This window comes from Podarcis erhardii (assembly GCF_964252035.2).
Source record: "Podarcis erhardii genome assembly, chromosome: 4".
NCBI classification, from domain to species: Eukaryota; Metazoa; Chordata; class Lepidosauria; order Squamata; family Lacertidae; genus Podarcis; species Podarcis erhardii.
In genome coordinates, this window is record NC_138508.1 from 29131995 (window position 1) to 29420352 (window position 288358).

Sequence of the window (288358 nt, forward strand, 5' to 3'; positions counted from 1 at the left end):
AATGCCTTGCAAATCCCAGCTGACTATTGCTCCTGATCTTGCAAATTTAGAGTATTGTTCTTGACCTGAGGGGAGAGAGACAGTTGAAAGTGCAACAGAGGATAACAGCGGCCAGAGGACCCAATAATAGTAACATGGCAAGGGGTACCAGAAAAGAGGTGAACTCATCTCAAGCATAGCTGTCAACGTTTCTCTTTTTTAAAGGGAAATTCCCTTATTCCAAATAGGATTCCTCACAAGAAAAGGGAAAGGTTGACAGCTATGATCTCAAGGCAAACACAACCCCTCTCTATTAGATCTCTTTGTCACGGCCATCCGAAGTCTGAGAGATTACTACCATTTTAGTCACCAGAACTGCCTGCTGTCAGTACAGAGGTCAGTGCATATTAAACCAGGAAGGTGCAGTGGTAAGGACCCATTACACTGTATGCATAGTCACAGCGGGAGAAAGGATACAACCATTCTTTGTGGTTTTAGTGATTTTTTGGAGGCGGCCACACTGAGTTAAGGTTGTCTTTTCCCTAATGTGGCTTTACAGTGGTACCTCTTGTTATGAACTTAATTCGTTCCGGAGTTCTGTTCTTAACCTGAAACCGTTCTTAACCTGAGGTACCACTTTAGCTAATGGAGCCTCCCACTGCTGCGCGATTTCTGTTCTCATCCTGAGGTAAAGTTCTTAACCCAAGGTACTACTTCCAGGTTAGCGGAGTCTGTAACCTGAAGTGTTTGTAACCCGAGGTACCATTGAATTTCTTAAGATGTAGGCTCTCACTGATCAATATATTCTGAAGAAGACGTTATTGTGCTTGGGCATACAGGAATTAGAATTTCTGAACCAGCAGGTACAGGAGACTTAATTCTGATTTATTGAGATATGTGTGCTACCTGGTCGGCAGTTTGTTTAAATTTACCCTGTGCAGTTAATAACTCTTGGCTGAGCGTCTCTTACGTGTTCCCATTTTGAGTGTCCTTGGTTCCCCTAGAAGATACTAGATCAAACCATCACAATTTGTGCCTTGCTTGACAACTCTGGGATGACTGGATATTTCCTTCACTGCTACAAGAAAACATGTTGGCTTCATTTATCTTCGTGTCTGTGTCAGAACACCATGCATTGTGGGAATGCTTACCAGTGCAGCCTTCCAGCAGAAATTATTAGAAAATAATTTAATTGGCCTTAGAAAATTCAAAGGTATGCCTGCATGTTGCCAGTTGGGAAATTGTGGCTCTGCCACCCTGTCTAATTAAAACACTACATTTAAAGTTTTAAACCGGTTCTTGGCATCAAGTCTGGCTCTATTAGATAAATACCTTCCCCCAACCACCTTAATTATGGTCAAAATTTATAATAAATAATTGCTGGAATTGCTTGAACCATAAGCTAGTTGGCTATATACTGCCTTGGCATTTTCCTATCAATGGCAGTGATTTGTCTGAATGTTTGCTGGTTGTAATATAGCAGTATTCTCAAAGCTCTGCTTTGCTAGTCGCACTCAGATCAGTGGGATTCAAGAGTATTCCATCATCTTCTGACTACTGCCTCATTTCTTCCCTGTTGATTTTCGCTCCCTCTGTCCTGGAAAAATCATGAATAAAGAGTCAACCTTTGCAGAAGCAAAGTAGTTTCAATAAAGCATTAAGAACTCATTGTTGAGAAATTTACATTTATTAATAAATACCGTTTTGAATATGATGGGAAATAATATTTCATTCTGCAGGAGGAGTATGCTACTGTAATTACATGTGTATTGCTTGTATGTGTCGGGTTCAGCATTGTAAGGTTACACACTGCTTAAATTATCAATCCTGAAATGCTTTTTGATGTTGGAATTAATGTCCTTGCGAATACTACATGTATGGTTTGAGGAACAGTCACACAAGCCTGATCACTGACATTGGATGTTAACGGAAATAACTATCACTGTATCCTGGAAATTGGTGAGAAAAGTAGCTCCATTGACGGAGCTATTTATCAGGAGCTGCCCTCTGTATCCTCCACCCAAACAAGCAGGGGCACTGTTGGGGTCCCAAGGACACATTCCAACCAGGGAAAAACATTTGAGTTTGAAGCAGAGCTAGAGAGGAGTACGTCCTGGGGAAGATCCCTCAGGGTGAACAAGGGAGACTTGGAAGGATACCTTTGAGACCTGGGTCTGAGGTTTTCCACAGCTGGCTGGTCCAGGGTACTCCTGCCCACGGCTTTTGAGCAGCAAGGAGGGGGAACCCGTGGCCCTCCAGATGTTGCTGGAACAAAGCTCCTTTTCCTGCAGGGATGATGGAGGAAGGCCAACAACCTCAGAAAGACCCCAGGTTTCACATCCCTGTGTGGCGGCCTAGCATCCTGACAATTTGGGTTAGTTGCTAAAGAAGGTGGTGTGTTTTTTGTACTTTCCAGCGACTAAAGTGGACTATGACTTTTAAAAGGGTGGAGTCGTGGTTGGCATTCATTTTAGTCATTTTAAAATCAAATGCATAATACTCATTTTAAATGGTAAGCTGGTTGCTTTCCAGCTGCTCAGACCATTTTATAGCCTTTTGTGTTCTTTAATTCTACGTTCAACGCTGTCCTTCAGTAAGCTCTTGGAAAAGAAAAGCGGGGGTTTTTTTGCCCACACAGTATATAATGGGGGAGATGACAACAAATAGAGAAGCAATCTGGTAATTGAGTGATGTCTTCTTTGTGTACTGTGGGATACTTCATTATAATGAGCTTGCACTACATGACAAAGCATAGTAAGAGCTTGAACGCACTTCATTAAGGTGCTGCCAAACAGCTTTCAGTCAAACAAGATATGCTCATTTGTTCAAAACAGTTGCTTATATATTTCATGATCATACTAGCCTTTATAAACCTAATGCTTCCCAGCTGCATATCAGCCCCGGACAACTGTTTGGAACTGACAGGCTGTGGGAGTCCAAAACATCAGAGGGCACCAGGTTGGCAAAGGCTGACTTATACAGTATTTTTTAAATGTGTATATAGACCTTCATACACCTTTCAGCCATGTATGAAGATTTAACAAAACTTGTAAGGTAAAGGTAAAGGGACCCCTGACCATTAGGTCCAGTCGTGACCGACTCGGGTTGCGGCGCTCATCTCGCTTTATTGGCCAAGGGAGCCGGCGTACAGCTTCTGGGTCACATGGCCAGCATGACTAAGCCACTTCTGGCAAACCAGAGCAGCACACGGAAACACCGTTTACCTTCCCGCCAGAGCGGTACCTATTTATCTACTTGCACTTTGACATGCTTTCTAACTGCTAGGTGGGCAGGAGCTGGGACTGAGCAACGGGAGCTCACCCCGTCGCGGGGATTCAAACCGCCGACCTTCTGATCGGCAAGTCCTAGGCTCTGTGGTTTAACCCACAGCGCCACCCACGTCCCAGAACTTGTAAATTGTTTCTATTACTGTTATCTAGGACATCAGAGATAATGCAGGTTGTAGTCCAACAACTCAAGAACCTTGTGTGAGCCTTGGAAATTATTTGGGATCACAGCCAAGTTATTTGACAAGACACTTAAGTGGGAAGATGAATGCAATTCCAGTATATAGTGATTGCCTCTCCAAAGGTGTGGGGGTGGGGATCGCTGTAAAGTATAAGTGTTTTTACTTCTATAGAGCCATGGTGGGGATCCCCAGGGCCCTTCAGGTCTCTATCTAGTCCTCTGGCCAGTGCCCAAGCCATGTCTGCTCTCCAGACCATACCATTACCGGTCCTGTTCCATCCGCCTCAGTGCTTTTGCCTTGTTGGAATGTGTCATTCAGCTGTGATTTTGCTTCTTGCTTGCCAGGATATTTGTGTACGTCAAGAAACCTTGACTTTCATATTGCTGGAATGTAGGCTACTGGCCAAAGCTATGAGTCACTTTCCTTGCCCCGCCCACTTTTGACTCTGTCCCCACCCAAGACTGATGTGTGGCCTCTGGAAGGTTGGTGACAAAGATTCTTAGACTGAAATAGGTTTCCCCTCCTCTGCTCTACAGGCAATTTACTTTCAGCCTTGGAAAGAGGAATGGCTTCTTTCCCTAAGCTGTGGTACAGATGTGCATTTATCTGGGTAAGGGCAGTCATATGTCTTGATGTAATAATATTTTGGTGTTCCGTCTAGACAGGTTCAGTGGTTATTCTAGGCCTTGAGCTAAATAGCCATATTCTTTAGAAGCACAACTTGTCAGAAGTAAAATACTGTGAAACAGTACTGGTCAGTAGCTGTTACTGCTGATGGAAAATTGCAGGGTTGTGGGGATGCAAAACCGTTATAGATAAAGGTGAAATGCACCCTCTAGCTGAAGGTTTGCCTATTTATTTTATTTATGTGTGTGGTCTGTCTGCCTAAGGCGTACAGGGTGGCTAACAATTTAAAATACTACAGCAAGCAAATGGTACAAAATACAGAACTGAGTTCTCTCAAGCCAACTTCCGGGTCTGATGATGGCACAAGCTCCCTAATCTGGACTTCTCTTGAAGTAGCCCCAGGGAAGGTAGGAGTGTGGCTGCCCTAACAATTCGTTTAGTATTTAATGTCGAGTTTAATATTTAGCCCTTAAATGAAAGATATTAACCCTGTCCATTCCATATGGAGAGGCAAAAAGAAATACTTCTTCACATAACACATAGTTAACCTATGGCATAACCTACAAGAGCCTAGCAATGGCCACCAACTTGGATAGCTTTAAAACAGACCAAGTAACGGAGGAGAGAGCTATCAATGGCTATGAACATCGGTGGTTCTGTTCTACTTCCACTGTTGGAGGCAATATGCTTATCTGTAGCAGTTGCTGGAAATGGCATGAGGGGAAAGTTCCCTTGTGGGTTACCCACAGGCATTTGGTTAGCTGCTGTGAGAAAAGGATGCTGGAATAGATGGACCATTGGCCTGATTCAGCACAGTGGCATAGCATGAATTGCCAGTGCCCGGGACCACACACAATGGGAGGGAGGGAAAAGGATGGAGTATAACGCCATCCACCACCCAGGAGATTGCAGCTGCAGAGATAAGGAAAGAGTTGTTCTGTTGTCCAGAGAGGTCACTTCCTGGTTTGCATGGAGAAGCAGTTTTCAACAGAGCCCAGTGATGGAAGCATGCAGATGTATTGAGGCAGCACTGGGTGTTGAAATTTTGGATGCTTAACAATTTTGTGCCTGGGGCAACCGCCCCACCCCACGTTACACCACTGAGGCAAAAGGCTCTGCTTAGGTTCTTACATATTTGTTGTGTCTTGAGGATGATGTGGTAGGTAGTATATAAATGTTTTAATAAATAATAAACTCAGGGCGACATATATAGAACTTCCCCATTGTGTACTTACCGTTAGCAACTCTGAGGCGGCTTACAGCTGAGAGAAAGTGATTTCATAGAATCATAGAATCATAGAGTTGGAAGAGACCACAAGGGCCATCAAGTCCAACCCCCTGCCAAGCAGGAAACACCATCAGAGCACTCCTGACATATGGTTGTCAAGCCTCTGCTTAAAGACCTCCAAAGAAGGAGACTCCACCACACTCCTTGGCAGCAAATTCCACTGTCGAACAGCTCTTACTGTCAGGAAGTTCTTCCTAATGTTTAGGTGGAATCTTCTTTCTTGTAGTTTGGATCCATTGCTCCGTGTCCGCTTCTCTGGAGCAGCAGAAAACAACCTTTCTCCCTCCTCTATGTGACATCCTTTTATATATTTGAACATGGCTATCATATCACCCCTTAACCTCCTCTTCTCCAGGCTAAACATGCCCAGCTCCCTTAGCCGTTCCTCATAAGGCATCGTTTCCAGGCCTTTGACCATTTTGGCTGCCCTCCTCTGGACACGTTCCAGTTTGTCAGTGTCCTTCTTGAACTGTGGTGCCCAGAACTGGACACAGTACTCCAGGTGAGGTCTGACCAGAGCAGAATACAGTGGCACTATTACTTCCCTTGATCTAGGGATTGATTGGCTTTTTTAGCTGCCGCGTCACACTGTTGGCTCATGTCAAGTTTGTGGTCAACCAAGACTCCTAGATCCTTTTCACATGTACTGCTCTCAAGCCGGGTGTCACCCATCTTGTATTTGTGCCTCTCATTTTTTTTGCCCAAGTGCAATACTTTACATTTCTCCCTGTTAAAATTCATCTTGTTTGTTTTGGCCCAGTTCTCTAATCTGTCAAGGTCGTTTTGAAGTGTGATCCTGTCCTCTGGGGTGTTAGCCACCCCTCCCAGTTTGGTGTCATCTGCAAATTTGATCAGGATGCCCTTGAGTCCATCATCCAAGTCGTTGATAAAGATGTTGAATAAGACCGGGCCCAAGACAGAACCCTGTGGCACCCCACTAGTCACTCTTCTCCAGGATGAAGAGGAACCATTGATGAGCACCCTTTGGGTTCGGTCAGTCAGCCAGTTACAAATCCACTGAGTGGTAGCATAGTCAAGTCCGCATTTTACCAGCTTCTTTACAAGAATATCATGGGGCACCTTGTCAAATGCCTTGCTGAAATCAAGGTAGGCTACATCCACTGTGTTCCCTTCATCTACCAGGCTTGTAATTCTGTCAAAAAACGAGATCAGGTTAGTCTGACATGACTTATTTTTCAGAAATCCATGCTGATTATTGGTGATCACAGTATTCCTTTCTAGGTGCTCACAGACTGTTTGCTTAATGATCTGCTCCAGAATCTTCCCTGGTATTGATGTCAGACTGACTGGGCAGTAATTATTTGTGTCCTCTCTTTTCCCCTTTTTGAAAATAGGGACAACATTTGCCCTCCTCCAGTCTGCCGGGACTTCGCCTGTTCTCCAGGAATTCTCAAAGATGACTGCCAGTGGTTCTGAGATCACATCTGCCAGTTCTTTTAATACTCTTGGATGCAGTTCATCTGGCCCTGGAGACTTGAATACATCTAAACTAGTCAAGTATTCTTGTACTATCTCCTTAGTTATTCTGGGCTGTGTTTCCTCTGCTGAATCATTTGCTCCAAATTCTTCAGGTCGGGCATTGTTTTCTTTATTGGAGAAGACTGAGGCAAAGAAGGCATTGAGGAGTTCAGCCCTTTCTGTGTCCCCTGTTTGCATTTCACCATCTTCTCCTCTGAGTGACCCCACTGTTTCTTTGTTCTTCCTTTTGCTACGAACATACCCATAAAAGCCTTTTTTGTTGCTTTTAACTTCTCTAGCAAGCCTGAGTTCATTCTGTGCTTTAGCTTTTCTGACTTTGTGTCTACACGTGCTGGCTATTTGTTTGAATTCCTCTTTGGTGGTTTCCCCCCTTTTCCATTTTTTGTACACATCCTTTTTTAATCTTAAAATTTGCCCAAAGCCTCTATGAGACTCATGATTAAGAAAGTATTTCAACCTGGCAATTCCACAATCGGTCCCAGCACTCAGAGACACAGCATCATAAATCGATCAGTGAATGTGTTGTATGACCTTAACGTTTTAAACATGAGTAATATGAATCGCTAAGACTAGTGAGCATAAATACACGCTGTGAAGTACAGCTTTCCCCCTCTTCATTGAAACAAATTGGATTCATGAGTGATTTCATTTAGGACTACAGCAATAAGATGCTTAAATTGCTGGTCTTAACAGGCAGATGATAAATACTTCGCGTCAATGCACCTTATTAGCTAGTTAAATCTAATTAAAACAATCATCTCTTGTTTTCCATTCCTCACATCTGTTTTCCAGAGGTACAAACATAAAAAGCTGTAGGTTGTTTAATTCACTTTTAGTGTAATTTCTACCTCCAGAATGAAACACACTTTTCACATCATATATATTTTTTACTTCAGAAAAGACATTTTAGCTGCAACAGATGAATATATTTATCTTTGAAGCTAAAGCCTTTTTTTGTAGTATCGGCTCAGGTTTTCTGTTACTTGTGGGTTGTGTCACAACTGCAAACAAGTATTTTTTTACTGTGTCCTGATGCTTGTCTGGGATTTTAATACACCCATTCCCCATTGGAAAGTGACATTTATATTTATTTGTTGTTAATCTGCAAAGAATAGATATTGGTATTCATGGGAGAGTCACTCCTCATTAATGCAATGTGCTTCTCTTTAAGCTTTGGAGAAACTATTTGTAATGGAAATTAGCTAGAGCCACTACAGAAAACAGGAATAATATTCTAATTAGTTTTCCTAGAATTAGGTAACATACTGCAAGTGACATTACAATAGAAAAAATATATGGCCATTTTTAAAAAATATTGTAAGATGAGCGGATGGTAGATCTGAATTCTGTGGTTTTATGGTTTGCATAGCTCATGACAGCTCTTGCTCCTAAAGATCCACACCTACCAAAGGCCCTGAGAATGAGGCAGAGAGAGTAAAATGAAAGCCTCTTTTGCCGTGGAATAAAACTTTCAAGAAACTGGAGGGTAAACAGCATTAACTGGGACAGGGACAAAATCTGCTGCTGGTGTTTAGAAGATCTGGGTGTGCTGAGCATTTTCTAAAGAACAGCTTTCTACTAGTGCTGCTATAACAATTACTAATGGTAACGGCAGCAATCAATAACCTGGGGGTGTGTGGGAAGTCTTGGAGGGGTGGCCTGCAAATAAATGGTTTGCATGACTCATCCACAATCCCTGTTGTGCCGAGATAAGGTACACGTGCACCCACAGCCTGTTGAGTGGACAGAATCTGTTACTGCTAATTTTCCTGAAAACTTATTCATTAATTATCATGTGAACTTTAAGGACACATAAAGCAATTAAAATCAAGGTTGCTCTAAGTCGGGTAGTCAACCTTTTTATACCTACCGCCCACTAATGCATCTTTCTTGATGGTAAAATTTCCTTACCACCCACCAAGGAAGGAGGATTCAGCTTGTGCCATAGAACCCCCTACCGCCCACCTAGAATCCTAAAAGGCCCACTAGTGGGCGGTAGGGACCAGGTTGACTACCCCTGCTTTAAGTGATTCTGTGGCTTGATTCATTGACGTCTACAAACTGGGGGGGAAAGGACCTATGCATTTTAGAGGGCTAATGGTCCAGTCAACTTCTGCCTTGACCTAGGGGAGGTGAACTTCTAATTAGGCCTCCCAGTCCTCTCCATTGGATCGGTGAGACCTTTATGGCCAGCCACTTCCTCCTGCTTACCTGGTAAGATGATGTCAGGTGTGGAGCACGCCAAACTGGCTGTGATGAAAGGGGGTTCCAACCCCTAGCCTAGTAGTATTCTAGCTCACTGCCATGGAGCAGCTGTGAATCCTGAAATGGATAAGTCAGGGTGAAGATCATTTCCTCATGATATAATGAGCAGACATACAACCGAATGGACCAACAGAAGGGCAAGTGGGAGCCTTCTGACTTAACTCATGGCAGAATTAGTTTAGCTGGAGGCTGCTGTACTATAATGGACATACTTTTGCGTGGACAGGCGGAGTCCCCAGATCCCGAGTGGTCCCCCCCGTCATGTGGAATAATGACTCTAGACAACGTGCTATGGGATTAAATTGGCCACAACTTTATTAAATTTCAAATGTGGGTAGACCTTGGCTCAGGCATTGGGCGTTCTCCCTCCCTAGTCCCCAGCCGGGGACCTAGGGAGCATCAGGGTTATCCAGTGTGGGGGGGGGGGGATGGGCCGGCTCTGGAGAACATATGTTCAAGCAGAGATAGCCGCCCCCGTTACGCCGCCGCAGGGGAGAGCAATGACGACCTTTCAGCGTACGGCCAAAGCCTCCCTTCAAAAACCCCTTTAACGGGGAACCCTGGTATCGCCGCCGCAAAGAGGAAGATGGACTAAAGGATTCCGCCCAAGGCCTGATACCGCCAAAGTTGTGACGTTTTGCTACGGGAAAGGCGAAACCTGCCAATGCAGGGAAATTCCTTTCCGGCCCTTTAACAGCGACCTTATCGTAGCAGCGCCCGCATACCTGTGGAGACAGGTTAACCTGCAAAACCTATGAAGAAAAGTTAACCTGCAAAAGAAGACATTAACTGAGGGTGGGTAGGGTGGGAGAAGCTCTGGAGCCAAGTGAGGATTACCAATTAAGATCCACCCTCTATTGTGTGGGCAGGTAATCCCTCCCCTTACCTGGCCTGGTTTCCCTGGCAACTCTTCCCCCAGGTGGGATTGGACAACTCACTGGGGTAGGCGGGGACCTCCAGGTATCCCACCTGAGGGAAGGCAAAGCCTATGCTGATGGGGCCACTCCAGATCCAGGGCTGCACGCGTCCACGCAAAAGGCGCCCCCCGTTTTAAGTGGGGAGCGGTCATTCTCTTAAGTGAAGATAATGAGTATCTTCAGTTGTTTGCTTATGTATATGGATGGCTGTTTCCCAAGTGACCTGAATGTCTTGTGTTTCTTTACTGGTGGTTCATGGCTACTGAACTGCGATGGAGAAACAGTTGGGAGCTGCGATGTAGCCAGCGAAAGATAAACAAGTTTGTGTTCTTTACAGCTGGCTGAAACACGGATTCTGGTGAAGAGTCAAACGATTGCCGTTTGCTTTTTTTGATGAAAATGTTTTTCATATTCGTACTACCTATCCAGGAGCTTGCTGTTCCCCACGCTCAATGTGGATATTTTGTAAGTAGACATCGCAAAAATTCTGCATGTCTCCAGAACGCCCTCCTCACAAGATGGCAGGCCCTGAAGCAGCTGCCCTAGGCACTTCCTACCAGCTGGGAAGGACCAAGCTGCATATTAAGACTTCTCTTTGGATAAATTTTAAAACTGACCTATCCTGTTCCACAACACTTCCCTAATCTATGAAACAACCAAATGGGATTTGAGGAGAAGCCGAAACAGCTTCTGTGTCAAACTTCTCTGCTCATTTTGTGATACATGCTTTATTCATGCATGTAGATATATAAATATATTTCATGAAATTTTTTCATTACTGCTCGTAAGTACAGCAGCTTGCTTCAGCTTATGCCAGAGGCTGAAAAATGGGAGGAGGAGAATAGCGTATTCTCATGTGAGACAGTACAATCCTATGTATGTTTACTCAGAAGCAAGTCCCACTGGTTTCAATGGAAATGGAGCTCACTGTTGGAAATCTCAGGATGCAACACAACATTGCATTGTAGGCCAATGTCTTTGCCTGAGAAAGGGTAGATAGAGAGAAGAACCTCCAAGCTTCCTAAACTGTCCTCCTCCTGCTGACCTGTTGATCTTCCCTCAGTGTTAGACTGATAATTTTAGGCTTGCTGACCTCACTTCCTGCTCACTTCTCCCACTCTTCTGTATTTCCTTTATTAGAGCAGACATAGTCTGGGCTCTTCTTTGAGAAGTATAGCTCATCGTATCTCCACATTAGCTACATAGAACTAAGATCTTTCCTAGCAAGCATTTATTTCCAATAATAAATATTAGCTTTATAATTTCCTTCAACCCAGAGACCCCATGTGATTATATCTGGGGTAAAGTGTGTTCCTTCAAAATGTGTTCTGCATTTAGTTTATTTTCACATGCTAGCAATTACTCCCTAAGTAAATGTGCATAGGATTGCACCGTTAGATGAGCACATCTCTGTGAAAGGTGTTGGTGTGAATAGGGTGAAGGGACTGACAAAGCCAATTATGTATGAAAAGCATAGCTGTCAACTTTTCTCTTTTCTTGTGAGGAATCCTATTTGAAATAAGGGGATTTCCCTTAAAAAAAAGGGAAACGTTGACAGCTATGATGAAAAGTCATTAAAACAGCTTGCAGCTGTACTTTTTGAAAGCATAGGTCTCTGCCCACTCATTTTCCATGCCCCTGAAAAAGAATATTTAGAAATTGTTCAGACCATGGTTAACCATAATGCATGCTTTCTGAATGGAATCTGGGACTTTCATGTGTGGAATTCTAAGCCCAAAACATGACCCTATGTTTTAACTGTTTCATTAATTCATTCATCTACCTTGTATTAAAACATGCACATCCTGTTTTTCTTCTGTCTCCCCCGACCCTATCAGTCGCATAAATTACATGTGCAGTGACAACGGTTTTCATACAGGAAACAACACAGATCAAACTGAGCTGCAAAAGTTAGATTTAAAACCAAGACAGTAATTACATACATTCAACAAGAAATGAGAGCAGCTATATTTTTCTTTTCCATTTTCACACAATGTGGATTGAAACACCTTTTAAAAACACTGCCATAATGTTCTCCTCCCAAAATGTAAACACTTTCACACAATTATAAATTAATTTTACCTCACATGAGCTCCACCCCGCTTGTGTCATGACCTTCATGTAGGGCCTTGATATGAAATTCACTGACATCAGTGGAAAGATTCCCCTCCACCCTCACCTCTTGGTTCTGGCTTTATGCCAAGGCCACAATCTCATAGAAATAAAACAAAGCTTTTGAAAACGAAAATAAAAACCTGTTCAACTTGGCAGCCTCAGAGGTGCATAAGATGCTTTGAAATGTTAGTGCTTCCTTCACCAACCTGGTGCCCTCCAGATATTGTTGGACTACAACCCCCACAGCTGTGATAGCTGGGGGATGATGGGAGTTGTAGTCCAGTAAGACCTGGAGGGCACCAGGTTGTCAAAGGCTATTCTCCATTCTCCACTCTATTCTGACTAGTACAGGAAAACTGTTCAGTCAGTACTTCTGAAATGGCGAGTCTTGAACTGTAGGTGGTCTCCAAAATATTCTTCCATAGTAGGGTAAAGGGACCCCTGACCATTAGGTCCAGTCGTGGCTGACTTTGGGGTTGCGGCGCCCATCTCGCTTTACTGGCTGAGGGTGCCGGCGTACAGCTTCCAGGTCATGTGGCCAGCATGACTAAGCCGCTTCTGTCGAACCAGAGCAGCACATGGAAACTCCGTTTACCTTCCCGCCAGAGCGGTACCTATTTATCTACTTGCACTTTGACGTGCTTCTGAACTGCTAGGTTGGCAGGAGCAGGGACCAAGCAACGAGAGCTCACCCTGTCGCAGGGATTTGAACCGCCGACCTTCTGATCGGCAAGTCCTAGGCTCAGTGGTTTAACCCACAGCGCCACCTGCGTCCCTTAGTAAGGTCGCATAATAAGGGCCTTTTTCTGTTGTGCTGTCCCTTTAAAGAGATAGGTTCCCTCTCTCCATATATGCCATGCTTGAATTCTGTTCAAATAATGTTGCCTATATGTACAACCATGTTAACTTTAATAATAAAGAATATAATAGAAATGTGTTCCTTGTTAACAACTGATGCGATATGCTTGGGCTTTCTGTTGTAGGAGGAGAAAACAGCTTGGAAGACAGAATTAGTTTACAAGTAGATCCTGAAAGTCTGAGTAATTTTCATAAGTTGGTCCCACATTTTTTAAAAAATGTTGCTCAAAAAAGTGTCCCACATCAGAATCGGAACTGAGTGCTTTCAAGCTGTGGGTCTCCAGATGTTGGATTCAAAATCTCATGAGCCCCAGGTTGATGGAAATTGTAGTCCAGTAATACCTGGAAGGCTACAGGTTCGTCATCCCTGCTTGAGAAATGGTTACTTTCTCTGGATGTTATGTTTCTTCAATAAAAACATGTATTTACTGATTAAAGTACCTGCCTCGGTAGTTTTTAGTGAAAACATCTCTCACCCTTCATGCTAGCTTTAATTTACACAATCGTGCATAAAAAAGTGGATGGCATCAGTTTGGGGGAAAGTCTAGAATTAGTGGACGAACTGGAAAATTTACTCAGTGATTTCTATGGACCAGGACCTTGTTTTTGACCCTTGGGATTTCACATATGCATAAGTCCCCAAATTTGTCCCAGTTTACAGATACTTGTTTTGCTGCATTTAAATAACCTTACAGCAGCCATTTTGATCTCCTCCCCTCCCGTCCCGAACCCCTGGCCTACCTGGCAGCAAGTCAGTGTGCCAAGCCCAAAGTTTGAAGTCTGAGAGTCGATCCATACAAGCAAAGACCAAAGTCAAGAAACGAGGTTCAGGATCCATCCAAGTAGCCACATCCAAAGTCCAGACTCAAACCCAAAGCACAGTCTCATGGAGGTCCAGGAGCATCCAATTCAACATCCCTCAACATGGGCAGTTGAGCAGACACAGCACCTCAGCTCTGCTCCTCTTTTGTATTTTGTATGCTGATTGCAGCATCTGGGCTTGATGAGGCAGGTGGCCCTCACCTGTTCTGAGCCTACTCTAGTTGAGGAACCACACACCTCCTCACAGAGCTTGCGAGCCCCACCTGGCCAGCTAGTGACCTGGGCTGTGGGCCCTTGCCTTCCTCAGCCTACACCTCAGAGCCTGCCATGTTGGTGGGGTCAGGGCCCCTTCTGGCTCCGGTTATGGGTCCTGCTGTTCTCGTTTCTTCATCCTCCGTCACCCTGTGAGTACTTCCTTCCCCATCCCCTGCTTGCCCGTGTCCCTACATCCCTTGCCAGCATCCTCTTCCTCCCCTCTGTTTTCCTACCAGTTCATGACACCTCCCCTGCCATAATAGTTTGATGGAATTGTTCTCCCACCTCAGTTCACAATAACGTGCACAGATTGTAATAGGCCACGTAGCTCCCTATAGTCTCTCCAAGGCAATGAGTGTGACTAAGCCTTGCCCATCAACATGCCTCTGACAATAGATCTTCCCCGCTAGTGATTATTTAATTATGTTTGTGTTCAGTGTTGTGCTCTGCTTTGAGATACAGTATTGCAGTGAAGGACGCCTGATACGTTATTGATTTATTCAGAGATGATACGTACGACAGCAAAGCTTTGTTGGTTTTAACTCGAGGTGGGGCGGGAGGCAAAGCCTTTGTGTGTGAAGTATGAAGGCTTGGGCTGAAACAACATGTGACAATGAGTCTTGAAGTGAGCTGCATGCAGACTTGTGTAGAAAACTGGCAGGAGGTGGATGCATAACCCAACTGTTTTAACCCACACCTCTCCTGAGCTGCTATTTGTCATGCAGGGTAAAGACACAGAGTGCTTGTTGTGGGATTGGTGCTGCTGTTGCTTGCCTGCAGGGGTCCACACAATGAAGACATAGTCAAAATACCAGCCTGCATTTCCCCCACCCAACCCCCATTTAACCTAGGTTTCCCCTTTCTGCAGAAAACAAACACAACAGGTCACATTTGGCAATGACCCACCTGCAATATTAAGCCCCCATCAGAAAGTGCTAATGGGAACCTGGAAGAAAAGCAACTTCGGGGTTGATTTTGAGAGATGAAATTGCTCCCAGTCTGGTAATTTGTTTAAGACTGGAACCTCCTAGGCTGCTTTTGAGTTTTTTAAACATCAAAATGATGGGAGAAAGAGGCACATGATCATGCGAAGCTCATAGTTTCAGCCTCGGTTTTATTTGGTATTATAGCACATCTGTCTTAGAAAATACCATTTCCAATTACTTTCAAAACCCTTTAATGTTTTACATTTTATCCCACTGGGCTTACTTGTGTAAGCGTGCACAAGGTGGCGATCCCATTCCCACCCTCCTTGCTGTTGACAGAAATAGACTGAAATGCATTATCATAAGTGAATCACTTCTATTTCATTGTCTGTATGAACATAGAAGCTTGAATAGAGTTGAATAGAGTTGACCCAGAATTCTGCCATAAGTGAGGTTTTGGCAGAGGGCAACAATGCTCTCATTTATACTGCTGTCTTTCCCCAGCTTTTAAATTATACATACCTTAGAACCTCTCCCACCTCCACACTTTGATCACTGTTGTACTGCATCATGGGTTCTGTGAGCTGTAGTAACACATTAGTAGCATACGTAACATTGAAAGGTAGAAACAGATGGCAGTCAGTGAGAAAATTTAAATGTAGCTGATAAATTCTGTGGGTCAAAAATCTGGTAATTAAGTACCGGTTTCCTTCAGCTTTGAGCAGTGGCGTAGCGTGGGGGGTGCAGGGGGGGGCCCGGCCGCACCGGGCGCAACATCTGGGGGTTAGGGTTAGGGGGCGCAAATCCACGGGTTAGGGGGCGCAAATCCACGGGTCAGGGGGTGCAAATTACTTGCCTTGCCCCGGGTGCTGACAACCCACGCTACGCCACTGACTTTGAGCTATGGTGCTAGTTAGTGCATTCAGAATTTTTATATAAGAAAAAGCATATTGAAAAACAATCTTCAGATTATTTCCTCCCATGTTTATCCTCTCCCTCCACAGGCTTACAATGTGTAGGCTTGGATAAAGGGCACTGAGTGTGATAACTCCTTTTGGATTTATCACCTACCAGGTATTCCTTGTGTCTGCTTCTTTTATTATCATTGTCAGTATGTTCCATATACCGCAAAATGAAATCCAGTGAAGGGAGGCCTAATAGGCTGGGAATGTTTACACCTTTTTCAAAAGGGACGCAATGTGTCATTTCTTTTCCCCTTTACGTCAACACATTGAAATGAATTACACACAGGATCCAGACTGTCTTCACCTGATATTCCTGACAGGCGATGGGCAAATCTGTTACTTTCACTTTCTCCCAGGTTCTAATTTTTCAGATTTTAAGTTTCCACATTTCCATATCATCTTGAAGATTTTTTAAAGGTCTTGTTCAACATTCAACAATGTTTTAGTGCAAATTTCTGCTGATATTAAAATTTTTCTGTGCAAACTTGCCTAATATACAGATTTTTTTGAAAAGCAGTTTTCCCTAGCAGAATGCATATTTGCTTTTCACCTACATGTGCTTTTCTTTGCACACTTTACCCTAAGGTACGTTTTTGTACGCATTACTTCACTGGAGAACTGCACTGATTAACCTGAATAAGTGCAAATTTTGAAAGATGGCTGCGTTTTGGTTTACATGTTGTTTCAGAAAACACAGATTTGGCTGATTCGTCTGTAAATGCACACGGAATCACATTTCTCCCTGCTTTGCTTGTCTTGACTCAATCCTAAAAGAGATTTCTGGGCAATCAAATTGGATCACACATTTAGATCCTTCTGCCTCCCTGGCTTTCAGTGCTGAGTGCAAGGTAATATTCTTCTATCTTTTGCTCCTTGGAATCCTCACAAGGGGTCTGGAAACATAGACTGAATTAAGAAACCTGAAAGGTGGCTATCACTGCCACCCTCCACAGTTCCACCAGCGGCAGCTGGCATGTCTTGTTTCTGCTCTGGGGCTTCTGTTTAGCAAACCAAACAAGTATCTCTGAAAGCAGCAAAGCGTACAACAGGGCCTGTTTATAAAGAAAGCAGAGCAATATTGCTTTCCTCTGCCACAACTGTGATGATAAACTGGGAGAGAGAGGGAGAAATACACAAGTGTCGAGTGTTTCTTTTTTTGAGGAACAATAACCTTTGCGATAAAAAGAAAGTTGTTTTCAAGGGAAAGGCTCTCAAGATGCTTATCAAGGAGAAAACATTCAGCGGCAGCAACCCAGGTGATCATCATCAGCAGTTTCAGCTCCAGATAGTATCCTTGGTGCTGTGCATCAAGAGAGAACAAGCTTGTCTTTTCTTCCGTATCACCTTTTGTGCTAGGTTCATTTTGTGATACCTGGGGGTCCTGAACGTTCTAACAGAAACTAGAGTTTGTCATAAAAGAGGACAGCCCGAGCTGCTGTCAGCCTGAAATGGGCTGCCACCGTACCCATGTACGGTACCTCTTTTCCTGGCTTGGGCTGGCAGCAGCCACAGCGTGCAGAACAGCCCAACCCTGAGCTGCCTGAGCCCCCAACCCCAGACATTTCCTTTAAAATGTAAAAATCCACCTGGATGGGCATGTTGGCTTCTCAAAAAGGACATGTCTGGGTTTTTCCTGGACATATGGCAACCCTAACAGAAACCAAAGCCAAAACCCAAAGTCTTACTTTCAGGCAAGGCTCACTAAGGAATCTGTTTGCAATGCCTGGACCCTGAAGTAGAACACGTGAAATAAATAATTAGAGAAACAAAAACTGAGCAGGGATAGCATAATAATATTTCGTAGTTATTCTGAAACTTTTAGTAGCTTTGATTCCACCAACAAGCTTTTAAGTGATTAAAAACATATCCCCAATTAACTGAGCAAGGAATATTTTTTATGTTTAATGCATGTATATTTAAAAACTGCAGATGGCAAGCACCATCTTAAAATAATCCAGCAGTTCAATCCCAGGAATCTTGGGGCATCGGGTGGTTCAGCTGCCCACAAGCGATGGCAAACTGAAGCTTTGTTTTGTTTTCCTGTTGTCATATTTCTGTTCTCTTTCTATTTAGATGTACTAATCATTGCTGTCCTGCCTCACTTTTGAAGTTGGCAAAGTTGTCAGTTTGCAGAGGTGTGAATGAATTAATGCCTTCTGAAAGTGATGTTCCCTTTGTCACTTTTGGTCCTTCAGGGACTATTTGACAGCACACCAGCACCTGGGTTTCAGAGGAAAGTGGTGTGACAAGATGAATTATGAGTCTCTCAGTACTAAATTAACTATTGAATAGGAGCCAGATTTTTCTAAAGATTCTGCAGAACAATAGCTATTCAGTGGTTTTCAGATGGTCTACGTGTGTTTAAAAGTAAAACCTCTTGTATAAGGAGCAGTAATTGCTTAAACACTTCTAATGGTTTTTGGTGGTGAGGGGGAGCGGAATTATTTTAGAAAAGCCCTGCTGCACAGCCAAGGTTCCTTTACCAACACCTTCTGTTATGAGTTGGTAGCAGGTGGGTATGGTTTGGGGGGAGGAGGGAAAGTCCTTGTGGCCGCAGTCAAGATCCGTGTTGGGCCTGAGGCCTGTCAGGGACATGGCACTTGAATGAAGTTGCGGGGAATTTACAGCGCAGCTGCCTCTGTGCAACGGTGATGCCATCAAATGTCTGCAAACTGCGCCATCTGCCAATGTCTGCCATTCCAAAGAGAACTTCGAAAAAAACAAATAGGCACACCCAGACTCCTCATCTTAATTAACATTTCCAGGTTTAGGATCTAGCAACAAAGTGGAATTTTTAGAGCAACTTTGTTCTGAAAAGTAAACAGACAAGAAAAGATTGTGAGTTTTTCACAGTCTCCCTCCCGCTCCTGCCCCAATCCTTCGCTATTTTTCATAAAGAGGAGGGGTGATAGAAGATATGCCTTCCATTGGTGACTTTGGCATGGAACCTGATCTAATTCAGTTTAACCTAAACATGGTGGCTGCAATCCTATGCACACTTTAATGGAGTAAGCCCTATTGAACTCATTGGGACTTCTTTGCAGTAGATATGTATAGAGTTGCATTGGTCATGTCTGAATTAAGAGAGCAATGTTGCACTTCAGTTTAGTAAACCTGGTGGAATGTGTGCCCAAGGCTGCAATCCTATGCCCACTTACCTTGAAGTATACCCACTGAACTTCATAGTACTTCTGAGTAGACATGTTTAAGGTTGTGCTAAAAAAGCTTCTATTTTAGGGGCTGTTTACCTCATAGGTTCCACCTGTTTATACTTACTTTCACACCTGGATTTTGGCCTGTTTCACCCACACACTATGCCAAAGAATTCTCCCCAGGCCACAGACCACACACTTGGAATCTGAAGTGCCAGAGGACGTTTTCATATTGCGTACTTAAGAAGCCAGGTTAAAAGTTGCATAATAATGGAAACTTTGCACAAGGAGGAAGAGCCAAGATGGGGAACATCTGGTTGATTCCAACAAATAATCTTACTAAAGTTTCTCTTTGTAGTCCACCTTGCAGAGAGTTTTCACTGTTCTTTACAGAGCTTACTTTTTCTACCATGGAAGAAGGTTGCAGTGTAAATGATGAGAACTGGCCACTAAGTGCTCTCTGGATGGATGTGCTTGGGGGCCACATAAAATAAGGTCAAGGGCCACCTGGGGTGCATGGGTCACAGGTTGCCTATTCCTGATTTTGATTATGACAGTCGTGCTCACTTTCAGTGCACAGGTGTGATAACAAAAGAAATATCCTCCTTCAAAGACTAGAAAGCCTGCTGTGCCTTTCTAGATAGCTTATGCCAGAACAGGCAATTGCCTTGTTTTAATTACTCACATCCCTTAGCACTAATCTCTCAAGGACTGTTTTGTTAGAGTTCCTAGCAGGAGGCATAAACACGGTTCATAGCTTGAAATCACATCTTTCTACCTTAAAAGACCCCCTCTAGCCTTAAAAAGTAAAACCAACCCTCTGATCTTACTTTTTAAAAAAGCAGCAGCAGCATTGTAAATAGATGTCCCTTAGGAAAAGTCCCTTATCTCCAAATAAGTCAAAGACAAATTACCTAATAATTTTGGTTCCTCTTTCCCCCCTCCCTATTTCATCTTCCTGGATAGCCTTCAGTATCTGTAGCTTTAAAAGAACAAAGCTATCCTTCAAATCCTCATTGGCCTCTGAGATCTGTATCAATGGAAACACCAGTTGGATCCCTAAATGTCACAGTCTTCCTCTGTTTGCCCTTGTCTATTAAGCAAGGATATGCTTGATAATCCTGCTCCTCTCTCATGCATTTCTGGATTTTAATTTTCTTTAAAAACAACAACACGTCTCTGTTGTGTATTGAGTCAAAGGATTTTATATCTGTATTATTATTGTCTGTATTTGCATTAGGGTAAAGTAACTGCCTTTTGGTTCCAGAGGGTACAGCTACTATTGGTTAATTTAAGCTGCTGTATTTGGATCCTCTGTCTTATTGGTTTCCTCCAAAAGGCAGGACTGTGATTGCCTGATATTGTTCCCTCCAAAATGTATCCTTTCTAGCTAGTTCCCTGTCCCTATAAATGTAGCTCTCCCCTCCTCAGGGGTTTGTTGCTTTAATAAAGAAGTGTTACTAGAGAACTGTCTCCAGCATATTATGTCAAGAGAGCTGAAATCACAAACCCCACGTCACAACAGTCTCTATATGTTTCCCAATTCCTTCTTTAATACAGAAATTTTTATTTCTCGTTTTCTATCCTTGTCAAATAAGCTTGACTCTCCTTGAAAGGCCTATCTACACTCAGGCTCCTGCAGTAGCAACATCCAGCCCAAGGACCATTTCTTCAATGCACCTTCCTACTTAGATCTAAAATAAGCATCATATAAAAGTAATGCCAGCCAGATCTATTTTTAATCAGAAGAACATAATACTAAAAATAATAATAAATTTATTATTTATACCCCGCCCATCTGGCTGGGTTTCCCCAACCACTCTGGGCGGCTTCCAATAGGATATTAAAAACACAATAAAACATCAAACATTAAAAACTACCCAAACAGGGCTGCCTTCAGATGTCTTCTCAAGTCAGATAGTTGTTTATTTCCTGGACATCTGATGGGAGGGCATTCTACAGAGCAGGCACCACCACCAAGAAGGCCCTCTGCCTGGTTCCCTGTAACTTTGCTTCTTGCAGTGAAGGAACTGCCAGAACTCTCTCGGAGCTGGACCTCAGTGTCCGGGCAGAACGATGGGGGTGGAGATGCTTGTTCAGGTATATTGGGCCGAGGCCGCATTACAGTTACAGCAGTCTCGCCTTGATGTTACTAGGGCATAGATCAGGGGTAGGCAACCTGTGCCCCGGGGGCTGGATGTGGCCCAATCACCTTCTCAATCCGGCCCTCGGACGGTCTGGGAATCAGCGTGTTTTTACATGAGTAGAATGTGTCCTTTTATTTAAAATGCATCTCGGGGTTATTTGTGGGGCATAACCCCCCCCAAAAAAAATAGTCTGGCCCACCACACGGTCTGAGGGATGGTGGACTGGCCCACGGCTGAAAAAGGTTGCTGACCCCTGGCATAGATAACTGGCTCTGGAGGCAATCCTATACCTACTTCACTGGCAGTGAACACCACAGAACTTTCTTCTGACTAGGTATAAATAGGATTGTGCTTCTACTGCATTTCCTTGCCCTTCTGGAACTAGTGCAGCCGGCAAACCAATCTAAGCTATGAGAAAAGCACTCCAGACCATTGCTGCTTCCTTGACATCCAGGAGGAGTACATCCTTGTTGTTAATGTTCTTCTATTTGCTAGCTAAATGTTTGAGAAGCAGTTTATGAAAGCAACATATTAATAACTTTTTTTTAAAAAAAGTTAAGAAATAACCTCCCCTGTGGTTTTCAGACAATTTATTACCAAAACATCAGAAGTATTAAAATCAAGTGTAATTAAAAATTCTCCTTTGCAACTGTTGGCACAGTTCCTCAAAGCTTTTCATGAAGTTAACAAAATGAGCACCTCAGGAGAAATGTTTGAAAGAAGAAAGCAAGGGATAGAACATATAAATGAACCAGAGAAAGGATTAATGCGCAGTGGCGTAGCGTGGGGGGTGCAGGGGGGGCCGGCCGCACCGGGCGCAACATCTGGGGTTAGGGCAAATCCACGGGTTAGGGGGCGCAAATCCACGGGTTAGGGGGCGCAAATCCACGGGTTAGGGGGCGCAAATTACTTGCCTTGCCCCGGGTGCTGACAACCCACGCTACGCCACTGTTAATGCGTAGTTTATTAATTCCATTCTAATATTTGCTTTCACTTTTAATCCTCATAATTTTTCTACCTGTTTCTGTATTCAACCCAATTCCCTTTCTCGAACTTACTGTATTTCTTTTTTGAAAAGCCTATTAATTTTTCACCTTTGTATGAATGTTTGGATGTCAGGTTTTTACCCCTGGTTCCTTAACCGTAGAAATTTGCCTGCCAAATTCACATCTCATTAGCTATATTGGGGCACTTGATAATTCTTCTTATTTTTTCTTCCTTTTGCATATGTATATCTCATTATATTGCACCCTTGTTTTTGACCCCGCCGAAATTTACACAGATTTAATTGCTTGATCATCGGCTAATACTTATACGATCAATCAATTCACATATCTTTTATTTTAGTTGACGCCCTGCTCAGAACCAGTGAGTTGTATCCATGAAAGTCGTCCTGTGAGTGAAACGACTTCTGCTTGCTCAAAATACTCTCCTGAGCAGATTGAAGGGAGCACAGGGATGCATTTGTGGGGCATTTGTGGGGAAGAAAATAGACTTACGTTGAGTGAGAAGTTCCATTCAGGAACAACTTTGTTGGATTCAACCTAGTATTTCCAATGTAATTAAGTAGCTTTCAGCTTGGCCACCTCATGAGAAGAGAAGACTCCCTGGAAAAGAACCTGATGTTGGGAAAGATGGAGGGCAGAAGGAGAAGGGGACGACAGAGGACGAGATGGCTGGACAGTGTTCTCAAAGCTACCAGCATGAGTTTGACCAAACTGCGGAAGGCAGTGGGAGACAGGAGTGCCTGGTGTGCTCTGGTCCAACAACAACAAAGCACAATCTGAGGGAGAAATGAGACATTGCAGGAAGGCTCAGTTGTTGCTAAAACAAAAGCCCCATATTTCCTCTCCCGCCTACTGTTATGGCTGGCAACATACTTCCCCGTGTTTTGTGCCTCTGCATAACTTCAGTGACTGCTGTTTGTGAGGATAGCAAAGCTTGTGGTTCAAGTAGCTTAGGACGAATCACATTGGGAAGCCTTCCTCTTTCTTACATGGGCGTAAGGGGGCAGCTGCCCCCCTAAATGAATTAAAATCAATTAAAATATTTAACTAACTGAGATTCTGCCCCCCCAAAAAAGCCTGCCCCTCCACAAAAATTCTGCCCACGCCCATGCACTCTTAGCCTCAGTCTTCTCATCTGTAATACAGGGATAAAAACACTGGCCAGCCTTGCAGCCTAATGTCTGTGCTCTGCTATATATATAAATTCTAAGTGGGTTTTATCATCGAGTGCGGTTGGGGGTGGGGGTGCAAAACGAAATATATAGCAGCCCCCATGTGCTATAGCATCTACTCCCTGACCAATCTTCAGTCCTTTGAATAGAGGTTGGATGAATGAAAATGGAAAGTAAAAAAACAAACAAACTCCGAAGGGATTTTCAAGAAAAATGTCATGAAAGGAACTCTCTACAGACTGACCCAAAGACAGCATACTTGTAAAGTTCCACATTTGTGGTGGGCAGTGAACCGAAACGAGACGGAGGAAAACAAGCCGCAGGTGTTACACGCTGGGATCGTTGCGCTTCAGTGACAACTGGAATTCTGCATCCCTCCCCCCATATTAACCTTTAACTTCACCTTCCGCGCTGCACACAGCAGCCTTCAAAATAAAACCCCAGTAGAGTTTCACAGCCAGTCTTTCGAAGGCAAGTATTAGAAGAAGGACACAAGTAGCACCTGCAATAAAATGCTGCAGCACGGAGTGCTTATGTTTAGGTTTCTTGACAGCTGGCTACAGTCTTTCCGCATGCCCCCTCCAGTTTGTCATGCTTCTTTTGAGGCCCATCTGTAGCTACTGAGAATGCTTATTGGGTATTTTATTTTTTTATTTTTTGCCCTGTGAAGGTCTTTTTTTTTTGCAAAGTTTGGGGTTTCTCTATAGGTGCCAATACTTCTCTTTTCTTTCTCAGTGGGTCCATTTTGCCTACATAGATATCAGCACTCATCACCTGGGTTCACTGCTGGAAGGAATAATAGGAGACTGAAAGCAGATCCTGCTGTAATTTTGAGTGGGGCGGGGAGAGATCTTTTCCCTCATTTTGATTTTTTCTTTAAATCAACAAGATTTGAAATGCAAAGTGTATTTCTATCCACTTCTACAACATACTCTCTGCTCCAGTACATCTCAATGCATTGCTCAGCTGTAACATAAATCAGGAAACAGGCAGCTACTCCCAGGGAACATCAGCTAGGCAGTATGATGCATGTCTAAAGTTAATATAGAAAAATAGGACAGATGAAATATTTTTATTGAGCCAATTGGTTATTTAAAACAATGCCAAGCTCTGAAGCTCGTTTCTTCTTCAAGCACAGGAGCTCAGAGCGATAATAAAATCGACCTTGTTTCATATCCGGGATAATGCCTTTGGGGCTGGATCTTTTGCTCTGAACTGATAGTAAAACTGCAGCCAATTCAGTCTTGGCTTTTATAATGGAGGTTCTAGCAAAAGCTGAGAAGCAGCAGGATCAATCCCACTTAATACAGCCTTTCCCAAGCCAGTGCCCTCCAGATGTTTGGGACTGCAACAGACACGAGCCACAACCAGCCAAGAGATGCTAGTAGGGGCTAATGGAAGTTGTCACCCAAAACATCTGGAGGGCATCAGCTTGGAGAAGGATGACCTAAAGCATGGGTAGGCAAACTAAGGCCTGGGGGCCAGATCTGGCCCAATCGCTTTCTAAATCCGGCCTGTGGATGGTCCTGGAATCAGCGTGTTTTTACATGAGTAGAATGTGTCCTTTTATTTAAAATGCACCTCTGAGTTATTTGTGGGGCATAGGAATTCGTTCATCTCCCACAAGGTCTGAGGGACAGTGGACCGCCCCCCTGCTGAAAAAGTTTGCTGACCCCTGACCTGAAGGGTGTCACAGAGGCTATGCTTTCTCAGAACAGGAAAGTATAAGAGGCAGAAATTCATTGCTTCCCTGCTTTGCAGCCTAAACTGGATGAGATAACTGCTCTTGGCACCAAGTTGCTGGGTGTAGGGAAATATTCCTAAATCCTACTATTTTCAACAGTACTTTAATCTTTAATAAAAAAGTTACTAGAAAGTCACAATCTACTTTCTGTTTTGGAATCCCTGCCCCTCAGTTGTAACTAGAGATAGGCTATGGTTACACAGCATGAAGGGAAAGGCACTCTGCACATGGTCAAAGGTGCTTCTATTCACTAGTAGTTCAAAAACTGCATACAAAATGTACCGGTATATATTAGAAGAAATGCACACTAAAATGCTGACAGATTTGTTCGATGACTTTTTAGTGGGTTGTTTTTTTAAAAAAAATTGCAAACTGATGCAGAAATGTGATAAAATGAACTTAAGATTCAAAAAATAAGAAAGGGGAGAAGCTAAAATGGACAGATTCATCCATTCCCCATCCCCACTCTTACTCCTAATCAAAGGCCAAACATCAAGAGGGATTATTAGTTACTAATACCTTTTCCAGAATTGCTGAACATCTCGTTGATTGGCCCAGGTACCATGTTTGGGGAGCCACCCTAAATATAGAAACTTCTAGGGCGCCCAGAACCAACAAACCTTCCTAAGCTTTTTCAGTTGCTCTGTGAAGACCCTGGGAAAGAAGAGGTTGCTCTTTGCTGGGATAAACCAACAGAATTACGAATGTCACATGACTTTCTCTTTAACCCAGAACAACCTGAATATATTGGCTACTAGACTTCAACAAAGAATATAGGTAAATTTGACACATGCACCATATATGCGCTTTAACTTTATTTTTTAAAATACTGAACACTCCAATTTCTATCCCATGGGAGATATTTGCACCTGCCTCCTTTATCTCGCATTTAAGTGGAAATCTTAAAATAGGAGCAATTCATACTGGCGGTGTCTCTAAAACTGTCTACTTTCACCGCACTCCAGTAACAAGGCTACAGGTAGAAAGGGAAATACTGAACTGTTTTTAGACAGAAACAGACAGGTGGCAACCCTAAATTAGAGCCTTTAATGTTAGTCGGCATCAAAGGGAGAGGGAGGGAGCAAGAAAGAGATGTAGGTTGCAATAATCAAAGTCATACTGGAATGAATTTTAGCAGTCCAGTCTGGGAATGATGCAAAACTGTTGCCTAGCAACGCTATTAAGTGTTTGATGTTGCTAATTTGCTATAGATTTTTTTTTTATATGGCAGCATTTTTTAGAAGATAATAATTGCACTTGCTGCTAAATAATGGATTTCTTTAGTATATAGATTAGTCTGGCTTGTTGATGCAATTTTCCTTCCAGTTTGCCATTTCCTGCTGCAGCAAGATGATTTCAAATGATTACAGTGTTTGAACATGATCTAGAAATTAACGCCTGGAACTAGATAGGGGTTGCCAGAGTTATGGAAACAGTTAAATGCTTCTGATACCATAATCTAGCAAGCACTTCCCTGCTTACTTGGTTATTTTTCACAGCTCCTGCAAAGTAAATTGCAGGAAGGACTCGTAGAAGGAAGGAGGAACCTCCACCCAAAGGATTTAAAAACACACACACATATTTTAATCTGTCCAGAGAACAAAAGGACAATGGAGTATCGTGTAAAACAACAAAGTGATTAAACACAAGGGGGCAGAGATCAGTATGTGGATGACAACATCTTGAATTCTTTCAAACATATCCGGCAAAAGAACTGGCAAACTCAAACTCAGGGCACGTTAACGTTTCTGCCTTTTTTGTTGTTTCGTTGTTTAGTCGTGTCCGACTCTTTGTGACCCCATGGACCAGAGTACGCCAGGCACTCCTGTCTTCCACTGCCTCCCGCAGATTGGTCAAACTCATTAGAATACAATTGTCTTTTCCCCCCTGATGTGCTTCACAGCTCCACTCCCCCACTGCAGCTGTTCACTTCAGCATTATTTCATTATTGTTAGATTCTCTTCTGTTTGTGTACACACTATGGACTGCTGACAGGTCAGGGGTGTCTCTACCCTATGTAATGGTGTTCTCACCTTGGCTAGAGATGAAATCGGAATGTCTTAAGGATTTGTAGCCAGAGGTTCCCCAGCTCAGAGGTTCCCCAGTCCAGTTGTAAACTGTGTTGCCATAAGTCTGGATTTCCCCATACATATCCAGAACACTGCATTCGGCAGCAGTGTCCAGGCAGAAATAGGGAAAATATCCAGGAAAACCTGGACATATGGCAGTCCATATCAGCAGTGCTGTTTTCCCATTACAAAAGCACAAAAACTGCATTTTCTGCGATTTAGCCCAAATGGCTCAACCACTTTGCCCAAAAAAGCTCAACAACTTTTCTGTCTGGATTTTCACTCTTTGAAATATGGCAACCCTAACTGTTGAGCTTTTACATCTTTGCTGAACCATTTTTCATGCACACATTTGGCTTCCTGAGCATCCCAAAGCCAAAGTGCTGCAAAGAAGGATTCTCTGATTTTATTCTTTATTTTTTAAAATGGTTTTAGGGCATGTAGGTACGAGAAAGCAATCACAAGTCTTTAAACCTTCTTTGACTGTCAAGGGAAAGGCCCATAAGTATTGTGATGAAGTAGCGGGAGGTCTCAACAATGGAACAAAATTGGTTCGATTCAGATGTGCTGCTCTGCAAGCAGTTCTTCTGCTTAAAGAAAAGGCTGCAATGCCGGCTTCAACAACTTGTGCCCTCCAGGTATTTAGATGATAATGCCTATCAGCCCTAGTCAGTGTGTTTGGGAGGAAATTCATAGAGTGATATAAGAGAATGAGAACTTCAGGATGAGAAGAGTAAAGGAACCTGTGGACTGAAGGTCCTAGCATGGTTACAAATTGCCTTGACATGTTTATTTAAAATGTGATTAATGGTGATAATAAATAATAGTATCAGGAAATCTGAGCAGAAAGGCAGAGGCAGAATGAGAGAGAGGCTGTGGGGAACTTTAAGCAAAGTTTGCATTGGACATAGAGGGGACGGGAATCCTGTGTAAAAATTGGCTGGCTATTTCGTTTTTCTTTCTTTCAGAAATGTCACCTTAAAGGCTTCTAATTAAACAAGGGCATAAAATGCTAGAACTGAACCCTTTGATATGGAAACTCAGAGCAGGAAAAGAGGCAATCAGCACATTTATTTTATGGGTGCAGACAGTTGCCCAAAATATGGAGAACATGGTGTCACAAGACATCGGAAGAAAGGAGGGAGGGAGGGAGGAAGATAATATCAAAACCTCAAGAACAGTGATGTTTGACTATCAGGTCAATTTATTGCTCCAGGAGATGCAAAGAGTAAAACCCATAATAAAAGCTGGAAATCCCATCATCAGCAGAATATAAACTAAGCTAGTGGCTTGTGAAGAAGGACAGATTTTTTTAAAATTATTATTATTTTGTCAGAAGATCAGAAAAAGAAAAATGGGTCATGGTTACCATGGCCTATGCTTTGGGCATCCTTTGAAGAACGTGCTTTCAGTTGCTGTTTCATGAGCAAAAAAACCCCCTGGACATACATTTGAATTGAAACCACAGAGAAGACACAGTGGGGGACTGAGTATAAAGGCATTCTACAGTGGAAAGCGTTTCAGTGGTAGTTTCAGGAAACAGGTATTTTCAGAAGGTGGGAAGAAACAAAGTTGAAAAACAGAGATTTATCAGCTTGCTCGCTACAAACTCAGACTCCGTACACATAAATATTTTTCTGTATTTTGCAAACCGAAGATTTCTACCTGTGTTCTTTCTGTGGCGGCATGGGATAAGGTATGAATCTGACTTTTGGAGTTTTGTAAGTAAAACAATTAAACTTCGTAATGTTGTGGTCTGTTCAGTGCGAGAAGGGCAGGGAGAGGAAGTGCTGCAAGCAGACTAGAATGGGAAACTGAAAAGGTCCAACAGCCTATTATTCCCACACTTCACTGTGCTGCATGATTCTGTGATTTTAAACTGCTGGGGAGGCTGCTTAATCCCACACTTTGGATCTAGAGATCTAGCCAATTCTTTTATTAATTACCCCACACAGATGATCTATTCCCACCTCTGCCTGGAACTTTAGAAAGCTGCTGCCAGTCAGTGTAGACAATACTGAGGTAAGTCGACCTATGCTTTGACTCATTATATGGCAGTTTCCTATGAGACATCCATTCATTTATGGTAACAAGGTGTTTCAGAGCTGAGATATTGTTTGACCTATGATAAGATCTAACAATGGTTTGCAATGACAAAGCTAGGTTTGCAATGACAAACCTAGACAGCATCTTAAAAAGTAGAGACATCACCTTGCCAACAAAGGTCCGTATAGTAAAAGCTATGGTTTTCCCAGTAGTGATGTATGGAAGTGAAAGCTGGACTATAAAGAAGGCTGATCGCCGAAGAATTGATGCTTTTGAATTATGGTGCTGGAGGAGACTCTTGAGAGTCCCATGGACTGCAAGAAGATCAAACCGATCCATTCTGAAGGAAATCAGCCCTGAGTGCTCACTGGAAGGACAGATCCTGAAGCTGAGGCTCCAATACTTTGGCCACCTCACGAGAAGAGAAGACTCCCTGGAAAAGACCCTGATGTTGGGAAAGATGGAGGGCACAAGGAGAAGGGGACGACAGAGGACAAGATGGTTGGACAGTGTTCTCGAAACTACCAGCATGAGTTTGACCAAACTGCGGGAGGCAGTGGAAGACAGAAGTGCCTGGCATGCTCTGGTCCATGGGGTCACGAAGAGTCAGACACGACTAAACGACTAAACAACAACAACAACAACAACAAAGATCTAACAATGTACCATATCGTGAGCTGAAACAAAGAGAATCATCTGCTTGCTGTAATCAATTGACCTATATAGTATGCTGCGAAAGGGAAGCTTCTGCTAGTTCATTGCTTTCTGACTCCTCCTTGATGTTGCCACTTAAGCCCTTACATTTGAGATCTTCTAGCAATTTTAAGTTGTCTAGTTCTTGCTGTTGGTTTTACCTTGGCTCTTGCAATTGCAAGATTGTGTTCTTATTCATCACATTAATCCTTTTATGGATCGTGCTTTGACAAATGACCAATAATTTATGCAGAGTTAGCATAATCCTTCCTCTCTATCCCTTTTGTTGATGCATGACAGCTTTGGTTCTAGCTCCTATTTATTTAATAATTATTTGCCTGGATTCATACTGTTATACTATCTATGTATATGTTTTGTTTATGCTGGTCTATGACCGTAATAAAGTACTTGACTTGACTTGACTTGCATGACAGCTTTGTGACTTATTTGCTTTTCTGGGCTTTTTATGATGAACTCAGAGGGGCTTATGTCCTGGTAGACATACATACTATTGCATGGTAAATGTCATTTAAGACTAGGGATTAAGATTACAGTAAACCTGCAATTCACTCAGGGGTTATGTTCTGGGGACTGCGCCTAAAGCCAAAATCGCATATAGTCAAAACCCATTGGGTTCAATGGTGGATGGGAATATCAAAGTCATTTTTCCTGTAAACCTGCCCCCTTTCCCACTCCCTTTTATTTTATTTTATTTTTGCCATGAGTGTAAAGCTTAATGTGCACAAGCTAAATGTGCACAAGTTACTGTATTTCTTTTTTATTATTATTATATTTTTATTGGTTTTCAAATACAAAAACACATTTATACACTCCATACATCTTAATTACATCTTACTTCTCTTTTTGACTTCCCTAAATCTGTCTGCAATTCCTTCCCTTTATTACTTTTTACACATTTCTACTATTTTAACCATTTCCCATCACAGAGCTTCCTTAAAACTTACAAACATAATTTGATTATCACTCAGTTTTTGCATATATTGGATAAACTTTTCCCAATCTTCTGTAAATCTTTGATCTCGTCGATTCCGGATCCTTCCTGTCATTCTATCCAGTTCTGCATAGTCCATCATTTTGGTTCTCCATTCTTCTATCATAGGTAGCTCCTCCTGTTTCCATTTCTGGGCCATCAATATTCTTGCTGCTGTCACTGCATATAAGAATAACTTCTTTTCTTTCTTGTTTATCTCATTACCTGTAATGCCTAGTAAGAATGCTTCTGGTTTCTTAACAAATGTATATTTCAACATTTTCTTCAATTCATTATAAATCATCTCCCCAAAGCATTTTACCTTCTTACATTCCCACCACATATGAAAAAAGGTACCTTCTTTTTCTTTACATTTCCAACATTTGTTACTTGTCTTATACATTTTTGCTAACTTCACAGGTGTTACATACCATCGGTACATCATTTTCATAACATTTTCTTTTATAAGTGTACATGCAGTGAATCTTAAACTTTCTTTCCAGATTCTTTCCCAGTCCTCCATTTGTATGTTATACCCTATATATTTGGCCCAGTCAATCATAACTGATTTTACCTCCTCATCCTTGGTACACCATTCCAATACTATCTTATACATTTTTGCTAAAATCTTATAATCATTGTTCAATATTTCTGTCTGAAATTTTGATTCTTTGTCAGCAAAACCCCTCTCGTTTAGATCCTTTCTGAACATTTCATTAATTTGAAAATAATGCAGCCAGTCGTTCACATAATCCTTAACTTCTTCAAATGGTCTCATTTTCCATTTTCCTTCACTTTTATATATTAACTTCTCATATGTCACCCATCCCCCTGTCATATTGACTTTCTTCACGCTCATCGCCTCCAACGGTGACAACCAATATGGAGTTTTTTGTTCCAACAAGTTTTTATATCTTTCCCACACTTCAATCAAAGACCTTCTTATAATGTGATTTTCAAATCCTTTATGTACCTGTTTATTGTCATACCACAAATATGCGTGCCACCCGAATCTATTGTCAAAACCTTCAAGATCTAATACATCCGTATCCTCTAATTTCATCCATTCCTTCAACCAACAGAGGCAAGATGCTTCGTAGTACAATTTCAAGTCTGGCAGGGCGAAGCCTCCTCTTTCTTTTGCATCTGTCAATATCTTAAATTTTATTCTCAGCTTCTTACCCTGCCAGATATACCTTGAAATTTCTCTTTGCCAATTTTTGAAAATCGCTGCCCCTTTGATTACTGGAACTGTCTGGAATAAGAATAACATCTTCGGTAGCACATTCATTTTTATCGTTGCAATTCTTCCCCAAAATGAGAATTTCATTCTTCCCCACACCTCTAAGTCCCTTTTAATCTTATTCCATGTTGGAATATAATTATTCTGAAACAAGTCAATACTCCTGGGGGTTAACCAAACTCCTAAATATTTAACTTTCTTAACCACTTCTATTTCAGTTTGCTGCTGTAATCTGTTAACTATCTCCTGGTCTATATTTTTAGTAATTGCTTTAGTTTTTTTCTTATTCAAAATAAATCCTGCCAGCTGACCAAACTGGTCAATTTCTTTCAATACTTCTGTTACCGTGTTCATAGGGTCTTCCATACAAGTTACTGTATTTCAGACACCACTGGTATGTTATCGATGGTTCAGTTAACCCTTTCAGTGTGCATACCAGGCTTCATCAATCTAATATCCTCAAACTGTTTTGGACTACAATCCCCATCAGCCCCAACCAGCACAGCTGTAATCCAAAGCAGCTGGAGAGCACCAGGTTAATGAAGCCTGTTATAGCCTTGCAGAACTTCAATTGCTTTCATGTGTGCAAATTTTCTGTAGAAACAATTTGGAGTTTATCCCAATTTCTGCCACAGTGTCCCTGTACCCTTCTGGATCAGCTTAGAAAACATTTTGATTTCATCATTTCTATAAGGATTTCTGTCTGTCTAGGCACCCACTCCAATAACGTGCCATTCCTTCATGTGTATCAACTACTGTAAAAGAGGGATAAAAAGGTAAAGGGGCCCCTGACCATTAGGTCCAGTCGTGGCTGACTCTGAGGTTGCGGCGCTCATCTCGCTTTATTGGCCAAGGGAGCCAGCATACAGCTTCCGGGTCATGTGGCCAGCATGACTAAGCCATTTCTGGCAAACCAGAGCAGTGCACGGAAACGCCGTTTACCTTCCTGCCAGAGTGGTACCTATTTACTTACTTGCACTTTGATGTGCTTTCGAACTGCTAGGTTGACAGGAGCAGGGACCGAGCAATGGGAGCTCACCCCGTCGTGGGGATTCGAACCGCCGACCTTCTGATCGGCAAGCCCTAGGCTCTGTGGTTTAACTCACAGTGCCACCTGCGTCCCTTAAACAAGGGATAAGGGGGGTATTAAAGGCAGCAAAAAAAAAAGAGCTGAGAAAAGTCAAACTTAAGACCCGGAGGGCCAAAATAAATGAGTATAAAAAATCAGGGCAGTGGAGATATGCTGTGGGGAGGGTAAAATGTCTGCAAAACTTTGGGTGATGTTTAAAATTGCATAAATAAGCCTCATAGGAACCTTATGATGCAGATTCTTGGGCTGGATCCAGACATATCAAAGAAGTTGTAAACTCATACAGGGAAATCTGGTAGGGAAAGACGGGACTCCACGGTGCCATCTGGTGTCACAGTGTTATATTGCATATACAATGCATATAAAACACTTTTTTCTTTACCAATTGAGCTGAGTCCTCGGACTTCCTTAACAAAGGGATAAAGAGGCTCACCAAGTCACTGCTACAAAAAACGGAGTAGACTTGGGTCTCTGAAGGAATTCTAATAATAAGCTGCTGTATTGTTCAGGGCAATAGCTTAGGACTGCAGGGCTTCCCTTGAGACCTGAAGTTGCAGCTGGTGCAGAATGCTGCCAGACACATATTACACATATGGATGCCTCAGGGGAACTGCACTGACTGGGCTACATTCCAGGTCTTGCTACTTACGTATAAAAGTTCTTAACAGCTTGGGATCAAGTTATCTGAAAGATGGCCTGCCCCCCATCATCTGGATGTATTTTACGCATGGCACCACACCCTACAGAATGTCACAGGGCAGCTTAGAAATGCTTTTAAATAAATAATATAAATAAGGAAAGGATTACCAGGGAAAGTGTGGGTGAATTGTCCCTACTGCTTTGATCAGTGGCAACTGCCATTAAAGTACAGTGGTACCTCAGGTTACATACGCTTCAGGTTACATACGCTTCAGGTTACAGACTCTGCTAACCCAGAAATAGTGCTTCAGGTTAAGAACTTTGCTTCAGGATAAGAACAGAAATCGGGCTCTGGCAGCGCGGCAGCATTAGCTAAAATGGTGCTTCAGGTTAAGAACAGATTCAGGTTAAGTATGGACCTCCAGAACAAATTAAGTACTTAACCCGAGGTACCACTGTACTAATAACAATGCTGTGACAAACAAACTCCAACATTATTTGTGAGATGCTTGTCAGTAAGAGTGTGTGTGTGTCTTAGAAGCTATCAATATTAACATCTGGTACAAAATATAGAAGGGCAATTTATTTGCTCCGTATGTTTATCTGATAGGCCTATCTCTGCTTCATTTCTCCCAGAGTTGTTTGAATAACTTGTTCAAACACTGGCCTTGTGCAAATAGCTCAGCGCATGCAGTGCTTTAGTGTATTTTGCCACGATTTGCATTTCATAAATGTTAGTGCTTAATATTCTCATTTATCTTCTTTGAAATTTGAAGAAATGACACTTGCCCACATCATAAATTCCTGAGGCCCAATTCACAGCTAAGCACTGTGTTGACACCTGCTCCCACAACTTCATCAACAAGCCCTTTTACAAAATTTGTCTAGAGTGAGAAAAATTGCTCTTAACCTATGAACACTGGTTGCCCTTACCTGGTAGGTGCAAACCACATTTTTTATTGGGGACTCAGCCAATTTATCATTCATGGAGAATTTCTGGATTAATGGTTTGTGGAAGGGAATTACATTTGAAGTCGATTTAGCTGTTAGACAAAAAGGCAGGATATAAATTATAATAACGATTACATGTTTTGTATTCTTTTAAGCCCCAAAAGCACCAAAAGAGCAGGTGCATTTTAAGCGATTTCTTCCTCTTGGGGAAAGATATCTGGATAAGTATACAAACGAAAGAATAAAATCAAAATCTAAATAAAACTATTTCTATCACATTTATATGAAAGGATTTTGAATATTTACCAAAAAAAAGTCTGGCGAACGGCAAATAAAATAACCAACAACGAAAGCAATCTTACATGCCTTCACAACACTGCAGTGCAGACAGTGTGTGATATATCACATAAATATATTATAAAATATCTAGCTGTGCTGACTAAATATATATTTCAAATGCTAACTGCACCACAGCAATGAAATACAAAGGTATGGTTGTCCAAAACGTTGAAATCTGGAAGATGCAGACAGTTTGCAACAGATATATTTCAGAAAACGTACTAGACACGTTTCAGTTTATAGTCTTCTTCAGTGACATACTGTGTAGCTGAAAGCCAGGAACCCGCCCCCCCTTTAGATGGCAATGTGCATTACTTCATTTCCTTCAAAATGCAGTAAGCCAGTCCTGCTGCCTTTGGGATTCCTCTTGTTCAGGAGGACCCTAAGGATCTGCCCCCAAGTTCTGCCCTGATAGCATCACTCTCTGGTGTGTTTCAGTTGTTCTTTGTCTCCCTGGCTTGCCTCCTTCAGCTCTTGCTCAGCTCCTGGTTCCCCTGCCGACGGCTGCCCTCAGCTCACCCCGACAAGAGATGCTGAATTAAGGTTGCTGGACAAGGTTGCTGAATTAAGACAGGAAAGGACAACACTTGAGATGAACCCTTGCCCCCTCAAAATATAAGCTCATTTTTTGGGGGGGGCGGGGGACACAGATAGAACTTAACTTTCTTAGTGTGTTGTTGGATAAACATTTTAGGAATTTTGTACTGAACATTGTGTTAAATTTTCTGGTTTTTCATTTATTTTATCTGTATTTTAGCTGGTTGTTTTGATCCTTTTTAGTATTAAGTGACTGACAAATGTAACAAGCAATAATGAGCTTTATGCAGTGACCATCAGCTTTAATCCCCATTTCCTTTGTATAATTTCTGTTCAGTTTTTCTAGAAAAATGATGTTTATATATACAGGCAATCCTTGTTTTGCTTGGGGGTTATATCCCAGATCTCTGAATGCATTGGTGGGGCCTGCATAAAGTGATCCACCCTGCCTCTGTTCTGCCCTTTTAGAGACGGTTTAGGGTTAGTTCACGGTTCAGTGCCGTGCACACTCATGTGTCAATTAGGTAAAGGTAAAGGGACCCCTGACCATTAGGTCCAGTCGTGACCGACTTTGGGGTTGTGGTGCTCATCTCGCTTTACTGGCCGAGGGAGCCGGTGTACAGCTTCTGGGTCATGTGGCCAGCATGACTAAGCCGCTTCTGGCAAACCAGAGCAGCGCATGGAAACGCCATTTATCTTCCCGCTGGAGTGGTACCTATTTATCTACTTGCACTTTGATGTGCTTTTGAACTGCTAGGTTGGCAGGAGCAGGGACCGAGCAATGGGAGCTCACCCCATCGCGGGGATTCGAACCGCCGACATTCTGATCAGCAAGTCCTAGGCTGTGTGGTTTAACTCACAGTGGACACACGCAAATTGGTCATTGTCTTGTCTGTATTTAACGGGCCTGAAATGCCTGAATGTTGGAGTCAGGTGAACCTCTCTGAGAAGGCCATTCTACATCCAAGGTTTCACTATTGAAAAGGTCCTCACTGGCTACCCACCTCACTGTGTTTGATGGGGACACTTGGCATAGGGTCCCTGAAACAATATCCAGGTTGTGATAGGTACCCTAGGAAATGAAGTGCTTCAGCAATCAGTCATGTTACAAATTCACATATTTGTTTAGAGTAAATCTAAACTTTTGCTTGCCCAAGTTGGGTACATGTTCCTATTTGCCTCTCAGCTTAAGTGGCATAACTCCTTAAAATCCGAAATCATTTTGTCTCCCCGCCACCGCGAAAATGATCTGGAACCTAAACTGTTAATAAATCAAGTCAAGCGAGTGCTGTAATTTAAATGGTGATTCTTCTCTTGGAACAGAATCTTCCTTTGTCTGTAGAAAGCACCATTATCATTGTCAGCCACACTCAGCAAGAAACACATGTTTGAACAACGTTATTGTTTGTAGCTGTTCATTCTTCAGTATGGATTTTTCTTTCAGCTCTCGCTCCTGCTATGTAACCTCATCAATTTGCCCGGAGAAACTGATTTGTAGAAAAGCTGACGCAAGCAGCTCTGCAAAATGTTTTCCTTGGCGGGGATTCATATACATATTGGCTAGCTATACATTGTATTTTCAACATTATTGTTGTTATTTGTATTGAGCTTGCCGACGTTGCCACACGCTGCACAAGGGTTAATACGCAGCCCTTCCATACAATAATAGAATGGTCTCAACAAGGCTGCAATCCTATCCCCCTACCTGGAAGCAAGCCCCACTGAATTCAGTGGGATTTACTACAGAGTAATTGTGGATGTATTTAGTACACAATAAAATTATAACAGCATCTGGGGGAAGACATCGTTCTGCATTAAATCAAGTGTTATGCCTCTTTCTGCACCTGCCTGATTTGACAGAACCCTGACTCCACACACTAGTATTTATTTAGCTCCAGGCACTAACAGAAATAATGCAAATACAATAAAATACAATAAAGTCGTGTGGGAGTCAAATACAAAATAAATAAATAAAAAACAAGGCAGATAAAGCAACCATTAAAAGCAATAAAACAACCAGTTAAATCCAACATCATGTTGTTGGGCCAGAGGCCTGTCTAAATAAAAATGTCTTTGCTACAATGACTTCTACTCAGAAAAAAAGATATCAATTCCTCTAAACATGTCTACTAAGAAATCCCATTGAGATCAGTAGAGATTTCGTCTGGGTAAATAGTTCTAGGATTATTGCTGGAGCAAAAGCTTCCCCAGCAATTTTACAGCATTTTCCTTGGGAGATCTCATTACCAACTATGCCCTATAACACAGGAAGGACAGCACCCTTTGTTTGAAACGATACTTCCTTGCCGTCCAGTCCCAGGAGTCTCTTGGCCGTGTTAATGCCAAATTTATCTCTCTCAGCAAGCTCAAGGTGCCATGATGGTTAAAAGGATGTTTGAAGCGCTCTTGCATGCATATGGAGTTTCAGAACCACTAGCTTCCCCCCTGACTTGACATTGCTATCAAACCTACCCGCTTCACAGTGAGAACTATGGCACCTGGAAATGACCTATATGGACATTGCTGGTTTGTAGACAGACTCATAATTGAGGCAGGGAATGGAGAGAGTAGAGAGACAGCAGCCCTAGAGGTGCCTGAAGGAGTTCACTCACCAGATCTAGGGGACATAAGCTAGAAGGACAAAAGCTGGAATTTGAAAACAGTTGTGATTAGAGTTCAAGTCAAGTTCTCCAACTTTGACTCTAGACCAGGGGTCGGCAACCTTTTTCATCCCTCAGACCATGTGGTGGGCCGGACTATATTTTGAGGGGGGGAAATGAACAAATTCCTATGCCCCACAAATCACCCAGAGATGCACTTTAAATAAAAGGACAAATTCTACTCATGTAAAAACATGCTGATTCCTGGACCTTCCGTGGGCCGGATTGAGAAGGCGATTGGGCCACATCTGGCCCCCGGGCCTTAGGTTGGAGCATGGAAATCTAGACTTGGAGCATGGAAGTTGTAGTTTCAGAGGAAATCTTCATTTCTTGTTCTTCTACTTATCTCTTTCTCAGTCTTGCTCAGAGTCTTCAGTGTCAGTCCATTTAATGCTCCTGGATCCAGTCCAGTTAATATAATCAGATTTTAAGCAGCTTTAGTGTTAGTAACTATATGTTGTATCCTTTCACAGAAGACATTAATTTGAAAGGGCAGTCCCATTAAAGGTTTATTGCTGCTGACCCAAATTGCTCTGTGTATATTTTATAAAGCTACACCTTCTATTGAGGCTCTCTGGACTGAGGTCTTTTTTTATTTTGCCAGCAAAAGGGGGGGGCATAGACTTTCTGTTGCTGCTATTCCACATTCTTTTCATCCTACTTGTTGCATTCTTAGGAATTTAAGAATTATGTCCCTTGGTCTTTTGCCTGGTTTGGGTTTCAGGTAAAGTGCTCCATGACATTGTTTAAGATCTTCTTTTGTTAATGCGAGATCAGGAATTAATTAATTTCACCATTATTATTTTTTAAAGATTGTGTAGTCAATAACCATTCCATTTTTCCTGCACTGTTAGTGCTCTGGATCATAGCAAGTTGGTACTTGATAATTGCAGAAGGTTTTAAGGCGTTTTGATGGGTTGGGAGAAAGCTCTAGGTTAATGAGCCATTTTGGTTCAGTGATGTACCCTCCCAAAATATAAATTGTTTAATACTTAGGAGCTAAACAGTCTTCAGTTATTGAACTATTTCAAGGAGTTCAATCCTGTTAATGCTTATTCTCCAACAAAAAAAAAAAAAAAATGCAGCCTCTTGCTCCCCCCACTTTGTCAATTACAAACCAGAGTTATTGTTTAAATTGGCTGGAATAGAATTTAGTTAGCCAATAAAAGTGTGTTGATGCTGCCTCCAGACATGAGACATGAGCCAGCCAAAGTCAAGCAATTTTAACTTTCAGCTCTTTTCTACTTGGGATCAGTTGCAAACCATGGGAATCAATGGGATTTAAAAGTAGGCAATTTGGGCAGGCTGTCCCCAAATTTATTGTGCTTCTTGCAACAACCTTCAGTTCAACAATGCTTGATCTGACTTTAGCTTTCACATCATACGGTTAAGAAACATTAACATCATTTATAGAACCCTGGATTCTAAGCAGGCATCACGTTCAGACAAAAACACAGACTCATTTGCAGTTCTGTAATCATATGGGGAAAATTCATAACACCATCCCTTTCAAGGGAAGACTGTTTCTTAGACAGCTGTCTGAAATGGCTAACAGCTCTTCTTGGAAACAGGTTAACTAAAAAGTTTAAAAATTAAAAGCATACAAGGCAATTAATAGTTAGCTGCTTACGCATTTGCAAATGTACCGGTATCTTCCAATACAAGTTTTCTGTTCTAGACTAAAAATGACCTCCATTCAGGCCATCAATATTAGCAATAAGGAAACGCGGGTGGTGCTGTGGTCTAAACCACTGAGCCTCTTGGGCTTGCCGATCGAAAGGTCGGTGGTTAGAAACTGCGCGACGGGGTGAGCTCTGTCCCAGCTTCTGCCAACCTAGCAGTTTGAAAGCATACCAGTGCAAGTAGATAAATAGGTACCACTGCGGTGGGAAGGTAAACGGTGTTTCTGTGCACTCTGGTTTCCGTCATGGTGTCCCGTTGCACTTAAAGTGATTTAGTCATGCTGGTCACATGACCCAGAAAAGCTGTCTGCGAACAAATGCCGACTCCCTCAGCCTGAAAGTGAAATGAGTGCCGCGACCCCATAGTCACCTTTGACTGGACTTAGCCGCCTGGAGTTTCTTGACCTTATTAACAATAGGAAAGGCAATGTCTGCCTCTTCAGCTTGGTCCCAGAGTAAGGTACACTTCACCCTTGGTTATGTGAATATAACAATCCCTGTCGGCTCCCAGCTTCTTTCTCATAAACTTGGGTTCATTTTATCAACCTAGACAAGTTGGATCTTCCCCCTTACACCCAGCCCTCAAATACACAGGGTTGGATTCAACTAACCCAGCACACTAGCAGGGACCAGCACAAACACTCCCACTAGCGTAGCAGGGCTTCCTCCCTCCTTCCCCAAATCTGTTCTGGGGATAATCCCCATAACAGCATGCAGGGGAAGGAGGGGGACGGACTGTTCTGTCTGCCAAGCAGAAATGCTTCGGCTGAGGCCTTGAATTCCTCCCACAGAATTCTCCCAGCTAAAATTAACTTATAATTACGGTCAACCTGGATGCTTTGGGTGTTCAAACCCTCACTACCCCCAACAATTAGAACCATGTGAGAAAGAGAGCAGGGCAAAGTGGTGCCACCATTGCCCATTTATGCCACCCTCTGTCCATTCGGGGCTGAATGTATGCGGCCAGTAGCTTGCTTTACTTGTATAGGCTCCCCATACAATTTAGAAACACACAGCTCATGAAGTGAGGATGGGCGGTGAAAGTGCAATGGGTGGAACATGGCCAACAACCCTTGTTCTCCCCCCTCTCAATGCATGACAGGCAGGACTCCTGAAGAGGTCTCCTTTTCTGTAAGAAAGCTATGGAAACAACACTCCCGTTTCCAAAACAACACCAACCATACACTTTCTCCTGGGTGGCTAGTGTTAGACCTTGTGAATGAAAGCTACGGAAGATGGCCACCAACTTGGATGGCTTTAAAAAAGGACTGGGCAACTTCATGGAGGATAAGGTTATCAATGGCTGCTTGCTATGATGGCTATGCTCTGCCTTCATAGGCGGAAGCCATGGTGCTTCTGAATGACAGCTGCTGGAAACTGCAGGAGGGCAGAGCGCTCTTGTGCTTGGGTCTTGCTTGTAGGTTTCCCACAGGCATCTGGTTGGCTACTGTGAGATCAGGATGCTGGAGTAGATGGGCCATTGGCCTGATCCAGCAGGGCTCTTCTTATGTTCTTAGTTGACAGAAGCGAATAATCTAGAAGCGCAGAATCTGCCTGGTTCTTACCTTCACTTCTTCAGCCTCTGCTTGTTTATATACAGTATGTAAATTAAGAAAATATAAAGACAGCCTTCAGTGCACTTTCATGCCAAGGAAGCTCAATCTTTCTTTCCCTTTCTCTCTAGTTTCAAAACTGTTAGCCAATTGTGTGGGGAAAACAGTGCATGAAGGGCTCATCTCATCACACCCCAGCCTCACAAATGAATTTCCCATTCAGGGGAATGGGTCATCCATTAAGGAATATTCACATTCAGTTGTCAAATCTTAAGGTCCAATAAGGCATCACTTTTGGACAAACTCCTGACAGATCCAGTGACAAACTTTTAAACACTGTATTTCTTACACACAACATTGATCAATGTACTTGGCAGCTGTGGTACCATAGGTTCCATCCTACACCTGGAGGAGCTGGTGGTATTTTTATTTATTTTTTAAGTGCAAAAGAATATGAATTGGCAGCAGATCTATTTTGATTTTTCATGACATGTCAGTAAGAAGCCAAAAATATAAACAGATTCCTGCTGAAATATTCTAAGTATTAGCAACTGCTTGCATTTTTCCATCTCCAAATGACCGTTGTCTAAAAATAAATCTAAATTATCACAATGCCTCCAATCTTTAGTTAAATAGTAACTTTATCTCCTGAGAACATCTGTGTGTGGCTGCTGGCCTCCCTGCCACATGCAGGTTATTTTTAAAAGTCTCACCTTGCATTCAAATTTTAAATATGCAACTTTAAAACTTTTTTAAAATAAAAAACCCTGATCTCTTTAAATGATATTAAGTGCAGAGTACTGTATCCTTTCCTTTAGAAGATGCCAATGTATTGCACCTGTTCAACCAATTAAGAGGGATGATTAAATAATTACAGTAAATAAGCAGTGCATTTTCTCCCTTGAAAATTTGTGAAGTGTTTCTAATTGAATGGTTGCTTTCCTTCTTCCCTTAATGCAAATGTAGTCATCTTCAGAAGGCAAAATGAAAAAAAAAAAGTTTTAAAGTAGTTGCAACGTATATACTCAACATATTGTATTGCAATGTTAAGTTACAGTGATGCAGTTTGTATACAGAAAGGCTTGTTTCCATTCTTCCCAGTTTTCTGGAGAGAGAGGAAAGAAAGAAAACAACTCCTTGGCACTGTCCAACACATGATACGCGCTTACCTTGAAATCTTGTTCAGAACCTGTGAGCACAAAATTAATCTCCCCTTCACCCTTCCTTTGCAACCAAGAGCAGAAATGAAAGACACTACACACCACAGTCTTTCAAATGCTTTAACATGATTTGTGAATATTGACAATTTGAGAAAATAAAATCACGGGGTAGCAAAGCGTTCCGGGAATCTCGAATTTGAAGCCAGACATGAGTTCAGTTCAGCCAAGTCTGAGCTGATGCCGGAGGAAGAAGGGGAAGCAAGATCCAACTCCCTGAATGGATGGTGATAGCTGGACCCGCCCCCCATCCTTTTAGGCGTCAAAGTTTATCACTGAACAATGCAGAAGCAGCAAGGAGATTGAAAAAGGAGCCGTCAAAAGCAAGGTCAGGTGCAGGGAGCCGAAGTCTCACCAAGAAGAAAGAAAACATTGTTTGAGGCGCGCGAAGGTAATGACGCATTTCCATCTCCCACTTTTGACACCTCCCGACGGGACGGGGGAAGAAAGACCCAGCGCGGATGCCTCTCTTCCTAGCGAAGTGCCTAAGGCACCACCCGCGCCCACCAACGTGGGGCGGGTAGGTGGAGGCGCAGAGCCCCGTCCTCGTCTCCCTTCGGTGCAAACCGGTTGCCCTCCCCCCTCCTTCCCGCGGTAATGATTAACAGCCCCGCGGGGAGGGCGAAGCGAGGGGATAAAGGGGGCTTGGCTGGAGAAAGGGGACAGACAACTCCAGCCGGTCCCGCGCCCGCTTCTCGCCGTCGTCGACGTCCGTTTCGGCCTCCCCCATGACTGGCGCCGCGACGCCAGGGCTGCTGCTGCTCCTCCTCCTCCTGGCCCGGGTGCTGCTACTGTGCCGCCCGCTGGCCGGGCACCCCGGGCAGGGAGAGGCCACTTGGTCTCGCTTCGCCCGCCTGCCCTTCGAGGATGAGCTCTTCCTGGACGACACGTTCCCCGACGGCTTCCTGTGGGGGGCGGGCAGCGCGGCGTACCAGGTGGAAGGCGCCTGGAGCCAGGCCGGCAAGGGGCCCTCGGTGTGGGACGCCTTCGCGCGGCGCCTCCCCCGGGCCGCCGCCGCCGCCGAGCCGAAGGCGCCGTCGGGGGACGTGGCCAGCGACAGCTACAACCGCGTCGAGCGCGACCTGGAAGCGCTGAGCCTCCTGGGGGTGTCGCACTACCGCTTCTCGCTGCCCTGGGCGCGCCTGCTCCCCAACGGCACGGCGCCCGCCAGCCCCGCCGCCCTGGAGCATTACGCGCGCTTCCTGGCCGGCCTGAGGCAGCGCGGCGTCGAGCCCGTGGTCACCCTCTACCACTGGGATCTGCCCCAGCGCCTGCAGGAGCTCTATGGTGGCTGGCAGAGCCCGGCTCTGGTCGGCTTGTTCCGGGACTACGCCGAGCTCTGCTTCAGGCACTTCGGCGGGCACGTGCGCTTCTGGCTCACCATGGACAACCCTTACCTCGTGGCTTGGCAGGGCTACGCCACGGGCAAGCTGGCCCCAGGCGTGCGGGGAGGGCGGGAGGTGGGCTACCGGGTGGCTCACCACCTCCTCCAGGTAAGGCTCAGCCGAAGTTCTCCATGAGTTTTGGCCACGGGGAGAGGGACGTCATAGAGAGTTGGAAGGGACCCCCCCCCCAAAGGTCATCTAAGGCAGCCCCCTGCAACGCAGGAATCTCAACTTAAGCATCCATGGCGGATGCCTATCCCACGTTTGCTTTGAAACCTCCAGTGAAGGCACATAACCCGAGGAAGGGCGCCAAGGGAGAGTGGGGCCTTTCTTCAGTCACCTCCACTTGTGATCTTTTCCGAGGCAAATGAATGACTGCTGCTGGCTCCTATTAAGTTAAGAACAGGGGTAGGGAACCGGTGGCCCTCCAGTTCAATGTTGCTGGGCTACAGGTTGAGCTGTAGTTGCCTCATCCCTGGCATAGAATTTAAAACAGCCTTCCCAAACCTGGTGCCCTCCAGATGTTTTGGGCTATAACTCCCCAACCAGCCTGGGAATTGTCGGCCAAAACACCTGTGGGTTATTTTTAGTATATGTGCTGCCGAAGCGAGCACAACACCTGTGGGTTATAAGGTTAGGGAAGGCTGATTTAGAGCAAGGGCAGTGCAATCCTAGGCCTGTTTACTCGGAAGCAAGTTCCAGTGTATTCCATGAGTCAGTGTGCGTAAAGGAGTGCAGCCTAAGATTTGCTACATGCAGCAGATGAGTGAGCAAGGCCCAACTTATCAACACTTAGCACCTATGGAAATATTCACCCCACTGCCCTCCAGTCATCCAAATATTGGAAAAACACAAAGGAGGAAAATGGTCAAGTAAGTACATCTGGCTCTTGAAGATGACCTTCAAGCCTGTTCCAATCCTGCTGTTCTGTGAGACTATAACCATCTCAAATATTAAAGCTCTATAGAAAACAATGGGATTTTTAACATTTCGGAATGCTAGAATTTTTTCCTATAGAACAAACACCTCAGCTTCTCCAGCATGTACAGGACAGCTTGTTTGCTTGTCTTATCAGGACCTATTTAACTAGACTTATCCATTGCCCTTCAGGCACCTCTGGCCAAACACACCTTGCTAAGTCCTGAATCACTCACTACTTGTGGCAAATCATAATTGGAACAATCCCAGTTTATTACAGAGCCAAACTTGCTAGAGGTGTATTATTGGTGTAAGAGGTTGAACTAGAATGTTTTTATTATTGTCAGTTGCGTTAATCTCCCATCCTTACTCCAAGGATCTTAGTGTGGCATATCCAAGCCATTCCCCCTATTTTACTATCACAACAACCCTGTGAGGTAGGTTAGGCTAAGAGAGGAAGACTGGTCTAATGTCATACAGTGAGCTTTGTGGCCGAGTGAAGATTTGAACTCTGGGCTTCCCAGTTCTAGTTATAAACATTCCCCTGTCCGCACTGGCTCTATGATTTTAGTGTTACCACATTTAAATGCTTACAATTCCCTGTGAAGTTGAAAGGTGAGGAGGAGCAAATTAAATTCTCCCCACTAAAGTAGCAAGAGCAAAAATAAATGTGTAGGCTTGCAGAAGAATAGTAATGTCTGTTGCAGATCTTTGCAGTATCCTAAAGAAGTGGAGTACAATGTGATGCATATTTATTCAGATGTAAGTTCTATGTTGGATGAGACTTGCTTCCTAGTAAGTGTATTTAGGACTGCAGCCTAATTTATTGTGTCATGAGATTCTGTAGGTGACAGTGTGGCTTATCAAAGGCATAGTTGAAAAATATAAACATGGATAAAATTGCATTTCATCCAATATTGCAAGGTGAGATGAAAAGACAAACACACATATCTGAAATCAGCAGTACAATACATTACTAGTAGCATTTATTCTATTTGAAAATGAACAAGCAGGAGAACCCACATGAATTGATTATTATATTAACCATGACCAATTCACAAAAGGAAGATATAATATGTAGTGATAAATGAATGTGTTACAAATACCAAGCCAAGTGCAGTAAAATATGGCCACAGTCACAGTCACAGAATATACATCATCTTAACTGAGACATGAACATTGAAAATAATGTAGTTGTTATTACCGGTTGCACAAAAAGCAATCCAGTAGTCCAAATGTAAATTTCACACTCAAGAGATCCATCACTTAGCTAAGCATTTTTTAATTTAGTGGGACTTTCTCTTAAACAAATATGTACTGGATCACAGCCATCTATCGTGCCCTTCTCCATCTCTACTCAGAAGTAGATCCTAATTTGTTCAGTGGGGCTTAGTCACTGGAAAGTGCGCATTTGATTGCACCCTTACAGCACAGTCCTGTCTGTGTCTACTCAGAAGTTCAATAGAACTTACTCAGGTTAGTGTATATAGGATTACAATGCCTTAGTTTTAAAGACCTGCAGTATTTCTCTATACGATTTAAGGTGAACAAGTTCTTGTATGTGGACTGGGATGAGGGCCAAGAGCACTTTCCCAATCAACATCCCTGCTGGCATCAGAGGTTGGCCTGGCAGTGATCTAAGCTCCTGTGGCACTGAGTTGCTCGTGATACATACCGTATTAAAAGCTGCGCTTGCAGAATCCAAGTCAGATGTGAGTAATTTCTATCAGCATGTCTACCAAAATTGGCACAGTGTGACAGCTTTGAGCACTAGATCATAAGCTTTGTGGTGGATAGGAAGCGATGTAATAATGATGTTGTGGCACATGCTGCTCTGTTAAGCAAAATTGAGAGGTGCCTGTTGCTTAGGGTTAGGCACAGAGAAGAATTTTGGATATATATATTTTAAGAGGAAAACTATGTTGGAAATCTTTGGTCTATTATAAGCCAAGTCCACTGCCTCTGAATTGCACCTCAGACTGTAATCCAGCCCTTTTAGTTTTCCTTCTCCATTGCTTCCCCAAAATTCGCAAGCTTCGTACTGTAGCCCATATATGCATACAAAAAGTCCCAGGTATAATACCACACATCTCCAGAAAGGGCTGGGAAAGATCTCAGGAAAGTTGTGGCTAGATAGAGTTCTAACTTTCTAGAATGCTGCTTCCTATGATTCCAAGGAGGAAAAACAGCAGCATCTACCACAGTTTTCGGAATAAAGTTGAGAGCTATTTCAAAGATACTTCACTCTGTAGTAAGGGCTTGGAGCCTGAATTACTGATTCTGGAAGTATAGCTTAAAAAATTCTTCCCAACTCAGTAATAATAAGATTCCCAGAATTTCCATAATAAAGGAACCTGTGGCTCTTCAGATGTTGGGCTGTCTTTCTCATCCCTGACAAGTGGTGATGCTTGCTGGAGCTGATGGCCCATAGAGTCAAACAGCACCTGAATCCTTGCTGTAAACAATGCATGTCCAAAAGCCTTCCTTGCAAAACACTGGAAGTGCAGGAAGAGCCTATGAATCCCATGCGTTATTTCAGCTGCTGCTGTCCCTCCTCTGTGAAACTTGTTAGTTTGGAGAGAGAGTCTACCACAGACAAAATAATCTGTTGCCTTTTAAAAGTATCGAAATGTCATGTTTTAAAGGTAAATTCAAATTTTAAAAAATAATAATCTGGGAAGAAGATTCATTTTGACTACAGCTATTTTTGCCATCCGTGACAAATAATGGAAAGGCACATTTTTCAGATATTCTGCCACTTCCTTTAGCAGTTTTTCATGATTTTCTTGAACTGCTGGTGAAAGATTGGTTTGTAGATATATCCCCAAATATCTAACAGAAATGCTTACTGCTGATTATCAGTATCTTCCACAAGATTAAAATTTGAACTAATCTGATTTTAAAGATTTTTTTTAAAGACAGAAATTAAACTAATTTAGTTAGGACACTGATTCCTTTGGCTATATTAGTGAAAACGTAGCACCACCTGCATATAGATAAATCTGTCCTGTGTGTCTGACCTAAACCCTTTAATTTTGTTCCATGCCCTCACTGCAATTGCTGGGGTTGCTACTGCGAATAAGATGGGGACTGCCATGTCCTTTATGTTAGAGATAATTCTGAAGTCTTCACATTAACTATAATAACTCTTGTTGAAGAAACCATCTAAATAGTTTGAATCCAACTCAAAAACTGATCCCCTCTTCTATGCTTTCCACATAGTGGTGCCAAGGTTTATATGAGATTCCACCCCCTTTCAGATATAGGCATAACAAAGCATTTAAGTACTGCTGTTTGCCAGAAATTGAGGATGCACTTAATGATCCCTCATGAAATTTAGTTGTTATTGTCTGTGGGACTTCCATCACTAAGTGATATTTATTTCACCTGCCCACGCAGTTCTCATGAACTGAGCTTTGCGAAGACACGCACGGTTTTCCCCTCTGCAACTGGTGAAATGGTTCCAAGTGTGCCACATGTTCCATTATGTGAAAATATAGGTTCACATACCAGTGCTCTAAAACCTAGGGGGAAGTAAAGGGAAAGATAGAACATCTTTCTTGACCACATATATGGGGCTGTTGGGATTGTTCCAGAGCTGGTGTTAAGGGTCAGCATAGTCAAGCATCTGCTGAGGGACCACAACTCAGTGCGGGAGCAACTGAGGAAAGTCTCCTGGACCTGCTTCTCCTCACCATTGCAAGCTGGTTGTTCAACCACCTCTTCTTATTCAGCTCCAGAAAAAGGTGATAGTTGAGCAGTAGATGTCACTTCCTGTTTGCACGTTAGCCGTCTCGCTTGCAAGCAAGCAAGGGGTAACATTAAGTAGGAGTAGCGCAGGGGAAATTGGTGATAATGATGAGGAGATAGACTCTCTGAAGGAAGGGAGCCATGGCTTTTCAGGCTGGTGAGAGACAGATTCCAAAAAGCACATTGCTACCAACAGGTTGTGAGTCTGAATGTGTTCATGCTAGTCAATTCATCCTTCTGAGTCAGAGCAGGATTATAAATGCCTTTTTGACTGGCTTGCCTTTTTGACTGGCTGTTTAAAGAATTGCTCATGGGGGACCAAATGAGGATGGTATAGAAAAGTTGGTTCCTTGCTCCCTTTCATTTTGGCCACAAAATGAGCAATGCAAGCAAATTATGGGCATTGGACTAGTAAAATTGAACCACTAATTTTTGTGGGCCTATTTGCACCAGAAGTACTTCGTCCAGTTCTAGCCACTGCAGTTTAGGAAATATGTTGACAAATTGGAACATGTCCAGAGGAAAGTGGCAAAGTTTGTCTTGACTTACTGTTATTGTTTGTTATGAGAGAAACAAGCCACAAGCGCTGGTTCACATGTGCCAGCCTCTGCATGGGAAAGGAAAGAGCACTGCAGGGACTTTAGGGTAGCATACACCAGTATGTTGCACATTCTCTTTAAATCATAGCTTAATTTAAACTCTGGTTTAGCATTATGTTTCCCTTCCTCTGAGATATTAGAATGAGAGCGAACAGTTCTGTCCCAAAGGGCAGAGTGGTATTGCTAGCTGTGAGGCTAATTTTCCTTAATTTTAAGTTAGCCAGCTGATTTTATAAGATTTGCTCTCTTATAAATGTTGCACTGTGCTTTGATTGAACGGAGGCCCTAAAGCCACCAAGAGACTTATTGCCATCTAGTTGGTAACACAGATATCTGTTAAGACTGAATACATAATTTCATAAAACAGCAAAAATGAGTAAAATAAAAATGGTTCACTGGGGACTTTCTTTCCCATAGGCTCATGCCAAAGTGTGGCATCTTTACAACGATCATTTTCGTCCTGCACAAAGAGGTAAAGTGTCAATTGCCTTAGGCTCTCACTGGATAAGACCTCTACATATGACTGAAAACAGTATTCACGAATGCCAGAAATCTCTTGACTTTGTGCTGGGCTGGTTTGCTAAACCTATATTTATTGATGGAGACTATCCCCAGAGCATGAAGCGTAATCTTTCCTCTGTGCTGCCTGAGTTCACCGAAGCAGAGAAGAAGTTTGTCAGAGGGACAGCCGATTTCTTTGCTCTTTCGTTTGGGGCCACGTTGAGTTTCCATCTCGTGGATACTGGCATGTTATTCCGCCAGCTGGAATCACTAAGCCTAAGGCCTCTGCTTTACTGGATAAGCAGTGAATATAACAAACCAGAGATCTTCATTGTGGAGAACAGCTGGTACGTTTCTGGTAACACTAAGACCGATGACTCCAAGTACACGAATTATCTTAAAAATTTCATTATGGACACTCTGAAAGGTAGGCTTGTAGATGGTATTCTTGTCACCATTATTATCCTGGCACAAGTTAAGGGAAACATTATCCTCACATTCATTAAATAAGTTCTGCAGAGGCTAAAACCCACTGAGTCTTTAAACATTTATCCAGGTGTTCATTACAGAGTGAGGTTCCAAAAGAACGGGATTTGCTTGCCTCTGCAGTTGCCAAGTGCTTTCCAACAAGTTTGGATAATGTTTCTTTGGTTACAGCAAAAAGTTAAGCTGGTTGCTTAATATAACTTCATGATGTTTGTACTCTTGGCTATGAGGCTTGCAGGAGAATCAGGCAGGAGATACCCAATGATTAGTTTTAATGCATCAGATAGCTGAGTAAATATTTGCTAGATAAGAATATATACCAAATATCTCTCTCTCTCTCTCTTTCTCTTTCTCTGGTGTGTGTGTGTGTGCATATATAATTTCTGTAACTCTCTGGCAATGACCTTAAGAGTCTCTTCTCAGGCTGCAAGAATTCATTCTTCCTGTAATGAAGAAATGAAAATAACTGTTGGGAGTACTTATTCTGCTTTCACAGCTGATTTACAAAGCTGTGTCTCAGTTACATATGTCCTTATTTATATGAATATGGAAAGGGGCTTGAGTGTTGGAAAATGCATCAGATGGTAGATACAACTTCTCTTTTTAGCAACCAAGCAGCACATTCTGGCCCCCATGGAAAACGGGGTTTGCTTTATGCCTGTGTTGGTTTTTATTTTAAAACAACATTGATGAAAGACGTAAAATAAGTGGCAAAACTTTTATCAGCTCAACTTTACATTCACTACAGAGTGTTGTCTTTATTGTTAGCAACACTTGCTAGTTACTTTGGGACGGTCATTATTTTGAAGTAGAGTAGTATTTTAATTAAGCATGTAAATAATTAAGTAAAAGTTCTGTCTTGCTTTTCTGCTTACCTTGAAAACCCTAAATATCTTGGGTCTAGGTCACCTGAGAGACTTTGTCCTCTCATACCATGCTGCCTGCTCTCTAAGATGCCTGGGAGAGGACAATTTCCATGTCCTGTGTGTGGCTGAGGCAAGGCTGTGCAGGATGAGAGAAGAGCCTTCTTGGTGGCTGCACCAATATTCTATAATACCTCTGAATACCTTATATCAGTGCTTTTTTTCTAAAAAAAAAAAATGTTTCGGGGTACTCTCATTTTGACTCAAGAAAATCACCATTTTATAGTTCTGATCGGGAAAAATAAATACAGCAAATGGACAGAAGTAGAAAGAACATGCATTACCTCATACTACACAGCTGACACATGAAATGCTTGTTTCCGTCCGAGACCCAGGAAACACAGGGAAAGGAAATGAGGTTGCCATTGAGGGTAGCAACGGAACTGACGATTCACCATGCTATTCAACGGACCACACTAGAGAAGAAACTAAAATTTTATTTTTTTTAAGTTTCTTCTCCTGTTAGATTCAGAAAATGTTTAGGGGTATGCATACCCCTACGTCCGCCCCAGAAAAAAGGACTGCCTTGTATTCTGATCTCCATTTCCCCTTCTTTCTTACTGTTCCCACTGACTGGTTAAACTTTCCTGTTCTTGAAGCATTTGCCTTGTCTTGTCAGACATTATTGATAGATTGGGTAGAACCCCATTACGGAATATTTTTATCTGTTGTGTCGGTTTTTGTGCTGTCATTTGATTTCTTTAGTGGGATTGTTTTGTTTTTAAATGTAAGCCACCCTTAGGTGATGCAAATGCACTGGAAGGACAGGGTTCAAGTTTCCAAAACAAATACTGTAAGTAATGCAATTTCAAAAAATACAACCACGCAAATGATTTATAAAAGCTTTTATATACCACTCTCTCATAAAACATCAGGGCAGTGTGCAGCAGTACAGAACAATCATTAAAATGACTGGGGACTTGAGAAAATTTCAAACAACTGTATGAATAAGTCTTTAAGAGACACCTGAAAGTCAAAAGTAAGGGTACCTGCCCAATCTCTGCTGGAAGTGTTGTGCAGCATGGGACTTGATAGAGGCCAGTTGGGCTTCTGAGATGTGGGAACCAACTAAATTATATAAAACAATTAACAGTTTTGTTACACCAGTTTTGTAGAAGAAGTCACAACGAGTGAAAATACATCCTTTTATGGAGGTACCTGCTCGTTTAAAAGTACTGTATTCAAAAGCTTCCAGGCATTGCATTTTCCATCAGAAAAAATACCATGGGACCAATTCAGGTGCCCACTGGGATGTAGTGGAGGGATCCTTAGGCTATTTAGGCCATATCTGCCTGGCAATATTAACACCATAGCTTGATAACCACTGAGCAGGATATGTAAGTGGTAGCATTTTTCTGAACCACAAACAAATCTGTTCAAGTGCAGTTGTTCAAATATGTGCAGATGGGGAAGTGAGGTCATCTTATTTTTGTTGTTTTCTCCTCAGCTGTCAGGTATGATGGAGTTACTGTCATCGGGTACACGGCTTGGTCTCTCATGGATGGCTTTGAATGGCTCAGGGGCTACAGCGTTCGAAGGGGTCTGTTTTACGTTGACTTTCAAAGTCAGGATAAGAAACTGATGCTAAAGTCTTCAGGAATGTTTTACCAGAAGGTGATAGAGAACAATGGCTTCCGCCCAGTACCAGAAGACCAGCCCATAGAAGGGACTTTCCCCTGTGGTTTTGCTTGGGGGGTTACCGAAAGCTTTCTTCAGGTAAGCCAAATGAGAGAGCAAATCACTTCCTCCAATTTTCCTGTAGCACAGGTGAAATAATAATATTGTCTTTGTTTCGTTCCTTGACATGCGTTCTAATTGGGGCTGTAGGGCCTTCCCTCTGACAAACATCACAGTTTGGACATGTTTGGGTGCTATATTCCGGGCAGAACTCTCAGTGTGTGGGTGTCTGTGTGTATGCATCTTCCCCATTCCGTTGTGCCCCCCTGATTTAAAGCAACCACCCCCACAGATTTGTTCTTTTCAGGGACAGATCAGGCAGAGGTGGTAAGGTAACACAGTCAAATGAAAACATGTTGCAGCCTTGTTAATTCTTACTCCTTCCTTAGAGGTAGGCTGTACACACAGGACTTCTGTGGGCTTTCCCAGCACATATCGGGTTCCAGTGAAGGGAAGGGGGGAGGGAATTCATTGTTCCTCATACTGTGTGTCAATCAATTTTGACAGCTCGTTATTTGTCCTTTGAGCTATTGGAACAGTCTTCTATGACATTAGCATAGTAAATTAGAACAATGTCATTAAATATTAAGTTGGTTAAAATTAGCATGTCACTTATTTCTAAGCCGCATCTTTGCTGTGATTTATTTCGGTGTACTTTAGTGCACGGCAGACACATTTCCCATAAATTGTTTGGACGTCACCTTAAAAGTATTCTGAGTTCCCTCTGTTTTTAAAACTGATTGGTTCCTGAAAGATTTATTGCATATCTAAATCATTTGTTGATTCAAACTTTAGATACTCCATAAAGCAGAGATAGCTAACATGGAGATCTCCAGATGTTGACTCTCAGGTCCCATCAGCCTAATTATTATTATTATTATTAGGTTACTTAACTTGTTTGCTTGTGAGTTTACACATTTTGGACAAATTGAATCTGCTTCTCCCTCTCTTTCCAGGTAGATACCACACGGTCCCAGTTCCTTGACCCTAATGTGTATGTTTGGGATGTCCATCATACAAAGAAGCTGATTAAAGTTGATGGAAGGGGTGCCCCAAATCGCAAGCCTCACTGTGTTGATCTTCCGGCCATCAGGCTCCATATTTCTTTACTTCAGGAAATGCATGTCACACACTTCCATTTTTCGCTAGTGTGGCCTTTGATTCTCCCTCTAGGTAATGACTCTTACGTTAACCACACTCTCCTGTTTTACTATCAGTGTTTTGTCAGCGAATTACTCAGAGTCAATATAACTCCTGTCGTTGCTTTGTGGCAACCCATGGGTGAGAACCAAGGGCTTCCTCTTCCTCTCGCTGAGCATGGAGGATGGGAGAACCGGCAGATCGTGGACGCTTTTGTTGAGTATGCCAGGTTCTGCTTTAAAAAACTTGGCCAGTATGTCAAATTTTGGATCACAATGAACGAGCCTAGCGATGACAACTTGACATACAAAGGAGCCCATAACCTGCTGAAGGCCCATGCCAAGGCATGGCGCCTGTACGACAAAACATTCAGGAAGACTCAGAAAGGTAAAATCTCAATCGCCTTCCATGCCATCTGGGTCGAGCCCTTTTCAAAAAACGATTACAGTGCAGCCAGACGAGTTTTGGAGTTTAAGATTGGCTGGCTTGCTGAGCCTATCTTTGGAAGTGGTGACTACCCAGATGTGATGAGGCAGTGGCTTCACCGGAAAAACAGCCTAGGCTCCCATTATTTACACTTGCCTTATTTCTCGGAGGCGGAAAGAAACCTAATACGTGGTTCGTTCGACTTTTTCGCCTTGAGCCACTACACCACGTCTCTCGTAAGCGCCATAAACGAAGACCCCGCCAATTACGACCACCTCCTTGAGGTCCAAAAGCAAAATGACATCACTTGGGTGAAGTCACCTGCCAGAACTCCAGTGGTGCCCTGGGGGTTACGCAAGCTCCTCGCATGGGTCAAGGATAAATATGGCGACATCCCAATCTACATCTTAGCCAGTGGAATTGATGACGGGCAGAAACCGGATCGAGACAAACTGAGAATATATTACATGGAGCGGTATATCAACGAAGCCTTGAAAGGTAAGAGTCCTGTGGAAATGCTTATGTTCCTCAAGACCAACGTTTCTTGGTGTGTTTTCTGGAATGCTGTGTGTGATATGTAATAGCAACTATCCGTGCTTTTTTTCGGGGGGGCACAGGGGTACGCATACCCCTAAACATTTTGTGAATCTTTGTACTTTTGTCCATTTACTGTATTTATTTCCCCCGATTTGAACTATAAAACGGTGATTTTCTTGAGTCAAAATGAGAGTACCCCTTTTTTAAAAAGAAAAAAAGCACTGGCAACTATTATGTGTATACCCTGCCAGGTAAAATAAGAGAAGCTAAAATATAGGGGGTGAAATATTTGTAATAAACATTAACAGAATTAAAAGTGTGTGTGTAATAAAAACATACAGAGAATTACAATAGAAACAGCACCAGCCCTTTCATTAAAAGCAGTCAGTTCCAAAAAGTCTGTTGGAATAAGGAGGTCTTCACCTGCCAGCTGAAGGACAACAAGGAGGCAGCCAGTCTAACCTCTCTAGGAAGAGAGTTCCAAAGTCTGGGAGCAGGAACTATGCTTTGAAGATAACTGGAAATCCAGTTTTCAGCAACTGGATGAGGCTGTTGCCTCTTATAAGGGATGGACTAATTAATACATGTTGATACCCAGAGCACATGCATAGTACATTGTGTGTGTCCCAAGGCAGTGTTTGGAACTCAGTGCCCTTCTCTCTGCTGTTGCTGAGAAAAAGATAGTTGTGTTTCGTTGCCATGAATACCCACCGAAGGCTTTCCTCCCCCTACCCCCTGTGAAATTAAGCTATCTTAATAGTAAAATAGGGACGCGGGTGGCGCTGTGGGTAAAACATCAGCACCTAGGACTTGCCGATCGTATGGTTGGCGGTTTGAATCCCCGTGGCGGGGTGAGCTCCCATCGTTTGGTCCCAGCTCCTGCCCACCTAGCAGTTCGAAAGCACCCATAAGTGCAAGTAGATAAATAGGTACCGCGTTCTAGCGGGAAGGTAAACGGCGTTTCCGTGTGCTACGCTGGTGCAGGCTCGCCAGAGCAGCTTTGTCACGCTGGCCATGTGACCCGGAAGTGTCTTCGGACAGCGCTGGCCCCCGGCCTCTTAAGCGAGATGGGCACGCAACCCCAGAGTCGGTCACGACTGGCCCATACGGGCAGGGGTACCTTTACCTTTAATAGCAAAATAATAAAGGGTAAGAAGTGAGAGCCACTGTGCAGGGCCTGTTCCTTGTGATGAGATAGAGGCTGAAGGTATGCGAATTATTATTGCATTAACTAGATGGTAATGAAATATTTGTGCTGTGTTTTTCTTGGCGTTTCATCTGTTTGTAGTGGATTTTTAATTTCATGAATGTTTGTTTTATTTTGTTGTAAGCTGCTATGGGGTTCAGTTTTAGAGCCAAAAAAAAAAAAAAAAAAAAAAGCAGGATCCATATGTTCTTATAAATAAACAAACTAATACTGCCATCGCAGACGGTATCGCAGTGTCAGTGGAGGGCAAAGTTACATGCAGTTAAGGCCATCGTTCAGCGCCGTAGGGATTGTCGTAGCCTGCCAATAGCTTTTGGATGCAGAAAGTATCAGTTAAAAGGCTCTTAAATGCTGGAGACCTGCTCCCTGACATAGTAGTCAGTACTGGGCTCAACAGGACAATGACCCCTAAAATTATATACTACAGTCACATCAATAGCATACATTTAAAGCACTCATGTGCCCCTTTAACTACTATGGCCTCCCCCCAACCCTACCCCAAGAATTGGGGCTGGGAATTGTAGCTCTGTGAGGGAGGTCCTTTCAGCTCTGAGCACCCCAACAAACTACGGCTTTTAGGATTGTTTGGGGGAGGGAAGCCATGACTCTCGAAGTTGAATGAGAGTGCCTTAAATGTATGTTGTGACTGCTATAGCCATAGACCAGGGGTGGAGAACCACTGGCATTCAGGCCAGGTCTGGCACACAGTGTCTTGGGATCCAGCCCACAGTCTTCCTTCTGTTTGTTTGTGGCCATTAAGTTTACATGTGTGTTTCATTTGCACAAATGATACCCTTTTCTCTAAAACTTAATTGCCAAGCAGGCAATCTTAATTGTCAAGGAGGGAATGGCAGCTGGGAAGTAAAGGTGGGAGAGAGAGAAGGAGGGAGGGAGAAGGGGGAATGAGAAAAAAGAGAGAAAATTGGGGGCGGGGAGAAAGAAAGCTTATTTCAGGGATAGAGGTGGAAGATGCAGTGGATAGGGTTTGCAAATCAGTGTCTGTGTGTGCAAATGAATGGGTTTTTCTGAGTGTAGATGTGTGTGTGTGTGTGTGTGTGTGTGAGAGAGAGAGAGAGAGAGAGAGAGAGAGAGAGAGAGAGAGACTACAGTGGTACCTCGGGTTACACACGCTTCAGGTTACATATGCTTCAGGTTACAGACTCCACTAACCCAGAAATAGTACCTCGGGTTAAGAACTTTGCTTCAGGATGAGAACAGAAATCGTGCTCCGGTGGCAGCGGGAGGCCCCGTTAGCTAAAGTGGTGCTTCAGGGTAAGAACAGTTTCAAGTTAAGAACGGACCTCCGGAACGAATTAAGTACTTAACCCAAGGTACCACTGTAGTGGGCTCTGGAACCACGCAGATACTTTAAAGTGGAATTGGACTGTCATTTTTAAAGATCGAGATGCTTTATTTGTTGAAGGGAATGAATCCCTAGAGTTTATATAACATATACTGGTATGGTGGTCTAGCGGTAAAACAAACACGGCACTAATTTGTTTTTCTTTGTCCCCTCTGCATGTGTGCATTTTGTTTGTATGTGTGCTCTGTTTTGCAGCCTACACCTTGGATAATGTTAACCTCCGTGGCTATTTTGCCTATTCTTTCAGCGATAGGGGTGATCCTAGATCGTATGGACTCTATCGGTATACAGTGAATCAATATGAGCCAAAGTCTTCCATGATGCATTATAGACAGATTATTGACAATTACACCTTTCCTGGCTTTGAAACCGGTGGCTTGCTCTGCCTCAAAGAGCTTATTCTGTGCCCAGAATGTGACTCGTTGCAACCCAGAAGATCTTTGCTTGCTTTCATTTCTTTCATATTGTTTTCTTTCATTGTTACTGTATTTCTGATCACTTACTACTCCAAGAAGGTCAATAGAAGGCATGAATACGGCTTTCCTGCAGCTCATTGTCCTTCATATGCATTTCCTGGGGGAGCTCAGAAATAATTATACACCCGACTGTGATTATTGTTGCACCATTAAATCATTCTTGCTGCCCAGTGTTGTGGAGCACTAAATATGAAAATGGATTGTGCCCACGAAGCTTGTGTGACTCCTTTCTGTATTAGCACTTTAGGTTAGCAGGCTTCCTCCCCCCCCCCCAGTTTGCTGGTGGTGTAGCACCCATCCCCTGATCCACTGAGGGGCAGTCATAGTGAGAATAATGCTTCATAGTGAGGTCAATGCAGGCCTCATTGAACAGACTGAGTGTATTTTTCGTTGAGGATAGGGGATGTTCTAACATGAGTTTAATCATACCTGATATTTTGAAATTTAGCTTTTCTTCTCTGATGGTGAATTTCTAATTCCATCCCTGTTTCTTTTAGCTGAAGGACTAAAATTAGTCTGATGGAATGATCATTTGATTCACTTAGACATATGTTGTATTTTGGGTAGACGTGAGTAGGGTTTGCATGCAACACTAAACCATGTTTTGGCATTTATGATAATGTACCCACCTCCCCCCCACCTTACATCCCCCCCTTTCCTCCAGCAATGAGAAGAGTGGCAGATTCCATTTCGAAACCCTAAACTGTGGTTTAGCTTAACTGCTGCTGGTTAAAACAATGGTTTAGCATTATGTCCAAACCAACGTAGTGGATCATAAACATTTGATTGCTAAGGCCTTAGAATGAAATTAATTTTTTGTCCAGTCTAAGACTCTTAGGCTCTGGTCATACCAAGGATAGATTCAGCGACTGGCTTTGAGCAGTTTCACTCTTCATCTGAATAATGCCCCCACCTTTGAACATGGAGCTAGTTTTTAAAGATGGATTCTGATGGCAAGAAAATGGGACTCGTATCTGGAATCTGTTTATAGCTTCATTTTGATGTATGGCTATACCATTCCAAATTAATTTAAGGAGATGAGACAAGAGCAAGAGTGAAAACAAGTAAATGCATTTTTTTCTAGAAAGAGGAGAGCTTCGTAGCCAAAGCGGAATTGCTCAAGTGAGATGCGATTTTGATATTTTAGTGCTTTGATGTTGATTTATATGTATAAAAGGCAGCAGCTGATGCCATAATACTGCCTGTCCTTTGATTTGCTAGCATTATTGTCACACTAAGGGACTGTGGCCAGTCTGTGTTTTACTTTACTTGACCTGAAGGGATTGTGTTCTTGTAGGAAAGCAATGCAAATGGTTTCTGGTACTTGGGGGTGGCTTCACTCAATAAAGGTAAGTGACAGCCAGGAGGATTTAAAAGGTCGTAAGTTTTAGACAATAAGAAAAGGTCAGTAACTGAGAATTGTTTTGGTATTTTCAAGCAACAAATGGGAGTTATACCCTGACCATTTTTGCCCTTGAATTGGGCAGCTATATTAAAGTAAGAAAAATGAAATAGCAGCCATAAATCTCATGGCATGAAGAAACTTTTTTTTTTCTAGAAACAGATCCAAATTACTGCTACCTTTTATATTTTCCAAGGAAATGCTTCTACTGTATCTCCCAGTACCCTTTTATGCACTTAGGCTTATTTTCACCTAGCATGTTCTAACCCAATTTAAGGCAGCTGTCCCGTAAGTGCATTTACTAGGGACAAAACCCACTGAACACAATGGGGTTTACTTGCAAGTAAAGATGCCTGTGATTTTGCTGGAAGTGTTCGTATTCTGTCTGTCCGTGATCTGTCAGCATGCATGAGAGGGCATGCCTTCAGCCAAATTTTATTCAAAAGTACAAGGTTTGAGGCAAAAGGTTGTTTCCAGTGCTGTGCAAAAGGCATTTGACTGATGCAGTGGGGTTTCCCTTTCCTCTCCCTCTGTGCCCCCCAAAATTTGTTCCAAAGGATCCTCCAGTTTTCTGAAGCAGACTGTGAAGATGCATGGGGAGCTGCAGGGGATAAGAGGAGGCAAAGACCCTTTGTGCATGTGGAACACCAGTGTTGGATACAACCCAACATTTTCATTACATTACAAGTTGACGTTCTCAGACTCTGCATATGGGATTCAGCACTGCATGCTTGAATTTTACTCTGCAGATCACCGCTACAGTTTTCTATTTGGCACATTGCGAGGCAGTGTTTTTCACTGTGCAATGAAGTGCTGATTGATCGGTAACACAAATAGTTGCGGTGTCCCTACAGTTTAACATTCTAGGGCTCGGAATGTGGGCCTGGGTGGAAACTGTACATTTAGATACACCCTAAAACCCTGACACTCACAAGCACAGCCTGATAACTGTTCCAGGAAAGGAAAAAACGGTAAGGGAAGATGTGATTGCTAGACAGTGAAAGATGCATATTCCAATTGCTGCTGAGTTAGCCTAGCAACCACTTGGCATTTTCTCATCACCATAAGAAGGAACTAATTTGTGCATGTCCTCACAATCTCAATGAACACAGAGAGAGGCAGTGGTTTGCAAAGTTACTTCTAGACCCATGACGAAAAAGATGGACAGCCCTCTCATCTTGAGAAGGCATCTTGCAATCGCAGGCTGAGAAAGAACCCATTTTGAGTGATGTGATTATTAACCAACAGATAAGCAAATATATGATAATGTGACGAGATTTTATCTAGCTCAAACTGCCATCTATGTGTACATATCTTTTTGAGATTGCAAAGAACTTGCAGTGGGGCTAATACCTGTGCAGATTTCCATTGTACAGAGGATTTAGCTACATATGCAGAGCTCTTTGAAATAAAATAATCTATTTACTCAAATCTAATGCTCACCTTTTTTGGCCAAATTATGTTGTGGAAATTAAGGAGTGCATTAGATTCGATGGCACATTTACATTCGCCAGAAATTATTTTTGGGGGTTTCAAGGTTCTGAAAATTGAGGTGCGCATTAGATTCGATGGCACATTAGACTCGAGTAAATACAGTATAGCAATGGCTGATAACATGTAAACATTTTTATGTTGATTAGATACATGAAAAATAAGACATTTTATGCATCAAGATTCCAGGAGTTTGGGCTTGGGTCAGCTGTTTTTCTGAATGCTTCAGTGGAATAAGCCCGGATTGTGGCTCTCAGTGTGCCAGGAAACATTCAGCACACAGGGCTGAGGTGAGGTGGCAGTCGACATCAATTCAAAATACCTGGCCACCATGCAGAAATTCTTTCTCTCTAAAGCAGCTTAAGTTCATTTCAGCTCATTCAACAAAGTTTGTATGAATCAGCCTTTGATGATGATAATAATAAAAAGTTCAGGAACCACCATTTCATATGGTGCCTTAGCAGGCAAAATGTATGTGCTGCTTTCAACTAGTCAAAACAGCTTTTGAATAGGAAAAAAAAGACAGCTCTGCCTTGCCACTTATTGCCCATATTAATGTGACCCAGTTCCCTGCCTGTTGCAAATAGCACATTTCCCCCCAATATTTATTTGTAAATTATGAATTTGCACTTTTCTGTGAAGGGCACCCTATAGATATGTGTTAGATGGATGGAGAGTGCAAACAGATTTTATTTTTTATGAAGCACCGTGGATTATTTAATAAAATAAGTGGTATGTAAAGATTAATGGATTTTTTTTGATATTGCAAATCTGCATGCAATGTAGTTGACTCTGTGCACTTTCAAAAACTATGTTATTTGCCAATAAATGTACATTGAATGCTATCTTCTGGAAAACTATTAATGTAACACTTAAAAGTATATTTTTATCCCGAATATTTTTGTGGAATTGATAGTTTTTATGGAATGTATGACAATAGATAAGTTAATTGCAAGTTAACAATTGTATGTTGTGTTTATTACCTTGTTTATAAATTGTGCTTTAACAGTTGCCTCTTTTACACAATCAGATTTATTTTCTTTGCACCGTTGCAGTTTGACCATCTTCTCTGGTTCAGCCAGGTGGTATTTCTAGATGTATAACCTTGGATATCTTGAAGTATCGGGTGCTTAAGATCAGTTGTGCCCAGTAAGCTAACCCTGGAATTCTTTGACCTGAGTGGGTTCTCAGGTGTAGGAAGCATATGATATCACTTTCTGAGGGTGGAGAGACCACTGATTTCAGAGACCCGATACTGGCCTCACTTTCCCCACCACCCCAGAAACATCCATGGATTTTGCCCTACAAATGTTATCATTGTTTGCTTTCCTCCCATTGAGAGTGAAACTGAAAAAAAATGAAAAGGAAGGAGGATTTCAAGGGTGCGACTTCTACCTTGCAGGGCTTTTGAAGGCCAGTTTTTTTTTTTTATATTAAATTTAACAGCCATCCCTGACATTAGGCAGAGTGAGGCTGCTGTATCAGGTGACAGGTGCTGGAAAGCAGGGATTGATGGTGAGTGTTGGAGGACAGCTCTGTGTGGCATAGAGGCTGCCCTGTATCCTGTAAGCTGCCCTGATGTGTGTTGGAGGAACTGGCCCATTAACAGTGTTGAGGTGAGATTCATCTGTTAGTCTGGTTAGCTTCTGTATGTGGAATGGTGGTGGTGGTGGTGGGTTGTTCCTGTTTTATTTTGTCCTAGCCAGCAAAATATATTGAGACATCTCTATCTGGGACACCCTGTGCGTCAGATGTCCGAGTCCCACTCTGCACAGACTATCTCTAATTTCCCCACATCTCTGTAACATGCAGACCAACTCTTGGTGGCATCCTGCAGATAGATGAATGTGAGGGACGGCTATGAGAAACACATTCTGGAACATGAACTTTGGCACAGACTACTTTACCCCATGTGGCCTTTAGGTTTGTCTTCAGCTTTCCTATGAATGAATAATTGGAATTAATAGTTAACTGGAAAGTCAAGAAGATTTTTAGGTTTAAGGATGAAGGACAATCTCCTGTGGCTTCTCTTTCTCTCTCCCACTCATCTCAAACCTCCTGAAATGCTTCTGCTTCCCCCTAGCCACATGACTCCACCTATCAGAAACTCTTGCTGTCATTCCTAAAAACCCACAAATATTCATGTAAGGTAAGTTCTATCCATCTTCACCCCTGCAATTTGCCAGCCTCACTTTTACATCTTAAAGGCTGAACCTGAGAGATGTGCACAAGTTTAATGTTGTTAACCAGTAACATTTCTGCAGGGTATGTGACTGGATGTCACCTTTCACACAGTTCCTGAGGATGCTTAGTTATATTACTTTAATACCCTGCCTCATTGGAAATATGGTACTGTTGATTTGCTCCTGGCTGATGCAAGAGATCTGTAGTTAGATGCACCCAGGTATAAATTCAGTGTAAGTTTTAAAGGAGTGTGACACACATGAGCCTCAGGAATGTTACATGGCTTGCCTTGGTTTGGGCATCACTTTATTAGTTCTCTCCATTTCCAAAGTTCAGAGGTGAACACCTGTCTTTATTAGCCAAAGCATCACCATCCACACATAAGAGGAAGGTATCAGTGCGCTCAAGAGAAACCCATTATTTGCAAAAGTACAGAAAATATTTAGGTGCAGGGGAGCCTAATGAGGAGATACCAAAACCTGCCCAGTACGGACTAAGCTGCTCATCCATGGAATGCTGATTGACACCCTTGGATTTTTTTGTGGGAAAATGGTCGGAGGGGGAATGGATTGGACTGAGCAGGCGCATGCCACACTGGAACATTTTGTTACAAGTCCAGCTTGTTTAAGTTCCAGCATCAGCTGGAAATGCTATTTTCTATTTTGACAGGCAGACGTTCCATGCCTCACAGAGGCAATTGGTCTGAAACCTCTATTCTATCAAGTGCGCACACGTGTAAGTGTGCACACGCATGCATAGGACACAGGAGCCCCACACTTTCAGCTCCTGTAGCTGTTGTCGTCTCTTTCCCAGCATCAGCATCCACTGAGAACGGTGCATCTAATACGGCTTTGTAGCCTTTGGTTACTCATGAGCGAAGGAATTTCTGCATGAGTTTGTGGATAACTAGCTAGGAGCTTTGCAAGCTCCCTATTTTTAATCAAGAAACATGTATAAATTATGTGTTCCACACTCAACAGCCTGACGGAATTGCTACCTCCTGAAGAACAAATATATGTTTGTAAAACTATACCATCACAATCTCTTAGGAGCTGGTTTCATCCTACGATGCCTCAATTTCAAATGGGCTTTGTTGTTTTCTGATTCTTGCCATGCCATTGTTCATACATTATGTCCCAGGTCTCACTAAAGGGGTTTTCACAGATGTATATTTGACTCGCATCATCTCCTTGCCACGGACTTATACAAAATGCAGGCGTGAACTTCCTTTTCTGGTGGTGGTTTCTTTGGGTCGAAAATCACCAGGGTTGGGGCTGCTTGAGGCTTCCCTATTCGGCTGAAAGCTGTGTGCAGATGTGTGTGTGTGTACCATTGGAAAAAGGCAGCTGCCACAGGTGGCAGATGTTTCTGGGACATGGCAGGAAATGGTAGCACGTTGCTGGAGTTGTCTGGCGCATGGCCTGCTGGGAACCCCTTCGCCTCACCTGCTGTGCTCAGCCTGCTGTGGGGTAGAAGTTGCTGTCCCATCAGAAGTGTCGAGGTAAGATTTGACTGTCAGCCCATCTGGCTTCAGTACATGAAAGAGGTGGGATACCATCCTGTCCTTTGCCCCTGACGGCAAAACATCTCAGGTCTGTCCTGACTGGGAGCCGAAAATGTTTGAATTCCCACCCCCCCCCCAGCCTTCCATGTGCCCAATGCTGCTCGGTGCCCCACACTGGGTGTTTTTTATATTGGGGAAAATCCCACAGCATCCCACTCCCCCAAGCTTCTGCATCTTAAACACACATAGATTCAGCAGGTGATGCTTTTCCTTGCCTAGAGATGCAGTGATGAGAAAGGACTGGCCTCTTAAAATTTCTGCTTCCCACGCCTCTTTTTTTACAGCCAGTCTGAAAAAGAGTGGGGAATTCTAAGAGCCACACCACACATTGCTGGGACAGGGGATTTCTAGACTAGAGGTTTATCGATGTTTCAGCAAGCAAAGGAGTCAAACTGAGCAGCACATATTGTTCTCTGACCTTGTACAACCCTGGCTGCTTATAAGGTTACTCCTCCCCAACTTCTCTTGCCCGCCAGATGGAAGTTGTTCGTGTCCATGAGTGCAATTTGATATATTGAGAGGAAGATGAGTGCTTTGGGGAAATACGTTAAATATAAGGTAAGTAGATGGGATTATTATAAAGGTTTGTATCCAGACTTGTGGTACTCAGAGTTTCACTCATGTTGCTTTGCTTGAAGGGGAGGCAGTTTCTCCTGCTCCCCTTTGAAAATTTGCTTTGGAGGGTTTGGGGTCTTCTGCAACAGCCTGGGAGGTGGTACCACCTCCCTCCTTCCTTCAGTGAGAGTCTTGGCTTGCTTGGATTCCCATTTGCAAATGGGAGGGGACGTCTGGGTTTAACTCTCTATAAAAACAAATGTAACAGCAGACACTGGTATATAACCATAACTTGGATATCTCAGCAGGTTTGGAGCCACTGCAGGAAAGGCACATCACTTGAAAAGTGATGCAGCTGATCAGATCAAAAACACTGCACAGCTTCACCAAGAATCCTGAGATTCAGAAGGCAGCAAGATTTGTAAGTAAAAGTGGGGCAGTCCCCTACAGAAGGAGCCTGTTGAGAAAAGTAAAAAATAAATAAATGCGGGGATGTTTTTAAATTAAGGTAAGCCTTAATTTTTCAGTGATGTACCTAGCACACTTAGAATAAAGTGGTAAAAATGGAAACTGTGCGAAGCTTGTGTCTTAAATAATTGGAGGAATATAGCAGGACTCTGGTGGTGTATGTTGACAACTCAAGCAGGGATGGGTGAATCTGTCATTTTTAGTTTCTCTCAGTTTCTTAGTTTTTCCCCCCAGTCTTAAGTTTAGCTCTCCACTTTTCCATATCAGTTAGCAATTCTTTTTGAAAAAAGTCCTGATGAAAATTCATCAGCATATTTTTTTGGCGGATTTTCTTCTAACACACACATTTTTGTATGTCATTACATCTAATATAATGGATTGTTGTATGTTATTTTGACTAATACATACATTTACATTGCTACGAACTAGTAGATTGCCTTCTTTTTAGAAGGCAATGCAAAACTTTTCTGAACCGAAACCGCTTCAGAGGATCTCTGTAATCAATATTGCTTTTACTAGATGTAAAGCAAAGTTTATAAGTGATTTTACGGCATTGTTTAGATTCCACCCCTGCCCCTGAAAAAGAATAAAAAAAAAAACAACAGAAAATGAAATTTGTGGACACTGATCAGACAGTGAAGATGTAAATGTAATATAAAGATACATCAAATTAACAGTGATTCTTTTTTTACAGATAGCTGGGGTAGGAATGGAAAAACGAATCAGATAACATTTTAAGAAATACTATATAATAGCATGTTAACAAAAAGTAATACTGATGGTAAATCCAATCCTTCAGTATATGCCACTTTATTCAGCTCCATGTTATATATTTACAGGTTGTTTTTGACTGATAACAAGACATGAGGTAAAAAAAATTTGAGGTATTAATATGAGTACATTAAAAAAAACACACAATGGCCATATTGACTTAACAATGGCACTATAACACTTAATGAAAACATGGTAGTGTTCTTCTGATAGATAAGATTAATACTCATTTAAAAAAGAAAACATAGTATTTCACAGATACATGGTTGCTAGATGACGCAAGCATATCTACTTGACTTCTATCTCTAAACACGGGAACCAAATGGAATTGTAGCAAAAGTCTGAGGCAGTATCCAAGGGCCCCCTCCCCTCCAGATGCCATTGACTGCAACTCCCATCTTCCCCAACTATTGACTAAATTGGCTGGGGGCTGACAGAAGTTGTTGTCCACAAGAAATGGAGAGTACCTCATTGCTTACCCCTGATCTGAGGCAACTGGAGATGATCCATGTCTCCCCAAACCCAAGTTTTCCTGACCCTATCCAAACATTTAATCCACAGAACTCCACAGCAAAGTGAAATGTTAAAGCCCAATTTCTACTTCGCTCAGAACATGTTCTACCATACGAGAGAAAAATAGAGGGAGACTTCTCGGGGCTGCTGACTCCCTCTTTGTCCATTCCTAGATGGTTATGAAATATAATTTTATTCCAGCCAGTTTTTAAACGTACTATCCATTATTTGTTGGAATTATACTTTGTGGCTGCAGTTTTTAATGTTTATAATGTATTTATTGTTTGAAACTTTTTGGATGTATTTTTATCAGAAAAGTGTCATATAAATGACACAATGTGAAGAAATATTTTTGCCCTAAGGAGATCATGATTCAAGTCCACTAACTTCAGTTAGACCCTGTCCAAGTCCAGAGTCTAAGAAATGCATTTTAGTAGATGGTTAGATAAAGCAGGTCTAGGAATTATAGCAGCAAAACTTTCTGTATGAGAGAGAGGACAGTAGTCTTCCTATACTATATATAGGCTGAGGGAGATGAGTCATTCATGTCCCCTCCACTTTTAATATATTCTTTGGAACTGGTCAATTATACATGCAGAAGGAATCTGCTATAAATGTTTATTTATAGCTTTAAAAACCAATTTGATTGCAAATAACTATGCATTATTTCCTCAAGCTTGCCATGCGATCCTGGAGGCCTATCTGGGTTTAATGGAATCTGATTTTTTCATATCAAATACTGTGAATTAGAAATTTATTTTTTAGTGATTGGCAAAATCTATGCATTCTAAGTTGGAATAGGCTGCATCCCTCTCAGGCTTTTGGGGGCAATTCTCAATTTTTAAGGAAAGACAGCAGGAGAAGCTCCCTCACTTTTGCCGGCCCTCTCAGCTGCTGATTTCCTTTCTCAGTCTTTCCCCAAATGTATAAGTTGTAGTGGAAGAAGGAAAGTGCAGCCAAGAGAGCTTGTGAAAATGACCCGTTTCCCCTAAATCCCCATCTTTCAGCAATTGAGACTTTTGAGCATATTTGAACTATCCATTCAGGACCAGCCCTGGACATTTTGCTGCCTGAAGTTAAGAACAAAATGGCTCCCTTCCCATCCCATCCCTTCCCATCCCATCCTATGAGGCTGGCATTTGAATCATACCTCAACACTAGCGATGGGACAACATCCTCTACCTGAACTGAGGACAGCAAACTAGCTCAGGGGTAGTAAATATAGGTCACACAATCTCTGTCGCACATCTTGCTACCCCTCCACTCCCCAGGATGTGCTTCCTGGGGTGACTGCCTCATTCTGCCTAACGGTAGAGCTGGCCATTTCCATTGTTAGGGAATGCTGGGAATTGTAGGGTTGTTGGTTCTTTTTATGTCTAGGTCTGTGAGTCAGGATAAATAAAATAAAACAACAAAAAAATTGCACCTCCCAAAGTGAGCAAAGCAAGGTCCAAGAAGTCTTTACTGAACATGCTTGACCTAATTCTGTGTACTATAGCTGGATTTTTTTTAAAATAGCCTTTCCAGTCAATGAGTCAGGAGAAATAAAAGTCAATATTTTCTATATCTTACCTCTGCAGAAGCAGCCTTGAGCTTTCACCTCAACAGCTGCTTCCCCTCCTCACCTCATCCTCCTACAACTTAATAAGTTTGTGGAAGTGTGGAGGAGGGAAACAGGCTGATGAGCTGAGACAAAATGCCAAGGGGCTGACTCAACTAGTAATTACTTTGGGACTACTAAAGTGACAAAGGTCATTTATTGACTCCTTCCAAAATTATCATTCATCCCTACTGATTGTACAGGTATAGGAAAGACTGGGTAAGGGGTTGAATTGGTGTTATGTCATTTTTGGATGATCGTGGTGTATGATGGCTCTGCCATTTTCATCTAGGAAAGTGCAGTGAGTGCGTTTGAAAAAGTTGGTTCCAGTTTACGGTGCCAACTTTCTGGTTTGTATTGTAGGCCTAAATCAGTCTTCTCCAACCTGGTGGAGTGCCAACCTGGTCCAACTGAAAACCCAGAAGCATGGCCGATGGTCCAACAGAGTTGGGGAAGGTTAGTGAAAATTATATATTTTATTACACCAATCCTTGGGGTAAACATAAGTTCTAACAAATTATTACTGTATGATCCTGGCAAAGAAGGGAAGTCTTTATGCACCACCATCAAACACAACTTCCTGGTACAAATTAAGATAAATTTGAGTACTGAAAATACAAGACATTTCCCTGCATAGCCTTAAAGAGAGAAGTTGCTTCCTCCGATCTACATATTTACAATAAATATTGCTGCACTACTGACAGGAAGCATCTCCTCAGGCACCTACAGTAATTCAATATGGCTTATCCTCTGGTTCTGAGTGACAATTTCTGCATTTAGGATTATGATGTTTTGGAATGGCTTGATAAGTATTTAGCTGTACACCAGCATTGAGAAGATTGACTTGACACTACTCCCATTCTTTCTGTGTGGCCATGTTAAGGGATTGGTATGGTTTTTTTCCATTGGATGGACTTGTACAGCATGGAAAGGAAATACCACATGACATACTTTTGGGCTTTCTAGTTTCTAGACTTCTTACAGGTGTTGCATGCAAGCTAAGGCCATGATGAAAATAATACAGTGGTACCGCGGGTTAAGAACTTGATTCATTCTGGAGGTCCGTTCTTAACCGGAAACTGTTCTTAACCTGAAGCACCACATTAGCTAATGGGGCCTTGTGCTGCCGCCGCCACGCAATTTCTGTTCTCATCCTGAAGCAAAGTTCTTAATCCAAGGTACTATTTCTGGGTTAGCGGAGTCTGTAACCTGAAGTGTCTGTAACCCAAGGTACCACTGTAATGAGGGGGGAAACCCCTTAGTGTACTTTTGGTAAGGCTGGGCCAGTTGCGGCCTGTAAGGAGAGGTAGAAGCAGAGAAGTCAGCACTATGCAGGGACAATGGGAAGAGCCTCGCTGCCTCAACTCTCGTCCTCCTATTAAGTGACAGTGATGCTGCTGGGGGAGAGTCAGGTATTTGCTGCTGCTGCCATCCATCAACTACGACTGGCCCAGGCTCACCAAAATTAAAATCTACAATCCTAAACCTGAGGTTTTTTGGTCTTGACCTCAGTCTGCATCCCACACTGAGGTGAATATGAGTATGGTTTGATATTAATCCAGTGGCATACCTCTTTCTAGAATTGAAGTATTGGGAGAATGGTGCATGGTGTTGGGGTTTTTATACCACCTAGACTAGACATTTCCAAAGCTCCTGTGTGTTGTCCAGGAAGACTATAGTCACCACAGAATCCCATGAAAAGCTGTTTCTGCACTATGCTCCAAAACAACCATTGTGTGACAAGCAGAAATTCGGGAAGTGAATCTTTCCTCACTGCCGCAGATTGACACGCTGGAAAAAGTTTCATATACTGAATTAATTTGTGCTTGCCAACTCTGCTGTTCAAGGTAAAGAGACCTGACAGGAAAAAAGGCATCCCTCTTCTTCAGGAAAATATACTGTATTCTACTGAATCAAATTCAATGGCACATTTTGATTGACTGAAAACAATGAATTAAAACACTGACAGCATAATGCACGTCTGCTCAATGGTAAGGCCCATTGAGTTCAATGGGGCCTACTCACAAGTGAATGTGCAATCTGAAAAAACAACCATGTACCACAATACATAGAAAGTCAGGGTGAATCTGACTTAATTAATATGAAAATAACTGCATATTTTAAACTAAATTAGGAATGAAACTGCATTTTGTTCCATGCTAGTTTCTTTCCTTTCTTTAAAAAAAGCTCACCCTGTCTCCATAAATTACTTCAACAAATAATGATTTGCTTTACATTTCCCCCTTTTCAGAATGAGAAATAAGTGCTCCCTGATTGTGTACTGCCAATGGACTCTTAGGCTACCATTCTAGAATACCAGCAGCTATTCCTGTTTTCATTCATGAGGAACAAAATGACATCTTTAGGACAACTGCTATCCTAATGTGCTGACATTGGAACGGGACAGATTTGCTTCCAAGCCATGCATTAAGGCCATCAGATGAAAAGGACCATTCAATGAAGCTGAATGTTTGGAGATTCAGGACAGACAAAAGAAAGTACTTTTCCACACAGCACCTAGTTAAACTAGGGGTTTTGCTCCCGACAAGAGGTAACGATGGCCACCTAAAAGAGGATGAGATAAATTCAGCAAGGATAAGGCTACCAGCCATGGTAACTGTGTTGCCCCTCCACTGTTGGGGACAGTATGCCTCTGAGTTTCAGTTGTTGGGACTCACAGGTGGGGAGAATGCTGTCTCACTCTTGTCCTGTGTGCTGGCTTCAGGGTCACCATTGTGAAAACAGGATGCTGGACATAGATGAGCTTTTGGCCTGATCCAGGACGCTCATCTTGTGTTCTTAAAGGTGCTCCAGAGATACAGTACTACCTCTTCCCAGAGTTTGACACACATTATAAGAAGCTTATTCTGTTTAGTAAAAAGCTTATTAAGGGTGTAATCCTAGACACACTTACCTTGGAGTAAGCCCCGTTAACATCAATGAGGCTTTCTTTTGACTAGGCATGTTTAGGATTGCCCTTTAAAAGATCTCGTTCCTATTGTGCAGATGGAAACAAAGCTCGGAATAATTTCAGATACAATGGGGACATTAGCTTGTGTTTCTATAAGCAAGAATTCTAAGTGGGTTGCTTTAAGACTATTATTAACAACAGCAGCAGCTATATAGATATTTTTATTTTTAAGGATCCTAATGTTGTTGGAAACAATGTTTATCTGGCAAAATTGCTCTGTTGCTGGGTATTGTTTTCTTCACACCAGTAGTCCAGTTTGTACTTCATTATAGGCATGCAACATGAGTGCAATACTAGTAGAATATAATGGTTAGCGATGTGCTGGCAGGGCTGTTGCTGTATCCCAAACTAAAGCTCCATATCAGAGAAAGTTAATCACTGTTATGCCTCATTAAAATCAACGGGGAAACTTAGACAAGTAATGGACACGAGTTAGCCCAGTAATAATAATAATTTATTATTTATACCCTGCCCACCTGCCTGGGTTTCCCAAATATGAGCTTGATTTGTATGGGCTTGGCCAACTGTGTTTACTTGCTAAAATGTTGGGAAATGTTCTGTGTCCCATCACATACCCCAGCAATGGGAGCTCAATGCAGTAGAAATCCTTTACTCTCCACTGCAATGAACTTCCTTACCTACTTGCCTGGCTGTAAAAGGTCTCATTTCTCTCTTTGCCTGGCTGTGTTGGCTGTTGCTTCCTTCTCTTTTCTTTCCTGGCTCTTGGAATGCTGGCATAGTAGCATCTCAGGTGCCAGAGAGCGAATTAAGAGCCTCTGCTTCTGCTGACACTGGAACAGTTGCAGCCAGGCGAGGGTGTTGGTGGAAGTGAGTTTGAAGTTCTTGTGCAGCTTGGATTATAATCTGAAAAGCTGCAGAAAAAAACTATGGAGCCACAATGATTTTTCAAAGACCATTCTGAGCTGCTGAATCAGGGAATTGTAAACTTTGTTTATTACCGTATCTTTTGCTCTATAGGACGCACTTTTCCCCCTCCAAAAATGAAGGGGAAATGTGTGTGCGTCCTATGGGGCGAATGCAGGCTTTCGTTGAAGCCTGGAGAGCGAGGGGGGTCGGTGCACACCGACCCCTCTCGCTCTCCAGGCTTCAGGAAGCTATCTGCAAGCCGTGGGAGAGCTGCGTGAAGTCGTGCAGCTCTCCCAAGGCTAGCGGAGAGCTTGCCTGCACCCAGAAGCTTGGGGCGCGCTGAGCTCAGCACACCCCAGGCTTCGGGCTTTGCGCAGCTCTCCCATGGCTTGCGGATAGCAGCCTGTTCTGGGGGCTGGGGTCGGGGGAAGCTCGGGCTTCCCCCGCCCCAGCCCTGCACCTGGGGGGGAAATAATATTTTTTTTCTTTATTTCCCCCCAAAAAACCTAGGTGCGCCCTATGGGCCAAAAAATACGGTACTTATTTCTAGGAAAACCCCACAACACAGAAAGTTATCTGCATGGCTCACTTCAGGGCTATCGCTAGTCATGACCTACTCAAGTTCCATTTGATTTCAATGAAATTTAACCATGAGCTACTTTCTCTGAATCGGAACCCAAATCTTTATGTCCTGGGACAGCAAATCTTTGGATAGGATCTCAAATCACAAAGCCTTAGACTAAGTACTGTTTGCTATAGAATATCCCTACAGATGTGAAGAGGACTGTTCTGGAGTGACTGATTTGAAGGCCCATCGTTGCAATGTGAGTTTAAGCAACAGATGCTGGATTTCATATGGGCTCAACAGTTGCTTCACCAGCTGTTCTAAGCATTTCCTTGTTACCATGGTGTCTAAGGATTAGCCCAACAGTCGTAGCAAATATTCTGAAAACTGCAAACAGTGAGCTTTCAGCTGATCCTGTAACTTCTCTATTTCTTTTTCAAAGATACCCAGCATATATTCTCAGCTGCTGCTTTCTGCAGGCACTTGTAGATTATTGTCTGCCAGTGCTATCTGACCAGACTACTTTTCTGCTGTTCGTTGCCCTTCTCTCGCCTCCTAACAGCCCCTTCTCAACCCTGTATGCCCATCTCTACACACCTCTTTATATAAGCTTTGCAAACATAGGATCAGCTTAAGTACTCCACTTGGCTGATAGTCACCGCGCTGATGATGTCATGGTTTTAACAGTAATAGCAAATGCTGTTTACAAAAGCTGGGAGATGCTGAGATCTAACAGAATGGAAATCATTCCAAACAGATGCAGGAAGTTTCTTCTAGAAAGTTCTCTTATATACAAAACTTATTATATTTACACATATATGTGTGTGTGTGTGTGTATATATATATATATATATATATATATGTATGTATATATATATATATAGGCAGATATGATACATAGCAAAGTCTATACAATATTTACATCTCTTATTTACACTTTAAAATAAGCTTCTCAGAAGCTTTTAAATATTAGAAATACGCAATGGAAAAGCAATGACCACAGTCAATTTGTGTAGCCTGAAAAAGTTCTTGGACAAATATTCTTCAGTGAAGGAGATCAATGAATACAGGACCGGGGCTGGGAGGGCAAGTGAGTGACATTACCAGACCATGGCAGAGCTGCCCAAGCAATCCTTGCTTGGCTATTGCACAAACATAGGCTAAAATCACCCAGTGGCTCTAGTTTGTCCATGGAACTCCATATATCTCGGTATCCAGCACTCATATTTTTGTTTCTGGTCCCTCAGCAATCAGCGGTTGAAATGAATTCCTGATATTGGCAACTTCAGCAGCACACAGATGTCCAAAGCCTTTGTTGTACCACTCTAACGAATGACCTCTGGAGGGAGAAAGAGGAAAATTACTGTTAAGCATGTTCTTCCCCCAGCCTCATCTTGTTGGTAGGACATAAACACTAACAAAATAGGCAGAGGACTCTCATACGCACCACGGTGCTAAACAATGCAGCTACGGTCACGCCTGAAAATCATGGACTGAAAAACTCCACTACACAGAATAAAATGTACATTTTACCCCTGACACGGAGAAAGCCAGTATGGACAATGTTTAGATTGCTTGCCCGAGTCCAGGAAACCTGGGTTCAAATCCTGCATCTCACACATAAATACAAAGGCTGAGCGCCTGCATTTCTGCTGTGCGTTTCTGCAGTCTCTGAAGAGCATTCACATGTCTGAAAGTAGTCGTCGTAGTTCAAATGTGCAGAAAAAATATGGAAGCATGCTTTCTATAACCTGTGACATGTTCTTTACACTTCTTGGGTTATCAAGTTGGGGCCATTTTATCATCTATAAAATGGGAACGGTGGCAGTGCTGTTATGAGGACAAACAAAAACAACTGCAGCACTCACACACATTACAGTCCTGGTCACAAACACATGAGCATGACTAGTTCAGATGAATTCTGTTTTCACAAATGGGTGCAGGGCTGAAGGCAAAAACTACACTGTAAAATGTTTTGAGAATAATAGCACCAGCTTTACTGCACTGAGTGGAAAGATCAGCTGAAGTGATACATTATTAACAGTTTTCAAGAAATAAACACATGGAATCGCGCAGAAGGATGGAGCTTCAAGAGAGCCCATCTGTATGCTAAAGTACAGTTTTAGCCCAGATGAATGTGATTATATATTTATCTCTCAGTGAATTCTAGAACTGTATTTAAATCACAAAGAAGAAATCCCCCACAACTGCTGTTCATTTTATAATCCTCTGAGGATTCAAAATTCAAATTAGATTGTTTAAGCACAAAAGAATACACTAGGGACAGAAGCGCTGAATGACAAATTAGATGAGGAATGGCAAAATCTGTGGCCCTATGGATGTTGCTTGGCTCTCAACTCCTAGCAGCGCCTGAAAGTATGGCTAATGGTCAGGCTAATGGTCCAAGCAACATCTAGAGGGTCACAGGGTCACTATCCTTGGATTAGATCCTGTTCACAGGATTACGAAAACATAACATGCACAAAATCATGTAGAGATGCCAGAGCAGGAATGAGGTTTGCTTTGCACAGCAGTATATTCATCACCCCTTTCCCACAAGGAAGGCCATGCACACCAAACAGGAGTGGTTGGCGAGGAGGAGAGCCACCATTTACCTGGCCTCCAGGTAGCCACATTGCGGCCACTTACTGGGAAAGAGAGGAGTGAGGCAGTGGGGAGACTGGGAGCTGAGTGGGAACATCAGCAGAGCCAATCCTTCTGGGGCAACTGCACAGCGCTTCCCACTGCACAGCGCTTCCCACTGCCTCACTCCTCCTAAAAGCAGTGGCAGCCCCCTTCCCTACCAAGCACTCTTGGTACTGATGTTTCATGAGACATCCCAGAGTTTTCTTCTATTTGGCTGTCAAGGCGGGTAATAGTTGTCTTCATGTTGCATCACAATGCCCAGCACAGCAATGGAATGGGTCTTATATTGGTAACATTCACATAAACTTTTTAGAAACAGGAGTATTTGTTCCTCGTGAAATGTTCCTGCTCCTAATGCATTCCTCGGGGCCAGTTTGGGCAACAGATCAGATATTTTTTTATGGCACTATGTAGTGAGCTGGCCTGCTAGCTTCATACTCACCAGCCACATGAAGATGGCTTGTTGACTAACTGCCACCAGTTCCACATGGTGTTTCTCTTGAAGCACAACTGTTCAGAAACTGAGCTGCAATTCACAATAATTTGGGAGGAGCGTATCTCCATCGAATAAATCTAAGGATAATTGAATAGCTAAAAAATCATGCTGGAGGTGGAGCTAAACCAGCCCATGCACAGTTGCCTGAGAGTAAGTCCCATTGGGCCAAAGGTGATACAATACTCAGTAAGCAGTTTTTTTTAAAAAATCCCGTTTTTATATTAACCAAGCAAGTAGAAGTTGTTTCTCTTAACCGAAGTAACTGCACTCCTCTAAGTTTGCCAATCAATGCTCAGAAAAGCTAGTTCTGTTCAGGAAGCCTGTTGACCAGGATCTTGGCACTGGTGATACTTACTTCAGGTCCACCCTGCAAATGTGTGTCAGGCGAGATTTCCCAGAGCCACAGGGCTCTATTAAGTACTGGGAATCCATAACAACTGCTCGCACTCCTCCCATCAGAGGGGCTTCTTCATGTTCCACGGATACAGCCACCAATATGCACATCCCCTTAGGCAAATCAGTTCTCCACGTCCTGTTGAAACAGGTTTTAAGACAGGAAATGTGAATTGGAGGGGAAGAAATAAGGTATCCAGCCTTGCATTTATTCTTTCAGTAGTATACTTGCCTCAGTACAACGATGCAGAAGAGTGATTTGAGAGAAGAAGGGCAAATATGGTGGCTGTGGGAGTGTGGCCTAACACAAAATGGCTGCCAATGGGAGCATGCCATAACACAACATGGCTGCCACATGTAAAAGAAAAGAAAAAAGAGACAGGAGCACAAAATGCTGCAGGAATGCACCTTGTCAATGGAAAGAGGCACGCACAGCAGCCACCACACTCGCTCACAGAAAGAAGCTGGGAGAGTGGATGTCCAGTCCTGGTACCCAATGAAATGTGAGCATGTTTAAGGGGACAATGGAGGAGGAGAGCTGAGCAGCAAGAACAAGTCTCTTAGGTTGTAATTTTCGGAGGGGATGGCATTTTACTGAGGACTATTTTAAAATAGAAAGGGACTGATTTCTCTGTTTTGTTTCCAAACTAAATTTCAAGTCAGCATGTTTACCTGTCTCAGTCCTGATGGATTTGGAGAAGAAGAAGGCTGTCACAGATTAAAATATACTTGGTGGAGTCATGAAATATACTTTGCAGAACCAGGAAAATCGAGATGGGTTGAAGTCTTATGGCAGTTCCAGCATTTCCTCAGTTTGGTAGGCAGCTAGGTCCCCCACCCCCCAGCCAAGGAAGATGCCTCCTGCATAAGCACTTCTTACACAATAGGGGAGGGTAGTAATAGAAACTGAAGTATCAGCCTGCCAGGAAGAACACAACTCCTTATGGGGCCACTACAGGAAAAACCCAGAACAATTGGATCAGTGGAATTAATGCTGTTCTGACACCCTACACAGCTACATAAATTAAATAGTCATTGTTTGAGGCAGCTACCAATATTTATGGTTTAATGGCATCATTTAATAAATAGTTTTCAGAGTGAAAGATGCAAAGGTGTTCTTTTTTTAGAGAGAAAGAGAGAGATTTGAACTGATTTTATAGATAGCTGATACGAGTGAAGTGTATTTTCTGTTGTTTGCTGAGGAGTTTAAGCTATGTACCTTCATCTACATTCAACATAAACACTGCAAAATGCCAATGTAGCTAAACTCCCACAAGAGGAAATGTTTAGATAAATTTATGGCGGATAAGGCTACCAGCCATGATATCTATGCTCTGCCTCCATGGTCAGAGGCAGGAATGCATCTGAATACCAGTGAACGGAAACCACAGGAGGGGAATGAATTATCACGCTCTGGTTCTTGCAGGATTTCCATAGGCATTGGGTTGGCCACTGCGAGAACAGGATGCTGGCCTACCACTAGCCTGATTTATCTGGGCTATTATGGTCCTAGACAAAATTAGAAAAGTCATTTGGGTAAAAATAATACTTACAGAAAAAAGGACGGTGCCATATGAAGTACAAATGTATAAATATTCAACGTGCCTTGGTGGTAAGGTTGCTAACATACTCTACCACTAAATTAATTTACCTGAGGACTAAGAAGTCTCTAGCAGGATGGGGAGCCATACTGTTCAGAACATATTGGTAGACCTCTGTCTGCTTGTCCAACGTTTCAATGACTTTCCACTGCAAGAAATCCTCATCCCAAAGGTGGCGTTCTCTTAGAACTCGGTTCAATACAACAGACGGAGGAGCCTCAACTTCCACGGATGCCTTCCAAATCCTCAATGGGTTTCCATCTCCTACCTTAATTGAGGGAGTGGCGGTAAGGAGGAAGAGAAGACAAGAGAAGGGAAAGTGATGATGGGTTAAGGGTAAAGAATGAGACAAGGAGAAAAACCCAAAGAAGCCAGTCTGTGTATCTAAAGTATTTCTGCCTGCCCCCCAGGAAATGTACGCCAATGTCCCCTGCAGACAGCAACCTGCACTATTCTGGATGCCACCCTAGAAGGTTCCTTAACCTTCACAAGCTGGTTTTGGGGTGCAGGAAGGCTAGAGGGGAAAGAAGGGCCCTCAGAATGCCAGCACCTGTTGATTATGAATTGAAATATCATTCATGCTTCCACTAGATTGTACTGCTGAGCTACATGAAATCCCATGTGCAATGTGACTGTGTGGTAAAACTATTAATCAAGGGAAGCAAACTAGTGGCTGAACATTGGATTAGCTACCGACAATGGAAACTTGGATATGTAGAAGCGAAGTATAAAATTGACTTATTTTAATCGTCTTAAGTCAGGGGTAGAGAACCTGTGCCCCACCAGAAATTCTTGGATTCCAGCTCCCACCAGTACTAGCCAGCATGGTCAGGGATGATGGGAGTTGTAGTCCCAGAACATCTAGGAAGCTACAGGTTAGGCATCATTGATTTAAAGGATGGGAAGATCAATTTATGGAGTACTCTTCAAAGACAATGGGAACTGCTTATTAGATTTTGGAACTGCACTTTTCTGTCTGAAAATGTCAAACATTAAGTGCTGGTTCTAATTTAAAACTTTTTATTTAATACACATGATTTGTATGTGTCGTGTTAGCTTTCCTAAAAAAGAACTTTAAAAAAATTGATTATATATTCCCTCCCTGCCCGCCACTTGCTATGTATTATGGTTATATACACACAGGTGTGTCTCATTGAATCCTGATCAACATTTTTCTGGGATTTCAAGAGGGTTCCCCAAATATCATGCAAAATTTGACAATATATGTTTTGGTTGCAGAAACTACCTTTTTGTAGCACAGGTCCGTATTTTCTGCGCTGGAACAAGTGACCCATCCTTTGAATTTTTCTTTCGCTTCTTTGCAGAGGCTCTGTATTAGACTTTCTAGGTAGGTCTGGTAATTCCCACCTTCTTCGTCCATTTGCTTGCCCAGTTCCACCAGAGTTGGAGCATGCACTTCAGCCTCAACATATGAGTTCCGAGACTGTGTTACCATATCATGTGGGATCTGCCCCAAAAAGTACAGCGAGTGGGGGAAGAGATGGAAGAATTGATTTGGAATTAATATTTTTGTGGAAAACCTATTTCATAGAAATCCTGTTTGGAAATATCTGCCTGACACTAATCGTAAGATTACAAATATCTAAATTCCAAAAAGGAATACTGAATATGTCAGAGTTCTGTTGAGGTGCTGTTCCTCTGCCCTTGCATGATTACCAGCATCTATGGGGAAGAGAGGGAGTATGCTACCTGTCTTCCCTCCCTGCTTGGGTTTTGCCACTCCACCAGCTTTGGGGAACTGGAGCACTCAAGCAGAAGTTATCCTTCCACCTTGTGGAGATACATGGTGATACATGGTTGGAAGCAGTGCACTTGCCCCTCCTCTCCTTCATCACATGACTACTTAGAACACCTGAATGATGCTTGTCTGTTGGTTCACTGTTATGTCTTGTCCACTGGGCTGTTCTTCAAGTCCAAACAATACTAGGTAGGTTAAGACTTTATTTTATATTCAAGTAACATTAGTATAGAACACTATACTATCCTTATAGCATAGAACAGACTGTTCTTATGAGACAACTCAAAATCACAAAGATATATAGAAGGGTTGTTGTTTTTTTGACAACTGTAACCTTTTGTAATGAAAGAGACTGATGAATTGAATAACAATGTTCCAGAAAGTTAGAGAGGAAATCACTTAGAGGTCCTTTCAGGTGAACAACAAAATACTCCAGTGCATAAACTTTTATTCCAAGGCTAAAGTGGAACTTTATAGGCAAAGTACTTGAAAGCATGTTCCCTTATGAATATTGACTTCTGAATCTTTCACTCACCTCAAAAAGTTTATCGCATTCTGCTATCATGTGTGCAAGTCCCTGAGTTGCTGCCAGGTTTTCACTGAGATCTTTCTGATCAGGCTTCCCTGTTGCGTATTTCTTCTGTATTACTCTGCAAATGAATTCAGTGTTTCAAGTGTGATAAAGGAACAACAGCCTTTTTCAGATGAAAGGCAACGTCGTAACACTTATAACTTTTCAGTACCAACCTACAAAGAGTCTTTTACAGTCTACTTTTATTGTTTGAGGGAAAACCCTTTGTACTGAGGAAAAAAGGGATGCCTTAAACATTCTCATGGCAAAGAAATAAAAATCACTAAAAGGTTAAAGAGTCAAACATAACAAGTTGCCTGAAGGAGTGTTTCCACCCCCATCATTCAGCCTGGACACTGAAATATAGCTCCGAGGGCCTTCCGGCAGTTCCCACCCTGCGAGAAGTGAACCTACAGGGAACCAGGCAGAGAGCCTTCTCGGTAGTGGCGCCCGCCCTGTGGATGTCAAGGAAATAAACAACTATCTGACTATTAGAAGACATCTGAAGGCAGCCTTGTTCAGGGATGTTTTTAATGTTTGATGTCGTACTGTATTTTAATTTGTTGAAAGCTGCCCAGAGTGGCTGGGGGAACCTAGTTAAATAAGCATCTTCATTGGTTTTACCAGATGCCAGGGATTGAATCAGGACCTTTTGCATGCTTAGCGACTGCTCTACCATTGACCCACAGCTCTTCTTCTGTGCATCATTCATGAGCATCACATGAATGCATCCATAAGGTCATGTTTATGACACATGATGCCTATGGCAAGCCCAGAAGCAGGACATGAGAACAATATCACTCTCCCTGCAGTTTCCAGCAAATGGTATTCTGCTCTTAGCCATCATGATTAGTAGCCACTGATAACCTTGTCCTCCAGGAATATGAATTTCTGGTTTTATTATCTCGTTATCCTCAAAACAGCCACAAGAAAATAGGTTCAGATGAGAAATAGTGACTGGGTCAAAGTAACCCAGTGAGTTTCATGGCTGAGCAAGGAATTCAAAGCAACTTTAACGAATTTCCACATACAGTGGCGCCTCGCAAGATGAAAAGAATCTGTTCCGCGAGTCTCTTCGTCTAGTGGTTTTTTTCGTCTTGCGAAGCAACCCTATTAGCGGCTTAGCGGATTAGCGCTATTAGCGGTTTAGCGGCTATTAAAGGCTTAGCGGCTAAAAGGCTATTAGCGGCTTAGAAAAAGGGGGGGGAGCGAGAAAAAAATCGCAAGACTTGCAAGACGTTTTCGTCTTGCGAAGCAAGCCCATAGGGAAATTCGTCTTGCGAAGCGCCTCCAAAACGAAAAACCCTTTCGTCTAGCGGGTTTTTCGTCTTGCGAGGCATTCGTCTTGCGGGGCACCACTGTACATTCGCTGACACTGAGATAAAAGCTTTCAACGAGTCCTTATTCCAAAACTTGAAATTTTACAATGTCCATGTATAACATTTAACCATTTTTTTTATTCTTACTACTAATAAGAATAACCCCACCTTCACCCTAAGGTCCCAGGGGGTGTCATGACAATTTGAAATGCAACAGAAAAAAATACCGTATTTTTTGCACCGTAACACTCACTTTTTTCCTCCTAGAAAGTAAGGGGAAATGTCTGTGCGTGTTATGGAGCGAATGCCTGTGGGTGGCGGGGGGGATCTGCTGCAGTCGTGAGCAGAGGATCCATGGTCCCCCTTCCTTCCCTCCTCCGTGGTTACAAAGCATGGATCCACATGGATCCTCAGGATTTTTGCATTGGGCTACTCCAAACTCACTGTCAGATCACATGTCTGTGGCCACAGCATGAACCACAAAAATCATATATCCACTATTTCATTTATAATATTTTTTTTCTTGTTTTCCTCCTCTAAAAACTACGTGCGTGTTATGGTCTGGTGCGTGTTATAGAGCGAAAAATACGGTAGTTAAAAACATTACAATCCTAAGAAGGGGGTGCGTCGTAAAAATATACACCTCAATTGTCAAACTCTAGGGTTAAGAGGTGAGTCCTCTGCATTCAATGAAAGATGAATAGTGAAGATTTCAGACATGCTTCTGTGGGGAGGAAGGTCAACAACTTAGGGCTGCCACAGAATAATCATGTCACTTCCATCTAGGGCATTGGTAGGTGTTTTGTGCTGAGTCTCAGATTTCCCGCTCCTTCTCCCATTTTTTGAAAAACAGACTTTGCTGACCAGATTGCTGTGCATACTCTAAAGCATAGCACTGGCAAGACCCCAGCAACCCAAAGACCTAAAGCTGCATCTATACATATATAAATCAGCAAATGCAAAATGCGGGTCACACATCTCTGCCCCGAGTCTTTATAAGCACCTAGCAACGCTCTTAACTTGCAATCCAGAGCAAGAAAAGTAGCAATTCCCTACCGTGGCGAGCTTTCTTTCTTGACCAGATTGAGGTGGAAAAGTGAAGGGGCCAGGCACACGGCTATGTTCATAGGTGTCATCTGGTTCTCTTCCACGGAAGTGACGTCATTGAGGAAGCACAGCAGAGTCTGCAAAACCTCCCTGTTTTCATCTGACATCAACATGATGGCAGCCTGGACCGCCTGAAGCCGTTGTTCTTTTGGAACATCTGAGGGAATGAAATGTGTTGCTTAATAAAAATTTGATTGTAAATTCAAACAAGAACTTTGGGACATCAGATACGATCTCACCTCCAAATTCCAAATTACTTCTGGAAGAGAGCTACACTTTTTTGTGTGCACATCCTGTGACCTACTTTGTGCCTTGCTGTTCGCCAGTAGTGCAGTCAGGTCGTTTTAGACTCTGGACTTGAAAGTCCCTTCACTTGCAGTATAATCGTATGCGTGCCAACTCAGAAGTCACTCTCATGGAGTCAAACGGGACTGATTCCCAGGTCAGAGTGTATAGTATTACAGCATTACTTCAAAATATAAGCAAGCCCTGCTGCATTTTGCAGCTTAGCAGGGCCCCACATCCAAGGTCCTGCTCTGAAGGCACCACTGCTGTTCACCTTGTGTCGTTCTAGAAATTAGAAACCAGAAAATGGCACCACTGCACAAGCTGGCTAAGCTAGTAATAAATGGCCATAAACTGTCTCTGAAAAGCTCAGTGCTCAATACCCAAGCTGTGCTACATCGGCAGGTGGTATGAAGCCTCTGGAATGGCCAGAACTGGTATAAAATATAATACCAGATGCCTTGTTGCCACCTTTGCCTGGTCAACGGAGCACCTTGCAATTGCCCAACTTCAGGCTCCTGTGTCTAGCCAATGAGCCTCCAAGATTTGTGCAGCAGGACCACCAATAGCTCTGATTTGGCTCTGCCACTTTCATCTTATTTATTTATTTGATTTATCTTCAGCCTTCCCTCACAAAAGAGCCTAGGGCAGCAAATGACAAGCAGAAAAAAGCCCCAAGACATTAAAACAATTCGAGTGCGGATGGAAAAAGATCTCTACTTTTAAAAATCTTGTCCTTTTTCCTCTACCACTACTATTTGTAGTAGTAATATGTACTGTATTTTTCACTCTATAGGACGCACCGGACCATAGAAGGGGGAGAACAGGGAAAAAATTATTCTCCCCCTTTCTGCTCAGCGCCCCTTCAGCTAAGCGGCAAGAGAAACAGAGCCCCTTCCATTTTTCCTCCCGCTTCACTGAAGGGGCTCTGCACAGTTTTCCCTCTCTGCGCAGCGCCCCTTCAGCGAAGCGGGAGGAGAAACAGAGCCCCTTCCATTTCTCCTCCCGCTTCGCTGAAGGGGCGCTGCGCAGAGAGGGAAAACTGCAGCGCCTCTCCAGCAAAGCGAAGCCTGGAGAGCAAGAGGGATCGGTGCGCAGCGATCCCTCTCACTCTCCTCGCTTCAGGCGGCTATCCGCAAGCCTTTGGAGCGCAGTGGGAACTCCTGCTGCGCTCCGAAGGCTTGCGGATAGCTGCCTGAAGCCCCCGGAGTGGAGGCTTTGCGCAGCCATCCCCAAGCTAGAACAGCGAGATGGAGCGCTGCACAGTGCTCTGTCTTGCTGTTCTGGCTTCGGGGACAGCCTTTGAAGCCTCCGCAGGGCAGCAGGGTGCCTTCACCCCACTGCCCTGTGGAGGCTTTGCGCAGCCATCCCCAAGCTAGAACAGCGAGACGGAGGGCTGTGCAGCGCTCCGTCTCCCTGTTCTGGCTTTGGGCTTAGCCGCGCAGCCTGCATTTGCTCTATAGGACGCACACACATTTCCCCTTAATTTTTTTTTGGGGGGGGGAAAGTGCGTCCTATAGAGCAAAAAATAATATTACTGGATCTTACTATATCCATCAGGACCATCAAGGTGAGGCACTCTGTTAAAAAGCAACCTCACAAACTAGCAATAAAACAGATTCATATGGCAATATCCCAAGTTGTGCAGTTTCCCCTTCATTCCCTCCCTGCTGCAGCCCTGTCTGCATCCCTCCCAGATCTGCTCAGAAGGACTGGGGCTCTGGGCTGATTGTAGAGTTGGGCAGGGGGCTGCGGGGGGAGGGGAAATCCTTTCAGCTAACATTGTCTGCTCCACTGGCAGATGAGCATGGCTAGGCTTCACCCATAAAGCCCAAAAAACCCCAGTAAAAATACAGTCAGTAGCACAAATACAGTTTAAGTACAGTCAGGAAGCAGAGATCCAAAATTAAACCAGCACAGCAGCCCTTAAAACCCTGGCAGAATACAGAGGTTTTTATAAGCCTTTCTGTCCCTGCAGAGTTCATCTGGACAGTTTTACTGCTGCAGTTAAATCTCTGGGAAGTGGAGTGGGCCACGCAGTGAACAGGGACCTCATTTCCTTCCGAGAGCGCAATGCCATAACACTGCATGCTCTTTTCTAGGCAACATTGTTTGTGGCACAACAAGGGAAGCTTGGGAAATGTGTGTCCTCCTCTACAGAGCCAAGGGGCATGTGTGTGGTGGTGGTGGTGGGGAGTTTAATAAATGCATGAATGGAGGAAGCTTAAATATTACGCCTGATAAAACTAATTCACAAGCCACCACTCTGTTCACTCAGCTTGCATTCAAGGTTCCCCTGTGTAAATCAGACACTAAACCAATGAAAGAATAGGAGAAACTGCTTTATAGTACACGCTTCAGCAAGCCGTTATCTTCTCTCTATTTGAAAATTCAGGCTGCAACTCTAGACCCAGTTTCCCCGGGAGTAAGCTTGATTGAACTCAGTGGGATTTACCTTTGAGTAGATGTACCTGGGATTGCAATTGTGCTGTCAGTCAAGCATTTTATTTGAACTTTTTTTTTTAGAGGAAAAAGATGGTGAGGTGAATATATTACAGCTCCAAATTCCTAGGCTGGGGGGAAATGCAGTGTTTTCAAGAGAACAGGCGCAGACAGACTTCTTTATGCTGGGGGAGGGGGGTATCTTCCAACTCCTTTTATAAACCACAGTGCTTGGGCCCACCAGCCAGAACCAATCACAACTTCCTTTTCTCACCTGCATTTCCCCCTCCCCCTTGTAAAGCATGTACAGAGGAGCAAGGAAAATCCAGGGGGGCTGGAATTTTGATTGATGCTCTGCCCATCCATGCATAAGAACATGAGAGATGCTGAGATTTTACCCTATGGAAAACACAACACTAGGTAGACATAGCATTTCCCACCTTGGAATGCTGCTGGTTCTAAAGCATGAAAAACATGAACATAGTGTGCCATGAAACAATTCCGGATCTTAGCAAGAAAATTACAAAAAAGAAAACCCTTCTTTTAAAATTATGGGCTACCTACAGATTGTCTTTCAGTGAAACAAAACTGAAGCCCACTGTTATTATTTTTACACACCAGAAAATCACACACACCCTTTCAATAACTGGTGTTATTTAAGAAGTTTTGACTGCAGCCCTGGCTTGGGCTTCATGGGGAAATGCAACTTGCTGCTGCTGCCGGTGTCTCCATTTCCTCCTCTTACTTTGGGGCCAGCTCATTTCCTCCTCTTACTTTGGGGCCAGCAAGGTGAGAAGGGATTTTGTTGTTGATGCTAGTATGATCTCAGCAAACACATTAGACTAGGGCTTCCCAAGTCCCCAGCTGGAATTCCCATCATCCCTGAATAGTGGTCCTGCTAGCTAGAGATGATGGGAGTTGTAGTACACAAACAGCTGGAGACCCAAGTTTGGGAAAGCCTGCATTAAGCCAGACTCTGAATAGTTTAAAGGCCTAATAGTCCACATTCACTACTAATGAAAACAACCCTAGTACTTACACTGATATATGTGGAGGAATGTTTCTCCTAATTTGCTAGTGAGCAGAGGCTCAGGCAGGTCCCTGAAAAACTGCTTTACCATATCTGCCACATCATATGCTGACTGGTCTTCATAGTTGACATTTTCAGGAGAGCTTTCGTTCATGTGGCGTAAGGCCTGTATTCGGGATTTCACACCTGACTTCCGGAACAGACCCACCTAAAAGATAAGCCACATTCTGTTAGCTATGTAGCCATTTGGCATTATGATCAGTGAGAAAAATACACATTATACAGAAGTATCTTTAAAAAAGACCTAAACCACAATTGCTGTAATTAAATAAGGATCAGAGCATATTCCAGTCAATGGGTTGGTTCCAAAGATACGCAAGTTGCGCTCTACTCATGGAAAGTAAGAGGGTAGTTTTGTAGATTTCTCTCTCCTATGTCACCGAAAAATCTACTTTGGGTGGCCAAGAGGCCATCTGGAGCAGTATGGGGAGACTACAGGAGGAAAGGGGGAATTGGGAGGAAAGCTGCTCCATTATTTCTGTGAATGGACTCCTCCACTGTGAAAAAATGGGACATTCTTTTTGCAAAAGGACTACTCTGAATCGGAGTCTGTGTAACAGAATCTATAGCTTCCTCCATATTTTATTCATGTGGTCATTTCCCTACATTTGCACAGTTCCGTGGTCCCACCATCTGATACCTCTGTGCTGTGCATAAATATTAAGAGATTAAGGTAATGTGACAAGGACATCTGTACTCCAATGTTTGTTAACAGCATCAAAACACTTTTAAAAAAAGCTAAACAAGGGAACACTAAAATAGTCACTGTTTAAAACCTAGAAATGCTGAGTAAACAGGCACATCACGTGGTGTCAAAATGGTCTCTAAAAAGGTCATTTCCCATATAAGCTACACAAGGAAAGACTCATTAAATGGGGTGGCTGCAATTTTTCCACCTAGAGTACAGTTCTGCCTGTAACACGCAATCCTCTCCTTCACACACCCGTATCAGTAGGTTTACTAGACTTACCTCAGCCTATTCACTTGACACTATTGAGTCTTTAATAGTAATTATTATTATTATTATTATTATTATTATTATTATTATTATTATTATTATTATTTTACTATTTATACTCTGCCAATATGGCTGGGTTTTTCCAGCCTCTCTGGGTGGCTTACAGCATATATGCACTAGTTCCCTTTTTATGTTTCTGAAATCCACAACAGAACCAGTGGTGGATCCAGAACAACTGTTTGCCCAGCTACCCTTGAAACATCGCCATCCGAAGTCCACCACAGATGAAATCAAGTTCCCATTTTGCTACACTCTCTCCAATGTTTAGGCAATATCTGCTTGCCAGTATGATAAAACCACACTGCTCTCAGATGCTACGGATTAACTACCTTAACAGCAGACTCCTTAACTCTTGCAGAGGGTGTGTATATTGGCTGCCAGATCCAGATCTTCTTCCAGTCTGTCATAGTCTCCAACCCAAAGTTATGCTATCTTAAGTCATGCTGTGCTGCCAGTGGTTTCTGATATCAAGACGTTACACACCAAAGAAAATATCATTTTCTCTAAATAAAACGACTGAACGCAAGCATTTTCAAAAAGTGCTGAGGACCCGTCTTTGTACATTTTACAGGTAATCCATGCATTCTGACTGCGTTTAGCTGTTTTGTTTGACATTTTTTCAGATTTTATTTTCAATCTTTTAAAATAATTTATCTTATATAGTCCTTTGTCCTGCTACTGGTGCCAATGAAGTGTGGACGTGAAACCTTTAAATACATAAATGAAATAGCTCAGCTACTGTGGCAGACAGTCAGAAAAGATTATTTCTACCTATATCATAAACTGGTTGCCAAGTAATAGCTGGATTTGAAGGACATAATTTTCAGACTAAGTCTTCCAGGCTCTTTTCTATCCTGTTGCCTTAGCTGGGAAGAAGATGTGGTAGGGATTAGTTACATAGGCTTTCTGTGATACATAAATATTTTTTCCATGTGCTTTCTTCTGCAAGAAGCTGATAATTCTTCAAATGAGCTGTCTAGCAGCTTTGCACAACACTGTGCCTTTTCCAGCAGTTCTCATAAATGGAATGCCCCCGGGGCAAATTCCTGTGTACAAACCACATTTTAATTCCCAAGTGAAGTTGTGTTATACCACTTGGGATCTATTAAGGTTATTTTTCCTCATTTCACAGTAGGAGGGATGACGACATAGTGTGTGGTGGTGGAGAATCTATGAGAAAAAGAGACTGGGCATGTTTCTGTTTTCAAATTATAGAACTTAAGCTTTCCTTTGCCTCACCATATATATTTGTCTCAATTATCATTGCACTGCTTGACTCAGGACTGATGTTTCTTAATAATGATATTGATGGGCTTACATTATAAAGAATTCCAGCTCTCTACTAGAAACAAATGTTTTACTGATCTGAAAAGTGACTTTAAATGCAAACTTTAAAATGCTATATACAAAAAGCCTCATGGACTAAATGTCAACACAAAAAACACTGTAAATAGTTCTGCATTCCAGCATAATTTATGGTCAAATGTGAAGGTTGGAGTCAGAACAGAGCAGAAAACCAGAAATAAGTGACTGCAACACCAAATTTATTTAATACTAAATGACTGAATTTGTTCTAAGCTGCATCCATCTCTTTATCAGTCTGAGTAATGGAAGTTCTTGTGCCAAACATAAAAAAATTCAATATATATAAAAGGCTAAGCTCTGAATCTATAGTGGCTTGTTACTCATCAGTAACCAGTCTGCATCTAATCATTGTTTGAACCCATTTTGCTGATCTTTTATGCTGGAGGTTTGGTTTGTGATGCACTGGAGGAGCTGGTATAGGTTACGGCTGTGTTAAACGCCTTGGGCACCTTAATGATAGAAAGGAAGGGTAGAAAACCTATTGCTGTTGCTGCTATTATACTTAAGAGGTTCCTTCAAACTATTCCTGCTGCTGATTCACTTAAAAACGTGCTGTTCCATGAGAAAAGATGGAGAGGAAAGACAAGCTTTTTCAACGGAAGAAAAGAGCCTTGGAGCACTGAAGACAACCAGTGGGCCTTTATGTGGCTTACCCCTATTATATTTTATTTCTTGAAACTATTAATAGAAAACAAAATATATTGCACAATAGTAATCCCATCTCCTTTAAAATCAGAAAACAATGAATGGAAACCCCTGGGTTTTACCTTGTTTACTGGAGAAAAGAGTGTAACACATACTTGCATAGCCTATCAATAAGCTTATCTATAGCTAGCGCAGAACTGAAAAATAATGCATGTGCCCTCGATCCAGAGGTTTTTTTTGCACATATCCACTGCTTCATGCTCATGCACAGAAGGTCTTCCAAACCATCACTCTTTGGGAACATTTATACAATTGCTTTCAAAATGGCATGTGGCTGGTGGAGCAGACATTTGGGAATGTTGGTAAACGGCACTGCCTTAGCTTGCAGCCAGTATTTATGCGCTGGCTCTCTTCTCTTGCCTTTCTCTCTTTCCTCCCCCTCTTTTTTTAAATGCTTTTCTCATCACACACAGCAGAGGGAAAGCATTAGCCCATACAGTTTCTCAATGCTCTGGTGTGGCCAGCCAAAAGGTCAGAGCACAACACGCCACTTGAAGCTCACTTTAAAATAAGTCTCTCTCAATTACACTTGAATCAGAAGCAAGGATCAGATTCCATGGAAGCAGAATTAAATATCTTGCTGCATTACACCCTGATGCTGCTAATCTCTCTTACTGTTCAATGATTTTTGTCTGACCTTTTAATTTATTTTTTGTTCTTTGAAACTGCTAAACTGCACTCCCAGATATGCTACTGAAAACCCAGTAGTAATGGGATGTAAGCATTTTTTTCTTGGTAGGGTAAGCCCACTGGTGGTAATTATTACTGTAAGAGAACAGGTCAGAGAGGGTAACTGAATTAATAATATATTACTGATGCAGCTAACTCCTTTTTAATAAAGGTTGTGCATGTCTCTAAGACCAGAATGTGGAGATGGGGGTTTGTTGCCCTTCAATATTCTCAGAAGACAGACAACCTCTATCCATAAAACGAATGAGTTTGTTTCATCTACTTTTTTCTGATGTCTTCTGCTAGGAAGCTTCAGCTTTGGGCAAGGGGAACATAGAGATTAATTTCTGGGTGTGTCCACAACCAAATATACATGAATAGTAGCCATAAGACCAATGTCATTCTGTATGCTAGAAGAGACAACATTTTAGTTCTGCAAACAACAGACAAGTCCATTGTTTATCTGTAAAATGGGACTAACAGTTCCATACTTTCTAGGGTTGCGGTGAGGGCAAGCACAATAAAGACAGTAAAGCATTCTCAAATTAAAGTGTGCTACGTAAATAATAATTTTTAATGGCAACAATAGGGCTAGCACACACTACTAAATTCTTAAAACTGTCTAGTCATCTTTGAAGGGACATTATGCTAGTCCAAACAATAAGACCAAAGGCATAAAAACCCACCTCATATAATTTTAGCTGGGGAAAAGCTGCTCTAGGAGTTTGTATGCTCATAAACCTATAGAAATGAAGAACCTACCTGATCCAGGCAATTGTTGCGTAAATAGCGCAGTGCTTCTTGTATGCTCTGTGGAAGGGGCTGCCCTGTTCTTTGCACATGAACTATTAAAGGCACACCAAATATGTTTTTATCCTTGTAGTCTGGAACTTTCATCCTCTTCATGAACTTTGGTACAGACCTAATGATGATAATAACAGTACAAATAAAAAACAACACAACTGTGTATCCTATAAAAACTACCTATCTCTATGGTGGACTTACATCATTCCTCCCTGACCACGCAGTGTGTGGGTGCTGTCCTGAGGCATGAAACAGGTTTCTAGCCATGCAGCCCCTGAGTTGTTTGAAAGTTCAGAAGTCACACATTTGCAGAAAAATAACAGCCTAGTCAATTCTCATACCCACAATCAATCAATAACCCACACCAACATTCCCTATGAAGCCACTGGGTTGCTACAGAATGAGGATTGAACAGGAACCAAAAGAAAAACATAAGAGCATAAGAAAAGTCTGGCTGGATCAAATCAAAGGTCCACCTAGTCCAGCATGCTGTTCTCACAGTTGCCAACCAGATGCCTGCATACAGGACTTGAATGCAAAAGCACTCTGCTCACTTGTGGTTCCCAGCAGCTGCTCCTCAGAGCCCTACTGTTTCCAACACTGGAGGTAGTGCATAGCTAGCATAGGTTATAGTAGAGGCAGCAAACAACCCTTTCTTTACTTTGGCTGGTTTACATTACATATAATTCCAGCTAAAACATCTAACCCCCAAAGATGCACACCACATTTAATGACCTGCTTCTTTCCCATAAGTGTTTTGGTTTGGGCATTTGCTTCTGTTTCGATGACATGTGCTCTGTATGGAAGATGAACTTATGTCACCACATTTCTCTAGTTTTCCAGGAGCAAAATAGAAGGGTTTGATAAAAGGAGCAGCAAAGATGGGAAAAGGAAAGAGTTAACTGGGAGCAAATAGGTTTCATTCCTACAGCAGAATTTATAGAGGCTTTACGTTTTTGCACCTTTTATGCTCTCGGTAGTGGAACTGCCATTGGCAATCAAACATATTTGTTCTACAAGAGAGCATCCTCGGCAACACAGCTTTCAACTAGCTGAGCCCGACACACTTCCTTAGAAAATGCTTGACAACTTGAAGTTGCAATAAATAATGGCAGAAGATTAAACTTGAAAGCATGTAGAGTTAATTTCCTCAGTGTGGCTCATTATGTCTGTAATCTCAAATTGCATGATTTATCATTACCATTCAATTTTAGAATTACAGTGAGGGAACATTACATGCCAAATTCGAAGCTCAAATAATGGATTATGGGGAAACTCTCAGGGTTCTGCTTCAGTTCAGTGAGTTTTTATTTCTGAAGCAAACAAATGCAGGCAATAGAAACACCACAGATGTACCTTTGTGAGAAACATCATTTTAAGTGGAACTGAAGCAAGTTTCAGCTGTGTGAGGTGGGAAGGCAGACACTGTCAAAAGAAGCCATGTGAGGAGTACAAAAGAGGTGGAGATACCTAACGGGCCCAGGGCAATCACAGGCAGTGGCAGGGGACTGCTCAAGTAGAAAGTTAGGATTCCAACCAATGCCCCCAAAGGCCTCTCTCCACCCAGCTCAGAATAGCTCTCCTGACCTCTGCAGTTTACTCATCCTCCCAATGGAAGTACTGCCTGCCTGAAGTTTGGATTGCTCTGCTAGTTGCCAGTTATCTTCTCCAGTCATGCAGGAGAACTGGGTCCAATTCCTCAATGGGGAGCTCCTGCTTTGGGGGAGACTCTACAGTTCAGTAGAAGAGCGCATGCGCTGAGCGTTGGAAGATCCTAGATTCTGTTCCCTGAATCTTCAGTTGTAAAAGGAGCACACATAGCCGATGATGGGAAAGAACTCTGAGACTAATTTGTGTAGCAAATTATTAGGGGCTAGATGGACAAGTAGTCTGACTTAAGCAAAGCATCTGCCTCAGGTGGTGGAAGCTGGAAGACAGTGACAGAGAATGAGATCCCTTCTTGTTCTACCTGCTTGTTGCTGGCCATCTATATTTGGCCTAGATGCTATCTCCAAATGCTTCACAGCTACTGCCACTGGACCAAGAGAGCAGGCATACATTCCAGGCCATTCACTGGAGCAGGCATCACACATACATTGCTCTCTCATGGCAAACAGTGACTGGGTTAGCTACTCATTCATCAGGATGTCCTGAGAGGTTAACATGTGAAGAAGGAAGAGTGTAGCAAATCAGAAGATCTGGACACTCACATCCTGTGATTCATCACCCCCATTGCTGCTGCTATTATTATTATTATTATTATTATTATTATTATTATTATTATTATTATTATCTTTCAGCCTCTTCTCTTTCCTCTTTATTTAACTTGACGGATAATTCTCTCTGCACCGTATATTTTCTGAATGGCTGATATCTAGTACAAATCTCTAAATATTACTTTGCAGTTGAACAAGTACATGGTACAACATATAAACTGCAAAGCCATTCCATTAATTTAAGGGAAGTTTGGTTACAAATGTGGTGCCTGTATTTATTTCTCTTGATTATTTTTTATTATAGTTTTACTACTACTGCAGACATGGAGTCTACTGGGAGTGCTCTGAGGCAGCCTTTCTGAATTATGCTTCCTGGGTGACTAGAACCAACAGTAACAACTTTTCTCTCCTTGCCTTTGGCTGTAAAATGAGAGCAATAATCCTTAGCACTCTCACAGAGGCCACTAAGATGCCAGCTAATGCTATAAAGTACTCAGCCAGAATATGTTATGTTAGAACAATTACTGTGGACTCTGGAACTGAGCTACTTTAAGTAAGCCTCTCTGCGCAATCTATAAGACCATGGCTAGAAAACTGAAACTCACAAGTGCGTTCCCAAGCGCCCTCATCTCTGAAATCTTTAATAAATGCAGAGGAAGAGATCTGAATGCCATTTCATGAAGATGATATTGTGGTAGAAAACATCAGTGTAGATGACAAAAGTGATACCGACTACAGCAAGAAAGAATATTAATAATCTGTGCTGCAGTCTGTGTCAGTTCCAGATTCCAAACTAAATTTGTCCCCAGTATTTTATGCTGCATGACATACTTAGATGGCTGCATAGTACACCCAACTGATTCTCTGATCTTGTTCTAGGGAGATCCAACTTTTGGTTCATAGTTCACCCACATCAACAGTTTACTCATAGTAGCAAGGCAGTGATAGCAGCATGCTGGAAATTGCTGAGAACCATTTTAATATCACCCTGGTATGAATGTGTAGGAGTTTTAGTATGTCTAACAAAACTTGCATATAATAAGTTTATTGAAATGTGGAGTTTGTTTATAAATTTGTGGAATATGAAATGTCAAGATAATATGTAATTCTATGTATTATTTTTATTGATATAATGCCTAACCAATACTGTTGCTGGTTTTTTTAAAATTAAAGGTAGGATTATTAATGTATTATATTTGTATTTTACTATTATTATTTTAAATTTTTTTTAAAAAGGGAATTTACCCTCAATGTTTTTTCTTCACAATGTTCCATGCCCTTCCATTTACTTGCCACACATTTTAGGATCTTGTAGTAGGATGGGAGTAGACACATCAGTATTCCCTGCCTAATTCTAAATTAGTTGCAGAATCAATTGACCTTTTACCCTGAAACTTCTGTAATGAGAATGTCAACTAATTTTGCACAACGAACAGAAATGGCTGTAAACTGGCATTGTTATTGCTCTGGCACTGCCCGTGTTAAACAGTCAGATTTGGGTTTAAACCCATGTAACATAGTAAGGCAATCTCTAAAAACTCGCACCAGTTCTATCAATATTTCTAATGAAGCAAGTAGTTGGCATTGTAGTGCTAATGCATTCTATCAACAGAAGGAATTCCGCTTGTGCAATGGAACTCTCTCTCTTCTTCCCCTGTGCGCCTCCTAAAACTGTTCTTGGGTTTCCCTCAACCCTCTGAAGGTTTGGGGAAGAAGCAGAGTGCACGTGGGGAGAGAAGAGGAGGGGAAAGCTCTGTTGCACAAGTGGGAATCATTGCACTAATGGAATGTAGTAGTTGGGTGCTGCCCTTGGTCCTGAATGGAGAAGCATAGAGGTGTTGCCACCCTCTAAACCAGCCTTTCTCAACCTGTGGGTCCCCAGATGTTGTTGAACTACAACTCCCATCACCCCTAGCTAGCAAGGCCAGAGCTCAGGGATGATGGGAGTTGTAGTCCAACAAGATCTGGGGACCCACAGGTTGAGAACTGCTGCTCTAAACATCTCTACAGCACCACAACATGTGTATAATGTTTAAATAGCCAAAACTTATCTTCCTGATGAGGTAACAATCTTGGCATGGACACTTGGACCATTAGTTCACTTCCCACAGATGGAAATAGGAAATTTTGTAATTTTAGAAATACAAAATGGGTTTTCACCATAAAAGCAAAATGAAGCTTCTGTCATTGGGCTCTTTCAGAGGTCCAGAGAGGCTGGGGCTACTTCCAGCTTTTGAGACCCCCCTAGCCATAATAACAATAACAATAATAATTGACAGCATATCAGAAAGTCACCCAAAAAAGAGTGCCTTTGCGGACAGGTCACAGCTCATAGGTAGAGCACCTGCTTTGCATGCAAAAAGTTCCAGATTCAATCCATGCAGGGCTAGTAGTGTCACCTGCCTGAAACCTGGAACAGCTGCTCCAAGTCAGTGCAAGAATGCTGAGCTAGATGGACCAATGATGTGACTCTGCAGAAAGCAACTTCCTATCTTTCTTATGAGTAGTTTGTTTATATGATCAGCTAAACTGAGAAGACATGTTCACCACTGGGTAACCTTGTATCATCATGTCCTATGCATTTTTATTAATATTTAGGAACATTTTTAACACTTTAATTTGGCAAATTCTGCATCAGTTGACGACGACAACAACAAAAGAAAGTCTTTGTACCAAATCACATCTCTTATTTGCTTAAAGTCGCAACCAAAAGTTAAAAGTATCTGCTCGCCACATTTGGATCTGCTGTGAATTAAAACAAGTTACAAAACTGATCAAAAGCTAAAATTTGAGTTTCCCTTTCAGTCGGAGGTCCAGGCGACATGAGCCTTCCAGACCCTCCCTCTGATCAGCCCTCTCTGTGTAATCTAAACTGCCCAATGTACTGTACATTTCAAGTAAAGAAGAAACATGGTTGCAAGGATGACCTTTAGACTAAATGAAATAAATAAATAGGAAAAAACTGCTGCAACAGCCATTCCTTGGCTATATTAAACTCTTCACCAAAAAGATCCCCCCATGTCAAAAGTGCATATTGATGGAAGAAGTTGTCTTGATTTTACGATGAACATAATTTTTAGGCTTCATCATGACAGTATGCTGAAAAAAGTGCAAATGCCTTAAACTATGTTAGTACTCACCAAGTCCAGCCATGCTTGTTTGACATGGAGTATTTTTCCATGATGGCAGTAAGACGAAGCAGGGAAAATTTTTGCAGCAGATTTAACTGAGCAGCTGACTGACTGCTGATCTGCAGTGATCCTATGGCATGGCACAGTTGGTGAGAGATCTGAAAACTGTGCCAACGTAATCGCCTTTAGACAAACAAAGTAAAAAACAACAGAATAAGAAGTTTGATTATGGTGCTATGTTTGAGGCCTCTGCGAGATTTGCACTTGCAAGTATACAAGATTTCCTTCCGCCGTCCATCCATACTGGTTATTTCTAGAGACTACTCTCCACATTTACCGTATTTTTCGCCCCATAGGACGCACCGGCCCATAGGACGCACCAAGTTTTTTTGGGGGGGAAATAAAGAAAAAAAAAATTATTTCCCCCCCCCAGGCGCTTGTGGGGCCGGCAGCGGGGAGAAGCGCTCTTCTCCCCGCCGCCCGCCTGCAGATCAGGTCTGGGGACAGCGGGAAGACGCGCTGCGCCTCCCCGCTGTCCCCGGAGCTTGCGGGGCTGGCGGCCGGGAGAAGCACGCGTCTCCCCGCCGTCAGCCTCCAAACCACATCGGGAGACAGCGGGATGGTGGCGTTCCACCTCCCTGCTGTCCCCCGACCTTGTGGGACTGGCGCTGCGGCTCTCCTGAAGCCTGGAGAGCGAGAGGGGTCGGTGCGCACCAACCCCTCTCGCTCTCCAGGCTTCAGCGAAAGCCTGCATTCGCCCCATAGGACGCACACGCATTTCCCCTTCATTTTTGGAGGGGAAAAAGTGTGTCCTATAGGGCGAAAAATACGGTAACTAACATAAAAACAACCCATTTGAAAAAGTCTAGATGTCTGAGAAACATTACAGGTATAATTAACGTTCATAAAGTACAAAATTGCAATTTACTTTTGCTCCAGTACATCCCATTCACAAAGAAGGTGGTGCATCATCATGACCACATGGTATATGGAACTCTGGAACATGAAGCAGGATTTTCAAATCTATATCCAATTATTTTGAAGGGTACAAACCTGTTTGGCCTTGTAAGAGATGCTCCAACACCAGAATCTCTTCTGTCCCTAACACCAGTAGCTTCTGATTCATTGAGAGATGTCCCATCTCTGTCCATATCACTAGGGGTTGTCCGGCCATCCGATACAGAGTTCTGTTCAAAGTCTAATGCAATCTTGACTGGTGACCGGAATGATAAAGATCCACATTCACCAATGGATAGATCGTTGTTCTTCAGCTCTGGTAATATGTTTTTGGACCAGTCGTCTACGGATTCTTGAAGCCCATTGACCTGCTGCAAAATGTCATCCAGATGAGGAAAGAGATTTTCCCTTTCCAAATCTAGAAGGTCTCCAGTACTGGCATATAAGTGAGAACCTGGAACGTTGTCATAAATGCTAACTCGGCTCTCCTTTGGACAGATAGCAAGGGGACTGGACTCTTTGGGTGTCGAGCACTTCTGATTGCTTAGAGAAATGCTGCCTGTCCGCCAGTTCACGCGGTTGCTGCTATCTGTAGGGGAGAGGCTTTCTATGGAAAGTGCCTTGGGAAACGTTCCAGGTTTGTGGTCCTTCGGAATATGGACAACTAGGTTCTCCTGGGAATGAAATTCATTTCTACGATTCTGATCTATCACTTGCCTCAGTGCTGCTCCTGCAAGAACATCCAGGTCCTCCAGGTACATGCCGCCTCGTTTATTTGATTCATGGTATTTCCGTTCCTTTAAGGAGGGAGTGCTTATGCCACTACTGCTAATCTCTGACTGGCTACTCTCACTGCTGGATTTAGCAGAGAAGGGAAACGCTTGCTTGACTGCGTTTTGAGATGTTATGTTCTGGAGGTTTCCATTCCCAATTTGGACGCATTGCATATCCTTTAGGGCTTTTGGCTCATGCTGAAGAACAGGTCTGCCTATCACTAAGTTACTAGTCCTTGTGGAGCCTTTCAATTTTCCATGTGCCCCTTTGGCTTTGAGTGTCTCCATACGCTTCAGAAAGGTTTTAGCTCTGGTCCGTGTTGGTTTCTCATTGCCGAGGTGATGAGAGTCTTCTGGAGGATGGTAAGGGGTGGTGCCAACTGAGGTGGAGTTATGCAAAAGAGCGTTTTCTACACAATATTGTCCTGAACAGTCAAATGTCTCCCTGAGAAGGTTGCTGGCTCCAGAATGACTCCGATGGTCGCTTCCCCCACTACTCTCGCTGTGAATAGATGAGACGTCAGGCTCGCTCAGGTCAGTAAGCACACTTTCACTGCTGGTGGTGATTTTCATTTTAATGTCCCCCAAGGACCCATGCTTGTCTGACTGATGAAGTAAGGTGTCAATGTCGTCCACCCGAGACCATCTGCGGCTCGTCCTTTGGAAAGTCCATTTGTTACTGATGGCACAAAGGTCTTCTTCATCAGAGTCTTCACTCTGAAAAACAGCACATAGATAAATAGAATGTCTTTCCCCTCTTAGCGTTATAGACTTAAAAAAACCTGTGATGCAGTTAAAGTTAAGTAGGCTGGATGATACTGTTCTTTTTTTCAAAGATAATGGATTACAGCCCTCCTTTCTTCACTTTCTAAAATTCCAATACAGGCTCTGAAATGCACAAATAGAGCTGTTTCTCTGTGAAGTCAATATCCTTCAACATTAGCTCATTCAACAGATCCATTTGGAATGTACTATCTCCCTCCCTCCCTCCCTCTCTCTTGTCTGAGAGCTTCACAAGCAAAAATCTCATGGACATTTACCAAATAAAATCACTGGGGGAATAATATGAAACAGCTGGAACAATAAATTACGTATAATGCATTGCCAAACGAATTCTAATTGGATGACCCCATCCCATGTGGCCAAGTGACATGATGTTTCTGTTCTTACTCTAATGATAATATTAACTAATAATTAGAAAACTCAAATGTTATTTGAGAACTGAAAACATCCCACAATAGCCCCAAAGTCAAAGCATAAAGGCGGCCTAGCTTGACACTATTGGGGATGTAATTGTGGGCACCTCATCAAGTGCAACAACTGGTGGACCCAGATGCACATCCTTGTTAAGTTCAATAAACTTTATATGAGCACCACAATGGATTGGTTTGCATACCATATCAAACCATGCTTTAGTGCTAAGTGCACAAGGATGAATGAGCCTGAGTAAACAAGTCTGTGCATGCCTCACTCCTCCTATGCAGCCAAGAGAAGGACTCCACTATTGTTTAGTTTCACTTCCAACGAATCCTGTCTTATATTATGTATGAACCAGAGATTGTGCTTTAAAACAAACAAAGTCTGAGTTCCGTCAGGGGAAAAGGTGGAGTGGTGAAGAAGAAGAAGAAGAAGAAGAAGAAGAAGAAGAAGAAGAAGAAGAAGAAGAAGCAGCTGTGCTTTGAAGTTGGCTTGTTAGAAACTTATTTCCTACAGTCAGAAAGTTAATTTCTACATAATGCTAAACTAGGAGTGTTTGAATGAAAAATGAAAAATGAAAAATGAAATGCTAGCAAAGTCCTGCTCCTGGCTGCATGAAAAAAGAAGGGGGAGCAGAGGGTATAAACCCAAAGCTTCACTTGAATTCATTCTAGCGCATGTTCACAGCACCAAACCACAGTTTAGTGTTACGTGCAAACCAGTTCAGTGTAAATACAGGTGTGCATCCTGATTCACACTTGCAATAGTCACAGAAGGTTGTTACACCTGGTTGTGTAATCCTGAAGCCATTTATATATAATTAAATCTCATATTGGGAAATAACTATACATGGTTTGGTATAAATCCAGAATCCCTCAACCAACCAGCCCCAAAACATAAAATTTAGACTGCAATCCTAAACAGTGTGATTTAATTTCATGTAAACATGCATAAGACTGTGCTGCACAATGTCAAATGAACAATGGAAGATGAGAAACAGTTCACAGAGAATATGGACAGTGGTGGTGGTAATATAATATCTATACACCAAACCTACAGAAAACATGTTTTGGAAAGGGAAAACTTATGATACTGTTTAACATCAACTAAAGTGGGTGGGAAATGAGTTCCACATTCCATCAGAAACTATGTGGGATTGTTTGTTGAACAAAAACACATTGGCTTTAAACTCAAGAGAGCTATAAGCAAAGCTGTAGTAAACTAGCTACCTACGGGTATTGCACACTATCCATTATAGATGAATGCTATTCCCGTATGCCTAACATCTAGAACTGGGAACTATGGATCTAAATTGTGAGTTTGCACTTTGATATTTGATTCCCACTTTTCCAACAGCAATGTTGAGCGCAAGGTGGCTCACAATAATAATAAAATTAAAAAATAATAATAATATCACTATAATCATAGCAAAACCACAACAGCCTATAAATAAGGGGGGGGGGAATCAAACAATTAATACCATTTGCACATTAACATAAGAACATAACAAATAATCCCTCTGCTGGATCAGGCCAGTTCTCACTGACCTGTGGAAAGTCTGCTACCGGGACCGTACACTTCCGCTCCTGTGGTTTCCAGCAACTGGTATTCAGAGGCATACCGTCCCCAGCTGTGAAACCACAGCATAGTCATTGTGGCGAGTAGCAACTGATGGCCTTGCCATCCATTCATTTGTCTCAGCCACTGAAGCTAGTGGCCATCCTTACATCTTGCAGGAGCCAACCCTGTAGTTTAACTATGTCCTCCACACAGTACATAGCCTTCCCTTGTCCTTCCCATCATTCTTATATCCAGAGATAGCTGTGTCCCATTAACATACAAGGAAGCAGCTGCTGCTGCTGCAAAATTGTGCTTGGAATCAACTCTTTGTGGACAGAACAGTCGTACCTCGGCTCCTAAATGCCTTGGGAGTTGAACGTTGCGGCTCCCGAATGATCAAAAATTGGAAGTGAGTGTTCTGGTTTGCAAACATTATTTTGGAAGCCAAACGTCTGGTGCAGCTTCCGCTATTTTTTTTTGGCATGCCTGCGCAATCGGGAACCAATCAGAAGCTGTGCCTTGGTTTCTGAACCTTTTGGAAGTCAAACGGACTTCCGGAACAGATTCCATTCGACTTCCAAGGTACGTCTGTATATGGACTTTGTGGACTACACACTAATTGCCCACCGCAAAGCCCCATGCTTTGCACTACATGCTGTGCGTTTGTAGAACAGAATTGGCTGGGAAAATCCAATTTATTTATCTATAAAAATATGTTCATTATCTCTATTCTTAAGAAACAAAACCAAAGCCATTTATAGCAAACATACATAGCTACAGTAAAAACCATGTAAAAATTTTAATCAGAGATCAACAAACTATGGCAAATAGATTTTTCTTAAATGGCTCCATAAGCTTGGCAGCACAGAGGTTTTCAGCAGATGTTTAAGGATTGAAACAGAAGGTGGCCGCTGAATCGCTATTGGCAGAGCATCCCATAGAAACGGGTTGATGACCCTAAGCGCTCTGTTTCTTGCTGCTGTCAGATGAGCCTTGCCAACTCGGAGGATGACTAACCATGCTCCTGCAAACAATCTCAGTGACTGAGCTGGAATACAAGGGTTTAGGCATTCTCTAAGATACCTAGGACCTACGTTTTTCAGGGCTTTGTAAATTCATACAATTATTTATGGACGTTGGAAACTATCGTCATCCTGGAAAGAATTACCACTCTTAGAAGGAAAGCTTTAGCCCATAAACTGAAGTCACCAGATCTTTTTATTTTAAAGACATGGTCTTGGATCCTACAAAGATTAACAAAGTTTACAGTAAGTAAGTTTTCCATCCAATCTGCCCCCCTACCACCTCTCTGGGGGGTCAGGGGGCCTTCCCTGACAGTGTGGGCTGGGGATAGCTGCTGCGTGGGGTAAGGAAGGGACAGGAAGCTTCCCTTCCATGAACTTCCTTTACTTAACTAATCTATCTTATATACGGAAGCTTTTAATGTTTCATATTTTATTATGTTTTTATATCAGTTGGAAGTGGTCCAGAGTGGCTAGGGCAACCCAGTCAGATGGGCAGGGTACAAAATTATTATTATTATTATTATTATTATTAATAATAATAATAATAATATGGCTCCAAGGCTGATTTTCATTATTCTCCCCTCCCCACAACTTCTCACCCCCATGCCCAACCCCACATTGCTCAGGATGGTTCTACTGATTCTTCCTAGAGAGATTTTCAGGACTTGTTGTGGCTGGGAGAGGAGGGGATAGATTACGTTCCTTAGAAATAATTGGAAAGGTCAAAGTCAAATTAATGTTACATGAATTCTTTTGTCATGTGCGCCGTCCTTCCCAGGTTCTTATATAGGGCTGGATTTGACAAAATAGTTATGCTTGTGGGAGCTGCTGCAACGAGTCTTGAAGCACCATGGGGCTTTCCCCTCTCTCCTCCACCCACACCCCCAAATTGGCTCTGGGGGTCAGCAGAACCCCAGAACATCATGTGTTAGGAGGTCAACTGTTTTGTCTGGCAAGCGGAAACTCTTGCACTGGCAGAATGAGTAGAGGACCTGATCTAGGCCCTATTGCTGTGTGACGCAGGGATCAGGCCTGATCTGCCCGACTCCCACCTTTCACCACCATGAGCTGCTAGACTTGCAGATACAATGGTATCTCTGTCACTCAGTAGGTTCGGATCACTCTGTAATATCAGACTAAGCCCATTTAAAATAGCCACTCAAATTCCCAAGAAAATTACTATCCAAAAGTAAACACAGCATTTTCATAAATCTATTTCAGCCAACAATCTTTAACAGCCGTACATTTTCATCCAACATGCAGAAAATCTACCGCTTCGTCTATCACCATAATTTAGAAGTGTTTAAATTATAAACCCCCTACAATCTTATAAGGGTCCCTGCTAAAATTTGAATAGAGATAAGGTAGTAAAATTTTAAATTACTGTGTCATATTTATTTAAATTTGATGGGGACAGCAGGGATCAGATAAAATTTCTCTAGGGGCTGGGTTGGGTCTTTGGCCCAGCAGATTATTATCTACAAACATCATTCCACACAAAAATACAAGCATTCCATTAGATAATCTGCACCTTTACTTAGCACTATCACACGGCTCCCCAAGAATACTCTTGGGATACAGAAGTGATGCTGTTTTGAACATTATTCTAGGGATTCAGGGAACCTTTGAAAGTCAGATGATGCTCAATTATGTCTACACTTAATAAACTGAGAGATAAGCAAGGCTTTTTCCATTACATGCAATCCCTTTGTACCTCCTTCTTGTGATGCGAGAGAACAAACCGGGAGGGCTTTGACAAACCGGAGCCGTCTGTTTTGTCTGAACCACCAAACTATTATTGCCAGTATCAGAACAATCCAGAATATTATTGAAGTTGATTTAATACCCTGGCTTGTTGTGAAGCTGGTAACTGTAGTTTCCCAATTCAGAAAAAAAACAGGAAACTATGGTCAATTAAGAAATTTCCTTGCTTAATCATGACTTGCATGAAGGGGTAATCAATGGGGTTTCGAGCACTGGAGGTGGGGGAAGGTTCACTCATATCTCATCTTATTAAGCAGGGATGTGATCATCCAAATGCAGCCACTGTGTCTGACAATAGTGTGTGCTGGCAGAATTAAAGATAATCCCAAGTTAAACAAGCTAGCTGGCAATGTAATTTGACTCTGTTCTGAAAATTATATCTAACAATAAAGAGCACAAGCCAGTTTCTATGTGTAATCAGTTGGCCCTTTCAGCTGAGAAAACTGCCAAAAATGACACTAATTATCACCGAGCATGATGATATATTTGACTTTATTCACTAACAATACAGCTGAGATAGCAAACCATTGTCCGGTATGAAAGGAATTTGTTATCTCGCAGTGGCAATTTTACACCTGGGCTTCTCTCAGGCTTGCTCCTTCTCGTGCATGAATATTGCCATTTTGGCTGCATAAGAACTGGCACTTGCAGAACTGAGTTCACGGTTAGCAAATGATGCACTGCAGCCTTCCAGTGCAATCTCTCTGTGTGACAAAGGGCAAAGCTAAATGCTTTCCCACGCTCCCCAGCACAGCGCTGCAATGCTCACAGGGATTATCCTGCGAAGGAGTAGCTAACTTTGCCCCCCAGGACATCCCCATGCTTGGTTCTGAGGAACTTGCTATACGGATTGCTCAGCCTTCATTGGTCCTCATAATCAGGGTGTGCCAGCACAGAGTGAAACACTCTGAGTATCTGCACAGCAGACAGGAGTGCCTGCTCCTAGGCAGTTTAAGCCCCCACAGAGTATTTTTTGAGGGAGCTGAGCCCCTTCAATATTCAGAGGGTGTTCACTTCTGCCTCATGGCTCCTCATAGCATTGCACAATGTCAGGGTGTCACATAACTTATTCACAATATGTTGCAGAATCATGTACATGACATCATGACATCATGCAGTGTCATGCATGAGCCCCCTCAATCCTCTTAAGATGGCGCCTGTGACCGCAGATGTCTGAAGCACTGACAAAGTACACCAGATCCCTTGAATTTGAACCACACAACACATTGCCCACAGACAGTGTGCGTTCATGTGTGGTCTATCAATGATTGCCCCTACCCCCTTTATGTCTGAATCCAAGACAATACAGTGGTCAAGGAAAGTAGCCACAGTGCTGAGTGAAGCCAAGGGCCAGGCCCATCAGTGATATTGCCTTCAGAGTGGTTAGAGTTGCACACTGATGCCTTATATCCACAAGTCCTCTGTATACAGCTAAAAACTAGTGAGGTCTCGTGGTTAGAACGTTAGACTTCTACTATGGAGACTCGGTTTCCAATAGCCGCTCAGCCAGGAAGCTTGACTTCACTCAACTTCCGCATCCGCTTTCTGTTTTTAGGATAAGACACAGCTAGACGAGTAACAAAAATGTGTGCACAGTTCTCCATTATGAATGAGCTGAAGGCTTAGCTCAGGAAGGCCGACAGTGTTTGCCAAATTGTAAAGGCTCAGAAAGAACGTTCTATACTTAGCATCTTTAGAGCTGGTTAAAAATAGAAGAAAACTAGAACTGAAAACATTGTTTCCTCAGGTGGATGTGGGTGCCAGCAGAATGCATGAGTGTAGCTCTCTTAATGGATTTTCCCACATTTTTTCCTTCACAAGGGCTGTGACCCTACAGCTGGGGAAGGCAGTCATTCCAACTGCAGCTGTGTGTCTATCCAAATAACTTAAGGGCAATTCAATGGAATTTCAAAACATAAGAATATGCTTCAAATGAAGTTTAATGTCAGGCGCTAACAGTTTGTTATGTAGAACTATGTGTTAATTTCCCCACTGATTTCAATTGGATTACAGATTTGCCTCATCTTTTCTCCCAGAATGCCTTGCAGTGACCCATTTGTATCTTCCATCTTTGACTGGCCTTCAGTGCTAGGCCATTCAGCAACTTAATTGACTGCTGTTTTTCTGAGGCATTCAAGGAGATGTGGAATATAACTGTTCCAAGCTTTCTAACCATCAGTGCTTGCTTGGCTTTATGCCCCAGACATAATAAATGGCAAATAGAGTTGTTAAGAGAGGCAGTAACCATTATGTGAAGAGATATTTTCCATCCTTACAGATATGCAGTGGAAGAGAGAACTATAAAATAACTGTGAGTCACTGCCTAACCGTATTTTATTTTATTTTTTGTCTGCAGCTGATTTCTGAGGCCACAACCAAACAGCAGCTTCCGCTGGGGACTGTAGCACTAAGCAGGAAGTGGGGGGAAATGGTTCTTGAGGAAGAGGCACCAGGTAGCTAATACCACAGCTGACTTGCACTGTAACACCTGCATCTCATAATGTGGACTGCAGACGTTAGGAATGTTTATCCAGTGTATATGCCACTTGCAACCATCTCCATCCTGAAGAACCCCATGTTACCAATATTCTAGCATTCTTTCCAATTCTGCATATCTGCCTCCTTATCTACACTGTAAGATAAGGCTTTTCTAGTCTTTGCTTTTATTTTTTTACTTTTCTGGTCTTTGCTTTTATCATTTTCGTTCTCATTTTCAGTTGCCTTCACTCGTTCTCAGTGATGTCAACACTGACTGGCTATGCTTTAAATTATATGAACGCTTACATGGGAGCAAGCTCTACATCAAGACTTACTACATTGTGGCATCCCTTGATCTACGAGGTGATTGCTGATTGGCTACGATCATCAATGTGAATAATCTCAGAAGAAGAAAGAAGCAATTTCAGTTACACACACGCACAAATAAAAGAACATGTTGCTGTCCTAGATTTTTTTAAACTCTACAATTTGACACAGGGAGGCAGCAGAGCAAGGGGAGGAAGACTGAAGTGTAATGACTGAGCCTGTTGAGGCCAGATGCCTACGATGAAGAGAGATGTGAAACAAGCCATCAGGACACAGTGCTCTCCTTAGCCACAACTCAAGTGTCAGACAAGCATACCAGCAAATCAAAAGTTGCTCAAGTTCACCCGTCTTACCTCTCCCTGCCTGCTCACTCCTGCTGTTGTTTCCAGCTGGATAAATTTTAAAAAGCACTCCAGAGTGGAGGGTCTGAAATGGAAGCAGCACATTCTCCTCCGTATTTAGGAACCTGGGTGCAGGGCGCTTTGCTAACTTTTTCCAACAGGAAGAGGAGGCGGAGGAGACAACTGTAGGCAAGTGAAGGCATGAGCAGGCAGATGGGGCCAGGGCAGATGCCAACATTCAATCTGCCGGTATGCTCATCTGAGGGTTGGGGTTGTAGCACTATGAAGACACATTTTATCTTTAATCTGAAGTGGGTTTAAGACTGCAGTCCTAAACTACCAGTCCTGAAAGTGAGTGAGGAGGTAAGGAAGGTGTTTCATTTCAAATTAGGCCAGACACAATGATGTCCATCTTAGGTCCGGCCAAGAAGAAATGGGATGCACTTGTCTCCTGACCCATTCTAAGCACTGCCACTGTCAGTAACACCACTGAGAATAATTAATCAAGCCTCCTGAGAGAGAATCAGATGTGTGCAATGTTTCTTAAGGCAATGTACTGTTGTTGTTTAGTCGTGTCTGACTCTTTGTGACCCCATGGACCAGAGCATGCCAGGCACTCCTGTCTTCCACTGCCTCCTGCAGCTCAGTCAAACTCATGTTCGTAGCTTTGAGAACACTGTCCAACCAAGTCGTCCCCTTCTCCTTGTGACCTCCATCTTTCCCAACATCAGGGTCTTTTCCAGGGAGTCTTCTCTTCTCATGAGGTGGCCAAAGTACTGGAGCCTCAGCTTCACGATCTGTCCTTCCAGTGAGCACTCAGGGCTGATTTCCTTCAGAATGGATAGATTTGATCTTCTTGCAGTCCTGGGACTCTCAAGAGGCAATGTACTACACTATGCTAACTACTGATTAGAAAGTGCCCCTGGGAGGGGAGTGCCTTGTAAATAAAAGGTTGTTGGCTCTGTTACAAAATTCCCCACATCACAAGACATTTTCTGCATTCCTTGCTGAAACCCCTTAAGCCTTAAATAATGCCTGTATTACACAAGGAGGTTGTAAACATGATGAGCTTTATTTTAATAAGTCAGCACACACACACACACAAAAATTGGAAAAATGTTATCGGCTTTTTATCTGGCAGCGGATCATGTCTTATAGTCACATGGCAGCAGACAACACTGTGAGGCAAGTACCTTCTTAACTAAACAACATGTATTTTGCCCTTGCATTTTGAGAAGCCTGTTGAGAATTGTTCTTTTGTCAAAGTCTCTCTCCCAGTTTCTGCTATGCAAGTGCGTTCAAGACTCTTGAATAATTCTGAGCAGAAGACAACAGCGGGCAGAAGGAAGTGGATTGAAAGACAGCAAAAAGAGAGACAGCATTTCAAAGTGCTGATGAATATTTATTAATAGCACAATGTATTTCAGCCAAGAGGCCTTATTCAGAGACTCTCTCTAACAGACAGACAACAAACGTATGTGTAACACTCAGTCGTGCATGGCATGGTGGAGCACTGCTGCTCCCCTGACCTCAAGTGGGTCACAGGGAGATAGGCAGGGCGCAAGCGCCCCTGTAGGAGCACTGGATTGGCTGTGCTTGTGAGTTTTCAGTGTGTGAACCTCAGCACGGCTGCATCCTTCCCCCTCTACTGGCGACGCAATTAAGTGGAGGTCAGGTGAGCAGTGCAGTGCTGTCCCCTACAGAACAATGGTGTTGATATCAATATATATATTAATGTCCTTAAAAACACCACAAGGCTTGTGACTTTTCTATAAAACTAAGCATGCTGAATTCCAAGTTACACAAATGTGTACACCATGTGTAATGGTGCTATTTAATATCTACATGAAGCCATTAGGAGTGGTCATTAGGAGTTTCAGGGCGAGGTTGACCATCGGCATGTTGATAACACTCAACTCTGTTTCTCCATAACATCTGAATCGGGAGGGGCTGTGGAGTCCCTGGGCCATTGCTTGGGCGCAGCGGTAAAATGATGAGAAAAATCAAGCTGTACGCTTTTCAGCGCCTGCTAAAAACATTATTGTTTAGGCAAGCCTACCCAGATGCTTAGAAAGCTGAGGTAATTTTAAAGTATGGTTGTTGTTTTTTCCTTGATTCTCTTTTTCCTTGATATCTTCTTCAATAACTCGAGTGCAATGACATTGGTAATGATCCCCAGCTTTAAAAGACATTGGCAGCAGCTCAATTCTCCATCAGAAATACAATTATGTGCTTTTTCTTGACACTCCCTGAGCGTGCCTGTTAAGCTGGGCGTTTGGTGATGATCCCTGGCTGTCAAAAATGTTTGTAACCAATATGTTCTTTACAAGAAGACCACACATTTGCATTTTAGTGTGAGATATGCCTGCACCACTGCATTAGAATGGTTTAAGAAGATGTTGTCCAGATACCTGTAAGGTATATTTGAGTAATATAGTTTCAAATAGCTGCAGATACACATGTACTGAAGTTTACAGTAAAGCGTTTTACGAGTAAGCTTTTTTAATTGCACACATTTTTGTAACTTTATTTTGGCATGTTTATTGTTTTTAAAAAGCTCTTGGGGTGCTTTTCAGGCTATTGGTATATTTAACATTGACATTATGCTTTTAGGCCTTTATTACTACAACTGTTACTACTACTGCATAAGTATTGTACTCCTGTTTGTTGAAAGAGCCTGGATGAACCCTTTTGACCGAAATGCATTAGGCTGTAAGTAAGTTCTTTCAGCGTCTTAAAATGTGGCCTCTCCTTTTGGCAGTTTCTTTGATGGTTGCTTCCTGGTGTGTTTTAGAAAGATAGCTGTCACATAGTTATGGGGGTTATAATAATGATGTAGGGCCTTCATCTGAAGTCAAAGATTTCCTTTTGACCCAGTGCTGTTGCGTTATGTGTGCAGAATCTGTGCGTCCGTCTGGTAAATTTTAATTTGCCATGTGATGCAAGGCAATGGCTGGTTATGATCTTCTCTCATGGTTTGGCATCAAACAACTTCAGCACTTACATTTCCTTACAAGAGGACACTTTAAACAATGCCAAATATACAACAAGCCAGTTTCTAACGACTAGTTCACGAGGTATTAGCGCTTAAGATTTTAAGCCTGAGATCAATCCTAGCTGTAATCTTAGGAGGTTTCAAAAGCCCTGGACTACAGAGACATTTCCAAATCCATAGTTACTTGCCTTCTTCCTTTGGAAGTTCACATCGAGTTTCATTGAGGCGCACTTGTTCAGTGTGTTCAGACGTCTAGAAGCAAAGCAAAATCCAAAGATTAGCATCTCATGAATCAACTGGCCCTTTATGACCTTGCACATTTCTCCCATTCTCTCTCTTTATGGAAAGAACTTCAAACAACTTCCTGTAAAGATAGACTGGTAGTGAAATATGCAGTGCTAATTCCTATCCACAAGACTGGGGTGCAGAAATATGTACATACAGTGGTACCTTGGTTGTCGAATGGCTTGGCTCCCGAACAAATTGGCTCCTGGAAATAAGTGTTCCAGTTTGGCTCCTGGAAGTAAGTGTTCCGGTTTGTGAACTTTTTTGGAAGCCAAACGTCTAACGCGGCTTCCGTAGCTTCCGATTGAGTGCAGGAAGTTCCTGCAGCCAATTGGAAGCCGCACCTTGGTTTTTGAACAGTTCCGGGAGTTGAATGGATTAAGTTCAACACCCAAGGTACCACCGCACCTGCAATTTAGATAATGTAGCAACTAGTTTGGTGGCTTGAGAACGGGATACCTATCATGACAACCACAAATGGAATTTTGAGGCAATTCCCATGTTCTTTGTCACTCTACCCAGCTCAGGACCACAATACCTCAAGGACCGCCTCTTCCCATATGAACCTACCCCGACCCCGAGATCATCTTCTGAGGCCCTTCTTTGTGTGCTTTCTCCTTGAGAGGTCCAGATGGTGACAACACAAGAACGGGCCTTCTCTGCAGTGGCTCCCCATCTGTGGAATGCTCTCCCCAGGGAAGTTCTCCTGGCGCCTTCATTATACACCTTTAGGCGCCAGACAAAAATGTTTCTTTTTAACCAGGCCTTTGGTTGATTTGATTGACACCTTGTGCCCTTTTAAAATGTGGGGTTTCTTTGGGGGGGATGTTATTGCGTTGATGTTGTTTTATTTTTATTGTGTATTTTGTGGTTTTATATTTTGAATTTATTCTGTGAACCACCCTGAGACCTTTAAGTACGGGGCGATATATAAATTCAATAAATAAAAATAATAAATACCCCTGCCCACCTGCCTGAATCTTATCGATTGTCATAACATGAAGGGCATTTACACAATCCCAGTATTAGAAAGAAAATGAAATAAACACTGGGCTGCAACAGGAAATGGAAATTAGCAGCAATGCTCTATCTATCTTAATAATGAAATAGTTGTACCTCTAATTTCTCACTACAATACAAAGCAATAAACATGATCAAAAGTGCACAGATTGCAGTTGGACTTATTTTTAAGTACAAGACTTTGTAAAACACCCATAATTTCTATAGCACCTCTTAAACTAAACTCAGTATGTGAAACAGGCAATATTGGAGAAGAATGGAAAGTGGAATGTATACCCCATAGTTGTTTTTGGAGTATACATATTCTTGTTGCATTTCTAGTCAAAATATTTTGTAGATTTTATAAACACTACAAACCTTGGGGTTTGGGAAAATATTTGTTTATTAGAGGTTGATAATAGGATAAGCTGCACCCCACAGGCAATTAGGTCTCTCTCAAACCACTTTTAACATGCATACACAAAAAGCATTATCATTTAACTCTGACCTCAGCTCTACGTAGCTTCAGCAGAAGAGCTCCTTGCTCTTGCAAGAGTTCTATAGTGTAACCATGGTCTGCAGAGCTTTCAATCAAATAACCTGTTTTCTATAGACCCCATCAATGGTGTCACTATTATAAGTGAACTAATCTCATAAAGTTCTCATCTACTTGAAAACAGCAACAGTTTCCTGTCCACATTTTGCTCCAATATTTTCGTTAAAAGATAACTCCTTTCCTTAAGACTCAAGGTTACATTTTTTGTGAAGTCTGTGACCGATTTCCCGCTTACTAATTTAGCTATCCACATTTTAAAGCAGAAAGATGATGACATATCTTCTGGGGTCCTTCCAGCATTTGAAACAGATTGTTCCAATGAAATGAAAGGATTAATGGTTGTCTTTATGTCTCCAGAGTCTCCAATTAAATACAGCCTGCCTGGATTTCTCGCACCCTCTTGACGTGCCAATGGCAGAAGACAGAATTCTCCATCTGTGTACATCTGTCACTGGAATAAGAGTCAAAACCTTGGCAAGAGTAATTCCAAACCCAGAAACAATAGTTAATGATATTTTGATCAATGACAAAAGCTTGCTTTTGTCTGTTATGTTTTGGACTCTGTTGGAAGCTGTTTCCCACAAGTACAAAAATATTCATCAATAGCAACATTCATTATATGCATAAAATATATAATTGTGAAAAATGCAACACGAGCAGGGGCCCTGATTCATAGAATCATAGAACTGTAGAGTTGGAAGGGAAGGATCTAGTTGTGCAATGCAGGAATCTCAGCTAAAGCATCCATGACAGGTGGCCACCCAACCTTTGATTGAGATTGTTGCTTGCCTGCATTTTGCCAGTAGAAGCTACAGCCATGCCAATGTGTACCCGTTCATAAATAATGCTCGAACTGTTGTGTTTTTTAAAAAAGAAACTTGGGAGCATGTATTACCCATAAGACCTAGAACATGTTCGATATGGAGTTCAATGATACTGCAGAAAAGCCTTGAGACCGAAGAGGAAAGTGTCGAGACTCTTTTTCCACTCTCAAAAGCCACATGGCCCATACTAAATATAACAATGTTGTAGAGTAAAATCTCCCAAAACTGGGCTGCCTTCTGGGTGGCCTTTTGCCCTTCTTCCTTGTTATTTTCTGACACCTTAAAATTGATCAGAATCCTAACTTCCTATGACTCCAGTCTGCAGCTGTTACTGAGCAGCTGCAAAGGAATTTGGCCAAGGGCATGTCAGGGTCACAGGCAGTAAATGGAGGGCTGTGCCCAGGGTACACTTGCAGCAGTACAGGAGGTCTCCTGCATCAGGGCAACTCTGCAATGATTAAGTTTCCTTTACATCAAGACACAATGGCTTTGGGGAAATGAACTTGGCCACGTCAATGGTAATGGTTTACCTAATAGTATGAGTAGGAAGGGTATGATTCTCAGCAAAGAACCTCTAGTCAGGAGGGGTAATTAACTCTACTTCTGGCTACCCCTTTACTGCAGCAATTGCCCTCCCACCCCGGCTGATTTCTCCCACAACGCAGCAAAGGTGGCCTGGCATCTTGGATGGAGGAAAAGTGGGGTGCTGAAAAAAGTGGGTGGTGGTGTGGAAGAAGAATTAAGCATCCTACTCCTGCCCACCACTTCTTGACACCAAACCTCACCTCCTCCTTTGCAGGGGATCAGAGTACAGTCATACCTCGTGTTACGTTTGCTTCACATTGCGGCTTTTCAGGTTATGAATGCGGCGAACCTCGAAGTATTTACTTCCGGGTTCGCTGCACGCACACGCGCAGAAGCGATCTGTGCACTTCGCGCATGCGTAGAAGCACTCTTATCGTACTTCACACACGCACAGCAGAGGCACTCTACTTCTGGACTTTTTGGGGTGTGAACAGCACCCCGAAACGGATCACGTCCGTAAGTAGAGGTACCACTGTACTCTAGCACACAAACCAGGCTCTCTCCCAACCTGGCTTTAGCCTTATCATCTCCTTCACAGAAATGTTGTTGGGAGGGAGGGATAATACACGAAACAAGGTTGTCTGCATGCTTTGCAGTGCTATAAACATCATAATAAATTACAACAAGTATTAAAAATGCACTTTACCTACAAAGCGGTTCTACAAGGTCCTTGTCAAGAAAATCATGGTCTCTCTTTACAGCAGCAATGTCAATAGGAAACTGGGAATCTACAAGAGAAGAAGCAGCTGTTACTGGAGTGGGAAACACATTTTCTTCCAAGAGGAGCTGAATGTGATTCCAGACTAAATTGCAAACAGAAGGGGGAAAGCAAAATGTCCTCCACATTTAATTTCTGATAATATCACTTCCTTTTCCAAGTTCAAATTGAGTCGTTGAAATGTGTCAACTAAGGTAACATCAGCATGTCATCATCCAACTACAGTAAGAAATCAGATGGTATATATTTCAGTCTCCTAATAACAAAGCAATACTGATCAGTACTACAGTTGTTGTTGACCATTCCAGCCTTCCCCAACTTGGTGCACTCCATATATCGTTGGACTACAACTCCCATCAGCCCTGACCTTTAGCCATGCTGGCTGGGGATGATAGGAACTGTAGTCCAAAACCCACTCCCTTCATTAAGCGGCTAACAACACAAATAATATGAATGCTGTTAACCTATTTTTATTTTTAAACAGAAATATAACAAGTGTTTCCCTTTTTCACAGACTTGTAAACAAACCACTTAGTAGCATTATGAGTGAAGAATTGCAGTTTGTGACTCAGGGCCAAACCTGATGAACTACATGAATGGCTTTTTAAAAAGTAAAAAAATAAGTGAATAAGAGTGTGTGGCTATAGTGACCCTGGTGAGAGGTTTTCATCTTTTCCCCTTAAATGCAACCACAATTCAAATCAACCCCTTTCTTTTTGCATTGTAAGAAAAACTTGCATTTGGGCAACTGGGGGATTTTCTTCCAATACAGCTGTGGGTTCTCTGATTCAGGCAAAGTCTGCAGGGTAGAGGGTAAAGGGTTTTAAAGCCCTCCTAACAACCACACTAAGGTTCCAGTCCAGATTGTGTGTCCCCCCCTTCAACTCCCTGCACCTCGGATTACTTTTAAAAAACAAACAAAAAACATTTGTGCATTTCCGATTGTGTGGTTGGCACATCATTTGTTTTAAGGTCCAGATGTAACCCTTCATAGCCCAACATGGAAACCAACAAGACAAAAGGTGTGACATTGTTAACAACAAATGTCACAACACTCCACCTCCACTCATCTGTCTTCAATTTTAAAAGTGTAATGTTACATTTTTTGGAAAAGTCATTTGAAGAGAGTGCCCCCTGCTGTACCACACAGCTCTTAAAACTATAACCAACTATCAGCCGAGACAAACGCTCTCTTCACACAGCAATGAAACACAGCATCATGAACTCCCAGCCTTACTGTATATTAAAAAGTGTATCCCACCTGTCAGTCCCTGCCGGGATCCCCCAAGGTGGTTCACAAAAATTAATAATACACAGTCTGTGAAACAATACCAGAAACCAGGTATTGCAATGGCAGAATGTGTGTGGGGGGGTGCAACTAAAGCAAACCAGCAAAGGTTTTGGGAAGCAGTCAATATGCTAATGGACAAGGGGCCAACCACCTTGTTGTCACAGCAGAAAACACGTGGTCCTGTATCCCAACCAAACAGACTTCGTATTTGCAATGGGATTCACAGAGGGCCTCCTGATGAATTACTGTATTTTTCCGTCTATAAGATGCCCCCATGTATAAGACACCCCCTATTTTGGGGGACTCAAAACTGTTGCAATTCCACCCTCAGCACTATCAGCATATAAGACGCCCCCTAATTTTTGACATTATTTTTTAGGAAAAAAACCTAGTCTTCTACACGGAAAAATACAGTAAGTGGGAGAAAGAGGTCTTTCAAATTGCTTGACCCCAAAGCATTTAGGGATTTGTAAGTAATGTTTATTTATTTGATTCATAGAATTTATACACTGCTTGATTGTAAAAAAAAAAAAGCCTCAAAACAGTTTACAAAGAGGGGGGGAAACAGTAAAATTATTGGATGCCTTATTTTTCACTAGATTAAATTTGCGAAGTTTATTATTATTATTCAGTTCATTTCTATACCGCTATATATTTTAAAGAAAAAAATTTCAAAGCGGTTACAAACATCAATAAAATAATCCAGAATAAAACATTATTGAAGGAAGTCACATATAAAGTATACATTCAAGGCAACACAATTAACGGGAAACTAAACTATTATCTTCAAGATTTCAATATAAAACATGACAAAGGAGATCAACTACAGAATGTACATTTATCACAGCAAATTTATTTCAAAAGAAAACATTACTAAGGGAAGTCAAATATAAAATATGTATTTAAAACAGCATAATTAACAAGAGAAAAACATACTGTAGGTTTTGTAGCAATAAAAAACACACCACACTTTTATTTTAAAGTTTATTATTGTTTATATTTTGAATTAGATCTATATGGGGCCACCAAAACCTTTTAAATGCTATGGGGCTTCCATGGTCTTAATCTGGGCCTGTGACTACCTGTTTCCCTAGAAGCAAAACAGGGTCCACAAGCATCCCAAACTGAGAACATGGTCTTTAAGGAAAGTACAAAATAGGATTATACCCTGAATTGCTTCTCCTATTGACTAAAACAGCAATTCTGTTTTGCCTGGATGAAGTCTAAAAAAGATTGCTCTATCTGCTTTGGAAGATGGTGAATGTTGTTGGTTCAGTGCTGAGGCCCTGAATTGAACATGATGCCCTCCCCACCAACAAGACTACCTCTACAATTCGAGAAAAGTGGAGCAGTTGTTGCACTGCCCCCAAAACATACCTTCGTACAGTTGTGCATACTGTGGGAATCCAGCAGCTCGCAACCAGTCACAGGCCTCCTTCGCCTCAATTTCTGGGTAAGAAAAAAATGGAAAGTTTTAATACTGAGTTTGATGCCTTTGGTATTTTTAGGCCACAATTAACAGAAATACAGCTTACAACGTAAGCAGTGTACATTGAAAAATAAGGTTCTGCCACAAATGTGACAGGACAAAGCATTTTGATTTTGCATCAAAGTGAATTTTATCTGTATCCTTTCATACTAAATTCAGTTCTGTTTTAAAAAAGTCAGAGCCACTAATTTTGGATTTTTTAAAAAATAATAATAATTGGCTTTTCATGTCAATAATGTCATAATTTCAGCAACGTGGGGAGAAAACACATTTTGCACGATAAAACCACACAACTTCCCTATGATAGACATATAAATCCAAGGCTTTCATGGATTCTTTATTAGGTCACATAATTAAGATTTATTTATCAAACCTAATTTTTTAAAAGTAACTTCCATCAGTCTCCTGTTAGTACATTGAGTTCGCGTTTTGACATCATGATAAATCATCAGACTGCACTTGGACATCATTAAAAATAAAAATTCATTGTGATGGGAATGAGCTGCAGCCAAGCCTTGGGCTCAAGTGCTCTCTTTCTTCTCTTCCAGCCCAGTCAAGAGGAGGGATTCACAAACATTAATTTCATTTTTAAAAACTGCAATGTAATGTTATGTCAGAACCCTAAACCGTGGTTAATCTGAACTACGGTTGGTTGAAACAAACCAACAGCATAATCAATAGTTTGAAGTTGGCTTTTTCAAACAAACCATAGTTACAATTGAACAAGATTGTCAGGCAAAACAATAAACTGTGAGGGCTGAGGAGGGAGCTTATGAGTGGCTTGTTGTCAGATTATCATAGCACCTAAGAGCAGTCTACATGACACTCTTAACAACAATATAGCTCTTAACTGCCACACACCTGAGAACTGAAAGGGTGATAGCTCCACCATGATCCAATATTGTTCATTACATATTTGGCAAAAAAGAGAAAATGTGCTACATCATCATCGTCGTTGTCCTCATCATGAGTGGGTTAAACCACAGAGCCCAGGACTTGCCGATCAGAAGGTCGGCGATTCGAATCTCCACGACGGGGTGAGCTCCAGTTGCTCGGTCCCTGCTCCTGCCAACCTAGTAGTTCAAAAGCACGTCAAAGTGCAAGTAGATAAATAGGTACCACTCCGGCGGGAAGGTAAACGACGTTTCTGTGCACTGCTCTGGTTCGCCAGAAGGGGCTTAGTCATGCTGGCCACATGATCCGGAAGCTGTAGGCCGGTTCCCTTGGCCAATAAAGTGAGATGAGCGCCGCAACCCCAGAGTTGGCCACAACTGGACCTAATGGTCAGGGGTCCCTTTACCTTTACTCCACCTTTTTAAATCCAGGCTTACGGAACAAATAAACTGTACAATTCCCAACAGCTGTATCCATAGTGGGTTATATTTTAGGTTCCAATTTTTGTCACATCTGCAAAGCACTCTTGTGTTTAACGTTTAACTTTTGTGTGGCTTGCAAGTAGACTTGGGTATACATGAGCAATTTTTGGGTAGTAAGATTTATTAGACTGTAAGCATATGGGTAACGTCATGTCTCTTTTAACCTTTGTGCAGCAATTGAGGTATAAGTAATAAATAACGATGAAGAGTTGCTGGGAGAGGTAAAAACTCTTGTAAAACTTTATCAACACTTCTTCTTTTTTAACCAAAATATTGTTATGTCTCCTTTCAACCAGTGCAACTAAGTGACTATGCTAGCAGAATGTGTCTGTGCGTGAGAGAAAGAGAGTGCATGAGGCTATTTTAATGCACACAGCTAGGAATCAGTGAATCAATAAAATGTGTGAAAAAGTCTCATCCCTGGACTGATGAAGGATCCACACTGAGTAAAAGATCCTTGAGTGCTGTCACTTGACTGCACAAATAGTTCTATCAGCATGCCATGCATCACATCTTAAGGAGTGTGGAGTCAACCCTGTCTCCTTTGAACTAGTGCAATATTGCTCCTGCAAAAGGAGGTAGGAAAGGCTTTTAACAAGGATATGTGATTGAGCCTACTGGCTACTTTTCTACATAGGGTTTTGTTATTGCTGTCAAAAATGAAAATGAAAATCAATGCTTGCTTGTTCCAAAGCAGATACAGTGGGGGATATTGTAAGTAGGCGATGAGATTCCATGTCATTGGAACATTTCCATAAATGTCCCAGAAATGATGCATAGGCATCTCTGAGCAACCACAAGATAACTTGTAGTGCTGGTTTTTTAAAAATAAATTAAAAAATCACATATAAACACCTCAAAAGTTAAATTGAAATGAGTGCATGTATCATGCATGCTCAATTGAATCCTGGTAATCAGATTTTCAAATACAGAAAGCATTAAAATGATTTCACACCCTGCGATGCAATTAGTAAAACAATGATTCGAAGAAATATGACTTCCAAAGCGGTATTTCTGTTTGTTCTTGGACGCTTTGCAGAATGTAACAGCACCAGTAGGACTCCAATAAATGCAGCAATTTGGTTTTTCTTAAACCCTCTTTCACTGTGACTCAAGGGCATCCAGGCCTCCATTGTAGCTGTCACTGGGCAACCATGTACCTTTATATAAAGGAGTTTAGAGGATATTCACACAATCTTTTGCCTCTTTAAAGGTGATTTGTGAATGGAAAAATAACTGTGTGTGCACACGCATACACCGGGGCAGAGGAGAAGTGTTACAGCTGTATTAATTCCATTTTACTCAGTTCTTTAGAAGAAGAGAATGAAGAGTACATGTCTGGCAGAGATAGACACGGTATACCTGCCCTCACCAACTTGGTGTCCTCTACAATTTGCGGCATTAAAACGCCCACCATCCCTGACCACCAATGCTGCGGAAGATGGGAGCTGAGATCCAAACATCTGGATGGCACCAGACTAGTGAAGCCTGCAGAATACAACCCATTAGCTCCCCTCCTACCTTAGTATCCTTTCAAGCATATACTTCTATGTTAACTCAGTATCTGAACAAACACGAGCCCAATAACGCATAAATGGTTAACACACTAATAAAGACAAAAATCTGAATGGGCCTGAGAACTCAAGCACTTCAAGGGATGGTAAATCAAATGAAGGCTTCCCAACTGAGAAGAGCTACCATTCTAATCAACACTACAATCATTTCTCTTAAAAGCATCCTTAAGCTTAAATTGGTTCCCTTGGATACATCCTGATTATGCAGATTTCCCAGCTAAGACTACAGTATTGAGACTGCACATTTATGAGCCACAACATAAAAAGCAAATGTGCATATTCCTGTCTTGGGAACAGTAATGGGTCACCCCCCCCCCCCGGAAAAAATATGATGCAATAAAACATTTGCAAAAGCAGCAGGATAGCATAAGGAGTCTCTTTTTCCTACATTTGTTTTATGTAGACTTTAGTTACAGCATCTGCTCCGGAAAATCCCAGTTCCAGGAAGCTTCAGATGATAAGCCTATGGCAATGGGGCCTGGTGTCCAATGGAACCAATAGGAAGACAGGGAGATCAACAGGAGGTGGAGACAAAGCGAATGACAGGCAGGGACACCAGAATTGTTGGGCAATAGGATGTTAGGCCTATAGGGACACGGGTGGCACTGTGGGTTAAACCACAGAGCCTAGGACTTGCTGATCAGAAGGTTGGTGGTTCGAATCCCCATGACGGGGTGAGCTCCTGTGGCTCGGTCCCTGCTCCTGCCAACCTAGCACGTCAAAGTGCAAGTAGATAAATAGGTACCGCTCTGGCAGGAAGGTAAACAGTGTTTTCGTGCGCTGCTCTGGTTCGCCAAAAGTGGCTTAATCATGCTGGCCACATGACCCGGAAGCTGTCTGTGGACAAACGCCGGCTCCCTCGGCCAATAAAGCAAGATGAGAGCCGCAACCCCAGAGTCGGCCACGACTGGACCTAATGGTCAGGGGTCCCTTTACCTTCACCTAGGATGTTAGGCAGTTGGGGACTGGCAAACGGCAGACTGAAGCTGGTGGGGCACTGCCCCATTTGTCTTACTGGACCAGCGTCCTTTGGCCTTGGGATGGCTATGCATTATTTTTAAGGTTTGTACAGCACCAAGCAATTTTAGGCACTTTATGTTATTATTATTTTTGTAAGATCCAAAACAGGACAGGCAACATTTTGCATTGATTTAGGTTTGGGTCGCAAAAATGTCTGTAAGCTACCAAGTACCAAACAGCTACTACACAGATAAAAGAAATGTACTTAGTGATACATTGCTACTAAGTTTGGCTTCCTTGGCCTTCATGTTTCCTATTTTAGTGTTTGCTATTTTTCAATTCCTCCCATAAGAGCTCAGAATGCTTCCTAAATTATGTGATCAAGTTTATTGGAAACAAGAGGGGTCTTGATGACACAGTGTTGACTTTGTACAGAGGCTCAGCATTATACATTATTAAAGTTTTAATCATTCCCATCCCTTGTGGCTATTAAATCAGCAGAATAAATCACCAGAGTCTCAGTTTAACTAGATATGAGAAATAACTCTTCCGTCTGTATTGTGTGCTGAAGAATGCATATTCCACTTGTTCTTTCATGGCAAGATCATCTACAACAGCAGCAGGGAGGGAGGGTTGGATTCCCTCTAGGGCAATTTCTGGGGGCATAGAAAAGGGATGCACAGTGTGACCTTTGGACAAGATATTCCAAGCTACATTCTGGCCAAGCAAAACCCAGAGACTTTTATATCCACATCTCCCTCTATCTTCAGCCAGATAACCAAAAGGCACTTTCAAAATTCAAGGACACCACCTTAGGCAAAAACACTTGAGGACACGGAACAGGGCTGGCTGGGGATATGGCCTGAGGGGAGAGGTGTCTGGATAGAGGAGGGCATATGGTGGGCTGAGGAGAACCCCAAGGCCTGGAGGGGCACATTTGGTCCCTGAGCCTGATGTACCCAGATCTACAAAACAGAGCAAACATTTGGTTGGTCTGCTATAATTTACCAAAGTGCGGTCCTTAGAATGCTTGGGAAAGGAGTCAGCTCCCCATCTTGGCCAATCAGTATTAGCCAGACTGATACTGTAACTCAGTTCTGAATGACCTATTGGTCAAGGAAGAACCTAGGAACCTTAACCTTGGATAAAAACTCCACAGTAAATTGCCAGGCTGAACTGAAGAGACTCATCTCTTCCTGAAACCCTCCCAGTGACTGCTCCTTTATATGGTACAATGTTTGCTCTTGTAAGCCACTAGGATAAAGCCGATTCAGTCAACTTAGCCATGGGTCTTAGCCATGTCCATTAATTTCATGGGTCTACTCCTGCCAACCTAGCAGTTTGAAAGCATGTCAAAGTGCAAGTAGGTACCACTCCAGCGGGAAGGTAAACGGCGTTTCTGTGCGCTGCTCTGGTTCGCCAGAAGCGGCTTAGTCATGCTGGTCACATGACCCAGAAGCTGTACGCTGGCTCCCTCGACCAATAAAGCGAGATGAGCGCCGCAACCCCAGAGTCGGCCACGACTGGATCTAATGGTCAGGGGTCTCTTTACCTTTACTCTTGAGTAAATCTTAGTTGAAGACCACCCCTATTCTGGAAACCAGCATAACAGCTATCTGACTTGCTTTAAAGAGAGAACCCAAATCAGGATCTGTTCATTTCTGAAAATATTAGCGCTAACTCTGCTAAATGTTTTTCTCTCTGACTATAACACACCATTATTTCAATAGGAGCTTTAGTTATTACCACTGTATTTATGTTAACAGTGTTAACATTTCAAAAGGGGCAAGTACTATTAGTGGGGGCCAGAAATCTTTTCTTAAAAAGCCATGGTAACATAATGAATTCACATTGACTTTGAATGCTTTACACTTTTAGAAGCAGAACCACATCAAACATTTGCAGTTAGCTTTTTTGGGTGGGGGGTTACAACTTGCATTTGCAGTACTTGTAATGCTAATAGTCACCTCATCATTAGGAGGTTAGCACATAAGGCAGCAGTAATGTTCAGATTAGGCATGGAGGCAGCTACAGTACCAAACCTATAATATGGAATTTATTACTTCGTATGCTAATTAAGGGAGAAATACATTAAATTCCACTTTTATCAGTCTGGTGGTGCTGACCTTAAAGCAGCTATTCTTGGACAAAGGAAATGCAGACTGAGAGTCCAAAATGCTAAATTACAACTTAAATCTTCAAGACTGAAATAAGTTCAATCTTATCGCCTGTTCCCTCAGTGAATACTTTTAATATATCACTACAGGTGCTAATTAAGGGACACGGGTGGTGCTGTGGGTTAAACCACAGAGCCTAGGACTTGCCGATCAGAAGGTTGGTGGTTCAAATCCGCGTGACAGGGTGAGCTCCCGTTGCTCGGTCCCTGCTCCTGCCAACCTAGCAGTTCAAAAGCACGTCAAAGTGCAAGTAGATAAATAGGTACCGCTCCAGCGGGATGGTAAACGGTGTTTCCGTGCGCTGCTCTGGTTTGCCAGAAGTGGCTTAGTCATGTTGCCACATGACCCAGAAGCTGTACGCCGGCTCCCTCAGCCAATAAAGCAAGATGAGCGCCTCAACCCCAGAGTCGGTCACAACTGGACCTAATGGTCAGGGGTCCCTTTACCTTTACCTTGCAGGTGCTAATTAGGTTGCCAATACCAGGGTGTTTGTATCATCATCAACTTGGAGCTCACAGTGAATGGTCACTCCACTCCAGTGGCATAGCGTGGGGGGCCCCAGGGGGGCTGTGGCCCTGGGCGCAAACTTCAGAGGGGGCGCAACCAAGCTCCCACACACAGGCACCGACTTCCATGGATATCCCTGACCTGGCAAAGGCAGCTGAGTGAGTGGGCACAGACAGAGGGAACCGGGCAAGGGGCAACCCCCGTGCGGCACAGCCCAGTGCTCCTCAGGGGCCCTGCTTTGGGTGCAGTCCTGTCAGCACTTACTACCAGAGTTTGCTGTTAGAGTTATTAGTTTTGGATTCACTGGCTGACAATCCACTTGTGGTCCCAATTCAAAGTGCTGCCGCTCACCTTTATAGCCCTAAACAAATTGGCCCTGATTTCTTGAAGACACAGCTTTTCCCATACCAACCTGTTACAATGGTACCTCAGGTTACAGACTCCGCTAACCCAGAAATAGTACCTCGGGTTAAGAACTTTGTTTCAGGATGAGAACAGAAATTGCACGGCAGTGGCAGCAGGAGGCCCCATTAGCTAAAGTGGTACCTCAGGTTAAGAACAGTTTCAGGTTAAGAACGGACCTCCAGAATGAATTAAGTTATTACCCCAAGGTACCACTGTAATATGTTAAGATAATATGCTCATACCCCCTTTTTTAGTATAAGAAAATGCCATTTCCCAAAGAAGAAGAAAAAATAGGATAGTACAAAACCAACTAACCAACCAAACATGCTAAAAAACCCCACAGTCATGTGGACCTTTTCAAAATAAGTATAGGGAAAGGAGCATAATGACTCCAGTGAATCTGTCCAGAACTATGGGGCCATGAAATAGAATATGGCTGGCAGAACATGCTGAAGATGTGAGGAATTCTGTCTGCAGCCGAGTGTGTATCTAAGGATTAATGAGCAACTTGGAGGAGCTGACAGCCTGAGGTACAGCCTCAGGCCATTAGCCATCTACAACAAATGGCTGTTGCGCCCCAGGAAATGATCTGTGGGAAGGTTATTAAATCTATTATAAGAAGAGTAGAGGAAGTGGACATGGGAGAATGTATAGGCAAACTGCATGGCGGTTTCTTCTGGTAAGTACAAGGAACTTATTTCTAGATTAATGCGGTCCATATTGTTCAACAGGATTCCTGGAATAATTTCTCAAAACAAGATGTTGAAATTTCTCATACATGGTATCTGAAGTTAAGGGTTTGGCATCAATCCAAGAAAAACACATTCCTCTTCTTCAGTGCATTGTTATAATGTACAGCTCCTAAAGTGTATACATAATATGACCTAAAGTGAATTAAAATTGCCATTGATGGCATTGGAGAGACTATGTTTTTTTGCTCGGTAGTTTTAACATTGCAAACTTTGGTACATCCAGTTGAAAACAAGCACCAAACTACACACCAGTATAGAGACAAAAATGTAGGGGCAAAATGACATTTGAATAAATTGATGTATTTTGGAATGAAAACATATACTAAGGTCATCTGCTACGGGGATTACTGTATTTTTCCGTGTATAAGACGCCCCCTATTTTTTTTTAACCAAAAAATAAGAAATTAAGTTGTTTAGCTTTTGGGGGGAGGCAACTTCTGCCAATCGCTCACCCGCCTGCCCGCCACTGCCAATCGCTTGCCACAGCCACTGCCAATCACACACTTCGCCGTAGCTGCCAATTGTCTGCCCACTTGCTACCCATCCACTTGCCACAGCCACCAATTGCCTCACCTCACCACAGCTGCCAATCACCCGCCCAATCGCCACTGCCAATCTCCGGCTTGCTGCTGCCGTTAATCACAAGTCCCCCCTCTGCATTCACTATCCGCGTATAAGACATTCTAACCAACTGAGCTATCCAGGTGACACCCAATTCTTGCCTATTTTTTTTTAGCAAAAACCATCGTCTTATACACAGAAAAATACAGCAGTTGACAGTAAGGACAATTTCTCAATGAAGACAAAGGTCTTCATTTATGCATCCCCAATGTGTTAAAAAATTCTAGCTACCACTTAAGATACTACTAACCCAGGTGTGATAATGCCAGTGCATTTTTAGTAGTTGACTAATGAAGCAAACCTTAGAAGACTGCATTGCATCTTCAGAGATGCAGTTCTGCCCAATTTCCTTGTCTTCCCAAGAGGACACTGCAGGAGGAGTGGTGAATAATGGCATCTAATGCATCTAAGGCTGGCCAACATGGTGCAATCCAATATGGACTAGAATTCCATCAACCCTTCTTACCATGGTCATATTGGTTATGATGTTCAACAACATCTGGAGGGCACCACATTGACTTCCCTTGATGTAAGACAACACTATGCTTCCAGTTCAGACTCTCCTTCCCAGTCAGTCCCCTCCCCTCCTCATCTGTGGGGTAGGGGAGAAGTAGTACCTCTGGGGGACACGTCATGCTCTTTCTGGGGTAGTTTGTCCACCTTTGGTCCCCACCCTTCACTCAGCTCTCATGTGGGGCTCCTGGAAGCATGCGACAGTGGCCACACCCTGGGAAGAGCTTTGACTGGTTGGCTAAACCAGGGGAGGGTAGCCAATAGGTCTCAAACCCTCATTGGGCTAAGGACTCCCCCTGCATGCAAATACAAGCTCTGGTGGGTTGAGCAGATGAGACCAACAGTGGGGTCAAGAAGGCAGTTTCTGCATGTGCTGTAGAGGGAATTGCTTGCCAACTTGGGAACGTAGACCATCTAGGAGAAGGAAAACTCTGATCCTAAACCTCCGCTGCTTTGCAGGATATCTTTGGGAGAAGAAAAGGTTAAGGAGTAAATCCTACACAAATCCAGAGTGGAGTCCCTAAGATAGTTGGATGGTGCCTTATACGCCTCCTTCTGGCAATTCCTGCAGCCAAGCTAGTGCCAAACATATTACTCTGCTTTCCCCTGGACCACATCAGCAAGGCCCAGAGGAGGTTATTGTCTCCTGGGCAGCCCAGGTCCTTCATATACACTGCCCAGATTTGCACCCCAGGAAGATCACTTCAGTGCTGCTAACACAGCGGTTTGACTTCACCCCTGGAGGCACACTCCATTGTCTCTCAAGACAGACAGATGCCAACAACAAACACACACACTTAAGCAAGTAATGACCAAATCACTGAGCTAAAAATCAGACCAGGCTACAGACAGATGGAATGTATATTGCAGTTGTGACTACTCTGCTGGGTAGTGTTAACTCGAGTGTGGGGACCTTGGGCCTCCAGATGTTGCTAAACTGCAGCTTCCATCACCCTGGCCATTGACCCTGCTTCCTGAGGTTGATGGGAGTGGTATTTCAGCAATACTTAGAGGGCCAAAGGTTCCCCACAAGTGGTCTAACTGATAACCTGGGGTGGATCTACACGCAGGAAAAAACCACTATAAATAAGTCAGAAATTAAATCATTATAACAAAAGGGGAAAAAACGCTATGGAAAATCGCGTAGAATTTTTTTTACTCTCTGGTGCCATCTGGTGTTGCATGTTTATGACACATTCAAAAAACTGTTTCCTTACTAACGTAGCTGAGTCCTGCATATAATGCAGTGTATGCAAGAAGTTACACACTTCATTAGAGACTTGTGACTTGTGAAGCTAACATGGATTTTAACCAGCAGTCTGTATTTGTGCCTTCAGCTGCAAGGTACATGGCATTTCAAAGTGCAAGCCTATGCATGTCTACTTGGAAGTAAGTCCCAGAGAGTTTGGCGGGGCTTACTCCCAGGTACAGGGACATAGGACTACAGTCTTACTGCCTAGTTTTCAAATGTCCTCTATTGGGGCTTCAAACACATGAAATGCCTCCTTTTCTTGCTGCCAAAGTTAAATGAAAATGAAAGCTAGTGCCAAAAGGAGGCTGATATTAGTCAGATTAACCACGGACTAAAAAAGAGATCTGGCTGTGTGAATGAGCAAATGACAGCTTTGCTGCCTGTTAAAATTGCCGCTTGGTCAGAGCTGTGAATTGGTATTAAATTGGGTGCTTCCATATTGAAGCTGGGAAGCCATCAAACCTACTTCTATTTGTGTTTGGCACAAAATTTGTTTTTAAATACCACTTTTGCCTACATCACAAGGAAATAACTGCTGCTGGAATGAAGGTGTATACTTTTTCCAAGGAATGTACCTTCTGATTTCTTTTTCTGTGGGTCTGATAGAGTTATCTTCTCTCCCCTCCCATGAATCCACCACCAATTCTATTAAAATCTGCTTAACAACCACTATATTTACTACCCCTATGGAAATTGCTGCACTTTGTATGATTGGCATTCCCTGTAGCACTGCTTGCTTACTTGCTGGAGGGTAACATTTTCTGCAGAGTTAGGATTTGCTAAACCTCACCATCAGGTCAAGGAAATAAGCAACTATCTGACTTTTAGAAGACATCTGAAGTTGGCCCTGTTCAGGGAAGTTTTTAATATGTGACATTTTAATATATTTTTAATCTTTGTTGGAAGTGGGTGGGGTACAAATAGTAAATTATTGTAATTATAATTATTATTAGCCTGATCTAGCAGGCTCTACTTATACTCTTAGTCTGGTGGGGAGGGGGAGGTTTAACAAGGCCCAATCTGCTCCCAAACTTTATTAGAACAAATTGCTCATTTGGAGCTATGTAGTGTCCTGCGACTCCTGGCCCTCCTTGCTGCTGGGGGAGGGGGGCGGTCTTGTGGATTCCATTGAAGTCTCCCTACCTTTCTCTGCACAATCTAGGTGCTTCAACACAGATAACTGAACAGAGAAGGGAGCAAGAACACAGACCAGTCTAAAAACATAAGTGGGAGGCAGAGGTGGTCCTCTTAGGCATGAAATACTGCCCTCCCCTCCATGAGTTACTGAAACTAATAATGCTGCCCGTTTATCTGCTAATTATTAAGCCCCATGAGTAACTTTTCTTTAGAGAACTTCAGGAGGTTGTTGGAATGAAGCTTCCTTTAAAGGCCAGGAAGGTGTCTGAATTGAAGTTTGCTTCAATAAATCCCAGAAAGGACTTGCCTTAAATGAAAGGGAAGGGCAGTGTTGTGCATATCTTCCTTGCTAGGAAACCAGTTGTTGATTTGTTTTCATCAGAACTGTGTGCCGCATGATTTCAATCTACAATCTCTAAGTTAGCATGATAAACAGTTCGCTAAAACCACAGGCTCCGTAATGGTGTCTTTGTCTCTACTTGCCATCCCCCTGAGTTGCTTTTTTAGACAACTTTTCCCCACTAATGCCATCCACAAAAACAAAGCACCAAATACCAAACATTCCACATAGGGGATACACAAGTCCAAGCCCAAGGCATACAATGGAATGAATGTGGGTTTTGTCCCCTGACGACAATTCTTGTAATTCAGCTAAATGTTCTTAAGAAAACACTATTATATTTAATTTCCAAGAAATGTGCACATGTGTGTATTCTGGGTATTACGTCCCTCCGCGTAAAACAAACTTTCATTTAATATATGCATTTTTAATGACCACTTGCCCACCCTTTCACTCTTCCTGCCTGTGTCCTTCCTGTCTTACTTCCTCTTTCATATGCTACCCTCTTCCTCTTCCTTGAATTTGCATTTATTTCCCCTCTTCCTCACATTATCCTCACAACAGCTCTATAAGGTAGTTTAGGCTGAGAGACGGAATGTTATGTCTGAGTGGAGATTTGAACCCTGGTCTCCCAAGTTCCAGTCTAGATCTCTAACCACTTCACCACTCTGGTTCTCCTTGACATCAATAACATGGTGCTATCTTGGTACCTGCTCTGAAAAGCTACGAGAGGCATTCCAGATTGTTGAAAATGCTGTCGGTTCTCTCTCTGTGTGTCTCTCTCTGCCTTGAAAAAATGCCTAGGTAGATTGTTGCTTCTTGGCTGTTTGCTAGGAGACTACTACTACTCAGATGAGCAGGGAAGGGTGCCGTGAATGACTGGTGTCTTGTGGCATAAAACCTCTGATGGATTTGCTAATCACTACAATAGTTCTAAAATTTCAAATGTTTGGAATGTTTCATATTTCTAAGGATTATTCTGACATCATTCAGAATATGAAAAGAGAGCGGCCCGAACTCAAGTCTGCATGGATGCCATCCCTCTAACCCAAATCTCGGATGTGATGAATGAGTCAGGAATTCTGAGGGTTAAAAAGTACATTATTGTGTTAAATGTATTTAGCTGTTTTGCAAAGTGCTTATTGGATTGACCAGGACTTGAGTGGCGTAGCAAAGCAGTTGACTTTGATCTTGCAAACATAGCTCTTGCGTTGGTAGATCAAAGCAAATCGTTTCGCTGCCCTTGCCAGCTTTGGATCACATGAATTGTCAACAATATTGTTTGGGAAACCAAATGAAGGTGGAACTGAGAAGAACAAAGGCAGCTGGACATTAGAATTCAAAGCAAGAGGAAGGGGTATCAGTCCCAAAATCTGGAGTCTTTCTCACCTGAAGTGGGAGACTCAGCTGGTCTGTAATCTGTACTGAGGGCAGGAGTGGGCAACCAACAGCCCATCAGAGAGCAGGGAGGGGAAAGAGAAAAAGGCAGGCATACATTGGGCATACTAGCTAGGAAAGGTGGGAGAGAGGCAAGATGAGGAGCAACGTAGAGGACTTGTGTAAAGCCAAGAAGACATCCAGAAACTCATTTGAAAAAAGATTCACTCTACATGGCGAGGACTGCATCTACACACCTCCTCAATGTATGTATAAAATAACGTGTGAGAGGCCCACACCCAAAGGATTGGCACAATTCTCACCCTCAGACTAATTCCAGGTCCCATTGCTTTCAGTGGGACTTAAGAGATGACTAACTTTATCTTGATTGGGACCAACAATGATGGGATATGCCTGCATTGTGGAACAGTCCACTTGAAATAACTTGGAACATGACACATGGAAAAGCAGTTTAGGGCTAGACCTATGGGCTTAAGCTTTAAGGCAAAACCCCCAAACAGTTAGTAGGAAGTATACTCACTGAACATAGGGGAATTTGTTTCTGAGAGAACATGCTTAGAATTTTGCTGCGCGGGCAGCTGAAATGAGTGCCACAAAAACATATTGTGTGCAAGTAATACGTAAGACTGCAGTCTTAGCCTGTGATCTTCAAACACTGAGCAATCTCAAATTACTCTGGTATAAATAGTTACGGTAATATGTTTAGCTATAGTGAGGAGGGGACTTGCTCCAGATTTTATAGTCAGACTTACTGAACTCATCCATATCATTATGAACCCAAAAAATCTATGGTTCTGTAGGGCAGTGTTGCCAGGAAGCTTAAAGAAGTACAATGAGCGGCTGTTGGCTGAGTCAACTAAAAGGGTGGTGGGATTGCCAAGATATTTCCACAAAATACTGATCTGGTCTTTTATAGAAATTTGTAAACCATTTAAAAGGTAGTGGACTGACTTCACTATTCTTTATCCAAGAAGCAACTAGGATGAGGGCTATAGAAGGCTATGTTCCAAACAAGTGTTCTCCATACCAGACATAAAAAACTGCTTCCCTTTCCCTTTCCCACAAGAGCTAGTTATAACATTTTATATACACCGGTGCGATTCCCAAGAGAGCCTACTCATGAAAACATCTGTTTGTCAAAATGAATAATTCATGCAATTTGCTTATAGAACTGCATACTGTATATTCAGAGACCCAGATTCAGCTAAAGAGATCATCTGTTGTGTTGCTGCCTATCTGGACAATACAATTTCAAGTGTATACATATTTGAGCATCACTTAGGGGAAGATGGGGATGAGCCACAACTCTGAGAGAGAGAGAGAGCAGATGCCTGGTATGTAGAAGGTCCAAGTCATAGAGCTGGGGAGAAGATCTCTGCCTGAGAACATCTGACAGCTGCCACCAATCAGAGTTAGCAATGTTAGATCAGGAGTAGAGGACCAACAGACCACCAGCTGTTGCTGAACTATGACTCCCATCAGCCCTAGCAAACATGGCCCAGGTCCAGGCATGATGGAAGTTGTAGCTGAATGTCTGGACTCTGAGAGCCTCCAGACTTCCAGAAAGCTATTCCAGTTCCTTAAGATTCCCTTAAATGAATGACAGCAGCCTATTAAGCCCTTATAGAATAAATCTGGACGTGGAAACTAGCCACTTCATATCATTATGCTGAGGTGCTTGGGTATACATACAATATATATTGTTACAAATAAATTAGAATAAGAAGACAGGGACACATAAAGGGGCAGAGATAGCTGAACTAAGAGCTGAATTGGGGAGAGACACCTTTAGGGGTGCCAAGCTGATTCTCTGGGGGGGGGTCTTCAGCAAAGCAATTGTCTTGCTGCCTATAAAATGCTTAAGGTATCCATCTACACTCAGCTTGTATTTTTGAAAATACATCCAAATATTGAAAATCACTATAAGCCTCCAGGCTTCTCTCCTTCAAAAGGAAGTCAGACTCAGGTAAGCACTGACCCTGAAACTTCTTGCTGCTTGGGGTTAATGGGGAGGATGTAGCAATGTTATCCACTGCGTGTTTTTTCACTACTCGTCAGCTTATTTCAACTACTAAAGATTGGTATATCAACTTTACTTGACATTTCATAGGGTCAACAGGGACGATCTCTTTTATGGAATTAAATTTACAAGTTTGTTGTTGTACGACAGAGCACGACAGGCAATTCTGTCTTCCACTGCCTCCCGCAGTTTGGTCAAACTCATGTTGGTAGCTTCGAGAACACTGTCCAACCATCTCGTCCTCTGTCGTCCCCTTCTCCTTGTGCCCTCCATCTTTCCCAACATCAGGGTCTTTTCCAGGAAGTCTTCTCTTCTCATGAGGTGGCCAAAGTATTGGAGCCTCAGCTTCAGGATCTGTCCTTCCAGTGAGCACTCAGGGCTGATTTCCTTCAGAATGGAGAGGTTTGATCTTCTTGCAGTCCATGGGACTCTCAAGAGTCTCCTCCAGCACCATAATTCAAAAGCATCAATTCTTCGGCGATCAGCCTTCATTACAAGTTAATGTAAAAAATAAAAGTCCAGTGGAAAAAATGTATAGCCCTAAGATACGTAGGGGCAAACTTTATGAGATGTCTTTGCCAGAGTTTTGTCTTTCACACCGGAAATGATTAAATGGAAGATAGCATATGACTAAAAAGTTTACATTACAGTTACAGCTTACAATATTTTAAAATAACATTCCAGCCTTTGCTTGATAATTGTTCACCTGATAAGAAGGGCTAGAAGGACCCGAAGCCTGTGCACTTCTGCTTAGCAAGCTAGGATTAAAATAAAATAGTTGTGGGCTAATTCTACTTGAGATAGCTGCAGCTTCTTTTCCAGAGCAGCGGAAATATGTGAAAGGCGAACAAAGTATTCTAGTTAGGAGAACCTTCTTGAAGAAACAAACAGATGGGGTTTGTACGTGGTGAGATTCTCTTTCCCGTCTGAAAAGCCTCAATCACAACAATCTAGGATGGAGCAAAGCAATGTTCCATTATTCCTCTTTCCCTTGCATTTCTGCCTTGCTAACTTATCTGTGCAAAATGCCCTTTGTAGCTTCTCTTGTTAGTGGCTTTCCCATGAAGTGACTTCCAGTCAAAAATGGAAAATAAATCAGTCCAACCTTTTGTCTTGGAAAGGGGGCTCTGAATACAGAAACAGCCCATCTAATTAGCAAACACATATGCATGTACCACACAGGGCCCATTCATTCACCACCCTGCAATCTGATGCCAATGACGTCAAAGTCAAGACTGGAGGAAATAGGTGGTGTACAGCAAATATCAGTTTCAACGTATGACACGGATAGCCAAGTGAGGGGGCTAGGAGAAGGGAACAAATGATTTTGAGGCATGCACAGTATCAAAAGCATGCTGACAGGAAGATAGAGAAATTGGCATTATCAGCCTGCTTTCTTGGGCTTGCAGTATAGCTAGGTTGTCCTTTGTCTCAATTAGGACTGAAGGTGAAAAGCATCAAAATGCATCATTTCCTAAGACACAACAAAGGTAGATAGACCTCAAGATAGCCACAAGATAAGATTTTTGTGGCCAACGTTTGTACGCCACTTCCCAAACCAGAAGTGGGCGTGTTCTGCACACAGAGTATAGTGTGTAGTCAGCCTTAGACTCCTCTTGAGTAAAACTAATGTGTCAAAAACCTAAAGCCCCTGCTGAACCATTAAAAACAACAACACCACACATATAAACTCTAGTAATTTTAAGGACTGCATGTAGCACACGGCCAAACTATCATGGGATTTAGATGTGTGGCAACCACATTATGATGCAACCTCTTTACTAAATCCTGGCAAAATGAATGGAAATGTCTTGGCGGGCAAAGGACGAGTGCTAAGACACAGCGAACACAAACTGCACGAATGCACCATCGTTTCTGTTCCCCACCAATCTCGACAATAAAATCAGCAGCAATTCTAGGGAAAAACCCTTTAAGTGAAAAAGATGGGAACCCCTATCCTTGGCTCAGCAGTTCCCAAAGCTGAAAAAGAGAAGGGTTTTATGTTTAAGAAGCGTTCAGATAGATCTATGTGACTGTCAAAAACTAAACATAAATGTGCCAAAAGCTTTAAAAAAAGAAGTGCATCAGGGACAGGATGCAACCCACTCTGCTCCTACTATTACTGTTTGATAGTTAAATAGTACCGATAGTGTGATACTCCCCCTCCACCCCATTCATCCCTGTTCGCAACAACAGGGCATCCTCCCCCCTAAGCAAATGACATCAATCAGCGGGGAGTTCTGTAAAATGCATAAAACAGTCATCTTCCAAACTCTACCAGAAGATAAATGATTCCAGACATTGGACTGCAGCCATTTTCCCACACATGCTACAATGTTTTGTCATCCATATTGGGCCATAACATTGAGAGTGTGTGTGTGTGTTGTTGTTTTTATAAAAAAGGAGAGTTTACAGCTAAAGCTTCCACTTCTGGCCGAGAGCAGTGCATGAAACCTACCACAACAAAAGTGTCATTGCTGTGCAAAACTGTAGCAGGATTGTTTGGTGCCAAATAAAACCAATTTCTAGGGTCTTCCATAGGGTAAATGAAAGCACCTTCTGCTTCATATTATCACCTCCATCTCAAGCCATTAGAAATTAGGTGGCTGGCACCCACCAAGACCCCTGAATAAATTGGTACACAGTTCTTGCAATTGGCATGTCACAGTTTCACTTATGAAAATATAAAAACAATCACCTTGAAAACCTTGTTGAAATGCAAAATAAAATATTTTAAATAAATAAAATATAGAAAAGCATGAGGTCTTTCGAAGACTGGATGCACATAAACTTTGAAGATACTTTTGAACCACATGCATTTATTCTTTTCAAAACTCACTCGAGACATTCTTCTTAATGGCCATATTATCAATAATCACAGAAAGGATAGGATTTATTTTGATATACTGTTTGTAGTTTCTTTTTGTTTATCTCAGGATAAATATGGGATAAGCATACAATTTTTCTCAACCCTCCAAAGACAGATTATATTCTCCCCTTTCATTACTTATATACCAGGTGTGCTCCTAATCAGTACTGCCAGTATGACTGATTCTAAAATAAGTCTTTACCACAGAGAAGGTGCCTCTCAAACAAGATCATCAAAACTACTCTACAACATGCACTATGAGCAATTCAAAAGCTTGTTTGCAAATTGTTTTAAATAAGCAGCTTCACAATAAACTTGGTCGCATGTCTAATGTATGTTTAAAACCTTTAAAGTACAGAGGAAGTACAGAGAAGATAAGCTCGTTTCCCCCCCTTTCCAAACTGAAGAGCACTTCAAATGGCATTAGTTATCGTACTAATAAACACATAATTACTGGAGGATGAAAACTTACTTTGTGTACAAATATCCCAAGGCTCCGCTGTTCCGTTAAACACAATCCCTTCTCGATTTCATTTTCTGCTTATTGAGAAGAACTGTTCGGAATCTGACAGATGGTTTCACTCTGCCACTGAGCATTTCCTCTTGGTTATCTCTGCCAGTTAATATTTCCACGAGGCTGTCTGCAGGGCTGTGCGCTCTCTACATCATTTCTGGTCTGATCAATGCCCTGCCTGGCTTTAGGTTGGTTTCTAGTCCCGCCTCCCGTTCCTGAAGAAATGAAAACTCACAGCTGGATCTTCTGTAAAACATTTCTCTTACCACTGGCTGCTCAGGGTAAATCATGCAATTATACCATGAAGAGACCTGCACCTCCACTTGCAACTTGGAAAACAATTACTCATCTTAATGAGGTGCACATGAAAGTCAAGTGCGCAGGCAAATCAATAATACGGAGAAGTCATGACAAGAGAGCTGTGACCTTCAAGCCCGAAGAGCTATGTCAATGGAATACAATACTTCCCTATCCTAATGCCAGTGTGAGGCAAAACACACTGCACAGTTTATACTAAGCAGTACTTAAAAAAATGCATACCACCAGCGGTCTAGGTCACTATGCAAATGACACTCAGCTCTACCTCTCATTTCTGTCTTCTAATCCCGGTGAAGCTGGGGAAGTCCTAAACTGGTTTGCATTTTGGCACTGGTTGACGTCATGACGGTGAACAAACTGAAGGTTAATTCACACAAGATGGGGGTACTATTCTGGTGAATGCAACCTGCATTCCTCTGGGCAGCTGGTTCTCAGTTTGGAAATGATCTTGCATTCTGGCCCTGCAAGGTGGCAGTGCTTGCTAGGAATGCTTTTCACCCTCTTTGTCTTATATGCCAATGACACCTTTTTAAAATAGAAATCGGTCTTTGTCTCAGTCATTAAGCCACTGCTAGATTCGACACATGTGATGTGTGAGAGTGCCCTTAAGACACTCTGGAAACTTCATTTGGTTCAAAACACAGTTGCCAGAGTTCTGACCAGAGCCAGTACAGCAATCTAATACAGCTTCCCTGGTTTTCCAGATTGCTTTTGGACTTAATTCAAGGTACTGGTTTCGACCTAATTTAAAACACCAAATGGCCTGGGACTAAAACATCTTGAGAAATGCTTGGCAACTTTGCTCATCTTTGGAGACCCTGCTTCAGTTCCTCCTGCTGTTAAAACATGGTGGATGAGCATTTGAAACAGGGCCTTTTCAGCTGTGGTGCCAAAGATCTGGAACAGCCATTCAAGGGAGGTCCACCTGGCTCTAGTGCAGGCATCCCCAACCTGCGGCCCTCCAGATGTTTTAGCCCACAACTCCCATGATCCCTAGCTAACAGGACCAGTGGTCGGGGATGACAGGAATTGTAGTCCAAAACATCTGGAGGGCCAAAGGTTGGGGAAGCCTGCTCTAGTGCTACTTGCTTTTAGGGACAGTGAAGATAGTTTATTCCAGTGGGATAAAAACTTTAAGCTGCCATGCATACTACCACTCCTATTTAGAATTTTAAAAGTCAATTTTAGTTTGCTCTGTAGTTTTACAGATCTTTTTTGGTATTTTTGGTTTTTTTAAATTGTAAACTACCCTGAATGCTTGTGGAAAGGTGCTATAGCTGAAAATAAATTATATTTAATAGTAAGAGTAATTGCTACTAATTTCAACCCACATTTACTTTGTCTGCCAGCACTTGAGTTGGAAGATCACTTCCTTTGTTACGATCACAGTTGTACAAAGTCTGTAGGAGTCACAGGAAATAGCTGAGTAAGCTGTCTCACGATGTTTATTTTCCAAAACTGCTCTGCAAACCATCCTGATGAGCTGCTCATTCCTGAAATATGTGGAAGTAGGGACAACACTGATCCATCTACCCCAGTCTTCCAAGGATCAAGACCTGGCCCCCTAAGACCTGCTAGGCAAAATCCTTATCATTGCGCATTCTAGTGCTTAAATTGAGAGGGACTAGAGAGGTCACTTACACATCACCAAAAAAAGAAAGAAAAGAGGGCAAAGAGAACAGATTTTCATAACATGTGCATACACTAGTTGAGGGTTTTCCAGACTTGGGTCTCCAGCTGTTTTTGGACTACAACTCCCATCATCCCTAGCCAGTAGGACCAGTGGTCAGGGATGATGGGAATGGTAGTCCAAAAACAGCTGGAGACCCGAGTCTGGGAAACCTTGTTCTAGGTTTATATGTAAAGATGAAACTTTAGAAATAAATACAATAATTTAAATTGAAATGTTCTATATAGATAGACATAAACATTGTCATAGTGGGTAAGACTGTGCCCAGGTGACCTTTGTAACTGCTTGATGTCCTCTAGAGGTCTTAACTATTGATGGACACCCTCAAGGCCCTTGCTTTCAACTGGAATTTAACAACATGGACCTTCAAATGTGGGACTGTCCTCAAATAGCCTTTCAATAAGGCTGACCTGGGTAAAGTAGGGCACATGACTAGGATTGGACCTTATACAGTACATGCAAGACAATTTGAAGAATCAGACACAAGCATGTAGCATGTTGGAGGTGTATGCTGTGTCAGGGAGAGGCAAACGGGAAAAGATGAAAGGACAGAAACCAGCAGTTATAGATAGCCTAAAGAGATTATCAGCAGCCTGTCGTCTGACAGTGGGTCTGACGTAGAGGGGGAGGAGGATGAGCCTGGAACAAGTCATTCTGAACACAGAGGAAGTCAGGCGAGGAGTTTCCGCAGACTTGCATGCTGGGTACGGAAAAGGAAGAAGAAAGATTAGAGGCGGCAACTGTGCAACAACGGGACGGACGCTAATTGAAACACTGGAGATGTACGTTTGAACTTTGTCAAATAAATCAAATACAGTGGTGCCTCGCAAGACGAAATTAATCCGTTCCGTGAGGCTCTTCGTATAGCGGTTTTTTCGTCTTGCGAAGCAAGCCCATTGACAGCTTAGCGGATTAGCGCTATTAGCGGTTTAGCGACTTTTAGCAGATCAGCTGATAAGCGGCTTAGGGCTTAGGAAAAGGGGGGAAAAAGGGAAAAAACCCCGCAGGAACTCGCAAGACATTTTCGTCTTGCGAAGCAAGCCCATAGGGAAATTCGTTTTGCGAAGCGCCTCCAAAACGGAAAACCCTTTTGTCTAGCGGGTTTTCCGTCTTGCAAGGCGTTCGTCTTGTGGGGCACCACTGTAGTTTGGAACTGGCTGGGAGCCCGGAGTCTTATTTATGCCAGCTGGACAGCATTAAGCCTCTGACATGCTGCAGTTGAATGGCACAGCACATGCTTCACATCCAATCCTGAGTTCAGTCCCTCGAACCTCCAGTTATAAGGTCTCACCAGCACGGCTAGGAAAACAGTAGGGTGCTGCCTCTCAGATATTGGGCTATACACAAAAACAGTCTTGAGTTGGTGTAAGGCAGTTCGTATGCCAAACACATATTTTCAGACTTGGACAATTCTCTCTTTACAAACAAGCATACCCATTTTCTGGATGCCTTCTCACATGTGTTTTAACCGTACGCAATACAGAAAAGTAACATGGAAAACAGCCCTAAGCAAGGATGTTAAGGTGCAGCCCAGTGTTTTATTCAGCAAGACGACTTGTTGCAGAACAACTTTATTTTGATACAACATTGAACCCGTGACCAGCCTTGTGACAATTATTAACGGGCAACAAGCCAGATACTGAAAAAGCCTGAATTGTGATCCAGGGCAGCCTTCATCAATTTGCTACCCTCCAAGTGCCAAAAGAATCTGTAGTCACCGAACATCAGGAGGACATGAGGTTATTTAAGGCTGGTCCTGGATACATCTTTATGGGCAAATGGAATTAATTTTTAAAGCCAAGCGTATGGACTTAAAATGTGATTCATTGCTGCTAAGTCTGGACTAGGCAGGGATGGGAGTTTCCAGAGAGAGTTTTGCTTGGTTCTCAGACGCTGCTTGAATTATTAATGATTTATTAATTACTTTTAGGATACAAAGTGCTTTATAAACACAGGATTGTGATGCTTCAAATGGCACAGATTTCTTATTATTAATTACACTTATTGGTTGCTTTTTTTCATTTACAAAAAGTAAACTCAAATGACTTACAATATAATACAAAAACTAAAACCAATATAAAACTAAAATAGAATAAAAGCACCCCCCCAAAAAAATCACATACATAAAATGTTAGCTAACATATCCCACCCACTAAAGAAGGCCATCATATCTAAAACTTTCTAAGCTAAAGGCCAAAAGCCTGGCTGAAATGAAACTTTTTTGCCTGCCACCTAAAAGTAGCTTCCTTGAGGAGAACATTCTACAAGTTGTGAGCCATCACTGAAAAGGCCTGTTAATGGGTTGCTCATCTAGATTTCTAACTCTCCAGCTGGTGTAACCAGTCAGAAGGAATTATTACAGCACAGAGCTCTACTACTAGCTTGCTATACGCCAAGTCGCTTAATCTTCAGCTTGCAAATTACTTTATTTTCATGGTGGGAAACTCAGCTATTTCCCAAACGGTTTTCTCTAGCAGTTGCTACCTCATGAAATAAAAAATTCCAGAACCTGCACGGGACATGAACGTGGAAGTTCTTCCTTGGCTGATAACCTTAGTACATGTAACTTGGTAAAATTTGGAGAGGATATTTTGCTGCAGAGGCTATTTCAAGACAACCACTTCTCCCTGTGAATATGAGGTGGTCATTCTTCCATGTGCAGGAGACTGATGGGTGTGTGGAGCTGCATGTCACTGACTCTGGCTTCAGTAAAGACAGACAAACTTTGTTTCGCTTATCCTCATGGTATTAATACATAGCTGGAATTAAGATTGCCGGAAGAAATATCAACAACCTCAGATATGCAGATGACACAACACTGATGGCAGAAAGTGAGGAGGAATTAAAGAACCTTTTAATGATGGTGAAAGAGGAGAGCGCAAAATATGGTCTGAAGCTCAACATCAAAAAAACGAAAATCATGGCTACTGGTCCCATCACCTCCTGGCAAATAGAAGGGGAAGAAATGGAGGCAGTGAGAGATTTTACTTTCTTGGGCTCCATGATCACTGCAGATGGTGACAGCAGTTATGAAATTAAAAGACGCCTGCTTCTTGGGAGAAAAGCAATGGCAAACCTAGACAGCATTTTAAAAAGCAGAGACATCACCTTGCCAACAAAGGTCCATATAGTTAAAGCTATGGTTTTCCCAGTAGTGATGTATGGAAGTGAGAGCTGGACCACAAAGAAGGCTGATCGCCGAAGAATTGATGTTTTTGAATTATGGTGCTGGAGGAGACTCTTGAGAGTCCCATGGACTGCAAGAAGATTCCCTGGAAAAGACCCTGATGTTGGGAAAGATGGAGGGCACAAGGAGAAGGGGACGACAGAGGACAAGATGGTTGGACAGTGTTCTCGAAGCTACCAGCATGAGTTTGACCAAACTGCGGGAGGCAGTGGAAGACAGGAGTGCCTGGTGTGCTCTGGTCCATAGGGTCACGCAGAGTCGGACACGACTAAACGACTAAACAACAACAACAAATATCCCCACTGTATGGTAGTTTGAAAGAAGCCAATGGCAAACATGTCCTATATGTTCACCCTCAAGAATAAATGCCAGGCTTTGTTAGAACTGTGTCTTTGATTTAGCCTCCTTCTTATGCTAAACCTTGTGCTGAAGTGGAAAAAGTTCAGCTTCTTTGCAAGGCAGAAGTAAGTGGAGTTGTTAAAGATCCCACACGCATTCTTGCTTCTCTTAATGTGATTTAGCAGCGAAAAACAGAGGGAAGCCAGAGCCACGGAACCATACAAGCAAGTAAAGTAACCCAAATACCCTTCTTGCCTTCCAGGAGGCCCTGTAGAAAACAATGTCCATTATACAGAGTGCAAGTTTTATGTTATCACGAGCAGTGCGATTCTGAGAAATTAACGCTCCATCCAGTGCTAGTCACGGTTCTCCTGCTGAGTTCATGTCCATGAAGTTCATGCTTCAGGTTTTAAGTGCAGTGGCTGTAACAATTCTTCCAAGGGGATGGGATGCCTTATTCACAGCAAAGAACTGGCTGACGAAAAAATGACTACACAGTTCCTATGAAGGGGAAACAATTCCAGGCCTATTCCCTGATCTAGAAGCACAGCAAAAATGCTTCCCCAGTTCTGTTTGTGCTAAGATGCTGAAGGCAGCAGGACTGATGAAGACTTTGGGTGGTATTCAACTAAACAGAATCTCAGAATCTTAAGAGCTGGAAGGGACTCAAGGCTCATCTTTTCCAACCCCCTGCAATGCAGAAATCTCATCTAAAGCATCCATGACAGCTGGCCATCCAACCTCTGCTTAAAAGCCTCCAAGGAAGGAGAGTCCGCAACCTCCCAAGGGGGACTGTTCTACTGTCAAAGTAGACCACTGAAATTAATAAACATGGCTAAGTTAGGTCCATTAATTTCAGTAGGTCTACTTTGAGTTAAGCTTAGTTGAGTACCACCCTTTGTTGAGCTTTGCAAATAAATTTTGCAGGCACCTCATTACAAAGAGGGAAAGAGAGCATTTTAGAGGACGACAAGTCCTAGTTCGGTGTTCAATTCACTTGCGTGCAAGCTCACAAGAGGGAGCAAAGGCACGCTGCCAATCCCTTCTGGTCTGAATCTGGGAAGCTCCTCTATTCATGCTGATTTCCCGCATGAATTGGAACCCTCTACGATGTTTTAAACTGGCCCTCATTACCAAGGGCACGTAGATTATATAAGCAAGACATCCACAGAATCATAGAGGGTTGGAAGAGACCCCAGGGTCCACAGCTCCCCACAATTCACATGGATAACACCGAATCTACACAGTTGCAAATCCAGCAAGGCTAAACATATGCAGAACTTACTGCATACATAGCTCTCGCTTGCAGGATCTGGCCAGGGGTTTGAATACCAGTACTGTAGACGTTATTGGAGTTATATGTGCTTACAGTGGAGATGCTGGAATAGGACAAAGACCTCAGTTCTGATATACACAAATAGAAACTATTAAATAAAATAAAAAGCTTGCTGTATGTGTATGAGTAGGCAGCATGTGGCTCATGACAATAACATATCCATACCACACTTTTAAAACACATTTAAATCACATAGCTTCCCCTTAAGAATCCTGCAAATGGCAGTTTGTTAAATGTGCTGGGAATTTTAGCTTTGTCAGGGGTAAACTACAGTTCCCAGCTTCCATGTGCTACAAATGCGACTTCTAGGCTCGTACTAACAAAGGAGAAATGAATCTGGAAGTTATTTATTTTACAGCTGCAGAATGTGTTTCACTATGCATACGGCCACAGTGTGCTTTATTATAGAAAGACAAAGGTCACTGTGCTTTTGCGGAATTAGGTCTCTCTTTGATCTTTTACCGGCCTAGGGAATTAATATTTGCTTTTCTTTCACTATTCATGTTATTACCTGAAAAGCGTTGCTTCATCAAACCAAAGTACACATACTATGCACAATAATCTATTGATTCTATTCCTCCTTCAGTGACTTTCCCATTTTCCCTCTATTATGCATTTTGCAAGGAGGGGATGAAAGCCTAACAGCCAACAAAGCGGTTACTTCCCATGCCAATGTTGCCTGATCCAGGCTGGGGCAATGTGGGAGTAACAGGAGACTGTGCCATCTGCTCTGCCCATGCCATCTGCTTCCACCAAGCATTACCACAAGCAGTGTGTGAACCATCATGGCAGCAGCTGCCATTACACTCTGATAATGTATGTGTAACTCGGGTGGTACAGCCCCTCAGGTTTATGGAAGGAGAAGGAACACCCTTTGAGTTGACCAATTTAATGCCTTAGGCTGCTTTCTCCCCCATAAGGTCTCCTGCAACCTCTTTAGGAAGTGAATCATACTTAAACCATTCTTATAATCATATAGGTAATATTGGGCTGGAATGTTTTCCAGACCCGTAAGCTGTTAGCCTGCCTGACAACAGGTCGCTGCAACTGGCTGGCAGTATAACACCTGTGGCTTGGTATACTACGGAAAGTCTGTTTGTTTTGCTACTCCCTGGCCCCGGTTCCCCACCAGCCAGGCATCTTCATTTCCCGAATGCTGGGGCTCCTCTCCATTTGCCTGCTGGGTGGCCCCCACCATCCCTGCCAGTTACAACGCTCTGGACACACTCTGGCAAAGATCCAGCTCCTTAAGGAATTTTTCTACCTCCTGCCCACCAAACCCCTATCAATTTTGGTGGTGAAGGCAAAAAGAGTGGAAAAAATGAAGACATTTTGCTGGGGTAGGTAGAGCCCACGGCACTGCCAGGGATTGAAATCACTCAGTCCCTAGTCATCAGATAATTTGATGAGTGGAGAAGCAGTGATAACCCTCTTCCTCAGCTGATCTGCACAGATCTGCTGGCGTGTGCATGTGCACACACTATGTGCCTGTTTGCATGCCCCTCCCCCCTGTGTGTGAGAAAATGCACGTGAGAAAGTGTGGGGTGACCACATCCACTGCTGGCATGTGGTCCCTGGAAGGTAGTCTAAGAGTGAATGCCACCCCTGTTCTGCCCTTCTTGTTTGATTTGTGTGGCTTGCGGAGTTTGGGGCATGTTTCTGAGAGACTACCCATGGATAGGCAGGGTGCATTCTCTTGTAGAAGAATAGGCTAAGCAGCCCTTTGGGATTTGTGGGGCCTTCCTACTCATTCTGCTGAGTGAGCGCCTAGGCTTTGGCACTAAAGCCCTGATCCGATGGCACTACTGACACCAGATTCCCAGAGAGAAAGCTATTTCTCTCTAGGAATCTGCTGTGGGATAGCAAATCTACTGCTTGGTAGGACTACACATGTGGCTCACTTCCACTTAAGCCAGGCATGGCCAAACTTGGCCCTCCAGATGTTTTGGGACAACAACTCCCATCATCCCTAGCTAACAGGACCAGTGGTCAGGGATGATAGGAACTGTAGTCCCAAAACATCTGGAGGGCCAAGTTTGGCCATACCTGGATTAAGCTCTACTTGCATGTGTGTGAATAAACCAAATATTTGACAGTCAGGAAGACTTGATAATCTATTGTAAATTATCCCAAGATCTACCAATATTATCCTATCATACCTTCTGCCCACCTCTAGGAAACAATGTCTCCCAGTGCTGGGGAACCTATGGCTCTTCAGATACTATTGAACTAAACTCCCAGCCACCAAAACCAATAATCAGAGATGATGGGAGCTGTCCACCTTTGACTTGGCCTGTTGAGCCAATGGTACAAAATAATCAGGCTATAACCAACCTCCTCCCCAATACTAGAAAGGAGGGCAACAGCTATGCCAGAGAGCAGCGGCTGGCAATGATGGTCACCTTCCTTTGAGTGGTGCTTGTAAAGGTGGGGGCGCAGTTCTGTTTAATTTAGCTAAACCCAGCCACAGACTTTAATCTTCCTCAGCAATGCATAAAGGATGACGCCTAGGGCATCAGAAGATGCTCTCTTTTACTCAGTAACAGCAACGCAAAGAAAATTATCCACATAATACAATATTAGCTGAAGCCAAAGTATCTGCACAACCACACCTGAGAAGCAGTTGGAGAAATGACTGCTGGTTAAACAAAGATTCCTACAGTTCCGCAAGCAGTCCACTAGAGGCCATCTAGAGCTTGCATTCTTGCTCAACCAGCGTTTTCAGAACCCAAAGTACAACAAAAGAACAATTGCCTTACAAATTAAAGCAGACTTGTTATATGGAGAGGGACAGAAATATGCCAGCTGTTTATGGGTTAATGGGTATCTATACTGCACCAAAAAACAGAACAAAACAAACACACACACCATCAAAAACACCACCCCAAAACCCTTCTTTTAAAAAAGGAAGGGCAAAGTAATAGAGTGTTTTTGTTCTGCGCTTATGCAATGGAACTTCCAAACATTATGTATCAAATTCCTTTTTCACACATTATGTAACTGCATGACATTTTAAACAGGAACATGAAGAGACAAGCAGCTGGAGCTTGAACTTCGGCAAGCATAGCTCACTGTTCCATTGGCCAGGGAGTAGCAAAACAAACAGACTTTCCGTAGTATACCAAGCCACAGGTGTTATACTGTCAGCCAGTTGCAGCGACCTGTTGTCAGGCAGGCTAACAGCTTACGGGTCTGGAAAACACTCCAGCCCAATATTACCTATATGATTATAAGAATGGTTTAAGTATGATTCACTTCCTAAAGAGGTTGCAGGAGACCTTATGGGGGAGAAAGCAGCCTAAGGCATTAAATTGGTCAACTCAGTGGAGGTGTTGTCACAAGTCATAGGCGTAGGATATGACCCTAGGGCTTAGGCAATCCAGCCAATGTGATCCCCCAAAGGAATTGCAGGGAGCGTGACTCTCACGTGCCATAGTTCAAGCCCAGATTAGGGTGGGGACTGCCTCAAGTATTGCGGTTGTGTTAGCTTAGTTGTGGTTAGAATTATTTAGCTATTTCCAACAAAACAAAGAAGTGTATGTACCGTATTTTTTGCTCCATAAGACACACTTTTTTCTTCCTAAAAAGTAAGGGGAAATGTCTGTGCATCTTATGGAGCGAATGTGTGGTCCCTGGAGCCGAATTGCCCAGGGGTAAAAAGCAGATCCTCAGGATTGTTGCATTGGGTCACCCCAAATTCACCATCAGATCGCATAGCATGTCCATGGCTACAGCCTGCACCAAAAACACACACACACATCCACTGTTTTGTGGGGCCGCAATGGTGCAAAAACGTGGTTACAAAGCACGAATACACATGGATTCTAAGGATTTTTGCATTGGGCTACCCCAAACTCACCGTCAAATCACATGTCTGTGGCCACAGCATGAACCACAAAAATCATACATCCACTGTTTCGTTCAGAATATTTTTTTTCTTGTTTTCCTCCTCTAAAAACTAGGCGCATCTTATGGAGCGAAAAATATTGTTGCTGCGAACTGCTGGGATTGATGTCAGTGGCTGCTAGCCATTCAACCACTGCCCACTTCCACTATGTTGACAGGCTGAGGTGGTGGTCTCTGCCTCTGTGCTGCTGCCCTCCCAATCCTTACTAGTGAGGGAGAACTTTGCTCACCTCCTTCTGGTGCCCTATAGTGGTAGCTGGCAATTCCTGCCAGCAAAATATCTCACCAGCTGCCTCTACTGCTTCCTTATGCTGTGTTACTTATTTAACATCATGCATCGAGTCAAAGCCTAGGTAATACCTTCTAATAAGCTCATCTTAACCTAAAATTTTAAAAGAAATGGTAAGTGATGTGCAGGAAAATACACAAGGATAAGCAGATTATTTTAAATAAAATTGGAATCTATTTTCTCAATACCTGTTTCACATTTTTTTAAAAAAATTACTGCTATTCACTTTCCATCTTAAAGAGGAAGGGAAGGTTACAAATATGGTAGAATCTTAAAGAAACATTCCTGCTTTCGTGGTTGCAGAGTAAAACTGCTAGATGTATATATCTGAAAAGTACTGAATGCAATAAGACAAAAATAATCAAGTTTAGAACATGCATTGTTTGTAAATTCATCTCATGCTTCTGAGAAGTCGCCCTATCCATCTGAACATGTGAGGTTAACGACTCCAGAGATTTTGCTCATGCCAGATGGAAAACTTCACTGGTGTGAGAAGACTTGTCACACCTCCCATTGTGCCAAAAAAACTGAAATACTGCGAAAGGCAAAGGATTTGCTTCCTAAAAGGCATCACAGAAGGTGTGCAACTTATTTACCAGCCTTGGCATTGCTGCTACTTTGCTCACATATATTTTATGCCAAGTATATAAGCATAGTACATTTCTGAGATGGCACTCAGAATAACACAAGATACTTAGAAAATAGCTTGGGGAAATGAACAATGGACTACGATGCTTTACAGCATAATATAGCATAGCATAACATAACATATTACACATCCATTTTGTATTTGCTAGAAATGTTCTTTCTGCTCATAGCTAAAAATTATTTGATATTCCTTTAACTGAAGATTGCAGTTCTTTCTCAGTTGATATGATCCCATATGGATTAAAGATACAATCATATGAATTCTTATTTAGGCGTGAATCAAGCTGAACTCGGAGGGCACGCTTCCAAGTCAACATGCATGCCATACATTGCATGGAGTTGAGCTGCAAAGAATTAAGCTCCCCCCCGCCCCCAGATCTAGTGCATTATCTTTTACTACTTTGTAACATATCTCAACTATATGAGCTTGGCGGCCTGAGAATGAGCACAGGTGTTCAGGTACTATGTAATCCAATTAAAATGTTTGAAAGGAAGTTCTTTTTCTGTTGCCACAGAAGTTACACTTAACAGGCTTATAGTAATTAGGCAGCCTGGAAAGTTGCTTTGCACTTAGAAGTTTGCTGCCAGGAATATAACGAGAGACAAGCACTGCTGTCCTTGTGTGTCCCGCAGCTGTTGTGGCTTTTTCCATCTGAGAGCAAAAACAGTTGCCTCGAGCATTTCAGAGGCATGCAAGCACACAGAAAGTGTTCATTAGTATTGGACATGAATTTTCAGTTATTGGAAGCAGATGGTTAATCCACATGGTGAGCGAGTCTTAAACCAAATCCACTGAAGACTATGGACAATAATAATACAACCAAAGACACATTAACACTCTATGGCCCTGATTAAAATTTATACATGCAGAACCTAGATACTCTGAATGCCACCAATCAGCTATTTGATGAGGAGATAAAGGAGGTGGGAAAAGCATAAATCCAGTCTCCATACTATGTTCTTTACAGCTGATAATATTGGGAATATCTAACAGAGCTACAAACATGCAGCTGCAACTACTAGATCAAGATAGGAAATCATCTGTGCAGCATTCATTTGCATGAGGGATTTCCAATTCAAATAAGAGGCGCTTAGTAGAATTTATTCTCACAAATGTGAGGTAATAATAGTAATAATCCTCAGGTATATTTCTATGTAACTACATCATCCTGAATGGATGCTACAACCTATAGGTGGAGGTGGAGTGGAATACAAAGGCCGTTATGAAATAAACATGCATTGTCGACACCCACAGTTCTATGACCTTACACATAAGATTCTTAATCAGAAAAGGAACTCTCTCCTAGGTTTTTCTGAATGTTGACTGTGGAGAGTATTGGAGTTGGTTTTGACCTATGAAGCCTTATATGACTCAGGACCGCAATATCTCAAGGACCGCTGCTCCCCATATGAACTGACCCGGACCTTGCAATCATCATCTCAAGGCCCTTCTTTGTGTACCTCCTCGCAAGAGGTTTGGAGGTCAGCAACACGAGATTGGGCTTTTTCTGTGGTGGCTCCCTGCTTGTGGAATGCTCTCCCTAGGGAGGCTTGCCTGACACCTTTATTACATATCTTTAAGTGCCAGGCAAAAGCATTTCTCCCAGGCCTTTGTCTAATTAAACAACTTATGGCCTTTTAAATGTAATGGGGGGGGGCAGTAATTGGTTTTTGTTTGTGTGTATTTCTGGATTTTTATATTGTGAACTGCCCTGTGATCTTTGGAAGAAGGATGATATAAAAATTTAAATAAATAAATAAATAAATAAATAAATAAACACACTATGGATGTTGCTCTGGGCTACTTGGTGGAAGAGTAGGATATAAATGCATTACATAATAATGATTTACACAGCAATCTTGTGTCCTAATATTCAAATCCCTTACCCTGTCACAGGGGTGTAAGTGGTTTGAGGATTGCAGCCCAAGTCAAAATACTATTTGGCAATTGCTCTAGTAGTAATGCCAGAAAAAGGCTAACCACACTATAGAATACAAGCAATAGCTAAAAGTTATTTTATATGTAAAATACCATCCAAGAAGAGGAAAAAGTAAAGAAAGTTTCTGTTAGTTAGAAACCATTATTCATTAATTCTTTCTCTTTTAACACTAAAGGCTGGAAATAACAATACTTCCGGAATCCTGCGAAACCCAACCACAATAAGTATTAAGGAAACAGTATTTTGGCTGAACAACTTAGGACATTTTGGAGTTTCTAAGCAATATTAGGGTGGCCTTGCTTGATCCAAGATTCTTCACAGTGGTGTGATTTTCCACATGCATCCACTTAGCATGTTGAAACATTGTACTGTTACAGCTGCCGAGATTTCTTACTACATCAAACCAGCTTTACTTATCCTTTCCTGGAACTGAGTTTCACTAGAATTCTTGAGATCACACAACAGTTTTATTACTGTATCCCTGTGTCTTATCCCATTGCAACACAATTCACCACTGTATATACAGCGTTTTGAATACGATAACGCCTGGGGCCCATTCAAGGCAATCAGATTCTTTTATGGAGCTCTTCTGGTACACAGCCAGCGTTCCTAAGCGGAAATTTGTAAATATGTTTTTGGCACCTTTTCTTCGTCGGAAGGCTCATCACTTCACTGCTTATTTAAATCGGTCTCATGTTCTGTGATCCAAAGTGTGGTTCACATTGCTGTCTGTGAGGCAGAAAATTCACCTAAAAACTCCAGGAGCTGCTACTGAGTTACTCACTTGAGATCTGCATGTGTATCGCTGAGTTTCAGGTTGCTGTTTTTAACTCTGCTCTTCAATTGACCAGTATCTCCTCCTTCCAGCCTCAGCAATGCCTCTCTTCAAAGGCATCCCCATGACACATTACAGTTGTCTAGACAATATGTTAACAGTTCATTGACAAGTTGTGCAAGTCGAGCTAAGGCTGGCACAGCTGCTCCAGTGGTGAAAGGTTCTTAATGCGATAGAAGCTACTTGGCAATTTATGGAGGGTAAGACTATCCAATCCAGGGGTCAGCAAACTTTTTCAGTAGGGGGCCGGACCATTGTCCCTCAGACCTTGTGGGGGCCGGACTGTATTTTTTTTGGGGGGGGGGAACGAATTCCTTTGCCCCACAAATAACCCAGAGATACATTTTAAATAAAAGCACACATTCTACTCATGTAAAAACACCAGGCAGGCCCCACAAGTAACCCAGAGATGCATTTTAAATACAGTGGTACCTCGGGTTACATACGCTTCAGGTTACAGACTCCGCTAACCCAAAAATAATGCTTCAGGTTAAGAACTTTGTTTCAGGATAAGAACAGAAATCGTGCTCTGGCAGCATGGCAGCAGCAGGAGGCCCCATTAGCTAAAGTGGTGCTTCAGGTTAAGAACAGTTTCAGGTTAAGTACAGACGTCCGGAACAAATTAAGTACTTAACCAGAGGTACCACTATAAAAGGACACATTCTACTCATGTAAAAACAAGCTGGTTCCCGGACTGTCCACAGGCCAGATTTAGAAGGCGATTGGGCCGGATCCAGCCCCCGGGCCTTAGTTTGCCTACCCATGATCCAATGCATGTCTACTACTAATGATGGCTATGTACTGTGCTCAAGTCCCATTTGTGGGCTTCCCATAGGCATCTGGTTGGCCACCTTAGGAACAGAATCCTGAACAGGACAGGTCTTTGGTCTGACCCAGGCGATAGAGCATGAGACTCTTAATCTCAGGTTCATGGGTTTGAGCCCCACGTTGGGCAAAAGATTCCTGCATTGCAGGGAGTCGGAATAGATTATCTTCGTGGCCCCTTCCAACTCTACAATTTTGATTCAGGTTCTCTTCTTGTGTTCTTAAATTCCAGCTCTGTATCTGTTGAAGTAGCTTAATGATTTTGATATCCTCCCCTTGAGGCCTCTGCAAACACAGCTTGCATTCCATCCAAGTATGTGAAGGCAGAAGTCATGTTGCTGGGGGCGTGTCTTGGCTGAAGTCCTACTGAATGCTGCATGCTATTATGAAAGATTTAACACACTGTTGTTTTGATCATAAGAAACAAAAATGTTGAGCCTTTTCTGGGAATCAAGGTGTCTTGTACTGTATTGTGTGCCAAATCTAACTGTTGGGGGAGTACCAAAGCAATGTTGGTTTCATAAGTGCCTGGCCAACCATGCTCTCTACTTCAGAAAACCCTCTGGAGACTGAAGGCACCTGTTGTCCTCTGTGTTCTCTGCATCTGCACTTTGTCTCAACACAAACTACTGCTCCCTCGCTCCCAACTCAATTTCCCAATTTTCCAGGAATATGGTTCCCATGTCAGTAACTTGCCTTGCTATGGCAGGTAAGTGCTCTGTTGTAGCATGCATACACAGGAGTTGGAGCAGGCTCTCCTTTTCTGGGGCTAATGTGAATAAAATGATACGCTCCAATGAATCACCCATCTATGATCCACTTCTCTGTTCTCTGCCATTCTGCGTTGAATGTTCAAGGGTGCTGGAAGATACGGAAAACCCACTGGTCACAATGGGTTACTTTGTCATGGCCCCAGACAACGCTCCTCAGAGGCAGAGTCCTCGGGATACTGCAGCTCTGAAGAAGAGATGGTTTCACTCCCTGGTCCATCCCAGTTTTCCTTGATGTCATAGTTTCGTTGTTGAGCTCAGTGGAGTGAGCCAACTAGAAGAGTCTCTGAGGTGTACTTGCTTAGAGGCAGTTAGCATCCAAAATCGGGTCAAGACCTAGGGTTGGGTGAACATCACTTCATGAGGTCAGATGGTCCAGGGGTCAGGGAATCCGATGAGTCCCGGGTCAAGACAAGCAGAAAGAAGCAAGGAAGGGCCAGAAACTTCTTGCACTGTTACCAGCATTTTGCTGCTGCTGGAAGCACTGCTTAAGAAGGCTGAAGCCAGCTGGTTCTCATCAGCGCCTTCTCCTCTGCATCCCTGAAGGCTGATCAACTGGCAGATGGAATCACTCCACCTTCTCCCCTTCAGGCTGCTGTTCAGCAGGCGAAGGTGACTCCTGGCCCATGACACAAACTCTGAGGAGACACCTCTGCCAATGGAATCTGGTGGCTGATCCACAGACTCCTCAGGATCATGAGAACCCTGTGGAAGGTTTCCTAGAAGTGGAAACACAATTACTCCAAAAGAAGTCAATGGCTGCAGCTTGGCCATAAGTAGCTTGGAGGCAGCACTCAGTGGGTAGACGGCTGACAAGGTCACCTCTTGTCATTTTAGTTCTTTAAAACCTCTTTCTATTTGGCCATTTTGGCCTGACAAGTTTGTTGAGTGAGAGAGAGGCACCTGGGTGAGGTCAGGAACCAAATCAGTCCCCATATTGGGCTGGGGCAGGGTTTTTTAACAGTTACCTTGTAACACTATTTCAAGCTTTGCTAAATGCCCATAGAGAGAACAGGTAGATTTCATGCTCCTAAACTTTAGATGCTCATTCCACCTGGGCTCTGACCCAGGAAAGCTTATGCAACCATATTTTGGGTTTGTTAAGGTGTTTTGCCACATGTAGACTGTCTGGCCTTAACTGCAAATAGTTTGCGTGCCAGATAAAAATGTGGCAGGTAAAGATTAGCTGATATCTTAACTGCTTCTATTTTCCTTCCTCCTCCTTCTGCTTTGTCTTATGCGGGATGTAGGCTCTTTTAAAGCATTGCCAGAATTAAACGAGGGGAGCCTGTCCAAAGTAATGTAGCATCCTATAACAAATATCTGCATTGGTGTTGTATGTGTCTAGGACTGTCAAAAGTCAAATTTAAGAGGTAGGTTTATGACCAACAAACTTAGGGGTGTGGGAAGGCAAAGAAATAACTGAAAGTGAGCTGAAAGAAGTACTTTCTTAAGCCAGCAACAGTTGTTGAGCTGCCCTGTCTTCTTGTACTATAATAAAAAGGTTGTGGCTTTTCTTAAATATAACCAAATGGAGCCTGCCTGGCAGAATTGTTGAAGTAGATTCAAAGTTCCATCATACTTAAGTGCCTGATTATGTAAGTGTTCAGTGCCCACTTTGTTCCCACGGTATATGAAACAGAGCAAATGAAGAAATACCTTTGTCGGGCTCTAACAGGCCCTGGTGTGGACACTAATTAGCCTCAGTTCTGAATGCATATATATCAGGCAATCCTATTTACTGAAAACTGAATGTTTTGTTTTAAACCACATAGATCTTTCTGAAATGCTGATGGTGCTGCTGTACTAAATGATTGTGGAAAAACAAATAAGCATCGCTGTATTCAGGATCCTTAGCAGGATACAGTCAATCAACTACATTGCACATTTAAAAGTGCCTGACAAAACAAGAGATAAGCTTACAATTATTTAATGTTTCAGCTTCCGCCTGAGCTATTAAGATTTCAAAAGTGGTACCAGGAGCCAAAGTGATAATTGCCCAAGAAGCTCTGAGCTCTAGAATACAAAATTGCATTGTTTTTGTTTTTTCTTTTTTATTAAGATTTCTATTAGATTTTCATAACTTTAACTAATTAATTTCAGACTTCAAACCTGTTATACATTTCTCTTTCAATTTGGCTTTCCACCTTCCCTCCCATGCTCTTTTTAAACCCATCCCTGCACATTTCACCTCTATTTCATATTCCTCTATTACATAACACATTTAATCTAATATATATTCCTCTTTTTCTTATATTATCATTTCTTCCTGCTGTTCAAATTTCAAATCCCACCCGCAATTTCATTTGGTTATGATATTTTATCTGTTGACATCTTTATGCATGGTTTTTAAGGTTTTCTACATTTTGTATATCGAGACTCGTATCTTTTTTATATGGAATTAGGTACTGTGAGATCCCTTTGGGTCAGTGGAGTAATTTTTTTAAAGGATATAATAAATAGTAATGTTTCAGATTGTATACTAGCAAAAAGGGCAGTAGGCAGAATAATTTAACCACAAAGCTGAAACTCTTGTTTGCTTTCTGTTTTGTTTTTACTATTCATGGAAAAGCTGATGTGTGAAAAGAAAACCACTGGGATACATTAAAACTCCTTGCTAATGTTCTCGGCGCTGTGTTCTGGGAAGGGAATGACATTCTGCAATAATTGAATCATGCAGGGCTCTATGCAGCAGATACCCTTAGGTGATTATGTTCAGAACAGAAGCTCTCAGAATGTCATTTAGCAAATGAAAATAGAGCTGGATACCAGTAATAAACCAGTGCCCCCAAGCTATAGATTTTCTAGGGTAATTTAATTGAAGCACACAAATAGTTTGTGCTTTCTGCCTAGGAGAGGGGGCAGCACTGATGCACAAATGATTGATTCTGAGGTCCAGCCAACAAAACGGAATTTCTATTTTACCAGAAAATTATGCACTGATCCAATTTGCTTACTATCTCCTAGTCAAGTCAGTACATCTGTCTGTCTAGGATAGATCCCCAAGGGTAAACACACTTACTGACTACATCCAGGGCTCCCCCCCCCCCCCCGCTGGAACACAGTTCCAGCACCTCTCCAGTGGGTGCCATTGCAGGCCAGCTTCTTGGCGATGGTAGTGCTGCTTGTTTACAAAAACCACAGCCTCTGATCGGCAAGGCAAGAGCAATGGAATAACGCATGCGCAGAAGAAGCAGCAGCAGTGGGGCGTGGGGGGGGGACACTCTAGCTGCCTTATAATGTAGAGAAGCAACGGTCAAGGCTTGCCCTTCTGAGGGTGCCTATGCAGCACAGGCCAGGCTGATGCCTGGGCACATGATCAGAGGCTGGAAGGTGAAGGTGGAAGTGGCCGGGTGCTGCTGCCATGGTTGTGCCCAACACGGGGACCTGTGCTGCACAGCGCTGCCCGCCAAGTATCACTGATCGGGAGGCTTCGTGAAGTAAGTCAGCCGCAAAGAAAAGAGGGTATAAAACAGCAGGATTTCAGGTTGCAGCCCACAAATGTATGTGCACATCTTGCTCCCTGTAAATGAGCGAGGGAAACAATATGAATCTCTCTATAAGATGGTGCAGCCCAGCATCTTGTCACATAATTTTGGTTTCAAGATGCCGGTGGCATCTGGATTGGCGACTGAGGCGGTGAGTTCCAGCACTTTCCCCCTAGTATATCAGTATAAACCCCAAGGCAATTTGGTGCAGGAATTACACCCCCCCAAAAAAAACCCCCTTAGCTTCTTGAAGCAAAAAAAAGAAAGTGCATGGTGAGGTTAAGCTCTAAGACACGGGGTAAAAAGACCTCTGAAAAATGAAACCAAATGTCTTTTTCCTCTGGCACTTTTCCCTAGAGAGATCATAGGTGCAGTGTCCACATGTTGCATAGGTCTTGGAAGTGTTGGGTCAGGATTCAAAGGGCCACGTTCTGACCAAAAGCAGTTCTCGTGCTACTGCATTTTTAAATTTAGGATTTATTTTTCAATAGAGAGAATAGGACAATAGAGAGGGAGGGAGGAGTCCTATCACAGCTATATGGCATAGAATCCAAACTTAACCATGGCTGACACATGTCAACACTGGTCTTGCCATGATTCATGCTAGCTAGATTTCTGGTTCTGTGAGTCTCGAAGGCAGGTTTCCCAAACCCTTGGTAACTTTCACGGTGATCGTAGTCAAGGGAGGTGGAAATTCATACTGGAAAGGCCACAGCAAAGGGAAAGCAGTGCATAATTCCACAAGCCAACTCTGCTTTTGTTAAGAGCCGGGCTGCATTTTGCCTGCAGTGGCCTACTGAATACTCAATTAGATTTTTCAAGGCAGGTGCAGTTTTAATCCGGGTCACTGTTCATTGGATTTTGCTCCTTAGAGATTTGAGGTCCCGCACGTGTCTTTCAGGAATGACATCATTTGAGAATGCAAATGGTTGTTCCCAAACGTAAGTAAAAACACTTTGTTTTTCTAACTTGACCATATAAATGCTTTTAAGTGCTATTTCTGTGAATACATTAAGGGATAACGAAATCCTGAAATGTAGAATGGATCAGATTTAAATGATAAAACTGTGTTCCAATATAAATATATATATACCTAGGTTGCTGGGGCCACACTAAAATAATCCAAATGCATTTCATGAAAATGAAAGTTCAAATTGCATTATCGTTTCTATCGGTAGGTTTATGGCTTTTGTGATTCTTGTTGTATGTGCTAATGATAACATGAACATATTGCGATTAAGCAAAGGCTTAGACATCTCATCCCATCGAAATGGCATTTATAGCATGTTTATCTTCCTAGGAAATGGAAATTGCAATCACAAAATCAGTGTTGTTTTTCGCTGCTGGGAGAAACAGATAAGGTAAGAGCTCAAACGGAGGTGGAGGGAATCAGGCTTCAAGAGAAGCTGGGTGAAATTGCATTTTGACATGGCTGGAAGCAGTTTCAGTCTGCTCAATATGGCGCAGCATGACCTAGTTCACCCCAAGTTTTTTCTCTAGTTTGCCTTGCTACCATGATCACAATCTAATCCCAGCCTCTTTGTTCGTTAACACACATGACCCAAGGATGACCCACCCCCCAAATTTGGCATATCTGTGACCAAATTTGACCTTGTTTTCTTTAAACTGAATAAGCCTCTTGGCCGGCTGCAGCATCTGATGATCTTCCTAATTCACATGACCACTTTTTCATAATAAAATGCAAAGGCTATCAGGACTTCTCTTGCATAACCATAAAAGCATCATTGTCAGCCACAACAAGCATCATTGCCAATTATTTGACTTGAAGGGTCAGCATGACATTTTTTCACTGTTACATCAACAACCAGCCATGGTGGGTGTGATCCAAAGGAAGCATAGTGGGACGATAGACAGCGGTGTGTGAGTGTGCAAAGGTAACATTTACATTATTTCACAGACTGGTTGGACTGGTAGGAGGAACCAGCTGGCGAACCACCAAAGGAAGAAGGCTCAGGGCCCAGGGAGTGGTGGTGGGACAGCGATGAGTGGTCAGAGAAAGAAGACAGGGAGAGGAGGTGCTGGAAGCTGAAGACTTAACAGGGCTTAGTGAGCTGGGAGAGTCTGTGGCAGAGAGAAGTCCAGAATCAGGCAGAAGCTGAAGCTGGAAAGTAGGGTGAGGAAGGCCAAGAGGTAGAGATGAGTCAAGCTGGTGAAGAGTCACAGGTGCCTTCCTCTCCTGCTGCAACAAGCTCCCCTCCTCACTTGTCTCCCAGAACCAGAAGAGGCATGAAAAGGGCGTAGGAGAGGTTGGTTTCACACAGACACAGTCTCCGATTGCTTGGAGGCACCCTGGAGATGAGGGAACTTACGACGGCTGTGGGGAGGCAGGGACTTTCAGTCTCAGCAACTGATCCATGGGGCAAGACCTACCGGGGATGAGTTGCTGTGCTCATCAGGCCTGACACTCCGCCAAGTCTGTGCGGATTGTGTTCTTGGTAATAAATGGTTAACTCGAACTTTGAACGAGGTGATTTACTGCTAATTCATTCCTGACACATTAATTGCCCCACTCACTTTTGCCTCTGGCATGAGGCTCTTGGAAGCTTCGCCAGAAGGAAATCTGGCCCTCAATCCCATAGGACTTCTGAGCACCCCCACTCCTTTTTCAGGAAACGGTCTCTTGAGCCGCTCTTATGGGAGTTTTAAAAGCAGTTTCGACAACAGAACGAGAAATACGAAAATATTTTGGGTACCTCAGTGTATACATTCAAGTTTTTGTGTGTTCCTAACACAATTCCGAATCTTTATTTGAGGAACCTCTGTGATGGTATCAAAATAATCAAGTTTGTAATGAAAGCAAATCTGCATCTTTGGGCATTTTTAGTTGAATTTTGCAATGGTGTCTTTTCTTTCCCTTCCTTTTCTCTACTGGCAATCAACATACCTACTCTGCTCTCCCAGCAGATCTGTTTCTGTCACGGGCTATCTGAATTTCATATAGTCTGTTAGGAAACTGACCTCTAGAGGGACTAGAGAGACTCTAAAGAGATGTTTCTCCTCTATCACCATACAGATAATGATGGCTTCATGCAGTGAGAGACACCTCACTGAAACTGCCTTTCCCAATTGTTGTTTGGTTGGTGATCTCCTTACATGCTTACAGCTTTCCATGCATACCAAAGATTACCAGGTAACACTGTGCATTTTGGTCTGAACTGTCAGAGCACTCTATGTGATTGATGCTGCTTTCGTTAGGATTACACACACACACACACACACACACACACACACAAACACACACATTTTTTTTTTTTAACCCAAAGGCAGCCACAGGGGTTGGACAAATGTCAGGAAAGAAGAAACTCAAATATTTCCACCTACTTAAGCTGCTATGTGAATCAAAAAGCACATCTGGGAGATGATTTTGGTGAGAAATGGCAAAGGGGAAAATAATTAAACTCTTGTTCTTGAACATCCAGTGCTCAACAGGATTGGGGGGGGGGTCTTGGGGGCTGCTTTTGCAAAGGAGAATAGCCAGCGCCAAGCACACTTTTAAAAATGCCTGCTTAACACAATGCTTGTGGTCCTAAACCCAAGACTTAAGCTTGCACGCCACTGCATCATTTTTTCATTTAAAACAACTAAGGCCAACTAAGTCATACTGAAATGCAGTGATACGAAAATAAAAATAAAGATCACATTTCAGAGCAATTTAATGTGTGTCTTGGCGCTGAGTAAGGATTCCCCCCGGATCAGAGGCAACTGACAAATTCAGAAATTAACCATATGCCTCACACCACCAGATTTCCCAGTTTATCCTACTGGAGAGAACAACTGAAAGAAAAACACAGCAAAGAAAGAAAAGTGAGAGTCAAGTTCCAAATCACTTTAGCAGGATGCTGGCAGAGGAAAGTGATGCAGATTGCACATACAGGGATTTCCACCGCTGCGCTGCATTAGGTTGCTACCCATCTGCTCCAGATTCTCTTGATGTAGTTCAAGTCCTCTTATTGTCTTAATTGTTCATGGTGTGCCACTTCTGATGTACTGTGGTACCTCTGGTTACGAACTTAATTCGTTCCGGAGGTCCATTCTTAACCTGAAACTGTTCTTAACTAGAGGCGTGCTTTCGCTAATGGGGCCTCTTGCTGCCGCTGTGCCGCCGGCACACGATTTCTGTTCTCATCCTGGGGCAAAGTTCTCAACTCGAGGTAACTCTTCCAGGTTAGCGGAGTTTGTAACCTGAAGCGTTTGTAACTCGAGGTACCACTGTACTCACCACCTACAGCACATACATCTACAACACATTTTATTGTGCATTCTAGTTCTATCTGTGTTTATTCTGCATTCTGTTCTATTCTGTCATGGGTGCATTGCAGGGGGTTGGAGGAGATGACACTTGGGGTCCCCCCCAACTCTACAATTCTATGGTTCTATCAAGCAATGCTTCAGATCAAGTTATGTGAGAACACCGCTCACATGTGTTTTCACCATTTCTTGTTTTTCACAAGCCTTTGTTTGGGAATCATAATGTGCCCGGGCTCTCCAGCTGGTTAGAAAATTGGAAGCATAACAGATTCCTTGCCATTACTAAATAATTTTATTAAGTTCCTGACCTGTGATCTGCACATGATCTGCACTTCATTTGTTTTAAACCCCTTATTATGAAGAATGAGCTATACTAATATCCATGGGCTCTCTCATCCTTCTGTGGAAGGTAATACATCAACCTCCCGCTCTCCAACTGCATTCTCAGCTGAGGCTCATGCAAAAGTCAGGTCTGTGAAAGAATGCTGGAACAGAGTTCCACTGCTCCTCTGTCTTTTGAGACCCCTGATAGCATGGAGGTACTAACTGATGGCTGATTAGGATAGGTAAGGAGGTCAGATGGATTGTGAGAAAGATATTGGATTGGAGATTTTCCATGGAAAGCATTTGATAATATCACTTGGAGAAAATCAGTCACCAGTCAAAGTTTAGAAGTGAAGGAGGTGCTGCAGAAGTGGACATGGGATCTTGTTTTGGCTTTTTAAATACAGTGGTACCTCGGTTGTCGAACGTAATCCATTCGACATCCAGGGTGCAATTGGCGGCCGGAAAATTCCATTGAGAAAATGGAGAAACACACCTCGAAAGCTGTTCAACTTCCGAGGCACGTTCGAAAACGGAAACATTCACTTCCGGGTTTTCGGCATTCAGGTTCCGAACCATTCGGCTTCCAAGAATCTCGAAAACCAAGGTTCCACTGTATATATTTGGAGATATAAAGCTATACAGGTCGAGGTTGTGTTTGAACTAAAAAAAACTACATTATATGTTTGTTTTTAATGCAACTCCTTTTGCTTTTTTCTGCCCACAACCTATACCTTTTCCCATAAAATCCCTTTTTTATTTTGCTACTGTTGGGTTTCTTTTTTGTGGTGATAGATGGTGCTGAACAAATGAACTTTATTATTATAAAATTTATTTCCTGCCCTTCATTATAAAATCTCAGGGTGGATCATAAAAGTGATCCATAAAAAAACAAACAAAAAAAATTCATATACACATTATAACACCTTTCAGTTCCAACATTACACATAGGCTGGTGCTGTAAACATAAAAGGCTTGGTGGAGAAGAAATGTTTCCTATGGACTTTGTAATATTGAAAGAAAGAGAAAAATTGGTCCCCACAGGCCAGACCTGCTATCCAGAGGAGCTGGTTGAGCCTGGAGCAAATGACACATCATGGTGCAAAACAAGAATAGTGTAATTGCTCATACCAGGGATGGGAACTTATGACCTTCCAGATATTTGGGGCTTCAACACCCATGGTCAGGCATGATGAGAACTGTAGTCCAACAACGTCTGGCAGGGGCCCCAGTTCCTCCCCTCTGACACACACAGTAACATGGCCTGTCCTTCTCAGTTTCTGTACTTACACCCCTGGCAGTACGAGGAATAAGTAGCATAGTGCCAGGACAGGAACAATCAAGAGTTGTCATCAGAGCTGCTTCCTGTGTCCCTGATGAGCTATCTGCATGACACACCCTTCTCCGGTGAAGCCCTTCCCATTACAAAGCAGAATCACTGGCCAATCTAGACACTGAGGGCTTTTTATGTGAAGTTGGCCACAGAAGCATAGATGGTTGACATTTATGACATTCAATTTGCTGCAGAAAAAAAAACAACTGATGGTATTATGAAGCTAAAGAGCAAAATTTAAGAACTCAGTTGTTGGTTAGAAGATGCATGACCAGGAGTCGTATACTGAGATGCAAATTAGTTAACTTCAGTCCTTGATATTTTTACAAGTGAGTTAAAAGTGAGATTGTTTATTTATTACATTTATATCCCACCTTTTGCCTAAGGAGTTGAAGGTGGCCTACAAAGTTCTCCTTCTCCATTTATCCTCACAACCACCATTTGAGGTAGGTTAGGCTGAGAGAGAGTATGTGATTGACGGGCCCAAGGCTGAGAGGGGGTTTGAACGGTGTCCTCCCAGGTTCTAGTCCAATGCTCTAACCGCTACACCACATTGGCTCTTTAATAACCAAGAGCTCTCGCTTGATGTCATTATCATTTTGTTGCCTTTTTTCGTCCCACCCCAACAAGATTATCTTGACCCTCCTCACTGCATTATGTGAACTGTGATAGTGCTCAACATTTGCCCATGACAATCCACTGCAAAAAAGATCATTCACAGTGCACAGGTTTGGAAAACCTTGTCTTTCATTGCTGATCCTAATGAGAAAATCCTGCTAACCCTAGAATCATCCGCAATATAGTCTGAAAACTGTTGGTGTAGAAAAGCGGTAAACTGGCAAAGGGGGATTTGCTATTTTGAAGACCAGCTATTGAAGTCTTTAGGGAAATTTTCCAAAAGCACGAGGCAACTTGTTAACTAGCCTTGTGGGAACATTACTCCCAACATTTTGTGAGTTCATTACAGGTGCTTTTTCAGTTTTTGCACGTACCACAAGTGCAAAAAAGGGGGGGACATTTAGTTTAGCACACATTACATCACCACTTAAGCATCTAACAGGAAACTAATATCATTATAACTTATTTTACATTTTCCAGTGAATGTTTGAAACAGCTGAGCTTCATATGAACTGAAAGTTGATGTCAGCACACGACAGCTGTTTAATATTAACCAGTACGTATATAGCGGCAAATGACTTTGTTTTCTGAAGATAATTCAAACTTGTTAAAAAATTCCAGCTGCTTTGTAGGCACTCAGAAATAACCTTTTCAGCATAGCAGTGTTTGTTGACTTATTTTAAAAGGTTTGTACTCACTTATTCAATAGAGGTCTTTTAAAAATAAAAATAAACCTGTGCTTTGGAAGGCAGCTGTGAATGACACAGGACTACAGTTCCAGTGACAATATTTATGTTTGGAATATTTTGCTGCAATATAATAAATAGGTACAAGGAACATAACATGGATTCATCTAATTTCAGAATAGTTCATATTCATGACTAAATGAACCTATTTTGCCACTAACATTCTAATACATATTTAAGAAAATTAGAATACTTGGGTGCATCCTACTTCCTTGTAACATCTACCAGTTTTCAAAGTTAGCCGGGAGCCAGGAGCAATTTGCACCTGGCTTTCGACCACTTGTGACCAAGTGAAGATGCCTGGGCGTCAGAATGCCACCTGACATCTCCATCATCTGGGGATCATTGGGTCTGGACTGTTTTCACACACTAATACCACATCCTGTAGAATTCTATCAGTTATATTGCACAACCAATGAAGTTCAGGAACCACAATGCTTTTTCTGTGCAGCCTGAGCAGTCACCATTAAGAAAAAGAGGTTGAAATAGCGCAATACAGTGGTACCTCAGGTTACAGACACTTCAGGTTACAGACTCTGCTAATCCAGAAATAGTACTTCGGGTTAAGAACTTTGCTTCAGGATGAGAACAGAAATCGCGCGGCGGCGGCAGCGGGAGGCCCCACTAACTAAAGTGGTACCTCAGGTTAAGAACAGTTTCAGGTTAAGAATGGACCTCCAGAATGAATTAAGGTCTTAATCTGAGGTACTACTGTATATATATGGACTGTGCCTGGATAAAGTGACTTTTCTTCCTTAAGTTCTCAAAGCTCTTAACCTAGCTCAAGGTTGTCATCTGAACTGGCCAGATGTTTAACTGAGAATCAATCACAGTCAGTGCATCATTTGAAAAATAGGACTTTATAGCCATCTTGGCCAAAAATGGCAACTAGACATTCTGTTTTGGCAACTGCAACCTTGGTTTAAGGAGCCATTTTCTGCCTAGTTTATATATCTGAGTTTCCAACACTACCACCTACCTGGTGAAAAGTCCAAGGAAGGTCTAGAGGGGTTCAATTTAAAGTGAAATAGGGGGAGAGGGGCAGTATATCGACCACAGAGTATGGCTATCAATTGAACGGAACCCAGGATAAGGAGCAACATGAACATTTTTGTCAATTTGCAGCCGCCTCCAAACACAACTCCAGTAGCTATTCACCAGGGGTCAGCAAACTTTTTCAGCAGGGGGCTGGTCCCTCAGACCTTGTGGGGGGCCGGACTATATTTTGAAAGAAAAAAAATGAACAAATTCCTATGCTCCACAAATAACCCAGAGATGCATTTTAAATAAAAGCACACATACTACTCATGTAAAAACACGCTGATTCCCAGACCATCTGTGGGCCGGATTTAGAAGGCGATGGGGCTGAAGCTGGCCCCTGGGCCTTAGTTTGCCTACCCATGCTATTCACGATCTTCAGTACTCATTCAGAAATGGAAGCAAGGAACTCTGATTTGTACCTACAAAATGAGGTCATTGGAAGTCCGCAGACATAACTGCCACATCTTGGCTACATATCTGCATTAAGACAGTTTTTGAAAATTCCAAAGTATTTTATGGAAGAACTGGCTTCCAGTTTTATTCAGTGATATTCCTGTTCTCTCACGATGATAAATAACTCAGCTGCTCAGTAGAATGCTGCCATGTTATTATTATCCCTAGAAAAGGAAGATCGTTTCGTACATACACAACAGTGTGACGCGGCAGCTAAAAAAGCCAATGCAATTCTGGGCTGCATCAATAGGAGTATAGCATCTAGATCAAGGGAAGTAATAGTGCCACTGTATTCTGCTCTGGTCAGACCTCACCTGGAGTACTGTGTCCAGTTCTGGGCACCACAGTTCAAGAAGGACACGGACAAACTGGAACGTGTCCAGAGGAGGGCAACCAAAATGGTCAAAGGCCTGGAAATGATGCCTTATGAGGAACGGCTAAGGGAGCTGGGCATGTTTAGCCTGGAGAAGAGGAGGTTAAGGGGTGATATGATAGCCATGTTCAAATATATAAAAGGATGTCACATAGAAGAGGGAGAAAGGTTGTTTTCTGCTGCTCCAGAGAAGCGGACACGGGGCAATGGTTCCAAACCACAAGAAAAAAGATTCCACCTAAACATTAGGAAGAACTTCCTGACAGTAAGAGCTGTTCGACAGTGGAATTTGCTGCCAAGGAGTGTGGTGGAGTCTCCTTCTTTGGAGGTCTTTAAGCAGAGGCTTGACAACCATATGTCAGGAGTGCTCTGATGGTGTTTCCTGCTTGGCAGGGGGTTGGATTCGATGGCCCTTGTGGTCTCTTCCAACTCTATGATTCTACAAATAAGTACCACTGGCTATAATTTTCATTTTAAAAGCAGGACAATTTTATACTATAGCACTTCAGTGTCTGTAATAATTCATTTCTTCCCTCAGAGGATAACAGTGATGACCTGAGCATCAAACTATTAAACCATCTGATATAAAAAAGACTTTCAGCAAATAACTCTGCCATTATTGGACTGTGAGCTGAGCTCATAATACTCAATTCAGCTAAAAAACCAAAAACCACATGCACGCAAGATGACTGGGAGCACAAATATCTAAAAATGGCCGCATACAAAAGGAGTTTAAAATGTCACAGGAAATTTCTTTGCTTCGGAATAGGGACTCTTATGAATACTTCATTATTTCTTAAACAGATGTGACACTGTGCGTTGCATGAGCAGCATGTACCCGTGCAAAGGGGGCTTGATTCTCCCCCCTTTCTCCATTGACTTGGTGTGTGGAATTTTATTACTGAGTGAAGTCGGGCCAAGTTCATCACTTGGATAATGAAGCCTTTACTTGACAACAATCTAGAAGTCCTTCTCGGTTGCAGAGCATCCCCCTTGCATGAATTCCTGGTTCAATTCCTGACATCTCCAGCCAGGGTTGGTAAAAGACTCCTGCCTGAAGCTCTGTTGCCAGTGTAAACTATTTTGGTGGGAAGAGGTGAGGTATGGCTCTAGAATCCCATGTGGCCATTGGCCCTTGACCTAACTTCATGTGGATGATGGCAAAGAGGGGGGAAATAGAAGGAAAGGTGGTAGTAGAAAAAGAGAGAGAAAATGGATGGGCTGAAATAGATAGAGGAGGGGGCCATCACTCACTTTTGGCTCCAACCCAATGCCCCTTTGACTCTGGGTCCATTGGGTGTGCAGCCCGCAACAGATTATATTTGAAGGAATGTGCCCCTCAACAGGAAAAAAGGTTGCCCCTGATGTAGACAATATTGAGTTAGGTGGAACAGGTATCTGGCTTGGAATATGGTGCCATTCTACACAGGGATAACCAAAATATCCAGTATTGATCTTATCCCACAGTAGCTCGGCTACCTATATCATCTTTTTTAGAGGCAAAAAAGGAACTTCCCTCATATCAGGTGTAAATATGTGAAAGAATGCATTACAAGTGATAATTTGTATGGTTTTACCCCCGATTAATGCTAAATTTAAGAAGTGCTTAATTACTTTCATTCTACAAACCATTTCTTCAGGCCTATTGTTCTCTCCTAGATTACCCAATGAACTCTGTTTCTCACAAGCCACTCAAGTTCCTATACTGTACCAATAATGTAGGAACTTTCACCACTTTGCAACTAAACCATGTTTTTCTGCCTGTGCAACTTTTTCCGAATGCTATATGGAAAAGCAAATGAATCTGACCTTTGAAGAGTACGTAAGTGAACCAAATTTCACTTACCAAACATGTTGGCTTTTTCCTATGTTAACAGTCTGACAGTCAATATTTCCAAGCTTTACTTTGCTGCATATTTTGTGATTTTTAATCCCTGCTGGGGTTCTCCCACCAAAGAGAACTTACCCCAGACTTGGATCTTTGCACCTAGGAATTTTCCTTTCTATATATACCTATTTTTTCCTTGAACCAATACCATTTTCAGATTAGGATGCATAGGCAGCCAAAGAGACAGCAGAGTGCTGGAGAAATATTTAATTTTAACACCATCCTTGGCCACCTCACAACAATAAGATATGCTAAAGAAAAGCCATCACTCACAAAAAATCTAAAGGAATTCTTTAAGTGCCCTGAGAATGAGGCAGGATAACAGAAGCATCTCTTGTAGAGGAATAAAACCTTCAGGAGATCAGAAGACATGTTTTGGTATGAGCCTACTTGGTTCAAAGGAACTCCTATTTCCAATCCCACACAAAAGTCTGTGGAGCCTCCCCCATCTGTAACAGTTGCTGTCTTCAATTAAATGCCCACAGTCTAATTCAGGGGTTGGCAAACTAAGGTCCGTGGGCCAGATCAGCCCCAATGGCCTTCAGGATCCAGCCCGCGGACTGTCTGTGGATCAGCGTGGGGATTCTGTTCATTCGGGCTGCACCATTTTTTTCCTGCGCCATTCCACCCCCCCTCCCTCACACACACCGCGGTGGCACCTCCTCCCTCCCTCCCTCCCTCCCTCCCTCCCTCCCTCCCTCCCGGCTTCTCCCTGCCCTGCCTAGAGGAGGAAGAGGGCTGGGCTGAGCTGTCTGAGAGCCATTTTAAGCAGCCCCTCTCTGGAGCCAGCCCTTTTGCGCTGCTCATCTTCCCTCTGCCACCGCTGCCCTGGTACTCCTGTGGACCAGAGAGTGGAGCGGACGAGCTCGCTCTGCCTACCCATGAGAAGCAGCAGTGGTGGTGGTGGTGGTAGCCCCAGGGAAGGTAAGCGCAGCGGCTGGGGCTGGAGGGTGGGGAGGATGACTACTTGCCCCCCTCACCTCTTCTTCCAGCTCCCCCCTCAGTCCGCCACAAGCTCTGAGGGACAGTGGACCGGCCTGCAGCTAAAATTTTTTGCCGAACCCTGGTCTAATAGCAGTTGATGCTGCAAGCCTATACACATGTATCGAGGAGTATGTCCCTTTAAACCAAGTGGAACTCACTTCTGGCTAACTTAAGAGTGCACTGCATGTACTGTAGATTTTCCATAGCCACAACCAGGGCTTTTTTTTCTAGCTGGAACTCACTAGAACTCAGTTTCTGGCACCTCCCAGGTGGGCGCCATTTCCATTCTAAGAGAAGAATGAGGGAGGTGTTCATGGTGAGTTCTGACACCTCTTTTTCTAGAAAAATAGCACTAGCCAAAACCAACAGTCTCACCACTCTGCCATGCTAGCTTTGAAATTTAGGCTTAAATTTAGGCTTCTTTTGACATATGACCCAGCCTATCATGGCAGCAGACCGTTAGCCTTTTCTCAGATGTTTACGAAGCTATTCATGACCTCAGGGCAGGTTTCATAAGCAAAAGCTCAAAACCAGACAGTTGTTTCTCACCTGTTGCCAAGCTCTGACTTTTCAATTTTCTTCAATTACCTTCTAGACGTGTTTTCAGGAAGTGAAAACAAAAGTCTTTGAAGTTGCAAATGAGTAGTTGCTGAACGGCTACTAGTAAATGCAATTCTTAACCTCTCCCTCCTCCCAAATACTTTATAAAAAAGCTGCCTGCTTCTGAATAAACATGGTTCCTTTTGAGCTTAGGATGGGGCTTTCATCCACTGAGGTGTAAACACTACTTGTTTATCCTTAGGGATGAAGTTCTACCTGCACGACATCCTACATATTGTGTTTTACAGAAAGGCGCAGGGTGAACTGTCCTATTCCAGACTGAAGGGTTCTACTTACCCAGATGACAAAGACAAATGTAGTGAAATTGCACTGTGTGTCATACCACAGCTACCTTCCCCAACCTGGTGCCCTCCACTCCAGATGTTTTGAACCGCAACACCCATCATCCCTGACCATTGGCTGTGCTAGTTAGATAATGCTAAAAATTAACTGGAATTTTAACATTATGAAACTGTAATCAGTCCACTGGTATCAATAAAAGTTGCTCTTTGTGTGGATAAAGAATCGCTTGCAAATTGTAACTACCTATATAGTTCAAAATGTCACTCTGTACTTTCTCCAGAATTGAAATAGCCCAATTCTGTAAACAAATCCCAACTGAAAAGTTATCGCACACATTTGGACTGAGTCATGCACATTCTTTTCAAGTGTGTGATAATGCTTATCCCTGGAGTCACGCTCCTTTTCTCTTGAGTAAATTCAAAACAATGTTGGTGGAAAGTAATCCGAGAAGGGGGGAAATAACAATAGGAATATTGTAAAGCCTGTATTAGGCCATCTTTCTGTGCTCTTGACTCATTGTATTCTGTTGTAAATATGTCTTAGCTGTGATAAATGCTTGTGTCTTTCAGAAGCAAGGTCCAAAAGCAACAAAGGGAGAGGTGACTTCTGATTTAATCCTTTCTGTCTGCTGCCACAGAGCAAGCTAAGTATACCAAGAGGCTGAAAACTACCCCTTAAAAATCCATCTTACGCCAAAAAGTCTTTGTTCATTCCAGTGGAACATATTTCCAAGCTGGAGTGCTTAGGACAGAGATGAGTGGTCCCCTCCAGTTGTTGTTGGACTCCAACTCCCATCAGCCCTAGTTAATATATAGTGAATGGTCAGGGATGATGGGAGTTGGAGTCCAGCAACATCTAGAGACCCACAAGTTCTCCCTCGCTGGATTTAAGATCCCCAGCCCAATCCTGCAATGCTATAACACACACTGCCCTTAATGCAGTAGGAATCTAATTTCTAATAAAATATGCGTAGAATTTGGATGTTTAAAAAGTTAACTAAAAAATGCAGGGTGGAAGATCAAACCCCTTGAGGCACATTGAGATGATTGGGAAACACTAAAAGGAGAGGCTCAAGCAGAATGTATGTCAAATGGAATGCATGGCTAAGCCGTGGCCTGTTTTTTCCTTTAAAAAAGGCAACGAGTTACAAAAAGGTCTTCTGTTTAAAAGAGAACCAGAGGCTTGCACCAATAAAGAGAATGGAAGAGAACATAAAATCTGTTGAATAACATCTCCGAGAAAGGAAGCTTGGAAGGAATTTGCAATTCAAAGTAGAAGGGCAGTAACAACTAGCCAGCTAAAGAAGTATGAAAGACATAGGTCCTCTTCAGACGTTACTACTGCACCATGAGAACAAGCCTGGCAATAGTCGTTGGGTGGTGCATCTAGGCCTGCCCCCAAAGCCACATGGCTCCTGCTGCCTCTGCTGTGTTAGGGCACAACTTATAAGTTGGAATATCTGGACAGGATTTCAGATAGGTTCATCTACCAGCCCTACCTGGAGATTGAACCTGAGACCTTCTGTGTGCAAAGCAGATGTTCTACCATTAATACCACTCAGAAGAGGATGGCCTTCATGCATGCAGGCACTGTCCTTTCTTATTATGAAGAGTACATTTATTACCTGTACTTATAGCCCACTCTTCACTGAATGGTCCCGTGGGGCCGCTTACAAAAATATCACAATTGCAACAGTCCAATCTGGAATTGTTAGGACATGAATCACTTGGCCAAGCTATTCTCTAACAGGTCTCTCAGGGGAAATATCAGGGGAAATTTACAACTAGAAAACAAAGCACGATATGGTGGCTCAATCAAAATTCGGGGGCATTTTTCACCAAGTGCAAACCCCACACATGTGCACCAACACAGGAAGAGCAGCGCATCAGCCTCTTCCATAAATACTGCATGAAATATCAAAAAGAGGTTATTTGTTGTCTAATACTACTACTACTTCTCAACCAGCAACAATATTTTTAGGACTTGCGGAAACGCTGACACCACAAGATTGATCCCAGTAGCCCCTTCCTTGGAGCAATTTTGTGCCAGCTCTTTAAAGAGCAAAGAAGGCATATATTCCAAAAAAGTAAGAAGGGGCACTAATTATAATTTGTCTGCATAATAAAAAGAATTGTTCCAACAGCGATGGTTACCATTTGCAGTGTGTGAATTGAACTATTCATTCCCAAGAGCCAACAGCACTACACAGATCTGAATGATACAGTGAGTCACAGTCTATTTCTATAAACTCTAAAAAGTCATCATAATTTTCTGACTCACCCAATATGAATTCTTGACAGCCACCACCTTATTTACTTTTGAGGGAACATGAGCAATCATTAATGAATCCCCACTGGCCTTACACACACCGTTTGAACAAATACTCCAGGTCACTCATATTACAAACTTGTTCAGGACGTGCAAACCCCACCAATATATAAAACAACGGAATGACTCGGGAGGAAGGGAGGGCTATAATCAATGAAATAGTGTTGTCAATGGTAAAAAGGATTGCCTTTAATATTAGGTGCTCTCCATGGTAAAGGAAGAGTTGTCAAAGCAAACCTAGTTATTAAAAATCAGGATACAGTGGTGCCCCGCAAGACGAATGCCTCGCAAGACGGAAAACTCGCTAGACGAAAGAGTTTTCCGTTTTGGAGGCGCTTCGCAAAACGAATTTCCTATGGGCTTGCTTTGCAAGACGAAAATGTCTTGCGAGTTCCTGCGGGGTTTTTTCCCTCCCCCCCCTTTTTCTAAGCCGCTAAGCCGCTTATCTGCTAAGCCGATAAGCCGCTAAAAGCCGCTAATAGCGATAATCCACTAAACTGTCAATGGGCTTGCTTCGCAAGATGAAAAAACCGCTAGACGAAGAGACTCGCGGAACGGATTCTTTTCGTCTTGCGAGGCACCACTGTAGTTTTATGAAATTTTTAGCCTGGGATTTTATTTCACTTCGTCTGTTCATTGCTTAATGCTAAATGCTAAAAGTCAAATTACCCATATTATGAAAAAATGTATGTTAACTAGCTAAGTGTGTACTGGTGGAATGGCTGGGAGGGGTGCAGGGAGGGAACACCCCAGCGCCACACCTGATAAGGAGTTCCCAGGGCAGAGGCAATTCCCTCTATCCCTTGATAAAGTCCTTATGGGCTTTGCCAAGACAACCTCTTCTGTACCTTTGCCCTATAGCAGCTGCTGCAACTGACACGAACTGTCTAGGCACATTGCTGCCTCTTCCTAGATGGGACTCATTCTATGGCTGCAACTCTTCCTTGTGCCCAGAGACCAGATCCCAATCTAGCACATGATGCTGGAATCTTTAGCTTTGGAGAGAGAGAGACACGAAACAAGATATTGATAGCTACGGGATTCCCCGAGCTGCCAAAGCTGACTCCATTTTTACACACTGGTGGGCGAATAACCCCTTCGGATCAAGAAGACAAACCGTACTGGGAAGGGCTGTGTGACCGAAAGACAGAAAACATTAAAATCTATCTGTATTTGCTTCTTCCTCTTTTTCTTCAGGCCAGGACATGTGAATAACGTTTCCTCATTTTAACTGTGAATTTGCTAACTTTTTGATTATTTTTCCAAACTTTATAAAAAGTAAATCTTATGAATAATCAGATGTGAACTCAGAAATACTTTGCAACATCAGAGTTCCACAAACTAACTTCCCTTTTCACTTCCCAATAAATGTCTAAGGCAGGGCTTCCCAGACTCTAATCTGTGGGCCACCAGTGGTCTGCGAGCTTTATTCAGGTGATCCACAGTGTGCCTGTGAAGAAGGGCAGAATCAGCAGTTTCTCCACCATTCTCTGAACCTGGTGGTCCATGCAAAAGTAGAACAGGATGGACACAACAGCCACATCCATTGCATTAAATATTCATATTGTGTTATCTTTTATTTGCTCATCTTGTTTCCGATACTGTTTTTTCTCACATAAAATTCAACACGTAAGAAATAAAAGAAGCAATGAAAATACAACTAAAAATATAGAGCATCTAGCACAGCACATTACAATTGCCACAACAGACATGAAAATCATTAAGTCTGCTAAGACCATCAGCAATTTTTCAAACAAGGTGTATCCGGGAACCACTGGTTAAAGTAAATTTGCATTAACTAGAAACAGCTATTCTCCCAAGTGCTAGTGGCTGTGTCTCAGCTAAAGGTTGAACTATACATTACACAATGCCTGGGGGCTGCTGCCTGAACAGCATTCCCCACACTGATTTCTCCGCCTGGCCATAACTTGCACCCCTTCACTAAATTGTCAACTGCTTCTAGGATAAGGGATTGGTAAACAGTGAGCATGTTGGTGTTTTGAGAAAGGGTGAGAGATATTACATGAAGTGGGGGAAGGTAAACACATTTGACCAAGGAATTCCATTTGGGTGTCAGTCTTATGTGATATAATATGTAGTTCTACCATAAGTATTCTGTTCTTCAGGACCAATATGGCAGCCTCTTATGTTTATGCCAAATATGTCAAAATAATGAATCAGTCTCTCAAACACAGAGATAGAACCAAGCAGAAGTTCAGTGGAGAAAACTTATTCCAGAGATCTTTGCTTTTATGGGGTGCCTCTCGTAAGAATGTGAAAGCAGATCATAGGCTTAGATAGCTCAGTCATAACCTCACCTTTTTCTCTGATCTACTAGCTCCCAAAGCCTAGAACAGCCCAGCAATTGTATGTCTTTCTTTTAACTTAGATATATTAAGAGTTGCTTGAAAAATTGTTGACTTAACTTGGGGAGGTTTGCTATTTCAAAATATGAGAACCCTTGAATTAAAGAACATGCTTAGTGCTTTGCTGAATTAAAGCCACAGCAAATACACTGTGACTTCCTCTTTACGTCAAGAGTTTCATGATAAAATACTCCTTTTGCATTGCTATGTTAAGTTTGTAAGAACTGCTGGATAAAATTTACTTTCAATGCAATTGCCCTGCGGCTCTGGAATGACCTTCTCGAAGGACGCCAAAAACTGTCTCTCTCTCCCCAATGACATCCCAGAGGGTACAAAACTAAACTGTTCCCCAAAGAACTTTGGAAGTCAAGATTAGTATGTTGGCCATGAGCTATACAGTGGTACCTCGCGAGACGAAATTAATTCGTTCTGCGATTTTTTTCATCTTGCGAAGCACGGATCCTGTGCTGAATTTCTTCCTCAGTCGCTCAGGCTCCCCCCCTCGCTTTCAACCATGACCGTCAAGTTGCGCTCGGGCTTCTACGTGGGCAAAAAGTCTGCCGCGCTGCTCTTGGCTGCGCTGCTCTTGGCACTGCTGGTGCTGGGTATCCTGTACGGGCGCTGCGCGCAGGATTTGGAAGGGAGAGGCAGCAGTGGCGCTGCCCACAGACGAGGCTCCCACCAGCGCCGACCCATCCGCGCGGCCACCAGGCACCTGGGACGTAAGAAAAAGGAAACAAACTTGCAAGACATTTTCGTCTTGCGAAGCAAGCCCATAGGGAAATTCGTCTTGCGAAGCAACTCAAAAAACGAAAAACTCTTTCGTCTTGCGAGTTTTTCGTCTTACGAGGCATTCGTCTTGCGAGGTACCACTGTAGTTTTTCTTGGTAGGCTGTGGAATGTTCTGTGGAGCTTCTCTGAAAATGAAGTGCTGTTGATTGGTGGGTTGGCTATAGAGACTGAGTGACACCCCAGACATGCAATGGGGGCTTCCTGGCTCCTCCCCTGAGTGTAATGTTTTTCTCAATAGCTGCTTCTGCAAAATGGAGTAGCACAAGGGGGACACAGAGGAATGAGGAAATCTGAAGAATTTGGTGAGGCCACCGTATGCAGGCAAAAGTGTATTTCCACTCTTGCAGTTATCTCTTTGGATACAAGCCATTCTGCTTTGGGTTTTTATGTAATTTTGAAATCCTGTTTTATTTTTTATGTAAACTGCTTTGACCTTAGGAAACGGGTTAGATAAATGTCACAACTACACAAATAATTAAAAGGGTCAGCATAGTGCTTCAAAGAGCTTTAGCAAGAGGCAAGTGGCGTCTTGTGACGACAGTGTGCTTGAACCTCAACATTACTTGACATTCAGCACTATCTTAAGATATCCTTGGATGCTAACATAAATGAAAATTATGGAAGCTTATGGGGGGGAGGAGTTTCCTGCCACCTCTACCACTCTGCAGCTTCTTGCACCCCATTGGAAGAAAAGATCAATAGCAGGCATAGGCAAACTTGGCACTCTAGATGTTTTGGGACTACAACTCCCATCATCCCTAGTGAACAGGACCAGTGGTCAGGGATGATGGAGGTTGTAGTCCCAAAACATCTGGAGGGCCAAGTTTGCCTATGCCTGGTCAATAGCTTCCTGAGCAATGTAGCATACTGCTGGGGGATAGGAGAAGCACCTCAAATTTCCACTTAGGATCCTAAGTTGTGTTGCCTTAAAGAATTTAATGGAAGAAAACATTTATTTCCCTCTTCTTTGCCCAGCAGCCCCCTAACCCTTCAAAAAAACATTTCAAGCAGTGCAGGTGGATGAAAGGTGATGGTGGGATAAGGAGCTTTCCTTTCATGCTCTTCTATAAGTTAATTTCTCTTTTTAATTTTGAATACAGGAATAAACAGTTACAGTTCTCCCCACCCCAATAACCACCATCATTAAAGGCATTAAACATAAAAAGTGCAGACAGTCCTTTTCCTCTTATAGCGGCAACAACTTGCCATGCATAAGGGCCATAAATGCAATTTCAGCTATATCCAATCCAAGTTCTTAAGAAACAAGATTGGGAAATATTTCTGCTGAAGCCCTGGAGAGCACTGAATAGTCAGGGTACATTACTGGGCTGGGCAACCCATATACAGTATATGGCAGTACCTCATGTCTTGTGTATCTGTTAAGGTGAATGTCTGAAATTAGGCAAATATCAACATGGTAAATGGGAACAGTGCCAATTTTGAGATGGGTATATTCAAAACGTCATAGATACACCAGTGAAAGCTGACAGCCACCAATTCTTGTGCATGCATTGTGATATACCCTCTTGTATCTTCACAACTATCAAACCAAAGCAGGTAAGAGCAGCAGAAGCCCAGAGGAAATATAGGCTTGAGGCACACATGCTAGAAAAGATTTTGTGTGATTATTTAGGCTGAAAATTACAACCGAGTCCCTCTAACAATCTCAAAGGGAATGTTTAGGCAAGGGTGTCAGAGGCTGACACTGCTGGGCATATAAGAAAGCCCACACTGTAGCAACCCCAGAACAGATTTAGAGGGAGCATAGGGAGAGGGGAGGAATGTGCAATAAGAAATACTTGCACTAATGGAACTATTTCTCTGGAAACCGCCCAACAGATTTTTGAAGGTTAGGAACGAAGCTCTGCTTTTTCAGCATTTCATTCTGGGCATTCATAAACACAGCTCCCAAAATTATAGGAAGATGCTTAAAAAGAATTCTAGGGCATAGGCCTCGTATATTCCCTAAAGTTTTACAAATCTTTTTTCCCCAGCACACATCATCACCTGGAAATGTGTATTTAATTAAATACTGTGTGCTTTTTGTTTTAAACAAACCCAAAGGGAAAATTTTGCTCTTTTTCTTTCCATCAAGATTGTGCACAAGGTAATACGGCATGACATAATATCCTTCCTGAAATCGAAGCCGCGGCTAGGACCAGTATCCTCCAAACATCACCGGTTCCTGAAACCATATTGCAAACAACAGAGTTTGCCTAATTGCCAAGGGAATAATCTCATTCATCAAATGCTTGTTGCTGAAATATGCATTGTTCCTTTATAAATGTGATAGGATTTCCATCAACATATCCTTTACCCAAAGCTCAACAGTAACCAAGCAGAGATAATAATTTAAGCCAGCAGCCCTGTGATCCTGGATATGGGAGTAAACACCAGTGAACTCAGTGGTACTTACTTCCAAGTAAATATGCAGCAGATATAAGTGGTGAAAGTACTTATCTAGGAAAGCAGAAATCCACATATGAAACTCTGGCAATATATATTCTCATGACCGGAAGTCTGATATTGCTATTCAGCTGGCTCCCTCGGTGCAATGCAGGTGCTATGAGTGAACTGAAATGAGCCACCGTTCCCTTAAGGAACATTGTTTTTCCCAGTTTCCTAAATATAAGCTGGAAGTCCATGGCACTTGGTAGTATTCTCTCTGGTGATCTTGTATATAACTTTTTGACGGATTCATACAGACAGTTGCGTATCATCTTTCTGTGTGAAAGGCTCTAAGCATCACTTCAATTAAAAGCACAAACAGATGAACCAAAACTATACATTGGGGAGAGTGATCCTGCATCTATTCAGCCCTCATATTTTACACAGGGAGGAGGAAGAAACGGATATGCCCAAGGAGACTGCTTGTGTAGGCCTATAAACTTTCTCAAAATGAATATCGTACGTGATCTGCTTGTGAGCCCTTTGAGGACAAGGACCTATCTATTTCTGTTACTCACTCTACATTATAGAAGTGGGGTGGGCATAAATAAAAAATTCAATGAACATAACTTTTAAAGACAAACACCAGCGGTTACTCCATAGCCTTATGGGAAACATTTGGTCATACATGGCTTATGTCTCTCCGAAAGTACTTACAGCACAAGAGCACTTAAATAATGTTTAATAGCAGATAGCAAATTTATAGTACGATCAGTATATTGTATCGACTGAGATCTAGCAGAATCCTACATGGAACAACCTGGTCCAAGCAGCAAAGAAGGTGAATGGAGCATGTATGGAATGTGGAAGTTTATGATTAAGTGGCTGGGCGGCTAAGTCCTTGTTCACACTACTTGCATGGCTGCACGTTTGCAAATGGATAACTACCTTGCAGCTGTCATTCGGGTTATTTATTTCTTTGCTTTTTTAAACGTCAGTAGTAATGCTACGTAAACAGCACAATCGGAGCTATTGACCAAACGACTTTAAGGTAAAGAAAACTGACCGGAAGCCATTCTTTCAGCAAGGAGTTATAGTTAAGAGCCTAAGGCAGCCCAAGTGACTCACCTTGTTGAATTTTAGTCAGGAGCTGATGGCGCGCTAGGATCCTACTTATCCTGTACGGAGAAGAGCGTCTTGCAGCCTGATCAAAACGCAAGCACATCTCTTGGCCTTCTGTTGACACGGCATTCACACAGTAGCAGCCTGAAGTGCTGGGCACCTGCCTCAACATCTCTGCCTTCACGTTTTTCAAAAGGAAAAACAACAACTCTTAAATCCCAGATCTAAACCGGAGCACTGAGAGAAGAGAGGCAAGAAGTTGGAAAGCACAAGCGTTTTTTTAAAAAGAGAGAGAAAGAGAGAGAGAAAGGAGGAGTGCCAAAAGCTACAATTCAGGATTCCAGCTTCCCTCACATGATCGGAAAGGGCCAATCAGTCAGAGAAAAGAATGTGAAAGTACACAGCGTGCCTCGCAGAGGAAAGTGAAGGCTATTCAAGCAAACGCTGGAAGCGAAGAGCCTTGGAGCTGACTAAGCAACGATGAGCCATGATAGGAGAGTTTAAAGAAAGGAGAGAGAAAGAGATTTCACGTTGCAACCATCTGAAGCGCGCAGGAGCCCCGATTTTTTTCTCTGCCTCACAGACTCAGGTCTAAGATGCCCTCTTCTCTCTACTGATGATACGAGAACTTCCTTCCTTCGCACTGGAGTTTGTTTTAAACGGTGGGATACAGAGTTCTGGAACTTTTTCTTAAAACTATCGAGAAGTAGAGTAAAGGAAACTCTTTAGCGGCACAAGTAGCAGGGGGAGAAAAAGTGAAGCTGAACAATCCCTTTAAGCTTTTAAAGCATTCTAACAAAGGACAGATTCATATCACTGCTCTTTTCTAACAAAGGGTGAGGGTGATTCTCCCTCCACCCCCAATCACTCCTGCAATGACTCATGCAGGGCTTTGTCTTATAAGAAAGATGCTTCTGGTTACTATGAGTACAAAAGCCCTCAAGAATTTGGTCTTGTCATCCAATTGAAGCTAAATAGTCCAGGAAGCCTTTGCACATTTGAATTCTTTTAAAAAAGAGAGAGATTTTCAGTACTGAAATGGACCCACTGTAAAGAGTTATCTAGCATCCCAACAATGTGTACTCATGTCGCCAGTTTGGAGTTTGTCCACTGTCTTTTCATGCTAAGCCAGGAAGATCTATTTATTGAGCATTTATCCTGATATCCTTGCAGAAGACTAACATGGAGCCAGCTTTAATCGTTCTGATTTGCTTGCACATTTTCCCATTAACAATTTCTTCATTTCATACTTCTCAGTGCATTTTCCCCATCGCTTTCCTAATCACAAAAGGGTGCATCTTTTTAAAGGATGTTTTGGTGCACTAAGGTGCAAAGCATTTGATCCACTTTAATTTTGCAAACCTAAATTTCCCATTGTGTGCTCCCTCCCACAAAATACTGACAGCCTGATATAGCACCCTTTAACCTAACATGCATTTGAGGAGCCATTTCTTAATTTTTAAAAATCATATATTTATATGGTGGTAGTGTTGCTAAATCAGGCTGAGACTCCAGCCTGGGTCTCAGGTCACCAGTCGAAGCCCACTGGACTAAGCAATCATCCATTTAGTTTTATAAAACACAATGTTTACTTTATTCTGCAGAGGACTCTGATGTAATGTTTTCATTTGTATGAGAAATTTTCAGTGTGTGGCTATTCTTAAAAAAGCAAAATATATACACACAGGAAAACAGGAAACTGCCTTATACTCAGCCAGGCCGTTGGTCCATTTAGCTCAGTACTGTCTGTGCTGACTAGCAGCTTCTCTTTAGGATTTCTGACAGGGTTGTCTCCCAGCCCCAATAATAATAATGATGATGATAATGATAATTTTATTATTTATATCCCACCCATCTGGCTGGGTTTCCCCAGCAACTCTGGGTGGCTTACAGCATAAATGAAAGCATAATAAAACATCAAACATTTAAAAAATGCAACATATTATACAGACTATAAATAAACCAATAAATCAACAGAAACTAATCATCATCATTCAGGTGGGTAGCCATGTTGGTCTGACGCAGTCGAAATGTATATATAAAAATAAAAAATTTTCCAGTAACACCTTAGAGACCAACTAAGTTTGTTCTTGGTATAGCCTTTCATGCACATGTTGAATGGTTTCTTCAAATTTTAGGTTTCATCATTGTTTCACAATGTGTGTGTGTCTTTAAGGGCCAGAGCAAATAACATGACCTAGTTACAGCTGTGAAGCAGTATAGCAGGTGCTGTTAAGTTATGTTAATTAAGCTGTTGGGTATAGTATATAAAGAGCAGCATGTAGCTCGCTCAGTATCCTGGTGGATGGGTCACACTTATTGATATAATGTAATTTAGTATAAAAGGAATTTTTGTTTTTGTTATTTGTTGTTAAACCAAGCAAAAGTTACTTTTGCGTTTCTTGAATGCGTGGTCTCCCCAGCACGCCTTCTGCAGCCCAACTAATCTGCAAAAAGCCAACAGTGCATGCACACTTCTTCAGATAGAACAAGTGTGCATGCACATGAAAGCTTATACCAAGAACAAACTTAGTAAGTCTCTAAGGTGCTACTGGACAATTTCTTTATTTTTTTATATGATCATCATCATCATCATCATCATCATCATCATCATCATCATTTTGCAGTTATAACCAAATTAAAATAACCGCCAACCCCAACCCAACAAAAACAAAGCAGAGGAACCAAAATTAAAACCATTTAAAACATTTTAAAACATTTTAGCCGGTTGCCCCCACCCAAGAGTTGTTCCAGCATTGTCCCTCTGGCCTCTCAGCAGCCTCTTTTGGCTGTTCAGGGTGAGTCTGGGCCTCACCTTCTAGGACAGGTGGAAATGGGCCTTGCAGCAGGAGCACTCACAGGGATTGAGACAGGGACCTCCTGGATGCAAAGCAGATAATCTACTGCTGAGCTGCAGCCCTTCTCCACCTAAAGACTACATGGAACCCACTTATAGGATATAAATTCGCCACAGAGCTGTAGAGCTTCAGAATAATGACCTCTGGGAGGAGCAGAGAGAAGAAGCACCATGGTGCCTTCCCACTTTCTTCCCAAAGCTGGGAAAGTACTAACTAGGGCTTTGGGAAGGAGATGGGACTGTAGGACCCTGTCAGAGCCCTCATGCCTCCTTCCCAAACCCCAGTGCCTCACTTTCCTGGCCATGCAAATGCAGCAGGAGGGCTGCACGGGTGCATCAAATGTTGCCAAGGGCCACAAAAAAACCATTGAGGGCCACATGCGGCCCTTGGGCCACACATTGGACTACCCAGTTCTAGACCAATAAATTGATCAATTTATTGAAATTATTATATTATATAATAATCAATAATAATGATGATAATAATAATAATATTCAAAATTAATATAGAGTTCAAACTTTAACATTTACATCTTACGTTTGGCTTCTTCATGACAGGCGAAGGAGGATGGTGTTTGTTTCACGAAGCTGTCAAGCAGCTGTGCTGTGATTTGGATACTAGTGACACTAGTACTTATTGCCAATACCAGGATGTTCTTCCTAGGTTCACACAACTACTTAAGTCAAGATTTTAAGGCTTGGGAACAGCATCCCTGCTCTCCTTCCAGAAACCAAAGGACCAGGGATGCTCTAAGAGTAGAAGGGAACTGAGAGGCAGAACCTTCACCAACCTCCTTTTTGGCAATGGAAAGGGCATTTGTAAAACACAGGCTAGAAATATTCTCAACAAACAATGAAAATGTTTATTTACTGAAAATGGAAGTGCCGCCAAGTTCTGAACATATTAATTCTCACTGATTTTAAGTAGGTTTTCTTCTAAATAGCAGTGTAATCCTATGCTGCCCTACTCCACTGCTTGGTGAAAGTTCCTGCACTCTCTAGAGCATGGATCTCCAATCAGTAGATCGTGATCTACTGGTAGATCCCCGGCTGATCCTGGTATCTTTATCATGTACAAAAAGTTACGGCGGGGTGGGGGAGGGAGCTTACAAACTCTGTGCAATCCTCCCCTCAAAAAGCTCAACAACTCTGGGCAATCCACCCACCCAACGCACGGTTCTCCCCTCCAATGACAATAGGTAGATCACTGCCAGTTTTTTCATACTGGGAGTAGATCATAGTCTCTTGGGAGTTGGACATGCCTGCTCTAGAGAGAAGACAAGGCTAAGAACAGCCCCTTCTGTTTAGCAGGTATCAGAACAGCTTTGTCCCTCTAGTGGTGGTTCAAGTCCGTGGCACCAGTGGGAAACTGGGATGGAGGATGCTAAGTTATCTTGAGAGGCACCAAGACAAGGTTTCTTCGGAATAGGATGCTGTCATGGCACAGCTCTTTTCTTGCAATCTTGGGGTTAATGCGGGACACAGGGTCAGGGCAAAGTCATTGCTTACTTTAATAATTTTGTTCACTATGTTTATAGTTTCAAAGGGAGTTTACCATAAAAAGGAAAAACGAGGGGCTTATTTGATACAAAAAGGAATTATCTCCAGTTGCCTTTCTACCCTATGGTTTTATGAAAACCAAGTGGAACTAAAAACATGATTCATGTGATTCCTCACCCCCATTACCACTTCTGAGACGGAATTAGTATAGATGGGATTCACCTAACAAATCCTGAGAACAGAAACCCTGCACAAGGACTTCTGCTTGTGCAATAGGGCTCCCCCCCCCCGCTCTTCCCCGTGTGCCCCTTGCCCCCTAAATTGGCTTAGGGACAGGGAGAATCCCCAGAACAGCATACAGGCACGGGAGAGGGGGATCATTCCATCTGGCAAGCTGAAATGTTGGTGCTAATGGAACGTTCATCTTAGCATGATGTTCACCTCCTCCCTATGAGATTTAGGCACTTGTATGCATGGACATCCACCTAGACACCTGCATCAAATGTTGTGTGTGGTTTAGCAGAGAGGCATGCAACTGTTCCTGCAAACATAAAGGCCATTATTGCTCAGGGAAGCATCTCATAGCACATGTTTACTCAGATGTAAGTCCTAGTGAGCAATAAGCCAGTGTGTGGTACTGGTTAATGTTGGACTAGAACCTGAGAGACTCACTCAACTCTGAAACTGACTTGGTGATCATGGGCCAGATGGTCACTTTTCCCTCAGCTTAACCTACCTCACAAGGATAAAATGGAAAGGATGCAAGGATAAAATGGGAAGCAGAGAAAATCATGCATGCTATCCTGAGCTTCTTGGAGAAAAGGCAAGATATAAATATAATAATACTCCTGGATAAGTGGGTATAGGACAACCCAAATTAGCGTTCATATGGAAGTGTAAACGATTAGGTGACTTTTCTTCAAATGTGCCAGTTATATCAAAACATTCCACACATTGTACTAATATGTCCCATGCTATAAAACTAGCAGCAGGATCGAGCAATCTCTGTATTTATTTGTAAGACATTAGTACCAAAACAATGTATGACTAGACAGGAAAGGCAGTAATTGTTTGATGCACGTTACTCCTTGCAAATACCAACTCATTACAGAAGTGTTATTTTTTTAATTTACTGGAATCTACCTATTTCTACAAAGCACCTTAGGCTACATATCTATTGCATGGAAGATGCTACATTAGTTGTCATGATTATATTACAGAGTTAATTAATGCCTCAGAGCATATTCACAGTTTTATGTAGTTGGACTGATAGGATCAAAGGCTTCAATGAAATGCTAAAATTACTTCTCATCTATTTACTGTGCACATTTAAGAAGGCTCCTGAGTCTGGTGATAGCTGACAGACCTCTGTTCGGTTCCTAACTTTGGGAGTGGACCACAGACTGAATCATTTCAGACTTTATTGCGTCAGTGTTTCTCTTTACGATGTTCATTCATAGGGTGAAGTGCAATAGCTCTTCTAAAGAAGCCACAACAAACTCCTGTGATGGAAGGTGGCAACTCAGATGGCTTGTTCTAACCTCCCCCATGAAGTAAATTACAACCCACAACATTAAAGCATCTTGTTACAATAAAACTCTAAAGGAATTCCTACTCCATGTTTAGGCTGGCGCTCACAAAATTGTCTGGTGAAGTAATGCTAATGCAGTTTAGTGAAATGGCATTGTTCAAGAAGAACGTTGAAGTCAGACTTCCGTGAGTGGTGAATGCTGGAAGTCTCCCAAAACTGGGGAAGTGCGAAGTAGCCATACTAGGTCTGCAAGGCATTACAAAAGAACAGTGTGGTACAAGTAGTATACAAATGGAGACCGGCATGTGAGCAGGATGGTGGCTCCAGTGGAAAGTAGTACAAGACAGAAGGACTAAGGAATATTTCTTAGCTGCACCCAAGAGCGTATATAAGAGTTTGTTACAGGAGGAAGAAGCAGAGAATATATAAACCCCAGCAAGCATGGCCAGTGACCAGGGATGATGGGAGTTGTAGTTCAGCAACATCTGGAGGGCCAAAGGTTCCCCAACACTGTGGTGCACCAGCTCTATGGCATCAGGAAGCAATGGGCTATCTCCTTCACTGGAGGGATATAAGCAGAGGGTGGATAACAATCTGTTATGGCTGCTGAATTTCTGCAATATTCCTGCACTTAGTAGGCCTACATGATCTCCCAAGGTCCTGGTCCAACTCTAAAATTGTATGATTTTATTATTCTATGTATCTCTTGGGAAAAGAGCAGCAGGAAAGGCTACAAAAGGAATGGAGCTTTCTATTTTTCACAAGGAAATAAAGATGTTTCTTCCTTTTTCCCCCCCCAGACCCAGATTTTAATGGTGAGTGAGAGGCTTTATAAAGGATTTCAATCCAAGAAAGAGGTGGAAAGAAACAGCACGATCAAACTCTTTCAAAAAACCAAACTTTGAAATCCAGAGAGATACTGATGTGTTTTAGAGGAGAGACAGCTGCTGTATGTAAACTGTCTGACAATTTCTTGTAAAAAAGAATACTCCTGTGCAAGCGGATTTTTACATGTAAAAGTAAAGCTCAAAGACACCCACACACAATCCTCAGCTCAGCAGAATGATGTATTCGCTTCCCCCCTCCATTTTGAACATCAGGGGGATTATCTGCCTGTATTTTAAGAACGGTAGGTTTAAGGGGATGATGCTATAAAATATTTCTTTTGATATTAAAAGCATTAATGGACCTTATGCTGACATGTCAGTTTGGCACAAAGAAGTGCTGTTTATAGGCTCAGGGAGAAGGAATGACAGCAGTGACAATGGCTTCCTATCACACAGCCTGAAGATCAACATTATATGCAAGCAAGTAATATTCTTCTCTCTCTCAACTGTGGGGGGGGGGGGGAGAGAGAGAGTATAATGTTTGTGTAAACATTGACCTTCTAATAAGGCCATACAATTAAATTGCACAGCAATCATATGCATGATTACTCAGAATTAAGTCCCACTTGGTTCAACAATCCTACACATATCCTACTAGTTCCATTAAGTTCAATAAGACGTATTTCTATGTGAGCACTGGATACAGCAAGAGGTTTCTTTTGTTGGTATGATATACAAAAAGTTACATGAAATTTCTAGGCACCATCCTCTCCACAAAACTACTGTGATTCATAGATTTCACCTGGCAGTAAAAATTTCAGGTAGCTATAGTTCTTGCTACTCCATAGCTATTTTATGTAGATTTCTTCACTGCAACATGCCTAAAATTGACCAGGAGCAGTCCTTCCTTCAAGGATGCATTTATTTTTATTAATAGATATTTATTGAGATTTTACAAAACGGAAACATAAGTGAAACAGACATACAACAAAAACAGATATATCAAAAAAGAAAAAGAAAAAAAAAACAATAAAAACATTTAAAAGAAACAGAAGAGAAATCCAATTTTTTAGCTTCATAGTTCTATAACCCTCTTTCTTGACTTCCTCACATCTCCCTTTTTTGTGTTCCCCTTTACACAATCAAGTTCAGCAAATTCTGACTCTCTTTCAAACCTCATTTATAATTATAAGTTTCAACCTATTATGTCTCCAGATTTTCTTCTCTTTCCACATCATTTTTTACCTAATCTTTATCACTTAGTCCCTTATACCACTTAATATACATTTGACATAACATTACTCTGGTCTTTTTCCCCTTTCTTTTTCACACTTTTTTTGCTTACTCCTTTTGACTATGTCACTAATGCCATATTGTCTTTATATCCAACATCTTTTTAACATTCAAACATTTTACAATATTTGTGCAAATAGTCTTTAAACTTCTTCCAGTCCTCTTCCACCGACTCTTCTCCCAGGTCTCGGATTCTGCCAGTCATTTCTGCCATCTCCATGTAGTCTATCACTTGCATCTGCCATTCTTCCAGGGTGGGCAAATCTTGTGTCTTCCAGTATTTTGCAATGAGTATTCTTGCTGCAGTTGTTGCATACATAAAGAATGTTCTGTCTTTCTTTGGCACCAGTTGGCCGACAATGCCCAGGAGAAAGGCCTCTGGTTTCTTAAGGAAGGTATATTTAAATACCTTTTTCAGTTCATTATAGATCATTTCCCAGAAAGCCTTAACCTTTGGGCACGTCCACCAAAGGTGAAAGAATGTTCCCTCAGTTTCTTTACATTTCCAACATTTATTATCAGGCAAATAATAATTTTTTGCCAGCTTGACCGGGGTCATGTACCACCTGTAAATCATTTTCATAATATTCTCTCTTAGGGCATTACATGCCGTAAATTTCATACCGGTGGACCACAACTGTTCCCAGTCAGCAAACATAATGTTATGACCAATGTCCTGCGCCCATTTAATCATAGCTGATTTGACCGTTTCATCCTGTGTATTCCATTTTAACAGCAAGTTATACATTCTCTTCAAGGATGCATTTATAATGAATATTATGTCATCAGCCAACCCTACCCCAAACAAGCCACTATTATCCTGGTGGTTAATTACCCACATGGTTCCAAGAATCCCATTCATAGCAATTGTGAGAAACAGAGGCTGAAGATAACTCATTTCCAGATTCTGTGTGTGAAAAAGCACCATAGTCCAACAGGGATGCAACTGATGTTTTTAAATAAATGTATTTCAGTTTTTATAACAAGACTAAATAACAGCGCATTATAGAACGGCCATGCCATACATATCAAGGATGCAAGCTATTTTGCCAGCAAAAGTGTTCTGCAAATCATGTTGCAGGAGGAGATGCGACAGTCATTATTTTCACCAAAGGGTTCAAATGTAACAAACCCCACACTATTATAACGGTGGGGGAGAAAGACATAGACCACTTCTGGACTTTCTACGGTTACCCACTGATTGATTTTTATGTGATAAAGTAATAATGAGAACTGAACACCTCTTGGCATTGACTTGACTGCTGACAGTTGAAGATGTCATATTTGAAGTGATGCAGCAATAGGGGGTTGCTGCCAGTTACTGTTTCTAGCCAAACAGATGTTTCACTTTAGGTTCTTAAGGGGTCACAAGATTAAGGGCAGAGTAAGTGGATGAGCAAATGAGCAGGAGAAAAAGATGGGGAGGCATAAATGGAAAACACCAGAAAGCCGAAAAGAAAGAGGCGGGAGGGGGAGGGGTGAAGCCACAAAACGGTGCTCAAAAGCTGAAACTGTGTTGGAAGATAGAAAACAGCCAACATTTCCATGTGAGCCAAATATACACATCACAGAGATTCAGTCAAAGCACACTGCCTCAAAATCCAAATTTCATTGAATCAACACAGTGAATGGAATCTCTTTGCCCCTGCAGAAAGATGGGTAACTACAAAGTTGACCATCCAAAGATAAGATGATGAACCTGATTTAGTTTAGTGCAAACTGAGAAGCCCAAGCCACTTCATTTTTGCATAGTTGAGAGATGTATGCTATCAGTCTCTAAGGTCAGCTTCAAAACTAAACCCAGCACTATCCACACTGACAGTGCCAGCTTCAAAAGCTCCAAGATGCTTTAGCAGTATATGAGAACATAAAGGATGGCAGACAGGTGAAAGGTGCCAATATAATTGCAGTTTGCCACTCATCTGCTCCTCAGAAGGCAACTGCTATTTGCCACAGGCAAAGTTATGACCTGGTTTCATTCTGTAAGAATTTACATATAGCATGCAAGCATCCAGGCCCATAAGTTTATTCAAGATACAGAAACAGCCTCGCATAATCTGCCTTTTTAAAAAAAATAAATAAATGCTATGTACATATGGCTAATGACAAAAATAGTTCAGAGAACTAATCTGCATGATAAAATAAATATGGTGTTGTATCAAGTGTACAGTGTAAATGGTAAAAACTGAATATGTGAACATCTGACAGGCAACATCTTTGTATCATTTACAGAAACTAAATATTTCCATTTTCCCAAAACAGAAAAGCATGCATTGATGGAAGCTTATTCTGTGTCAGATGACTCTCTTGTTTTGCTCATTTGCTGGCTGATTTATCCTAAGAACATAATATTAGGACATTCAACTGAAGTATTCTTTGTACAAAAAGGAAAGTATTGCTCTGGCTTTCTGCCACTGGAAAACATTACTCCAAGGGTCTAAGTCTTTAGAAGAAGCTGCTATGAGTGGGATCTCTTCATTATAGTTTACTGCAGTGACCTAGAATCCAAATGTAGATGTTCAAATCTGCCCTAGCCGGGAATTTGTTCCAGTCATTTAATAATCCCTCTGAATTTGTTAGCTTCCATGAAACACTACAACAGAAGGATTAGCGCATACTTCTTAGCTTGATAACATTTGCTCTGCCCTTACAGCAGCAGCACTCTGTCGGTTTGAAGATATTTACTTCATGTACGTGCATAAAAGCCAAGTTGTTGTTCCAGAGTGAGCTTTGCTTAAGCCCTTTACCAACCACAGATCCATTATTTCATTTGTTTTCTATTTAAATCAGTTTTCTCCGCCTTCTAAACTTTACTATGCCAAGTTTATCTAATTTGAGGAGGAATAGAACCTGAGAATCTGAATGTATAACCAAAGACCGTCCCTAACAAATTCCCATGCCCCACAAATAACCCAGGGATGCATTTTAAATAAAAGCACACATTCTACACATGTAAAAACACGCTGATTCCCGGACAGTCCATGGGCCAAATTGAGGAGGTGACTGGGCCGCATCCGGCCCCCAGCCCTTATGTTGCCTACCCCTGGTATATCCTCTAATCCAGGGATGTGGAATCTGCAGCCCTTGAAATGCAGATGGACTACAACCACCATCATCTCTGACTATTGGCCACGCTGTGTGAGTCTGATTCAAAATTGGGTTTCCCTACTTTTTTGTCCCCGAAAAGGCCAATCAGAAGGGAAACTTGAAGCTTTTGGGCTCCATACAGAAGGCTCTAAAGCTAAAATTATAAATAAGGAGTCATCTACTGGCCCTCAAAGTTGTCAGTCAACAGCTACAGGACCAAACTCCCCATCATGCTCTTCTTATGGGTTCCATACTTTCTACATGTAAGTGGTTGAGGGAATGCAATTGCAGCTAAGCGGTATACAAATAATTGTGGAAATAAAAAAGAAAACAAATAATGGGCTAGTAAGTAAGAAGCAAACACACACAACACATTACTGATAAATACTTTTTCCATTTCTCACACTTCAGATCTCCCACTTGCAATATATAAAAATACAGTACACGGAGCTGGCAGTCAGCCCAAATTCTAAACCTTTTACTGCTATAGGCGTCCAGAACATACAATGGGCACTGCCTTGGCTACCCCAATACAGACAAAAGGAGCAAAAAGCTCCGACCACAAGAGGATGAGAGGTTTTTTTTTCTGTGTATTATTATTGTTTCTGCATGGGCAGCAGGATGGAGATAAGAGGATGGTTTAAGACATGAATTCTGCCACCAAAAAAACCAATTTCCTTGTCATTGCTGGTTTATGTTTCCCCCCAAAACTCTCCTAACACCTTCTGTTTCTTGTACTTTCTTGTTCCGTTTCTGCTCCCATGCACAGACAGAGGAAGCTGTTCTGGGGACATGTTGTCTCTCTGTCACTTGGGCAGGGATTTCTACAGACGGAGATTATTTTAAATGCCAGAAGGGGAACGGAAGAGAGAAAACAGCTGCTGAAAAGACTCAGTTCATTACATCTGAAGTCTCATCTCTGTAGTCATTCACACACACCAACAACACAGACAGTACAAAGCAAGGCTGATTAATGGACATTTCTGGGCATTTCTTCTTTTGGTTTGAGTGACACTCTCCATCACCCAAGGCATCTTTTTCTAAAGTTGCAGCCTCACATCTTGCATTTTGATATAGGCAGCTCCAAACTTGAATTAGAGAACATTGTTGGGAAGTGAGGGCTGCAAAATATTTGTTATAGAAGGTTTGTGAACAGTTCGCAGACCTGTCAGCATCCATCTGTTTGAATCTATTAACTGGCACATTCCCAGCTGTGACCTTCCCAATATCCAAAATAGAGGATGCTTTTGCCTTGCGCCAAACCATATAATTCTAGAATTGATTTAATTATGTGGCGTGGCAGAAATCTTTTTTAGAATAGCTCACAATAGCTCACTGAACTTCCCTAATACTCTGAATTCCTCACAGCAATCCAGATTGCAAGGAAATTATGTGGTGCACCAGTCATAAGAACAAGATGGTAACATGAATGGATAATCTGTTGGAAAAATGCATGGAGCAGCACAATGGAAGATCTAGCAAAGAGATTTAATTTACACACCATACTTTACAGTGCTCTGAGGCACAGTGCAGACTCAACCATAGTTAGCCCTGAGCCTTGTTATACTCCCAAACATGTGGACAATGTTTCCTGTGAAACCATAGTTTAGCTTCTGAGCTAAGCCTGCCCATGTAGTGTAAACATGGAAACACACGCAATATCTGCTTGTCACCACATAAGCAAAGAGGATAGTTGTAAAACAGAGTGCGAACTGACAATATGAGTCTAACATACACAAAATATAGAGGTTGAAGATACAAGGTTGAAGATACAAGGATGCTCTGGGAATTTGGAGGTCCCTAACTCTATCTAACTCATGCAAGACCCCTACTCTTTCGCAAGCTGAGTTGCATCCAAATCTCCAACAGCTTTAAATACAGGAAACGTAAAATACTGTATAGACGAGTAGAAAAAAGTAGTTAAGCTAAGCACAAACACAACACCACTGTATTTAGACTGAAACCTTTGGGCAAGAGGCTGAAACGCATGAGGCATGGGTCACAATTCAGTGATATAGCAAATACTATAAATATTAAAAAAATTCCAAGTTGAATCCCTGTTATTTCAAGGTTGGTTGGTTTTCAACAGTGGCGTAGCATGGGTTGTCAGCACCCGGGGCAAGGCAAGTAATTTGCGCCCCCTAACCCGTGGATTTGCGCCCCCTAACCTGTGGATTTGCGCCCCCTAACCCCCAGATGTTGCGCCCGGTGCGGCCGGCCCCCCCTGCACACCCCACGCTACGCCACTGGTTTTCAAGATAGCAGATTATGGAAATGATCTCTGTATGAGACCCTGGAAAGAATCTGCCAGTCAGAGTAGACAATACTGGCCTAAACGGAAAAATAGTCTGTCTGAATAAGACAGTTTCTTCTGTGCCAATATTAGACCTAAAGGTGTGAGCTGCTTATTTTGGGTAAGTAAACATCTCCAGAACATGTTGTAAGGAGCAATTGTTTTGTAGTTTAGAAGTAAAATGCAAGCAAATATAACCATTCTGAATAAGGAAAGTATGTTTGAGATAGGAGAACAAATGTGAACAGTGTGTATATGTATCCTAGACTGAAAATATAGTAACATATGCTACATTCAATATAATTAGTAAGAAATTTTGGTATGAAAAACATCATGAGTATTGTTCAACACCAGACAACCACAATCCCTTTTGCACTACTACACATTCCCACCACCTTATATTTAGCTTCCAGATGTCAAGGAAAGCATATCTGAGATAATAATTCTATATATGCTTTCATTTTTGCTCCTAAAAATAATAATAACCTGAGATCCCAAGCACACTTGGTTGGAAATCATTTCTATCAATAAGGCTTCCAAGTTAATGTATCTAGATTTGCAATTTAAGTCAACCATCAATTCCTAGTGGCATTTTTCTTTTCTTTTGTTATTAACTTTGTATCTCACCTTTCCTCCAATGGACTCAAGGTGACAATCTCAGTACGGTGGTACCTCGGGTTAGGAACCTAATTCGTTCTGGAGTTTTCTTAACCTGAGGTACCATTTTAGCTAATGGGGCCTCCCGCTGCCGCCGCGCCGCCACCGCGTGATTTCTGTTCTCATCATGAAGCAAAGTTCTTAACCCGAGGTACTACTACTTCACAATAACCCTGTGATTGGCTGAGAGTTACACTAAGGGGTTGGTAACTAGCCCAAGATCACACAATGAGCTTAATGGATGAGTGGAATTTTGAACCAGTGGTGTGCTGTCATTGGACTAGGGCAGGCATAGGAAAACTCAGCCCTCCAGATGTTTTGGGACTACAACTCCTATCATCCCTAGCTAACAGGACCAGTGGTCAGGGATGATGGGAACTGTAGTCTCAAAACATCTGGAGGGCCAAGTTTGCCTATGCCTGGACTGGGGGACTAGTCTCACATGACACCCTGGCACCTCCTTCTCAAAGCCTGTGAAATTTCTGTCCAGCTTAGGGAGGTAGGCACGATGCTCTGGTGGGTCCAAGAGCCCTCCTGCCACCTTCCCAAAGCCTGCCCAGCTTTGGGAATGAGGTAGGGCAACTCCAGCATCCTGTCAGAGTCCTGGCACTTCCTATACCTTTAAAGCACATTTGAAGCACACCTCCTTCCTCAAAGTATTCTGGGTACTGCAAAGGGGTTTCTGGGAATTGTAAGTCTATGAGGGATAAACAACAGTGCCCAGAATTCTTTGAGGGGAAGAAGGTGCTTAGAATGAGCTTTAAAGGTACAGTACCCTTCAATCTGCATTGCCCAGTTCACACATACACTGTTCCTCATTTTAATGCATTCGGGTCTTCCTTTACTTCTTTGGAACCCTCCTCTGTTTCTCAGTATCTTTGCTGGAATGTAGATATGGGAAGTGGGTACAATTCCTTTTAGCAAGAGCTTGTCACGTCATGTATGTAAGTATCCATGGCATGTTATTAATCACTGACCTTTTGGCGATCACCACAATTCTTATAGGACCGAACCTCCCACAGAAATTCTCTGGCTGTCCGCATGAAAGGACTAATGATAAGTAATCTTTTTCTTCCCAGAAGTACCAGAGATTATATAATGAGACTCTTTCAGAAGACTTCTCTTTGACAAAGAGGGTCTCTTTTTTTCCATCGCTGAGACAATGATTTCACACATTAAAATAACCATTGAAGTTAATCAGAACTAGTAGCCCTTCTAATTCCCCAGCCAACCAAGAGGAAAACAGATCATAATATCCTTGCTTTGCTTCTTGGAAACATGTGGCTGTAATTGACTGTGGTATGTAGGAGGGGATATACACAAAGTTCACGATGATAAATAGCATGTTTTGGGTACACAGAGTTTCCACATCCTTTTAAAAAAAATGGGCTCTACTGTGAAATATTCAGTTTATATGTGGATTGTTTAATTAATACTGGGTTATCTGAATTGGCAGAAAAAGCTTAGTTATGAAACAGATATCAAAATAATAGTGTTCCTATTAGTTGAAATCAAAGCAAATACATGTAACACAGTCAATTTGTCATGAATGCATTGCACTAAATGTATATATAAACTCTACTGATTATATTTCTTGCAAATTAATGATTTCCTGTACATTAGCTCTATTTAAGATTTTTCTGTTGAGTTATAAAACTATTGTATTTTAAAATTCTGTTGGAAGCTGCCCAGAGTGGCTGGGGAAACCCAGCCAGATGGGCGGGGTATAAATAATAAATTATATTATATTATATATATTATATTCATTCCTATTGGAATAGCGTCTCACTAGTTGAAAATGCCAATGGAAATCTATTGGTCTTATAACTCCTTTACGAATACTATTATTCTAATTCATTAAATATTCTATTTAGAAGAATGCTATCTCACAATTCATTGACAGTCTTGTCATAGCATTAGAAATCAACTGTATGTTGTGCCATACCAATCAGAAACTGTTTTGAACACCCCACCTCTGTACTCTAGTAATAGCAAATATCAACAGTGTTAACACCATTTCAAAAGCAACTAACATGATCAGGATAACCACAGGAGGTTCCTTTGCCCAAGCAAGAGTATCTTGGAAGCTGGAACACAAAAAAGAGTCTGTTCCACAAAGATAGTCGCATTCCTGATTAGGTGGTTTAAAAACCTGGTCTGGGTGGAATTCAGAAGATCTCTTGTAACCTAATCACACTCATACCAAATAGAGCCCTACTGACTTCCTAGCACACTGATGTCACAGCAATTCATAATACATGTTTTGTTCCAGTGCTTCACTGCTTTCAATGCCAGTTTTTGTCTTTATCAGAAACCAGCCTAATAAAATTTGGGAGCGTCTGATTATAGATAAAATCACATTCCAATCAATTAAAAGTAGCATCCAATCCAAAGTATGAGGATTTATTGAGGAAATAGCTTCTGTTCTTAACTGTAGCTGATGCCCAAGATGGGTTCTCAAAGCCTAGCTAGACTTTTTCAATCCTTATTTATTGGTGCTTTCTAAATTTGATTGTGTTTACTTGAAATCATAGAATTGTATGATCTAGTCCAACCCCCAGCAATGCAGGAATCTCAGCTAAAGCATGACAGGTGACCATTCAACCTCTGATTAAAAACCTCCAAGGAAGGAGAGTCCACAACCCCCCAAAGGGAGACAGTTCCATTGTTGAACAGCTCTTATTGTCAAAAAGTTTTTCCTGATGTTGTTGGAATCTCCTTTCTTGTAACTTGAAGTCATTGGTTTGAGTCCAACCCTCCAGAGCAGGAGAAAACAAGCTTGCTCCATCTTCCATTTGACAGCTCTTGAGATATTTGGAAATGGCTATCAGATCTCCTCTCAGTCTCCTCTTTCCCCTCTTGTCTATGCAGCACTCTGCTGATAAAATTATGAACGCCTCTTGGTTTCTGAACATGGAAGACCCCTCCAAAGCACCATAGGGTAAGACACACATGCCAATGGCCTTTGGAGAGAGACGCTTTGTATAGGTGTTTATATGCTAAAAGTCTCTGAGCCAAGATAGGCAAGCTGCAGTGCTTTTAGAGGAGAGCATAAATATAGTGGGCAGAATGGAAACCTGATGAAATGGATAACCAGTGGGGCACACTTATCTTCAAATACAAACTTTACAGGAAGGACAGGAAATCTAGCTTCCAGGTGCCATAAGAAAGCTGCAGAGATAGTGCAGAATAGTGCGCACCCCGGAAATGATCTCTTTCAGCTTTTGTCTTCTGGAAGAAGGTTGTTGTTGTTTAGTCATTTAGTCGTCTCCAACTCTTTGTGACCCCATGGACCAGAGCACGCCAGGCACACCTGTCTTCCACTGCTTCCCGCAGTTTGGTCAAACTCATGCTGGTAGCTTTGAGAACACTGTCCAACCATCTCGTCCTCTGCTGTCCCCTTGTCCTTGTGCCCGCTATCTTTCCCAACATCAGGGTCTTTTCCAGGGAGTCTTCTCTTCTCAAAGTATTGGAGCCTCAGCTTCAGGATCTGTCCTTCCAGAGAGCACTTTCCCCCTTAAGAATGGATAGGTTTGATCTTCTTGCAGTCCATGGGACTCTCAAGAGTCTCCTCCAGCACCATAATTCAAAAACATCAATTCTTCGGCGGTCAGCCTTCTTTATGGTTCAGAGTACAGGGTTATAAAGACTAGGACTAGCCGCCCGAGAAACAGTTTCTATTCAAATGCGATTTTGGTTTTATACGCAGTGTAAGGTAGTCTCTATGGGAGTATATTGTATTTAATTATGGGGTATCAGAGTTTTTAGGGGGCTAACCAGGCTGGGATAGCTGGGATAGCAGGCTTGTTGGTTTCTGAATGTCTGATGTAGATTTTCAATTTCGTTGTTCTGTATGGAACAATGACAATAAAGATTATCGTATCGTATCGTATCGTATCGTATCGTATCGTATCGTAGAAAGCATTTCCTGGAGGTACAATACTGTTGCTCTGTACATTGAAGAGAATACGAGTCCAGCAAACTAGACATTCCAAAAGATTCATCCAAGCCCCAAGAGTAATTTAGTACTGGGGATATACTCTCATCCACCTGAGCCAACTGCACAGGATGATCTTGAGCCCGAGAATGAAATCAAGGAAACATCCAAAGGAGGAAGTGTTATAGTAGCGAGTGAGTTCAATAACTCTCAAACAAATATGAGATACAAGCATGTTCCAGTCACGGTGACAAAGAAATAAATTTTCTAGATGTCCTAAATGACTATGCTCTAGAAAAGTTGGTTGTGAAACAGACCAGGGGGGCAGTACGCCTGGACTTAATCTTAAGTGAAGTCCAAGACCTGATGTGAGGTGTAAATGTTGCGGAGACACTTCATCAAAAGATCTCAGGGCAGTTCACAAGATTAAAAATACAAGGGAAAGTTAAAACAAAAAAGGACGAAACAATAAAACCCTCTCCCACAAACACATTTAAAAGGAGGCCTGGTTAAAGAGAAACGTTTTTGCTTGGTGCCTAAAGATATGTTATGTAGACACCAGCTGCACCTCCCTGGGGAGAACATTCCACAGACAGGGAGCCACTGCAGAAAAGGCCCGTTCTTTCGTTGCCACCCTCCGGATCTCACGTGGATAAATGCAAAGAAGGGCCTCAGATGATGAACACACAGTTTGGGATGGTTTGTATGAAAAGAGGAGGTCCTTGGGGGCATTGTGGTCCTGAGGTGTGACCAGATAGCATCCACCCACCCAAAATTGATAGGTCTTGATTGCCACTCCTCATCACTTCAGGTGTTCTGTTTGAAGTTTAGATAATGGTTTATTTGCTTGAGTCAACTACCCTATTCCAGATTCATCTACCCTATTCCACTAGCAGAAACCAGTGCAAGGACTCTCACTGGCACAATGGGGTATTCCGCCCCACCTCTCACAGATTCATTCTGGAGGGTTGAGAGAACTCCTAGAACAGGGGGAGGAGAGAGGAGATGGTTCTCTTGGGCAAGCGAGACATGACTTTGCTGATGGAGTGATCTCCCTAGCGCTATGCTGAATTCCACTCATTCTTTTTATAGTAAAAATATATTGGAAAATATTCAAAAGGAAGCGAGAGGAAAGCCAGACAGAAAGAAGACACTTCTTTAAGTCATCTTAAGAGTAGATTGGTATGGGATTGCATTGCCAAATTCAAGTCTGCAGTGAAGAGCTGCTGATTTGATGTCACTCAAGGATTTGGTGAGAATAACAGATCAAGCTTTTTTAAAAAATAAATAAATAAATGTTGGGCAACTGTTCAACATACAAGTATGAAGGATGAGCAGCTGATAGCATTCCAGAACACAATAATATATTTAGACCATGCTTTTTTTTTATTAAGAAATGTTAGAATGAAGTAAAGGATACAAGGCTTTGGGCTGCATTTGTAGAGGCCATGACTAAAGCACACAAATTAAGCTGGACATAAAACACAAAGGCAAAAAGCTGAAAAGTCACTTAGGTATGACAGAATATATTTTGCACTCTTTTCCTCCATCTTGCCTGCACAATTTTGCTATCTTGTCAAATTAATCATTTCAGACTGCAATCCTATACACATTTAGCTGGGAATAAGTCACGCTGAATGCCTTTAGACTTACTTCTGAATGGACATATATAGGATTGCATGGTTAAGCAGATAAGCATCAGCTGTCCTACAAGATCACCAGCCTATTGGTAGAGAGAGAAGTTTAAATTATAGTGTTTCATTATTATTTATTAGGTTTTTTATCCCACTCTGCGTCCCCAAGGAGCCCCAGGCAGTAAACAAAACAGCGGAAGGTTTTATAAGTTTAGGACTTCAGTACTTCAACCCCCTTAGCCAAAAACCCTTACTTAATCATTATTAATCTAGAATTCATTCAAGGACTTGCCTGCAGCCGAATAGTAGTTAGTCAAGGAAATTTGCTTCACAAGAAATGGCAGCTGGCATGCACTTTAATTTTGTTGCATTATATACCAAAAGAGATATGGCTGTTCTGATTAAGAATAAGTAACGGGAAACTGTCAAGTGCAATGATGACTGTAAATTGTTCCCTATGTTTACTGGTGGCTTCCACAGGCTCCCACTAAGTCAGCGTACTTTGGAACTACAGACAGCTGCTACCATAATGCAGCTGAAGTAAGAAGCTCTTGGAGAGCAAACAAACCTTTCACTTTTCCTTCAGGGGCTTCTTAGTTTCTGACTTGCTTCAAACTGGCTCAACAGTGCAACTACCTGGGAGTCTCAACTTCCATAGGCTGCAACTACACACAATAGAGGCAGACTTCTTGTTTAAACTCAGTTGTCTGTCCCAATCACATATGAAGTGATGAGTACTTAGTGTCTAAAACAAGATTTTTCACCATTTGTTTACAAAAGTTAGTGAGGTTTTCCTCCTTCTTGAAAGGGGTTTTAAACTGACATTCTTATGAGAAATCATAAAATGTTCTCCCGAATGATATGTGTGCACATCATGTGTCAGTTTGTAGATAATTATTTGGTTATTATACAGTAGATCAGGCACAAGGTTGTTGCGACATGTAATAAGAGCTGACTTGGCATTTTAACTTTACAGAGTTTGAACTTGGAACATGACCACAAGCTGCCATGCAAAGTCCAACAATTACAGATATAAAGGCACAGATATAACTACTGAGGACAATGCAGAAGATAATGTTTACATTTAGCCTTAAATGATATGTGTAAATCTCCTGACAAAACTCCTACCCATTCTCTGAAAAGTATAAAATGCCTCCTGAGATCAAGGATGTTTCCAAATCTCTCATACTGATGCTCTCTAAGATGGGTGGAAAACCTTATGGTCCTCCAGATGTGGCTGAACTACCTGGCCATTGCCCATGCTGTCTGGTGGTGATGGGAGAGTTGAAGTTCAACAACATCTGGAGGGCCATAGGTTCGCCACTGCCATTTTGTAATCAAGAAAACATCTGACCACCCCTCTGATTTATAGAGTTTACAATTCTTATATTGTTAGTGTGCCGTGATCGGTACTCACACATGGCCATGCCTCATGAAACAGATGAATGTTGCCTTTACTTCCCAAGCGAAAGTATCTGAGTAGACAGTGGCATGCATAGCAAACATGCCACCCACCCACCCAAATGGTTTCCTGTTTCAAAAGAGGCTGTTGCAGCATGAGACGTGCCCACATGAAAGCAGCATCCATGCCAAAAAGGTAAGTGTATAGAGATTTGTTTTCTTGGCAGCTCTTACTCATCTTTTTCCTAGGGACAAGAAAGACAAAAGGAGGAGGCATGGGCTATGTTCATACACAACACAGGACTATGGGAAACTGAACCATTAAAACTAAAAGCCCATCAGCTCAAATGGTAGAGAATACAACTCACTGTTTGGCTCTGATTCTGTGTGTACACATGGTAGATAAATAATGTGTTTTATTGATACTGCCTCCTGGCGCAATGATGCCACACACAAAACAGGACAGGAAGAAGTACATTTCATGTACTCACAAAGAATGCTCACTTTAGAAAACCCTTACTTTTGATACATAAACAGAGCAGAAAGTGAAATTCTAGCTCCATCCTTCTATAGACCATTAGGGTCTCTAATCAGGGGCGGGAAACCTGTGGCCCTGCATGTGTTGCTGGACCACAACTCCCATTGTCCAAGATCATTGGCTATGCCAGGTAGAACTGGAATCCAACAATATCTGAAGACAAGCCCTCTATTCCTACTCTATCATCATCATGGAAAGGGCACACTTTGGCTGGGGTTTCACCCCCCCCCCAGAAAGAGATTGTAAAGACAATATGCGGGCCCCAAGACTCAGGAAGCACTTTGATCTCTTACCCCACACCTGACCACTGCTTCCCCTTATTCCTGAATGTTCACAGAAGATCACTCATGTACTAGAGCTACTTGCGCATTCCTCAACACAAAGTGGGAATCTCTGAGGCAGGGCAGCGGCGGTGGCGGCAGCGAAACAGAATGCGTTTATATCCTCCCTGTGTGCTTCACATGCTTTTGGTTGAGTGCAGAAAGTGCCGCACAAGCTTGCCAAAAGTTCCAGGTAGGAACACAGCGAGCTGAGAGCATCTTGGCACTTCTGCCAGCCAAACATTGCAACCAACTAAACACGGCAGGGAGGGGGGCAAACATTCCTTGCTCCTCTGTGGTCACAGGAGGTGCTTTTCAAGAGCAGCTCCTCTCCCTACTGCCTGGTTTGCTAATCTGAAATGAAATGGGAGATCAATAATTGAGAAGATGGTAAAGATAGAAGCTCACAACACTGGAGAAGGCAGGAAAAGCACTTCAGCTGCAGGCTGGGGTGAGGGGTAGGACCGCTAGAAAGCTGCCCTGGGGACGCACAATTGTGAACCAAAGCAACGTATTTAAAAATAGCTTAGGAAAACACACTGGAAAGGGCCAGCTGCACGTTTCACAGATACTGTATATAAAGAAGCTCTCTTGTAGGAATTTACACCTAGCTACTGTGGCCACACAGAGATTGCTCCTGAACAAACACATTCCACAATGTGCTACAGTGACCATGTGTGAGCATGCATGTGCAACCACAGCACATCCTATACTTGGTATACAGACATTCTGGTCAGGGTATACAGCTGAACACCCTGGGCAGAGTGAAGGTCAAGAAACCTAACTAAATGCAGCATAGAGATGAAGGCTGGGGTGTGGGTGGAGAAACTTAGCAAGAGTCTTGCAGTATAGTCAGAGTGCCCTGCAAGGAGAGAAGTGGTTGCACGGCCTCAGGGGAATGGAGGGGCTGGGATGGAGTGGATCACATAGAGCCTTGACCTCAAAGGGAAAAGGGAAGCTGAGGGGAAAGCTGAAGTTCCTGTTGTACACCTTTCACACAACCATATACATGGAGAAAGACAAATGAATTCTGCTTTAGACACGTAAGTACATAAAGTCATAGATCGCGATGTTTCACTTATCAGGAAGTTAAGTTAATCCACTTCAGTGTGCACACCAATTGGAAGCGCAGCCAGGATGAAATTCTCAGGTACAATTAGGCTGCGTACACATTATACAGCTAGGTCATTCTTATTCTCAATTCAGATCAAAAGTGGTTTGCTGGGGGGGAAACACATAAAAATGCAGGATTTCATAAGAACAGAATACATATGGATTGATGCTAAGCTAATGCCATACAAACACTGCCTCCCCAACCAGCAGTGGGAACAGGCTGGATGCAGAGTAAATGGGAGCCCGTACACCACCTTACTAGAGAGGGATAAAAGTCCAATTGAACTCAGTGGGGGAGTGCATCTAACTAAGCCTGCTTAGGGATTGTGCTGCATGGGATGCAGAAATAGTTGTGTGGTGCATGCATCCAAACCCTAGCACATGCTTCAGAGCAATGCAGGCAAGAATAGCCCACAACTGCACCAAACTGTGTCCAGAATCAGAAAATTGGTCCACCCCGGTCTGTGCTCCCAATGAGACCTATTTTTAAAACACTGAGATTCTGGCACAGAGCACCAATCCATTTTATTGCACAGAGCTCCGATGTGCAGCGTGCAGCCCTCTTGAAGGACAAGATCCCTGTGGCACATTACAAAGTCACGCACAACTCACAGATCTCAAGGCACAGCACGATGTTCAGGGAGGAACCGGTCCAAGAATCAGAAAACAACAAATGCCCCCCCCCCTCAGGTAGCATGGATAACAATAGTAACCTAAAACATTGACAATCTGTTCTTCTATAATGGTACACACACACGCACATACCCCCCCCACCAAAAAAGAAGCTGCTCTTTCGTCCCAGCCTTGACAATGCCTCAGTACTGGTCCTAACTAAACTCTTACATCAATACTGCACCAACAGAGTTTTGATGTACAAACCCAAGTCCCCAGAGAGATGCGGGAGCGTGTGTCCAATGAAAAGCCTCCTCTTTTTTATTTTTTGGCAAGGTTTCTTCTGCTTTCTATCTGCAGAACCTTCACTGGAAAAGTGTCTCTTCTGAATTGTTCTCCTGCAGATAGAAGGCAGAAAGGAATCTGGCCAAGGCGAGCTTATCATTCGGAGCGCAGAGGCGGGAAACGCAAAAACAAAAACCCCAAAAAAGCCGAACGGTGTTCAAAGAGAGAGACAGAGCAAAACTTGGCGCGCGCGCGCTCGGAAGTCGAGCAAGTGTGGAGTTGTTGCCGCCGTCGGCTGGCATCGTGGCAAGCGCAGGGCAGGCGGGCTGTCTGCCTGTCTGAGGGGGTCCCCGGAGCGCATTGCACCTCTTCTCCCCTTGAGGCTTGCAAGGGCGCGCGCGCGCCGGACTGACCTGCCAGGCGCCTCTCGCGGACGTTCTTCCAGAGTAAATCCCAGGCTTTGGCCGTCGAGTCCCGGAGCTGCTCGCTGAAGGACCTCCGCAGCTGGGGCTTGGCCGCCGGCCGCTTGCAGCTCATCCTAGCGGCGTCCGCGGGGCATAACGCCGCCTCCGCCGGCCCCGGGGGCTCCGCGCGCGCGCCGAAACCGCGTCCCGTAGACGCTCAGCCACATGCGGAGCCGCGGCATGAGCAAAGCCCCGCGGGGGCCCCGCCGCCGCCGCCGCCTGCCCTGTGGGGCTTCTCCCGGGCCTGGTCGCGGCTGCGGCTGCTGCTGCTGCTTCCTGCCGCCGCCGGCGTGGCTGCCCGGAGCGCCCGAGTCCCGCTGGCGCGCCGTGCGAGCGGTTGTGCGGAGGCGCTGGGCTCCTGGGCTGCTTCCCCCCTGCGCTTCGCCTTCTCCTCCCTCCGCCCCCGGAGGGGTGAGCTGAACTCTCCGCTCGCCGCCTTGCAGCTCGCCTCGCGGAAACCGCCCCCGGGTGGGTCATCGCCGACGCCGCCGTCCCGGCCATTAGGCAGCGCCCCTCGCCCACAGGCGCGCCCCCCGACGCCCGCCCGCGCCCCTTGCGCAGGTGAGGAATGCGTGCCCGCCGGGGAAAACGCACCCCGTATAGTTCAATGGAGCGTCTTCCCCGGGAAGGCTACTTGAGTAGGGCTGCACCCCAAAGCAGCAGCAAAGCCCAGCTACAGGCAACAAGCGGGCCAATGTTCAAGGCCAATTTTTGACACACTTGGAGGCAACGGCAGAACGGGATACCTGCGAGCTGGCACTGGCCGCCCCACTGATGCCAACCGGCGGAATTCAGAGGAAGAGGCAGGCATAGAAGCTGCAGAGAGCAGGAACATCCACTTCATGCATTTAAAGCACAGGGCTTCCGCAAAAAATCCTGGGAACTGTAGTTTGTGGGTGCTGGGAACCGTAGCTCTGTGCGGGGTCAGGGGCTGAGCCCAGGTTGCTTTGGAGGAAATCTATTTGCTAATCTACGTCAAAGTGTGTTCACTTTTTTTAAAAAAGGCATGAGGGGTGGCCCTACCTTACAGCAGTGGTAGCTAATGTGGTGCTCCGGGGCTTTTGCTGAACTACAACTCCCATCATCCCTTACCATTGACCATTTTGGCTGAAGCTGATGGGAGCTGAAGTCCTACAACATCTGGCACCGCGTTGGCTACTCAACATAATTATGCATGTGTAGAGAAAGTGGATAGGGAAGTTTTTCTCCTTCTCTCATAATACTGCAACCTGGGACTATCCAATGAAGCTGTATGATGAGAGGTTCAGGGCAGGCAAGCCGAGGTACCAGCTGGAGAGTTGAGAAATGCTGTTCCACTCATGTGTTCTAAAAAGTTCATTTGGTAATTCTGACATCTTGAAGAGGCTGTGTTGTTAAAGGATGTATCCCTTTTAGCGCATGCATATGAGCACCACAGACAGTGGAAGAAAAACTCAATGCACAGAATAGTAATGTTTTGATCAAGTTTATATCCCACTCTTCAAAAAGATTTTTCCTAGAAAGAGGATTTCTCCCATGTTTCATTTAAAAAATAATAATGTTGTGTTTTCCATCTGCTGGGCCAATTCGGAAGTTTTTTTGTTGATTGAGAGAGGGTGAATTTGAGATAAGGTGAACTTCATCAAAGAGTTTCACTTCAAAGGAGCCTTAACTACAAACACGATTGATGTGCCATCAATAAGTGAGAACGGAGGTTAAGAGCAACATGTGGAAGAGACAAGGCCAAATTTAACAGAGGTCGTTTTCATGTCATCCTCTCTCTCTCTAGATACACCTGCCCTGTCCCACCCAATGTATACACTTATACCCATTGTTCCTGTGTATACCTGTGACCTTCCTGATGTGAGAATATAGCTCCCACGAGCCCTGACCATTGGCTGTGCTAGCTGTGACTGATGGGAGTCCAACATCTGGACTCAGGTCCCTATCACTTGCAAGCAACGACCTATATGTGCCCAATCAGTGGCTGCCTCACTGCACTTGAGAGCAGCGGGTTAGCTTAGGGGGTGCAGGGCAGGCTGTGTGGCACAAATGTCACCTCCAATATATTGCCACTGCTCCCATTCCCCACATCTGCCTAAGGTGGCTGCATCACTATGTTACTTAGTAAGGCTGATCCCAGAGATACTGTCCACTGATTTATGGGCCTGGACAAAATAATGTCACAAGCTGCAGAAAACACAGCCCAGAGGTGGTCGGTTGTCCATTCCCACTCTGCTGGATTAATGCACTTTCTCAAACATCTGTCCAATATTAAACACAGACTCCAGGGCGAAAGGGAAACATGTCTGCGGCAGCTGATAGATGCTGCTTTATTAATGACGAAAATACTTTTCGCATTATTCTCTGGCCCAAGTGAACAGGATCTCCTGGTGAGAGGCATTTTTATGCAACCACCCTTTGAACTGTTTGGTGGTATGAGCTTTAATTTGTGGGATGTGCAGTGGAAGCACTGGATGTGCTGGAAAGGGGGACGCCTCCAACTTTTCCTGGAAGTGATTGGGCGGTTCAGTGGGTTGGTTTTGTTCGCTGCTAATGAAATACACTCAGGAATGAAAACGACATTCCTCATGCCACCCCTCCTCCTGTTCTGCCAGAACAGAGGCATAAAAGGTTTCATGTTATTCTAATTATGTATGGTTTTTAGTGCCTACATTGCGACAGTAATTAATTACTAGTTTAATTGATACCAGATGATATTCCTGCCTCAATTAAGAAATGCATTAATTTTCCATGTTGTTGTTTCTCCTATAGATTCTAGATTTTATTTCCATTCAGATCAAGAAGGAAACTGCTATTCAGCCTGATGGCAAATACCTTCAGAAGTGTGGCAGGTACTTTATTTTGACAATGAAGCGGCTTCTTTTTTCATTACAGTGGTACCTCGGGTTAAGTACTTAATTCGTTCCGGAGGTCCGTACTTAACCTGAAACTGTTATTAACCTGAAGCACCACTTTAGCTAATGGGGCCTCCTGCTGCCACTGCACCGCCAGAGCACGATTTCTGTTCTCATCCTGAAGCAAAGTTCTTAACCTGAAGCACTAATTCTGGGTTAGCGGAGTCTGTAACCTGAAGCGTATGTAACCCGAGGTACCACTGTATTGTTTTTGTGCTGTTTTTATTTGTAACACCAATGAGTACACCTGCAGGGTCCCAGCCTTCCCTTCACTGAATAGCCAATAGAAGGCTTTGAAGCCTAATTGCTACAGGAAGGTGATTTTCAGGGGGAAGGTTGCAGAATGGTTAACCCTTGCCTCTCCTTCCCCATTCCACCAAAATGCCCACATGCTGTAATTCAAAGAATGAGGATTCACAGCAGAGGGTGGGCAGCTGGGAAGTGAAGGGTTAACACTTACCTCATCAGATGCAACTCTCTTCCTTGAAATCACCTGCCCCCTTCTACAGTTAGGTTTTTTTTTTTTGGGGGGGAAACCTATGGATTCCAATAGAAGACTCCCCCCCCCCATCTAGTTGCTGGTGGTGTGCAAACAGTGTTTGTGTGCTTGTAGTTGCTATGAATGCATTTGTAGTTGCGATGTGTGCAGTTGCAATGTGGTGTGTGTGGTGCCCACAACAGTTTTCAAACGTGCTATGAGCCCAAGAAAGTTGGCGGCCACTGCACTATTTATTGTATTTAACATTAGTGTTAAAAATGCTGATTCCCTAATAGAGCAAGGAATCTTGAATTATGACCTGGGCATGCTGTGGGATCCTCCCAGACATCGCCTCTTTACTGCATAGGAAGGTATGCTGCTCAGAGTTCAAGCAATTTAAGAGATTTTCTCCTGGGGCTGGTTTAGGTGATCTGGCTGCAGTGCCCTTTTCAGTTACAAAAAGGTCAGTTTTGACCATGCAATCAAATTAGGAAGAGGTGTGTTAAGAACAGGATGTAAATGTTACAGTGCAATAGAAAGGCAGAGAAAAATGGGGATACAGTGGTGCCTCGCAAGACGAAAAGAATCCGTTCCGCGATTCTCTTCGTCTTGCGGTTTTTTCGTCTTGCGAAGCAAGCCCATTGACAGCTTAGCGGATTAGCGCTATTAGCGGCTTAGAGGCTATTAGCGGCTTAGAAAAAGGGGGGGAGCGAAAAAAATCGCAAGACTCGCAAGACGTTTTTGTCTTGCAAAGCAAGCCCATAGGAAAATTCGTCTTGCGAAGCGCCTCGAAAAACGGAAAACCCTTTCGTCTAGGGGGTATTTCGTCTTGCGAGGCATTCGTCTTGTGGGGCACCACTGTATTTTTAGGGGCTTCTCATACAGTGGTACCTCGGGTTACATACGCTTCAGGTTACATATGCTTCAGGTTACAGACTCCGCTAACCCAGAAATAGTACCTCAGGTTAAGAACTTTGCTTCAGGATGAGAACAGAAATCGTGCTCCGGCGGTGCGGCAGCAGCAGGAGGCCCCATTAGCTAAAGTGGTGCTTCAGGTTAAGAACAGTTTCAGGTTAAGAACAGACCTCTGGAACGAATTAAGTACTTAACCCGAGGTACCACTGTACAACCATGCAGAAGGAATATACTTGTTTTCTAGTAAGCATGGTTGTTAAAGTACCATACTATACACTGGTGCTTGATGCTGAAAAAATAACAGGCAACCAACCTAAATATTAGCCAGGCAGCCTCACTAGACACTGTAGTCACCACATAAAACACCAGAGGTAAAAAGGACTGTATTATTATTATTTTTACTGCTAGGCCAATGTGATCTATATTTTGGTGACCCCCTTATGTTGATAACAGATAACTATATGAAGAACATATTCTGTCATGGTAAAAAGTAGCGCTGGGTTAAAGTATTTGTCCTAAGCAACTCTAATAAGCTTTGTGGGTGATGCAACCAGACAAAAATGACAATTGCATTAATATTTTTAGGGAGAGGGATTTCCATAAAAAAAAAAACACACACACACACAACTTAAGGCTGGTTCTTTCTTTCAATATAAATGCCTTGCTGCCCCTGTTGGAAACAGGTCTTTGGTCTGTTCCAGCAGAAGTTTTCTTATATTGTTATGAACTTTAACAACTTTACACACAGATAGGTTGTTTGGTCTGGCACCATAGTGGCTTCCAGCCTAATTCTAATGGTCACAAAATACAGTATAAGTCACCTACTAGTAAGCAGCATGATAACAAAAGTAAATAGTCAACTCAGTAGCACCTCAATCCATGTATAGTCTTAATAAAATAAAATTATTTGTAGCATGAAGTACTACGGTGCAAGAACTCCTCCCTTAAAGTGGTTTTCAAATAGGTATTTCAATCAATGTGGCTCTTCCGAGGTACTATTTTTAAAAATAGCTTGTGCCGAGTTTCCAGTTAAAAAAAAAAATCCAGCATGGTGGCTAACAGTAGTTAAGGGTACCATCCTACACATGCTTACTAGAATATTACCTCTGAATAAATATTCAAAATACACAATAAAGAACTATTTGGTTAACAAAAGACTTACATCCTGAAATTTAACACACACACACCCCATGCCAATATAATCTCTGCACGTCGTAACAGCAGAGACAGCAAAATAAATGAATTGGCTAGAACCATTCCTAAATGCCCCCTGAAATAAGCAGGTTTTTCATTACTTGCCAGAAGACAAGCAGTGGCAGAGTCAAGTGGGCCTCCCATGGGAAGGCATTCCACGACTTTGGCTGCAATCCCAAAGGATCTGTCTTGCATCCCCACCACAGACGACAGGAGGACATGCAGCAGAGCCTCGGGTGTTGATAAGAATACTGCTAGGACATCCCATCCCCAGAATATCTGAGGCCTTAAAGGTAAAAGCCATCAAAACTCAACCTGGAAACAAATTGGTGTTGTTGTTTAGTCGTGTCCGACACTTCGTGACCCCATGGACCAGAGCACGCCAGGCACTCCTGTCTTTCACTGCCTCCCGCAGTTTGGTCAGACTCATGCTGGTAGCTTCGAGAACACTGTCCAACCATCTTGTCCTCTGCCGTCCCCTTCTCCTTGTGCCCTCCATCTTTCCCAACATCACGGTCTTTTCCAGGGAGTCTTCTCTTCTCATGAGGTGGCCAAAGTATTGGAGCCTCAGCTTCACGATCTGTCCTTCCAGTGAGCACTCAGGGCTAATTTCCTTAAGAATGGATGCGTTTGATCTTCTTGCAGTCCATGGGACTCTCAAGAGTCTCCTCCAGCACCATAATTCAAAAGCATCAATTCTTCGGCGATCAGCTTTCTTTATGGTCCAGCTCTCACTTCCATACATCATGGATCACCGCCCCTTCATGGATCACTGCCTTGCTGTGGCGAAGGGGCTTGAATAACTCAGAGAAGCTATGAGCTATGCTGTGCAGGGCCACCCAAGATGGACAGGTCATAGTGGAGAGTTTTGACCAAACGTGATCCACCTGGAGCAGGAACCGGCAAGCCACTCCAGTATCCCTGCCAAGAAGACTCCATGGACAAAGGCAACAGGCATATAAAAAAAACAAATTGGTAGCCAAGCCAAATAGGAGTTAATACTGAAACGGAAGTTGAATTTCTGGAAGCTGTGTTTTGAATCAACTGACGTTTCTGAGAATCCTTCAGAGGCACACCCGTGAAGGTGATGTTACAGTAGACTGGGGTTTCATAAAACCATAGAATTGTAAAATTGGAAGGGTCATCTCATCCAACCCCCTGCAATGCAAGAATCCTGTCCATTGCCGTCTCTGGGTGGTTTCAAACCACCAACCTTCCGGTTAACAGCCAGACACACTGACCGATTACACCACAAGGAGTTGTAACCAATGTAGTGCTACATTAAAATCACTTAGTGGTATACTTGCTGTGCTGGTAGAAAGCAAGGGAAAACACAAGTACATTACCAAAGATTGTCGCGCAACCGATTGCACAACAAGAACCAGCTGGGGTGCAATAAGAATTAGCTGTCTGAGGAATCTTCCACAAGCACAACAGTTGCGTTGGATTCCTTTGTTGCACAACCTTTTAATTCTGCCCTCCGTTAGTGCTTAAAGATGCATCCCACTTTTTGATGACCAGTCTGTTGTTAATTTCAAGCTTGCTTCACTGTTAATGTCTTCCTTTTTAATATGAAACTAACATGAAATTAATGCACACCTAATCGTTAAATGACACTGGCATGGACCTTAGACCTTAAGATACAGATCACTAATATGCATCATGTTAAGTGGTGGTATTCAGTTTGATGCAATGGGCAGAAAAGGCAAAACACCTGCCTTCGTATTTGTTTCTAGGATCTTTAAATAATGAATTATACTTTTTTGAGAGAAAACAGTATAAAAACAACAGTATTTCTTTCTCTTCGCCACAAAGGATTCATCCCTCTCCCTCCCTCACAGTAGAGTTCAGGTCTAGATTGGAAACAAAACTGATGTGTCAAGTTAAATTGAAACCCTTGTGGGATAAAGTCATCTATGAAATCTGCTTATACTTGCCAATCCTAATCAGGTGCTGGATGGGAAAAACAATAAAGTAAACAAGTACTTAACATCTCATGGGATTTGAAAACAAAAGATTTCACTTCCCTTGTTTTTTTATCTCTAAAAAAATGGCTTTTTTCTCCATTTTATATGCTGCATGCTGCATATTTAAAAGCCTAGGGACAGTGAAGTGTGGGCAAAATGTCCTTTCTTGATAAGGCAATTGTCTGGAAGAGTGGAATTCATGGCAGTGGAGACATTGCAATAACATCGCCATGGCTGGAGCAGAATTTTGAGTTGCAGTTTTCATTATATTATTGTGAGCAGTTGCTAGCACCATACAAATTGGAAGTGTGTTTTGAAAACTGAATGTGTTTAATGCTTTTTAATAAAAACTAGCCAACTGAATAAAGCTTAGTCCAAAGGGGGGGGGTGAGGAATCAATGGGTCTACTCTTGCCCAGGCTCTGGATTTCTGCGCTGTGGGGAAAACAATCCTTGCATGCCTATTTGCTCCCCCTGCCCTTCACATTTCCCTTCACGTAAATGGCACCCAGTGAATGGCCACCTCCTCCGTACACAGAGCCTTTCTCTGAAGAAAGTAAGGGACAAATGACACATTAATCATGCTATAAGAAAACAAAGTGTGCTTAACACTGCCGCTTTGATTTCGTATGGAAACTAGCCAGATGTGGGCCCCCATCACAGCTTGGGTGTGTGACGCTGGATAAAGACCAAACATTGCTGATTTTCTTTCAAGGTAAAGAGTGGCAGCATAACGCACACTTGGGGGAAGGGGGCATTACTAGTGGAATATGTAGTTTGGGCCTAATGTGTACGTAGGCTCCATATTCACCTTTAAAGCACATTTTAATTCTACTTCAAAGGATTCTGGGCACCGTAGTTTGCTAAGCGTTGCTGGGAATTGTAACTCTGTGAGGGGTGAATTACAGTGCCCAGTGTGGGTGTTAAAAATGGAGCAAGAAACCCAACTCTGCTAGCATCAATGCCCTACAGAGGACTCTGAAGTTCTTTTCGCCCTTTGCTCTGAGAACATTTTAGCAGAGTCCAGCTGCACCTGTATTCCATTAACTTTAAAAGCATTTCACTGTTTACAGTCACCAGGAAATGTCAATGTCTGTGTTATATTAACAAGTCAGAAATAACAAATGTAGTCTCGGTTTTTAAGGGTTAGCTGAGAACACTTCACTCTGACTCACTTGCATGCTTAACTTCCGAACACAACTGACGCTGACTGAGTGGCCCTGTATTCTTTATATCGCAAAGGGCAAGTTCTGGAGGTGTGTAAAGAACAGAGTCCCTGGAACACAAATCACATATGCACCAGCAGTACATGAGTGGCACCAGTTCAGGTTCTAGTGGGTGAAGCCAAGGATATTTTGGGGTGGGGAACACAAGGCTTAGAAGCAATGGGGAGACAAGGCCAGTACGAATCTGCATTTTGCTTCATGTGGACAAGTCCCTAGTCATGCATGGTCTGAAACATGGGGTTGTGGGCTTTCATAAGTGGAGACCCTGGTGAGAAGTCCAAGACCGTTTGGTCCTTCAATTCTGTCTCTTATATAATATTCTTCCTTGAATTTGTCTGCATGCCTGCGTCTAAAATGTTAATGGATATTACTTCTAGTATTCCCACATATATAAAGAAGAACATAGAAGAAGCACCTAAGTATTGTCTTCTACACTATCCTTCTCCAAGCTAGTATATAGAATGTTCTGTGTCTATTCAGTTTGGAGGTGTCTTGCCTTTAGGGCATGAAATAAACTAGTCAAGAGACGCTTCCTCATCTCCAGCCGTAGAATACACAACTGGCACACATTGCAATATTGGAAAATTGACATGCAAAATATATCTCTTCAGCAGCAACAACCTACTGCATTTGTGGCGCTACTATAATTGAGGACGGTGTTGGATGAGTTTGTAAAGGAAAATATACAGTGGAGCGGGGGGGGGGGGAGTTAGCAGGTTTCTGCATATAAGCCCTAGAGTTTATACCTGCAAACCGAATGCAAAAGTCGCATTGACTACAGCGTATGTTCCATTTGAAAATCTCTCTTCCACTTTCCATATTGCATTAACAAATATGTGACGTATAGGAAATCCAGAGGTGTTCTTGCAGTCAATTCATCCCCTGCCTCTTGAAACAACACCTAAGTTTGAGTGGCTGCCCTTGTCTTTGCCTTCTCACAGTTAACTGTTTCCTTCACTATTGAAATTTCGATGGTTTGTCCTTGGGGCAGGGCCCTGCCTCTTTCTGCTTAAATTCCCTGTAAATTATGTGGATTGACAGAAAATAATCTGCAAAAGCACCTCCAATCCCTTGTCTGGAAAAAAAGGAACTAATTTTTCACTGCTACTTTGAGACACAGGTCTCTTTTCTGATGTTGTCCCTTTGGTGGTGATGGCGACGTGGTCTTGTTCCCAGAAGAGATTGGGTGACATATATGCTTTGATGCTGTGGCACAGCCCAGAGATCTGAAATGTAAATCCTGCAAAAGCTCTAGAGTTCTGTTCTCATTTTGCACCTGCACAGATCCGAACTGTCTAAGGAGCACATTACTGTGCTTCATCTCAGACTGCTTGGACCAAACCCAACCACCATGTAATTCCATTGAATTTAAGCGGAGTTATGGCAGGCAAAAGCAAAACAACAACAACAACAAAACTGGCCTTGCGGGTTTGTAAATGAACTACAGTTGGGGGGGGGGAGCTAGAGGGTGTCGGTGATAAGCAAGAGCAGTGGCGAAAGGAGCATATCTCCTAGTTAGCTTTGGACAGCTGACACTAACTCCATTGTGAGATAAGTCTTACCGACTGTGGGAAAAGCAGCGGGGAAAGACTCACACCAGCATCCAACTAGTATTTAATGGAAAAAAAACAGATCTGGAAATCTTGACAGTATCTGCTCCCCTCTCTCCCAATCCTCCCCCCCCCCCCCCGTCCTCCATCCCTTCCAAAGAAGTAATGAAAGTAACTTGTAAAGTATCATTTGCTTCAGTTCCTAGTCCAAACATGCATTTCCTCAACTGGCTTTTTTTTGGGGGGGGAGGGTATTACTTTCAGAGGAGAGAAGGTGGGTGGTTTGGGGGGGGCGTCTCAAGTGGATGTTTATTTTCTGCCAGAGAACAGGAGCTGTTTCTCGGCATCATCAAAAAAAGAAAAAAAGAAAGAAAAAAGATGAATCATTGTTTAATTAAAAAAAGATATATCAAGTAACCTCAAGATAAGTTTTGGGAATCTTAGTTATAAAAGGGAACACCCATGCAGTGCAAATCCCAGTAGAAGAATAGATTGACTTTCTTATATCCTCCAACTCAATGCACATTTTAGTGTTGGCTCTGGGGGTGGGTGGAGCAAGAAGGGGGGGGGAACCACCCACACAAGAGCAGCAGATGGAAAGGGAAACATTTCGCCGTCTTCTCTGCAGTATAAGGATAAAATGTGCTGGATATATAAATGAAAATTAATCCCTTTCAAGTAAATACCTGAAGGTTGAACACATTTCCTACGCCACTGGAGGTGTATATCAGAAGGGAAGACAAAACTGAGAAAACTTTCTGCAGTTCTTGGACTCCCAGAAGCCTCGGCTATCGTGGGCGATCATGATGGGAGTTGAAGACCAACATCTGCAGGACACAGATTCCTCCACCTGTGACTCAAACCTTGCTCTTGGGTTGCCGCTTTACTGTTATCCAACCATCTCCAACCGCATTTGCATACATAAAAAACCAAATCTCTGAATAGAAGCATAGTTGGAATACAAGAATTAGCAGAGTAAGAGTATTAGTAAGACTCACTGAATGGCCATTACACTGAAACAGGAAGTTTGAAGCTCTTCAAACTCGGGACATAACGTAGACCTCATTGGTCCTCACCTCAAATGTTCCCAAGCTTCAAGTGCGCCATTGGTGTGGCAACACTGCTGACCTCTCAGTGCATCAGAAGCCTCTGGGCATAGAACCAGGCAGAGGCCCTTCTCAGTAGTGGTGCCCGCCCTGTGGAACACCCACCCATCAGATGTGAAGGAAATAAACAACTATCTGACTTTTAGAAGACATCTGAAGGCAACCCTGTATCAGGAAAATTTTCATGTCTAATGTTTTGCATTTTTTTAATGTGCTGTAAGCCACCCAGAGCAGCTGGGGAAACACAGCCAGATGGGCGGGTATAATAATAATAATCATCATCATCCTAGGACTCTGAGATCCATGGGCGTAGCCAGGATTTTTGTTGGGAGGCAGGACTTGGGGGGGGGGCAGAACTGCGATGACTGGTCAGTTAGTTAAGTATTGTTTTACTTGATTGGGGGAGCATCTGCACCCCCCATTGGCGACGCCCATACCGAGATCCTTTTCACATATACTACTGGCAAGACATGTGCCTCCCCCTCTTATATCTGTGCAGCTGGTTCTTCCTGCCAAGTGTAGAACCTGACATTTGTCCCTATTGAAATTCATTTTGTCTTCAGCAGCACTGGCTAGCCTTCCCAGTTGGGTGTTCACTGCAAATTTGATGAGCATCCCCTCAATTCCAGATTTGAGGAGCATCCCCTCAGTTCCTTCATCCAAGATATAAAGATGCTGAACACTCCACTTGTCACGTTTTCCCAGGTCATGTTAAGTCTGCAAACAGACAAGCCAACAACTTGTAGTTACAAGTCATTGACCCACCCCCTGAAAATTATTATTGCAGATATCAATGCTTGGAATAGCCTCTCTTCCCTGTAGTCTCACTTCTCAAAGCTGACACCACAAAATAGAAATCAAACAGTTATTTAAAAGCCCTCCTCTATAAGACCTGTATTGTACATATACATGCCAGCTTTGTACAGAAACCTTCTCTTCCCTTCTCCCTCTATCACCAGGGATAAGCTTCACTTCTGCGCCTTACATTTGGTATGCATAGCCAGCCTCTCTCTAATGTTGCGTTTCAGTTGTGCTTTGACAGCCCTGATTGCTAATTAGTCTCTGCCTTCTGCTGAATGCTTAATAAATATAAGTAACTGTACATGGATTTATAGTACAAGCAAGCTACTCTAGATAGAGCTCATATTTATTTACTGTTTAGATTTATACACATTATCCAGGTGGCTTGCAATAAAATATTTTATACAACACACATCTTAATACATTGAAGTAAGCTAATCACAGCTACTTAAGAATAGCAACCACATCGTATAAATGAATGGACATAACTGTCATAATCTGGCACATTTCTGATGTAGATGTGGTAGTTCTTTTGATGCAATTATCCCCAGCCCACCTTCTGCATAATTTACTATCCATCACACACATGTGTGTGTGAGTAAGAGAGAGAGAGAAAAAAATAATAGCAGTTCAGTGCACAAGCTATTGCACATTCTAGTCAGGAGATTATGAATGGCGACACACAAGCAATTGCACACCTAAAAGCATATCCAATTGAAATCAAACAGTGGTTTTCCTCCCCATTTGATGCCCATCACCAAGGATTTCCAAGACACTGTGCAGGGTTTCCATGGATATCCAATTACGATGGGGCACAGAAGCAGAAAATTCCATGGAAATAAATGGGCAGGTATTTCAGAGGAAACAATATCCTGGTTAAAACTTCAAAAGTACAACCTTCCGCCCATTTTGTTTTTATTATTTGGTGGTGAAATTTGCATAATAACAAACACCCCAGCAGAGCAATCCCAACTGCCTGTTGCTGTCATGGTGGCTTTGCTGAGCTACCAGTGCCTCCGCAGTCTGGTTACTCATCAGGAATGCCAAGCAGGGGAAACAAAGGGTTAAATTCCCACTCCCTGAACTGCACGGTCCCATTTCTAAATAGGCCTCCCTCCAGGTTTGCTACATACAGGGGCAAAAAACAGGCAGGTTAAATGCATACGGGCATTTAAAATCTCATTTAATTTGTCCCACAGGACCTAGCTTGGAAATTGCGACTGTGTAATAGATGTGAGCGGCCCCCAGTGACAGTTTTCCAGAGGATTCAGGGAACAGTTGTGGATTAATAGGATGGAGACTTCTCAAGTCTCTCTCTTTAAAATCATCCCCAAAGTTCATTGGAGTTTAGCCTGCAGGAGGATCAGACAAGCCATTAGGCCACACTTTCTTATAATGCTTCAAGAGCATGTTAGAGCCTGCACTGCAATGGCCCAGGTCACTTAGGGACTTTGCTATATTACTGCAGTGCACCACCACCTCCTCTGCCAGCCTCTTGATGCTCTGCTAAACTCATCATTACTGTGAATCAGCAAATATGCCGCATGCTGTTATGTTTAGTGTTTCAGACTTAGTGCTGAAACTGGCAAGCTGTTAGCACTTCATCTGGCTTTATCATTTTGTCGGCAAGGGAAAAGAAACCTTACTCCCTTTCCTTGAGACGCAAAAATATGCTTATGTTAACAACTGCATTTTGTCGTTTAACAACAACTTTACAAGGAAAGAGTTTGTCCTGTAAGGCTTGTCAGCACAATTGTTCGTAGTGAAAGTGCAGCGAGTACTTCAGAATTAACTCACGTTCCATCTTATGAGCACATATATTACTTCCCAACTTGTACACGTTTGATTCATATTGTTAGGCAGTCCCTAAACAGGGACGTGGGTGATGCTGTGGATTAAACCACAGAGCCTAGGACTTGCTGATCAGAAGGTCAGCGGTTTGAATCCCCGCGATGGGGTGAGCTCCTGTTGCTCGGTCCCTGCTCCTGCCAACCTAGCAGTTCGAAAGCACGTCAAAGTGCAAGTAGATAAATAGGTACCACTCTTGCGGGAAGGTAAATGGTGTTTCCGTGCGCTGCTGTGGTTCGCCAGAACCAGCTTAGTCATGCTGGCCACATGACCTGGAAGCTGTATGCCAGCTCCCTCGGCCAATAAAGCGAGATGAGCGCCGCAACCCCAGAGTCGGTCACGACTGGACCTAATGGTCAGGGGTCCCTTTACCTTTAAACAGTGGAACTCTCCTCCCAGTGGTGCATCTAGCCTTGTATAGCTTTTGCTGTATGCTGAAGACACTTCTCTTTACCCTGGCCTTTTACAGTTAAGATATACCCACGTCTTTTGCTGCATTTATATTGGTCTGTTTTGACTGTAATGGCTTTACTTGTTCTTTTCATTGTAACTGTTTTACCTGCTTTTATAATTGTCCTCCTATATACATAAACATGTAAGGCTGTCATCACGCTGCAGCTTGTGTGGCGGCCAATAGGTGGCCACGCCAACTCCAGCATCACAAATGCAAGACAGGTAAACAAGAAGTGAACTTTTTTGTTTAATGGAGGGGGAGGTGCTTCACAGAGTGGTTTAGCAAGCTGCTCTGGGAAGTCCCCCCCCCCGACTGTTAAGAATGGCTGCAGCAAGAGTTAACAGAGGGGCTTCAGAATACTGCTCCATGAAGCACCTCCCCCCTCCTTTAAAAGAAGGTGGGACTTGGGGTGAGTAGTGAGGGGATAGATGAAGGGGCGGTGTGAAGGGAGGGGGTTGTTTAAGTGGGGAGGAGGGCACTGGTAAAAGAGTTGACGGGTAGGTGGTGTTGGCAAATGGAATGAGCAGTGGAGGAAGCTCCTGGGATTTTATATTGTCGTAACCAGCTCTGTGACTTCATGGTAAAGGGCAGGTAAATAAGTAAGTAAGTAAATTAATTACCGGTAATTAATTTGAAAGCTGGTTCTCATGGTATTTGGGATACAGCGTAGAGGATCATGAGTGAAAGCAAATGAGACCCCAGTCAGGAATTTATACTGTAGTGGGAAGCAAAAACTTCTCATGTTAGGATCTGGGGAAGGTGAACATGTAAGAACCAGTTGTGATGCTTGCTTTCTCCCTCTCATTCCTCAGCAGCACTTTGGTGCTGCAGAGTTGGGGGTTGCCAATTTCCAATTAAAAAAAATTCTGGTACCAAGATAAGATCAGTAGGAGGCACACAAGGGTGAAGTCCGGCTGGGCTCCAGCGGTAGTAGAGCTCACACTTAAGTTTCAGTGTGTTCAGCCTAATTTTGCAGTCTATAAGGATAACATATGGTGAACTACTTCTCTTTTGCATTCACCACAGTTTTGCGGTGGGATGAGTGGGGAACTGATCAGAACTCCCTTACTCCCATTTAATGGCAGACATCTTCCCCTCCCATAGAATGTCTGAACAGAAGGGAAAATTACAGCTGCCACAGAAACATGGCTGCCAGCGAGGGCCTCTGAGGGAAGCAACTTTCTAGTGCTGATCACCTGTTAGATGAAATTGACTGGGGAAGAATGCAAAGGCCACATTGAAGCATTTCCTACCTGCATTAAAGACTGAGCTGATTATCCCCCCTCTGAGCATCATTTCTGCCTTTTTCATAACATATGTAATCATTAAATGCACAGAATATTACTCACAAGCCATACACACGCATTAAAACACTGGCTAATTACTTTATGGTACAGTCTTAGGCAACGTTATTGGGACTCTGTATTGAAATAAAATCCATTTCTGGTGCGTAATCACATTTCTGTCAATTCCTAGTATACCATAAAAGGTTTCCCTGAGGAATTGGAATGGCTGTGTGCAGCTGCAGCTTTTCTTAGAAAACATTTTAAGTATTCTGATAAACATATTGGAAGGTCTTTTGGACGGCACAGGAAATAGCGTGCCAAGCGTATCGGTTTATTTATTTACTTTAAGTTAAAGGAAATGCAAATGAAACGGGCCGGCCGTACAAAGAGAAGCATTTCCACATTCTAAAAAATGGAATGTCTGGGGGGTGGTTTGGAAAGAGCAGAGGTCAGTGCGAACTATGCAGGCAACCTCTTGCTCTGACTGGACTGTTAGCCTTGATAATGTCACAGAACGAAGGCGGAGAGGGCAAGGCTGTCTCAGTTCCCAAACTTCTCCCAAACTGGCCAAGCCTCCTTGGTTTGAGCTTAGTAAAGAGTTTGAAGCTGGGGACTGCCATCTACTGAGGAAAGAAAGTTGGTGGCCTTGCCCTAGAACTCCCTTGATCCTGCACTGTGTTGTTATTGTGTGCAACTCCTCCAGCACTAAAGTTAACAGCAGGGTTGAAGAGATCTTAGCTGATTGATGAAATAAAAATTTCATCCATTAATTGATTAAACCTGCTTAGGTTTTGCACACGACTAAAACAAAAGTTGGGGGGGGGGGGAAGCACACCCTCTTTGTTCAAATGGAGTTTGTATGTGTCATCACAAACAGACATGTTCTGGGAAGAAACATTCCGTCTTGTGTGAGAATGTGAGGGGAGGCCTCTTCCGAGATAGAAAGCTGCTTTGTGCAACACATTCGGGCTGCATTCTGACTGTGTTTTATTCAGTTTTCCTGACGTCTCCTTAGCCGATCACTCCTGTGTTTTATGTGATCTTTCACATGACGTGAAAAGCCGCTTCTGGAAATCTAGTGGAATCTAGCAGAGGTTTAACACTCATTTCCATGTGAATTGCTTCAAGAAAGATGTCCCCATGGATCCCCATTAACGTGGAAAATCAGATCATTAGTTTTGTGCTGCAATCTTCCTGCAGTTTTAATGTGATGAAATATGGGACAATATTCTGGCCTACAGTTATTTCCTGCTATTTTAATGAGCAAATCATGCAGGGTGCAGAAGCATTTGTGCACATAGAGTGGTGATATGTCCAACGGTGCCCACAGTTGTGTCACACCACACCCACGAGTGTGAATGAAATTTAGTGCAACATTGGCAGTATGTTGATCAAACAGGCACAGTTCCATAATGCAACAGGTACAGTATACAATGTATTATAACAACAACAACAACAACAACAACAACAACAACAACAACAAAGCTGAAGCCGGGCTCAGGGCGGCTAACAACAATAAAACAGTACAACAGTACAACACAACACAACACAACACAACACAACACAACACAACACAACACTCTAAAATCATTCATTAAAAGGAACATTGGCTAGCAGGACACAAGCAGTAGCATTAAAAACAGGAAAATAAACACAATAATAAGCCCTAAATCTTACACTGGATGCTTAGAACCTCTTACTCTGGAATATAACTATAATGGAGAAAATTCTGCATTAATTTCAACAGGGATTAAAAACTCCAGGCACTTTTTATATGATTTGGCATTCCTTTATGACATACACAGTGGAACCATCATTTTCAAGACAACATTCATCACAAGCAATGCTATTTTTATAGAAAAAGAGGTACCTAAACTCACCTTGGTACCCACCTGAGAAGTGCCAGAACTGAGTTCTGGTGAGTTTCAGCTGAAAAAAAGCCCTTGTCACAAGCCTGACAAATCTGGAACTATACTTGATGAACTGCTAAAGTTGATAGTCTTGTACTTTGTTTTTTTAACTCATGTGCAACTACTCATTCCACATGCTTATTTTGTAATTTTGTTTTTCATCTTTTATTTTTTGTCTGCTGTTATAATTCTTTTCTGTGTTTTAGATACATTATAACATAAAAGAAGAAACTTTACACCCCCCCCAAAAAAGGCATGGAAAGATCAAGCAGAAGAATCATACGAGTTATCCATCAGTGTCCAAGATCTATTCAGTATGAAAACCAAGTCACAAAAAAGTAATAGATACATTACTTTAAAAAAAAAAAAAACAAATCCAAGAGAGCAAATCACAAAAGCCAAACCTGCAAATGGTGTAGATAATTCAAGAAACAACCAGAGAAAATAGTTCATGACTAAATCCAAACAACTCATTTAGAGAAAGCAGGTCTCGCTTCAGAATAATATAAGCATATTTTCCCCTCTGAAAGTACCAACCTGGCATTCAAAAGACAGACTCATAACATATAGTAGATAAAAGTTAATGTGCACAAAAATAACAGTTGAGTCATTTACGGAGAAAACTATGCTTTTTGATTAACAACCGTAGCATTTTGTTGACATGACAGTAAAAGTGGCTCAACAAGAGAACTGCCAATTAAGACCTCCATTTTCCAGGTCTGAGCTATCCAACGTGCTAAATCAGCATCTTTGTCAGCATATACACACACCAGCTCTTGACACTGGCTGAAAAATAAATAAATAAAAGGAGTTCCCTCATCTGCTGATACCTTAGTTATAGTTGTTCTTCAAATAGGTGAATAATATAATTTTTGAACAAAATGTGTGTTGGCTCATGACAATTTGAGCTATGCAAAACCACAGGGTTTAAGCTAGCTGGTTTAAGCTAGTTACTCAGGCAAAATCCACTTGTATGGTAAAAAGTCAGCTGTTCTTTTAAACTTGAATTAGCATTATTTTTAGAATATTAGCTTTACTTTTAAGGGTTTTTTATGTTTAACACGAAAACTGTTCCAAGCACCATGCACGCACCATTAGGCTTCAAAAGCTGTGATTCTTGTGACTGTGTGTGAGGTCTGTTTGTTTGCTTGCCTGCTTATTTCTGTCCTGTCTCATATGCATCCTAATCTTTTCCAAGCCATACCCACTGACCTTGGAGGGAGAGATGGTCAGTCAGGCATTGGGGGTCCTGAGCCATATAAGGCTTTAAAGGTTAAAACCAGCACTCTGAATTGGGCTCAGAAACATAATGGCAACCAGGGTAACTGTGCCAGAACAGGTGCCATTTGGTCAGAACTGCCTAATTCCTGCCAGCAATCTGGCTACTGCATTCTGCACCAGATGCACTTTCTGAATCGTATTCAAAAGCAACCCCACATTGCAGCAATATAACCTAGAGGTTACTAGAGCACAGACCACTGAACCCAAGTTACCTCTGTTTATAGGTAGAGAAGTGGCTGAGCCATTAGTCAAAGCTGGTCGGAGGCACAACGTTCCACTGAAGTGACCTGTGCCTCAAGCAACAGTAACAGATCCAGGACAACCCTCAAGCTATGGACCTGCGCCTTTTAAAATTGAAAATACAGGGCAGGTATGTAATGACCTCTCCAGTCTGTGGTGATATTTTGTTGCTTGCTGCACCATGATGTGACAACTGCAAATTCTTTGCACATTTTCTTCTGACACGCTGACAGCAGCTTTGCTTTTCTGGCAAGAATTGTGGTAAACTCCTCATCTTTATTTTATCTGTCAGTACTGTTAAATACCCTGGATAACGTGTCTGCTACTACCAGAACATTTTCTTGTCTAATATTCAATAGTTCAAGTCTTGCAGCAGAGGCTGGAAAAAGAAAATCATGTCTGAATCCTGGGAGAGACAGGAGAGACCGGTACCAGCACTTGCTGAACAATATGCTGCTAGGGCCCTGTGCTCAGTTTCTGCCTTCTACTGAACTTCTACAGATGGACAGACCGAGCCTTTAACAGCCACTGACTAAGGCCAGAACTTCCTTTTCTGTCTGTGCACATCAACGCTCTTTTTATGAGGGAGTCTTCAAGCATATGCCATTGGTTTCCAAGAACCATTGTACTTCTCCAAATATCACTGCTCCCATTCTCTTTTTGGAGTCATCCATTGACAATCTGGTTTATGTTATGTTCCAAACACAGTTGTTTAGTACATGACCTGCTTCGATTACGGTAACTGCTTCAGCTTTCAAAAAAAATAACCAGTGCAAAAACATTCACAGTTTTCCAGTAAGGTTTATAGGCTGACTGGGTGAGCATAAAGATTAGGTATGAAATTTGCAGCAAAATTCACCATTCCTAAAAATGTGTCCTGAGCACACCCGGCTCAAGGAGGACCAACGGCCAGTAGTTAAATTCATTATTGACAAAGCACAAACTTACAGTAGCTTCTAAGGTGCACCAAACACACAAACACACTTCTGGCAACTAAGCAGCTGCCATTCCCTTCCCAGGCTTGCCCTCTGAGCTGGACGGTTGGAGCAACAGTGGAACCATGCTTCCACCCAAATGTAAGTTCCCGTGTCTGAAGGGCACACACAAGCAAACCTGTGACTTCACCCACATGGAAGGTGCCATTGTGCCTGCCTCTTCAAGTCCTTCCTGGTCCTGGGAGACAGTGGGAAAAGGGGTGGAGGGGATTCGACTAGCCTGATTCTCCCAGGAACCGTCTACTTCTTTGTCTCCACTTTCTGGGACACTTCCCTTTTCTCCAGCCCTGGCTCCTGCCTTGTGAGAGGCACAAAACACCACCAATCACGGATTCCTTCCGCTGGATCAGCCTCGAACATCCCTGCCTCCACCACACACTCCTCAGAGCCCTGCTGGTCCCTGACAAAATGCTCGTAATGCCTTCTCATCTTCTCATGGTGATGTTTTTGAGACATCCTGTATTTGCCAACATGTATCTTCTCCATCTCAGATTTTTAATCTGAGCCAAAAATGAATTCAGGGGGCTTATACTGTTTTGAAGCAGGCATGAAAAGCTCCCCAACCCCTTGGTTGAGAGAAATGTGGGGGGTTGGGGTTGGTAATGAATAAAATATAAAATATAAACCAGAACAAGCCTGTCCAAAACTGCAGCAGTTGCACCCATGCACAGATGGCAAGCCACTTCAAAATGCCTGGTACCCACTCTTTTACCATGCACTCCTATATTCCCTCCTAAAAAATACATGGAAATAATTCATGAGCAGTAGAATGGTTCATCATGAGTTACCACCCCCATCGTTCTGCCCGGAGACTGAGGTCCCGCGTGGAGGGTCTTCTGGCGGTTCCCTCACTGCGAGAAGCAAAGCTACAGGGAACCAGGCAGAGCGCTTTCTCGGTAGTAGCGCCCGCCCTGTGGAATGCCCTCCTATCAGATGTCCAAGAGATAAACAACTACCTGAGATTTAGAAGACATCTGAAGGCAGTCCTGTTTAGGGGAGATTTTAATGTGTGACATTTTAATGTATTTTTAATCTTTGTTGGAAGCTGCCCAGAGTGGCTGGGGAGGCCCAGCCAGAAGGGTGGGCTATGTATAAATAAATACATACATACATACATACATACCATGACGGCTCCCATTTTGCTCCTTTCCTGTCGTGTTTGGGAGCAACAATCCCTTGTTTAGTGTTACATCAGATGTGATGCTAAACCAGGGATCGTGGTTTGTTGCTCCTCTTTGTGCAGGGGGAAGAGCAAAGTGGGAGCAATCTCTGCATCCACAACAAACAACTGACTATAGTTTAGTGTGACATGTGAACTATATATAATAACCATGAAACACCTACCTGCTTTTTCTCTGTTCAGCTCCTGAGACAGCATCTGCAAGAAAGAATTACGTTTCTTAGTTGGCAAAACATTTTGTTTCCTTTCGAAATAGCAGAGGCACCCAAAGTAAAAGAGGATATTAAATTCTGAGATATCACCATCGTTGTCTGACCAACTCTAATGCTGCGAAACAACAGGTACTGATAAAGATTTTTTTGTGAACTCACAGATGGCTGCCAAAAAACGTTTTAATTAAGGGCTCGACCTATAGTTGTAAACAGATATTTACTCATTTAAAATATTTATGTCCCTTTTTTCCTTCTGGCTGCTGAGATCCCTAAGGTGGCTAACACCATGAACAGTTTAAAACACTAATATAATGTTAAAACACTGAAACAAAGACAGTGTGTCAGATAAAAAAGAGCCAGCTTTAAAATGTTGAGGGACAATACAGTTGAATATTGTGAGGCAGACAGTATATACAAGTTTACAGGTGAAATGGCTAGAGCTCATGTGTATGGAATTTGGTGATGTTAGTTCTTCCAATAACACAGAGTTCTCAATGTCTCCTTATGTAGGTAAATCCCTGAGCACTCAAAACATTTGATGCTAGCGCCTGAGAACACTAACCTTTTTGTCCCTTCACAGGGCTGGCACCTATAATATCTGGTGCCTAGGAATGTGAAACATTTCTCAAGTATTAGGGGCTCTGATTTTTTATTTTTTATTTTAAATCAAGTTGTCTTCTCTGAATGATTTACTGCACATTAGGCACACTCATTTTTATGGTCTACTCTACAATATTTGAGTGATGTGGCTAATGGACTTCCATAGTGCCCAGTGGTATTTTTCTAGAAAAAGAGGTGCCAGAACTCACCATGAACACCTCCCTTGTTCTCTTAGAATGGCAATGGCGCCCACCTGAGAGATGCGGGAACTGAGTTTCGGTGAGTTCTGGCTGAGAAAAAGCCCTGATAGTTCATGGATAAACTGTTGGGGTTTTATTTTGTCATAATAAGGCTTGGATTTTAAAATTTCCATGGAAATAATGACACAGAACAAGCAGTTTTGAAATTACATAAATATGTGCCACAGTTGTCTTAGTTCTCTTCGAGCATGTGTCAGCCCCCATCATCCAGCTCTGCCTCCTACGATTTCTGGTTCTTTTTGTGAAATTGTATCAACAAAAAATACAGTTATGTCTCTTGACCAATTCCAAATGGGAACACAAAACCTGACAGATGAAAAGTAATTTATAGAAATAATGTCTTATAGGAAATGGCACTCGTGGAACACTAAGACAGCAATTTATCTAAGCTGAATGGAAAGCATCAGCCTGAGCCATAGAAACTATGAATGAGCATGACCCCAGCTGAGTGGCAAAAAACCTGACAGCATCTACAAATATGACTAATAATGGCACACACAAGAATTTCAATTTAGTGCTTTTACAGGACGCCTCAAAACAGTACTAAGAGTACCAAGAGTATTAAATATATTATTACATTGCAATAATATGTTTATTTAAAGGTAACGGTACCCCTGACCATTAGGTCCAGTTGTGGACGACTTTGGGGTTGCGGCGCTCATCTCGCTCTATAGGTGGAGGGAGCCGGCGTTTGTCTGCAGACAGCTTCCAGGTCATGTGGCCAGCATGACTAAGCCGCTTCTGGCGAACCAGAGCAGGGCACAGAAACGCCGTTTACCTTCTTTTTATCTACTTCTATTTATCTGCTTGCACTTTGATGTGCTTTCAAACTGCTAGGTGGGCAGGAGCTGGGACCGAGTAACAGGAGCTCACCCCATTGCGGGGATTTGAACCGCCGACCTTCTGATCGGCAAGCCCTAGGCTCTGTGGTTTAGACCACAGTGCCACGCGTGTCCCTATATATGTTTATTTACTCAGAAGCAAATCTCACTGAGTCCAAAAGGTCTTACTTTCAAATAAATGTGTATAGGGTTGCACTGTCTAATTTGCTTATGTCAGTTAAAAAAATAAGCAGCAGCCAAGCAAATTTTAAAATTCTTAATTCCCTTTTCTTTCTTGCTGAGATTTGGAAGCTCTGACCACAGCTGAGTTACTCCTGATTTACCTGAATAAGAAAATAACAGTTGTTTCCCTTAGCTTTGCATAAAATTGTCTCAGGCCAATACTCTGATTTCCTAGGTTTGCCAAAGTCTGAGTACCAAACCTCTGGTTGCCAACCTGGTGCCCATGAGATCAGTGGTGCCCTTGAATTCCACTGGTGCCCACAAAGCCTCTAAGTACATAGAGCCAAAGGAGAAAGCTGGAAGAGCAGTTTTCTCTTTTCAAGACCCCTGAGCAGTGATTGGGAAAGTGATTGAGTTAGGCAGAGATGGAAGTGACCTGGGAGACTGTTTGTGGAACAGAGCAGCCAGAGGGAGAAAGTAGGGTGCCACAGGATTCGGAGGGAGAGAAAGTGATATACAAGGCATGCACATACACACGTAAATTGAATCCCATAAAACTGAACCTCTCCCGCCAACCTCAAATCACAGAACTGTAAAAATCACAGATCCAGAGCTTTCCAGATGCCCGCAGATGAGTTGTGTGATTTGTTGATGGTTTGGTTGTCGTCCCACGTAAAAAATCATTACCAGGCGTGCTTTCGAATGATGTTTTTGTGGTGCTATCAAGTAGAGCACCTATGATTCCACCCACCTCTGTGCAGTCTACTAATATAAGCTTTTATTTGACAGCAGTTTTAGGATGTATAATCATGCAAATTCCAGAGGCTCTGTTGTAATTCTACTAGATTCCACTTTTACACAAACCTCATAGAAAAGCAAAGTGTGCGTGCTTTCTTGATGTCTCTCATGGGTGTGTAATGAGGAGGAGATGGGGGCCATGGCATTCTTTCAATATATTATTATTATTATTATTATTATTATTATTATTAATTTATATACTGCCCTATAAAATATATGATACAGTGGTACCTTGGGTTAAGTACTTAATTCGTTCCGGAGGTCTGTTCTTAACCTGAAACTGTTCTTAACCTGAAGCACCACTTTAGCTAATGGGGCCTCCTGCTGCTGCCATACCACCAGAGCACGATTTCTGTTCTCATCCTGAAGCAAAGTTCTTAACCCGAGGTACTATATCTGGGTTAGTGGAGTCTGTAACCTGAAGCGTCTGTAACCTGAAGCGTATGTAACCCGAGGTACCACTGTATATATCAACATATAATCAAAATATATAATCATATATAATCAGAAATATAAAATTCCAGATATTCACACAGGCCCCAAAAGGGTGGAAACCCCTGGGACTCACAGGCTTCCCCGTGGCTAACAGCAGTTTTGGGACATGATTTAAATCAGGAAAACATGAGGTTTAATACAGGAGGTGTATCTGACAATTAAATCTGCCTGGCCAGATAGATCTGACACTATCTGGATGAATTAGCAGATAAAGTAGCAATGACTGAAGATATTTGCCTCACATTTTGGTTAAACTCAGTAAGATGCAAAATCGCTACACAAGTTCCTTCTTGCTTTCTTCTTGGTTATCTTGTTTGCAATAGCTGCCATCCCTAGGAATATCAACCTTGCAAAAAAGGGTTACCCAAAGAGATTCAGGAAGTCTTTAGCCTGCTTTCAAATGCACCACTTCAATCACTTAAAACGTGTATAATCCCACAAAACAATTGAGATGGCCTGTGCCGTGCCTGCCTAGAATAGAAACACTGATGAAAAGCACAGAAGGTCGTTCAGCTTTGCTATAGAAGTTCTAAAGCTATGTGTTTGTCTGCATTGCAGAGTGCTATAAAAACCATTCACTCGCTCAGTTGCTTCTCCCAGGAGCAAAAGGTACCAGTTCATTTTGGCAATCCTTGCTGCGTTTGAAAAGTGTTGGAGGCAATTTAAAAACAATTTCCGAGGGAACATTAGATTCCCATCCCAACCCCCAAGTCTGTCCTACGTGAATTAAAAACATGAACCATTCATTTTATTTAAATGGATCTGGCGCAGTTTAGAATGAAGAAGAAGAAGAAGAGTTTGGATTTGATATCCCGCCTTTCACTCCCCTTCAGGAGTCTCAAAGCGGCTAACAATCTCCTTTCCCTTCCTCCCCCACAACAAACACTCTGTGAGGTGAGTGGGGCTGAGAGACTTCAAAGAAGTGTGACTGGCCCAAGGTCACCCAGCAGCTGCATGTGGAGGAGCGGAGACTCGAACCCGGTTCCCCAGATTACAAGACTACCGCTCTTAACCACTACACCACACTGGCTCTCACTGTTTGTAAAGCAAATTTAGAGCACTTTGCAAACAAATGATTCTGCATCTCAATTTTTTTTATTTTGCTTTATATGTTGCTAGGTACAATGCACACCCTTAGGCAGGCTTATTGCTGTAGATTTGAAAGATTGGCTTGTATACAAGTCCCTCTCTTTGCACAGATGTGTACCAGGTAGCGTTATAAGACCACTGTTGTCACACGCTTTTGATGCATGGTCAAATAAAGAAGCACCTATGAGACTTAATGGCTGTTTGCAGTGCATAGGAAATCAATGGTGGTTGGTGTCTAGTTGTTCCTTCATAACAATGCCCCTATCTGCCCCCACCTGACATCATATATGACATCAGGTGTTAGACAGGTGGGTGTATTTTGTGGGCAACAGTCTGACAGGTCCAATTGGAACACCTGCCAGGCCTAATTAAACCAGTCCCCACCCCCTGGTTTACGTATATGGAGAATCTGAAAGATAAGGGTTCCTAGTCCTTCCTCTGGCTTTGGGGTCATAGTGTTTCTTTCAGCACTGAATCAAGATTTGATCTGTAAAATGAAAACACTTGCGTGACTTTGGCTGCGTAGCCATCTATCAGCTTAAGATGCAGCTTGGTCGTGCTTTTTCTAAATTTGGATAGAGGCTGGTTTGGGGAGAAATGTGTCAAAATGCAGTATTTAATAAGAAATGACAGAATTATGGCTAACTTTGTGCGTACACTGCTTCCCAAACCAGTGCTTGGAGAGCACGGTGTTATGTACTGAAGTTCTCACCCTGGGCCAGCAGAGGGATACTGTAGATAGTTATGCAAATAAGGGATCGAAAGTGACGTTCAGTGATTGTGTAGTTTTAGAAAATTGTTACAGTTACGTTGTACTGGAGCTCTATATAAGCAGGCTGACTGAACCCTTCAGTTCAGTTCTGTTCTGGCCTGTGAATAAACAAGAGCTGTTTGAAGAATTGCTGTGTCGTCTGGTATGTTCACCCACAACTTAACACACGGGATGCAGAGTAAAGAGGAGTGCATGTCCTCATGACACAAAATTCTTTTTGGAAAGGGATAGAGGACTTGTAGGGCAAACAGAGCCTTCCATGCCTCTCTGACATACCCCCAAAGTTAAGAACGAATGCTACAAAGCAAGAAGGCTGTTCTAGGGCTAATGTGTTGCACAGTCATCAGCACCCACAGCAATCTCTGTCTGAGAAAACTTTTGAGTATTTGATGGAGTTTGTGAATCTGATTAATTATATCTCACCAGTTCTAGTTGGGTGCTCCATTCTAGTTGGAAGCAGGCAAGGAAGGGTAGTTGAGCTGTTTGTATTTTAGTTCTCCCCCCGCCCCCATATTGATATTCTTGCTTTTCCCATTACCTACATATTGCTCATATGGTAATGTATCCCAATATATTTTTATTTTGATGCTAGGCTTCAGAGTCATGAGATACACCTATAACATTAAGAAGAAGAGTCCCTGGGTAATTAGATGTGCCTTTGGGTCACTTGATAACATCTGTAACTGAAAACTTGTGCAGATGTTATGCTGTAATGTGCTCATCACACACATGCACCCTGCAAATCAAACATATTATACACAAGCAAAAACAGAACACACACACACACAAAATTAAGAAAAATAGGGCATATGGCAGATCATTATGTTATTCCTTCCAAAAAATGGATGAATAAAGCCTATTGTTTCTTTTTTAAGACATGGAAAGTAAATCAGGTGTTCACGTGTTAACACAACAGACCATTAGCTTTGGCCTTAGCAATTTCAGCCTGCTAAAGTTGTCATCAAGTTCCTGGATGCTATCCAACAGTACTCTGGCTTGCTCTTTACAGGACAAAGGTGTCACGATGTAGCTAGTGTATAAGGAGAGACATGTAAAGAAATGAAACAACATACCTGTCTATGAGTGCTTTTCCTGACATAAAATACAATAACAGACTCTCCAGAAATAACACACATAGGGAGGCTCCTTATACCAAGTCAGTATTAGTCCATCTAGCAGAGTTTTGTCTGCAATGACTGGCAGTTTTTTTTAAATAAATATTCCTTTATTTACAAGTATACAGGCAGTGTTTAAGGGCAGGGGGCAACGAGTCACTCTTCTAAGGCAGAGGACCTACTACCCCACATCAACATAAGAATCAGGAGAACTATATCCTGTAGAAAAATAATTCTCCCTAAATCCATTACGTTTCAAGGCATTTAGAAAGAGGGCCAACCCTGGGATGCAGGAACTATTAAAATGCCCTTTTATAAAACATTTACAAAGAGGTCAGATGAAGATGAATAATAGATATGCTAATAAGCGGCCAAATCAATGGTTAAATATAGTCAAGGACCAGCAGATGAACTGGCTGATTATGAGTCAAAGAGGAGAGCAGCCAGGATTATTCCCCCACCCACCTCACTCCACGTGAGCAAACGAGAGAGCAGGAATGATGTGCAAACACCTTTAGGATCCCTTTTGCAAACTAGCCTTTTGTCTCTTTCTGACAGCATATTTCTGACAGCCTTACACTTTAGTCTCAATCAGTGCCAAATGAACAATGGAGAGCCTTACACTTTAGTCTCATAATCTCAGTGCTATATGAAGACGCCTGTCAAGAGCATCCTGTATCACAGCACTGAAAACAGCTGCAGAGGTACAGTGCAGTGGTGCTACACTTTTGCATTGCAGCTTTCTGCAGAACAAATGACATGTTGAACAGTACATGACTGTCTGCAAGGAATACGGCTGCCAAGGAGAGCTCTTGTGTTTTTAAGAACTTCCTGGCTTGAAGAAATTAAGCAGGTGGCGATTTTCCTTGTCTGTTCACCAGGAAATGCTCCTCACTTACCACATTTCTGCAATCAGCAGTAAAGGCATGGGGGGGAAGGGAGAAGATATTCCTGAAAATAAATGCAACCCCATGGGTGCATGGAGTCCATCGTATTCAACATCTTGTTACCTCCATTTTTCCAGGAAAGAAAGGATGCTTAACTTCTACCACAGCCTCCTTGGCAGCTTGCCTCTTCAGGGAAAAAGCTTGTCCATAGTTTTGAAGTCATAGAATTTTAGAGCTGGAAGGGACAACAAGGGTCATCTAGTCCAACCCCCAGCAATAAAGGAATATTTTGCCCAATGTGGGGCTAAAACCTGCGACCCTGAGATTAAGAGTTCTCCAATGATTGTTCCAGGGTGCAGGTGGTGCTGTGGTCTAAACCACTGAGCCTCTTGGGCTTGCCGATCAGAAGGTCGGCGGTTCGAATCCCCACGACGGGGTGAGCTCCCATTGCTCAGTCCCAGCTCCTGCCAACCTAGCAGTTTGAAAACACGTCAAAGTGCAAGTAGATAAATAGGTACCACTCCGGCAGGAGGGTAAGCGGCTTTTCCGTGCGCTGCTCTGGTTTCGCCAGAAGCGGCTTAATCATGCTGGCCACATGACCCGGAAAAACTCAGCTCCCTTGGCCAGTAAAGTGAGATGAGTGCCGCATCCCCAGAGTCGTTCGTGACTGGACTTAACTGTCAGGGGTCCTTTACCTTTTTAAAATGATTGTTCCCAGAAAGCTGAAGACAGGTAATGTTTTCAGCACCCATGGGATACTTGTGGCCCTCCAGATATTGTTGGACTACTTATAGTTGGAAGGGACCCCATGGATTATCTAATCCAACCCCCCTGCAATGCAGAAATATGCAGCTTTACAGGGACCAAACCTGTGACCTTGGCATTATCAGCACCATGTTCTAACCAACTGAACTGACACCTTATCATCTTCCTGCGCTGGCTGGGTCTGATGGCAGCCACAAGCTCCTCACCCTTGATTTTCAAAGTTACTTCCCGCTAACAACTGGTGTATGTGTGTGTGTAGCAGCCAAATTCAGAAATAAATAGTCTGGTACAACTGCTGGTTGAGACAATAAAGCAACTTTATTACTTAAAACAAAAACTGTTCTTAGTACAAGCTGACATGCGGCCATCATGGAGTCATGAGGTTAACAAAAGGAATATCTAACACTGACTGACTGAAAGAGGAGGAGGAGGAGGGTGGAAGGAAAACTTGCGTTTGGGGGGGTGGGGAACCCAATCCAACAAAGGTAGTTTCTTAAGAAGGAACCAGCAGGGAAGAATAAAGCGCTTTCCTGTCTATTTCTGTCTATTGCCCCTAACTGGTTCAGGCAACTTATTGCAAGCATTGTTGCTTTACTCCCAACAACCAGTTCAGAGGCTAGAATTTCTATGCTACTGTAGTTTGGTAGCCACATGATACACATAAAGAAGGGAAGAGAGCATTGGTGGTGTGGGAATAAAAGGTCAGCTGCTCCTTTAAACAAAGATGCAAATGTTAGTAGCGGTACTGGAGTGGGGGAGATACACTATGTTCAGTTAAATACATACTTTAAAAGAAATGAATAGCAAGGAGATCTTTAAACGGCAGGATATTATCTGGGGAACTGGTTTGCACTTTCTTCTTTATTTTTACAGCACAGCCATAATGTGTTTATGTGTGTATCTAGAAATAATGATCCATCTTATTTTTTTTTAAAAAAAGAATGATCAGATATTTCTCGAGAAAAATGACACAGCCTGCTATGTTCTCTTGCACGTTCCTGTCCTCCTGCTGCACTCAACTGCTCACTCTTCACTTCGCTTCATTTCAATTCCCGATTTCTCTTGACAGCTTCTCTAGATTATGACCTTGGCTGCAGTTCAAGGCGCTGCCCTCTGGTTTGTCCTTTTGATTAAGACGAGTGGCTTGAGCCGAGCTGGAGTTTGGAAGACACCCGGCAGTTACACATGCGAGAGGCAACCTTGCACTACTGTGCTTCTGACCATCTCCAACATGCAACAGCGCCATCTGCATTATGTTCTACATTTGTTGTTCTCCAGGGAATGTCAAAGGAAGACATTGCAAGGCTGAGCCAAAACCACTCGTTCATTTTCAGGAAACGGTTTGCAAGCTGCAAAAGGCAGCGCAACTTTAAGAACTTTATGCCCAAGTTTACCTCTTTTCTCCTCATTCACTAATGCTTTTACATAACCTTATTAACATTTTCTTTTGGTTTCCGTTCAGTCCCCGCGCCCCAGTGATAAACACTTCTAGCAGTTCTATGGCTAGTTTTGCTTTCAACAAGAGTGTGGCATCCCTAAATACTTGTATAACGATATGTTTTGTATGTGCCTATCATAATTTATGTCCTCCTTCTAAAAATTCTCTCTGAAAGAAAAAGTTGCTGTTCAAATTGTTTGGGGCAAATGGTAGTTGGTCATCTTCTAAAGATGCACTGTGGCTGTCTTTCTGGGTGGTCAATCAAAGCCATTACCAGTTCTGGGCCTGATTGAGGGAGTAAAGTAAGGTGTTGAACCTAGGGGAGAGCCATAGCTGTCAACGTTTCCCTTTTTTAAAGGGAAATTCCCTTATTCCGAATAGGATTCCTCGCAAGAAAAGGGAAAAGTTGACAGCTATGGGGAGAGCCCAGAGAGGATAATGCACACTTTGCATGCAGAAAGTCCAAGGTTTAATCCTTTGCATCTCCAGTAAAAAACAAGAAACAGGTAGTAGGTAATGGGGAAGACCTTTACCTTCTCTTGAGCTCCTAGATACTTTTGCATGCAATTCATGTTCTCTATAGATCTTCCTCTACCCACCCCCCATATAAATCTCTCTCCAATTTATTGCAAGGTACAGATTGTGTGGACTATGTAGAAAAAATGGGTACTCAGTCTCCATTGATTTCAAATCAAAAAGTTGTGTATATGCAATCTGTATTGGCTTCCTTGTGTCACTTGATAACTGCTAGTATCAGCAGTAGTGACTTCTGGCAGAAGTCCTGGTGGTTTTTTCCTAAGCATTCCTTTATTCTGACAACATCTTGTGATTATGTGGGACGCTGCTTACCTCCCCCCCCCCACACCATTTATTCAAGTTGGCACCCATGCTCTGGACCTCATGTGTAGAAGGCACACAAAGAAGGGCCTCAAATGATTACTGCAGAGTCCAAGTCAGTTTCTATGGGGAGAGGCGGTCCTTGAGGTACTGTGGTCCTGAGCCGTTTAAGGCTTTATATGTCAAAAACTGCATTTGGAATTGTACCCAGAAACTAATTGGTAGCCAGTGCAGTTGGGCCAGGATCTGTGTAATATACTCAAACTATCTTGCCCCAGTGAGCAACCTGGTCACTGAATTGTGCACCAGCTGAAGTTTCTGAACCATCTTCAGAGGCAGCCCTAGGTATAATGCAACATGCATTTGATTGACAGGAAGTTGTGCAGCATCTGCACAAACAAATCTGAATGAAAGCTAAATAACCAGAAGACATCAAATACAAGCTCCATGCAAGCTTTGTACAAACAAATCAGGAAGAATGCTTAATAAACAGGCCATATGGAGAGGCCAGGAATGAAAAACAGCTGTGCCAGTTGTCAAAATCCCTGGATGAAACCCTTTAGCACTGTGCAACACTAAAGGCCAGATTCAACTATCCGGTTCCCAAAAGCATAACTGTGCTTTCCCCCTTCTCCTGCAAATTTGCTCTGGAGGGTCTGGAAAAGTCCAAAACAGAAAATGGGGGAGGAAAGTGAAGATTGCTTGCCCAATGGAATGATCTTATTAGCTGAATTCCACCCTAAAAAGTGTGTTTACTTTTCAATATTTTTTTTTTTGCATGTCACAGTTAATATATTTTTTAAAAAACCACATCACCTGGTTGATATAGGATTAGAAGATAGTTCTTTAAAAATAAATTGAGGTTTTACTATAGTTGATGGAAAAGAACAACCAAACTTACCAAAATTAAAAAAATGCTTTCTCTATTAAGGCTGAGGTTCCAAGCTTCTGAGCACTTTTCAAGAAACTGTTGTATGTACTCAAAATATTGTAATATTGCAGAAGAAAAACTGGCAATCTGCAGACCTCCTCCCCTGCCTGAAAGCACAGTAAAAAACCCAAACTAGCAACCCACTCTCAAACAGCCTCCCCCCAAAAGCCAAAAACACCTTTTAAACAAAACAGTTGCGAGGAATAGAGAACTTTGGCAGGTGTCATGGACAGTCACTTACAGACACACTTTTAAGACCATATTCATGGAAGACAATCTTACTTGGCTACAAGTGATTGCTGAGGAGGAGGAGGAGGACCAATTATACAACTGATGCCACAAAGACAACTAGTAAGAATAAAGTCACATGCATTTAATTGCCAAGATGGAAAAGGGTCAACACAAGATGTCTGAGATCATCAAGAAGAACTTAAGTCTTCCTGGCGAAAAACAGAATTTTCCCTTTCATGCAGAAAACAGGAGATGCTATGTGGAAAATACTGTTTCAGCTTCTATATAGAACACTAACGTCCTTAGGGTCCTTTGTTCTAATAACAAGAGTTAAATAAATAAAGTCAGAGGAAATGAAAAGAGAGAGCATCTGAGAAAACCAAGTTACTGTAAAAGTAAATACAAATACAAGAAGTTGTGGGACGGGGAGTCAGGATTATACTTGTAGTTCCCACGCCAAATCTTCCAACATCAACACTGTGGTTTGGCTGGACATTATCAGGAATGACTTGCCACGCACATTTACATGTCATGACTCACACAAATGCTCCACTTCCGAACCATACTTCCTTTGGCTCCCCAGCCCAGCTGTGTTTTCAATTGGAATTAGCAATGATATCATGCATCTTCAGTTCAGGCTACAGACAACGGTACCCAAGCCTCCGATTAAAGCAACTATGAACCTGCTTTGTTTTTGTTTCTTAAAAAGTGACTTTTATGTCATTAGGATACTTGGCTAAACACAAGTTGAAAATGTTGGCATGATATGTTTTCCAGCCAACCTATTTAGTGTGTTTCTAAGTTTGTACAGAGCACCCTGGTGCAAATGTCTGTTATCAAAAGTGGCTTGCTTAAGTCCTATGCAGACTGGTCTTACAGTCTGCATAGGACTTCATAGGATCAAAAGTGGCTTGCTTAAGTCCTATGCAGACTGGTCTTACAATCTCCTTTCCCTTCCTCCCCCACAACAAACACAGATTACTCTGTGAGGTGAGTGAGGCTGAGAGACTTCAAAGAAGCGTGACTAACCCAAGGTCACCCAGCAGCTGCATGTGGAGGAGCGGGGAAGCGAACCCGGTTCACCAGATTACGAGTCTACTGCTCTTAATCACTACACCACACTGGCTCTCATGGAGAGGCAGCAAGATGCTTCTTTGCCACCACCACCACTCAGGACAAGCGCCAGTCCATCATCCTCCCCAAGTTTGGAAGCAGTGGCACTGGAGGGGGAAATAGAGACATTCTGGGATTAAATCAGAAGCTGGGATGGCTTTCACGAGTCTGTCCCTAGGAAATTGGGATGCTTGGAGGGTATGCTGTCCATTCTACTAGCTGCTTTGGGCCAGACTCTAGGAGGCTCCACACTACTGAGAAAAGCTTTGCCAGACAGCACAGTGAGGATGCAACAGTCAGCAAAGCTTTGCTACCTTCACTGCCACTAGGTAGACTCAGTGTTCGACTGCATTTGACTGGATTTTTCCTACACTCCACATTCAAGCCTTCTCCCAGCTTCTTTCCTCACCCTAAGCTCTGGAATATACCAGAGCTGTGTTGATATCCAGTTGCCTCTTTCTGCACTAGCTAGGAAGTGGCCCAGTACCACTCACTCTGAATTTGGCCTGCTAAATATCCCTCTCAGCATGAAAGCTCATTTGATACTGGGAGAGGTAACAGCCAGGTCAGAGAATCAGCACTGTGTTTCTGGTGAACACATCTGGGGACTGTGCCAGGCCAAAAGCAGCGCATGAAGCACTGTGGTTTTTAATGGCCTAGCTGGCATCCCTCCCAAGTGTGAAATTAAAGACCTTACGGAGTACAGTCGCTTAGAGAAAGATGGCAGCTGCTAATGGCGCCATGCCCTGTATCTATGTGGCACCAGTGTTGTGGAATACCCTCCTGGCTGAAATATGAAAGGTCCCATCAGTTTTGGCATTCCTCCAGCTCTTGAAGACACACCTGTTTGCCTTGAACTTGTGATCTAATTGTTTTAATTGTTTCATTGATCTAATTGTTTTACCAAGCTTGTTTTATTGCATTTTTACATTATGAATGTTTTAAAGTTTTGATGGAATTGTTTCATTATGTTTTAACTCTGTATGAACTTTATGATTGATTTTATACTTGTAAACTGTTTAGAAGCCATTTTGTCATGTAATAATAATAATAATAATAATAATAATAATAATAATAATTTATTTTTTATACCCCGCCCATCTGGCTGAGTTTCCCCAGCCACTCTGGGCGGTTCCCAATCAAGTGTTAAAAACAGTAAGTGTAAGTGTAAATGTAAGTAGTAAATAATAATAGTAGCAATAATGATATTAATATTAATAATAATTCAAAGTGGAATCTATGACTGGATGCATGCACAACACATACTTGTCATAACTCAGAGATAAAGGCTGGCTAATTGAAGTTTAATTGAGCCTAAGAACTGACCTAGGGCTCCTAAGCTACTTTTTGAACTTGGGGCAGAATGGGTGGCTGCTTTGAGGGAACCTTTTGCAAAAATCAGAAGAAAATTTAGGTCAGGGAAGTATGGACCGATGTGCTCACAATGTACGGGTGAGGCTGTCAGATTTATTAAAATAATTAGCATTAGTCCACAAAGGATTGCAGGTGAATATGAAAGATGTTCTTATATTTTATAGCCAATGTTTTTCAGAATACAGTTCTTCACAAGTGCCGAGCAAAAGAGATATTTGCCCTTGAGCCTAAAACTGACATAAAATATTTACAAAGCTCACATAGCAACTTGTAAGGCTCAGTTAGTGTATGGATTTGGAATTTCCCTGATAAAATGAGGCTCTGGGAAGTGTTTATTGCACTATTTATAAGTGGCATTGCAAGTGAAATCCTTATACTGATCCCGCTCACAGAGTCAAAGAAAATGCCACCTACTTTAAATAAATAGGGCCTTTACTGTAAATCCTCTCAGGCAACTGTCTTCTTTCCTTTTACCTGCCAGTAAACTTCTTTGTTATTGCTCTGTTATGATCTCTTTCCCTTAAGGGCCATGCAAAGAAGTGCTAAATCATTCCTCTCTCAAAGTACATTGAGCATCTCTCTTTATTGCCAGCAAGTTAAAAATAAAATTCCAGTGTAAGCAGAATTATTCTGTACGTAGACAACGCGACATTTTGAACCATGCTGAAACACATAATTCTTGAGCTCTGAGCTTCCCCTTATTCCCCCCCCCCCAGATTTTATTGTCAATTTTGTGAATTGTGGATTGCTGCCTTCAACAGCATACTCCTATCTCTCCCCCGCACTTTTGAAAAAGGAAAAAAATCCCTTGCTCAAAACAGCAGTTTATCAAATTATGGAAATTGGTAACCAAGTATAATTTGGACTCTGTGGGTAAGACAAGGACAACAAAGAATCCATCAATCTGAGCAAAAATGGGACCAACTCAAGGCTTTTAGGAACAAAGGCAAATATATTTATGGATCTGATTTAATTAATTATAGTTTCTTTGTTTCATATTGTAGGTATAAATGTAGGGTAGTCTGTTGGGGATTTCTTCTTCCTTTTGTGTTCTATTGTTAGGTTTTCTTTTGTATCTGTGAATGTTTTGTACCTTTTCCCCTAAATAAATAAATGAAAATATTTCCACTTCTGTAAACTTGATAGATGACAAACCACTGTCTTTCGGCCTAAGCCCACAATTGCAATATGAAGGTAAAAATAGTAAGCTGCCTACTGGGTTGATGTAAGGATTCCTGAGATAACCTAAGTGAAGAGCTCTGAACATTCCATAAACAGTGGTGATTTTTGGCTGCAGAAATGAGTGAATTAATTCTAGCTGACTTTGGGCTTAGAAGAAGTAGAAGAGTTTGGATTTGATATCCCGCCTTTCACTCCCTTTAAGGAGTCTCAAAGCGGCTAACATTCTCCTTTCCCTTCCTCCCCCACAACAAACACCCTGTGGGGTGAGTGAGGCCGAGAGACTTCAGAGAAGTGTGACTAGCCCAAGGTCACCCAGCAGCTGCATGTGGAGGAGCGGAGACACGAACCGGTTCACCAGATTACGAGACTACTGCTCTTAACCACTACACCACACTGGCTTACCACACTTCAGAACCCTAAATCCTTTAAAATCAACAATAAGTTATTGTTGGGGGGTGGGATAGATTCTCCTTCCAGTTACAGTGGATCTGTGGCTTGCATTCCCGAAAGCTCACTGGATATGCTGAAAAACAGGAGGGCACAAGGCCTATATATTATAAAGCAAATCTGAGTCCCTAACCCCATGTTTTTCCTACCATGCTAATCTGATGGGGAGTATATTGCAGAGGGCAATTGGCAGTCAGAAAGGTTGCTTAATCCTTCCCACCTATTCTCCCTTCCAAATACATCCACCTGCCGCTGCACTCATGTTTATTGGCAGGCACTTGAGCAATACATGCCTGCTGGTACGTGTGGTTCTGTTGAACACTACAGCTGGTTGGGAAAGAATGTTTCATAAGGGCTGTAATGAATGATACATAAGGGCTGTAAATGCTACCCATTCCTTCCCTGAATTTTTCAGCTTCTGATTACAGCATCTGTAATTTCTCATCCTGCGACCTGGTGGGAAACATCAGCAGCCTCTTTCTGGCAAGCGACTAAACCTTTGCACTTCCATGTAAGGCAAAAGCTGCAGTGGCAGCCACCCAAGCAGAAGGTAGAGCTTCTGTAAGGGATCTCAGATGCTGCTAGTGAACTCGGGTGATTGAGAGCCTGTTTGGAAACTGAGGCCAGGCTACTGAAAAATAACGTGGTGCCTTCTCCATACTTGGTGCACTTCCCATTGAATTAAAAGAAAAAAGTAGAAATAATTCCACCAAAGTTCCTCAATTGGGACTGAGTGTTCTCAGAGTGCTCTCCAAGAACTACAAGCTGGTGTGTGTGTGTGTGTGTGTGTGTGTGTGTGTGTGTGTGTGTGTGTGTGTTGGCCTGAACTGATCCCTGACAGCCGATATTATCCTGGAGAAGGCATGGCTGGCTGGCATCCTGAGCAAGAGCACTTCTCTTTGTAGAGGGCATACCTTGTAAGCCAAAGGTTTCAAACTTGTTTCCTGAAAGGTAAACCTAGCTAACACTTCGCTGTACTTCCTGGTCAATATTTGACTTTCAAATGCTCCAAAATGCCATTTCATCACAGATAAAAGTTCAAAATTTAAGGGAAGAACTGTAGCTCAGGGGTGGAGCATCTGCCTTGTGAGCAGGTCCCAGGTTCAATCTCCAGCAACTCCAGGTACAGCTGAGAGCGTCACTTGCCTGAAACCCCGGAGAGCTGCTCCCAGTCAGTGTAGACAATACTGAGGTGGGTGGAATGATGGTCTGACTCAGTGCAAGACTGTGTCCTATATTACTAAATTTGGACGGTGGAATAAATAGCATTTGAACGACAGCTTGGTTTTTAGAAAGGTTGCTTGTATGAATTAGAGGAGGGGTAGGGAACCTGTGATGATCCAGATATTGTTGGGCTACAGCTCCTATCTGCCCCGGCCAGCATTGAAAATTATCAGGGATTGCTAGATTTGGGATCCAGCAACATTTGGAAGGCTACAGGTTTCCTAATTCTGAATTAAAAAGGAACAAAAGCTGTCACAGAATTTATGTGGACGTTTCACATGATATGTGAGGTGACTGGGTGGAAAGATGTACAGGCATCCTCCCCCCCACACTTTCACAGGGGGAGCACCCCTTAAACGCCCTCTCTGCGGCTCTCTCTCCAATCCAGAACAAAACTACCGTTTCCAAAAATATCCACAACTCGAACTGGAACTCTGGGGCCAGTCAAAGGCTGGAGGGCACACAGGAAAGCAGAAGCAGCTGCTGCACTACCCTGAACACCTGCTGTTAGGCAGGGAGGCTGGGCAGCCTAAACAAAGCCTCACTGGGCCTCTGGTCTCTTTGGGGCTTCCTCTGCCCTCAGTGATGTCAGGCTTGGGGAAAAGTCTCCTCACGAGCCACGATGACTCTCCAGCTCTCTTACATTATTTCCAGGTTTGAATCAAATTTTCTTCTTCTTTCCCAGTGTAATTGTGCATGAGTCAATCACACGGAAGGGGGGGGGTAACCTGTAATTCTATCACAAATAATTTCCTATGGAATGCTACATTTTCCTTCATTAGCATCACCTGCATGTATTCATTCCTTTCCCTCTTTCTTGCCTCCCCCTCCCCCTCTCACATCTGCACATTTGGAAAGCAGCAGAGTTGTTGCAAGGTTCAGTAAGACAATAAACCCTAGTTTCACTTATTCACTGTAAGGCATATCAAGTATCCATTTTTGTAACCCTGAGAAGCAAACTCTAATTTTGCAGGTTGGTATTCAAGTGGGAAACGTAAACTTGGAATTACCTATCAAACTCCACATGCCCAATAGAAGTAGTTTAGCATTCTTATGAAGCTGCTGAAATCGCAGGAGAAGCAAATAGATAGTCACTGATAGAAAAAGTATCCTCACCCTAAATATATAATGAAGAATGAATATATTGCACTCTCAACAGATGGGTAATCAGTATAACCAAATGCACATGTCCCAGAAGCATCATTTGTGATTTACTGCGAGAGAACACAGAGCCCTTACTTCCTCAAGAGGATTGTGGTGGGGTGGGGGTTATAAAATGAAACATTATTTTAGATTAATCACCTACAAAGATACTACCTTGCTTTACAGAAAGATGTGTTAAGCAGAGAGGACCCTGTTTACATAATTGTCAGAAAATTTCCCCACTAAGAAGTGGACTTGTGGCTTTATACTCTGTTGCTGGCTCAGTAGGTTTCCAGCTGTGAGATAAGTGGTCCAGGGAGGCAGCCTTTCCTTATGAACTACCTCCTCTGTTCTCCCATAGCTGCTAAAACCGTGGGATTAAGCAAGCCACCATTGCCAATTCCATCTTTTGGGGGGCCCTTCGGCAAAGGGCCATCAGTGGACTTCACTGCATTCACTTGCTCTTCCACTGCCTATAGACCCCAAATCTCACTACTGCCCAGAGATAAAGTGTGAGAAAATGCAGTCAAACATAACTGTGCATGAGGGAGTTAAGACAATAGAGCTGGATCCCTAGACTCAGCTAGGTCATGCCTCCCCTTCTCCAATGAGAGAGGAAGTGAAGTCTTCTCTTCCTGTTCTCACTCTTTCCATGCCATGTAACCTACCAGGGAGGACGTGTCTAAGCAAGCTTCAAGCTTAGAGCATGTGTTTGGAGCTATCTTTCTGTATTTTCTACCAAAGAGTATTCATTCTGCCTGTGTTCTCTTTGCTGCTGCTTGGATAAATGCATGAACTGACCTTTGAATCTGTAAGTAACGCATTTTAAACGTACTTAACAATATATGGTCTGCTCATTTCAAGAGGGGTAGAAAAGAAGGGAGCATTGTATGCAGATTAATGGCATAAAAGTGTCTAACAACATATATGCCTAATCCTATACTGCTGCCTGACTTTTGAGAGTTTAAACTCTGCTACTGGGGGCTCTCCTACTGGAGAGTGAGTTTAGCCCTGCTTTTTGGATCCAGGTACTCAGTCAGTTCCTACACAAGAAACGAGACAAAAATGAGTTGCAAAGGGCTTCCACAAATCTAAAATCATACTTATTCCCTCCATTAACATTTGTTCCTGTCTAGTTCTATAACCCTCTGAATCGTGTATTAAATTAAGGAGAACAGAAATGGCTTTCATTATACTAAAGAATGGAGCTTAATGGGGTCTAGTTAATAAAATGGCATTCACTAATTGGAAATTTGGCACAAAAACAGAACTTGGAATAAGGCTCAATAGTCCATATATTTTACTGGGCTGCTTCAAACTACTGCTGAACTGCTGAAAAGGAGACACTACTAAATTTTATAAATGTAGAGCTTGCACTATATGATGTGAAACAGAAAATGTATTATGTTCAGTGCTGTGAAACAATGAAACTTAGGTCTGCATAATAGTACAGTGGTACCTCGGGTTACATACGCTTCAGGTTACATACACTTCAGGTTACAGACTCCACTAACTCAGAACTAGTGCTTCAGGTTAACAACTTTGCTTCAGGATGAGAACAGAAATCCTGCTTTGGCGGCACGGCGGCAGCAGGAGGCCCCATTAGCTAAGGTGGTGCTTCAGGTTAAGAACAGTTTCAGGTTAAGAATGGACCTCTGGAACAAATTAAGTACTTAACCTGAGGTACCACTGTACTTGAAATTTTCCATATAGAATGCTTATTAACATGTACGGAGAGAAACCACTTATAAAATAATCCTGATAATAATTTGATTGCTTGCTAGGAGTCTGTCTAGTCACAGGCCTTCTCAATGGATTTTGGACTTAGCCAAGACAGCCTTAAAACAGAAAACTGTCCTTTGTAAAGTTGCACACACAACCATCCTAGTTAGACACCTCTCATCCAATCTAATAAGCCTGCTTTGTATTTATAACAAATAAATTTATACGATGGGGGAAAAAGATAGCTTTCAAAGAGAAACCGGTTTGGAAATTGCAAAAAGAGTAAAATATCTGGGGGTGAACTTAACATCTAAGAATGTGAACTTATTTAAAGATAATTATGAGAAATGTTGGTTGGAAGTGAAGAAAGATTTCGATATATGGTCTAGGCTGAGACTTTCCTTGTTAGGCCGAATTGCTGTTATCAAGATGAATGTATTGCCGAGATTGTTATTTCTGTTCCAGACATTGCAAATTTTAGACAAGATGGATTGTTTCAAGAAGTGGCAGAAAGATATATCTAAATTTGTCTGGCAGGGCAAAAAACCCAGAATAAAATTTAAGATTCTGACCGATGCAAAGGATAGAGGGGGCTTTACCCTGCCGGACTTAAAACTTTACTATGAAGCAGCAGCTTTCTGCTGGCTGAAACCATGGCTACTTCTTGAGAATACAGATATTCTGGATCTGGAAGGTTATGATAACAACTTTGGTTGGCATGCATATCTATGGTATGACAAGGTAAAGGTACATAGAAACTTTAAAAACCATATTGCCAGGAAAGCACTGTATAATGTATGGAATAGATATAAAGATTTGTTGGAGAGTAAAACCCCCAGGTGGTTGTCACCAATGGAAGCCAAGGCGGTAAAAAGACTGAACATGGACTCAGATTGGCCAAAATATTGTGAAATTATAGAATATGATGGTGAAAACCTGAAACTACAGAGTTTTGAGAAATTGAAACCTAAAGTCCGAGACTGGTTACATTATTACCAGATTAATGAAACCTTTAAGCAGGACAGGAAACTAGGATTTCAGAAGGAGAGGTCAAAGCTAGAAACAGAATTGCTAGAACCCAATACTAAGAATTTGTCTAGAATGTATAATTTGCTGCTAAAATGGAACACACAGGATGAAACGGTTAAATCAGCTATGATTAAGTGGGCACAAGATGTTGGTCATGATATTATGTTTGCTGACTGGGAGCAGTTATGGTCCACAGGTATTAAATTTACGGCATGTAGTGCCTTGAAAGAGAATATAATGAAAATGATCTATAGGTGGTACATGACCCCAGTCAAGCTTGCAAAGATATATCATTTGCCCAATAACAATTGCTGGAAGTGTAATGAATGCGAAGGAACTTTTTATCATCTTTGGTGGACCTGCCCGAAGATTAAGGCCTACTGGGAAATGATCTATAATGAAATTAAGAAAATCCTTAAGTGGACATTTATAAAGAAACCAGAGGCTTTTCTCTTGGGCATGGTGGGCCAAACGGTTCCAAAGAAAGATAGAACATTCTTTATGTACGCAACAACAGCAGCAAGAATTCTTTTGGCGAAGTATTGGAAGACTAAAGAAGTACCTACTCTGGAAGAATGGCAGACCAAGGTGACTGAATTCATGGGACTGGCAGAGATGACCGGCAGAATCCGTGACCAGAAGAGAGAGACAGTGGAAGAAGACTGGAAAAAATTCAAAATCTATCTTAAAAATTGTTGCAAAATTTCGGAATGTTAAGATGTCAAGGGATTGGATATAAAGAATTACAGCTGTAAAAATTGAAATTTAGGGGAAAAAAAAGCTTTAAAGAGAATTAAATATAAAAAGGGATGAAGGATTGCTAAAAAAATTTTAAAATAAGGATGCAGTGAAGGGGAGGTTTGGGGAAGTCGTGTTATGTTTGTTTGTTTTTTGTTTATGTTGTAAAATTAATAAAAATTATTATAAAAAAAACAACAAATAAATTTATAACAGTATACAATAGCCTTCTGAAGTAGCATACCCGTCAACATTTCTCCGATGAAAATAGGGATGCCCCATTCCACTCAGGGTGGCTTCTGACATATATGAGAACATAACTAAACATTTAAAAACTTCCTTATACAGGGCTGCCTTCACACAGGTCAGGGGTTGGATAATTCCATACCCTCCAACATTTCCCCAATGAAAATAGGGATGTCCTAAGGAAAGTGGGCCATTCCGGGATCAAATTAGAAACTGGAACGGTTTCTCTAAATCAGGGATTGCCCCTGGAAAATAGGGACACTTGGAGGGTCTGAAGTAGGTTAGCTTGGAAGATAAAAGTCATGGTCAGGCATTCAACTCATGAGGGGAAGTAGGGATGAGCATTCCAGCCCCACACCAACCATCACAACTTCTGCTGTTTTCTGTCACAAGGCAACAATCTGAAGTGGGATCGCTTGTATACATGTGGATGTTGCCTGAACATTTTAGAACCTTACATAATCCATTCCAAAATAGGTAGTGAGGCTCTGCAGAAGGCTTTGACAGGTGAAATAAAGCCTAGTTTTGCCCCTGATGGAGCAGACAGAGCTGGCACACTCATCACCACTACTGCCCCCCCCCCATACCTTAACATCTGAAGAGAGCTAGCAGCTGGTTAGGTTCTCCCCTACCCAACACTCTTAACCATTATATTACAGTGGCTCAACACACTTTCTTTCAGAATTTACAATAAATATATACTAGGCACTGACATGTTCCTCTGGGATTGAAATGATCTTCATATTTCTCTGTATCCTCTTATTCAGCATAACAACATTTTAAAGTACTCATTTGTTTCACTGAGAAGCATGTTGCAATAAGCATGGAAAATACTAACACACTTAACAGCAGGAATGCAGCAGATATGAACAAGCACTTGCAGAATGTGTAGAAAATTCAGGGTTGGCTAGAGCCCAGCCTCATCATCTACTGGAATTAAAAAGCCTTGTGATCTTAGCTATAAAACACAAAGGCGGGTGATGGAATAGACGCACAATCCTTGCTTTTTTGTCGATATTGCTCAGTGTTTTTCAGTCCAAATGACTTCAGTAAGTAGAATTGTTGGAATGCAAGCACTCAGCCATCCAGTCATGAAACTATTTACTGTGCCCTGGATCAAAGGCATCAGTACCGTTCCGCTCCCCCTCCAATAAAATAAAAATCTATGCATGCCAGTTATCTAAACTCAAAGTCTGCTTCTCAATCTATGAAGCAGATCAGAACGTAAGGGTTTATTGAGAGCATTTTAGGGCCTAAGTCATGTCATGTTCCACCCAAAGTCATGCCATCACTTTGCATTGACTTATCGATATGCATTAAAAGTTTTGCTTCAATGTGGGGGTATGTAAGAGCCCCAAACCAAATAAGTCTATCAGGTCTGGCATCACCGCATGGCATGGCTGGGCAAATGCTACATGAATCCCAGCAAGGTTCATAGTTACTGATGCCTTGCCTGGGTGAGCCCATTTAAAACAACAAAACCTCTTGCCACTAAGAAGACCAGCAAGAGGCATCAGCAATGGAGTAATCAGTTTAATCTCTCCTCATTAAACAATGAAATGGATGGCTTGCTGCAGCTGCATGGAACTCATCTGAGGGCTAAGCAGATAGGAAGAACTATTTTTAAAGGGTGAAGTATCTCAATGCAAGAAGCTGCTGTCCTAAGAGTAGGGGCTTTAAGATTCCTCCACTTGTTGCTTGGTGCTGAGATGGAACCCCATGTCACTAGATCTGAAAGCTCAGCACTGGCTGCCAGTGAACTACTGAACTCAATTCAAGGCGTTAGCACTAGTGCACAAAGCCCTAAATGGCTTAGGACCCAAGTACCCCAAAGAGCATATTGTCCAATATTAACCATCTCAGGCTTTACCATTGTTAGGAGACCCTGCTGCTGCAGGTAGGTTGCTGCCATTGATTTGTAACAGCAGTTCCCCACTTATGGGAATGCGCTCCCTGGTGAGGCATGATTGTGTCCCTCATTATTAACATCCACGAGGAATATAAACACATTCCTGTCAACTCGGGCACTTAATGGATGAAAAATACTACTCCTGGCAAACCTGTAATTATTTGCTGTGAGGATATATGATTGCTTTTAAATGGTGTTGTTTGTTTGCCACACCCTTTGGGAGGAAGAGCAGAATAGAAAGAGAATGAAAGAAATAAGCAAACAACTGCTTTTACACACAGATGCCATATCTTATATGACTAGTTATATATCATGGTTGCGTCCAGCCACAAATATTTGGGTGATTATGGAGCATTTTAAATAGAGTTGCATATATATGTATATATACACACACATTATATATATATAGTATAGTGTATAAAATTACAAATACACACAAAAACTGCAATGGCTAACATAATCTTCTGTGTGTGAGTGAAGGGGAATCCCTTTTTTACTTTGCCACAGCTTTACCAAATCACTAAACAACAAAACTGTGAGCTATTTGTAGAGTATAAGAGTGAAGGGACTTCTACCTCATTAGGAACTGGGATCAGGCATATGAAAAGCATTTTTTTTACACAAGGTCTTTTTTGTTTAACTTTTGCTTAACTCTCTACTTGGCCCCATATTTGACTATTCTGCTTCTTCTTTTGCATATGGGCACTTGTGCAACATGCTCGCCCAAACATGAATTACAAGGTTTTAAAACATTTGGTTGTTGTTCAGTACACAAATATTAGCTTTGCATTCTGTTTTGGAAGGAGACAGAACAATTTTCTTTGGATATAAATATAGTAGGAATTTCAACATATATTTGAAATGAAAGGCGCTGCTTCAACTATGTAGACAAATTTCCATATTGCTTGATTAGTCATATAGTGGATATCAGAGAATCAATCAAATCAAAAGATGGATAGCCTCCAAGCTTCATATGAATACTAAACACCAGAAAACCCATCCAGTTGAAGCAAAACTGTATTTGACTGCAATTGATTTAGACAGGACTAGGAAGAATAAAGTAGATGAAGGAAGACACTGCATGTCACATGTCATAAACCATTTAAGGCAGCATTCCTAGACTTTACAAGACTTGTTTTCCTTGGACCAAAACCACTGGGATGCATGGTTATCTAGGAAGAATACTTGGATGCCACTTAAGTTTTTAAAATAAAGTTTAGTAATTTTTCATCCCAATTCAGAAATAAACTGGAAGAGAAGCAAGGGCTATTGGTTCAGTGAAAACCAAAAACAAGTATTTAGTCTGGTCATGAAATCAGAAAGGACACAGAATGTGGGTGACAGACAAATAAAGTCAAGGCACACAAATGTCTATCCAGGAAAATGTCTTATTCAGGTTATAGTCCCTATACTTTAAAGATAACACTCAAAATTGGTACATATATGAACAAATCATATTGCAGTCTTAAGAAAGAAATCTACTTTTGGCCAGGCTTTCCACATTATAATGGACATTGAAAAGTTTGGTTGGTTCTTAACAACTATTTGCTTTCCTTCTGTTCACATAGCCTGCAGCAAAGCACCATTGCTCTAACACAAACTATGACAGCCAACAATGAATTTCATTATCGACTCTCTTCAAAGACACTGCTGTTGACAGATGTTACAAAGTTGGCATTTAAAAAATCCGGAAAACTGCCTTGACACTTATTCCTCTTTGAAGGGCCTGAATTATCTTGGGACCGCCCATCTTTACCTTTTCATTGCTGATGCCACCTCATCATCTATTTCATCAACTCCCTGCCCCCTCCTCACTTTCAAATAACTGAATTGTTTTATTTCACAAGTTACTCCAACATCTGGTACAACTAGCCTGAAGTCTGAGCTTTTCCAGCTAAGAAGTGCTTGGTGTTATCTGCATATAATACTACAGTTGCAGAAAAAATAAGTCATTTTCTCAAAAGACTTGAATGGTGACCAAAATGTATTTAAGGTGCTCAACACTACTTTCAGCAGAACCCAATCCATGTACCATATACTAAGAAATAAAGCATTTTGAGTTCAATAGCAGATACAGTCCAATTGTTCCTATTTACCAGGAATATTTCCTATTTTCTGAGACTTACCAATACAAATCTGATCTATTCCAGTACAACTTTTAAAGGAAAATCCTTAAAATGCCATGTGGAATCACACCTTTTAAGAACAACAACAGTAATAAAGGTACTTATGAAGTGGTCCAAGAGCAGTAGCGTTTTCCCCAAACACTATACACAGAAAAACATAGACTTGGGAACCAAGTCAATGCATTCACCTTTCATTCACTCTTCATGCCTAGCCAAATAGGAAATGTTGCTGAATGTGTTTTAATTGTAGCTATTCCTTAATTAGAACCAGAGCCAGATCCACTGTGAGAGTAAACATTTCACTAAACACCAGCCTCACTCCAGGATACTCTAAAGAGCTCAAGGAGGCTCCGACTTCTTTTCCATATTTCAGCTGGTGCTCAAATTCCAAATTCTGGAGGCCACCGAATATGCTCAGACATCATCACAGCTGGGATGGGGGGCAGGTTACACTTTTTAGGATTTAGACATTTTGTAAATCTTACTTCTGCATCCCTTAAGATTCACCAGAGCATCCTATTTTCCACTGGTTCCTCAATAGCCCTGTTTGGACCTGCAGCAAAACATGGCAGTGTTTTTCATCTCCAAGCACAAGAGCTGCTTTTCAGAGTTCCTGCTTGCCCCCTATGCCTTCTCCAGGAATTGGGATGTTCCCAGGTTACAACCATCATCCTTCACCATACTGGTGATGAGAACTGGAAGTTAAACAACATCTAGAGGGCCACACCACTGCCACGAGGTATAAGACTTGAAGAAGGCAATTCCATTCCCCACCTATGCACAATTTTTTTTCAGTTGATGTGTAACTGTTCCATGACTGTTGAGCATATTACTCAACAGCACATTGAGTTGTTTTCTTTGGGGGGTGGGGTGGTGGGTTTCTCATTTTAGCTCTTCTGCAAACCTCAGAATATTCCAGAATATGCTGAAACCACCTCTTCGTTCCTGAGCTGTTGCTTTGACTCCAATTTTTTCATTGCCTGAATTTGCTAATCGAGGATGTTACAATACTTTGGAACTAGTTGTTCAGTTTATTAAAGGTACAGTTAGGTGAGACAATGCAAGGTTTCTCGCCTTTTATTTTAAAAACTATGGGACAGGGTGGAAAGTGTGTATGGCAATTGTGTTTCCCCAATTTGCTAAATAGAAGCTTCAAGGGGACTTAATTTTTTTTTTAAAAAAAATGTGCCATTAACACTGCTTACTCAAATCCACTTGAGAGCTAATAAATTCTGTCTTGTTTCATCCAAACCCACCCTGCTTCAGAAAACGTGTAGTGTATAAAAACACAATTTTTGTTTGGGGTATCTCCCATTATTTTTATTTTATACTTCTTTTCCAGCTTTAACAGGCTAGTATACCTAGTTCTTATATGAAGGACCAACCTTGGGACGGTCTGAAAGTACAGTAGCCCACCCAACAGCAAACCACGAGGAAGGCGTTTTGGCAAAAGTAGTGATTTGTGATTTAATAAACCATGTTTCAAAATCCTAACAGAGGCTTGGTGCCTTACAAAGCAAGCAACATCCTGAAATTTAAGAGGGACATGGGGATGTAGTGACAGAGGACTGACTATATTCAGCTGTCTGTAAGAGGGACAGAGCCTGAGTCATAAAGAAATGTACTTAGCAGAAGTAGTCCAGTTGTTCAAATGCATATTGTGGGGGGGGGAGCACTCTGTACATACTTTAGCCTTAGGCTGATTTATCACAAAGCATGCAATGCACACTATCTGCTGCACATGTTGGATTATATCACAGCCACCCTACCTGCTGATTCAATGCACCCCTGGTTCTCTCAACACCCAGTGGCAACCAAATTACCTCCTTCTCTAGCCACTCTGTATTTGGATGGGGTACAAATACCAGCACTAGGAACTATAGTTTTTCGATGTGGCTGGGTTGTGGGTTGTTGTTTTTTTACCTACTCCCAGTGTCCAAATCGCTGGGTATTTATTTTATGAGAACTGACTCTCCTTACAGCTGTCTTAAAGGGCTTTTAGGTTTTGCAGTTTCACATTGAATGCCTCTCCCTCCCTCAAGTTTGGGAGAGGGACGACGAGATGGCAGTCTTCGAAAACTGGTCGGGGAAAAGGACCATCAATACCTTTAAAAGAAGAGGAAAGAAGCTGCCATCTATGCACGACAGTCTGGGAACAACATCCCCTTGAGACCAGGGGGAAACCAAACGCACACAAACAAAGCAGCCGTGGAGCAGTTCGCCCCGAAAAACCCTGCTACCTCCGGCGCCGGGTCGCCGAAACCATCCCAGCCCATCTCGCCATATTGGCGACTCGCGTGTCGTTCACACAGACACCTTGTGCCACCAGCTTTTGACAGGGAGCGGGGAACCAAGCCAGGCTCGCCCACCTCAGCTTCCTTCCCTTTTCCCGCAGCTCCCGCCACGTAGAAATGAACGAAAGGGGCGCGCGCGCGCGCACACAACATGCGCGCGCTCCGCTTGTTCTCCCTCAGGAGCGACGGTTTCTCTCCCCACCCCGCTCTCAGCCAGCGCCCAGTTGCCTGCGCGCGCATCTCTCCCCGCCCCCCGCACCGCCCTCGCGCTCACCCGACACTAACCGCGTCCCCCTCGAAGCGCGTCTGTGCGCGCGCGGCCGCGAACATTTCGCTGACGTAGCCCGAAGACGCAACCCGCTCCCGCGCTTTGGGCTGGACGGGGCAGCGGCGCCACCTGGCGACCAGCCCTCCCTCCGTCTCCCTATCTTCCACGCGCCCGTTCCGCCCGTCTCTCCCGCGCACGCGCCCTCCTGTGGGAAGGCGGCGGCGGCGGCGGCCCAGAAACAGCGTTACGTGTTGGGGAGAGCGCGCGCACGCCGGCGCCTCGCGGTCACGTGAGGGAGGCGGGGCCGCGGCTTTCGGGCGGCGGGAAGAGGTGGTTGTCTGCGGGGTTCGAGGGACCTCTCTTAAGCGGGAGTTGCTAAATAGAAGCTTTGGGTTCGCGACTCTGTGGCGCAGTGGCTCAGTGCGCCTGGCTGTTGATCAGAAGGATGGTGGTTCAAGCCCACCTTGGGACGGCTGATGGCAAGATTCCTGTATTGCAGGGGGTCGGACTAGATGACACTACGGATTCCTTCCCTTCTGTACGATTCTATGAAAGTAAAATGAGGTGTTGAAGGTCCTGAGCTGGTGTGATGGGCTAGGAGGGAGCGCGAAATGTATACACCCCTTTGGTTTGGAAAAGTAAAGAGAGAGGGATCTTAAAAATTTTAACTTGGCAGCGAGCCCCAATTAAATCCTGTGGTACTGTAAATCTGTCCTGTGATCGACGGGTGAAGAGCGACATATAAATTAAATAAATAAATACTAGCAGTAAAATACTTAAGAGGCAAGGACGTGGCTAGCAAGGTCAGGAGAAGGAAGAAGCAGAATCATTTGAAAGAATTCAGTGTGGCAGCAACTGCACTTTGGAACTCCCTGCCTATTGATGCCAAGTGGGCACCTTCACTACACTTTTGGGTGCCCGCTAAAAGCATTTTTGTTCAGACAAGCCCACCCAGATGCTTAGGAAGTTGAGGTCATTTTAATCTCTTTTAGTTTTCTCGGATTTTATTGTTTTAGCTTGTAAAACGCTTTTGAGGTTTTTTGGGTTGTTTTCCAATCAAACAGTGTATTAAATTTTACGAAATAAATTTTAAAAAGAGTGCTTTGGGGGCTTGAGGAATAGCTTGCTGAGGAGGAAAATAACAGCTTTGGAATTGCTAAGAGCCCAGTAGGATCTGAACAAAAACCCATCTGGCCCAGCATCCTGGTTTCTAAAGTGACCCACAAGATGCTCCTCAGAAACTTGCAAGCATGTCATAAAGTCAGGCAACAGGCTTTTTCCTGCTTTTCAGCAACAGGTATTCAGTGACACAAGACACGGAGATCTGCCTATCAAGGCTTTTAGCCATTTATATGCCTATTATCCATGAACATCGTTGCTTTTACAGCCAACCTAGGTAATGGTAGCTAATTCAGAAAATTAATTATGTGTCATGTGAAGAAGTGCTTAGTTTTGTCTGCTCTGAAATCTACCATCCAGTTTCACTGGGTGATTTATCATTAGGTGTATAGATTTGGGATTGTCCCACCAAGAAAGATATTGCTGGGACCTGACATAGGAAAGAGTGGTATATGCAACAGCAGTGTCCCCAAATTTCATCCCAATATTGGAAGGTCTAGCATTGTTAGGCAGTTTGGAAAGGTGAATGAAATGGCTTTATTTAGGAAATTGACCTCTGTGTTCTGCAGATCAGTTGCTCTCATAATTAAATAACACACAATTCGGTGCTACTTATGCTGTGGAGCGTAAGAAGGTCGATAATGTGCACTGGGGCTGGCTTAAGAGAGGTCCTTTTGCTAAGTCTGCATCACAAACCTTGTCATACTTGGCAAGATAGAATAGAGAAGTGTTACACGGTGGTTCCTGTGAGCTTTTTGAGTACAGTACAGTAGTAGATTTCTTGAGAATCTCTAGGATTTACTGAAGTCAGGAGTTAATTATCCAGTAGGTGGCAGTGACAGAGTCTGTGCTGGCTCTACTACACTATTAAATAGATATTAGATGTATCTTGGTGCAGGGAAGAGTCAATGCAGGGGACTGATTTCATCTGCAATGCTCATCTATAAGGGCAACATGAATAGACTGGAGAAGTTGCATTTTCCTTCAGCTTGGTTGTTGGGGAACAAGTTTATATACTTGTTTCTGTTGTTGAACTCTGACTGGCTGGGGTGGGGGGAACATGTAAAAGGTAAAGGTAAAGGTACCCCCTGACCGTTAGGTCCAGTTGCAGACGACTCTGGGGTTGCGGCTCTCATCTTGCTCTGTAGGCCAAGGGAACCGGCGTTTGTCTGCAGCTTCCAGGTCACATGGCCAGCATGACTAAGCCGCTTCTGGCAAAACCAGAGCAGTGCATGGAAACACCGTTTACCTTCCAGCCAGAGCGGTACCTATTTATCTACTTGCAGTTGATATGCTTTCAAACTGCTAGGTGGGCAGGAGCTGGGACCGAACAACGGGAGCTCACCCCGTTGCAGGGATTCGAACCGCCGACCTTCTGATCGGCAAACCCTAGGCTCTGTGGTTTAGACCACAGTGCCACCCGCGTCCCTTTTTTGGGGGGGGGGCATGTAGTAGGGGCTAAATGAAATCACCTAAAGTTACAACAACAATAAGTTTGGCACAAGGAACACTAAGAGCAAAATGTCTGTTGTGATTTCAGTTTTCTCTATCCCTTTCTTTGCAAAAGCACTAAACAAATAGTTGACTTAGGAGTAATAGCTGAATCCTGATTGATCCATGCTTGGGTTTCATGCTACATGAATCTATGACAGGTACAATGCAGTTCACCTACATACATACAAGGTGGTTTGTTTGCAGCATTTGATTAAAAAAACCATCAGAACCAATTTAGAGTAAATCTAACGAACACTTCATGTGATGCATGCCAAAGTGCCCAATTCTATGAAACAGACAATTTTGTAGTAACTATTTTGTTAATGGCTTGGCACTAAAAATATTTATCTTGAAGGAAAAGGGGTTGTCAGGGACACTTGAAGCACAGAATTTTTTAAGTCCTCATGAAAAACCATCATCATTTTAGGGTGAATTTATTCTAATATACACATGTCTGTGTGCAGCCTCCCTTAATTTATGCACTTTTGTTCTATTTGTATTTTCCTGCACACTTTATCGCAGTATATGCTTTACTCAGCTGGAGAACTGCACTGCGAAATTCAGATAAGCTGTGTTTTGGTTCTCATATTGTTTCAGAACGTGTGGATTTGGTAGATCCACCTTTAAATGCAAACTGATTCAAATTTCTCCATCATCCCTAGGTGGAGGTCTTCCTGCACCCAGCCCAGAACAGTACTGCCAGCCTCTGCCTGTAAAGTTCTGCTAATGCCACATCACTAGGATGGGATCCATATTTTGCCTGTGTGGGCCAACAGAAGTGCAGTTGATGGACTGTCCCAAACTGAACTAGTCCCACCCTTGTCACCTGATGACATCAGACCCAATTGCTAAATCAGCTCTAGGCTGGTATAACTGCAGGCTGTTGCCTGCCTACCATGTTCCACCCCAGCTGGTGAATGCAGTGGTGGCTTAGCCCCTGAATGCAACCTACTGTTGCTTAATCAGGATTTGGATTTGTCTGCCAATCAGGAAGCACAGAATAAAGCATTGCAACTGTCTATGTAACCTTGCCTTTCTATCTTATATAATTTTCTGAGCATGTCTCTTCAGGTGGTTGTTAAATGATTCCAATTTATTATTGATTCACTGTAACTCTTTTTAGCTTAAGCCCTTTTTCCTGTAAAGCAGTTAGATGAATAACGTCCATAATAAATACTGGCATATTTACAGAAACAAGGCAGTAAATGTAGCGTCTCTAAGCAATAACATAGCCCAGCTGCTATGTGAACCTAGTTCAAAATTCTATATCTAGAAGACATCACAAGAAGAGTCCTGATGGATTCAGTCCTTAATTCTGTTCCCCTAAAGCAGTGATGGCCAAACTTGGCCTTCCAGCTGTTTTGGGACTACAACTCTCATCATCCCTAGCTAACAGGACCAGTGGTCAGGGATGATGGGAACTGTTGTCTCAAAACAGCTGGACGGCCAAGTTTGGTCATGTGTATGGGAAACCCCCAAGCAATAGCCCTCTGCCACAGTTGTTCCACAGTGACTAGCATTTAGAGACATATTGCTTCTGTTGATGGAGTAATGGATGATAGTCAACTAAGTTTTACTTTCAGTAACCCGATTAAAATGAATGGACCTAACTAGGCATGCTCATTAATTTCACTGGGTCTGTTCTGAGTAAAACTTAGTTGAATACTAGCTTGGGTTACTGCAACTCACTCTATGTGGGGCTGCCTTCGAAAAGTTATGAAAAATGTTGACTGGCACTAAAAGCTGCAGCCACATTGTTGACTGGGGTTGGTTATAGGGAGCATACAGCTTCCTTATTACGGCAGCTCCACTGGCTACCAGTCTGTTTCCAGGCAAAATTCAAAGTGCTGGTTATGACCTATAAAGCCCTACGTGGCTTATGTCCAAGCTATCAGAAATACCACGTTCCCTCATATGAACCTGCCCAAGTTCTGAGATGTTTGGGGCGGGGGGACTTCTCTCAGTCCTGCCACCCTCAAAGGCACGCTTGGTAGGGACATGGAGAGAGGGTCTTCTCAGTGGCTGCTCCCAGATTTTGGAACTCCCTAGAGAAATTAGACTGGCTCCCTGTTTGCTGTCCTTCCACTGGCAGGCAAAAATGTATTTCTATAGCAGGCTCAGCATCAAAACACTGTTGGACAGCTGGTGTACGCTCTTAATGTAAACCCTTTTAGGGGGTAAAAATAAAGCCTGTCTGAACATTTAATTTTTTGGGGGGATGGGGACAGAATAGTTATTGGATACCAGAAGGAGCACGACACTACTGACTTGCAGTTCACGTGGACCAAGAACGAAAAGTGAAGCAATATCTCCTGTTGATAAACTCTCCTTATTTGTTCATCTTGTACAAGGGATATCCTGTTTGCAGCATACTCGTTTATGTTTGGTATGCTGGCGATAAGCATCAAGGTCATCACTTAGCATGTCCTTTTGAACAAGGCTTTAAAAAATCTTCCGAAGGAGTTGCAGAGCTTTTAAGCCCCACCATCCCACTCAAAATACAGGGACTGGGGGTGGGGAAGAAACTTGTTTTTGTAACTGGTTAACAGAGATTTTAACTATTCCGGCAGTGTGGTAGAATTACTGATATAGGAAAATTAAGCTCATTTATCCTAAACACTGTACTTTTAACTGCATTATATTGTAGCTCATGTAATATAGAAAATACAAAGTTTGATAACATCGTAGAAACTAACTTGCCCATTGCATGATAAACTCTCATAGGCAACTTCATGTACAGTGCAGTTACCTCTATATGTTAACTCCCCTTCATCTCCTTCTGTGATCTACTAGTCTTCTACTTGCAGAATCATCTTTAGCATTAAAAAGAATGCTGTAAAAGAGGATTAGACAAATCTGCAGAGGACTGGGCTATTAGTGGCTACTAACTGCAATGGTGGCTATATTCTGTTTTCGCTGTCAGAGTCAATGTGCCTCTGAATAACAGTTTCTGGAAACTGCAGGTGAGCAGAGTGTCCTTGCAAACATGTCTTAGTCAGCCTGGATAGCTCAGCTGGTTAGAGTGTGGCGCTCATAATGCCAAGGTTGCAGGTTTGATCCCTGTATGGGACAGCTGCATTACAGGGGGGTTGGACTAGTTGATCCTCAGGGTCCCTTCCAGGTCTGTGATCCATCTTGCAGGCTTCCCACAGACATCTTGGTGGCCGCTATGAGAACAAGGTGGGTGGACTAGATAGGCCATTCACCTGATCAACCTGGCTAGTCTAATGTTTCTATGTGATATTTTGCTTCATAGGCAAATAATAGTGCTCTATGCTAATCATATTTAGGAGACACTTCAGAGTCTAAAAAAGAAAAAGGGGACTGATTTAGTTTCAGCAAGGGGACCCAGTGACGGAGCTTCATGCTCCTGCATTGGGGGGGCGGAAAGCAGGCGGGGGCAGGGCTGGCGCATGTCCCGGGGGCATGGCGCGCCACCTGCGGAGGCATGGCACCCACACGGGGGCAGCCGCGATGGCACCCCACCGGGATTACGCTGCCAAGGGTGGTGCGCTCCCCCCGCACTCCTCTTCCTCCACCAGTGAGGGGACCCCTTCACCTAACCTACAGGGTGCTTTTGTTCATTTGTTTATATATGTAACAAGTATATTCCACTTATATAAGAAAGTCCTTTGAGCATGTCCTATGAACCTAATGAAAATAAGTTCCAAAATCACTCACTGTGGTGATCTGGTGTCATTAGCCACTGGGTGAAGGGAGGAGCAGACTAGATCTGTCCAGAACTTCGTGTAACAGAAGAGTGTTTAGCATAGCTACTGGCTGTATGTGTAAACAATGGAAATCACATTTTTGCCACTGCTTAACTTGTTGACTGGTTCTTTGAGAATGTGATTCATGTGTATAACTTTTATATGGCGTCAGAGCAGCATGAAGTTAGATATTTAAACATCCATCTGGGCAGCATTCGAAAACATTAGCTCAGACTTATGTGCTTAATTTTATAATTTCAAGATGTGAAAAAATTCAGTTGAACAATTTAAATTTAATTCATACGCCCCCCCCCCTTTTTTGTAATATTTAAACTCCATTGGGACAGATTGCTTATTAACTCCACCCTAAGGCTACAGACTGTGCAATATAATTGCCTCCATGATCTCACCTTCTGTCATTCTTTAGTACTTAACTGCATAACTGGACTGAAAAGTAACTGACTGTACTTTTTTCAAGTTGAAAAAGCAGCTTAGTTTAGATATTTGCCCCTGCGTATGCGTACCGGGGTTTTGTTGTTAGCAAAACACACACCCTCAAATTGTGTACAGTGAAATAAATGTCATGTGTAGGTAATGTAACCTAACTCCCAGTTGTCAGAAAATGTCAAATTCAAGAGAGTGCTTGAGCTAAGGCACTTTGAAAAGCACTCCCATCTAAAATACTGCTTTCTCTTCCTAGGTCATAAAATATAAAATTATAGACGGGAGCTAAACACTGAAGGGTTCACTGCTTCTTATGCTAAGATTTTTCCTTATTCCTGGTTGGCAACTACTTTTCAACAGGGTCCGTACTTGAACTGAGCAAGGACCAGAGGGCCAAAAACATTAGCACACCCTCCCAACTCAGGCACAAGGTGCATCACAGACAACATTTTAATCCTTTCTTCCCCTAGAATTAATATCAGTTGGGGCTTTGATGGTACTCTCCTGTTACACATTACAGGAATCAGTAGGAGGAATTCAGACTGTGTTTCCCCATCATCACCATCTCTGCCTTATAGCATGAAATCATGTTGTCTTACCCGCCGATGCATTTTGCGTTCTTTCAGTTCCTTATCTTTGGGATTGTTGCCAGCAGTGACTGTGAAGACACCTTTATTACTGATGTGACCATCTCTGTTTTGTTTTGTCCGAGAAATGCACGTTTTCTGCAGGCTCTCCAAAGCTGTCCCGTGCATTGGTGGCTCTGTGAAAGCATCTTCGTCCTCCTCCTCCTTCTGATCTTCTGACAAAGAGGCTTCTATGTTTGTCACCTCGCCAATCTGAATTTTGGAGTTAATCCTGTGCCGTGAAGATCTTAAATGTGAACATGCGCAAGCATTTAACCTGTGTTTTAACTGAATGGTTTCAGGAGCTCTGCCCAGTTTCTTGTCAGAGTTTGGTCTAGGAAGAAACTGGAAATGGGGCTGGGCTGGATCGTCTGTGGCTTTGTAATTTGAGGAATATAATAATTCTCCATCCAGCTGGTTTTCCTCAGGCTCTCCATCAACATACAGCTGGCCAATAACTTTGGTAAGTTCCAAGGATGTTTCACTGTATGTCAAGTGAGACATAAATGAAGGTCTTGGAGCCGTTTCCAGAAAACGACAATGGATCTCCCCTTCTATTTCTTCTTTTATCTCCTCTGAAGTCTCAAGTGGCTTGTCAGTTTTAGCAGGCCTAGAGTAAGACATCACCTCCTCCTGATCGAATGGCTGCACTTCCATCAAGTTTAATCCATCAGAGAAGGCCAAACTCCATTTCATTGCTAGACATCTTGTGAAACATTCCTTATGCAGTGAAGTCTTTCATTTATTTATTGGGAGCTACATTCTTTTAGTTACCTGGAGAAGCGCTGCGCGGACATTATCAAAGACTTCTTTGTTCCTGAAATTCAAAATACTACATTAGAAATGCTACTGCATGTAAGCTCAATCTTAAGATTCAGACCTTCAGGCTTCTTGGTAGACTTTGACCTTGTCATTCGTCCCCCACCAAAAAAGAGAGAAAAGAAATGATAAACAAAGATACATGTATGCTGTGATTCTTCAGAAGAACAGAATGTTGTTTAGAACACAAAATTTATCTTCCTGAGAATCTTGGGCTCTTTTGGGCAGTGCCCTATGAAGTGTTAGGCTGTATATACACCATACACATTTAAAGCACATGACTCTCCAAAGAATCCTGGGAACTGTAATTTGTTAAGGGTGATGTGAATTGTAGGTCTATAAAGGATAAACTGCAGTTCCCATGATTCTTTGGGGAAATCATGTGCTTTAAATGCACGGTGAGTATGTAGCCGTAGACGGATGGGTGGCTGAATAAAGATGGCGCTAGATAATGGTTGGCTGAAGATGAAACATTTACAAGTTTCCCCTCTTTTTTCATGTGCAGCTGCAGAGATGTCATGATTTGTTAAACCACAGTTTCCCTCTGATGTCAGAACCAAGAATATGTCATATGTCATATGCTTCTTACAAACCAGTATTAGAAGCCACAGTATTATCCCGGTTTATTGCAATCCGGGTTTGTAGGAAGTGATTAAACCATAGTTTCCTAGACTGAACATACTGGGGAAACTGTGGCTGAATAAGCCAGGAGGTTTCTGCAGTCAGGCACATGAGAAGGGAAGGGTTTGCTGGAGGAGGGAGTTCTTAAGCTTCATTGCTTGTCCCTGCTGCACCAAACCATAGTTTGTTGGACTGGGACTGGCCACAATGCTGTAAACGGTGTTTGCAACAGAAAGCACAATATATGGCCAATTTAGTGTCTTTAAATACTCTCATACATTCCTCAGGAACCTGACCAAGGATGGCTGTTTCACAACCCACGAAGCATGCAATCTCATGTTTTCTTAACTAAGATAAGCTTAAAGCTTCCTTGAAAAACGATCACAAAAAACTTGTTAAACCCAAAAAGCACAATGCAGTTATCATTGTCTATAAAAAGATAATATGGGGAAATGATTTTGGGTACAGACTTGTCTTCATTTTATTAAAATAATTCTTGTGTAGCCATATTTAAGTTAGGAAATATTTTTGACATAGCAAGTAGATCATACAAAATCACAGATTTCTGCAACTGGATGATTATGTGACTGCACAAAAATACACAGACATTTATAAGAGCACCTAATACCATGCATTGAGAATGGCATAAATTGAGGAATAGAGCTAGTGAAATGAGTTGGACTTCAATTGATCTACAGTGACTATGACTAAGTCAAATAAAACCCAAAGTATTTTAACTTACCACTCATTTTCTTATTATTCATCTGGTGGTGTGTTTTTTTAAAGGAAAGCATATTTTTTGTTAATTATTGCTTTATGGTTTCTGTAAAGATAATTGTTCTGACAACCGAATCAATGTGTATTGATTGCCTGGTACACTTCAGTTGTCGTTTTGCCCTTAAAAGTAAGTACACATCAAGGATTGTTATTTTTTACTTAACCTGCATGCTTGAAACGAAAGTTAAACCTGGCAGAAGAAACTGCAAATTAACTTTTAACAAATAGAGCTTGCTAGTCCCCACTCATCATTTGATAGTTACTTTTGATTTCTTAAAAATGTTTTATTGCCCCGAAGAGAAATAAACACGTAGAGAAAAGACCCACAAACCAAGGGACTAGAAATAATGCATCTGTTATGGATAATTTTACCTGCTCTGTTCTGCAGGACAACCCCAAATTCAATTTTTTCCATGAGTGCAATAGTAGGATTCAGCAGCTGAAAGATCTTCCAAATGTTGAGGCAGAACAGAAAGGGGGTATGAACAGATCCTTAACAAAAGGCATTTCAGATTGCTTGCTATACAGGAACTCTGTCAACAGAAGTATGTGTGAAAATCCCTGAGGCTAGAAACAGCCATCTGCAAGCACTGGCCAAGTTATTCTGAGAAAGAAGACAGAAAAGAAGGGGGAAAGGGATGGGAAGCAAGCATGCTTGAAAGGAACAAAAAATCACTTCTAAAAATATAATTGTGACCCGATTCTTCATACTGTCAGGCCATTGCACGACTCCTTTTATCACTTGAAGCACCTGGAGACAGTTTTCACACTGAATGCATCATTAATGTGTTTCTGTCAGGTTTTGGACAAATGGCTCAGAAATTTCTTTTCATGCAGCACTTTTTACATCTACTCGAACCAGATAAGAAACTAATGCGGTGGAGAGAGGGGGGAGAGGACCCTTTCCCCCACAGACAAATAAAAATGGGAGCTGTGGACATGTTTTTGGTACTGTTTTTGTGGTGCTGACATCATCCAAGAAGCTGTGGATGGAAAAAGCATGCCGCCAGAACTGATTGTGGATATGATCGATAGGTTATGCCCTTGAAATTGCACGGGCCTTGAAACTAGACCGTAGCAGCCTATAATTAATTAGGAGTGGATGCTGGAAAATCTGCTGATTGGAAGGAGCACCTTTAAATATTTCAGGGGGTCCATTGCTGATCCCTGGAGTCTCCTGGTTCTGCTGCTTCCCCCTCCAAGCAGTAAGAAGACGAGAGAAGTGACTGGTTCAGCTGGAATTCTAGAGACCTATGAAGCTGCCTTATACCATCTATCTCAGTGCTATCAGCACTGACTGGCGGCAGCTCTCCAGCCTGGTTTCCCAGTCCTACCTGGAGATGCCAGGAATTGAACCCGGGATCTTCTGCATTCAAAGCAGTTACTCAACCATTCAACCCTTCTCCAATTCTCCGCTTGGCTTGCACTCTCCCCTGGGTGGCAGTGCAGTTTGGGATCAGATAGAAAGAGGGCAAGTGGCTGGGCAGTGGTGAGGTGGAGAGTAGGCCCATAAATGTCTCCCAGTGCAGACATTTTCTGGAGCCAGCATGAGACTTGGCTTTGCCTTTGCACAATGAAAGTCTTTACCCACACAAGACAAAATTTTCCATGTACAGTGGTACCTCGAGTTAAGTACTTAATTCGTTCCGGAAGTCTGTTCTTAACCTGAAACTGTTCTTAACCTGAAGTACTACTTTAGCTAATAGGGCCTCCTGCTGCTGCCATGTCGCTGGAGCACGATTTCTGTTCTTATCTTGAAGCAAAGTTCTTAACCTGAAGCACTATTTCTGGGTTAGCGGAGTCTGTAACCTGAAGCGTATGTAACCTGAGGTACCACTGTATTTGCTCTTGTCCCCATTTTATGCTGCAATGAAAAAGGCAACATGGTTGTAAAAAAAAACCCAACAACAACCGTCAGTTAAAGTAATAACTAGACCTGGCCTTTTTATGTTCTCTTCCGTATTTGGTGATGTTACTTCTGTTCTGCATTTGGGAGCTAGAACCCCCCCAGGTATTGGCTCCGTGCCTGGAGAGAAGGTGGTTTTCCTGTCACACACAGGTGGCCTGGCCTGCTCCTTTCGCACTGACTGCAAATGGAAGGTACTGTAATACTGCAAGGTTATGAGCAGAGTTCAATGGAGAGCCACAATAAGCTGCCTCTAGGCCATCAGTTCACTTCCTACCTTTACATATTCTTTAAATCCCTTTGCCAGAATAAATATGGGGCTCTTAAAGTCTTTCATTCTAGCCTCCTTTGTAGTTTCCCCTCCAAGCTGTTGTTTTTCCTCTCTGCACCATATTTTGGTTAGTTTTAGGCAAGGCTCGCAACCAACGCCTTGTTGGTCTGGATGAAGTTGCTGGGTACAAGCTGTGTGATGTCCACTTTCAGGTCTTTAATCAGCAAACTGTTTTTGTTAAGTTGTGGGCGAACATAGCAGACGACACAGCGATTTCTCCAGAGCAGCTCTTTATTTGTAAGCTGGACAGAACTGAACAGCAAACAGCTCCGCCGGCCTGCTTTTATAGGCAGCCGGCTGTCAACATTGTAGCAACAACAATCCAGGGTTTCCCGCCTAAAATAACTGACGTGGACCTGAGTGAAAACTATCTACAGTATCCCCCTGCTGGCCCAGGGTGAGAACTTCACTACAGTGGTGCCTTGCAAGATGAAAAGAATCCGTTCCGCGAGTCTCTTTGTCTAGCGGTTTTTTTGTCTTGCGAAGCAAGTCCATTGACGGCTTAGCGGATTAGCGCTATTAGCGGTTTAGCGGCTTTTAGCGGCTTTTAGCGGCTTATCGGCTTAGCAGATAAGCGGCTTAGAAAAAGGGGGGGAGGGGAAAAACCCCCGCAGGAACTCGCAAGACATTTTCGTCTTGCGAAGCAAGCCCATAGGAAATTCGTTTTGCGAAGCACCTCCAAAACGGAAAACTCTTTCGTCTAGCGAGTTTTCCGTCTTGCGAGGCATTCGTCTTGCGGGGCACCACTGTACATAACAGTTTTCACAGGTGAAAGCCTGCTCTGCACCAAACAACATCTGGCTTAGACCGAATGTGACAATTACAGATTTATCAGCCTTTGAGGCATATTTCATAATTAATGCCAATGAAGTGCAATACAGGAAAGAGAAATGCCCATCAACCTAACGTCTTCAGTATTTTTCTCTCCCTTGACAGCGCCTTTAGTAACAGTTTCCAAGTGTGCCTTATCATACTGTTAAGAAAGATGATGTTTCTCATCCTTTTTGATGAAGCTACACTGCGTGCTGCATTCACAGAAGGGATATTCCATATAGCTGACAAGTCATTAATCCAGTGTTGACAGCGAAGCAGGGCAAATTTAATTAATTCCTTGGAGATTTGAGAGTGACTAATCTCAGGTGCTGACCCCAAATGACAAGTGGCAAGAATCCAGTAGCAGTTTTCAATCTATTAGCGCATATATATCAATAACTGTATTTGGTTCTGAATTTGGTTGGGACAAATGTGTATATTCTGTATTTGGCTGGGGTATATTCAGGCTGCTCTGAGCAATTCTGATAGCCTGGATAGCACTCAGCACCTCTGAGCATGTACACAAAGTTGCACACCATCACTTGGCCCAGATGTGACCTAAAAGCAGAAACATGGAGTTGGTGTAAAGCAGCTGTGAAAAGGCAAATTCTGTGTTAGGGTTCATTATGAAAAGGATTAGGGAGATAACCACAGCCAATAATATCAGGGGTAGCCGACCCATGGCTCACAAGCCATTTTTGGTCCCTCAAAGGTTTTGGTTTTTGGTGGCCCCTCAAGACCTCTTTAGATTCCATGGAAGATGTGTACTAAGTTCTAGGAGCATAACAGTGTAAACACTGTAAGCGCCTGAAGATGATATGGGTTCCCAATTGTACATACAGACCATATACGTAGACTATTCTTTGGATGTAGGCACCATTCCCATCTTCCATTCAAATGGTGGAGGAGCAGGAACAGTAGAAACATCATCTTCTTTCTGTCCATGAGCCACATATGTAGCGAGCAAATTCTGAAGGTGTGAGCAGGGCTATTGGATGTGAAGGACCTAGTTTGTCCTATTTGCTTCTTTTTCTACTTAGACTTATCCTGATGTCTGGTGTTTCTGTCTCCAGAAACAACGTTAAGAAGCCTGGCCTAGAGGCTTTGACCAGCCTCTGGACTGCAATGCCACTAAGCAGGATAACTAAGCAATTCTTTGTTCATTTGAGTCAGAATGTTGTCAGGAGGCAACTGTAGTTCTGACCTCCACGTGCAATCACTGATGATCCTCTCCACGACGGCTATACTCTTCTTCCACAGCCAAGAGGTAGTATGCTTCTGAATACCAGTTGCTGGAAATTGCAGGCAAGGAGAGTCCTGTTGTGCTCAAGTCCTGCTTGCGGGCTTCCCAGGGACAACTGGTTGGCCACCGGGGGAACAGGATGCTAGCCTAGATGGGTCAAAGTCTTGATCCAGTAGGAGTTTGAGAATGGGGCATGTTATTGAAGGGCAGTTTGGGGGTGGGGAGGAGGGAAGATGGATGCCAGCATTCAGTACTCCTTTGGGAAAGTGCTGGCCTGTGAGGAGGGATGCTTGGCTGTTCTGATTTAAGGTGGGATGGGGGCCACATTTAGAAAACTTGACTCCTTGAACCTATTTCGGCCTAGGGAGAAGTGTTTGGTGGAGTTGCATTGTTGGGGTAATGGCAGAAAACAAAGAAAGGAATCCTAAAAATCCAGGTGTGGATTTGTCATATCTGGATTTTTAGGATTCCTTTTTTTAATTCTTGATCCAGTATCAAGAGGATTTGTTGACTATTCTTCATGAAATGCTAGTCAGGGTGTGGGAGCTAATGGGACATGTTATTTTCAGTGTGTAGGGCATCTAGCTTCTTCACCCCACAAATGGAAGGAGTTTCATTTCACAAAAGCAGAGGTGCATTCATGGGAAGGGGCTCTTCCTTTCAGCAAGCAACCATGCTGAATACAGCCCATAATGTTCCTGAATAGCAGACAATTTCTATCAATTAATGGAAGAGCAGCACAAGATCTTTTCACCCCACGAAAGGAGAAATCTGGAAGGCCTAATGAAAGAAAATGTCTAAAATGATGTTTTGCATAATTTCAATTATATGCTAGACCTTTCACGTTTACAGTAATCTCATAAACCAAATATTCATATGCAGACAACCTTCCATTTAAATGAGCCGACTTGATGTACCTTGCATGAACACATTTGTTATAATAATTGTGAGCTAAACTCTAAAATCTTCACTCAGGCAAAATGACTGTTAGGCAAGATTTCAATCTCTTTTTACGCCATTTATGTGTCTGATTTAATAACCTGAATAATCTCTAATTTTGACCATTTTGTTTCCACCAGCCTACTTCATGATTTCTTTTATCTCTATAAGTAGGTGAAGGTTAATCATGGAAAAAGAATATTAATTAACAGTAAACCTTGGAGATGATTTCAGATTGCATCAATATAGAGTATGTGTAGTACCCAAATCAAGAAGTGACTAAGTGGCTTATACTGTCACTTGATGATTGAATGTCCGTTTCTCAGAGACCAAATTGAAGTTGAGGAGGGGCAGAATTAAAAATACTTCTGCTTTTGTTTTTAAAGTAGTATTGGGAAGGTGCAATTTGAAGCAAAGAAATGATGTGCTTAACCACTTCCCACACTTTCCATGTCTTGCTTCTTTTAAACTGCAGTACCAGGCAGATGCGGGTGGCACTGTGGGTTAAACCACAGAGCCTAGGACTTGCCGATCAGAAGGTTGGCGATTCGAATCCCCACGACGGGGTGAGCTCCCGTTGCTTGGTCCCTGCTCCTGCCAACCTAGCAGTTCAAAAGCACGTCAAAGTGCAAGTAGATAAATAGGTACCGCTCCGGCGGGAAGGTAAATGGCATTTCCGTGCGCTGCTCTGGTTCGCCAGAAGCGACTTAGTCATGCTGGCCACATGACCCGGAAGCTGTACGCTGGCTCCCTTGGCCAATAAAGCGAGATGAGCGCCGCCACCCCAGAGTCGGCCACGACTGGACCCTTTACCTTTACCTTTACCAGGCAGACCCCCACCTCCCCCAGCCCTTTTTATTTCTACCAAGCATCCCTGGTTGCAAAGCAACCTCAGACACCTTGTAACATGCCTGCTGGTGATAATCTCAGCATGATAGTGAATGGTTATTTTTCTCCCATACTTCGAGTTGCAGTTCCAATTCCAGAATAAAATTTTAAAAAATGAACTCTCATGTAATCCAGCCTTACTCTAGTGATAAACAAAAACCTGCTCTGTGGTTAGCCAGCATAAAGATGGTGAAGCATGCTAAAACAAGGGCCAGTCCTACTTTTTAACCCATCCTACCAGCTACTGATTTAAGCAATAGACAGGCATGGGTCAAGTCATGTGAGAATTCCTCTACCCAGGACCAGACCTACAAAGAGGCAGAGGCAGCTGCCTCAGGCAGCAGCTGCAGAGAGGCAGGGAGTGGACAGAGCTAGGAGTGCCATGTGGCCTTCCCAGCATCCCTTACACTAGCCTGCTGCCCTCAATTACAGTGAAAGTCACTGCATTTAACCATTATTGTAAGATTCAACAGTCCTGTGCCTTGGGGGAGGACGCCATATTGTTCTTCACCTCAGGCAGCAAAATGTATTGAGCCAGATCTGCTTCTTGCCATACAGTAATGTTCAGATGCAGGATCAGGACAACATCTTTGATGGTCCCAGGCACTCCATCTTTCCCATCTGGGCTTGGAAGACCAAGGGAAAGTGTGTGTGCACTCCATACATTCAAATGACATCCAACACATACGACTTGTCTCTCAAAGAGCTGCAATTCCAGTCACCCTTGACAGACTACAGTTCCCAGGATTCTTTGGGGGGAGTCATGTGCTTTAATTGGGTCTTGAGTTTATGTGCATCTGCCCTTTGTCTCTTTACTAAGCTGGGGGGAAATTTATTAGAAATCCTTAACAGCCCGGGAGCCTTCTGCTATTAACAGATCCCTACACTCTGTGTTTGCACTGTTTAGTTTACCTGTTTAGTTAACCTTTTCCCAATCTCTCAGACAATCAGGTCTGAATTCTAATGCAAAATATTCATGCTAGAACCTGATTATAACCCTGAGCTAAAATCCCAAGTGGCATCAGTCTATGGTATCTGAAAGTATTTGCCAAAAACATGTCAGGACTCCCGCACAGTACAAATCGCCCCATAAATTCTGCACTTACACAACATTAATGACTTCATCGTAAAAGCATGTGTTAAGGATCAAGCAAGTGGAAATGCTCAGTAAATACACCAAATGTTTTACATTGTTACTGGTGGGTGTTCCTTCTGTCTCTTCAACAAGTGTCCCAGGATTAATGCAAGGGCAAGAAGTGTCAGGCAAATTATAACTCTGCAAGTTATTTACGGAACAGAAATCGCCACTGTCCAATTTCCATTCATGAAGTAATTCCATACCACAGAACTATCAGACCAGGCTGGCAGAACTGCAGACGTTATTTCAAATTCCCTATTGTTCCATGACAAAGCATATACAAGGTCCATATAAACGAGAGAAAATCCTTTTACATTTGCGTATTCAAATTGCCAGTTGTCTGTGAGCAATAAAGTAGCACAAAGTGGAAAATGTGTCGCACTACTTATATAGATGTTTCTTTCAAATAAGCATGATGGATAATTGATTTCAGTGGACTGCGCTGTTAACCTCAGTCCCTGACACATTTTAGTCAGAAATATATCACCCATTGATTTCAATGGAATGCTTTCAGTCAGTGGAATAAAAAGGAACTCATTCCAAGCGAGCATGTATAGGATCGGGATAGACTGTTACACATCTTCATGACGTCAATCTTTTGAGCATTATGTTTCTACAATCCCCATAGAGGCTGTGCAGGCAAAGCAGCTTGATGGACTGACTCATGGGTTTTAAACTAGCTGGTTCATCATCAAATATCCTTTGATATCCGTCAACTACAGGTGCTTCATGATAAATTGAATAATTTGGTAATGTATTTAAAGTAAGTAAAATGCTGCATTACAATAAATGAGAAATCTACTAATCCTGTTAGGGGCTAAAGGCAAGGAAAATATTCCTGCATAACTTCCATACATACACAAGTTTGATTTGCTCACCCCAAATGCTGACTCCATTTTGTCAACTTTGACTAATGCTCTGTCTGTGACTAATTGCATCTTGCCCTACTTTTAAATCTAATTTCATCTACTCTCTGAGCCATTTCCAAAGCTCTAACAAAAGAGAGGAATGTTAATGAAACACAATAGTCTACAAATGTATAAATCTGCAATCGTGTATATCCAATAATTTTACTGATGTATTTTAGATTTTATCATCTCGGTACACTGCCATCTGTAATAAAATGCATTATGGGGAGACAAAAGGGGTAGGGTTATACAGTACAAGGCTTTTATCTACGTTTTTATGTTCTTTATTCCAGTACAAAGCAAAATAATCATATCTGAGCCCCCAGTATAGCCCCTCGCGGAATTTTCAAATGGCTGATACTAATTATGAGCTGTTCAGTTTACATCTAAGCTGAAATAGGTTTCCTCCCAAAAATTCTCAGAAGAGAGCTGCCGGACCTTAAAGACTAAGGGTGCAATCCAGCCCCTTGATTTGCTTGCTGGGTGGAGTTATGGTAGAGGCCATCCCATAGCAGTTCTGCCAGCCTTAGCCTTGGCTGGCACAGAGCCCTCCATTCCACCCACCCAATGTGCAGGTGGGTTTAAATACTACTGGTAGGCTTTCTAGGAGTGGTAGCTTGCAGAAATCCCTCCAACAGGATGTTCCAGGCAGGGGCTGAGCTACCCCAGGATCCACTAGATTCCAAGCCAGCCCCGCAGCTTTTACTTGATGGCATCAGGCCCTATCCAGGCTGATTGCTATGCCAGCTGACATAGCCCGGATCAGACTTTCCTTCTCACTTTCCACCCTGAACAGGATGAATTATGGCTATGCCACTCTGCCCAACCTTGCTGCTGTCTGGCCAGGGTCTAGATCACTCTGGCCACCTGCACACAACACTCTTTTGACCTTTTTGTTGCAAAAAAAAAAAACTAGCACTAAATTGTAAAAAAAATTCTTTAAAAAATTCTTTGTCAATTTAAATGTGATTATATCCTCAGTAGGCTTTTAAGTTTAGATCCATCTGCACCATCCAGAATAAGGTAAAGGTAAAGGGACCCCTGACCATTAGGTCCAGTCATGACCGACTCTGGAGTTGCGGCGCTCATCTCGCTTTATTGGCCGAGGGAGCCTGCGTACAGTTTCCGGGTCATGTGGCCAGCATGACTAAACCGCTTCTGGCAAATCAGAGCAGCGCATGGAAACGCCGTTTACCTTCCCGCTAGAGCGGTACCTATTTATCTACTTGCACTTTGATGTGCTTTCGAACTGCTAGGTTGGCAGGAGCAGGGACTGAACAACGGGAGCTCACCCCATCACGGGGATTTGAACCGCCGACCTTCTGATCGGCAAGTCCTAGGCTCTGTGGTTTAACCCACAGCACCAGGATGTCCTTATTTTCATTGGAGGGTATGGAATTATCCTACCCCTGAGCCACCTGAAGGCAATTCTAGGCTTTGTGGTTTAACCCACAGCGCCACCGGCGTCCCTACCATCCAGAATATAGCCTAGTGTCATCTAGGTGGGGACAGGTTTCGGCCAAAGAAACCGGGGAGCTGGGTTTGAGAACAGATACTGTTAGGAATGGCTCCGCTGGAACTCCTAAGTCTAAGCCAATTTTAGATGGTTCTTTGTATGCACAGAGTATAACAACACAAGCAGAGCCCTGCTGGATCACACCAAAGATCCATCTAGTCCAGCATCTTGTTTTCACTTTGTGATTCCTAGCAAGTGGTATTCAGAAGCATACTGCCTCTGACACTGGAGACAGAACATAGCCAAATTGGCTTGTGCCATTGATAAGCTTATTCTCCATGGAGATGCCTAATCCTCTTTTAAAGTCTCTAGGCTGGTGGCCACCACTGCGTCTTGTGGCAGCGAGTTCCATATGCTCTGTCTGAAGAAGTGCTTTCCTTTGTCTGTCCTGATCTTCCAGCATTCAGCTTCATTGCATGGCTCTGGGATTCTACTATTATGTAAGGGCGATCCCCATTACTGCTTCCATGTTTGCAAAAATGTACACCGGTTTCTCCAGACTTTCGTTACTTGTTAAAAACAGAATTCTGAGAAAAACTGATTTTGTTTACTTAGGATGCAATATAATGGGTCATTTAAAAAAATAAAAACCTGACAAGAAGCCAGTGCGAAAGTTAATTTACAAAAACACAAAGCCAAACAGCTGCTCTGATAACTCGTTTTTTGCCCTGTTCAGGGGCGCACTTAATTTTGAGTGTTATTGGGTGTTTAACCGGGCCTACGTCAGTGTAACAGCACATTCTGCCAGCTGTTAGAAATGTTTGGCGATGGTGCAAGTCTGATCTGGCAAGTCAACATGGGCAGCTGACGAGGATGAAAAATGACAGTTATGTGAAAAAGAGAATGATAACCATATGGCACCAGTATTATGCTAATACTTTAGATCTGAGGCATTATTTGGTTAGGCTTAATTTGAATGCTCCACATTTACAGACAATTTAATTATTGTGTAATTTTATACCCAATTAAGTTTTGATCTTCCATATTGTAGTAACTGTAGACTTTCCATTCAGCAGGAATGGATATCTGAACAAAGCTGGGTGAGCAATGAGCATAGGCTTGCGGCCTGTCATTGCTATCGGTGCACTGTTCTGCATGCTTTATTTGCAAATTTTACTGTGTGGGCTATGTTTTTACACTACTGAAGCTCAAAAAGAACTCTTTCACAGATGCTAGGTTCTTAGCCCCCACTCTCTTTGAAGGAAGATTATACAATGGATTTGCTAATATAGCTAAACACAGAACCATAGCAACTTGCCTCTTTGTGTCAATTACAGGTTGAATCCATGTGGTGTCTGCTTATTTGATCCAGCAGAACAGGGATTAAGGACTCCGCTACATTAGTTTTTTTTATTTAAAGCGTTTTAAATGCGTTATAACACTGTGACATCAGATGGCGCTGTAGCGTTCGATCCTTTGGCAATGTGATTTCCCATTATGAGCTTTACAATGTGTTTTCCTGAAACATTTTTTGATGTTTCCCAGGCCAATCTTCAGTGATTCCTGCGCCCCACTCCTGCCATCCAACATCCCCCTAAATCTGGAGGACCTTTTGGAATTTTTGGATTGTGTTCCCATTCCCCTGACAAAAAGCCAAGGGTCTGACTCAGCCAGAACTCACTGGAACTCAGTTCCGGCACCTTTCAGGTGGGTGCCACTGCCATTCTTAGAGAATGAGGGAGGTGTTCATTGTAAGTTCTGGCACCTACCCCCCTCCGAAAAATAGCACTGCTACACATTATACATTTTCAAGACATGATGTCTCCCCAAAATCCCAGGAACTGTAGTTTGACGGGGGTGGCACTGTGGGTTAAACCACAGAGCCTAGGACTTGCTGATCAGAAGGTCGGCGGTTCGAATCCCCACGACGGGGTGAGTTCCTGTTGCTCAGGTCCCTGCTCCTGCCAACCTAGCAGTTTGAAAGCACCTCAAAGTGCAAGTAGATAAATAGGTACCACTCTAGCGGGAAGGTAAACGGCGTTTCCGTGCGCTGCTCTGGTTCGCCAGAAGCGGCTTAGTCATGCTGGCCACATGACCCAGAAGCTGTACGCTGGCTCCCTTGGCCAATAAAGCAAGATGAGCGCCGCAATCCCAGAGTCGGTCATGACTGGACCTAATGGTCAGGGGTCCCTTTACCTTTTTAAGGGTGCTGTGAACTGTAGTTCTGTGAGGGGTAAACCGCAGTTTCCAGGATACTTTGGGATAAGACAAATGCTTTCATGTCTGGTGTGGTTGGAGCCACAATCTAGCAGCTTCTTGTGTTCCTGTTATAACTGGAACAACCGCAGAATTGCTTCTGTGTTTATTCCTGCCAGTCCTTCACTCCCCTTCCTCAGTTTTAGTTTGTAAGCCCCTCAGGGCAGAGACCTGCCCTCTTATACTATGTAAAGCGCCGTGCACATTGATTCAACAACAACAACACAAACTAATGCAATAGCCATGGAGAGACAATGTCAGAATTAAGCACCATCTTTAAAAAACCTCAAAGCAAATCTCAAAACCTCAAAGCAAAGTAAAAACTGTGCATAAGACTAACTCTTTATAAAAAGGGTTTCTCCATACAGTGGAAAGCTACAAGGTGGAAGCAAGGGCCAAGGGGAGTTTCCCTTTGGAGGGACTTCCAAAGGCTCTCTCGACTCCAGCCAAATGCACTGGGTCAATGGGACACACAACAGTGGCTTTCTTTGATGACCTTAATGAGCAGACAGACTCAGATGGGAGGATGTATTCCAGGCTATCCAGGTCCCAAAACATAAATGGATTTAAAGGTCAGCAGCAGTACTTTGAACTGGGCTCGGAAACGAATCAGCTGTTTTCAGCAAGGGAGTTGCATGCTTCAGATAAGCAGTGCCAGTTAACAACTTGGCTGCAGCATTCTGGACCAATTAAAGTTCCCAGACATTTTTCAAAGTCACCCATACATACAACACATTCCAGAAATCTAGACATGATATAAGTCATTAGTGATGTTCCACCTCTGTATTTCACTCCAGGCATTATTATCCTTAGATAGGGCAGGTAAAATCTAGTCAGTGTCCCTAGTTCTTAAGTTGAATTGGGCCACCGATGACATTTTTTATTTTATTTCATGACGTGAAAGTTTAAGAGCAGCTTTCTTTCCTCAGGTGCATGGCTGTGCAAATGAACTCCCCTAAGAATTCTGGGGGCGTTTCCTCCTTTCTGCCTCTCTCCCAAAGGGGTTCATCCCTAATATTCCATCGTGTAATAATCCTCCCCAAGCAAAGCCCTTATCTCTGCAGTACTGAAGGATGATATCACTGCTAGTTCAGCTGTCTAGGCAGCCAGTGCATTCCTTCCTGGTATCGTCCAGGATGAAAAGTCAAGTGTGTGTGTGTGTACTGAGGTGGGGGAGGCATAGCCTTGGTTACAACACCTGTCAGCATGGCGATAGCATGATGCATTTTTCAATGTCCTAACCTGTAGAGGCAAGGAAGACCGAGAGCAGCCCAGGAGACGGATTGCCGCAGGGGTGTGAGGAGCTGCTGGGACGAAAAAGGAGCAGCTATGTCCACTCCAAACACATTGGGTAAGCTGCCAAATATTTTAAAAATCACTCCATCTGGCAGAAAGCCACAATATTTCGGCTGTAGTGTGGGATGTTCTAAAGCCCTTTAGCTTTGACATCTCAGTTTGCTGCTGCCATTGTTGGCTTTCAGGTGAACATGAGATGCTATATCTTCCCAGGGGCGGGGGAACTTCTCCAGCCCAAGGCTGAAGGCTGAGCAGCCTTCTGAGGGGAAGATGCCAGAGGCAAAAGCAAACACAAACACAAATGTGGGTTTTATTTATTTATTTATCACATTTAAAGACCACCTTAATCTTCCAAGAATCTTGAGGTGGTGTACACCAGTGCCGGGATACCAAATAGGCAGAGTAGGCACTAGACTAAGTCTCCACGCCTTTTAGGGGCCCTGTGACAATGGATTGTGTAATAAAATTGGTTTATTAAAATGGTTGGTTGGTAAGATCAAAAACGTATTAGGAGAAAATTTGTGAGCCCCCCCCCCCCCGATTTTGATGGTTGGAATCCTCCACAGGGTTTAATTTGGTACCTGTGTACATTTCATCCTCACAGCAATCCTGTGAGGTAGGTTAGGCTAAGAGATTATGACTGGGCCAAGGTCATCCAGTGAGCTTTGTGGTTGAGTGGGGATTCAAACCCTAGTCTCCCAGGTCCTAGTCCAACACTAACCATTACGCCACAATGGCTCATTTCCCAGTAGGCTAATTTCTTCATACTTACATACCGCTGTCTAGCCAGGAAAGCCAGAAGCTTGATCAGAGTTCAAGAACACACTCCAGCCAGACAAAAACACTTGAGGTTGTGAAGCAAGGCTGGTGAGGGGTATGGGTGTGTATCCTGGGGGAGAGTCCTGAGAGGCCTACATTTAACCCCACTGGTCTGAGGTTCCCTACCCCAGCTAAGCATGATGCTAGATGGACACACCTGAACCTTTCCTACTCTCCTGCTGCCCTTCCTTGTAGCATGTCATAGAAATGAAATGATAGTGGTTCCTCAAGCAGACATTTCCACCTCAGCTTCGTAAGTAGGGATACAGAACCTATGACCCTTCAGATATTATGGAACTTTGAGGCAAGGGAGGGGAGCCAAGGAGCCATGTCTCTTGGGAGAGGGGTGGAAATGTAGAGAGTTGAGGTGTGAATTCTGGAATGGCTGAATTCCCTAACCCTAAACTATCACGGCTTTTCCCTTTTAGTCACAGCTGTACTTTACACAAGTGCATATGGTAATAGAATGACGCTTGGGGATTGAAGGGGAGGATGGACAAACAAGCTGCGAGGACAAGCAGCAGCCTGGAAGTAGGACAAGCTGGTGTGTCCTACTTTCTGGCTACAAGTCAAGGAAGGGCTGGGGACATAGCCCATTGGGCTGCAAAGCATGGGCTTGAGAAGTGGGGAAAAGCTAGGAGTGGAACACATTAGAGTGGGAAGGGCAGTGGCAGAACAACTACTTTCTATGCAGAAAGTCCCAGGTTCTCTGCCAGTTTCAGGTAGGTGTAAGAAGAACTGCTGCCAATCAGTGTGGACAATATAGAGCTAGATGAGCCAGTGATTCGACTCAGTATATAGTGACTCCCTATGTTCCTATAAGTGAAGTGGGGTCACTTTTCTTCCTGTAGATAGGAGAGAACCTTCACACTGGATTCTCTCAGATTACCAACAGATGCTGGACCATTCTGGAGGACCTGTTTATTGATTTATTTTCACAAAGTTTGCCTGGAGGTTATATGGTGTCCACTGTTCATTGAGCATGCATTCCTATTTGTTATACAAAGGTTATACAATGTTGCATCAAATGATTTTTAGCTCACACTCTCTAGTGAATTTCCTGTCACTTTCCTTATGGCAAATAGCTGCTTGGGGTGGGGTGTGTGTGTGTGTGCCGATTTTTTGTGCAGGACTGCAAGACAACTAAATTCACTTAATTGCACATTCTAAATTTGCCAGTATATGATTGAAATGGGTAAGTGAAAGTAGCCACTATGTTACAGGAAAGGACAGGCGAATAAATGCCTAGGACTTGCCGATCAGAAGGTCGCGGTTCGACGGGGTGAGCTCCTGTTGCTTGGTCCCTGCTCCTGCCAACCTAGCAGTTCAAAAGCACTTCAAAGTGCAAGTAGACAAATAGGTACCGTTCCGGCGGGAAGATAAATGGCATTTCCGTGTGCTGCTCTGGTTCGCCAGAAGCGGCTTAGTCATGCTGGCCACATGACCCAAAAGCTGTACGCCAGCTCCCTCGGCCAATAAAGTGAGATGAGCGCCGCAACTCCAAAGTCGGCCCCTAATGGTCAGGGGTCCCTTTATCCTTTACCTTTTTAACTTTCCCATTCACTGGTTGACATCAGTTCACAATGTCCATAGACTTTAGCTGTTTGTATTCTTCCACTGACTTTCCACCCAGTCGACTTCCACTGCTGGTTTGGGAGGTGGTATACACATGATGTTAGCCACAATCCACATATATCCTGTTGTTTCTTATGAAATAATACATTTTGATGGGCTTTTCCCCAAACCGGCTTCACTCCAAATTGAGAAAAACAACAACACAGTTGCTAATTTAAGTGGTTACAGCAATAGATTCCAGGTAATTATGACTGGATTAAAATTCCAAATGTAACCATCATACTAATCAACTTGTGTACTGCTTTTGTATTCAGGAAGACCATCTCCTTGATCAGATTGGAAGACAAAGATTGCTCTGATCTTTCTTTGCTGCAGTCTGCATCAGCATGTTTCAACTTGCTCTTTCAATCCAATTATCAATTAGAACAACTGGCGAGCAGTGTGAATGCTGTGCTAATGGCTGCAATGTTATTTATAAACAGTTAAAGGCAGAGAAGTGCCATTTGAATTCCAGTGTGAGCTATATGCAGACCCACAGGTCCCTAATGCACAATTTGTGGGCTGCAAAATAGAGGCCATTATTCTTAGGCTGCTGTTTGATTTGTCATGACAGAAGGAAATAGTATTCTGCCAAGTGTTCTCCATGATTGGTTAATTTAAATGGCATCTTAAATCCTACAGAGATGCAAGAGGATTTGATATTGTTCTCTTTTACATGTGTTTAGCGGCAGCAGGTATGCTTGGCATTGCACGGGGTATTCAATTTCTTTAGTTCGCTGTGACCGTCCTGCAATCCAGACTGGCGCAAAGAGAAAGGAACTTTTTACTTATTTAATGGAAATTGCTTTTATATCCCACCCTTCCTCCAGACATCTTGCAACAGCAATGTGCAATACAAAACAAAATTGTGCATTCATTGTAAAAATTGCAGCACTTGAGCCTCTACTATAACTAGCATCATCATGGCAAATAAATATGTGGTCACCTATCATCCATGAATAGCTAATATGGAAGATTTCCATTTCATTTCGCTGCGAGTTCCATAAACAGGGCACTACCACTAAGAATGCTCTGTCTTTGCCCATCACACTAACCAGTGAAACCATGAGCAACAACTCTCCAGAAGATCTTACGGCTCTGGGTGGCAGGTATTAGGAAAGGTGACATCTTGGCTCCAGATAGTTTAGCATACAGAGAGGTCCCAAATGGTCAATACACTCAATGGACACGAGTTGTAGTCCAATGACATCTGGAGGGCCATAGATTCCCCACCCCTGCTATAACCCAGGGGCAGCCCAGGCGGATGGGTGTGGTACAAGTAATAAATTAACAGCAACAATTCTTCATTATTTGCCTCTCTTTTCCCTCCCCCTTTTTCTTGCTAGTGTAGTTTTTGGTGATGGATCTAAATGGATTCCTATAAGTTATGTAAACATAGCCTATTCTTCAAACAATTAACCTTTTTCAGTAATTCAAAGAATATGTGTGGTTCAGGATAGAAACTAGCCCCCTCAGCATTTCTCTCTCTGCTTCCAGCGTTCCTGTGTTGAGCAAGAAGGTCTGAAGGGAGTTTCCTCACACAGTTGTACCTCGGGTTACATACTCTTCAGGTTACAGACTCCGCTAACCCAGAAATAGTGCTTCAGGTTAAGAACTTTGTTTCAGGGTAAGGACAGAAATTGTGCTCCGGTGACATGGCGGCAGCAGGAGGCCCCATTAGCTAAAGTGGTGCTTGAGGTTAAGAACAGTTTCAGGTTAAGAACGGACCTCCGGAACGAATTAAGTACTTAACCCGAGGTACCACTGTACATTTGGAAGGATGTGCAGAGAATCTTCCTCCTGACCAGGAAGTCAATGCAGGCTTATAGCACCTTCAGCTAAAGTCTGAGTAATTTGGCCTTCAAGCACGAAGACACAAAGAAAAAGAGTTTCACACAACTTGCAGAGAACAGAGTTCAGGGAAAACATTAATTACAGACAGCATAAACATGGGTTTTTAATATTGGATATGAGAAAATGAACAGTATAAATGAATATAAGGAAAGCATTCATTTATCTCACTTACGGGCCCAGTAATTATTATCTAAAAGAAAAACCAATATACATCATGATGGTTAGAACCTCAGACAGGCCCAAAATATAGCACTTAAGATTGCATTATATTCTGTTAAGAGAATGCTTTGCCCATCTGAGATTCTAACCCCCGTGATTTGTATTTATTTATTTTTGTTTCAGATAATAATTAGTGGGCCTCTGAAGAAGACTAAATGTCAAAACGCAGCTGCCGTTAGGACTTTAGAAACACTTTTTAAAAATCCATGGTGGCCTCTAAGTGAAATAAATAAGTGCATTCCATATATGTACGCTCATTTATAATTTTTATTTTATCTTACGGAATATGAAAAATCTGGGTTTATAGTTAAAGTGCTTTACCTTAACTGTTTCAAAGCATGAAGGTCAGGAGTGAACAAGCAACGGTGGCCATCTTGCATCCCTGTGTTTCCGCCACATCTAATCCCCACCCACTTTGAATGCCTGAACAGGGCTTTTGTGTCACTTAACTAATCACACATTCTTCCCCTTTTTATCCCCTCCCCCCCCCCAATTTCTTTCCTCTGTAGTCTTTCTTGTGTCAGTTTCTAGATTTAAGCCCCTCAGGGCAGAGATCTGTGCCCTCATAATTTGTAAAAACCCACCCCAAGCAGCTTTTTGCCACAAGGAAAGCCACAGGAAATTCACTGGAGAGTGTGAGCTAAAAATCATGAATGCATGCTCAATGAACAGCTCCATGTAAACGCTGGCCACCATCCATACATGTCCTGTCTCTATCTTGCCATTTCTTATGAAATGACTGTGTTTTGATGTGCCTTGCCCAAAACCAGCTTCAATCCAAATTGAGAAAAATAATGACCTGGTTGCATTTTAAGCCAGAAATGTGTACATGGCCCAAGTCAACAACCAAGGGGTGGGGATAGAGGAGGAGGTGTTGAATAGCAACCATGGAAGGTGGCATGATCTCATACCATCCAACATTTCTCCAATGAAAATAGGGATGTCTCATTCCATAATGATAATTTTACTATTTATACCCCACACATCTTACTAGGTTGCCCCAGCCACTCTGGGCAGCTTCCCAGATAATAAAACTTTAAACATTGGGGGGGGGGGGGGAACCTTCCCCATACAGAATTGCCTTCAGATGGCTCGGGGGTAGGATAACTCCATACCCTCCAACAAAAATAGGGACATCCTAAGGAACAGTGGGACATTCTGGGATCAAATCAGAAACCGAGACGGCTTCTCTAAATCAGGGACATCCCTGGAAAATAGGGACACTTGGAGAGTCTGTGATCTTTACTGAGGTAACATGTACTCTGATACTCTCTCTAGCTGTTGAGGGAGTTTTCTTGTGGAAGCTGAATCTAACCCGGCTCTCAACAAGGCATGTCAAAAAGGCAGAAGCCTCTCTTGTTGATTTCTGCTCTGGTTGTATACTGTTTTGTTCAGCTTGTTCAGTAAACTTTCACCTGGATTTTCTCTCTGGACTACGTGTGTTTTATTCACATGTCTCTGCTAACAATCCTGTTGGCATCCGTCTGTCTTGAGAGCTGATGGAGTGCGGCTCAGGAGTGAAGTCAAATAGCTGGAGAATCACAGTGCCTGCTGCCTCCCATGTTGTTGTTTTGCTGTGATAGCAGCACTGAACTGACCTCTCCAAGGAGCAAGCCTGGGAAGTGTGTATGAAGTTCTTGGGCTGCCCAGACAACAAGAGCCACCTTTCAGAAGTTGCTTGAAGGAGGTGTACAAGGCACCATCCAACCGTCTTAGGGACTCTACTCTGGATTTTTGTAGGGTTTACTCCTTAGTGTTTTCTTCTCCCGAAGATGTCCTGCAAGGGTACAGAATTTTCCTCAGGTTTTACTCCTGAGGTCTTTCTCATGAATGAGTATAGCCACAAGGCAGCAGAGGTTTAGGACCAGAGTTATCCTTCTCTAGATGGGCTACCTTCCCAGGTTGATGAGCCCCATCTGCCCCTCATTTCCCTCTACAGCTTCATGACGGTTGGGTTCACTACTGGTCTTGTCCACTGAATCCGCTGGAGCCTATTTTTGCATTCAGGGGAAGTCTCTAATTCATTGAGGGTTTGGGACCCAACGGCTAGTCTCACCTGGTTCAGCCAGCCAGTCAAAGCCATTCCCAGCGTGTGGCCACTATCACATGCTGGCAGCTTCTAGGAGCTACAGGTGAGAGCTGAGTGCAGGGTGGGGAGCAAAGGTGGGCAAACTATCCCAAAAGGAGCATGACATGTCATCTACCAGAGGTACTACCCTCCTCTAACACCCCATAACTCTTACTAACAATAGTAACAATTGTGATGATGTTGAATGGATGTTTCTCAAAGTGAAAACTGGCAAACAGGCATCCTATATCATCATCATCATCATTGTTAAATTGCTCAATCTTCACCCTGAGATCTCAGGGAGAGTTACAGTGCTTTAAAATACAACATTAAAAAGAATTTAGAACACCTTAAAATTACAAAACTAGAGTAGGCCGTGTGTGTGTGTGTGTGTGTGCGCGCGCGCGCGCACGCATTAGCATTTCTTGTGCAAGTGGGCAATGAAGGTCCAAACTACTATCTGTGAAGGCTAATCCTGTGGATTTGCTTATACAAAAACAGGAACTACTTCAGACTTTTCATGAACCAAAAGATAGGAGTTGTGGGGGGTGGAGAGGAAAGATAATGAGTCATTTTTCAGTGTTTTCAACATCATGGACAATTCTTCCTGCAATGCAACAAGGTATTGGTTCACTTTTTGTATCATTATTAATACAGGATCCATTATGAAATGTGATGAGCCATAATTTTACTATTAGCTTGCTTCCCAATACTAGAGAGCAAACCTACATACCTATCTACCTACACACACACACACACACACACACACACACATACATCTTCACCATTCTCAAGGTCATATTAAAACAGAGTTTGCTCTAAATTCATATATTGATACACACCCACCCACCTACCCACCCCAAATTGTCCTCATGACAAACACAAGAAGTTGACATGCATTTGCCAGAAAACCCCTTTGGGATTCTATTTCAGCCTGGCTACCTTTTTACAGAAACCTATTTTAAAGTGATACAGATAAACCGAGACCATTTCAGGGTAGACCAACTGCATTTGTTCAAGGGGCAAGAATGTAGGAAGGAGAGGGAAACGATTATTTACCACAGATGAGATGACAGAGCAAACAAAGATGATTTTCGCAGGCAGTTTAGTTTCCATCCATTTGGTCGGCACACATCTTTCAAACAGCAAAAAGTTATCAGCTGCTAAGCTTTCCTATTAAGCTCTGTGAGAAAACAGGAAAACTTCATACCTGACAAGTGACACCTTCAGGATCCTTCTTTAAAACACAGCAATCTTGTCAGAAGTTTTGTTTCTTTGCCGCCAGATAGCCCCTGCCGCAGACTCTACTATTCTGCATGCTGGCTTGGCAGGGACAAGGAGCCAGCCCCTTCCTGCAGATTGCACCAACGAAGAGAAAACCAGGGAGGCACATGTCACTATCAGCACATGCCCTTTGTGACTCAATTAACCTTGACATTTGTATTCTGAAAAACATGCAATGTGGGAAGCCCTACGCACTATATTGCCCAGTCAGGCAATGGGAAAAAAAAAAGTCAAGAGATAGTAATATAGGACTTTCAAGAAAGATGTCCTTTCAAACAACCTAGTATGTTTCCAGACTAGAGTTTATCGCGGAACTGGTGCAACTCAAGCACAGAATTTTTTTTTTTATACTGTCCACATGACATCATTACCATCAAAATCCCATTCTGTATTTTTGTTACATTTAACCTGGATTTTCCTATACATAACACCGATCCTGAGAGATCTGCATTGGCTCCCAGTACATTTCCGAGCACAATTCAAAGTGTTGGTGCTGACCTTTAAAGCCCTAAATGGCCGCAGTCCTGTATACCTGAAGGAGCGTCTCCACCCCTATCGTTCAGCCCGGACACTGAGATCCAGCGCTGAGGGCTTTCTGGCGGTTCCCTCATTGCGATAAGTGAGGTTACAGGGAACCAGGCAGAGGGCCTTCTTGCTAGTGGCGCCCACCCTGTGGAACGCCCTCCCACCAAATGTGAAGGAAATAAGCAGCTATCTTCTCTTTAAAAGACATCTGAAGTCAGCCCTGTTTAGGGAAGTTTTTAATATTTAATGCTGTGTTGTTTTTAACACTCGATTGGGAGCTGCCCAGAGTGGCTGGGGAAACTCAGCCAGATGGGTGGGGTATAAATAAATTATTATTATTATTATTATTATTATTATTATTATTATTATTATTACTGCAGAAAATCCCCTACTGTGCCATTTTTCTTCTTTTTTCTTCATTCCATTCTTTTAACAGATTTCATGGGGGCAGAGCCACAGTGGCAGCGCTGCTCCAATGACTGTGGCTCCTCCTCTTTCTGCAGCCCGGGGGCTCCTTCCCCTTCATAGCAGGAAGAGGAAGAGCCAACCACTGAAGCTATGTCTCACTCTGTTCTGTGCTTCTCTTTCTCCAGGCCCCCCCCTTTGAACACTGGGGGCCCTAGCTCCCTCACCAAAATGGGGGGGGGGGCAAAAGTCCTCAGCCCCTAGGAGATGGCGCTGTACTTGTAATGTTATTAATGCAGAAGCTAATAGAAGTTCACCCTTTAGGCAGCAATCATGCCCATGCTTACTTAGCAGTAAGCCTCATTGAACTACGAGGGTCGTTTATTAAAGATTTCCCATGACCCACTTCCGGTTATCGTAGGAGGATAAATTTGAACATGTATAATGATACATCTCTCCATAGGTAACGTCATAATTTGTAGCTCTGAGCTCCTAGCATTTTCTCTGTTATGGGTGCTAACGTGGAGGACTCTCATAATGGAACCAGTAGAATGCAGGTTCCTGTACCTGAAAGGGCGTACACCACGGGAGACGTTCGATGAGATGAAAGAGACTTATGGGGAGGGTGCCCCATAGTATGACATAGTTAAGCACTGGCATCATTTGTTCAAGTGTGGTTGGACTTCAGTCGAATAGCTCCCGTTCCTGGGCGACCACAGTCCGCCATTAATGAAGACACCATCCGGCAAGTGGAGGCTGCCATTCTGGGGGATCACCGCATAATCGTTCGCCAACTAGCTGCAGATGTCAAGATCAGTGTGGGCTCTGTAGAAAAAAAAATCATCCATGACCATTTGCACACGGGAAAGGTGTCCGCTACGTGGTTTCCCCGGCTGCTGACGTCTTTCCAGAAGCAGGAATGAGTCACATGCTCACTGGGTTCTTTTGGCCATGTGTCATGAAAACCATGATGACTTCTTCGCCAGACTAATTACTCAGGACAAAACATTGGTCCATCATTATGACTCAGAGACTAAATCCCAGTCCAAACAATGGAAGAACTCTACCTCACCACCTCCAAAGTAGGCACGTATCCAACTGTCAGTGGGCAAGGTCATGCTCATGGTCTTTTGGGACCAGCGCGGAGTAGTGATGATGGATTTCCTGGCAAAGGGTACTGCAATTACTGGGACATACTACGCTTCACTGCTGCAGAAATTGAGGAAGGCCATCAAAATTGAGAGGCATGGTATGTTGACCAAAGGTGTCCGCCTCCTGCAGGATAACACCCCGGTTCACGGTCCTGTGGCTATGAAATCCTTCCTGACCCCCCCTTATTCTCCCAACCTCACACCATCAGACTTCCACCTCTTTCAAACCATGGAGTTATTTTTGAAGGGCAAGCTTTTTCCTGACGATAAAATGCTGATTTCTGAGGTCAAGTCATGGCTTTTGACGCAACCTGCTGACTTCTACAGACGAGGTCTCCACAGTTGCATAAAGCGATGGGAGAAGTGTTTGGCTCTTGCTGGTAGCTATATAGAGAAGGACTATTAACTGTACCCAGTTTCGTTTGTCTCAGTCCACGGGAAGTACATCAGGGGAAATCTTTAATGAACGCCCCTTGTATATGGGGCTTCCTTCTGAGCAGACATGTCTAGGATTTTGTTGTTCATGTTTCAGAAAAATAGCCTGCCTCTTCACACTGCTCTAGCTTTTACGTATTCTGACAGGCTCCTGGCACCAGTCAGACAAAAGTGATTAGCTGTCTCAGCAGATTAAAATGTAAATTCTATCAAAGAAAACAACATACCAAAAATAAAATGCTTCTGTATAATCCAAGTGATTAAATGCTACTTGTTTCAAAACTAATGTTTCTGTCACTTTCAATTACAGCTTTTGGAGGCTTTATTCCACATCATTTAATCTCTGTGAACTACTTCCTTGCTTCATTTTCTTATATAAACCTGTATACTTAGCACAAAATAAAGGACTCACAGCTATATAAAAAAAACCTTCCTCATTTCTCATTTAGAACAGATTTGTAATCAGATCTGTAAGTCAGCATCCCATAAGGCCTATAAGAAATGATAAAAGGAAGAAAGGAACAATATCAAATACAGCCATACTCAGCTGGCTTTGCAACAGCCAAGTGGGAGAAATTAACCATTAGCAATAGAGCTGGCTTTCTGTACACAGGAAACAGCCTTATATCTGCTTTCTAAATATAGATCAATAAAACATTGGATGCTTCCTTATTTGTCCATCTAGCCCAGTATTCACAATTTCAAAATGCAAAATGAGAACACAAAACACACGAGAACACAAACAACCCAATAAACCCCTTCCCACAACACTTTTTAAAAGGCCATAGAATGTTCAATCAGCCAAAGGCCAGGTTATAGAGAAAGATTTTTGCCAGGCACCTAAAGATATGTAATGAAGGCCCCAGGTGAGCCTCCCTGGGGAGAGCATTCCACAAACAGGGAGCCACCACAAAAAGGCCCATTCCTGCGGGGCACCTTTCATGACCTTCCCCAAATCTGATAAGGAAGACAGGGGGCTTAAAAAGCTCTCTGCCTTGCACAAGACCAACTCAGCACCGACTTTGGACAGGTAGGGATGATCACATGGGGCTGTTCTAGAGACAACGGAGTGTGCTTCCGGGGATGAAGAAGCTGCCTTAGCAGCACTGAAGTGAACTCCCTAGGGCATAGGCCTGGGCAATGTGTATGGAGGTCCTGGGCTGCCTAGGCAGCAAGACCCAGCTCTTGGCCTCACTGAGGAAAGTATAGCAATATATCTGACACCAGCTTGGCTTCAGGGCTTGCCAGAAGGAGACATACAAGCCTCCATCCAGCCATCTTAGGGATTCTACTCCAGATTTGTGTAGGGTTTACTCCTTAGCCTTTTCTTCTCCTGAAGGTGTCCCACAAGGCAGCAGAGGTTTATAAGCAGAGTTTTCTTTTTCTTAGATGGGCTACCTCCCCAGGTTGATGAGCCTCATCTGCCCCTTACTTTCCTCTATAGCATGTGCAATAACTGCCTTCTTGACTGTTGGATCCGCTCTTGGTTTTATCCACTCAATCCACTGGAGCCTTTCTTCACATGCAGGGGAAATCCCTAACTCACCAAGAGTTTGACATCCATCAGCGACCCTCACCTGCTTTAGCTGGCCAGTCAAAGCCGTTCCGGGGTGTTGCTGTTGTCGCATGCCAACCTGCTCTATCTATACACTCATGGAAGTTATGACAAAAACCATTCTGACAAAAACCTTTATTGATCAGCTTTAGCTTCTACACTCAGAACAAGGCCTATTTTTTTTAATTGATCCATATGTTTCAGAGATGTTGACCTTCACTGGGTTTAAAGATCACTTAATGGAACACCCACTAAGAAACTCCTCTATCATCCTCTCACCGACTGAAACATTTTGTTTGAGTAGTGAGAGCCCTTTAATATTTGAACATTTTCCTAAATAATTCATATCAATGCTTTTCAATATTTATACTAATGATCAGACCATTTCCAAACACACCTGAAAGTTCACCTACGGAGGTGGCTTTGCATTCTTGCAGAGAGCTGTAGATTCAGCTCAGTGGATAGGTCGATATAGGCATTCAGATAAGAGGGAAGCAGCCTATTTAGATGCAGGGTCTGTTGAATGGAGTGCATGTTTGCGTGTGTGTAGTGTGCAGACTTCCAAATTCCACTACATGAAATTATATCCCCGAGTTTCCTAGGGGCAAAAGCTTTATAAACGCACAACAAGTTGAAGAATTGCACATACTGTGCTCTGAGAGGGCTTTAGCTAAACAATCAGAGCTCCATAGCCAGGGCCATCTTACCCATAGGCGCTAGGGGTGCGGGGCACCTGGGTGCCGGTCTCTCAGGGGTGCCAGGCCGAGAATCGGGGGCCCAAGAGAAGAGCCCGTCCGTCAGTCGGAGCGCCGCGGTGGGCTCTTCTGCTGCAGGCGACTCTGCGCCATGAGTTCGGGGGTGACTGAGCCAACGAGACACTGAGGCAGGCGGCCAGCTGGCTCTGCCCTCCTGCATGCCTGGGACTGGGCAACCTGGCGCCCCAGCGCCGCATATGCTTAAGACAGCCCTGTACATAGGTTACTGGTAGCACATCTGAGCCCCCAGATTCAATCCTTGGCAGCTTCCAGCATTTATGGTTAATGTGCTGCAGCACAATTGCTGACAGGAGTGAGGACTTGTCAGCTTAAAACACCTGTGCTCGGAAATCTGCACTGGCTGCTGATCTGCTTCTGGGCCAAGTTCAAAGTGATACTAGCAGCCTATAAAGCCCTTAACAACTTGGGATCAGTTGACCAATTAGATCACCTTGCCCCACATGTGCCCACCCAACCGCTTCAATTGGCAGCATTGGCACTACTACAGACCCCACATAAGACCCATTCTGTATTTGTAAGAACCTGATTGTTGAGTGTGGCACTTGAGAAGTCCCTCCTTATTGAGATGAAGTAGCTGCTTCACGGCTAGTGCTGCCATTAGAGAAAACTTAGAGAAGATGATATATAGATGGTACCTAACACCAGAAAAACTTAGTAGGATGTATAAGACTGGTAATAAGGCCTGTTGGAAATGCAAAACAAAAGAAGGCAATTTTATACATATGTGGTGGGGATGTGAGGAAATGAAAAAATTCTGGAATCAGATTTATAGCGAGCTAAAGAAAATACTCAGATACACATTCCCCAAAAAACCAGAAGCCTTTTTACTAGGTATTATCGGAGAGGAAATTAGGAAGGAAGATAAAACTCTATTTCAATATTCAACTGCAGCAGCCAGAATATTAGTCGCTCAAAATTGGAAAAATACAAACATACTGTGATGGGATAATGAGCTGCTTGTGCGTAAAGCTTGATCCCTCTGGGGTTTGGTTGGTCATCCCAACCTAGGCACTAACGGAGCTCCCCAAAGCATGACTCCGTTAGTCGCTGGTAGAATCTGACAGTGGGCGTCTACGGAACCTACGCCAACATAAAAGCTGTTTGACAGACATGCGCTTTCGTGACTCTCTGCGTGACAGTTTCCGGCGCAGGGTGGGAGTTCCTAACGGGGGTCTTGTTACCTCTTCGCTGTCGTCACTGGAAGTATCCCAGAGCCTCCCCTCCGCTGTGACTCCTGCACTCCCCCTGCTGGTTCCTTCTGCTGCAGATTCTCTCCTATTCTCATGGAACTTATCCACCACCTCTCTCTCCGATGGCAGTTCCCTGACATCCACCTCCCCCCCAGGGCCCCCTTCACCCCCTCCCGCCTCCTCTCCCACTGGCGGTGAGGACGGAAAGCCCCTGAAGGAACTCTCCTCGTCGTCCGAGGATTCAAACACTTCTAGCCACGGCGTACCGTCTCTCTCCCCGTCTTCCTCTTCTTCGTCTGAGTCGGCTTCCTCACCCACCCCTGACTCAGGGAACCCTTCAAACTCTCCTTCCTCATCGATGGTACCAAAGTGTTCCCTTCTAAATCGTGCCACGGGTTGCGGTTTTCTTGGGAAACGCTGATGAAATGTTTCTATTAAAACCTCGTCATTGACTACCTCTGCTGGTACCCAAGTGTTTTCCGACTCTACTTCCCCCTCCCATTCTACCAGATATTCCACCTGATTCCCCTTCCACCTGGAATCAATGATTCCTGCCACGTTCATGTCGCGCTCTCTCTCTTCTATCACGGGCGTTTGGGTGGCCTCTCTCTCATGCTCCCCCCACTCACGTCCCTCTCGGTACGGCGACAGTAATGACCTGTGAAATACTGGGTGTAACTTCATGTGACTGGGCAGCCTGAGTTTGAATGCTACTGGGTTGACCTGCTGTATGACCTCAAAGGGTCCCAATCTTTTGGGTCTCAATTTCTTACACCCTCCTTTGAACGGTAGTCCTTGGGTG

The 288358-nt window shown here is 42.8% G+C and overlaps 2 protein-coding genes across 7 annotated transcripts; one reads left to right on the top strand and one right to left on the bottom strand.

Moving 5' to 3' along the window:
* Positions 1-42918: 42918 nt before the first annotated feature.
* KL (klotho) lies at positions 42919-69817 on the top strand. 3 transcript variants are annotated; one of them, XR_014156142.1, is made up of 6 exons: positions 42919-44411; positions 49988-50498; positions 52928-53196; positions 54114-55221; positions 63283-63348; positions 65811-65829. XR_014156142.1 is itself a non-coding variant. In XM_081860216.1 (5 exons), the coding sequence occupies exons 1-5, from the start codon at positions 43647-43649 to the stop codon at positions 65843-65845; spliced, it is 2688 nt and encodes an 895-aa protein (XP_081716342.1). In that variant the 5' UTR covers positions 42919-43646; the 3' UTR covers positions 65846-69817. The 3 variants fall into 3 exon arrangements, 2 of the variants coding, with proteins under 2 accessions (XP_081716342.1, XP_081716343.1); XM_081860216.1 differs by lacking the exon at positions 63283-63348 and having other exon boundaries at positions 65811-69817; XM_081860217.1 differs by lacking the exons at positions 63283-63348; positions 65811-65829 and adding an exon at positions 58026-62593 and having other exon boundaries at positions 43579-44411.
* Positions 69818-73903: 4086 nt separating this feature from the next.
* On the bottom strand, positions 73904-201507 carry STARD13 (StAR related lipid transfer domain containing 13). 4 transcript variants are annotated; one of them, XM_081860148.1, is made up of 14 exons: positions 201251-201507; positions 116927-116998; positions 114187-114268; positions 110480-110543; positions 97928-99321; positions 96884-97057; positions 91486-91645; positions 86916-87114; positions 83099-83306; positions 80688-80802; positions 79640-79861; positions 78444-78661; positions 76755-76931; positions 73904-74596 (listed from the first exon to the last, which is right to left on the bottom strand). In XM_081860148.1, the coding sequence occupies exons 1-14, from the start codon at positions 201372-201374 to the stop codon at positions 74479-74481; spliced, it is 3327 nt and encodes a 1108-aa protein (XP_081716274.1). In that variant the 5' UTR covers positions 201375-201507; the 3' UTR covers positions 73904-74478. The 4 variants fall into 4 exon arrangements, with proteins under 4 accessions (XP_081716274.1, XP_081716273.1, XP_081716276.1 ...); XM_081860147.1 differs by lacking the exon at positions 201251-201507 and adding an exon at positions 176959-177326; XM_081860150.1 differs by lacking the exon at positions 201251-201507 and adding an exon at positions 135412-135799.
* Between the last annotated feature and the right edge of the window lie 86851 nt (positions 201508-288358).

Excerpts from the sequence above, each read along its gene's own strand:
- KL (XM_081860217.1), top strand. The coding sequence starts at position 43,647 with ATGACTGGCGCCGCGACGCCAGGGCTGCTGCTGCTCCTCCTCCTCCTG. Across the intron at positions 44,412-49,987 it reads TGGCTCACCACCTCCTCCAG|GCTCATGCCAAAGTGTGGCA; the intron begins GTAAGGCTCAGC and ends TCTTTCCCATAG. Across the intron at positions 55,222-58,025 it reads TATCAACGAAGCCTTGAAAG|CCTACACCTTGGATAATGTT; the intron begins GTAAGAGTCCTG and ends TCTGTTTTGCAG.
- STARD13 (XM_081860147.1), bottom strand. The coding sequence starts at position 177,124 with ATGTTGAGGCAGGTGCCCAGCACTTCAGGCTGCTACTGTGTGAATGCC. Across the intron at positions 83,307-86,915 it reads ATTCCTCCACATATATCAGT|ATGTTCCAAAAGAACAACGG; the intron begins GTAAGTACTAGG and ends TCATTCCCTCAG. Across the intron at positions 80,803-83,098 it reads AAGAAAGAAAGCTCGCCACG|AGTAATACAGAAGAAATACG; the intron begins GTAGGGAATTGC and ends ATTCATTTGCAG.